The sequence below is a fragment of the Pelmatolapia mariae genome, linkage group LG20 (genome assembly GCF_036321145.2).
Source record: "Pelmatolapia mariae isolate MD_Pm_ZW linkage group LG20, Pm_UMD_F_2, whole genome shotgun sequence".
NCBI classification, from domain to species: domain Eukaryota; kingdom Metazoa; phylum Chordata; class Actinopteri; order Cichliformes; family Cichlidae; genus Pelmatolapia; species Pelmatolapia mariae.
In genome coordinates this window covers 12,250,536-12,538,893 of record NC_086244.1, presented here as the reverse complement: position 1 = coordinate 12,538,893, position 288,358 = coordinate 12,250,536, and the positions used below count along the sequence as shown (strand labels likewise).

The 288,358-nt window shown below is 41.8% G+C and overlaps 2 protein-coding genes and 1 long non-coding RNA gene across 3 annotated transcripts; 1 reads left to right on the top strand and 2 right to left on the bottom strand.

Annotated features, from left to right (window-relative positions):
* Positions 1-73,010: 73,010 nt before the first annotated feature.
* On the bottom strand, positions 73,011-189,378 carry LOC134618937 (phospholipid phosphatase-related protein type 5-like). Its single transcript, XM_063464567.1, has 6 exons — positions 188,488-189,378; positions 168,587-168,719; positions 136,573-136,823; positions 103,276-103,452; positions 100,951-101,085; positions 73,011-76,876 (listed from the first exon to the last, which is right to left on the bottom strand). The coding sequence occupies exons 1-6, from the start codon at positions 188,689-188,691 to the stop codon at positions 76,847-76,849; spliced, it is 930 nt and encodes a 309-aa protein (XP_063320637.1). The 5' UTR covers positions 188,692-189,378; the 3' UTR covers positions 73,011-76,846.
* Positions 189,379-198,411: 9,033 nt separating this feature from the next.
* Positions 198,412-199,399, bottom strand: LOC135932242 (uncharacterized). The gene is made up of 3 exons (XR_010573355.1): positions 199,306-199,399; positions 198,978-199,073; positions 198,412-198,529 (listed from the first exon to the last, which is right to left on the bottom strand). It is a non-coding gene; the product is annotated as an uncharacterized LOC135932242 (long non-coding RNA).
* Positions 199,400-213,852: 14,453 nt separating this feature from the next.
* Positions 213,853-271,085, top strand: LOC134618658 (phospholipid phosphatase-related protein type 4-like). The gene is made up of 7 exons (XM_063464151.1): positions 213,853-214,181; positions 235,446-235,631; positions 250,933-251,062; positions 252,288-252,483; positions 259,822-259,879; positions 261,295-261,468; positions 262,044-271,085. Exons 1-7 carry the CDS (start codon positions 214,110-214,112, stop codon positions 263,739-263,741), a joined length of 2,514 nt encoding a protein of 837 aa, XP_063320221.1. The 5' UTR covers positions 213,853-214,109; the 3' UTR covers positions 263,742-271,085.
* The last annotated feature ends 17,273 nt before the right edge of the window (positions 271,086-288,358 follow it).

The following is a 288,358-nucleotide window of genomic DNA, read 5'->3' as shown; positions in this document are numbered from 1 at the left end:
TGGCAGCTAAGGCAGAGTACAGAGGCTGGAAGATCAAGGTGCGCCCGGTGGAAGTGGGGTGCAGGGGCTTTGTTGCCAGCACAACAGCAAAGCTGCTTAGAGAGATTGGGATGAGAGGACAGGCGCAACGGCAGGTTATAAGAAAACTAGCTAACACTGCTGAGAGGACGAGTCACTGGCTATGGTTAAAAAGGGCTGACATCACTTGGGCAGCTACGGCAGTCAGCTAACCGCGAGAGAAAAGAAATATTCCACTCTTCTCCCCTCTGCTCTTCTTCCCTTTTCTGGGAAGCAGTGGGGGGGGGGGGGGGGTAGAGCGTACAGCCCGATCTGGCGGGGAGGTGTGGGAAGCCAGATCGGGCGCCCCCCGGCTCTCCTCTCTGCTCTCTTGTCCCTCTTGTCTTACTTCTCTCTATCACCTTTTCTATCCCTTTGAAGAAGTTATGCTCCATAAATGCTAAAGAGGTAAGTATTATTTCTCAGTTGCAGTGAATAGGTAGAAAATAACTGTAGGAAACTAAACAGAAGAAAGAAGAAGAGAAATAACATTTTTAACATAAACCAGTGACACACTCCCGGGTCTGATCAAACCTGGCAGGGCCTCCTTGGATGAGGGTGTCTAGTGATAACGGCCGAAACACCCGATGAATCCAAGGTCCACTACTGACGATGTGTCCCAAATTTTAAAATGATAAGCTAGATCAGATCTCTAATCCCTAAACCTAACCAAGGAAGGAAAATGGCAGATTAGCTTGGGTAAAAAACCGTTGAGGCACACAACCAAGTGTGCTGCTGGAAAAGTTTCTGGGCTGCCTTTCCTCATAACAGCCATCCCTCAAGAGTCTCTCCATCTAAAGCAATGCATTATCAGGGACTGTAACATCTAGTCCTTTTTACTGAATTATTGCAATAGCAAATTGTGCCTTGTTCTCAGATGGACAGCAGGTGGAGAGTGATAGATGAGATGAGGAGATGAAGGAGGAAGAGAGGCAAAGAGTGAGTCACAAGCAGAGCTGAGTTTATTTCTCACAGTTTTTTGTTGCCTTATGGTTCCAAGTGCTGTCACCATACTTCGCATTTTGTTATTATCTCATAACACTTGTTTAATCAGCTACCATCTCTCCTATGGACTTTTTACAGTCTACAGTCTCAGATCAGCACAGCCCTGCCCTGCTGCACTATCAGAGCAGCAGAAACCCCTCAACAGCAACATTGTACCCCATCAGGTAAAACATAGGCTATGTTTGCTTTGCATTGTCACCACCTCACAACAGTGATATAGTATGATGCGATCTCATATTAGATTCTTGATGAATGTGTGTTGTTGTTATTCAGCCCGGTTCAATGTGCCCCTCTTTAATTTTGAGCACCCGCCCCTTTAAACATCTCTGCACGGCCCTGCTACCCATATCACTCCTGGGAAAGGTCGCCGCTATAAAAATGATGGACTTGCCAAGGATGAATTATTTATTCTCAATGATCCCGAACAAACCATCACCAGACTGGTTCTGATCTCTGGATTCGTATATTTCTAAATTCCTTTGGAAAGATAACCCCCCACATATCAGTTTAAAAACGCTACAAAGGACCAAGGATAAAGGAGGACTGAAATGGCCTAACTTTCAACAATACTTCTTAGCCAACAGGCTTCAGTTCATCTCAGGATGGTTAAAACACACCCTCTCAGATAAGTCCAGACTAAACATAGAACATGCACTCTGCAATAATCTAGAGATTTCAGACCTACCATTTATCAGGTCAAACATCAAACGACATGAATGCTTTAAAAGCATCAACATCAGCTCTTCTCTGACAGCATGGTGGGAGTTTCTAAAAATGACAGAGTCCTCATTAATCCCATGCAAACGTACACCTATCTGGAACAACCCCGAAATAATACAGAGCAATAATATGATTGTTCTGTCAATCGAAATTGTAAAGGAATTAAATACTTGGAACATATATTAGAAGGAAAAGACTTTATTCCATTTGACTTTATTCCCCCCCAATTACTGTCTAAAATATACAGGACACTCTCCAGAACAGAATGAATCATTATCCCTTCCTATTGCAAAACGAGAAGCGGATCTATCAGTCAGCTTAGACCAAAACGTCTGGTCTCAGATATGCTCAGATATGCTTAATTCAAAATCCCAGTTGACAATTAATACAATACAAAATAATCCATTTTGTATTGAAGTGCACTATACAGGTCATTGGATGTTCCACATGGGCTTTACATCTTCCAACAACTGCTCACACTGTCAAGGCAATACACCGGACAATTACATCCATGCTCTTTGATAAGTCTTCACATATCCCGCACTAAAACCTCTGAACTGGTGAACAGAACCAAAGTGTCTAAACTGTAACATTCCAGCCTCCCCTTCAGTGTGCTTGTTGGGCTACTTAGATGACGTCACTACAGAGATGAATACAGCCCACATGGTTCTCACCGCCCTATGCCTTGTCAAGAAGACTGTCCTCATGAACTGGAAAAATAAAAGTGTCTGTCTCCGGGCTGGGGATCTAGCTGGGCCTTGGGGACTTGGGTCCTCGTTGGGTTGTGGGTGGATGCATGCACAGGGGCCCAGCCCTGGCACGGGGGACCTCTGGTGAATTGATGAAACTTGGGGCCTCTTCAGTTCACTCATTGTCAGTCCTTGTACCTCACCATTATTAGAGGGATGTTTTTTGAACTACCTAACACTGATTATTGAATCATTAAATCGTAAAAGAAGAATCTAACTCTAGGGATGAACCAGCGTTATGTCAACACATAAAATACAACTTTTAATTATATACATTGAACCAGCTTTCAATTACATTTTTACATTATTACCAGCCTGTTGCAAAAGCACATATTTTCTTTTTGGTTGAATCAGAATCAGAATACTTTATTAATCCCTAAAGAAATCATGTAGTTACAAAACAATAAGACTGAACTAAATCACATAATACAAATACAATTACTTTGTAATACAAGAATCATTTCTTATATTGCAAAGTTACATATTTAAGAAATAGTGCAAATATATATACAACTAGCTCAATTATAAATATTCAGAATATTATAGAGATGAAATATATATGACTGACATTTTGCTCTAAACTGTGAACTGTAAAACTGTTATTTGTTATTTTTACCATAGAGAATGTTCAAAAGGGTGTAACTATTGCACTGTGTACTGTGCATTAGATGGGGGAGCTGTACATGGAGCCACAGGCAGGAATGATTTCCTGTGTCATTCAGTGGTGCATTTGGGTAATCTCAGTCTCTCACTGAACGTGCTCCTGTAACAGGCCAGTACGTCAAGGAGTGGGTGGGAGGTATTATCCATGATTGTCCTCATCTTGGACAACATCTGCCTCTCAGGCACCACCCTAACGGAGTCCAGCTTCATGCAAAATGCTGCAGCAAGAGTACTGACAGGGACTAGAAAGAGAGAGCAGATTTCTCCTGTATTGGCCTGCTTCCCTTCATTGGCACCCTGTTAAATGGTCTTAAATAATCAGGCCCCATCTTATCACTGCGCACCGAAAAACCAGGACACAGTATTCCTTTGGGATTCCTTTGGGTGGCGCTGTCACTTGGTGTTTCGCTCGCTCTGCGGTAGAGTATCACTTCCTGTTCCTGCTCAAACACAGTGGTGTTTCTGAGTAGCTTTTCTGCTTAGCAATTTAATTGAAATCTTTTGATACATCCCTTTTTCATAGTATAATCTTAACGTGCTTCATCTGAATCACCCTTTCTGTGTGCTCACTACCTAATTTATAGCCAAAGTATTCACTCACTGTCTCTTTACTGTTTCGCTAGCTTAGCTTAGCTCGTAGCTGACTCGTTAGCACCATGGCTACTTCACCTGTCCCTGTTGCACTTTCCTGCTCATTGTGTCAGATGTTTAGTTACTCCTCGGCCTCCTTTAGCAGTAATGATACCTGTAACAAATGTAGCATATTTGCAGCTCTGGAGGCCAGGATTACTGAATTGGAGACTCGGCTTCGCACCCTTCATTCACCCGTAGCTAGTCAGGCCCCTGTAGCTGGTGCAGCCGAAGATAGCGTAGGCCCCGCTAGCTGTTCCCCGGCAGACCCCAAGCAGCTGGGGAACGAGGGCGGTTGGGTGACGGTGAGGAGGAAGCATAGTCTTAAACTGAAGCCCCAGGTACACCACCAACCTGTTCATGTGTCTAACCGTTTTTCCCCACTCGGCGACACACCCGCCGGGGGTCAAACTCTGGTAATTGGTGATTCTGTTCTCAGACATGTGAAGCTAGAGACACCGGCAACCATAGTCAATTGCCTTCCAGGGGCCAGAGCAGGCGACATTGAAGGAAATTTAAAACTGCTGGCTAAGGGTAAACGTAAATACAGTAAAATCATAATTCACGTCGGCAGTAATGACACCCGGTTACGCCAATCGGAGGTCACTAAAATCAATATTGAATCGGTGTGCAACTTTGCCAAAACAATGTCGGACTCTGTAGTTTTCTCTGGTCCCCTCCCCAATCAGACCAGGAGTGACATGTTTAGCCGCATGTTCTCCTTAAATTGCTGGCTGTCTGAGTGGTGTCCCAGAAACGATGTGGGCTTCATAGATAATTGGCAAACCTTCTGGAGGAAACCTGGTCTTGTTAGGAGAGACGGCATCCATCCCACTTTGGATGGAGCAGCTCTCATTTCTAGAAATATGGACAAATTTATTAAACCCCCCAAAATCTGACTATCCAGAGTTGGGACCAGGAAGCAGAGTTGCAGTCTTACACGCCTCTCTGCAGCTTCTCTCCTCCCGCTACCCCCCCAAAAAACCATCTCCATTGAGACTGTGTCAGCTCCCAAACAGACAAAAAACAAACCAAAAACCAGCAATAAAAAACTTAAACATAAAAAATCAAAAAGAAAGAACAATACAGAATCCACATCTGAACCAAAGAGTAAAACAGTGAAATGTGGATTATTAAATATTAGGTCTCTCTCCTCCAAGTCTCTGTTAGTACATGACTTAATAATTGACCAACAAATCGATTTACTCTGCCTTACAGAAACCTGGTTGCAGCAGGATGATTATGTTAGTTTAAATGAATCAACACCCCCGAATCATTCTAACTACCAGAAACCTCGAAGCACAGGCCGAGGGGGCGGTGTGGCAGCAATTTTTCACACCAGTCTATTAATTAACGAAAGACCAAGACAGACTTTTAATTCATTTGAAAGCCTGATGCTTAGCCTTGTCCACCCCAGCTGTAAAACTCAGAAACCAGTCTTACTTGTTATCATCTATCGTCCACCTGGGCCTTACACAGAGTTTCTCTCTGATTTCTCAGACTTTTTATCTGATTTAGTGCTCAACTCAGATAAAATAATTATTGTGGGTGATTTTAACATCCATGTAGATGCTAAAAATGACAGCCTCAAAATTGCATTTAATCTGTTATTAGACTCAATTGGCTTCTCTCAAAATGTAAAAGAACCCACCCACCACTTTAATCACACTCTAGATCTTGTTTTAACATATGGCATAGAAACTGAACATTTAACAGTGTTTCCTGAAAACCCTCTGCTGTCTGATCATTTCCTGATAACATTTACATTTACAATAATTGATTACACAGCAGTGGAGAGTAGACTTTATCAAACTAGATGTCTTTCTGATAGTGCTGTAACTAAGTTTAAGAATATAATCCACCCACTGTTATCATCTTCAATGCCCTGTACCAACATAGAGCAGAGCAGCTATCTGAACGCTGCTCCAACAGAGGTCGATTATCTTGTTAATAATTTTACCTCCTCACTACGTACGACTCTGGATACTGTAGCTCCAGTGAAAACTAAGGTCTCAAATCAGAAGTACCTGACTCCGTGGTATAATTCTCAAACACGTAGCCTAAAGCAGATAACTCGTAAGCTGGAGAGGAAATGGCGTGTCACAAATTTAGAGGATCATCATTTAGCCTGGAGAAATAGTTTGCTGCTTTATAAGAAAGCCCTCCGCAAAGCCAGAACATCTTACTATTCGTCACTGATTGAAGAAAATAAGAACAACCCCAGGTTTCTCTTCAGCACTGTAGCCAGGCTGACAAAAAGTCAGAGCTCTACTGAGCCAACAATCCCTTTAACGTTAACTAGTAATGACTTCATGAACTTCTTCAGAAATAAAATTTTTATCATTAGAGAAAAAATTACCAATAATCATCCCACAGATGTAATATCGTCTACAGCTACTTTTAGTACCATTAATGTTAAGTTAGACTCTTTTTCTCCAATCGATCTTTCTGAGTTAACTTCAATAATTACTTCCTCCAAACCATCAACGTGTCTTTTAGACCCCATTCCTACAAAACTGCTCAAAGAAGTCCTGCCATTAATTAATTCTTCAATCTTAAATATGATCAATCTATCTCTAATAATTGGCTATGTACCACAGGCCTTCAAGGTGGCTGTAGTTAAACCCTTACTTAAAAAGCAATCTCTAGACCCAGCTGTCTTAGCTAATTATAGGCCAATCTCCAACCTTCCTTTCATATCAAAAATCCTTGAAAGAGTAGTTGTCAAACAGCTAACAGATCATCTGCAGAGGAATGGCTTATTTGAAGAGTTTCAGTCAGGTTTCAGAGCTCATCACAGCACAGAAACAGCTTTAGTGAAGGTTACAAATGATCTTCTTATGGCCTCTGACAGTGGACTCATCTCTGTGCTTGTCCTGCTAGACCTCAGTGCAGCGTTTGATACTGTCGACCATAATATCCTATTAGAGCGATTAGAACATGCTGTAGGTATTACAGGTACTGCGCTGCAGTGGTTTGTATCATATCTATCTAATAGACTCCAATTTGTTCAAGTAAATGGAGAGTCTTCTTCACATGCTGAGGTTAATTATGGAGTTCCACAGGGTTCAGTGCTAGGACCAATTCTATTTACATTATACATGCTTCCCCTAGGTAGCATCATTAGAAGACATAGCATAAATTTTCACTGCTATGCAGATGATACGCAGCTCTATCTATCCATGAAGCCAGGTAACACACACCAATTAGTTAAACTGCAGGAATGTCTTAAAGACATAAAGACCTGGATGGCCGCTAACTTCCTGCTTCTTAATTCAGATAAAACTGAGGTTATTGTACTCGGCCCTGAAAATCTTAGAAATATGGTATCTAAGCAGATCCTTACTCTGGATGGCATTACCTTGGCCTCCAGTAATGCTGTGAGGAACCTTGGAGTCATTTTTGACCAGGACATGTCCTTCAAGGCACATATTAAACAAATATGTAAGACTGCTTTCTTCCATTTGCGCAACATCTCTAAAATTAGAAATATCCTGTCTCAGAGTGATGCTGAAAAACTAGTTCATGCCTTCATTACTTCCAGGCTGGACTACTGTAACTCATTATTATCAGGATGTCCTAAAAACTCCCTGAAAAGTCTTCAGTTAATCCAAAATGCTGCAGCAAGAGTACTGACAGGGACTAGAAAGAGAGAGCATATTTCTCCTGTTTTGGCTTCCCTTCATTGGCTTCCTGTTAAATCCAGAATTGAATTCAAAATCCTGCTCCTCACATACAAGGTCTTAAATAATCAGGCCCCATCTTATCTTAATGACCTTGTAGTACCATATCACCCTATTAGAGCACTTCGCTCTCGCTCTGCAGGCCTACTTGTTGTCCCTAGGGTATTTAAAAGTAGAATGGGAGGGAGAGCCTTCAGTTTTCATGCCCCTCTTCTGTGGAACCAGCTTCCAGTTTGGATTCGGGAGACAGACACTATCTCTACTTTTAAGATTAGGCTTCAAACTTTCCTTTTTGCTAAAGCATATAGTTAGGGCTGGACCAGGTGACCCTGAATCCTCCCTTAGTTATGCTGCAATAGACGTAGGCTGCCGGGGATTCCCATGATGCATTGAGTTTTTCCTTTCCAGTCACCTTCTCACTCACTATGTGTTAATAGACCTCTCTGCATCGAATCATATCTGTTATTAATCTCTGTCTCTCTTCCACAGCATGTCTTTCATCCTGTTTTCCTTCTTTCACCCCAACCGGTCGCAGCAGATGGCCGCCCCTCCCTGAGCCTGGTTCTGCCGGAGGTTTCTTCCTGTTAAAAGGGAGTTTTTCCTTCCCACTGTCGCCAAAGTGCTTGCTCATAGGGGGTCATATGATATGATTGTTGGGTTTTTCTCTGTATTTATTATTGTGCTATCTACTGTACAATATAAAGCGCCTTGAGGCGACTTTTGTTGTGATTTGGCGCTATATAAATAAAATTGAATTGAATTGAATTGAATTATCTTAATGACCTTGTAGTACCATATCACCCTATTAGAGCACTTCGCTCTCGCTCTGCAGGCTTACTTGTTGTTCCTTGAGTATTTAAAAGTAGAATGGGAGGCAGAGCCTTCAGTTTTCAGGCCTCTCTTCTGTGGGACCAGCTTCCAGTTTGGATTCAGGAGACAGACACTATCTCTACTTTTAAGATTAGGCTTCAAACTTTACTTTTTGCTAAAGCAAATAGTTAGGGCTGGATCAGGTGACCCTGAATCCTCCCTTAGTTATGCTGCAATAGGTGTAGGCTGCCGGGGGATTCCCATGATGTATTGGGTGTTTCTTATTCACTCACTATGTGTTAATAGACCTCTCTGCATTGAATCATACCTGTTATTAATCTCTGTCTCTCTTCCACAGCATGTCTTTATACTGTTTTCCTTCTCTCACCCCAACCGGTCGCAGCAGATGGCCCCGCCCCTCCCTGAGCCTGGTTCTGCCGGAGGTTTCTTCCTGTTACAAGGGAGTTTTTCCTTCCCACTGTCGCCAGAGTGCTTCCTGATGTGACTGTTGGGTTTTTCTCTGTATGTATTATTGTAGGGTCTACCTTACAATATAAAATCACCTTGAGGCCAGTGCCACAGCACACTCATAGAAAATCCTCAGCATTGTCCAGCAGATGTTAAAAGACCTGAGCCGCCTCAGAAAGTAGAAACAACTCTAGCTCTTCTTGTTTCTCCACAGTGTCCACTCCTGGGTTGAAACGGGGTCACAGATTTCCTGGTCTTTAATCAGTTCTTTGGCCTTTGTCATGTTGAGCTTGCACCACGTGACAAAGGAGTCAACCATAGCCCAGTACTCTGTCTCATCACTCCTGCTGATGCATCCAACCACAAGCAGAGTCATCAGAAAACTTCTCAAGATGGCCGGTCTCTGTGTTGTGGCTGAAGTCTGTGGTGTAGAGGGTGAAGAGGAAAGGGGAGAGGATAGTCCCTTGTGTTGCCCCTGTGTTGCTGTTTAGGTTGTCAGACACACAATGCTTAAGATGCACATACTGTTGTCCTCCTGCCAGGTAATCAATAATCCAGGAGGGTCAGCCTGATGGCATTGAATGCACTAGAAAAGTCGAAAAGCATGACAGTGCTTGCTGACTGGTCCAGATGGGCGTAACTTGATTGAACAGGTAGATGATGTAATCCTCAGCTCCGAGACAGGGCTGGTTAGCAAATTAAAGGGGATCCTGATGTGGTCTGACAATAGGCCAGAGTTGGTCAAGGATGAGTGTTTCCACGGTCTTCATGAAGTGAGAAGTCAGTGCAGCAGGTCTGTAATCCTGGGGGCCACTGGGACTAGGGATGGGTACCGGTATCCGGTGCCATTATGGCACCGGTTCTGACATAAACGGTAGTAACCAGACCGAAAAGCAGCGCACATTTCGGTGCTTTATTTCAGTGGGTTTTTTTCCTGAGATGTGATACACTTTGGATTCTAGCCAATCATTTTACCTTTCCAAGGATAGTAGGCGGGCCCAGGTACGTACGTTCTTTTAGAGCAGAGCTACAGATTAAAAACGCCCAAGGCGAAGCGGTCAAAAGTCTGGCTGTACTTCACAGCAAAAGATGCAAACTCAGCAGCCTGCAACAAGTGCTTTAAGGTGATACTGTGCAAAGGAGGTAACACCTCGAATCTGATGAAACACCTGGTGATGCATAGCGTTTTTTTAAAAGCCGAGAAATGCACCGTATTTGATAGCTTGCTGCAAGACCGAGCACCGAGTGCGGGTGTGGTGCCAGTTATCGGACCCGGAGTTAGCAACATCCCCCAAGAACCCGAAGAGGAGAGTCCTGGCCCCTAGCCCTGCCAGTGTAGCAGAAATGATGACGGATGATGATGGCAGCAGCAGCCGTTCTTCTCTGCGTGAGTAGCTTAATGTTGTTCGTGTGTAATTTACGTTGAGTAGGCTAACCACGTTATTAAATTAATGCACGTAAGGTGAACTAGCAAACACCGTCGTAGTTACATGCAGCTGTCTTCTTGTTTGATGGCAGATACTCCCTTCACCCTGGTCAAAAAGGCTAAAATGACCAAAGAAAAAGTGGAAAACAGCTAAACATGAGAGTTTTTTGGACAAAGTTTGTGTTTTTTCCATTGTTTAAGCACTGCTTCCAGCCAAGAGTGATACCATATATGCCCTATAGCTGCAGAAAAGGCTAACATTGTTATCTTTTTACAAAAAACAGCTAAACATGAGAGGTTTTTTGACAAAGTTTGTGTTTTCCATTGTTTAAGCACCGGTTCGAGCACCGTTTAAGCACCGGCACCGTTTCAAAAGTACCGGTTTGGCACCGGTATCGGATAAAACCTAAACGATACCCATCCCTAACTGGGACGTGGCATCTTTGGTACAGGGACGAGGAATGACGTCTTCCAGAGCACTGGGACCCTCTGTTTATGAAAGAGTCCACAAAGCTGGGGGCACAAACCTTGAGGACACGGGGGCTCACCTCACCAGGTCCAGACTTGCCCGAGTGAAGTATTCTCGTTTGCCTCTGAACCTGATCATGAGTGAAAGTGACAGGTGGAGGAGGGGTGTCAGGATTGCAGGCTGATTACAGGCAAGCTAGTAGGGGGATGAGCATTTACTGCAGTATTGAATCTGAGGAAAAACACAACACATGAAATCACTGGCTCTGTCCTCACTGTCCACAGGGATCCAGTGATTACGGGTGGCTGTAGCTCAGGTGGCAGAGCAGGTCAGCCACTAACCAGAAGGTCGGTGTCCTGGCTGCATGCCAAATATCCTTGGGCAAGATACTAACCCCATGTTTGTCTACTGGTGGTGGTCAGAGGGCCCGGTGGCGCCAGTGTCCGGCAGCCTTGCCTCTGTCAGTGCGCCCCAGGGCAGCTGTGGCTACAATGTAGCTTGCCATCACCAGTGTGTGAATGTGTGTGTGAATGGGTGAATGACTGAATGTAGTGTGAAGCGCTTTGGGGTCCTTAGGGACTAAGTAAAGCGCTATACAAATGCAGGCCATTTACCATTGTCTTCATGCCACTCCAGCTTTCTACTGTAATTATCCTTAGCCTTTCTGATCTTTTAGGCTAAAGCTTGACATGTCTTAGGCAGTGTGTCTTTAAAAAATTGAGGAAACCGGACAAGTAGTGGACAAAAGAAGACATGGCAGGCATAAAAAAAACGAATTGCAGCAGATGAACAGCATCTCAACAGCATCATGTTCTTAAGACGTGTGAAGAAATACAGCAAAAAGTTAATGCAGGACCTGAGAGATGCATCTGGGTCCTCACTTGTTTTATCTACCGTTCACTGGAGCCTCGTCAAAGGTGGCTTAAATTGAGGTCTTATGGAGTGATGAATCCAAATTTGACATTTTTGGTTCAAATCATTATTGGTGTGTAAAAGGGGGTCGGGGGGATGTACAGCAGTGTTTAGCCATCAAAAGCTAAACACTTTTGGAGGCTCTGTCATGGTTTGGGCTGCATCAGCCATCAGATTTTGATCCACCATGCAATAACATTTAGATAGTATCTGATAGATAGTATCTGGCTTAATCTTCAAGGTGACAGTGATGATAAACACACTGCCAATGCAGTAAAAGCATACCTGGATACAAAAGGATCCCCCCGTTAGCATTGTACATGGACTAGCTTCAGAAGCTGTGACATTATCTGCAGAATATTAAAGTGAAAGATACGGCTAAAGTAAATGTGATGATTTTAGTCACCTAACCAGCATGACATTTAAGTACTGCACCAAGAAACAGGCTCTAAAACCCCAACCCAAAACTGCTGAGTGTATATCACAGGAGCTTGGAAAGAAAAGCATCTGGACTTCTAACTACAATGACTACAATGACCGGGATGACTGAGAACCTTCACAGACATGTTGCTGGGTGTATAGATTTACTTTTTAAAAAGCAGGGTAGCCCTGCTTATGGTCTTTAGCCCAAGCTGTTTCATGCACAGACATGATCCTAACATTAACTTATCTTGGTAAATCATGTATAATTTTTCATAAATGTTAAATTTATTTAAATAAAAGTTCAATTTTATGCACACAAAACACTGGAGATGATGCTTTTCTTCTCTGTCTCTGAGTCATGGACCATATAAATGTAATTCTGTTTTGATAGAGCAACTCTAACAGGGCCACAAGTTATCAAATTCCATTACGAGGGGAAGTAACAAATTCTCTGGTTTTCTGTCTGCTCATCTAGATTTTCAGTGAGGTCATTTGTCCCCAAGAGCTCTGAGGCTGATGAGTCACAGGCTGTATGTATTGATGTCACTCAGTAACACTTGGATCCATATCCAGTCTACACAATCTCACTTGTTTTGTCAACTGTCAAGGCTCTGAGGCTGATGATTTTTGCAGACAAGAGAGATACAAATCTCATCACAGCTAAGAACAAAAGGCACGTTTTAGGTAGTGGAGACAGAGACTCACACACAAATAACACTGACACATGAACAGGGTCAGAAGAGGCAAATGAAATGAAAAGAAGATAACAGGGAGAAGCGGTGCTGCCTGGGTAGTATCAGAGTGGGCCACGGTCATTAAGTCCTATTATGTCACATTTGTTCTCAGTCTGGAACTCCACTGGTCTCAGGGCGCAGTGCGTGGGATGCAGTGTTCACATGATGTCAGGAATAGAAAGAACAGGCTAGCCCATCAGTGTTTGCACTATGAGATATTTCAGAAAAAAGTGATCATTCATTTCTGTGAACATTTTATCTCGTTCAGATTTAGACAACAAAGGAATCATATAATATACCTTCTGTTAATTCCCCCTGCTGTAGTATTTCAGAATATGTTTATGTACAATACTGACTGCCATTATTCTAATAATTTATTTATAAGGAGAGTGTTTTCTTACTAATATGTCTTTACAACATTAGATGATAAAATAAAAATATAAAAAATAGCACTGATGACAGACAATATTTCAGCAAAGTAGTTATCACTGTTTCATAATGTTAATCGTTTTAATCAATTAGTACTAAAACCCTAACTGTGAAGATTAAAGCTAATTTTTTCACCTCTTTCTCAGCTTCTCAATTAAAGCTGAAGTGACATTTAAAAGTTTGGGTTTTTATGTTTTTCATGTTAGATATGTAATGATGATGTGCAGAGACAATGTAACTGTTCAAACTTCATGGCCATGAGCCTGTATGTTTTTTCTATGGAGTTCACTGTAAAAAAAAAACATAAATGTAAAATAACAGAAATTTAACATCATACAAAAATACTACTACTGTGATACAACATTACTGTATTTCATTTTGTTATATTTGTCATTAAAAACATTTTTAAATAATAATTTTTTAAAATATACTGCTGCTGTAAGATGACTTTATCACTCTACATATTTTTTTAATTCCTTAAAACTCCACTGTGGTTGAAGGACACAAATTAGAGAATGATTAGATTTTAGACAAATCACAACTACAAAAACAAAACAACAACAACAACAACAAAAAAAAAAAAACAGGAAGTGAGAATGATTTAAAACAGGAAGACGCAGAGACAATAATTTTACAGAATAATTACACTAAAGAACACTGAAGGACCACACAGAGGGAGGAACTTCAAATCTATTATCAGGCAGGACTAGAAGATGAAAGCTGATGGCGACAGCAAAGGAGACTTGCAGCCTGCTATACAACATCCACGTTTCATGATGTGATCTGAGTTGGAGAGTTGCTCCTTATCTCATTGCACATCTGTATAGTGACAATAATGGCATTCTTTTCTGTTCTGTTGATAGCCTTTTAGGACTTTCCAGTGAAAGTGAAATTCCGGAACTTCCTTAACCCTGGAGAACCCATGGGGTCAAATTTGACCCCATGGTTTCCCTAGAAAACCAATGGGGTCGGCTCTGACCCCATGGGTTCTCCAGGGTTAAATGCTTGTGACTATATTTTTTATATGCAGTCTTATTTTTCAGTGTTGCCCAACCTTTTGAAGCTACAACACATATTTCACATCAGAAAAATCACAAGACACACCACCAAACACAAATGTCACAAAAAGTATATTTATTGAAATATAATGAAAATTTACTCTCAGTTTACTTTGTGTTCAACTAAACAATCCCAGGTTTCACACTAAGCTGATATTCTTGGAGAAAGTGAATGTTGTTCATGTGGCCCGTTCAGCCTCATGAACAACATTGTCCTTGGAAACGTTACTTAGAAGTTCATAGTCAGTCTCAACCTCTCGAGAGCAACCACAGCGTAAGTGTTCATGTTCCTTCCCAGTGCGTTCATAATTTGACTCTAAGTGGCACATTGAAACTGTTTGACAGTCTGACTCAATGTAAGAACAGTCCTCAGACTGATCGACACACAGAGACGCTAAGTAATTGTGCAGAGGGATTAAACAGTCCGTAGCAGGCGTCCCCTGTGACTTAACGACTGCCTTTTTGCTAGTGGGATTGCTGCTAGCTAACCCATTAACAGTTCTTTTGTCGGTGAGAAGGCATATTCACAGTCTTGCATACTTCATAAACATGAACTGTGTCTTCACTGTGCCCATAAACCGGCAAATCAGGATCTGTTTCCATCTCCCCCATAGAAAAAACATGAGTAGCAAAAATATAGTCACTCATCTCACGCTGCTGTAAGGAGCAGTGACGACTGGTCTGATGAATCATGTTTGCATTTATATCATGTGAATAGTATGTGCATCACTTACCTGGGGAACACCTGGAACCAAGAAGGCAATCTGATGGAGACAGTGTGATGATTTGTGCAATGTTCTGCTAGGAAATCTTGGGTTGTGCCAATTATGTGGATGCTAATTTGATAGGTACCAACTACCCCAGCACCGATTCAGGCAATGTACACCCTTTCATGGAAATAGTATTTCCTAATGGCTATAGCCTCTTTCAGTGGGATTGTGCATCCTGTCACAAAGCAGAGTTGGTTCAGGAATGATGAGTACTGTCACGGCTGGGGCAGCAGTCGTGTTGTGGAATGAAAGGAGGACCCAAAACGCAGGCAGCCAACTGATGATATGAGTGAGAGTTTATTTACAGAAGTGGCAGGGTGGCAAACAGGCAATAAGGCATGAGTAGTTACTGAAGCAGACCTAAACTGGGATAAACTAAAGAACAAACCTGAAGTAATACGAAACGGAGAATGCAGAGAGACACAGAAGAACACAGACAAACGCAGAGGAACGCAGACTAACGCAGACGAGCCGACAAAGAGCCAACACCAAACAAAAGAAGCTCCAGCGAGTTACAGGAATTGTCCAAAACACAAACACACATACTGGAGTTCATGAACGGGGTCCCAAAACACAGTTCAGGAGGCCGGCCCAGAGGCTGACAACTCAGGAGTCTAGAACAGTTCAACTCCGGAGGCCGACCATGTGGAAGGCAGTGGTGGCGACGTGGAAACAGTTCAGGCGGCCGACCGTGCACACGGCAACGGCGGCGACGGGCAAACAGTTCAGGGGGCCGCCCTCGACGGCCATGATGCTGACTCAGAGGCCTGGAAAGCGGCCAACAAAGGCGAGGAGGCACAGGTCGAGCTGGCTCTGACGGCAGTGTTGCTACTGCAGGACCAGGCGAGGACGAAGCTGACTCGGAGGCCGCAGCCGGAGCTGGACCAGGCGAGGCAGGAACAGATGCTGAGGCCGCAGCTTGCGTGGATGAAGCTGCGGCTGCAGGCGTGGATGAAGCTGCGGCTGGCTGGACGGGCTCCTCGGGCCCTCCAGCTGACGAGACAGGAGGCCGGAGCGGTCCCTCGGGCCCTCCAGCTGACGAGACAGGAGGCCGGAGCGGTCCCTCGGGCCCTCCAGCTGACGAGACAGGAGGCCGGAGCGGTCCCTCGGGCCCTCCAGCTGACGAGGCAGGAGGCTGGACGGGCTCCTCGGGCCCTCCAGCGGAGACAGGAGGCCGGAGCGGTCCCTCGGACCCAGGGGCGGATCTAGAAGGGTGGCATGGGGTGGCAAGCGCCACCCTAAAATGGTCCCTTGCCACCCCAAGTGCCACCCCAGTTTTGCATATGACAGTGTTGTTAATTAAAATAAGATAGCATTAACAGTTTGAGCGTAGTTACAGTCAACAGTGAACATAAATGCTAAAACTGAATATATTGCATAGTGTTCCCCCCCTCCACCATTAACAAATGGTTCAGCCCAAAGCAGGACCGGCTTTTTTCTTGTTTTCAGTAGCAAGCGATGCTTATGATTGTGCCAGAGCACATTTTGAACAACACCATGGGAATTTTACACAGGTGGTTGGTTGTTGCACTCTGGAAATGGAAGGAAGGTGAGTGATATTAACCTTCTGTGGTCCACGGACACGCTGCACCTCCAAATCACATGACTGATTTAAGCTGACATAGCAACAAGCTGCAGCCACGCTGAGTCTGTTTCAGCCCACATTGAAAGATCGGACGTCAGCGTTTTTAAATTTTAATTACAGGCAAGTAAATCCAGAGTTGTGATAATATATATAAGCCACGCTTTTTTCTAAATACTGTCGTCACGTTTTTGTGTGTGTGTGTGTGTTAAGCGTTTTCTAAGGACAGCGTGAAAACAGTAAAGAAAGGAAAAAAAGCCACCTCTTTCCTATCGGTGGAAAAATGTACCATGTCGACCAATTTAAAAAAAAGTCAACACGTGAGATTTGGTTGTTTAGGAAGAGGGAAAAGTTTTGGGAGTGACTGTAACGGCAGCGAGACAGAGCGAGCGAGTGAGAGAGAGAGAGAGTTTTTAGATGTGGGAGATTTGTGACGTTTAGTGTGGAGTGTATACTTAGTGTGTTGTGTTGTCTTGTATACTTAGTGTGTTGTGTTGTCTTGTATACTTAGTGTGTTGTGTTGTCTTGTGTAGTTGTTCTGTTGTGTAGTCGTTGCTTTGTTTTGTGTGTCAGTGAGGGCACTAATGAATGTCACTAAGGCACATTGCAGCGTAAACACAGTCACTAAGTAGAAAACCAGCGGAGTGATACACCACCTGTTGTCAGGCCTGCAGGTTTATCCCTGCGCTGTTCTGTCTTTTGGTGGACCTCCTTTTTTTTACTGGCACACATCATTTGTGGAGCATCTTATTGCGAAACCTGATTGTTCTCTCATTTTAGTTTTAGTAATATTTTTAAATGGTTGTACAAAATGAAAAAAAACAGGTGTATTGGCTGCATTCTTAGATAAATAGTTGTATATGTTTACAAAATGTACAATTTATATTTGCATTTCAAGTTATAAAAATTTACTCAACATGTCTGTGGGTTTTTTTACAGTAAAAAATACTACTAGGATTTAAGTTCTTTGTGTGATTTCAGATCAGTAATACTAATGCAGTATGTCAGTGAAAAAAACAACTAAATTCAGTTGAGCTGAAAAGAAACCAAACAAGTCAAGGAGAAAAAATAAAATAAAACAATTTGAGGGTGAAATCCAAACGTAAACTCAAAAGGAGTCAAAAAAGACCGGTTGTATTTCAGACCTCAGTGGGTTAATCCAACAAATCATGAAAAATTAGGTTTAAATTTTTGTTCATGACAGTGCAGATTTCTGACATTTTGTGTAATTTAAGCTGTAACAATGTGATTGTTTTCTAACAAAAAAAAAAAAAAAAAAAAAATAGTGTGAAACTTAAGTTAGACTTGTGTTTGTAAATGAACCGCCCCATGTTGTGTAGCTTTCTGGATTTTATACTTATTGGGCTACATATTTATTTATTATACAGGCTATACAGTACATATTCAAAACTCACATGTTTTATGTAACTAAAGTGTGTAATTATGTGGGCTACAGACAATAATTAAGTTATAGAACATATTTATATGAAAAACGTGTATACTTACTGCATTTGAATGTATGTAACCACCTGCATATGTGTTTGGGGGGAAAAAAAAGGCTTTGATTTTGCCACCCCATTTGATTTCTTTGCCACCCTCATGCCACCCTAAGAAAATTTCTCTACATCCGCCCCTGCTCGGACCCTCCAGCTAACGAGACAGAAGGCGAGCGGTCCCTCGGACCCTCCAGCGAAGACAGGAGGCTGGAGCGGTCCCTCGGACCCTCCAGCAGAGACGAGAATGGGCTGGCCGGGCTCTCCAGAACCCCCAGCGGACGTGAGGATGGGCTGGACGGGCTCCCCAGAACCCCCAGCGGACATAGTCACTGAACCAGCGGGCACAGGGGCCGCTGGCACACACATGGCTGACTGCAGCTGCGCGGAGCACTGACCCTGCTCAGGCAGCGACAGCCGGGTGCAGTCCTCAGCTGGGTCCTTAGCCTCCAGGGGTCCAGAGTGGGCTGAGGGTTGAAACCCAGCCTCTGGGGAGGCCCTGGAGTGCGTCAGTCTCTGAAACGGCCAGCTTTTGAGGACTGATTACAATATTTATTGGTTTGTCTCTCTGCTTAGAATTAGAAGAACAGTTCTTTATGGGTTGAATAAACACAGCTTGCTGTACAGGTGGAGCAACTGACACAGGATGCAGGGCTGGTGGCTGCTGAACAGGAGGCTGGACTGAGGGTGACTGAAATAATGGTTGGGATGACAATGTTGGTGAAGTTGGAGACTGAGCTGATAAGGCTGATGATTCTTTCACCAACTGAGCTATTGACTGGGCTATGGATTGTAACATGGTTTGTAGTAAGTCTGGCTGTGGTAGTGACTGAGCTATGGGTTGTGAGGCTGAATGTGATGGAGGTGACGACTGAGCGGCTAACTGAGCTCGTGGCTGCTGTGCGGCTGACTGAGCTCGTGGCTGCTGTGCGGCTGACTGAGCTCGTGGCTGCTGTGCGGCTGACTGAGCTCCTGGAGGCTGTGCGGCTGACTGAGCTCGTGGAGGCTGGGCAGCTAAGTGAGCTTCTGGAGGCTGGGCAGCTAAGGTCTCAGGAAACACATTCTTATAAACGGCAGTTGCAGGTGAGCCAGGGAAAACACCATAGTCCTTACTGGCTGCACAAAAAACGGCCCCAGAATAAACAGTCCTTAAATTGGAAAGCTCGTGATTGTTGTTTTTTTTTTTACTCACCACAGCTGGCAACTCTGAATTCCCAACATACGGCTGTGGGGTGACGGGACGACGGCGTGAACGTCGCTTCCTTCTTGGGGATAGCACCGACCGGCCGGGCAATTCCACATCCGGCGGGCCAGGCCGCAGATTCCTCGGCGGGCAGAGCAAAACATTCGCCGCCGGGCTGGGTTGGGAAGCGGTAGCGGCTGGGGGGGTGGAGGTGAAGTTCGTTATGTTTGGTCGGCTTGTACTGTCACGGCTGGGGCAGCAGTCGTGTTGTGGAATGAAAGGAGGACCCAAAACGCAGGCAGCCAACTGATGATATGAGTGAGAGTTTATTTACAGAAGTGGCAGGGTGGCAAACAGGCAATAAGGCATGAGTAGTTACTGAAGCAGACCTAAACTGGGATAAACTAACGAACAAACCTGAAGTAATACGAAACGGAGAATGCAGAGAGACACAGAAGAACGCAGACGAGCCGACAAAGAGCACAGACCGACACCCACTAAATATACACACACAAGGTAATCGGGTGATCACACACAGGAGGGAAGAACAGCTGATCCTAATACACATGATGACTGGAGGACACAAGCTGAACACAATGACAACAGACACAGACCTTCAGAATCGAACAGGAAATCCAGAACATGAGCCTTCAAAGTAAAACAGGAAACACACAGACTGTTTTACAACACAAACACGGGGACATGAACAGAGCACCGAGGACAGACACAGGTAGGGCTGATAAAACACTAAACTCCAGGTTCAACCCTAAACTAATACAAAATCAGAATAAACACAAAGCACAAAATGAAATCCAAGGAAACACAAAACGCTGGGTCAAAACGACCCAGGATCATGACAAGTACAACAATGAGTTTAAGCTGTTGACTTGGGCTCCAAATTACCCAGATCTCAATCCAATCAAGCATTTGATAAGTCCACGCCATGGAGGCCCCACCTCACGATTTACAGGATTTAAAGGCTCTGTTGCTGACATACCACAGCACAACTTCAAAGCTTTACAGAGACAGCTACTTAATGTGGCCGCCTCGTCCTTGACAGGACCATGTTGGATCCTTGGTCCTGTCATCTATCCATCCATGAATCCATCCCGAGATGTCAAGCATCAGCTCGGGTGATGCTTGACAGTAATATAGACCCCGCCTGTCACGATGATGTAACTATGAGTAGTAATGCCTCTAAGTGGCATTTAGGAAAACTGGTGGTAATGTCTTGTTTATCCACATAGGGGATTAATGTGAAGGCGCATTCATTTACAGGCTCGATGACCTACATATTTGTACCTTTGAAATTTGTTCAGGGATTCTATAATTGTAGCAGATTTATAACATTCAGCCTTTCTATAAAATACTGAAACAGATATTTGCTTGCAGCAAATAAAGTGGAAGTGGTAGCACAAACAAGATAAAAGTGATGCTTGCTCTCTATGATTATTGATTACTTATGTTTGTGGCCATGAAAGGGTCATGGTCCTCCTGTGCATTTCTGCCATCTCGCTCTCTCTACGAGTGTGTGGTGTGTTTGTTTTTGTGCTGCAAACCACACTTTACCTTCTAGAGTCCTCTCTTCTACACCTGAAGCTATCAAGCTCACCTGTTTGTCATCTGCTGATCAGTCAGTCACATTAGTGAGACCATCTCCGATCAGTAAGTCTGTTTCCTGTTAATTTCCTCAATAATCACTGACCTGTTCCTCTCCTCTGTGCAGAAGCCCTGGAGATTTACCCTGTGAGAGAGATTTGTGTGAGAGAGAGCAGTGGAGAAGGCTCTTTTCCTGTTCATGTGTGATTGGAGCTCTGGATTCATCAATGGACTTTCTTTCCAAGGACCTATTAAATAGAGATTGTGGATTTACTCCTACCCTTTTAGTCTGGCCTGCCTCATTGGTTACGACAGAATGCTCAAGCCAAACAATGGACTCAGCAGACTCTAATTCTGTTCATTGCTCTCTTGCCCAGCAAGAAGCTCAGTTAGCAAGGCACAAAACCATGCTGCATCACATCTTGGGACAGCAGGATGAGCTGATCCAGCAATGGCAACGTTGAAAGGTCCAACAACTCCTGGACCTCTGACCTCTCCTTCAGCAGATCCCTCACCTCTGTCTCACATCTGTCACCATCCCCCGAGCCTCTAGAGATGCCTCTGCCCACATGGTGATTTGGATTTACAGTGGCTTGCAAAAGTATTCGGCCCACTTGAACTTTCCCACATTTTGTCATATTACAGCCACAAACATGAATCAATGTTATTGGAATTCCACGTGAAAGACCAATACAAAGTGGTGTACACGTGAGAAGTGGAACGAAAATCATACATGATTCCAAACATTTTTTACAAATAAATAACTGCAACTCCAGCTCAGTCAGATTAGATGGACAGCGTTTGTGAACAGCAGTTTTCAGATCTTGCCACAGATTCTGGATTGGATTTAGATCTGGACTTTGACTGGGCCATTCTAACACATGGATATGTTTTGTTTTAAACCATTCCATTGTTGCCCTGGCTTTATGTTTAGGGTCGTTGTCCTGCTGGAAGGTGAACCTCTGCCCCAGTCTCAAGTCTTTTGCAGACTCCAAGAGGTTTTCTTCCAAGATTGCCCTGTATTTGGCTCCATCCATCTTCCCATCAACTCTGACCAGCTTCCCTGTCCCTGCTGAAGAGAAGCACCCCCAGAGCATGATGCTGCCACCACCATATTTGACAGTGGGGATGGTGTATTCAGAGTGATGTGCAGTGTTAGTTTTCCGCCACACATAGCGTTTTGCATTTTGGCCAGAAAGTTCCATTTTGGTCTCATCTGACCAGAGCACCTTCTTCCACATGTTTGCTGTGTCCCCAACATGGCTTGTGGCAAACTGCAAACGGGACTTCTTATGGTTTTCTGTTAACAATGGCTTTCTTCTTGCCACTCTTCCATAAAGGCCAACTTTGTGCAGTGCACGGCTAAGTAAGTAAATGGCCTGCAAATGGTAAATGGCCTGCATTTGTATAGCACTTTACTTAGTCCCTAAGGACCCAAAAGCGCTTCACACTACATTCAGTCATTCACCCATTCACACACACATTCACACACTGGTGATGGCAAGCTACATTGTAGCCACAGCTGCCCTGGGGCGCACTGACAGAGGCGAGGCTGCCGGACACTGGCGCCACCGGGCCCTCTGACCACCACCAGTAAGTAAAATTTTATTTATATAAGCACCTTTCAAGATAAAAATCACAAAGTGCTTCACAGAAGCTAAAACCTAAAAATAAAAATCAACCAAAAGCAAGTTTAAAAAGATGAGTTTTTAGCTGTTTTTTTAAAAGCGACCACAGAGTCCACAGATCTCAGGCTCAAAGGGAGAGAATTCCACAATCTGGGGGCCACAGTTACAAAAGCTTTGTCGCCTTTTGTTTTCAGCCTCGTGTGTTGGACAACCAGCAAGCCCTGGTCTATGGAGGACCATAAGAGCCACGCGCATCGAAATAAAAAATTCTGTGCTTAATTTTAATAAACTGATTTTAAAAATGCTTTTCAAGTCTTCATTTCAAAAAAAATTTTCGAATTCCACTTTAATAAACTGCATTTCAAAATCCATTTCCCTTTCCTGTTCGCTCAGGGATTAACATGTGGATTAGCAGTTGGATTAACAACTTCATTTTAAAAATCCTGCTGCTATTCAAATTAGCCACACCGTGGGATGTAAGGAGCTCTCTGATTGGTTGGTCAGACACAGGCTGTCTGCCAGCCTGGATTTTTCTAGCTCATAGCTTCGCCCTGCTAAGAAGCGTGTGTGCTTGTACAAAGGCCGTTCAGCCTCGGGATTTACACTCGGCTCGACACGGATATGTGAAGAATGAAGGGGCCCTGCAGCGAAACGGAGAGCCAACCTCTGACTGAGTGCCTGTTTACTCAGTCTGACCACCTGTTGAAGGTAACGTGCTAACATGGCTAACGCTAGCATCACCGCACGTAGCCCCGTTATTTTAAGGTCATCTTAGTTTATGAAAATTTTACGTCGCAGCTGTACGAGCTAGCTACGTGTTTTGTAAGCTGCTGTGCTCTTCACAAATAAAGCTGGAAGCAGCTCAGACTGTTAGAACCAGCACTGAGCCCTGTTACATTTATACAGTGTTAGAGCAATGGCTGCAACCTACAGCCTTTAAACTAGCGATTAAAATGCTGACAGTAAACTCGTCAGTCCAGATGTTACCACATTACTCTATGGTACTTAGAGTTAAAACAACTGAGACAGGCTGATTAAAATAACAGCTGTCAGTTCTCTCATTCCTTATATCAAGACTGGAGATCACACTACTGATTTCAGTTCATTTAATATGTGAGAGCACAGATTCATTCTCAACTGGACATAAATGATGATCAAAGGTTGTATATATGATGAATTCATCAAATCCCAGCCTCTAACACAGTGCGCTGAATCTTAGCTTTGAATGTCCAGTATATTCTAATCAGTGCAATGTAAGCATTCACTGAACCTACAGTATCTACACCTGTGTGGCAAATGTGTGGTAAAGACACAGATAATGAAGTTTAATTATTAATATAATACACATCATGAAAAACAAAAGCTGAAATTGATTCAGTTTAGTACATTTCTCTGTGATTATAGAGGCCTTAAATTCTGTGATATATACTGTAAATGATTTTCACAGAGGTCTTAGAGTAGTTAAATCACTGCTGATAGACTGGTTGTTTATATTTTCACGTTTTTGTGTCTGTAGGGCTGTTTGATGACGATTTGGACTCCTCTGGGAGATGAGGACACACCCACATCTGTTCCATACTGCAGCCATTGATGGTGTTACGGCTCTGAGTCAGCTTTGGGCCATCAGATGCACACACTGGAAAACCAGCACCTGGACTTCATGCAGGAGAGACGGCCTCAGTGATGATGGACTCTGGATCCTCTACTTTACCTCCTAATCTCTTTCTCCTTTAACACACAATTAAAATCACTCCAAAAGAGTGTAAACTTACTGAGGAAGTCTCTAACTTGTACACATTTGTACTTTTACTTGTTTTATGAGTTATTTTTAAGAAGAGTAAAGTTATTCACATAAAGTTTTTATTCTTCTGTATTTATTCTTTTGTATCATGTACCACAGTCATACTGAACTTTACAGACCTGGTGAATTGGAGAAAAAAAAATCACACACACACACATATATACATATATATATCAGCTTCAGCAGTATTTCGATTCATCTTATGAATTCCAGTCTAATGTCAATTCACTGAGTTCAGTTTTGGTCCTAAACTCCAGAGAATACCACCTGGTTCAACAATCTTTTCATCTGATTATTGGCAAAATGTTTTCTTCTGAGAGATGCTCCTGAGGCTGAAATTGAGCCCAGAGAAACAACAACAAAGTTTAGTTCCTCTGGATTTTCCATGGAAAATTGTTTTATCACTCATCCAGGTGACTTCTCCAGTGTCACGGATGAGTGATGAATGTATCTCCCACTGGAAACCATTGTGTCCAGTTAAAGTCATTCTTTTTTTTTAAGGAGAGTTGTTAGATGCTGTGCTCATGAGGACAATAGGTTTTAACTTGCAGCACAATACAAAGCTGCTATACTGGATCAACGATCAAAACACTAATTGAGCAGAATTAAATCAAAATGTAATATCCTCATATGATGACACATCACACACGACCCAGCATTGTTCTAAGAATGCAAACTTTCTTATTGGAAGTTTCCACAGCTGCCAGAAAGGGACAGATTTCTGTCTGGTCTTGATGAGTGGTCGTTGCTCTCTGGTTTTCTCTGGAATTGCTGCACGGAGGATGTAACACCCATGATAAGCGCTGAGGTGTGTGTCCTTGTCAGAAATCAGCCATCCGCAGCTTCCAGGTTAGGAAAAGTGGAACCAGAAGATATTCAAATGCATCTCTTCACAGCTGCTGATGAATTCTACAAAAAACAAAGTTTGTTAAAAACATTTGCAGGTGAATCACCACTGATTTATCAGTGACATCCATTTACTCAAAAATTACTGACAAGTGGACAACTAGAATATATAGTTTATAATTTCAACAATGTACTGTACAAAATGAACTGTATATGACAAATGTGGTGCTTGTGGAATTTTTAACAAGGGCCCTACAAAACTTTACTCATGCTGCCAAACTTTTGACAGCTAGGTGTGCAGTTCCTGCTTTAAATGCATCCACTTTTAAGATTAAGGAATCTAAGTGATAAGATGCCAGAAATGTTTGAACTCGCTTATGAACCTAAATCACTGAGGCCGTCTCTCCTGCATGAAGTCCAGGTGCTGGTTTTCCAGTGTGTGCGTCTGATGGCCTAAAGCTGACTCAGAGCTGTAACACCATCAACGGCTGCAGTATGGAACAGATGTGGGTGTGTCCTCATCTCCCAGAGGAGTCCAAATCGTCATCAAACAGCCCTACAGACACAAAAACGTGAAAATATAAACAACCAGACTATCAGCAGTGATTTAACTACTTTAAGATCTCTGTGAAAATCATTTACAGTATATATCACAGAATTTAAGGCCTTTATAATCACAGAGCATACAGAGAAAAGTACTAAACTGAATCAATTTCAGCTTTAGTTTCTCATGATGTACATTGTATTAATAATTACATTTAATTATCTGTATCTTTACCACACAGGTGTAGATACTGTCGGTTCAGTGAATGCTTACATTGCACTGATTAGAATATACTGGACATTCAAAGCTAAGATTCAGCGCACTGTGTTAGAGGCTGGGATTTGATGAATTCATCATATATACAACCTTTGATCATCATTTATGTCCAGTTGAGAATGAATCTGTGCTCTCACATATTAAATGAACTGAAATCAGTAGTGTGATCTCCAGTCTTGATATAAGGAATGAGAGAACTGACAGCTGTTATTTTAATCAGCCTGTCTCAGTTGTTTTAACTCTCAGTACCATAGAGTAATGTGGTAACATCTGGACTGACGAGTTTACTGTCAGCATTTTAATCGCTAGTTTAAAGGCTGTAGGTTGCAGCCATTGCTCTAACACTGTATAAATGTAACAGGCCTCAGTGCTGGTTCTAACAGTCTGAGCTGCTTCCAGCTTTATTTGTGAAGAGCACAGCAGCTTACAAAACACGTAGCGAGCTCGTACAGCTGCGACGTAAACTTTCATAAACTAAGATGACCTTAAAATAACGGGGCTACGTGCGGTGATGCTAGCGTTAGCCATGTTAGCACGTTACCTTCAACAGGTGGTCAGACTGCGTAAACAGGCACTCAGTCAGAGGTTGGCTCTCCGTTTCGCTGCAGGGTCCCTTCATTCTTCACATATCCGTGTCGAGCCGAGTGTAAATCCCGAGGCTGAACGGCCTTTGTACAAGCACACACGCTTCTTAGCAGGGCGAAGCTATGAGCTAGAAAAATCCAGGCTGGCAGACAGCCTGTGTCTGACCAACCAATCAGAGAGCTCCTTACATCCCACGGTGTGGCTAATTTGAATAGCAGCAGGATTTTTAAAATGAAGTTGTTAATCCAACTGCTAATCCACATGTTAATCCCTGAGCGAACAGGAAAGGGAAATGGATTTTGAAATGCAGTTTATTAAAGTGCAATTCGAAGGGGCGCTATGGAGCCGCGGACCAAGATGGCAGCTTAAAGTGGTTGCTCCGTGTAACCTGCATTAAAAATCCAGAACAACCTAAAACTAGAAACTTAATTGCTATTGGAAAATGTCAAAAACGACTAATCTCAAGGACTGTGATATTTTCACCCGAAAACGCGGTTCCCAAAAAGTAGTTAAAACCGATATTCTGGTAACGCCTGAAAACAGCGAGGGAGCTGCTAGCGCTAGTAGCATGGGTGACCTTAGCATGGTGTTAGCTGAACTTCGGTCATTGCGCTCCGAGTTTAGTGGATTCGGAACTAAACTGGACAGCATAGATAACCGTATGGGCGAAATGACGAAGTCAGTTGCTGCTTTGGAAACAAACATGACGGATCGGTAAAGCAAAGTGTTGCTGCAAATGCTACATGAGGAAGCTGAAAACAGAATAATGTCGGCAGAGGAGCTCCTGGAAAAGAGCGTGGCCGATCTCACCAATGCCATGAAGCGTATATCCTACCTGGAGGCAAAAACCGACGACCTGGAGAACCGGGGCCGAAGGAAGAACCTGCGGCTGTTTGGCCTCCGGAAGGGCGCCGAGGGTCAGCGGCCACTGCTGGAGTTTATAAGGGAGATGTTACCGCGCTGGCTTGAGACCGACAGATCGTTCATTATTGAGAGGGCTCACCGCACCCTAGCACCTCCAAAGCCAACCCAGATAGCAAGGAGACATTGACTAAACATTGTTTCAATATCAGGTGCTTCTATTGAATCAACATTGAAATCTGATGTTGACCCAACGTCACTTTTGCACCCTTTTTTAATATTGAAACAATGTCAGATTCTGATATTGAATCACTGTTGAACTCTGATGTTGATTTTCCATCACTTTTGCACCCTTTGTTACTATTGAAACAATAAAGTCATGATTAAAAATCAGTACTTAACAGGTATTTGTATTAATAAAAAACCGCTGCAAATTACCAGCAATACTTAAACCTGAAAAAAAGACAATTGTGTATGATCCACAAATAGGAAACCCATAATATGCTGGACATTGTCTTACAATTTGTCATGTCCATAATAATATCCCTATAAAATGAAGCATCTGGCATTATGTAATAAAAATGACAGACATCTCTGTATCAATTACAAAGTAATTTATTATATTTTAAAAAAGTTTCTTTGTTACATGTATTGGTTACAGGTCACTTATTTTCTTTAGTTTACTCGGGGATCAAGCTGGATATCGGGCATCCTGCACCACCCATGTTTTCTGAAGGGTAGCGGAGACATTTCTGCACTGCTTGGGCGAAGGCAAACTCAGAAACAGCGTTTACCCCCACCTGCTGAGTCAGGCCATCTAGGACACAAACAAACAAAAAGAAGGAAAAAAAATGCCAAATTACAGCTTAAATATGAATAACATCTTGTCAATTGTCTTCAGCAGGGAGAAAGCATCTAAACTACTACACTGTAAAATGTAATTCTAGCTGTTTGTTATTTCAACATATTATTCTATATCAGTTTGACGATAGATGACTGAAGTTGTTGTTATAACATAGAATTACAAGTTAAAAACGTCCCAATTACACCAAAAAAAGCTAACTTGAAAACTCATGTCCAGCTAAATCAGAAACTTATGTGAACTTGACAATGCGGGTAAGTTGAGCACAGCAGGATTCAAAACTGCCTCACGTGACTGCTACCGAGGTGCATCATGGGGAATTGGCGGTTAACGACATGCTCACTTTACTTGGATGTTTTCTAATCGTCTTCTTTGGAATATGCTTTCAAGGTGAGTAACATTGGTTATAACTATAAGGAAAGAGAGCTACAAAAGTTGGAACATGTTTTGAATTTATGGCATGATGTGTGTTTTTCTCTTTTACCGAAATGTTTGCTTTAGCTAATGTAACTTTAGCCGACAAGGTCCAGCTTGTGTGTCATGACCAAACTTGACCTAATAAACTGACATATGGCCTTTTTTATGGGTTTAATGTGGCGCTGAGCAAATCACAAGTATTGTGCCGCTAGCTTTAAGGTTGTGCACTCAACCACTGTTGCGATATTAGCAAGCTAACTCAGCTAATTAATAAAGCTTATTTCATATTGTCTCTGTACTTGTAAATTCCTTTCAAGTTCACAGGCTGTTGTATTTTGGTGGAAGTTCATTTTGGCAATATTTCCAATAACTGGCTGGGTTCAAAAAGACCTTTTTGGCAGGACTCGGATGCTTGTTGTCATCTGTTTATCCCTATGTAATCACTTAAGGTGTTATTAACTGCTGCATGCTAAGCTGCAAGAGTGCACTGAGGACAGAGACAAAATATGGTCTACAAACCAGCATTATATTAGTTTTTATCAGATAGTCCTCCAGTGTGCTTATTTTTTGCTTTAATTATATTGTGCAGTTATTTGTTACCCTGAAATGCTTTATGCTCAACAACAGCTCACTATTTTAACTTATTTTTGAACTCTTGTGATCAGTATGACTAGATTGTGTGAGTTTCCATACTAAACGAGCTGTAGTGATAAAATAATTGGCATCAGAGACACTGATTTTTGGCATGGTATACTGCAGAAGTTTTTTTTTTTTTTTGCATAATTTACCTTTTAATTAAACTGCATTCTCTGTATTGTAACAAAACTAACATTGTTTATATGTCAGAAAATTAGCAAACATGAATAAATGGCGAAAACAATATAATCATAACATATATTTTTATTTTACTTATTTTAGGTCTGTGAAGCCAAACTTGATGCTGGGGATTTATTTTTGTCAGTGGAGTCAAATGGTAAGTTACAATTTGTGCATTTTGTCATACTGGAAACACCTCAGATTATATTGTAATTTAATAGCTCTGTAGAACAAATGATATAAAGATTGTAGTGTCAGGGTACTTCTTAAGAAGTAATATGGCACTATTGATGATCACATGCAGGTGGCATAAACTAAATATTCAGACGTGTTACCAACAAATGATTCATTAACAAAAGCAATGGAGCAGACTGTTTAGGTTCTTGTGGTTGTAATAACATCCATAACTGCAAGTTTGTCATTAATTTATTTTCACAGGTCTAGATGATCACATTTGACTTTGTCATTTAAATGAGGTGGACTTGCAAACTTTGCGCTCTTTGGGGTAAATTGCTGTCCACTACATATACACAGAATCTGCACAGTATTTCAGATCTAAAAAGGGAGTATGTAATGGACTTGCTGGCTTTAATGTAAAAAGCCTGTTGTGTAACTTTAATGAGGCAGTTGGACTAAAACAGTATTGCTCATCAAGGTAAACATCTGAGGAATAAGGAAACTGTTACTTGTCCTTTTACTCAGTGTTCTTTTAATCGCACGTTTACTAAAGTTTTACATCAAATAAGTCATTTTCACAATCATTCTACTTTAAAAGATTTCAAGACAGAGCTTATTGTTCTCTGAACTTCCTTGTTTGCTGAACGGCAGGTAAAGTGCATCTTTTTGTTTGTTTGCTTTTGTGTGTTTGTGTTTTCTCTAATGGGCCTCAGATGACTGTTTGCTTAAATTTGGGTCTCAAAGAATCTTTTTTTAATTCTGCCTGTACTCTCCACCCCTCTTCTTCTATTGCTCAGGTTGAAGCAGAATTTGCCCGTCTTACATCTGTTGACCTGAAAGGGTTCCTTTTTGCTGTGCTTGACCATTATGGAGAGGTTCGTGGAGCTGTACAAAATCAAGAGCGGCATAGAAAGGCTAACTAGGCTCATAAGATGCTTCGGAGATGATGTAAGTGTTCAACTGCGAAATCTAATCCTTTGTTTAAGTTTTAGGTTATCCAGTTCAACTGATGAACTCATTGAAAGAAAGCTGATAAGTAAAGTCTGTCATCATATTTCACAACTGGACATTTAGTGTGGTAACTTTTACAGAATCTGTGTATATTGGTGGTAGGTTGGATATCATATTCTACTTGAATGTCCTGATAAGCCTGATTCAAAATCTCCAATGATAATCATATATTGATGGAATTATGCATCAAAAAGCTGTGAATTTGGAGCTGTCTACATGCTTCATAAACACTGTTTAAAAAGTGTTTTTGTTTTCTTTTTGACTTCTTTGACCAGAGCCCTACACAAAGGAAGAGGACAGAGGACCTCATTTTCTAAAGGAAGATCCCTTACACACTTTCAAGACTGTGAAGGTTAGCATTGTTTCTTTTAGTAAATTTAATAATGACAGCACCACAGTGGATTTTAAATTAAAAAGTACATGTGTACTTTTTCCTCACCAAATGTATTATTACAAGATCTTTGACACTGGATTTGGTCTGGGTTTCAGAGAAACTAACTGGCAAGCTAGCATTGATATTATTAGTGTCTTGTGTTTATTCATGTCTTCACCAGGGTCTTTGACATTTCGCTGCTGTACTGTTCACTTCAGCTTTACGTTTGATTTCTCACATTGTATATTGTAATGGCAGAGATATTAGGATATTTAAGGGGCTGCAGTGGCTGCTACAGCTGTGGGGGGCAATACTTTGGTGAAATGTCCTGGACCCTGGAAAAGAGACTGTGTAGACTGGGTAAGCAATTAAAGGTTACTGGCCGAGAGTCATTGGGCAGCTGGGTAAAGGTGGATGTTGATATTCAGTGCCAATTATGCAACCTGTTCAGCCATGTCTATATGCTCTTTTTTCATGCTGTTAATATAGGGGGAAAAAATAAACTTTAATCAATAAACTGATTAAAGAAGCATTGTCTATGGAGCCATAATCTGATCCTGTAGTGTAGCTGCAGTTTGCACATTTCATGTATTCTCAGCCAGATTTGGTTTAGAGCACAGCCAATATTTAGCATAAGTAGATTTAAATTCACACACTGGTGATGGCAAGCTACATTGTAGCCACAGCCACCCTGGGGCGCACTGACAGAGGCGAGGCTGCCGGACACTGGCACCACCGGGCCCTCTGACCACCACCAGTAGGCAACAGGTGAAGTGTCTTGCCCAAGGACACAACGACTGAAACTGTCGGAGCCAGGGCTCGAACCGGCAACCTTCCAATTATAAGACGAACTGTCAACTCTTGAGTCACGATTCAGTCATCCACCCATGTGTGTGAATGACTGAATGTGTAAAGCACTTTGGAGTCCTTAGGGGACTAGTAAAGCACTATACAAATACAGGCCATTTACCATTTAAATTGAAAATTTTGTTTGAATTCTGCAATTGAAGACATGCTCAGTTATTTATGAACATGGTCTTTGTTTAAAGCAAGAAATGGATTTGTAACATGGGGGTGCATATCTCATTCTGAAAAAACTTTAACAACTAATAAGTGTTACCCAAAGCCAATCACCATCATCCAAAGCATCAGTATGGCTCTTCTTTGGAAAGACATGAATTGTTAAGCACACGGGATATTGTGTAATTGTAATTGTGTAATTTTTTTTTTTTTTTGTCTTTGAACCCTTTTATAGCCGACAGGTATTGAAGACACGTTTTCTAAGAGGATGAAAGTTGGCATTGCGATGGTGAAAGAAGAAGACATCATCGATGTGTTGGTTGTCCTTGAGGCAGCAGTAATCCTGTCTAATCTGAGGGATGTCTCAAGTGCCATTTCCATGCTGATGGGTCTTCTTTTTGCCCTCAACATAGACTATCCAAAGGAACTTAAGGACATCTTTGAAGTCATTCAGAACATCCTAATGAACATTGGTGGAAGGCAGTGCATCTCACTAGTGCATGGTCTAAGAAACAGACTCTTGCAGAAAGCCATGCAGAACTGTAATTGTATGATCCTTAGTGTTAAGGACAGTTTTTATTTTACTGTTTGTTTTTTTATTCTTGCAAGTTCTCATTCTCACTTTTGTATGTCACTAAATGACTACACTTTACATTCCAGATTAGACAATTACTCATTTGTTCATGGTTTAAGAAACTTATGTGAACAACAATATAATGGTGGACTCTGCACATGCTTATCTCATGCAAGTCAGTAGTTTTTCCTTTGTTTTGCAATTGAGCAGACTCAAACTAATGTTTCTGAAATATCCATATTATCAAATGTTTCAGAAGCATGCAGTCATTTTCAGAGATATTGGTTCTGTGGAATTTGTTGCAATTGTAAACGAAGACAAATACAAGAGTTTGATGTCTTAGTTGTTATAAACTGATCTTTACTGTCACTTATCAAAGGTTTTGTACTATTTTAATATTTCAAGTTTTATGCTAACAGGTGTGACTGAGCACAATGAAGTTTAAAAATTTTGTAAATGTAAAGAATAACTTTTCTAAAATAGCAAGTGTCCCGTTGTTACATTACATTAATGCAGACTTTATGTTGTTACTTCACAAGAATCACTACTGCTCCTAGAGTATTGGTCAGAATTTCATCTTCACCCAAACTGGGCTCAAGACCAAGTTCAAATTTATTGTTTCACAGGGAGCAGCCTTTGAGTTTTGATGGATTGTGAGCCTGATGAGCTACGTCACTGATTTTTCTGTTTCTCAGATGACTAAGATGGCACAATAAATGGTGAATGTTGGGTGCTCATGAGTAATTGTCTTGTCATGTTCTTAAAACAAACTTTCTGTATGAAATGATCAGATAGACTTTAATGGAATCTGTGGGGTTTTATTTTTTTTCTGTAAACAACAGAAAATTAATTTAAAGGAATGTAGATATTTAAACCTGAGATCTAAGATAAACCTAACAGGTAGTTTTGCTGAAATGGATGTTAGAAAGCCAAAAAAAAAAACAAAACAAAACTTAAGATGTTTAATACACATTTTTCTTTACATCCAGTCAATCAACTCTGATAATTAAAATGAAACTGATTTACAAGTTCACTCAGCTACCTTAAGGAGCTCAGTTAATTAAACTTAAATCAACTTAGCTAACAGATTATGTTAGTTAAGCTAAAATAGATTCCTAAGTTAAAAGAACTACTAAAGTATTTGAATTAACTAAAAAACCCAAGTCAACTGAACTAGGACAAGAGTTTAAACAATAGATTATTTTAATTTAGCTGAAAGGGTTTTCCCAAGTAAAGATGACAATTAAAGGAGTTGAACTGACTAATAAATCTCAGTCAACTAAACTAAGATGAAAGTTTAGACAACATGTGATTTTTCATTAAGATAACAATTGGTTGTGTTATAAGAACAAACTCTATTTCTTGACTTAACTTAAAATTTTAAGGCAGCCCTTTACCTCATATTTTTAAGTTGAAACAACAAGTTATATTTTACAGTGTAGGCTGATTAAAATGAAAGTCACAAGGCAGAAATCAGCAAACTGCTGCCTCACTTTGATTCTCAAAGAGCCATTAGCTAAAAAGCTCAAAGCCTATAAAGATAAAATGAATAAACTAAACTATTTGCAGTGAAATGCATTTCTATTCCTATGTGTTGGATCTGCCAACGATAGCCTGCTGTTGTCTATTCAAGCAGAACATACAGGAGAAGGCCATTTTTAAGCAGTTTAACCAAATTTGACAATTTCTAAAGTTCAGGGCTACTAAAGTCCCACAACCTTTAAGAACTTACCATTGCTTTATTTGCCTCCGGTCATTGCAGTTCATCTCATCTATGTTGTTAAATGGCAAATCCAGAGGCAATACCCCAGCATCAACAGGGTCAGTGCTGCAGGATTAACGGAAGGCTCTGAACTTCTCACGGAGGGCCCTGACTTCTCTGATCAGCTCTGTTGTCATGATTATAAGTTTTTGGAAGGCTGCATCTATTGAAAAGAACAATAACACAAAGAATACTGGCTTGTGATAAACTGGATAAGCATTGTGATGAGAAAAACTATATCCATAAGTGATGGCTTCACATTTTGCATTCAGGTTTAAGTAGTTCAATCTGTTAAAACTGTTTACAATTTAGCCTTTTACATATAAATGAAATCCTATGTAAAATGTCAAAGTACAACATTTTAGAATTTGCCTCAGACTCTCTGGAATATAAAAAAGCAAAATATGATGATATTCAGTAGCATAAATTAGTGTTTTGAAGTTAAGATTACAATGAAATTATGATGCAGCTCATTGTTTCAAAGCATACCGTTGTTAGAGAAGGCACTGAACGCAGACTATGTGCTGGGGAGGTTGCATAGCTGTGTAGGTTGGCGAAAGGAGCCGGCAGCTGGCCGGGGCATCATGATGGTTGCTAGTAGTGGGTTGGGGGGCAGACTGCAGAGTGGTGGAAGCTGTTTAGAAAAATGTTTAAAAAATTAAAGATTAATCAACTCATCTACAAAGGTTCCTGTTCTCTCTCTCTCTCACTCACACACACACTCACACACTAAACATTACATTATTACCTGGTACTTTCACACATGGGTCCTGGGGAAACCTTTTATTTTGGAGGTTGCTCATCATCAGAGTCTGTAACAGGTTAAAAAATGGTTAAAAACTAACAATAATTTGAAGACATGAGTATCTTACTTGTTTATGGGTGGAAGGTACTTTACTGATCTGAAATGAGAAAATGAAAAAACAAAACAAAAAAAAACACACAAAACACAATGTCAATAAAAAGAGGAAAAACATGATATTCAAGATAAGTTCCAGGTAGGGAACATTCATTATTAAAGTCACGGAAAATCACGTGGGCATGTCACGTGATCATTTGGTCTCAGGTGACTCTTTCACGTGTATATAAACGGGAGCGGGTGCGGTCAAATCTTCAAATTTAACACAAGCATTGTACACATCCGTAGAGGCAACTTTACGCTTCTGGATCATATTGCATACATTTGTAAATCGTTTGAGGGATTTAACTCTGCATACAGCAGCCATAGACCGAGAGTCGGGGTACACGGTGGGCAAGCCGACCGCAGGGCTAACAAAAGCACCCTTGTAGCTTTATAACGGAAAGACATGAATGTATGTCATGAAAATGTTTTCTTTGTTCAGAGTTGGTATTGTTTGTGAAATTTATACTTTTCTCCTTCTGTTTAAGTTAGCTTTATTGATATCATACATACGTCGACCTTCAAATAACGAATAACTAAATTCTTACATTCTTACCTGATACAGCCGAGAGTGCCGTGCAGAAACTGTCATCTCCGGTTTTCTGACAAAATGTCCGGTCAACTCTGCTGAGCTTAAATTTGCCTCCAACTCTCTCAACAACACCAACGACCAGGACCAGGGACCACGACCTTCCCCAGTCCCCCAAACCCCTGACAGGCCATCACCCTCCTCCCCCTCCCTTTCTCCCTCCTCCCCACACCTGAAATTCACTGAGGAGATGATGGAGCGGGTCAATGCTGGGCTCAGATCTACCCCCCGGCCCAATCCCTTTTTGTCCCCCATAAACCCCCCACCAGAGCAGCCAAAGGTTCGCCATCGAGCCCCGCCCTCAACAGACCAATCGAAGTCACATTGCCCAGCCTCGCCCCCCTTAGTCCCTCCTTACCACCTTCATGCTCTGTCTCCGCAGTCTGATGTGTGATGTGTGGAGGGTCCAGGCTGTGAGGATTATGGCAGTGGTGACTTTTCACACCAGTCTATTAATTAACGAAAGACCAAGACAGACTTTTAATTCATTTGAAAGCCTGATGCTTAGCCTCGTCCACCCCAGCTGTAAAACTCAGAAACCAGTCTTACTTGTTATCATCTATCGTCCACCTGGGCCTTACACAGAGTTTCTCTCTGATTTCTCAGACTTTTTATCTGATTTAGTGCTCAGCTCTGATAAAATAATTATTGTGGGTGATTTTAACATCCATGTAGATGCTAAAAATGACAGCCTCAACATTGCATTTAATCTGTTATTAGACTCAATTGGCTTCTCTCAAAATGTAAAAGAACCCACCCACCACTTTAATCACACTCTAGATCTTGTTTTAACATATGGCATAGAAACTGAATATTTAACAGTGTTTCCTGAAAACCCTCTGCTGTCTGATCATTTCCTGATAACATTTACATTTACAATGATTGATTACACAGCAGTGGAGAGTAGACTTTATCAAACTAGATGTCTTTCTGATAGTGCTGTAACTAAGTTTAAGAATATAATCCACCCACTGTTATCATCTTCAATGCCCTGTACCAACATAGAGCAGAGCAGCTATCTGAACGCTGCTCCAACAGAGGTCGATTATCTTGTTAATAATTTTACCTCCTCACTACGTACGACTCTGGATACTGTAGCTCCAGTGAAAACTAAGGCCTCAAATCCGAAGTACCTGACTCCGTGGTATAATTCTCAAACACGTAGCCTAAAGCAGATAACTCGTGAGCTGGAGAGGAAATGGCGTGTCACAAATTTAGAGGATCATCATTTAGCCTGGAGAAATACTTTGCTGCTTTATAAGAAAGCCCTCCGCAAAGCCAGAACATCTTACTATTCGTCACTGATTGAAGAAAATAAGAACAACCCCAGGTTTCTCTTCAGCACTGTAGCCAGGCTGACAAACAGTCAGAGCTCTACTGAGCCAACAATCCCTTTAACGTTAACTAGTAATGACTTCATGAACTTCTTCAGAAATAAAATTTTTATCATTAGAGAAAAAATTACCAATAATCATCCCACAGATGTAATATCGTCTACAGCTACTTTTAGTACCATTAATGTTAAGTTAGACTCTTTTTCTCCAATCGATCTTTCTGAGTTAACTTCAATAATTAATTCCTCCAAACCATCAACGTGTCTTTTAGACCCCATTCCTACAAAACTGCTTAAAGAAGTCCTGCCATTAATTAATTCTTCAATCTTAAATATAATCAACCTATCTCTAATAATCAGCTATGTACCACAGGCCTTCAAGGTGGCTGTAGTTAAACCTTTACTTAAAAAGCATCTCTAGACCCAGCTGTCTTAGCTAATTATAGGCCAATCTCCAACCTTCCTTTCATATCAAAAATCCTTGAAAGAGTAGTTGTCAAACAGCTAACAGATCATCTGCAGAGGAATGGCTTATTTGAAGAGTTTCAGTCAGGTTTCAGAGCTCATCACAGCACAGAAACAGCTTTAGTGAAGGTTACAAATGATCTTCTTATGGCCTCTGACAGTGGACTCATCTCTGTGCTTGTCCTGCTAGACCTTAGTGCAGCGTTCGATACTGTTGATCATAATATCCTATTAGAGCGATTAGAACATGCTGTAGGTATTACAGGTACTGCACTGCAGTGGTTTGTATCATATCTATCTAATAGACTCCAATTTGTTCAAGTAAATGAAGAGTCCTCTTCACACACTAAGGTCTATTATGGTGTTCCTCAGGGTTCAGTGCTAGGACCAATTCTATTTACATTATACATGCTTCCCCTAGGCAGCATCATTAGAAGACATAGCATAAATTTTCACTGCTATGCAGATGATACGCAGCTCTATCTATCCATGAAGCCAGGTAACACACACCAATTAGTTAAACTGCAGGAATGTCTTAAAGACATAAAGACCTGGATGGCCGCTAACTTTCTGCTTCTTAATTCAGATAAAACTGAGGTTATTGTACTCGGCCCTGAAAATCTTAGAAATATGGTATCTAACCAGATTCTTACTCTGGATGGCATTACCTTGGCCTCCAGTAATGCTGTGAGGAACCTTGGAGTCATTTTTGACCAGGACATGTCCTTCAAGGCACATATTAAACAAATATGTAAGACTGCTTTCTTCCATTTGCGCAACATCTCTAAAATTAGAAATATCCTGTCTCAGAGTGATGCTGAAAAACTAGTTCATGCCTTCATTACTTCCAGGCTGGACTACTGTAATTCTTTATTATCAGGAAGTCCTAAAAACTCGCTGAAAAGTCTTCAGCTAATCCAAAATGCTGCAGCAAGAGTCCTGACAGGGACTAGGAAGAGAGAGCATATTTCTCCTGTTTTGGCTTCCCTTCATTGGCTTCCTGTTAAATCCAGAATTGAATTCAAAATCCTGCTCCTCACTTACAAGGTTTTAAATAATCAGGCCCCATCTTATCTTAATGACCTTGTAGTACCATATCACCCTATTAGAGCACTTCGCTCTCGCTCTGCAGGCCTACTTGTTGTCCCTAGGGTATTTAAAAGTAGAATGGGAGGGAGAGCCTTCAGTTTTCATGCCCCTCTTCTGTGGAACCAGCTTCCAGTTTGGATTCGGGAGACAGACACTATCTCTACTTTTAAGATTAGGCTTCAAACTTTCCTTTTTGCTAAAGCATATAGTTAGGGCTGGACCAGGTGACCCTGAATCCTCCCTTAGTTATGCTGCAATAGACGTAGGCTGCCGGGGATTCCCATGATGCATCGAGTTTTTCCTTTCCAGTCACCTTCTCACTCACTATGTGTTAATTGACCTCTCTGCATCGAATCATATCTGTTATTAATCTCTGTCTCTCTTCCACAGCATGTCTTTATCCTGTTTTCCTTCTTTCACCCTAACCGGTCGCAGCAGATGGCCGCCCCTCCCTGAGCCTGGTTCTGCCGGAGGTTTCTTCCTGTTAAAAGGGAGTTTTTCCTTCCCACTGTCGCCAAAGTGCTTGCTCATAGGGGGTCATATGATATGATTGTTGGGTTTTTCTCTGTATTTAATATTGTGCTATCTACTGTACAATATAAAGCGCCTTGAGGCGACTTTTGTTGTGATTTGGCGCTATATAAATAAAATTGAATTGAATTGAATTGAATAGAAGCTGGGACCCTGTTTACTAGAAGGTTTTAAAATTTCTGTACTTTCAGGTGACAGAAGGAGACGTGTGGCCTGGTCAAAACACAGAGAGCTGCATTATAAAGATCTTTAAATATAGTAAACATAGCTTGTGTGCCACAGACTGCTCCCAAACACGAGGGGGCAAATAATACCTCTAAAACACTTAAGTTGGCTTTATTAAACGTTAGATCTTTAGCTGGGAAAACATTTTTAATTAATGATTTAATCACTGAGCACAGCCTTGATTTTATGTTTTTAACTGAAACTTGGTTGGACCAAAGTAACAGTGGAGCTGTTCTCATCAGACGACCCCTCCTAACTACAGTTTTATCAGTGAGGCCAGGGTGAGCAGGAGAGGACGAGGGGTTGCCGTCTTATTTAATGAATCATTTCAATGTAAGCAGCTATCTCCTGGAAGTTTTCAGTCTTTTGAATATGTGGCGTTACAGCTGAAGGCTCCATCCAAAGTTGTGTTTCTTAATGTTTACAGGCCTCCCAAATACTGCACAGACTTTTTTAATGATCTCAGTGAACTGCTGTCTGTGATCTGTGTTGATTTCGACTGTGTAATTATTGTTGGGGATTTTAACATCCATGTGGACAACCCTCAGGACAAAGGGACTAAAGACCTGAGTAACACTCTGGGCAACTTTGGGCTGACTCAGCATGTAACAGAGGCCACACATAATAGAGGACACACTCTTGACCTACTGATCTCCAAGGGCCTGAGCATTTCAAAGGTTACTGTGTCTGATGTGGGCCTGTCTGATCATTACTGTGTTTTCTTTGAAAGTAAAATCTCAGCCCACACAAATATATCAACAGCAGTGATCACAAAACGGTGTATAACTGAACACAGTAGTGAGATCTTTAACCAGGTCTTCCCATTAACGCCTGACCTGTCCAGAGGTTCAGTCAATGAGCTCGTCACTAGCTTCAATGCTAAAATGTTAAATGTAATGGACACTATTGCTCCCATTAAGGTGAAGGTTATCTCTGGAAGGAAAAAGTCTCCATGGAGAAACTCCACACTGGTGAAAAATGAAAAAAGAGAGTGTAGGAAAGCTGAGCGCAGATGGAGAAAAACAAACCTCCAGGTTCATTATGACATCTATAAAGAGAAACTTCACAATTATAATTTACAACTGAGGAGTGCAAGGAGGTCCTACTTCTCTGACATCATCACCAAAAACAGTCATAACGCTCGGGTCTTATTTTCTACAGTTGACAGGCTAACAAACCCTCCTGTGTCAGTGGCAGCTGAACTTCATTCGACCATGGCCTGCAATGACTTTGCCAAATTCTTCACAGAAAAAATCCAAAAGATTAGACAAGCAATTGGTACATCAACAGCAGATCCAGGATATGTACTGTGTCCACCGAAAAACTGTTTAAACACCATCAAACAGTTTCACCCTATTAACAACAAAGACCTGGAGGACATCTTAGGCCAACTGAACTCCTCCTCTTGCTGTTTAGATGTCCTGCCAACAAGTTTTTTCAAAAAGGTCTCAAAGACTTTGGAGTCAGACCTGTTACAGATCGTAAACTTTTCTTTAACGTCAGGTGTGTTTCCAGAATCACTAAAAACTGCTGTAATAAAACCTATACTGAAAAAGGACAATCTTGACAAGACACAAATGAATAACTACAGGCCGATCTCAAATCTCCCATTTTTAAGTAAGATCATTGAAAAAGCAGTTTCTCAACAGCTCAATTACTTCTTAACACAGAATAACTGCTATGATGCCTTCCAGTCAGGTTTTAGACAGAACCACAGCACTGAAACCGCTCTGACCAAAGTGTTTAATGACATATGTCTGAATACAGACAGTGGAAAAATGTCAGTCTTAGTTTTACTGGATCTCAGTGCAGCATTTGATACTGTTGACCACAACATATTACTCAAACGACTGGAGAACTGGGCAGGTCTCTCAGGAACTGTACTAAACTGGTTCAAAACATACTTAGAAAACAGGAAATACTTTGTATCAATAGGTAACTTCACATCGGAGCAGACAAGTATCACATGTGGAGTTCCCCAAGGTTCCATCTTGGGACCCCTTCTGTTTAACATCTACATGCTCCCACTGGCACAGATTATAAAGAACAACAAAATAAACTATCACAGCTATGCAGATGACACACAAATATATATCACAATGTCACCAGGAGACCGAGGCCCTGTACAGGCTCTTGGTAAATGCATTGAGGAAATTAATGACTGGTTGTGCCACAATTTTCTCCAGCTAAACAAAAACAAAACTGAAGTAATAGTCTTTGGTGCCAAAGAAAAACGATTACAGGTCACCAGAGAACTTCAATCTATACACCTACAAACCACCAACCAGGCGAGAAATTTGGGTGTAGTGATGGATGCAGACCTAAACTTAGAAAAACACATTAAGACAATAACAAAATCAGCTTTCTATCACCTCAAGAATATATCAAGGATAAAAGATCTGATGTCTCAACAGGACCTGGAAAAACTAGTCCATGCATTCATCTTTAGTAGGCTTGATTACTGTAACAGCATCTTTACAGGTCTACCTAAAAAATCAGTCAGACAACTACAGCTCATTCAGAACTCTGCTGCTCGAGTCCTCACTAAGACCAAAAAAGTGGACCACATCAGTCCAGCTCTGAGGTCTTTACACTGGCTGCCTGTCCGTCAGAGGATAGACTTTAAAGTTCTGATGCTGGTCTATAAAGCTCTGAATGGTTTAGGACCAAAATACATCAGTGACCTCCTGACCCAGTATGAACCTTCCAGATCCCTCAGGTCATCTGGATCCGGTTTTTTATCAGTTCCCAGAGTCAGAACCAGACACGGAGAAGCTGCATTCAGCTTTTATGCTCCATATATCTGGAACAAACTCCCAGAAAGCCTCAGATCAGCTGAAACACTCAGTTTATTTAAATCCAGGTTGAAGACTCACCTGTTCTCAGCTGCTTTTGAATAAAGCACCAAATCCACACGTTTAAGCTTAAATTTCAAAACTTACATTTTAACTACTGATTTTATCTACTGTTCTGATTTTATCTACTGTTTTGATTTTTGATTTTATATACTGTTTTGTTTGTTTGTTTGTTTGCTTGTCTTAATCAATTTTAAATCATGCTTTTTATTTGTTTTTGTTTTTAATGTCTCTGTAAAGCACTTTGAATCACCTTGTTGTTGAATTGTGCTATATAAATAAACTTGCCTTGCCTTGCCTTGCCTTAAATGGAATTTCCCGCTGCCTGATGGGATGTACCACTGTGATAGGGGTGCTATGGAATAGTCCAAGTGGTAGCAGCTTTAATTTCCCGCTCAACCATAAATCGATGGCTTTTCAACGTGATTGTTGTCACCTTGTCAACTATAAATAGATCAACAATCAGCGATGACAGAACAACAGTGAATCAATGTTATTTCAATGTCAGTGTCAGGTTTCATCAGTGTTCAATGTTGTTTCAACATTGGTTTTGCGTTGACATTTCAATCCTGACGATTCTGATGGTTCAGATAGAAAATCAACATCTGTTCAATGTCTCCTTGCTATCTGGGAAACCAACACAGAGCTGTCCTTATCCGATTCCTGAACTTCCAAGATCGGGAGTTTGTTTTCCGCTCCACAAAACACAGTAACATCGAGCACAACGGAAACAAACTCTTTTTTTGCCCAGGATTTCTCAGCTGAGACCATCCGGCAGCGAACTGAGTTCAACGCGATCAGGAAAGTGTTCGCCGACAAAGGAATGTTCCGCGGTTTTCAATATAATCCATGCAAGATGAGGATCCTCCACGATGGGAAGATACGCCTGTTTTCATCTCCAAAGGAGGCCAAGGATTTCCACCGTAGACACATTGGACAGGACTAACTGTAGCGGTGAGCGTTTCACTCCCTGAACTGCAGAATCAGCTGCTCATAACTAATAGACGAGCTGTAAAATCTGTATTTTCGCTCAGTTATAATATTTGCTACTCATTGACTTGCCATGTTATTGGACACAGGAAGTTTTTTTTTTCTCTTCTAGAGCTTGAAATTTTTCCATTACGTTTTAATAATGCTACTTTGTTGTTTTTCCTTTTTCTCTCTTTCTCCCTCTTGAACACAACAATGTTACCTACTTTGGTTGAACTTTTATCCTTTCAAGAGGGATTCTGTAAGTCACAAAAATATTCTAATTTAGTGGCTAGTCTGATATGTTAGCACGTATGGGTTTGTTTTGTTTATGTTCTTGAATATGGTGTATGCATGGTTGACGGACACCACTGTTGCTTTTGTTGGGTTGGGTTCTTATAGTTCCGCTATTCCCCTTTATAGTGGAATAGCACAGCCCCTAGTTTACTACTCTGAGTAAGGGAAGGGGGGGGACTTTGAGTGTTATGGGTCAATGCCAGGGTTTTTTTTCTCTATTTATTTCTCTATTTTACTTTATTCAAAGTTTACTTGTTACTTTTGTTTACTCAGCATCAGCATCACGTGTTGTTACCTTAATGTTACAGAATAAAAACTCCAAGTATGGACCAACTAAACACCCGCAATATCTCTGACATAAAAGTCACTAGTTGGAATGTCTGGGGTCTCAGGAAACTAATCAAACTGAAACAGGTTATAAGCAGGATCAAGCAATTGAAATCAAAAATAGTTTTTCTTCAAGAAACACATCTGACAGACTGAACTAAAGTCTGTGAGGAACAGATGGCCTGGCCAGGTGATCCGCGCATCATACAATAACTATGCGAGAGGTGTAATTATTTTGATTCATACCATTCCAAATGACGAAAATAATAAAAGACCCTGCTGGTAGGTACGTAATCACTCAGGGTACCATCCTTTCTATTACTTTAAACTTGGTGAGTCTCTATGGCCCAAATGAAAATAAGCCCAAATTTTTTGAAGATCTGTTTTTTACTGTATCTGCTTTGCAAGGACTGTATATAATTGGAGGAGACTTTAACTGTACTCTCAATCCGAGTATAGATCGCTCAACGGGCTCAGATACATATAAAGCACAAACTAGACGATGTTACGGGTTCGAAATTGAGGACGAGAGTAAAACAATGATGGTCCAGAAGAGGTCGGTCAAACAATTGATTTTAATGAATGCACGCAGCGTGGAGAGGTGTAAACTGCAAAACATCAGTTGTACATCTCTGCCCAAAATACACTCTAGATTGCTTTTATAACATCAGGGTATTGTAACGCCCCTTCTTGCGTTTACAGTCACATAATTTGCATGTACAGAACATTATTTGCCTTTTTTACAGACACTGATCAATTTTAAGAGATAACTGCAGACACTGAAGTTCCCCTTTCTGGCATCCATCCAAATATGGTGATGATCTCAGGCCTTTGAGGTCCCCATGGACTTGTCCTCCTTGTGTCACCTGTTGCTAGGCCAACTCAAATGCCACAAGAAGCTGAATACATTCAGGGCTTTGCTCAGACTATTTTACTGTAACAATATACTCAGCATATAAGCTTTTAAGATGATAGATTTACCTCAACGATTTAAAGTGGTTATAACTGCACCTGTAATAAACATGTTAATATTTGATTATGATAACCCCTGTAATACAAATTATAACATAATGCCGACAGCTTCAATAAATGCTTTGATGAAATGATAATTAATGCAATGATAAGATGATGGTCTTGAACAGTAGCAGTAAAATAATCTCTTTAATTCTACAACGACTAATAAATCAATTTATATTAGATATCAATTTGGTAGAAGTGTGGAGAGAACAAAATCCTAATAAAATAGAATTCTCCTGTCATTCAAGTATACATAAATCCTGCTCACGTATTGATTATTTTCTTGTCTCAAGAGAACTTTTATCAAGGATCAAACAGTGTCAGTATGATAGCATAGTGATCAGTGATCATGCAGCTATCTCACTAAGTATCCATCTAGGACAGTTTATCCATAACCCACCGAACTGGCGGCTTCAAACAAAATGGCTGCAGAATCCAGAATTGGTTAAATTTATAGAGGAGAAAATAGAAAATTACTTTGAGTTAAATACAGATCAAACTTGTGCCTCAGTGAGATGGGAAGGATTCAAAGCATATATTAGAGGTGAAATTCTTAGCTTTACGAGTACAAAGAATAAACAGCAAAGAAAGCGAATGGAAACCCTGGATAAACAGATTAAATCTTTGGAGTTAGACTTAAGCCTTAGTGACGACTCAACAAAACAAAGTGAGTTGCTACGTCTGAGAACTGAATATAATAAATTGTCATCTGATGCAGCAGCAAAAAGTCTAATGTGGCTAAAGCAATCTTATTACGACCAAGGAGAGAAAGCAGGAAGACTTTTGGCATGGAGAATTAAGAATATGCAGAGTGAAAGAGCAATTAATAGTATAAAGACCTCTTCAGGGAATGTAACAGTAGATCCATTGGAAATTAATGACAGCTTTAGAGAATTTTATGAAAAACTGTATAAATCAGAATGTGCTCAAGCCTCAGAAGAACAGGACATATTCTTAGATCAACTTCAGTTTCAGACGCTAACAGAAAACACAAAGCAGGAATTAGACGTCTAACTATTGAAGAGATATCACAGGCTATCAAAAGCATTAACAGTGGTAAAGCACCTGGGCCAGATGGCTTTCCGATTGAATTTTATAAAACTTTCCAAGACAAATGATTAATTCCACTTTTTAACATGTATGAAGAAGCGTATCAAAATGAAGCTCTCCCACCCACTCTGAGACAGGCAATGATTACTTGGTCTATTATTTAGACCAATAAGTCTGATGGGTGTTGACACTAAAATACTTTGTAAAGTTTTAGCAAGAAGATTAGACCCCTATATATCACATTTAGTTCATAATGATCAAAATGGCTTTGTGCCAAAACGTCAAGGGTTTCACAATATAAGAAGGGTTCTAAATATAATTCACGAGAAATTCGATGCTAAAGATACAGCTTTATTATCACTTGACGCTCGTCAAGCTTTTGACAGAATAGAGTGGTCATATTTATTTACTGTTCTCCCAAGATATGGATTTGGAAACAATTTTCTCAAATGGGTTAAACTTCTGTATACAAATCCCAAAGCTAGTGTGTTAACAAATAACATAGTTTCTAACCCTATCACATTGGAGCGTTCCACTCGCCAGGGGTGCCCATTATCTCCAATGCTATTTATCTTAGCTATAGAACCCCTGGCGATGACAATTAGAATTAAAGCTGCAAGCGTTACGAGGGCCCTCGCACCCCGGCGCGTCGAGCCATGCCCAACACCTAAAACCAGCATGTCCGAGGTGATGTCACATCGATGTAATTAATGCATTTAACCACCAGCTAAAATTTCATCTCATTCAATTATGATTATACTCGTCGCACTAGGTGGCGCTCTAACCATTACTGACAAATGGCATAACAAACATTTCCAAGGTCGAGTCTCATCATGCCTGCGACCTTTGGGAGAGATTGGACATTGTATTTTTGAGTGACAGCAGATTACTGCTTTTTGGCGAGTGATTGAAACTCCACGTGCCGCCATGACCACACCGTTTCCCTGAACGTAAAAAGCTTCGCAATTTAACATCACAAAGGTCTTTAGATTACACGCACTTGAGATTGCGGCAATATGATGAAATCCCTTGGAGGAGTTCGTCAAAGAACGGTGCCTTAAAAGAGGTGAAAATGTCGCCAAAATTACACATTCATTTTAAAATGGCTGACTTCCTGTTGGATTTGGGATATTGCTCCAAGAGACTTTTTTGTATATCTTGATATCTTCCATAAGCTTACCAGGTTTCAGACTCATAGATGAAACACAGAGCGAGGGCTGATGTTTTGAAATATTGTAGGGGGCGCTGTGGAGCCATTTTGCGCTATTCAATGAACGTGATGAGAGAACCTGAAAGCCCTCATCACATTGGAGGTGTACGCCAAATTTCAGGACTTTTTAAACTTTCCAAGCCCCTCAAAAGCCACTTCATTGTTCATGGTGAACTGCGTTGCCACCAGGGTGCGCCGTTCAGTTTAAAGTCACAATTTTCTCACTGAAGCATCAAGAGGGGCTGCTGGTGATATTCACCGCTTTTGAGGTGGCCACGATGAACCTGTGAAAATCAGTACAACAAAATGAAAGACATGACATTTCCTGTTCCCACTAGGTGGCGCTCTGAATATTCCTGACAATGGGCACATCAATCTGTTCAGGGAGGGTCTGACATCATGCCTGTAATGTCTGGTTCTGATCAGATTGGATTTCATTGAGTTACACTAATTTGTTTCTTCATGGCGAGACATCAATGTTCGCCATGCTACTGGGGTTACCCCCTTTCGCGAAAACTCAGTTTTCACTGTAACCCAAGACCAACTTCTTAAGGCTTTCCTGGAGAAATTTGAGGCTGCAGATGTCACCGATCACAATACTGTACCCCAAAGTGTAAAACATGACATTTCCTCTTCCCACTAGGTGGCGCTGTCCCTGAGGTCAAATGTGGCAGTTGAAATATGTTCAGGGGTGGAGCCTTATCATATGTGTGCTCCTTGGTCCACGTCGGACCATGTATGACAGAATGAGAGGCATTAAGATTTTCATGGCGAGTCATCGAAATTTGCCGTGGCGCCACGGCCTCACCGTATCGCGAAAACTCAAAAGCTCCGCAATTTAACATCGCCCAGGTGTGTAGTTGACACTGACCAAATATGAAGCTTATACGACCAAATCCCAAGGAGGAGTTCGAAAAAGTTCGAGGCATGGAAATGGCAAAATTAGAGCCAAAATGTGACTTTCAATCCAAAATGGCGGACTTCCTGTTGGGTTTGCGACAATGCTCCCACTGACTTTTTTGTTCGTCTTGGCATGATACACATGTGTGCCCGATTTCATACATGTAGCTCAAACGATGTGTTCGTAGGGCTGCATTTAACAAGGCATAGGTGGCGCTACAGAGCCATTTCCCAATGCTCATATGTAAAACCATTAAAATACAAAATTTTTCACCAGGCCTGGCATGTGTGCAAAATTTCATGAGTTTTCGAGCATGTTAAAGCCCTCAAAAAGGCAATTCATTTCAATGAAAAAAAAAAAAAAAAATATATATATATATATATATATATAATAATAATAATAATAATAATAATAATAATAATAATAATAATAAACAGAGCAGATACAATAGGGCCTTCGCACTCTCGGTGCTCGGGCCCTAATAAGAAGAAGAAACGGAGCAGATACAATAGGGCCTTCGCACTCTCAGTGCTCGGGCCCTAATAATAATAATAATGATAAACGGAGCAGATACAATAGGGCCTTCGCACTCTCGGTGCTCGGGCCCTAATAAACGGAGCAGATACAATAGGGCCTTCGCACTCTCGGTGCTCGGGCCCTAATAAACGGAGCAGATACAATAGGGCCTTCGCACTCTCGGTGCTCGGGCCCCACGAGCCAATCTATGCTCCTGATCATAGATCAGGAGCATAGATTGGCTCTGTATGCTGATGACCTGATAGTGTTTCTGACTAGGCTGTCCATTAGTATACCAAAATTAATGCAACAAATGGAGTTATTCGGACAATTCTCTGGCTATAATATAAATGATTCAAAGTCCTCAATCCTATTTCTGAACAAGGATGAAAGGCTAAATCCTATTATACAAACCCCGTTTATTAATGCAAAAGAAGGATTTGTGTATCTTGGAGTTAAAATCACCCCAGACATTGATACCATTGTAGCAACAAACTATGATCCTCTGATTAGTGAAGTGGAGGAATCTCTAAATAAATGGATGACAATGCCCATATCAGTGATTGGCCGTATAAACATGATTAAAATGAATATATTGCCCAGGTTTTTATATCTCTTCCAGTCACTTCCTCTGCTTCTTTCAAAAGAATTCTTTGTTAAGCTAAACGGTATCTTTAATAGATTTATTTGGAATAACAAAAAACCTAGACTAAGACTTCGCTTGTTGTACCTGCCATATGAAAGAGGGGGGGTTACAACTCCCTAATCTTAGACTGTATTACTGGTCTGCACAACTGCGCTCAGCCATGTTCTACTTTTCCACTGAGACACCCCCAGCCTGGATGCAAATTGAACAAACATCAGTAACAAATCTTCAGTTAAATCTGTATTTATATTCTGCAAGCCTGAACAATTTAAAAAAAAAAAATGACAAATAACCCTTTTTTAACAAACACAATAGATATTTGGTATAGGGCTCATCAGTATATGGGAGATAAGTCTTCTCTCGTTTTTCACCTATTTGGGGCAACACATGTTTTAAAGCAGGAAGAGCTGATGGGGGTTTCAAAATTTGGGCAGATAAAGGTGTACAGAAGGTGGCAGATCTTGGGATGGCAACCTTCTTACATTTGATCAGCTATGCCAAATATACAGCATCCCCAAAAAACATTTTTTTAAATATCTACAAGTTAAACATTTCATTATGTCAAAATATAAAATGATTGTATCTGAGCCACCATTATCACACTTGGAGAATGTCATACTTCAAAGGCCAGTGGGTAGAGGTCATATCTCTTTAGTTTATACAGCTCTATTAACACATGATAGGGAATCTGCCACTGACAAGTTGGACGCATGGAGTGCTGACATCCAAGAGGAGATACAGGAGGTGGACTGGGAAACTGCATGTTTAAAAGCCCAAAGACAATCAATTAATACAAGGATGAAACTCCTCCAATATAAGTGGTTGATGAGAACTTACATAACCCCAGTCAAACTGAATCGCTGGTCGCCTGTCATCCCAGATAGCTGCAGTAAATGTTTAGACGAGAAGGGCACTCTGTTTCACTGTGTATGGAGCTGTCCAAAATTACAACAGTACTGGAAATCAATCACGCAAACTTTATCTAAGATTGTTGGAGTAAATATACCTGTTGAAGCAAAAATGTGTGTGTTGGGTATATATCCTAAGAACTGTGACTTTAGCACCAGACAGCTAAAATTAATTGACTTTGGACTCCTGCAAGCTAGGCGATTAATATTTTTGTATTGGAAGAAAATGGATGTACCCTCAAGTCATATGTGGGTGAAGGAGATGGCATCATGTCTTGTATTGGAATGACTTACTTATATTGTCAGAGGAAAGGGAGTAGATTTTGAAGAAATATGGTTACCTTTAACTGAGTTTCTGAGACATTATGAAGGGAATTAATTTCGAAAATGATACTTTGTGCTGAGGGTTTTTTTTTTTGCTTGTTTGGGGTTTTTTTGTTTTTTGTGTGTGTGTGTGTGGGGGGGGGGGGGGGGGGGTGTTTTGTTGTTTTTTTTGTTTTGTTTTCTTTTTGTCTGTTTCTTTGTTTTTGTTGTTTTTATTTTTCGTTCGCGTCTTGCTTTGTTTGTTTTACCCATGCTGTGCATGGGTTTTGTTTTATTTTATTATTATTTTTTTTTTATTATTGTTTCTTTTAATTTATATTTGTTTATTTTGGGGACTATGTTCTTTAATATAAATCTCATGTTAACTGTACTATTCTTTGCTTGTTCTGTAATATAAAACTCAATAAACATACTGTTTAAAAAAAAAAAGAAGTTCAATTCGAAAAAGGTTTTTGAAAGGCAGTTTATTAAAGTGCAATTCGAAAATGTTTTTTGAATGAAGACTTGAAAAGCATTTTAAAAATCAGTTTATTAAAATTAAGCACAGAATTTTTTTTTCGATGCGCGTGGCTCTTGTGGTCCTCCATACTGGTCACATGACCTCAGGGACCTGCTGGGAATGTATGGATGTAAAAGTTCACTTATATATGTTGGTGCTTGTCTATGCAGAGCCCTGAAAGTCAAGGTCAAAACCTTAAAGTGCATTCTGAATTTAACGGGGAGCCAGTGCAGCTGAATCAGCAGTGGTGTGACATGGGAATACTTGGAGGACTTGGTCAGAAGCTTTGCAGCAGCGTTCTGAACAACTTGCAGATGCTCCAAAGATGCCGGGTGTAGCTGGTCTCGCTCTATTGACATGTTTTTTCTTTCTACTCTGCTGTTTTTTAACTGTTTTAATGATGTACTGGCTGCCTTAGTCTACGATCGTCTGACGCTATTATCCATCCGGTCGTCAATGACGCCCAATGATGTTTTTTCTTCTTCCTTTTGTGGGACTTTCCATTCTCCACATTTTCCTCCGCACTCCTCTGGTACCTTCCACCCTCTGCCTGTGACTGGATCTTCGGCCAGCGCTTTCAGCGTTCCCCGTAGACCACGGAGAAGAAGAGGAAAGAGATCGGGCATCCAGGTGAAGTTTAGGCTCCTCTGGCAGCGGGGGCTGATTGGAAAGCGATGTCGAGCTTTTCCTGTTGCCTACACACATGACAGCTATATGGGGGGGAATCTGTCTCCCAAGGCCCTACTTGGATATAAGGGGCCCGGCTCTCCGAGGCCGTGTTATCTCAGAAGGGTTCATCCAGTCTCTCCTGCCGACTGGCTTTTCATCCCCTCGGTGAGTGGAATATATGAACGTGAAGGCTCTGATCCCGAGAATTTACGCCCTTTAATTCGAGAAACTCGAGCTTTTTCCAACAACAATGTCTTCACCCCGCTGTCCATGGCGCTTTTTAATGCCCGATCTTTGACGAATAAATCGTTTGTGCTTAACGATTTTATTGTTTCTAAAAATCTGGACTTCCTGTTCTTGACCGAGACCTGGCAACGGGGGTCGGATTATTCGTCTACTATTGAAATGTGCCCAAATGGCTTCTCTGTCATTAGCCAGCCTCGAGGATCTGGTCGTGGAGGAGGCCTCGCGGTGGCATTTCGGAGCCGTTTTAACTGCCGTTCAGTGAAAGTTGGACACTTTCTGTCTTTTGAACTGCAGCTCATCAAAATTGGAAAGAAGGATCCTTTTTACTGTGCGTTGGTTTATCGCCCTCCTGGCCCAAACAGCTCATTTTTAGCCGAGTTTAGTGATTTTCTGTCCTCTACTATGAGGTTGTCTAAATTGCTTCTTGTGGGAGATTTTAATATACATGTTGATGATGAGTCCGACCTCTTTGCTAGGGGTTTTACCAGCATCATGGACTCTTTTCATTTTATCCAACATGTATCGGGCCCCACACATAACAAAGGCCATACACTGGACCTTGTTTTTTCTTTGGGTCTGAATATTGATTATATTTGTTCTAAGGACATTTTTATTTCTGACCATTATTGTGTCTTTTTTAATATGTCTTTTTATGAGCCTATGTCTCCTGTTCATCGGACAGTTATTTCCCGCACTTTAAATTCCTCCACAGCACAGAAGTTCTCTGATGCTTTTAATTTAACATTATCCCCACAAAACGATGTTGATTTTTCTATAGATCTATTCAATTATCATTGTCTTTCGATCTTAGATGAAATCTGTCCGATTAAAATGAGACCTGTGCCTGCTTCTAAGTCTGTACCCTGGTTAAATGACAACATTCGTCTTATAAAACGTAATTGTCGTAAAGCTGAGCGGTTATGGAGGAAAACCCACTTAAATGTTCATCTCCTTTATTTAAAGGATCTTTTAGCCTCTTTTAACAATGCTATTAGAGTTGCGAGGGCTGCTTACTTTTCTCAGTTGGTTGCAAAGAGCAGAGGTAATTCTAAAGTTTTATTTGATACTATTACTAATATTATTACTCCTGCTCCACCTGCTGCTACTATTTCTTCCGTCGAAGATTGTGAAACTTTTCTTGCTTTCTTTTTAGAAAAAATTAGCAACATAAGGAAAAACCTGTCTTTTTCAGCGTCTGCGCTGTCAGTTCCCACGCCAGCTCGGCCGGTTGTTTTAGAAGGTTTTTCACCTGTCTCACTACCAGAGCTGGGAAAAATAGTTAGTGCAACAAAATTATCCTCTTGCTCTCTTGATTTTTTACCCGCATCATTATTCAAAAATGTCTTTTACTCTACTGGTCCCTGTATTCTTACTATAATTAATACCTCCTTGGCCTCGGGCATAGTCCCTGCCTATTTTAAAACTGCTGTTATACATCCCTTGTTAAAAAAGCCTATGCTGGACCCATCTCTCACTAGCAATTATAGACCGATCTCAAAAATTCCGTTAATTGCTAAGATTCTAGAGAAGATTGTGGCTAAGCAGCTTACAGCAGTTTTAGATAAATATAGTATTTTTGACAAATTTCAATCTGGCTTTCGTAAAGTTCATTCCACTGAAACAGCCCTTCTTAGAGTTTCTAATGACATTTTGTTACAAAGCGATGCAGGTAAATGTTCTGTTCTCTTAATGTTGGATCTTACGTCGGCCTTTGATACTGTTGACCACTATATTTTGCTTAACAGGCTGAAATACTGGGTCGGTGTCTCTGGGACTGCATTGAAATGGTTCTCCTCGTATCTCTCTGAACGATATTCTACTGTGGCAGTTTCTAAGTATAGATCATCTTCTGCGTCCCTGTCTTTTGGTGTGCCACAAGGCTCTGTGCTAGGGCCATTACTGTTTCTAGTTTATTTACTTCCTCTCCAGCACATTTTGAGCCCTTTTGAGGATATCTGTTACCATTGTTATGCTGACGATATCCAACTCTATATATCTTTTAAACCGGAAGAGGCTTCTAAGCTGCAGCTTTTAAATGTGTGCTTGGAAACAATTAAAGGCTGGATGGCTGAAAACTTCCTCCAACTAAATGAAAATAAAACCGAAGTCCTCTTATGTGCCCCAGATAGACATATACCCAGTATAATGAATGCTCTTGGTCCTCTTTCAACGTTTGTAAAACCATCTGTCAGGAACTTAGGGATTATCCTTGATCCTGCTTTTACGTTAGATAGTCATGTTAAATCTCTTGTTCGGTCTTGCTTTTATCATTTAAGAAATATTTCTAAATTGAGCTCTATAATATCCTATACCGAACTGGAGATTGTTATTCATGCTTTTATCTCTTCACGACTGGACTACTGCAATTCCCTGTTTACTTGTCTAAACAAAGGTTCTTTGGAGCGCCTGCAGATCGTTCAGAATGCTGCAGCAAGACTGTTGACGAAAGCTTCAAAATATTCACATATAACACCGTTGCTTATGCAGTTACATTGGCTTCCCGTCGAATTTAGAGTCCATTTTAAGATTTTGGTTTTAACTTTTAAGGCTCTTCAACAACAAGCACCACCATATATTATTGAGCTTTTACAGCCCTATGCCCCTAGTAGGTCTCTGAGGTCGAGTAGTCAGGGCCTACTTGTCACTCCGTATACGAGACTGAAAACTAGGGGTGATAGAGCTTTTGCTACTGTGGCCGCCAGACTCTGGAATTCCCTTCCTCAGGACTTACGATCCGCTGATTCATTGATTACTTTTAAAAAACAGCTGAAAACACATCTTTTTAAAATTGCTTTTTGCTAACTTTGTTTGTATTTTGTCTTTTTAATCTGTTATATCTTGTAAAGCACTTTGTGATTTCTATCTAGAAATGTGCTATATAAATAAAATTTTACTTACTTACTTAACATAAACAAGTAAACAAAGAATTACAATAATCCAGACGAGATGAAACAAATGCATGAATGACAATTTCTAATTCGGAGCGCGATACAATGGGACTCAGCTTAGCAATGTTTCTCAAGTGATAAAAACAGGAGCGAACCAGAGATTTAACATGGGCATCCAAAGTCAGAGCTGAGTCAATACTAACACCAAGGCTCCTGATAGACGGTTTGGCAAATGTAGCAAGTGGACCCAAGTTTTCCATAACACTAGATACAAAATTTTTAGGAGCACAAACAAGGACTTCAGTCTTCTCCTCATTTAGTTGAAGAAAGTTTCCAGCCATCCAACCTCTAATGGAGTCTATGCACTTATGCAAAATCTGTAGCTTGGAAACATCATGGGGCTTAAAGGAGATATATAACTGAATATCATCTGCATAGCAGTGATACGAAATGTCCTTAAAAGTGCTCAATAACTGTTGAAGAGGAAGTAAATACAGTAAGAACAATAAAGGCCCCAAAACTGAACCTTGTGGCACACCATAGGCAAGAAAAGTAGAAGAGGAGCTGTACTTAGAGGTAGCCACAGAAAAGGATCGTTCATGCAAATAGGATTCAAACCAGTCCAAAGCAGCCCCTGATATACCCACCCAGTGTCTTAGCCTATCTAGCAGAATATAATGGTCCACAGTATCAAAGGCGGAGGTCAGGTCCAACATCAACAGAACGGAGTATTCTCCTGCATCACATCTCATCAAAATGTCGTTGGAGACTCTAAGAAGTGTAGTTTCAGTAGAGTGAGCTCTACGAAAGCCAGATTGGAATTTATCCAGAATGCTGTATTCATCTAGAACAGCTATAAGCTGCTTAGCCACAACCTTTTCTAAAATCTTAGCAATGAACGGTAATTTTGAAATCGGTCTGTAGCTACTGAGAAGAGAAGCATCAAGCTTAAGTTTTTTTTTAACAGTGGGTAAATAACAGCATTCTTACAATAAACAGGGACCTGACCAGAAAGCAGTGAGGTATTGATAATTGTGAGCACACAGGGACCAATAGACTGAAAGACATTTTTAAACAAAGATCCAGGTAAAATATCAAGAGAGCAGGAGGATGCTTTCATTGAATTAACTAACTTGACCAGCTCAGGTAAGGACACAGGTAAAAATCTTTCTAAAATTACAGGCCTAGCTTGAGTTGGAGCACACAAGAGAGACACAGAAGGAGAGATATTGTTCCTCACGTTACTGACTTTTTCAACGAAGAAAGAAAGAAATTTTTCACAATCTTCATTTGATGAAATTGGGACAGCAGGTGGAGCAGGAGCAACAATATCACTAATGGTGTTGAATAGTACCTTGGGGTTACCTCTGCTCTTAGACACTAAGTCTGAGAAATAGGCAGCCCTCGCATCTCGAACTGAAGTGTTAAAAGAGACTAAAAGTTCCTTTAAATGAAGGAGATGGACATGCAAACGCGTTTTCCTCCATAAACGCTCAACCTTACGGCAGCAACGCTTTAAGAAGCGAATGCTGTCATTTATCCAGGGAGATGACTTTGAAACCGGAGCTAGTCTAGTTTTGACAGGACAAACATTGTCTAAAATAGAAAGACAATGATTATTAAAAGGATTTGTTAAAAAATGAACATCGTTATAAGGAGATAAAACTAAATTAAAGGAATCGGAAAATTTAACAGCAGTAGAGGAATTTAAGATGCGAGAGCTAACCACATGTCGAATAGGAGAGAGGGACAGGTGAAAAGACAGGTTAAAAAGAATACAACGATGGTCCAAAATAAAAATGTCCTCAGTACAAATAAAATCAATGTTTAAACCTAAAGTAAAAACAAGGTCCAGTGTGTGTCCTTTGGTGTGTGTGGGACCAGACACATGCTGAGTAAAATGAAAAAAATCCATGACGCTAAGGAAACCTCTGGCAAAGAGGTCAGAGTCATCATCAACGTGTATATTAAAATCCCCAACTATAACCAGTCTGGACAGTGTGAGATTATTATGCTATCATATGTTACCTTATATCTGTAATCAAAGTAGTTGAATTAGGATACAGCTGTAGGACATATATTATCTTTTAGTTTAGACTGTGTGCTGTGTGAGTAGTCAAGTTCCCATCATACATTTGGGTTAGAAGAATATAATCATTACGTAGTTCATTAGATAAGTGTGCACCACTCTGTATCCTTGATCTGCTGTGAATGTGTTACACTGTTTCTTGACATGTTTTACTGCTGAATCATGAAGAGAATGTTGTGTGCAGAAGACCTTGTGTCTACGTTTAGGAGAGACAGACCACATTCCATACCCCCACCGTCTTTAGAGCATGAAGACAGGGAGCCGAGGTCATAACTTAGGCGCCGTAAGAGAGAAAACATGTGAATGTTTAGGCTTTTACAAATAGGTGGGGGCCACTAGGGGCTATAAAAGGCTGAGTAACCCGTCACCATATTGAGACATGCTGTGACCCTCTTCAGGCATCTCTCCCCATCATGATGGTTTTTATGCTCATAAGTGTTGAATTGTATGAAAATAAAGTATTATTGATTGAGCATGTATACACCGAGTATTGTCCCTCCTTCAGCCCAAAGATTAAAACAACTGGGAGTTTTAACAACTTGGTGCCCGGTGACCCGGATCTTTGGTGTGCTGAGGAGGTGTAGATTTGGCCTTTGGTGAGATCGTGGGGCGAGGCGAACAGAACGGACCGGTCCACACAGAAAGGTAAGCACAGCCTGTTGTATTATAAATACCAAATGTGCATATTGGGCTTTCCAAATTAATCTGTTCGCTGAGTTACACGTATTTTCACATTAAATTTGTCGGTGTCTGGTTTTCGGCGCAAGATACTAACAACATAAGTTGAGGCTGAATTCCAGTGTGAACTGCTTCTAGCAAGATACTAATTACATACTACGTTGAGTCTAGTTGCAGCCCACTTTACCTTCCACATTTAACTTTGTCTAAGACTGGCTTCTGTAGCAATAGATATTAGAATTTTTCGTTGATACGGCCATAACTCCAGTACATTGAATAGAGGTTTTGAAGTTGGTCTATGGTGTCGGTGAGTCCCCGTTGATACGGCCATAAAGTTGGTATAAAATTAAGGTTAAGCAGATGCTGGCTTGTGGTGCGGTTGTGCGTGAGTAACGCGTTCCGTAGGTTTTGGTTTATGATGCGGCCGTGTTCTGGCGATACGGCCATGAGTGCAGCATGACTGGTGGCTGGTTTCAGCACATTGAATAGAGGCTAGACGATGGTTTATGGTGCGGTTGTGCCTCGAGGGCTGCGGTCATAGAATTATAAGTAAAATACTTACTTCACCCCGATTAAAGGTAAAGCAGACCTGGTTTATGGTGTCGGTTTTGAGCATCGGGGACGTATGCATCACTTTTGTGTTATGATGCGACTTTGCCCCGTTGTGGCGGTCATAAGCGCAGTGAAAGGGGTACTTGGTGTATGGTGCGGTGGTGCTTCGGAATAGTTCTAACAGTTGAGCTTAAGAGGTTTCTGTGTAATTTTCCGCTGGTGAAAAGTGCTGCTGTGTGTAAGGCGCGCTCTGGGTGCAGCTCTGTGTGTCAGGCGCGCTCTGGGTGTGTTTCTGTGTGTGAAGCGTGAACACAGTAACAGTGACGGTTGATGTGTGATTAGGAGGACATTAGCGCGAAGAAGATGCTTTAAGATCTAAGGTTGACGCCTAGTGTACCTGTGGAAATTAATTTTGTTCATGGTGTGGCGACCCTCCTGTCTGTGGACGCACAGGCCGGTCCAGCGTCGTCTGGGTGCCGAGGTGGCGACTTGGGAACTGAGGACTCCCGCATAGCTACAGAATAACACTGGAACGGCCGTGTAATCACGGGTTCACATTTATTCTGGAATAGAACAAGAAAATGCTTTGACATCTAAGGTTGAGTTCTATAGTAGTCAAAAAAGAAAACCGAGGTTAGAGTCCTCATTTCTTAAAATCGAGGTTAGAGTCCTCGTTATAGTGACGTTTCAGTGGTTAAAACTGTTGTGTGCCTGTCCCCTGATAACGTGAAATTAAATAAAGAGGGAATTTGGAGCCACATAGAGAGAGACGGGCGTAATTGGGTGTATTACTCTGTGGTGAAATAAAAAAAAAAAAAAAAAAAAAAAAAGGGAGGAAGAGAGTAAGAGGTGTGTAGTGGAGAATTACTGAGAAGTAGAGAGAGGAATGTGTTGGGAGACTGGCGTGCAGTTTGCGCTGTCAAGGTGGGCGTGTTGCCTGCTTATCTGTTTAACAGTGATGAAAATGATACTAAATAAATTTCTTAGTGTGTTAATACAGGAAGCTACGGACCTGGACCAACTGCCCCCACAAGCACAGCGGCCGAAGCAAAATTATAGTAGTGGGAACCACACCCAGCACGAATCAGCAGCTGGGAAACAGACAGCAGCGAGGAGAGAATTAGAGGAGAAAGTAAGAGAAGTTTTAACACATAAAATTTGGGGCCAACAGACTTGTGGAGGTTGGGAAAGCGTCCGGAGCATCACAACAAAAGGTGAAACAAAAATACACACAAGCAGAGAAATATGAGAGAAAGGCTCCTTTTAAGGTAACGCCTAGTTTGAGAAAAAGTTAAAATTAACCTGCCTACAAATGCACACTTACGCAATGAAGAAACAGCTTACACTCATGAACATGTGAAGATTTTCCAGCAAGGATAAAGCAGCAAAAATTAACATACACCTGTTGTTTTAAATGATGAACTTTATCCATTACTAACAAATATACCCTCTGGGTTGCAGGACAACAATTTAACTTCAAAGAAAAAGAAAATAAAGAGACTGGTATGACCAACCAGTGATTAAACAACAAATTTAGTGGTCAAGAGTCAAATTGTGAGATCTTTTCTGATGATTGAACAACACAAGTGATTACTGACGGAAAGAAAATTCTCTTTTGTGAATTTAAAATTTGAACATGTGCATGTTGTCCTGTCAACTTGGTGGGTTTTGAGTTGATTATATCGTAAGAAAGAGAAAAAAAGAAAAAAAAGGGGGAGAGAAGGCTGACACAGGGCCTGGCCCGGTGTTTCTCCCCTCTCTTTGTAACACAGCCAACACAACATCATTTTCCTGTTCGTACACTTCTGTTCGTTTTTGTTTTGTTTTGTTTTTTGTTTTTGTTTTTTTCTCTTTATGTTTAATTACAGGCTGCTTTGCCGGCCCTGAAAGCCGAGGCTGACCTGGACTCCTGCTCTCCCCTCTACGTGACCCTGACCAAACGCTGCAACAGCTGGACCCACAACAACAACCTGAAAAATGTCAACAGTGCTGCAGAAAAGCGATCTCATGCAGCAGAGACGGAGAGCACTAAACCTAAGGCCCGTTTCACTACACGGGGGAAAATTCTCCGACAGCTTCAGCTGACAGAGCTGTGACGAGACGCCCGCCAAGCCCGAATGAAAAGTAAGGCAGAACAAAAGAATGCTGATCTTGATAACTCTGCATTCACACTGTGCAGGACAGTGATGGACCATCACGGCAGCGAAAAGGGCGGGACCGAGACCGAAGGACCAACTGAGGTCAAAAGGCACCTCAGAATGGACAAAAACACAGAAGAAGATGCAGGTTTCACCTGCAGTGAGCATGGACACTGGAGAAAGGACTGCCCCAATTGGGGTCAGAACCAGGATGGACAGAACTTTGAGCAGCAGCAGCAGCAATGGTTGTAAACTGACTGAAAAGGAGGAGGGCAGGACCCCAGGGCACGCTTCAGGCCATGGTTTACCCAAGACATCAGAACAGGAAAGTGATGAACACACACACACACACACACACACACACACACACACGCACAAATCAAAATGCTGATTCAATTCACTAAGAAGTGATCCACACACATACACATACACATGCACACGCTTGTGCCATGAAGAGTGACACACACACACACGCTGATGCAATGAAGAATGCTTTGCTAACAAATGCTTATGCTGATATGCAAAATGCTGCACACAAACATCCCAATATATATTTTTTATAAGAAGCCATTGATTACTTAAAATGTGTTTTATGTCACCCACAGAGCATTTATACAGATTTAAGGAATAAGGTCTAAAACGGTTTGGTTATGAAAACAATGTCTGTGCGTGATGTCGCAGTACGGCATTTTCTGTGATTGAGATTTAATTTAAGGAGGAACAAAAGGTGCTATGGTACCTGAGGTTCTCATTCCTACACAATATTGTCCCGGCAGGAAGTAAAACTTTCCTGTGAATTTCTGGTTGATTTTTTTGGTTTTGCTTAGCGCTAGCTTGATTTTATCAGTGAGCTTTGGCTTGTGTTCTTTCTCTAAGCGAGAGAGGGATAGTTTTATGCTTGGACGTGTCTGCAATGGGCCCTAGTATGTGTTACTTTAGTAGTATTTTGTGGTTATGTCTGTCTTCGTCTTTGGTTGGTTACGTCTGTTTTCGTTTTCGTTACAGTGCACTGAGATAAGAACATCTGAGAGGTGTGATCCACCGGTGGTGATATTTGGACATTTTGCGAGTTCATGATTTAACAATCAGCTCTTTAAACCAGGCCTAAGAGATTGAAATTTAAAGCGCTATAAAATATTATTACTGTAAACAGTTGCAAAGTGTGCTTCTCCATGATTATAATGGGCTTGGGAGAAATTCACTCATATGGGACATTGATCAGATGAGAAGTCCTGAGTCTAAAAGGATTGCAGCGAGTCAATCCAGTCCAAAAAACAAGGAATTGTTTCCTTTAAAATGATGACGTCATCTTGCTGGTGATGGATGCTCGAATAGGTCACGTGTGAGACTCCATTATCAGCAATATCTGGTATGAATGTGTGAATGAATGCATGTGACTGGACTGTGATGGACTGACTTGATACTGAGACAAACACTGCACGGACTTTAGGATTAGTAAATGCTGACAAACAATTCACCCAGCCGGCAAGAGAGGGTGGATGTTTCGCTTTGTTTTGTTTTGTTTTTGCAGGAGAAGGAGGATAAGAGAGACTGGAGGAGGAGACTGTAGCTTCACATGAGAGTGTGGAACTGCAGATTTAACCCTTTGATTGCTAATTCTGAGTTACTGATGTTTGCATTAAGACAACTGTGCTTTGTTACCTGTGTTTTCATTGAGGTATCATGTTATATTATTGGGAATGCCAAATGCTACAGTGGGGAAAATTTTTGAGATCACTTATGACTGGAATATGTTACTATTAACCATAGCAGGCCACTGTAAAAAGTTAATTAAAGTTTATAGAGGGAAATAACCAAAACTTTAACAATATTTATGAATGTCTTCCCACATTCAAAATTAAAATTCAAATTAAAAGATACCCTTAAACTCAGAGAATCAATATGAAATCAAATATATGCAAATTTTGTATAAAGTACATGACTGATAACTGTTCTGTCCTGAGCTTTTGTTTCCTATAGCTCCCACTTGACCACACCAACAGTTTTTTTTACCACCAAAGGAGGTTAATTAAAAGTTTGACAACAAGTATAAAATTTTCCAAAACTTAGAGACAGAAAGGAGTTCTGAATAATCATAATTTGGCAAACCACTAGGATGGAGTTGGACAGCCTCAGGGTGAAAAAGGGTTGGTGTGACCAAGGTGTGGTTTGGCTTGTTGTGTGTATATTGTAAGATGTTACAGCTCTAGATGGACCAGTTACCAGTGCATGGAAGGATGACAGACTTTATTACATGAGGAGAAGGGAACTTTTTGGGATTAAAGATCCTCAGGGTGAGTGGTTGACTAAAGCATGCATAAAATAATCATTTTGTTATTGAATGTTAATTGATTGATAATTGGCCACATTTACAGCTGTGTTGACTTGTTGTGGACATAGTTTACTTCATGTTTAAGGATTCTAATTGACAGATTTAAAACAGTGACACTAAGAGATGCATTCGACAATGAGGGACAAAACAGTGAGTAAAAAGGGAGTTTTCAAATGTGTAGTTCACATTAACACACAGATTTTGTTTCTAGGTAGTTCTGCGGATGCAGTCCCTGGGCAGAGCCAGGAGTTTAACAGATCTAACGTGAGAATTAAATTGATTTTATTCCCCGACACAGGATGACAAGGCTGGAGCAACGGTACTCGAGAGAAGAATTTCTGATACTTCCGTTTCTAGCTTCGGTGAATTGACACATGGGAGTGTGTCAAAAAGGGGGGAGTGGAAGTTGAGTCCGAACATCAAATAATGGTTTTATGAACATTTTATGACTTTATTTGTGTGTTTAATAATTTAGGTATGGTAAAACTTAAGCTTATAAAGTTAGAATAAAAAGGGTTAATTTGTTTCTGCGTCATCAGAAGAACAATGGATAACAACATTAGATTACCAAGGCTAGGGAGAGAGGTGTTTTGGTTTTCTGTCTCTTACAGAGAGAGGAACAGACACCAGATGAGGACACGGAGATGAGGATCCTTCACAGCAACTGGGGTCAAGTGTCATGGCGTTTGGGCTTCTGTTGGGCTCCTCGAGAAGATGGATCCCATAAAACACAGCAATAACTATGAAGGGGTTGGCCAAAATCTAGGAACACCAGACCAACGAGATTCGAGAGGCTCTTGGTAAAAAGGGGGACACGGCTGTGATCCCAAAATACACAGATCTTTGTTTGAAATCGGGGCAGAATAATCCCCTGATCTGTGCAACGACTAAAGGGTGGTCTAACCCCAGAGGTCGAAGAAAGAAGCTGAGAATCACCCAACTGGAAGATACTGGTAGCTGCAGCATTAAAATAAAGGTTTAAAGCTCCTTAGTCAGAGGTTCTAGTCTAAGTACATTTGAAAGGTGGCATAAGGTGCCACCAAAATGGGGGTGGAAGACTGGAGCGCCAAAATAAAGCTGTGGGAAAATTGGGGAGTAATGGGAGTGTCATGTGTACTTGTTGTTGTTGTAATCATAATTTCTCTTGCATTTGAACTGCTAAACACAGAGGTCATTCCACATATGGTCGACCCGTTAAAGGGGGACAGAGGGCCTCAGGACCAAGAAGAACTGGACCTTGTAACGATGGAGTGCCTGGTGTAAGTGATCTCTCCAGTAAGGAGAGATCAAAGGGGGAATTGTGAGATTATTATGCTATCATATGTTACCTTATATCTGTAATCAAAGTAGTTGAATTAGGATACAGCTGTAGGACATATATTATCTTTTAGTTTAGACTGTGTGCTGTGTGAGTAGTCAAGTTCCCATCATACATTTGGGTTAGAAGAATATAATCATTACGTAGTTCATTAGATAAGTGTGCACCACTCTGTATCCTTGATCTGCTGTGAATGTGTTACACTGTTTCTTGACATGTTTTACTGCTGAATCATGAAGAGAATGTTGTGTGCAGAAGACCTTGTGTCTACGTTTAGGAGAGACAGACCACATTCCATACCCCCACCGTCTTTAGAGCATGAAGACAGGGAGCCGAGGTCATAACTTAGGCGCCGTAAGAGAGAAAACATGTGAATGTTTAGGCTTTTACAAATAGGTGGGGGCCACTAGGGGCTATAAAAGGCTGAGTAACCCGTCACCATATTGAGACATGCTGTGACCCTCTTCAGGCATCTCTCCCCATCATGATGGTTTTTATGCTCATAAGTGTTGAATTGTATGAAAATAAAGTATTATTGATTGAGCATGTATACACCGAGTATTGTCCCTCCTTCAGCCCAAAGATTAAAACAACTGGGAGTTTTAACAACAGCTTCAAAGTCGAGGAAAAAAAGTCACTGAACTCCTTTAAAAACATGCTGTTTAGGCCAGGTGGACGATACACTACAGCACAGTAAAACGGATCTTTATTTCCAATTCTAACCAGCTGTAGTTCAAAGGACTAATAGTTGTTCTATGGACAGATTCCCCCACCTGAGCTGTAGATCTCTGCAGCTCGTCCAGAGTCACCATGGGCCTCTTGGCTGCATTTCTGATCAGCGCTCTCCTTGTTCGGCCTGTGAGTTTAGGTGGACGGCCTTGTCTTGGTAGGTTTACAGTTGTGCCATACTCCTTCCATTTCTGAATGATCGCTTGAACAGTGCTCCGTGGGATGTTCAAGGCTTGGGAAATCTTATGTATGCCTAAGCCTGCTTTAAATTTCTCAATAAGTTGATCCCTGACCTGTCTGGTGTGTTCTTTGGACTTCATGGTGTTGTTGCTCCCAATATTCTCTTAGACAACCTCTGAGGCCGTCACAGAGCAGCTGTATTTGTACTGACATTAGATTACACACAGGTGCACTCTATTTAGTCATTAGCAATCATCAGGCAATGTCTATGGGCAACTGACTGCACTCAGACCAAAGGGGGCTGAATAATTACGCACACCCCACTTGTGGGTGGGGTGTGGCAAGATCTGAAAACTGCTGTTCACAAACGCTGTCCATCTAATCTGACTGAGCTGGAGTTGCAGTTATTTATTTGTAAAAAATGTTTGGAATCATGTATGATTTTCGTTCCACTTCTCACGTGTACACCACTTTGTATTGGTCTTTCATGTGGAATTCCAATAAAATTGATTCATGTTTGTGGCTGTAATGTGACAAAATGTGGGAAAGTTCAAGGGGGCCGAATACTTTTGCAAGCCACTGTATGTGGAGGGTTTCTGACTCAATGTTTTTTAGTCTTCAAACAACTGAGCTGCACATATTCCTCTGATGGTGCAACGATCAACTTCCTGGTGGAGCTGCTGCGTGGACGTGCACTGAGGTGGGCTGAAGTGTTAAACTTGCATCCTAACCTTTTATTCGCAGATTTCATCTCCAAGTTCAAGAGTACGTTTGATAACGTTCCAACCTGGATGGTGGAGCTCAAAGATAGCTTTCCCTGCGTCAAAGTAAGAGGAGTGTGGCAGACTGCTGTGCACAATGTTGGATATTGGCCGAGGAAGTATGGCGGGAAGAATGACCCTTACAGGGAGCAGTTTTTCCATGGATTATCAGATGATGAGAAGAGAATTAGCTGCCAAGGAATTGCATGTCTCTTTCGACTCTAGTATTTCTATTTGCATAAAAATGGATGATCCATATGTGAGTACTGAAACAAAAAATAACTACATATCCCAGGGATCTTTATGCCAAACCATTTCCAGACCAAAAAAAGAGTGTGAGTTTGAGGGTAGGTTTCCTCGGATGCAACTCGGCCGCACTTAACTTTCTCCCACAGAGCACCTGAGAAGAATTCAGGCAGGTGAGTAGCTCTATTGTTATAAGAAAGGGCAGGCGATAGTTTCTGTTCCCAGACTCTCTCACAATCCCTGCAAGCTTTTGTTGATTCGGACATTGAACAAAGTTTTTTGGATAAAACTCTCACCTCTGAAGTATACATATGAAGCAGTTACCTGAGCTCCTTGTCGGCATTAGATTGTTCCCGTCTTCCTGGCATAACTCACTGAACCCTGCCCATGACCTTCTTACTTTCCAGTAATCACAATGAACACTTTCATTTGAATTTTCTCGAAGCTCCCAACACTCCTCTGGTTCTGGGACACCCCTGGTTAAGCAAAAACAACACCCAAATTCATTGGGAGAGGAGGCCATAGGTGGATAGGTGAAGTTTTTCATAGGGACGTGGCCCCTTCAATTCCTCCACACTGGCCATACGACTGCATGATGGACGTCCTCCCTGGGGCTCTTCTTCCCACTAGCAGGTTGTATAGCCTAACTAAACTAGAATACAGAGCTATGGAAAAGTACACAAAGGACTCTCTGGCCCATCTCCCTCCCCTCTAAGAGCCGTTTTTTTCTTTGTGGAGAAGAAGGACAAAACCTTATGACTATATATCAACCTTTGTGGTTTGAATGTCTGTTAAGAATAAGTACCCTTTACCTCTTCTCTCCTCTGTTGAAACATTCTTCATTAAATTGGACCTTTGCTTTGCTTACCACCTGGTTGAAATCAAATTATTGGATGAATGGAAAACTGCATTCAATACTCACCTTGGTCATTTTGAGTATCTGGTCATACACCCTCTGTTTTTTCAGGCCATGGTGAATGACGTCCTTCGAGATTGTCTCAATTCAATTCAATTCAATTTTATTTATATAGCGCCAAATCACAACAGAAGTCGCCTCAAGGCGCTTTATATTGTACAGTAGATCGCACAATAATACATACAGAGAAAAACCCAACAATCATATGACCCCCTATGAGCAAGCACTTTGGCGACAGTGGGAAGGAAAAACTCCCTTTTAACAGGAAGAAACCGCTGGCAGAACCAGGCTCAGGGAGGGGCGGGGCCATCTGCTGCGACCGGCTGGGGTGAGAGAAGGAAAACAGTATAAAGACATGCTGTGGAAGCAGGTTTGTCTTCGTCCTTTACTGTCTTGACAACATCCTAATCTTTTCAAAATCACTTTATGAACACGAGTCTCAGATCTGTCTGGTGTTGCAGTGTCTGATGGAAAATGAACTGTTTATCAAAGGTGAGAATTGTGAGTATCACACTGACTCCATTTCCTTATTTGGATACATTGTAGAGTGAGGACAGGTTAGGGCAGACCTGGAAAAGATCCAGGTGGTACTAGATTGGGCAACACTAACTACCTGGGAGCACCTTCAACACTTCCTTGGGTTTGCAAACTTTTATTGCCAGTTCATTTGCAACTTTAGCAAAATTACTCTCCCGCTCACCAACCTCACCTCTCCTAAAGTTGCTTTCCAGTGGGAGGACGCAGGAGGAAATGTCTTTTCCACACTCAAAGACCTCAGCTTCCATCCTCACCCAGCCAGACACATCACACCGGTTCATCGTGGAGGTGGACACCTCTGACTATAGGGCCAAAGCCGTCCTATCCTAATCCAAAGAAGGTGAAATACAACCCTGTGCCTTTTTCCCTCACTGTCTCTCTCCAGATGAAGGCATTTATGATGTTGGGGACCAACAGCTGCAGGCAGAAAAGATGTCCTTTGAGGAGTGAAGGCACTAGTTAGAGGAAGCTGAACATCAGTTCTTTGTGTGGAGAGACCATAAAAACCTTGCTTACCTCAAAGCCACTAAACGACTGAACTCCAGACAAACCAGGTGGGGTCTCTTCTTCACTTGCTTTAATTTTTATGATCACTTATAGACCTGGTTCCCTGAATGTGAACCCAGACACTTCATCCGGTCAGTTCTCCATGTCTGATGCCACTGTTGAAGAAGCAACAATCTTGCCCCCACCGGTCTTGTATTAGTGGTTCACTGTGACAGGAAATTGAGTCGTTACTCTGGAACGCTCGGCAGGATGAACCCAAGCCAGGTAATGGACATGGAAAGATGTTCTGCCTGTCAAATATGTGCCCAAAACAAGGCAGTTTGTTCTCCTCCCTCAGGACTCCACTGACCTCAACCTGCACTTGGATGTCCCTGGTCTCATATTGTCCTGGATTTTATCACAGTTACATTAATTATTGTGGATTTTTTCTCCGAAGCTGCTCATTTTGTCACCCAACTGAAACTGCTGAAACTACTGGAGACTGTCGAGCTTATTATGAACCATGTGTTCCACCTTCACAGAATTTCCATGGACATCATTTCAGACTGTGAACCTCACTTTATATAACAAGTGTGGAAGGAGTTCTGTACCTCTCGTTCTCTCTGAGACAGGTAAGTGAGAAGAGCGATGCTGTAGTAACATGAGATGCAGGGAGAATCTTGGCAGCACTGAACATGGCACGAAACTGATTGAAAACCTTTCAGCCACTAATTTTCTCTGCCAGTTTATTCCAACACGTGCTGCTGAAAACGCCGGTGAAACGAGTCGGTGAAATCCGTCAATGAGAGAATGACCCACCTCTCAGAAGAAAACAAAACAAAAAAATCAAAGAAACTGTTGAGCTAAAAGCAGCAAGAGGTACAACTAGATGTTTTCAGGAATACCAGACAAGCCAGAAGAGGATCTGGAAATAACGGCGAGACATTTAACCCAAACCCACCGAAAAATCCCAGACATTGGCTTTTCTCAAATGTCTTTGCCATTTGGGAGGCAAATGACCAGATGGATGCAGACCCAGACCGATCATGGCCAAATTCACACATTTTAAACAGAAAGAGCTGGTGAAGAGCCGCAGTCGTCAACTGAGAGGAACGGACTTCAGGGTCAATGACCAGTTTCCCAAGGAGATCCTAGAGCGACGCAAGTTCCTGTTCCCGATGCAAAAAAAGTTTATCCAAGGAGGCATAGCCTGTCTCTTTGCTTTTCTTGTTATTTTTAGGTTAGTCTGGAATATATGTGTTTAAAATATAGATCTGTGTATCGTTAGTATATATGGCCCAAATGTTGATGACCTCTTCTTTTTTCATACATTCTTCACTTACAATACAATACAACTTTATTTGTATAGCACATTTAAAACCAGAGGTAGCCGAAGTGCTCCACATAATCCAATAAAACAGTAGTAAAATACAAAAGCAGATAAGCTAGCAGGTGGGAGGCATACAAGTATACAAGTACGCAGATAAGCAAGTAAGACTTAACGATAAAATTGATAAAACAATATAAGCAAAAGAGAGGAAAGGGGAGGGCAAGAAAGTACACTTAAAAGGCCTGCTCTAGGAGGCCTGGAAGGCTAAGCTAAAAAGTTGGGTTTTCAATCGAGACTTGAAGGTCTGGATCGAGTCAGACGCGCGAATAGTATGAGGAAGGTTATTCCAGAGGTTAGGTGCGACTGAAGGCACAGTCACCTCTGGTTTTCAGCCGTGACCCAGGTTGCACCAAAAGCAATTGGTCAGACGATCTCAGTGTTCTACTGGGAGTATACATGCTAAGGAGATCAATAAGGTAACTAGGTGCGATATTATTTATGATTTTATAGGTAAGCAGTAGGATTTTGAAATCAATGTGGTATTTAATTGGAAGCCAGTGGAGGCCAGTGAGAATAGGGGTGATAGACTCAAACCTACGAGCACTTCAGTTTCAGATCACTCTGACACCATAATAATAGGAGGAGACTTCCACCTGGTATTTAATCCAGAAATTGACAGAGAAATTCATTCTATTACTATCAGACATCATGCACCAGTGTCTATCTCTATGAAACACAAAAGAGTCCCAACACCAATTAGGAACTCGAGATTTAATGCATCATTACATCCTTATGGCTTAGAGGGAGTGTTTTCTGCCCAGCAGGGTAAGAATTTAGTGATTCCGATTCCATTATTGATATTACTTATTGATTCAATACCTAATCAGTTCTCTTATTGATTCTCATTGTGTTCTCACTAGCTTCACTTTGAGAGTTACCACCATCAGTAAGCAGCATATCAAAGACATTACATTTGTACAAATTGATGCATGTTTTGTGGTCAAATGTTTGTGCATGTTGGATGTATTTCCTCTCTTCGTTGTGGATCATTCCTCAAAAAAGTAATGTATTACACATATTACACAGAACACTTTTATTAAAAGTAATGCAGTACATTACTTAATTACTCCAAGGAGAAAATAATTAATTGTACTCCTCATAACATTACTTTCATCTTACTCTGTAAAATGACCTGATACAAAGTGTCTCATCATTACCATTTAACTACACTGCAAAACAGCTATACTTGAAACAAGCCAAATATTCATAAATGTGACAAAATTTTCTTGTTTTGAGGGAAAAAGTCTGCCAATGGGGTAAGCAAAAGTTGCTCGACTAGAATTCTTAAAACTAGTAAATTAATCTAACTGCTGTATGCCTTTTAACTAGACAAAACTGTCAAAAATTTATGCTTAATTGAAGAAAATGTGACTTATTATAAGAAAAGACACTTTGATATTTAGAAAATTTGTACCTAAAATGAGTATTATGCTTTCTTGAACAAGCTGTTTTCAAGAATTATTTGCTTACTTTAAGATTCTACACCTTAATTTAGATTTCCCACATAACAAAAAAACTTTCTATAGGACAAATATTCTTAAAACTGAATTGTTTCTTTCTTGAACTTTTTATATGTATATATATAAACCTGATGCTAGAGTCCCACACGCCATCACAAATCCCTATCCATATGTATGGGCTCAAATTGTGGTCATAAATATTTTGTACTTGTAAATCAGTTTTGTATGTGTAAAAAGAATTTGTGTGTGCGTTAAAAAAGATTTGTATGTGTAAAAAGAATTTGTGTGTGTGTAAAAAAGATTTGTGTGTGGACTTAGCCAAAAAATACGTGTGAAACTCTGCACTCAAGTTTCAAGTTACAAGTACGAATTTTGACCCTATTTTTCTTCCTTTCATCTGATTGGTCAATGTCATGTCAATCACAAATTTAACAATCCAATCAGAGAACAGATGGGTTTGGCTGTCAGAGGGGCACTTTTTTGAATTGCAGGTCCTTGAAGGGTAATACAGTTTGAAGCTGGAGGATCTCTATATAAATATCCGATAGAAGCTAGCTCCCCTAACTTTCAGTAGCTGTTGAAAGGATAAAGTTGTATATCAGTGGTTAGAAATAATATTATTACTTTAGGATTTATTTAACACAAAGTCAGGGCTGACCCGGGACCATTGCTGAGAGTAACAGTGCGCAGCATAAAGGTCCTTTGACATCGGATGCAGCATGTGCTGCTAATGCTAATGCTACTAAAAGCAAAGGATCCAGAATTTGTTGCGCTGGCTGCTGAGCTCTGTGGGTTTTTGCGGCAGCTCTACCTGTACTAGATGCACCTGCTCCTTGTCGTTTCTATCTCTGACTTTATGTCCTCTACGAGAGTTTCTGTTTTTTATCTTCAAGTGTTCAATAAAAACATGAATCACTAATTCATAACGAAGAAAGCTTTGTAACTATCCCCACTAGTGAAGACTGTGTCATTTCCACAACATCAGATGAAAGGAAGAAAAATAGGGTTAAAATTCGTACTTGTAACTTGAAACTTGAGTGCAGAGTTTTCACACGTTTCCACACACAAATCTTTTTTACGCACACACAAATTCTTTTTACACATACAAATCCTGGTTTACAAGTACAAAATATTTATGACCACAATTTGAGCCCATACATATGATGAGGACACACATATGATACTCCTACTCCTAGGCTGGGATCAACATTCACTCAGCTTTAGCGTCACTCTGGGTTTTGGCTAGCTTAGCGTTAGCATGCTGTCTGTACTTTCACAGAGCTGAAGTTGTTTTAGCAGCATAATACAGTTGTTTCTGTCCTGGATGCAGTTTGCACTTTACCATTATGCTTTTGTGCAATAGAAATAAAGGTAATATCCACTCTGCCCTACTATGTTCGTCCTCTGATAACAGAAATCAGTTAATTGTAGCGCAAGCACAAGAACCAGTAAGTGGGATCGAAGCAGACTATCGATTCCAAGGATTTCAACTACCAGGATTCCCAGCATGACTGCTATGACAGCATGATCTCACTGTCCAGTTTCATACTGCAACAGCAGTCTCCTGTCTCAGTCCCGGCTGCCCATCAATCACTCAGCAAGCAAGAAATGGGGCCCCAATAGTGAAAACTGAATCACCAGGCCATGACCTCCATAACCAGACTCAGAGTCTTCTGGCACAAACACTCGGCATTCCAGTCTCATTGCTGGTACCTTTTGCAACAGAAATCCAGCTGCCCAGCATGACAGAGGTCGCACCTTCAGCTTGGATGCCGTGATGCCAGGTCCCAGTCTGCCTCACTCCTCCCAGGCTGAAGCTAGGCTGTAGCCTATGCCTTTAGTCATTAGCAAGTCCTTGATGCACGCACATAGTCAAAATGTATACAGGAAGGACAAATGAAGAGGATAAAGAAAAGTGGACAGAGAACATCCATATTTCCTGCACCCCCCTGCCTTCCTAGAGGTTAAACTCTGAATATAATTAATATTCGCTTGAAAACACTTTTTCTTGCAGATTCAAGGACTGGAAGAAAAAATAATTATCAGTTAAGTGTCTTTAAAAATTAAAGCTTTGAAGGAAAGTCTTAATCAAGTATGATTAATCAAGTATGATTATTAATACTTAATTAAGAACGATTAAGACCTAACAGAAAAAAGAGATGGGGATTTGAGTCCTTTTAGTGTTTTTTATTCAAAGGCTGTAAACAACTTCTTCTATAGTGTAAAAGGTCACAGTTTTAACTTAAAATTTGAAAAGAACTGGATAGAATTTTGAAAAGAAGAACATGAATAATATAAAAATAACTTGGTCAGAAGAGGTGCAATGACATCCATACAAAGTAGTCCACCAGAAGTAAAGAATCACTACAGCATGGAGGAAAAAGGTAAAAATCACAAGTTTAGAAAAGGTTGTAACCCTTGTCAGAACAAGGTCATTTAAGGAATGGGATACACAGCAGAACTGAAATATAAATAGAACAGAGAGTATAAAAATGTAAGTGTAATTGTGAACATTAACATGAAACATACTTTGTTTTACTTAAATAAGATAAAGAAGCAATAACAGTTATCTGAGAGATAAAAGAAACATCTATTGTGAACGCACCCACACACAATGCACAGTCATAAGAAAATAGATAAGCAGTAATGTACAATATGACTGAAAGGATATACATATAAGCATTTTTTGTAGTTTTAACATATACGTTTTTACAGTTCTCTTTTGTTTTGAATATGCTGGGATAGTCTTGATGCATGCTCAATCATCCAGGTAAGTAAATCCCAAAAGGTTGATTTTGTTCATCTGGACGTTTTCAGTGGGAGAAACGTTTCGTCATCATCCAAGTGACTTCTTCAGTCTCAGCTGACTGCAGGTTTCCCCAAATCTTATAAACAGTACATTTGCACAATGACTGAAACCAGCCCACTGATGAACAATAGGCTGGGAGGTCAGTACCTTGATCATTAATATGCAAATTGTCATGAGCATTGATTAACAACCACTGATCAGAGACCACTGACTAATAGCCATGAGTACCATTCACAGAGAGTTGGGGAATATCAGTAATGGGGAACATCTAAAAGCTGAAGTGTACCGTAAACCTACGCATAAGGATCAGTATTTAAAGTTTGACTCTCATCATCCACTGGAGCATAAACTGGGTGTCATCAGGACGCTACAACACAGAGCGAACACCATCCCCACTGACACAGCGGCCAGGGAGGCAGAAGAACAGCACATCAAGAAGGTCCTGAGTAAATGTGGTTATCCCAGATGGACTTTTGTCAAAGCTGGAAAGGCACATAAAGAAAGCTCCAGCCGATCCAGTAGAGAAGATAAGAGATAAGATAAGATAAGACTTTACTGATCCCACGACGGGGAAATGTTTGCGTTACCTCAGCTCAGGTACAGATATCAGAAGGAAAATACAAAAAATACAAATAAAATACAAACAAATAAAAAAAGAGAAGGACAACCGCTGCCTATGCAAAAACCCTTTATGTGTCAGGAGTATCGGAACATTTGAGTTTTTTTGTCTTTGAAACCCCAAAACACGCTGCGCCAAAAAATTGGTCCACCCCAAGGATCGGGTCCCCCGACACAAACAGAGTAACATAGTGTACGCTGTTAAGTGCCAGGAGGATTGCCAGGATTTATACATCGGAGAAACCAAACAACCTCTGGTGAAGCGGATGGCACAACACAGAAGAGCTACCTCGTCAGGCCAGGACTCTGCAGTCTATTTACACCTACAGGCCAGTGGACACTCTTTCAATGATGAGGATGTACACATCCTGGACAGGGAAGAACGCTGGTTTGAGCGCGGAGTCAAGGAGGCCATTTACGTGAAAAGGGAAAGACCATCTCTGAATCGAGGAGGGGGCCTAAGGGTACATCTGTCACCATCTTACAATGCTGTGATTGCAGCCATTCCCCAACTCTCTGTGAATGGTACTCATGGTTATTGATCAGTATTTGTTGATCAATGGTCATGACAATTTGCATATTAATGATGAAGGAACTGACCTCCCAGCCCATTGTTCATCAGTGGTGCTAGTTTTAGTTATTATGCAAATGTACTGTTTATAAGGTTGGGAAACCTGCAGTCAGCTGAGACTGAAGAAGTCACTTGGATGAGTGATGAAACGTTTCTCCCACTGAAAACGTCCAGATGAACAAAATCAACCTTTTGGCATACTGGGACAGTGTTGCAGCTCTTCTGATACACATTTGAGCAGGTTTTGTTCCTTAAAATCTCAAATATTCTGTGTGATTTGTTTTCAAGCAGTTATGAAATTTGTGGCCATTTCATTAGCAATGAGGGAAGTCATAGCTTGATTTAAAGTGCTGTTTTGTGAATGTTCTTATTCGCAGTCTTCATCAATAAGTGCTTTAGTTGTCACTACAAAAATAGAGATTTGAAGGGCCAATAGATTTTCTGTGTGTTTTAATGCCAAAGAAAGCCCAAAATGGTTTTGGTACAAAGAAGGAGTCCCAATACAAATGACACCGCAATGACAACACAGATGAAAAATGGGACTTGGATACAACGCTAACCTACAATACTACAGAAGTGGGACAAGATTTATGGTGATTTCTGATTTATTTTAAGTAGTGTTAAGGAAAACAGATATCTTTAGATATTTTATCATTTCAAGTATGTCTTTATCAAAAATTTCATGTGACAGTCTTTTTCTGATGTCAGCAGTTAATGCAGATGTGCGCCATTCATTAAACCTAAATGCCAGATATTTACTACTTAATCATCAATCATTACCATCCATTTTCTCCTACTTATCCAATCTTGTAATTACATGTTGCTTTTGCTTTGGTGGCTGACTTTGCTATGAAATAAATGGAGTCACCATACTAAATTTGGTTACAATTACAAGAAACAAAGAAAAACTTATGAACTTTCAAAGTATGGGCATTTCAACAATAATAACTTAAAATTTAGTTTGCTCATCATCTTAGTCAGTTATGGACTAAGTCTTTTTGGAACTCTTCTGCTTTGTATATCAGCTCCTGGGCACTTTTCAAGTGTTGAGGGCAGGTTTGAAAACTATATCACAAACTTTTATAGGAGAAAGTCAAAGCAGCAGTCTAGAAGTCGAAGGCAAAGAGACACAGAACAAAAACAGAGGGAGGGGTGATTGTCTGGTGCAGCTAAGAAAGCCTAAATACTTTTGTCAAAGTATAGTCAGAGTGTATATTGTTGTCATTGGTTGCAGCTGACTGTATACTGTATAAACACATAGACTGTTGTACCCTAAACCCTTAGTGAGATGGCTGGAGAAGTCAGACATGATGAAAAACACTTCAGTTTTCCTTATTTGCTCCTTTAACTTCAGCCTGTATTTATCAACGTTCTGAGAATTTTCATGTGTGGTCCAGCAAAGCACTGGACTTCCCAAATGTTGGAAACGAGCATGAGAGAACATCCCCCAAACACCATTACCCTGCTTTTTAGACATTGTGGGGGCTACGTTAGCAGTTTTATGCTGCATCTGTCAATCATTCTAGTCTACCACTGCTGCTTTCTGTCTTACAGCGACAAATACTCAGAAACTCTGTTTATGCAATCAGAATTGGTACAGTATACCTTTCCTCTTTAGTCTGTTTATTTTCTATCACTGATTTAAGTTGAAAATTTCACTGTGATTAATTTGATAAATACAGGCTCAGTAGTTACATTCTGATACTCACAGCATTGCTTTAGAAATGTGATGCAACACAAGGAAGTAATAAAATATAGAAAGAGAGAGTTTTGACAGTCAGTCAACTTACTGTTTTTCCTTATAACCATCTTATTGGAAAAATACTTTTTCACATATAAAATAATAATGTATTTGACTTGAGCAGCACTGATGTTGTATCCAGTCCAGTCCTTCACATGATCATCTAGTCTCCCAGTCTGCTTGGCTTCATTTGGGAGTCCAACAACGATTCAGAATAAGTGCATAGATGGAAGCAAAAGAAACCTTTTTTCTTTGAGTACAAGAAATTGCGAGTGAAAACAGGGGCCTGATAAAGACAACAAAGAACAACATACCACAGACCAGACACACACTAAGAATGGGTTTAGCGCTGCACTCTTAATAATTGGATTGGACGGTGAAGAGTGTGGACGTCCAGTGGGTCTGCCACACAGCCGATTCCACATCATGTGACCTCAGCGAAGGCGATGTGATTCTATAAAGGGGCAGGAAGAGCAAACAAACAAAATCAGGACAAAAGACATAAAATTTGGCGAATGCCTCAAAAATAAACCTGGTTTGGCATTCCTAAATACACATGTAGAAATCTGAGAAGACATCACAAATGGCATTTGACCTGACTGTAAGAAAATGCCTGTGAAGTTAGCCATTACATGTGATCATTTAAGCATGTTTATTTTGGGTCATATTCATTAGGTGGTTGACATTGTGGGACGTCTACCAGTCAGAAGGCTTGATCCCTGGCTCACCGTGTCCATGTGTCGAAGCAATTGGAGAGCTCCAATTGAGTAAAAGAGTTATTTCAGTAGCAATTAATTTACCATGATTAGCAAATGACTGATTCATGAGCCTGCAAAGCTTTTCCTTGTGTAGGATGTTTAGGTTGTTCTCTTAAAATGACCTCATTAACTCCAATGAAAGCAGCACTCCAATACTTCTCATTAGGTTCTAAATGTATATCATAGAATCCTGCACTGTTTAGGAACCACTGCAGCATTAAAACGATTAAGTAGTGGATGGCTGAGATTAGATTTAGATAATTAGTTTCTCCACAAGCAAAGTGGATTTTCTAATGTTTAGTTATGGAGCACCGGAAAAAGTGGACGGCTACATAATGATTTTTTTCCACACAGCTAATCAGGGGAAAGGATGCACAACTCAGACTTTCATAGTCAGGAAAATGATTTCACTAACTATTAATCCAGATGTTAAACTAAACCTGTGTTAGCTGTGTTAGCTTGCACAGCTATGTTGTGCAAACTAACATCTGCAAACTGCTTTGCAACCCACCCACCCCCCGCATTCGTTGCCTGGTGTGTACTGTGCTAGGCTTTTACTACTGCTCTCTCCAGAACAGAGCTACATCCCTAAAGACACATTTCTACAGTTGGGGAAAAAACAATTTTCTTTTGTCTATAGTGGTTCTGACTAAATGATTTTCTCTTCTGTGTTTAAGGCTGAGTTTGTCCCGCAGAGCAAATTTCTTTTGCATTAAAGACTCACCAAACACAGTAGATATACAGAATTACATGTTTCTCATCTAAACAAAAAGAGATGCTGCTCTATAAATGATTCTCCATCAGTCTTGCAGATCTGGTAGAACAGATACTTTTTACATGGTATATTTGCATGATGTGACACGAGATTAGTGCAACAGGGCTGTAATTCCAAACTCCTAATTTTCAGCAGTAGCAGTCGGGATTTTATCCTTTCCTGACTTTTCCTGACTTCAAACATGTGTCACCCCAACAAGTGAATGCAAAAATCCAAAAACCAAAACCAAAACCAACCAATTTAAAAAAAGCTGCTGCTGCTGCTATTAGAATAAACAGCATATATTTACTGATATCTTTTCTTTCTATTAAAGAATAATGTCGGTCTTAAAGTCTGCTAAGTATTTATAGCTTTTCTAGTTGCTGGTGTATTTCAATCCAATAGTTTTGTATTTGTCGACATTCCCAGAAGACATGATAATGGTTTGCAGTTTGCACCTTTTTTATTGTGCACCTTCATCTGGGGAGTAATAAAATAATTTTGCTACATTGTTCTGTATATGTTTTTGTGCTTTCCCACTGAACTACTCAGATGCCCTTCCATTGTTCATCGTCTGCTTTTGTGAGGCCTCCCTACCTCTCCCAATTTTCCTATCCCATCTTTCTCTTTCTCCCTTTCTTTGTTTTGAGTGTTTTCATATTCTGGAGACTTGTTAATTTGGGAAATTATTCCCCTTTTACAATTTGCTCCATAAGAATTTATGAACAACTGAATAAAAGGTTTGCTGAATCTATAATAATTCTCAGATTTTTTGATCATAGTAAGTTGTTAGTTGGAGACATCTACAGAATCCTGCTTTTCTAGCCCAGAACTCTTCCTTAGAGTTCAAACTTGTCATCATGTCTGTTTGGTATAAAATCTGAATCTTACGCATGCCAGCTCAGAGTTTTAATATTATCCTCCTTGTTCTTTAATTACCATTTCCATATGTTCGTAATATAGCCTGTATATGAACATCTGGTATCACTCCATAATCAATCTCATTCCACTGTGTTTTAGAGGTAGGATCACGCCAGTGTAATAATATTTTGATTTGTGCAGTGATGTAATTGTTTTTTTTTAAGGATGGTAGACCACAGCTTCCTTCCTTCCTTTGGACTTTGGGTCTTTTGCTTTGCTAAAGTTTCAGAGCCCATCACAGCACAGAAACAGCTTTAGTGAAGGTTACAAATGATCTTTTTATGGCCTCTAACAGAGACTCATCTCTGTGCTTATCCTAATACTGTTGCCCATAATGTTTTAATACGGTGATTAGCATATGCTTTAGATATTAAAGGTACTACGCTGCAGTGGTTTGAAACATATCTATCCAAAAAGACGCCATAGTGCTCGCTTATAGAGGGTCATCTGATTGTTATAGGTTTCTCTGTTTTCTGTGTATTATTGTAGAGTGTTTACCTTACAACATTAATATAACTGTTGTTATTTGGTGTTATATAAATAAAACAGAATTGAATCGAATCAAATTTAAAAAAACTCTCATTGTGTAACTGAATACGCCAGTAGGTTGGTTGGGGGATAGTGGTCCCAGGAAAACAGCATTATTGGCTAGCTTATTATTGAGAAGAAAAAAAGAAAAGAAAAAAGGCAGATTAGGACAACAGGTGTTTTGATAAACTACCTAGACACCTTGACATTATCGCAGCGAATGGATTACTTTATGCTAAAAGCAGGAAAAATAAAGCCTAAACGTAAAGAGACTAATGTGTCTTTTCTTCTTCCCTTTGAAGATGCGGATGCATATTATGATACCCAGTGTGTCGGGATAAGAAACTTATGACAACTATGGTAACCTTTGACCTATTATCTTGTAAACTCGTTTGGTGTGCTTGGGGAAAAAAAAGACTTCACCTAAAGATAAAGTGGGGGTTAAATTGCACCTAAATGCACCAACACTTGAAATGTTTAAATCACTTTAAAAACACACTTTTTTTCAAAGGCTTTTTAGGAGTAGTACCAGAGTCAACCTGTAGTCAGTTTTAGTCAGCTGTTGGTCACTCTTAATCCTTTTATTTTGTTAATCATATTCATTGTATATCTCATTGTCTATTTTACTCATGTTTTATTATTTAATATATATACTGATTTATTTTTATCTTCTTTTTCATTTATGTATTTATTTTGTTGTTATTTATATTTACTTCTTTGTCTGCTTGGTGTATGGTTTTTAACTGCTATCTCTGTTTTATTATTGGAAAGCACTTTGGTCAACTTTTTTTAAAGTGCTATATAAATAAAGTTGGATTGGACTAATATTATATCAAAAGTCAGTCTGATACCAGAGGACTGGTTGTTATAAAGTGTGAAAACAAAAGTGTTCCATATGCTTGGAACATTACTGCTGAGACTTCTTGTTACTGTCCAGGAGAGCTTTAAGAAAGTAGACTATGACATAGAGCCTAAGCCAGTCATTCCTACAGATGCATTTCTGCTGTACAGCTAATATTGTTCTCTTTTATCCTCCTTGACTACAGAGACCTATGAGCATTTATATTGGAGGAGATATCTGGTAGTTTTCTCCGGTCAGGTTTCTAATAAAATTAGGATTCCACTTGTATAATGTACTAAAGGTAATCTGCTTTCATAGATTTAGAGGTCAGGACAAAATGTTAGCCTGTTCCACTCATTTATCTTTGAGGTAAATTATTCTCTGTGTTGGAGACTTAAAGTGATGTCACTGCTTTAAAGATTCAAGCAAAAGAGAAAAGAGAAGCGTGGGCTTCATTTTTGCGACTCAAAGGTTGCTTCCTGCAGTGGCATTTTGTTTATTGTGGCTCGTTTAGCTTCCAGGCATCTTTAGACTGTGCTATTTTTAGAGCAGGCAATTTTCCGCAGAGGCTGTCGTAGCTGAGGTGAGAGAGTGAGATTTGGTGCTCTTTCTCAGGCAGCCAAGTACAAGCTGGAAATTGTGAACTGAATCATCAGATAGGGGTGGTGTATATTCTATATTTCACTCTTAAATGAGTGTCTTAGAGGAAATGAAAAGACACAGCAAGCTCAGTGAGTGCACTTCAACATGTGCCCAATTCAGTGGACAGTAAATCACCCTCTCTTTTATGGACCAAAAGACTCACACGCATCAAAACTGAAGAATCAAATCGAATTCTGTGCATAATTTGCATAATGTTTCGCAGATTTATTTTTTGTGCAATTTTGCATGGTTTTTTTTTTACAGCTTATTGTGTTCTGCGTCCTGTTTGGCTGTAGACCATTGTCAATCAATCTTGCACCGTGTCTCCTGTACAGTACAGAATGTGTTCAGCTTGTCAAATTTACATGAATCTTCGATCGCTAGCAGTGTGACTCTGAAGTGCTGTACTGTATGTTTGTAAGTTTCCTCCCCAACAAACACAACAGTGTCGATAAAACGTTTGCACCGTCAAAGGCAGCCGTGGGTGCCTTTCTGGTTTCATTCTATAACAGTGGACTTCGTGGATTCGACCCATCGAGGGTTATTTTTAGAACGTAACTAAAGCCATAAACGAGGGACCACTGTGTATATGTATATATGTATATATATATATATATATATATATATATATATATATATATATATACACACACACACACACACACACACACACACAGATACATATATACATATAAAAAAAAACACCCAGCTCGCCCGTGCGGGTGGTTTATCCTTCAATCTCGGGTCCTCTACCTGGGAGCTTGAGGGTCCTGCGCAGTATCTTAGCTGTTCCCAGGACTGCGCTCTTCTGGACAGAGATCTCCCACAGCTCCTTCAAGCTGGCTTTGTCATGGGGTGCCGCTTTCCTACAGTTCCGACGGAGTTGGTGTCAGTCTTTGGTCAGTTGTTCCATCTCTCTCTCTTCTGCCTTTCCTTGGGGCTGTGGGCTCACTCCTCCTAAGCTCACCAAACATCTCTTTGCAGACCTCGTAGATGAACTTCCAAAGGCTGTTGAGCTTGCTCTTGGCAGTTCCCTTAAATATCACCTCCAACAGTTGCCGCAAATCGGCATTAAGGGTTTGCCTTTTGCCTTGGTCATCTGTTAGGGTACCTTCTCCATCCCAGGGTTTTCCTCACCTGTTTCAGATGACTCAGCCCGGTCCTGCAGCACTGTGGTTGCTCTCCCAGCTTTTGGACCCCCTCGTCTGACCTGCTTCTCGTCTATCTGGTTTCTGCATTTTCTACCATATTGCATATTTCTATCTTGATGGATGCATATCCCCTGCTCGACATTACCTTCTCCCACCGACATGCACGCTTCTCTTGTCCTTACTCATTCCGTCAATTTGAGGCAGTAACATGTCTCTAAAAGTTGAATTAGGATTATGTTTCCCACTGTGCAGCATCATAGCAGAATCGTGCCTTTTAAATGAATTGCTGCCTGAGGGAGCCCTGAAGATCATGGGGGCTCCAAATGTTTTTGGTTTTTGGCCCTGTTGCACAGAGGTATTTTATGGTATAAAAAAATCACTGCACTCTACTATTTTTATTTTCTTTTAATTTTAAGTTTCTGGAACTGGGGTTGTAGCTACTCCTAAATTTCTTCCTCAGTAAATTATTCCGACTGCTGTCACACTTCAGTTTTAAACAGCTTCTGCGGGCTGAAAATGGTTCAGCTTTGTAAATCCTGGAAAACTTCTGTTGGGACACCAGTAATTTTTGTAATACGATGATTTTCAGTGTACTTGGGATAGCCACTTGTGTATAATATCTACTATGGTACTTAATCCTGCATATTTGTGACCACATTATTCACAAGAACCACTATGTTATAAATAAATCCAATAACAGCATTTAGAGGGATTTATTAGGGTTATGGAGTTCAGCAATAATAATGCTGAACATTGTGTGTTACATGATTCAATATGCAACTTTTCCAAATATAAATACCAGAGAACTTTGTAAAATTTAAGACAGAAAAAAACACCAGACACTTTTCATATGAGTGAGCCACCAGTGAAGGCTAAGTGTGGCCCATAGAAAGATGTAGGTATGGGCCACATTTGGAGAAGCATCTAAACAGATCCAAGTTCAAACAGTAGCATAAGGAAAAGCCCAAACATACAGTCAGACACATCAAACATGCAGAGTGACCCCTTGTGACAGGGGGCAGCCAAAAGTAGGTTCTTTTATTGTAGGTGTAAAACAGAAAGCACTCAGATTGAACGATAGCTACAGCAAAATATCAGCCAGTTGTATGACATATTTAAAAGAAAGAACAGAAGGAAGTGTGACATTAAATCTGGCAGAGCTCACATCACTTCACAGAGTAATTTATTTGCCTTTTGTTCCTGAGCCACTTGAACCAGCTGAGACCTCGCAGCCAGCGCAGGAAGGCCTCGAGGCACTCCTTAATGTTGCAAGAGCCTTCATCTTCATCATCCGTCTCCTGCAGCAGCAGCAATGTGTTCATGAGTGTGTGTCTGTGTGGCAACAAGTGGCAACAAATGGCAAAAAAAACAAACAAACAAAAAAACAAAACAAATGGCAACATCCAACATTGAGATTTTGATACTAGTTTGTGTATCAAAATGTACAACTAATGGGTCACAATGTAAACAGAGAATCTACTAATTCTGTCAATGCTGCTGATTATTTTATGATTTCTAGATTTTGAATTCCTTATTTAATATGTTCTCTGTTTGGTTCGTAGTTTGGTTCTTGTTAATTCTTAGATTTTCATATATGCTGAGCCTTATTAGTTTATTAGTTCCAGTTTACACTACAGTTTATATTGTTCCCTCAGTGTTTTCTGTCTTATCCTAATGAGTCAGGTTTGCCCACTCCCCCACCCCAAATCTCAATGTATTTGATAATCTTCAGCTGCACCTTGTTACCCTCCCTTGTCCAATTCCCCGATTATCCTTTTGTGTATGAATGACGTTGTCTTCAACTCAGTCTTTGTCTCAGTTTCTGTTATCAAACCCGCATGTCCCTGCCTGTTAAGGAAGTGCTGTGTATTTTGGTTTCCTTACAATGGATTCTGTAATTCTGGAAAATAGCCTACCTAAAGCTTTGCATTTTTGTTCACACCTGTCTGCAAATCTGTGCTTTGCTTTCAATTTCCAACATTAGTTTAAAAATTAATTAGTTAGTAGTTAACTACTGTAACAGGTTTTGGTGACAGTGGTGCTGGAAGTAGTAGCTTTTGCTTTAATTATTCATTAAGTGTCTTTAAGAAAAAAAAATATACTACTTTCATTTGATTTGAGGACATTAAAGATCAGTTACTATTAAAAGACCTGTAAAAATCTTACATCGGTGGGGCTAAATGAATTAACTTATATTATTTGAAATTAATCACTAACTTATTGTGGTGCAGGGGGTTTATGTTTCCCAGGGATCCCAGGTTGGGGGGCTTTTGCCCCCTGGTAGGGTCCAGGGTGAGGGGCCAGACAAACAGTGATTCAGAAGGCCCTTATATTTGTCACATCAAGACAACAGTTGGCCCTGCCTGGGATAGTGTTACCAGTGCCAGGCCTTGGAGACGGGCCTGGGGAGGTGAGCGCCTGTTGGCTGGGCCTCATCCCATGGGGCCCGGTCAGGGGCAGAAGGGGCATAGGCCCACCCTCCTGTAGGCCTACCGCCTGCAGAAGGCGCTGAAGGGATCAGGTGCAGCGTGTGCCAGGCAGCAAAGGGCGGAGCCCCTGGTGGACCAATCCCAACTACACGTCACAAATCCTTGCTGGCAAAACCCCTGTGGTGGTCGAGCCCCTGGGGTGCATGAGGGTTTGCGATTGGGATATGGAACGTCACCTTTCTGTTGGGGAAAGGTGAGTCTGGGGCTCGACTCTGTCCTAGTCTGAAGATGCCCTTGGTGGGAACCCAAGCGGTGTTCTGTTATTGGACTTCTGTGCAAATCAGAGTTTTCTCACAAGTGTACATAGCACTAGGATACTCCATGCCGCAAGTCGATGATTGATTTTGTATTCTTATTATCAGGTCTGTGGCCGAATGTTCTGGATACTTTAATGAAGAGAGGGACTGAACTGTCAGCTGATCACCACATGGTGGTGAGTTGGATCAGGTGGCAGAGCAGGATGCTGGACAGACCTGGCACATCTAAACATACAGTGAGGGTGCACTGGGAATGCCTAGCAGAGCCCCTGGTCCGATACATCTTTAACTCCCACCTCCAGCAGAGCTTCAACAGTATTGTGATGTAGACTGAACTGAGTCTGAATGGACCATGGACCATGTTTAGCACCTTGCTGAGGTACTGCTGCACTGAGCTGCGACCGCAAGGTGGGTGGTGCCTGTTGAGGTGGTAACCCCTGAACCAGATTAAGGGCAGCATCAGGTGGAGAAAGGCTAATCTGTGGGACTTCAGGGGCAGCCGATGTGTACCAGCAGGCCAAGCGCACCTTGCTCGGGCAGGACTTAAAGCAAAAACTCGGGGTGGAGAGAAGTTTAGTGAGGCCACAGGAAAGACTTTTGGAGTGACTCAAAGTGATTCAGGAAAACAGTCAAGTGACTCCAGAGAGTAAAGCGGTTCTGTATGTATACTGTGCATATTGAGGATGGAGCGCTTCTGACTTCAATTGAGGATATTGTCAGGCAGTGGAACTAATACTTTGAGGACCTCCTTAATCCACTGACGCATCTTCCAGAGAAGAAGCAGAGTCAGGGGACGAGGGGGACGACTCATCCATCACTGGGGGTGAGGTCACTGAGGCAGTTAAATTGCTGATTGCTGGCAGAGCCCCTGGGGTGGATGAAGTTTGCCATGAGTTCCTAAAGGCTGTGGATGTTGTAGGGCTGTTCTGGTTGACACACCTCGACAATGTTGCGTGGAGATCTGGGGCAGTATCTCTGGATTGACACACTGGGATTGTGGTTCCTATCTTTAAAATGGGGGACTGCAGGGTTTGCGCCAACTATAGGGGGATCAATGTGCAAATACATAACTCTTTTTTTTAAGTGCAAAATATAAATACAAATAATAGAATAATTTTAAAATCACATAAACCTATGTTCTTTTCACAATTAAACATAGAACATTTACCATAAAAAAAGATTAGCATCATTTTTGACCATGGCTTCTTTTTGTGTGACAGAGCTTTAACCTTTAAATGGCACAGCGAACTCTGTCCATAGACAATGATTTCTGGAAATGCTTGTGAGTCTACGCAGTGATATCCACAACAGAATCATGCCTGTTTTTAATGCAATGCTGCCTGAAGATTACAAGAACCACTGGCCATCTTTCCTCCTAAGAAACGTTTGCTCTCTAAGGGTGCATTTTTCTTTAAATACCTAGGTATCCTCCTAAAGGTAGATGTTCAAACAGTACACGACCAGGGTGAGTTGGGTCTCTTTAATAAAGGATTTTATTAATGTTCTTGAGATACCAGGAGCTGTGCAGTTCTTCAAGTGAGAGCAGAGGATGGCTGACTGTATCTGGATAACCCTGTGGAGCTCTTTCTGCTGTGCTACTGTGCAGCTGGAAAAAAGGCCAGGACTGTTTCTACTGTGCAGCAATAGAAGGACACCAACAGTTTTTCAGGGATGTTTTTTCTTTGTGAGAATGCTCAGAAAGCAGTCTCTTTCCTTCTTCATTACCTCAGCAGTGTGCGTTTCCCAGATCAGATCCTCGCTGATGTTGACTCCCAAGAAGCGGAAGTCTGAGTCCCTTCTCCACACAGACCCCGCTGATGGTGAGTGACTTCTTCCTTAAGTCCACAATAGGCCCCTTGGTTTTTGCAGTGTTCAGAAACAAGTTGTTTTTTCTACACCACACTGTCAGATGCTCCACCTCATCCCTGTAGGTGGACTCATCGCCCAAAGGCAAGTGGAATGTGGCCAGTGGGACAGAACAGCATGGAGAGCTGTGGCCACAGTAACATCAGTAGACCTATTATCTCTGTAGGCAAACTGGTATGGATTGAATGTGACAGACAACGTCAAGCAGGGTTGGACAACCGACTAAAACAGGGACTGGTTGAATATCCTCGTGAAGACCCCAGCCAGTTTGTCTGCACAGTCCTTCAGTATGTGTCCTGAGATACCATCAGGTCCAGCTGCCTTCCGAGGTTTGACGGCATGCAGCATGCACCTCACATTGTGCTCCTCCACTGTGAGGATGGGACTTTTGATGGTATCAGGATAGGATGCAGCTGCCTCTTGTGATCCCACCTCAAACCGGGCAAAGTAGCGGGTCAGTTCCTCTGCCAGACCTGCTTGCTTTAATTTCTGTCCATGTGTTCTTCAATCTTTCTCTTGTAGTCTGACTTTGCCTCATGGATGCTTCTCTTCCGGTTGGCACAGGGTTTGATGTATAGAGCCACGTCACCAGACTTGAAGGCGGTGTTCCTCTCCTTCAGCAGTCTCTGGCCCTCCCAGGTCATCCAGGGCTTCTGGTTGGGATGGATTCAAATGTGTTTATCCTCTGTGACAATGTCTATGCAGTTCCTGATGTAGCATAGTACACTGTCACAAAACACTTCCAGGTCCGGGTGTTCTAAAATATCCCAGTATGTCTTGCTGAAACATTCCTACAACTGCTAAGAGGCTCCGTCTGGCCAAGCTTTGACTGTCTTTGACTGTCTGTGCTATTTTTGTAGCAGTTTTGCTGAGTGGGATACATGCCAGGATCAAAAACAGTGATGTGTGGTTAGACTTCCCCAGGTGTGGTAGTGGTTTAACCCTATAGCCCTGTTTGATGTCCAGTGTGCTGTCTGTCAGTAACTGCTGGGATACTGGTGGGCAAAATAAACAGTGACACTTCCCTACCAAGACTTTTGCTGCCTGCTAAACTAGTTGTCAACAATCGCACTCATTTAGTCCAATAATTTGGTGACTGAGACGCCGAACAGAATTTTATTGATCAGTCTCTGTCTCGCTTTGTCTGGCAATCATGTTCAAAACAGGAGTGGCTGTAGCTCAGAAAGTAGAGGTTATCTAGTAATCACAAGGTTGGTAGTTCATTTCCTGGCTGCATCCATTGGAGCGTAAATATTAGATAGAAAGCACATATTTATAACAACAACAAAAAAAGCATATGAAGAAGTGCATGAGTGAATGGGGCAAGTTGCTTCGAGTGCTCAGGTAGAGTAAAAAAGTGCCAAATTAGAGCTAGAGCATTCTACCAAATTAGTCTTTTCCTTTTCAATGATCCTAACACTCCCCTGGTTCTTGAACACTCTTGGCTTAGCACTCATAGCTCAAATATAGATTGGAACAATAACTGTATCTCTGCCTGGAGTCTCAGTAGTCACCAAAACTGTTTAAAGTTAGTCTTGTGTTCCTAGCCTGTCTAACTGCCTGATCTGTCTTTTGTCCCTGGTGTATATCATGGGCTAGCTGACATTTTCAGTAAACACAGCTCTTTCTCTCTCTCCCTCCATACCGGCCATATGACTGCTCTATTGATTTGCTTCCTGATGCTTTGTTGTTTTCAAGATGTGTGTACAGTCTCATAAAACATGAACGAGAGGCTTTGGAGAAAGTACCACAGACTCACTAGCTGCTCATATAATCCGTCCCTATTCTCCGCCCGCTGGATTTCTTCTTTGTAGAAAAAAAAAGGATAAATCTGATTTTCTTGATTTCCATGGTCTGAACATGGAGTCAGAATTTCAGAAGTACCCCCAAAACAGGATACAGCTTCAGCGATTCCTGGGGTTTGCAAACTTTTAGGGAACAGAGGGAGCAGAACATTCACTGATTGCTGTGACTGAGTAAATGAACCTTGCCTAACTCCACTCTGCCAAACACCTCAGCTGGCTCTCTTTTGCCAGTAGATTCAACCTAAGCATAACCACTAGGCCCGAGTGCTAAATAAAGAAAACTAAACTGAACTGAAAAATGTTTTGCTTTATTCAGTACAGAGATGCTTTGTAACAGTTTACTTTGTATCTGTTTTATGTGATGTTTCCAACAGACCTATATATATATATACATATACATATACATATACATACATATACATATACATATATATATATACATATACATATATATATACATATACATACATATATATATATATATCATTACATATATATATATATGTAATGATATATATATATATATATATATGTAATGATATATATATATATATATGTATGTATATGTATATATATATATATGTATATATACATATACATATATATATACATATAAATACATATATATATATCATTACATATATATATCATGTAATGATATATTTATATCATTACATGAAATAACTTTGTATTATGTAATGTCGCAACTCTACTCATTTACAGTGTTGGGTAAGTTACTTTAAATTAGTAACTTAGTTACATTACTAGTTACTTCTCTAAAAAAGTAACTCAGTTACTTCAAGTTACTCGTTACTTTCAAAGTAACTAGTTACTAGGGAAAGTAACTTTGGTTTTACTCAGAATTCTCTTGTTAATGTGTTGCTTCCGTAACTGGATACCCAGCAAGATTGCCAGTCTTCTAGCTTGCTTACTTGCCACAAGTGCACTGTGCCACCTACCAATAGAAAGGAAAAAATAATGTGCACATTTCCACGAGAGAAATCCCACGCCTGGACCGTCGTTGACCGCCGCCATGATTCTAGCCTGCTTTTTACATCCAACACAAAAACTGCAGTCGTGGTGCTTTTGATTGTACTCAGAACTCGGAAATTCTGCCTTCTGAATAGGAAGATGTAGGTAACACCAGACTGCAGATGAGCTGCATACAGGGCTGGACTGGGACAAAAAAATCGTCCCGGGCATTTTGACTAGAGACCGGCCTGCCATTATAGGAAAAATCATAAAGCCTTTGAATGAAAACAAACACTGTTGTGACAGTGATGTACACTGTTCTGATGGTATATATGTATCAATCTATCAATTGTTTGTTGTAAGACTCAGATAATTATTTTTTTAAAAGCGAGACATTTTAAATGAGAATAATAAAGAAAAGTATTTCCTTGTCCCCCCCTTTCCCTGTTAATGCCCTACCTGGCCCCCTGGCAAAACTTTGCTAGACCCGCCCCTGCACAGTTACCAGCTGTCAGCTACGTAGAAAAGGATCCTGGTGTTATTTGTCTCTCAGAAACAGCTCATAACTTCCCTTCAACTCATTCATGTCACCTAAAAGGTAAACCTGTTTCTACATCACCTGTTCAGCTCTGATGATTCAGTAAGGACATCTCCTGGTTTCATCTTCATGTTTCCCTCTCACCAGATAACCAAACTGATATCATGACCAGCAGCTTTACAGCTGTGGCTCCAGCAAACATCAGCTGATACTAGAAATTAATATTAAATAAATTCTAACAACAGCTGATCAAGCTTAAACGTGCTGCTGTTGTTTAGCACAACATCGGCTGGTTTCCTCTTTCTGGCGCAAAGTGGGCGATAAATAAACAACAGAGAAAAGCCGATCAGCTGATCATTGATCAGTTTCGTGACTGAAGTAGAAACGGGAGAGAAAGGGAGGTAAGTGACGGAAGTGACGGACAAGGTAAGCGACTCATGTTGTAACTGACGTCAGACATCGGAGATTTTGGCGGAAAATTAAAGCAAGTGGTAGTTTAGATTTGAACAAATTCCTTTAAGCTTCAGTATTACCAAATACACTTATCAATTGTCTTATAACTAACAATATTTGTCTAAATAATCTCCAACACCCTGGAGAACAACGGGGAGAGTTTAGAGGCTCTCCAAGATTACATTGATCAGTGCTTCCAGGATCTCGTGATGAAGAAGGCCCAGTGTGCAGCTTCCCCGGCCAAATCTGAGACGACATCGTCGAAAAGACTTCGCCCGGCAGATTCCCCCGGCACAACATCGCCAGCCGGCAAAGATAAAAAAAAAAAAAAAAAAAAAAAAGATATTGCCGACATACTGGAGTCAATCGACAAGCGATTGTCCAGTTTCGACGCAAGGCTGTCCTTGGTGGAGATTCTTCACCGGGAATTTAAATGCTTGCGAGAATCCCTGGAGTTCAGCCAGCAGCAGGTGGAAACGCTCGCTGCTGAAAATGCCACGCTAAGGGAGTCGGTGAAATGTCTCACAGAAAATGTTACCCAGCTCAATAGAGAAAATAAAAAAATAAAAGAAACAGTCATTGATCTACAAGCTCGTAGCATGCGTGATAATCTGGTATTTTCTGGTATTCCAGAAGCCGCTGGAGAGGACACGGAAACCACGGTAAAAAGCTTCATCAAAACCCACCTGAAGCTGCCGGAGGACACGGTGAAGAACATCGTCTTTGATAGGGTGCATCGCCTTGGCCCCATTCGGGCTGCGGCCGGGAGACCACGTCCTATCGTGGCCAAATTCGGCCACTACAAACAAAAGGAACAGGTGAAAAGCCGCGGCAGGGAATTAAAAGGAACGGACTTCAGCGTGAACGACCAGTTCCCCAAAGAGATCCTGGAACGACGCAGGGTCCTCTTCCCAATCCGACGCGGCTTCATCCAGCAGGGCTCCCGCGCTGTCATCGCTGTGGACCGGCTGTACGTGGACGGACAGCTCCACCGCGACCCCGACATCACTCCGTGGCTGTATTAACTTCACACCAGATAAGAATTCGCTACACCCTTTCCCCATCCACTCACACTAACTTGCATTAACATCTGTTTAACTTACTAGTATCAAATCACATCTTAAGTGTGATATCATAGCAGAATTAACACCGTCACTCTCCGTCAATGGTTTGATCGGAATGTTTCCGGTTTTTTGTTTTTTTTTTCTTCTCGTTTTTTCTTCTCTCCTTTTCCCTCTTGTTTTTATGCTGCTCACCCTTGTCCTTGGTCTCTTTCTTTCTTTCTTTCTTTCACTGCTTCGATCACCTGCTTCCACACTCATCCACAAACAACATCCTTTATTTCGACACATACGCACAGCACGATCACGCACAGTCATGCGCTCAACGGCAGCACATTTACGTCAGTCAGACAGCGCACACAGTCATATAGGATACACACACTTAAGTCAAGCGTACTCATATTAGTAAATATGCACACACATAGTCAGACTCAGGGAGCATCTCGCCACACATTTTTTCTCTCTCTCCCTCTCTTTATTTATGAACAAGTGATGTACTCTCTCCACCTGTCTAAGCGACACACACAGCGCACACCCCTAGTTATACACAGACATCTATGGGTGCACTAAGATTCGTTACATGGAATGTAAATGGAGCTGGCTCCAGAGAAAAGAGGTTAAAAATATTTAACCAACTCAAAAAACTACAGGCAGATGTTGTCCTTTTACAAGAGACCCACAGACCTCTTAGAGGTTCGAATGAACTTAAAACACCTGAGTTTCCTAATGTGTTCTCAGCTTGTTATAATTCTAGACAAAGGGGAGTAGCAATTTTAATACATAAAAATATTAATTTCACAGTACTCGATACAGTTATAGATCCAGAGGGCAGATTCTTAATCATTAAACTATATATACTTGATAAAAAGCTATGTATTGTAAGTGTATATGGTCCAAATGTTGATGATCCCTCATTCTTTCACGGTTTTTTCAGTGCACTCTCTGAACACTTAGATGGCACACTTGTTCTTGGAGGCGACCTCAACCTTGGACTAAATGAAGAAATGGATAGGCTCAATACAGCAGGAACTCAGCGTAATTTGCAGTCCACAAATATAATCAAACAGTATATGAGCGACTTTGGTCTTTGCGATGCATGGCGCTCCCTTCACCCCACCAGTAAGGAATATACTTTTTTCTCACATGTTCATCACTCCTACTCTCGTCTGGATTATTTTTTGGTCAGCAGCTCACTGCTGAGGGACATTTCAGACACTGAGATTCACCCTATAGCGGTCAGCGATCATGCTCCTGTATCTTTAACACTAATGCACAAGAATAATACTACGCCAAGTAAAAACTGGAGATTTAATACATCACTGCTTAAAGATGAAGACTTTATTAAATATTTTAAAAAAGAGTGGACTTCATATTTAGACTTTAATGACACTCCCGGAACATCAGCTTCTGTTCTATGGGAAGCAGGGAAAGCTGTGATGAGAGGTAAAATAATTTCTTTCTCATCACATAAAAAGAAAAAAGAAAACAAAAATATTCAGGAATTAGAAAAAACCATCAAATCACTAGAAGAAGCCTACGCGTCCCACCAAGATCAGGAAACACTGAACAAAATACGCAAAACAAAACTAGAATTAAATGAGATAATTGATAGAAAAAAACAAAATTCTTAGTATAAAGACTACGCTTACAAAATTATGAACATAGTAATAAATCCGGTCAATTTCTAGCAAACCAGCTAAAAATAAATAAAGAAAAAACAACTATATGTGCTGTTCAAGATTCATCTGGGAACACAGTATATGACCCGAAACAAATAAACAACATCTTCAGGGATTTCTATAAAACGTTGTATTCACCACAAATAAACCCATCTAAAAAGGAAATTGATAAGTTTTTAGACAACATAACTCTCCCAAAATTATTAGACACTCAAGCAATGGCACTGGATTCGCCACTGACATCAGGTGAACTCCAGGAAGCCCTGATAAGTATGCCCAATAATAAGGCTCCAGGTCCAGACGGCTTTCCTGCAGAATTCTACAAAGAATTCTGGACGATTCTAGCACCAGTTTTTTACAGAACGTTGTTGGAAATCAAAGAAAATGGCAGACTTCCATCAAATATGAATTCTGCAAACATTAATCTCCTGCTAAAACCAGGCAAAGACCCTGTATATCCCTCAAGCTATCGTCCAATATCCCTTATAAATGTAGACCTCAAAATAATCTGCAAAGCTCTCTCGAAGAGACTAGAGAAAATAACCCCCCTCTTAATTCATCCTGACCAAACTGGTTTCATAAAAGGTAGGCACTCATCAACAAATACACGTAGATTACTTAATTTGATAGACTACTCATACAGTAAAAACCTTGAAACTACAATATTTTCTTTAGATGCAGAAAAAGCGTTTGACAGAGTTAACTGGAAATTTCTATTTGCAACTTTACACAAATTTAGTTTTGGATCTTCTTTCATCAACTGGTTAAAAATATTATATAATTCCCCAACAGCTTGTGTCAAAACAAATGACCAAACATCCTCCAGCTTCTGTCTCCTGAGGGGCACCAGGCAGGGATGCCCACTCTCCCCTTCACTGTTTGCAATTTTTATTGAACCACTAGCAGCAGCAATTAGACAGAATTCAGTAATTAAGGGCATAAAATGCAAGAACGTGGAACATAAAATCAGCCTTTATGCGGATGATGTGTTACTCTTTCTCCAAAATTCACAAACCAATATCTCTGGGGTGATTGAACTGATAAACTCTTTTGCAAGAATATCAGATTACTCAATTAACTGGTCAAAATCTACAGTCCTTCCGATTAATTGCTCCTTCCATAATTCCTCTTCTACTCCACTGCAATCGGGAAATATAAAATATTTAGGTATTAATGTTTCTCCCAAGCTTGCAGATCTAACTAAATTAAACCATATCCCACTGTTAAAGAAAGTAGAAGGTCATCTGGCTAGGTGGAAATGTCTACCCATATCACTCATGGGAAGGGTTGCCGCTATAAAAATGATGGTATTACCAAAAATAAATTATTTATTCTCAATGATCCCAACTAAACCGATTGGTTCATTGGTTCAGATCTCTAGATTCATATATGTCCAAATTCCTTTGGAAAAATAAGCCCCCACGTATAAGCTTAAAAACACTACAAAAGACCAAGGATAAAGGAGGATTAGAACTACCTAACTTTCAGCACTACTTCTTACCCAACAGGCTTATAGGCTTATAGGTAAAACATACCCTCTTAGATGAACCTTGGCTAGATGTAGAACAAGCACTTTGCAATAATCTAGAGATTTCAGATCTACCATTTATCAGCTCAAACATCCAACGACATGAATGCTTCAAAAGCATCAACATCAGCTCCTCTCTGACAGCATGGTGGGAGTTTCTGAAGTTGACAGAGTCTTCATTAATCCCATGCAAACGTACACCTATCTGGAACAACCCTGACATTTTACAGAACAATAATATGATAAACTTTTCAGATTGGAGTGGTAAAGGAATCAAATATTTAGAACATATACTAGAAGGAACAGAATTTATTTCATTTGACAGACTAGTTACACAATATGGGATCAACAAGAAAAGATTTTTAGAATATCAACAAATTAAATCCATAGTAAAAAAGAGATTTAAACCAGGTCAAGTTGAACTACAAACACCACCAAGTGTGGTTCAATTTCTTACTCTTAAAACCCCCAAATTACTATCCAAAATATACAGAATGCTTTCTAAAACAGATGAATCAATATCACTTCCTATTGCAAAATGGGAAGCGGATTTATCAGTTAACTTAGACCAAAACTTCTGGTCTCAGATTTGCTTAAAAACCTTTCATCTAATTAGAAATCCCAGTCTTCAATTAATTCAATACAAAATACTACATAGAGTGCACTATACAGGTCATCGGATGTTCAAGATGGGCTTTACGTCTACCAACAACTGCTCACACTGCCAAACCAATTCACCGGACAATTATATCCACGCTCTTTGGTTCTGTCCACCAGTTCAGAAGTTTTGGCGTGAGATATGTGAAGACTTATCAAAGTGTCTGAAATGTAACATTCCAACTTCCCCTTTAGTGTGCTTGTTGGGCAGCTTAGATAATGTCACTACGGAAAAGAATATAGCCCATATCGTTTTCACTGCCCTATGCATAGCCAAGAAAACAGTCCTCATGAACTGGAAAAATAAAAATAATCTTAATTCTAACCAATATAGAAATTATCTATTAGATTACATTAGTCTTGATACAGCCTCTGCCACCACATCAGATTAATTGCTCTGGGCTCCTTTGATCAGCTCCATCACCTAGTGGGGGTGGGGGGTCATAGTTTGGTCCCATCTTCACTGTTGTGATTGGTGTGGGGGTAGGGACAGGCTTAGGGCGTCGGGGGGTTCCCCAGGAGCATCTTCCTTGGGGGGCTCAACCCGGGGTAGCGGTCATGGCCAATTAGGGGCTCTGTCGGCTCTTAGGTGACGGTTTCCTCGTGGCTGCGTGCAGCGGGGCTAGGGGAGGGTCTGTGCTGACGGACGTGGGTTACTGACCTGGTAGCCTGGCTGCCCCTGGGTGGGTCCGGGACGGGCGTGAGGTTCTGGGGGCGCTCCGTCTCTGGGCTGGGGCCCTGGCCGGGCCTCAGGGGCTTGGGTCCTGGTTGGTGTGTTGCCGAGGTTGTGGGCGGGTGGGTGTATGGGGGCCCGGCCCTGGCGCAGGGTGCTGCCGGTGCATCGAGCCACCTGGGGGGCTCTTCAACTGGTGGGGGAGGTTGTCACATCTTGCAGGAGCTTTCCTCTCTTCAGGAACTCTCTCTGCAGGAGGGGGAGATACAGGAGAGGTGGAGGAAGATCTCAGCCTGGGTGTCTATTGTCTTGTGTAGTCTGGAAGATGAGTGGATGATGGGGTGGGTGCAGTTTTCTCTGTGGTGGGGTCAGGTGGACTGTCCCGGGCTCTGTGAGGCCGGGCGGCGCTGCTGCACTGGGCCCCAGTCCGGATGGGCCTGTGCCCCCTTTCCCTGGTGGGTTGCAGAGTATGGGGGTGCCTACTGGGGTCAGCGGGGGAGCTGGCCCCAGGGAGGGGTCACTTGCCCCTCCCTTCCTTCCCTCCCCATCTCCAGCTGCCTCCCTCTTCCCGCTCCACCACAATCACCCACACATGCAGGGCCTTGGGGTAGGGGTGTGTCACCAGGGTGCAGAGGAGGCATCCCCCCCCTCTGTCCCCTTCTGGCTGCCTCTGCCTCAATTTTATCCCACAACTTAGACATTCACATTACTCACACTCTCATTACACATACATATAGGATCTTGGGGGTGGGCACGCTACACGGATTCCAAATTACCATCAGGGTGTACACCTCACCCCTGGCGTCGTTGCCCACCTCTCAATTTTAAATACACGTAGACATTGAGGGCTAGCAGGAGGAGCTATACGCTTACCTGCTGCTCTGGCAGGTAGCTCCATGCCCTCCTGGGTTTTAAATGCACCTTAGAACACACATACATCAACACTACATATGAGCGGGTGGAGGGAGGTTTGGAGTCTTCCTACACCCCCGTTCTCTGCGGCCTGCTGGAGCGGGGGGGCTAGGAGGAGGAGTTGGCCGTCCGACTGGGGTCTGGAATGTGGGGCCTCCCTGCTGCTGTGGAGTCGGGGCAGTCTGCTTCTCCCCACTGCAGGGAAAAGGGTAACACCACCTGGGTCTGGGTGCAGTTTCCCCCTCCAGGGGCAAGGGTACCTAGACCCGGTTCTTAGAGTACGCTTGGGGAGTGTGATTGTGTGTACAGCGTCTCTTTATGTCTGTCTCCACGTTGGTTGAGTGTGGAGTAATTGCTTATGAGAGCATGAGGGTGGGAATGGATGTTTGTATTTGTGTGTGCCTGTATGTCTGTGTCTATATGTCAGGTTGGGTATCAGACGCCACCTCTCTGGGGACATCTCAGGCCCTCCAAGGTTTGGAGGCCTATCTCCCCCCACCACTTCCCCTGCCGGTGGCGGACGCCCTCAGACATCGGTGCGTTGGTGGTTCTTTGTGTCCGGGGATGGGTGCCCAGGTACACACCGGCTCACTCCTTGGCGGCTGCTTATCGGGGCCTGGAGCCTGGGGCTCGCTCGGGCCACTTCGGGGATGGGGTGCCCTCGGCCTCTCGGCCCAGGGCTCGGTCACTCAGGCGCAGCTGGCTGCCGGCGGAGCTCACGGGCACGTCACTGCAACCCCCCCTGGCTTCTGCTCCGCGGCTGCTGAGTGACCCCCTCATCTGGGACTCTCCTCAGCTCTTTCTGGGATAGTGGCGCGGCTGCCCCTCTGTTGGTCTTCCTTGGGCTCTTGTGTTCTGGGGGCCTCTGGATGTCTGGAGTTTCGATCTCCATACCTGCTTCATGCCCTGGAGGACGGGGCAGTGGCCCCCCACACCCTCTAGCAGATCATTACATGAAGGAACCTTTTAAAAAAAACAAGCGCGTCCATGCTCACAGGTGTACACACAGGTGCTCACACACACAAACTACACCCTTTTTGGCTCCTACCTCAAAGCACACTGTGCGCTGTCGATCTTACGTGCTGCACAATAATGTTTAATATTTAGTATTTACTGTCATATTCCCATATATCATTGTGATGTTGTTTATTACTCTCGTTTTCTTCTGCTTGCTTTCTTTTTTCTTTCTCAACAGGTGATCCAGGTGATCGATATATGTATTTTTTGTCTGCTTATTCTGTTGGTTTTTGTTTTTTGCCCTTTTTCCCCGTCCCTCTTCTCAGTTTTTTTTCTTTCCCTCTTTCTTTCTCCCCTTTCTTTCCACCAGTCAAGTCTGTCCCGTATTCAGCAAGTGAAAATAAAATAAACAATAAAAGGTGAATCAAATGGACCATTACGGCAAGGCTGGGATGGTCAATTTGGTAAAGTAAATCCGTTGGGCATCTTTCTTCGCCTTTAGACAATAATTCTGATGGCAAAAGAACCAAACGGGACAGGTTAAAAAAAAAGAAAAAAAAAAAAAAGAAACGGGAGAGAATGAGAGAGGAAGAGGCAGCTGTGCAGCTCCAGCTTTGTGTCTTTTTCATTGTAGCTGAAGTCCGGGACAAACTGTGTTCCTTTTCACCTCAATACGAAACGCGTAATATTTTCTCTGAATACCAGACGATTCTGTTTTTTAGGGGACGGTTGGCAACTCTAATAATTAACCGTATGAACAAAATAAAGTTCAACATCAGTAACATAGCACCCACCCAGCTGTATAGAAACTCCGTCATGCTAGCTAGCACGCAGTACGAAAATGTCAGCATACCGAAAATAAACTCCACCTAAACTTGGTTTATATCTGACTCCGATAGACTGCAGGTCATAACTTCTTACCTGAAGTTCAGTTCACCTGACATGCGGACCGGCGGCCGCCTCGGGTCTCTCCTCTTGCCTCCCTTTTCCTTCATCCACCTGCTGGTCTCCACCACTTGCTAATGTTACTGAATCTGTGGAAGCTCCGCGATATCCACCACACGAAGTAACGAATAACGAGCCTATCTAAATCCCAGTAACGAGTAACGGGTTCCTGGTTTTGGCATAATAACTAGTTACTGTGCTCGTTACCACAATAATAACGTAGTTACTGTAACGCGTTACTTAATAACGCGTTAGTCCCAACACTGCTCATTTATGTATGGTTAATCAGGATTTTCAACATGGGCATCATGGCAGTGAGGTATGATTTGTGGCGTGGCTGTAGAAGGGAAATAAGTGGCCGCTCATGCAGGATGGCCAGGTGGTGCAGGTCTCCAGGCCTCAGACATCTTCCCCTGATCCAGGAGAGACATCCAGTGTTCAAGAAAGAATACAAGGGGGTAAAGGCAATCCCTGAGTCAACAGTACCTGGTTCCCAGAGGGTCTTTGGTAGGGGCATTTGTAGGTGGATATTAAGTGTGTACATTGGGGATGTTCACTGATATCCTGTAGTACCAGTGGAAATGAAGTACAAGGGCAGAAAGCACAGAATTGAGGCTGCTGCCAGCTCCCAAACGCTTGCCCTGTTTCTGGGAATAGATTGGCCAGGGTTTAATAAGTTGATGGGACAATGTATGGAGGTGTGTTGACGACAGACAGGGAAATATGGTATATGTGCTGCATGCGGGGTGACACAAGGTTGTCCATACTGTGGAGAGGGAAGAGGAACCTGTAGAGCCTCTGATGGCTCCTGTAACACACTTCATGGAATAGTTTCCACTTGAGCTGTCTCATCCTGATTAAAATTTACTGTCAGCTGGTGCAGCCTGATGCACCACGAACCCACACAGAATTCACTCAATCGGTGACTTCCTGTTGCACTACAGTGTGCTGTACTGACTGTTAGCAGCATAACATGTTTTTCATTTGATACTTTGATGCATTTACTCTGCAGAGTGATTGTAGATGACTCCTCTCATGTCACATTTAACTCTTATTAAGCAGACCAGATGTACCAAATCAACAGTCTGGGTTTCAGTGGAGATTTTTAGATTCTGTCTCCTTCATTAATTTATTTCTCATGGAAATGGCAGATCAATATAGGATGAAACATTGCTGCCAGAATGTTGTTTGCGTTATTTTAATGCAAATACATTTTGTAAATACAAAATGTTTTTAAATGATGATTGATTTATTCATAGAAAGAAGCTCAGGTATGCAAGCCTACGAGGCTCTACGTGAAAAAGTGAAAATTGCTTGATATGCATCAGTGACACAACCAGTTATTAATTTTAGGGGGGGCGCTGCTTTTTCATATAGGCCTGTTATACAAACTGCATTTTGTATTTACTTGTGTTATCTTTGTATAATATTATACATTTCTTTGATGATCTGAAACATGTGTGATCAGCTATGGGACTTTTCACGGCACTGTACGATCCAGAACACTGTAGTAGAAGTTAGATCAAAGTGTCCTAACATTGGAATCATGCTACACATGACCTGTATGTTTGCTTGGTATGCAGACTGAGTCAAATATGTTTCTACACTAATACATACATCAGATACAGTGGATTTAAATGCATCAGCTTTTGCACACATTCCAACGTTCTACCAATGATGGTTGAAGACACTAGTCCCATTATCACTGTATTTAAAATCTAACACACATGCTTGATTTGATGTTCTGCATTTACCCAGGGTGTCGTATATGATTGTATTTGAGTTCCTGACTTTATCGAAGTGGTATCTTTAAAAGTCACACAGCCTAACTCTTTAGATTTTTATAGCGATTGTATAATCCAACATTGTGTCTTGACAGTTTTTACAACTCTTAAGGTTACCTTAGCATATTAAACTTCTCCTTTCCCCATTTGAGGCTGATGTTTGACTTCGGAGGTAATATTTCTTGATCACATAAGTCTTTAACTAAGACACCAACATTTATTCCTGTCCATTGATTTATAAACTTATTTCCTTTTTTAAACAACTAGCTTCAGTTTCTTAAAGTGTGAAATTGTGATGAAGTATTTTTTAAAAAAGCGTATTCTAATTAGCAGTGTGCTCTGTTGGGCAGTACCAACCTGTGAGGTGATGTACTTCTCCAGCGGACTCTCCCCTTGGCCTATGTTTAACATGGCTATATTGGGCCGCTGCTCCACTAGTGACTCCTCGCTCAGTAGTAACTTCCCTTTGAAGTTATGGACCACACACACCACCTACAAGCGCAAATATAACACATCTTTAAATTAGTATGGTTCTATGGCCAATGTGGCACATACACACAGTACCAACAAAATATATAGTTGTTGCATTCATCTTTCTGATCCTCCCTAGTTGGTGTCTGGTCTTCTTTTCTGTGCATTTTTAAGAAAAGTAATGATCCACCATGCCTATGCCAGCTCCATCCCCTGCTTCCGAGAGTCCTGCATCCCAGGTTGCTGTCTCCACTGAACCTCAGGTATTACCCCTGTTCTGCGGCGGTGTGTCCCCAGAACCTGAAACATTTTCCAGGGAGCAGGGTCGCTGCAGGGGAGTTTTCCTCCAGGGTGATCTTGTGTTCGGCTGTTCTCCGCACTTATTCCCCAATGATGGCAAACAGTTGGTGTCATAAACCACCGCCTCTGTTCAAAGATGGTCGCTCACAGTGGACATAAATGGCTTCTTTCACTCCTCTTTCAAACCATCTGTCGTCTCTGTCCAAAATGTGAACATTGGCATCCTCGAAAGAGTGACCTTTGTCCTTTAGATGCAGATGGACTGCAGAGTCTTGTCCCGTGGAGGTGGCTCTTCTGTGTTGTGCCATGCGTTTGTGAAGTGGCTGTTTGGTCTCTCCAGTGTAGAGGTCTGAGTACTCCTCAGTGCACTGCACAGCATATACTATGTTGTTAAGTTTGTGTTTAGGAGTTTTGTCTTTGGGATGAACCAGTTTGTGTCTGGGTGTGTTGCTGGGTCTGATGTACCTCGGAGTACCTCGTGCTTGGAGAAGACCCTCCTGAGTTTTTTTTTTTTTTTTCCAGATACACCGGCGACAATGTTGTTGCGTTTGTCTTTCTTATCCTCCCTAGTTGGTGTCTGATCTTCTTTTCTGTGCTTCTTTGCTGACTTGAAGAAAGCCCAGTTAGGATAACTGCATGTTTTAAGAGCTTCCTTTACATTCCTTCTTCTTCTTCCCTTCAGGCTTAGAGGGAACATGTTCTGCCTGGTGGTGTAGGGTCCTGATTAATCAAAGTTAGTGTTCCAGAGGGTGGTGGGAGTCAAAGAGGAGGTGCTGGCCCATGTGTGTGGGCTTCCAGCACTTCATTGTTGAGGTTTCTATTCTCTTCAATGCGCACGGCACAGTCCAGGAATATCAAACAGTTATCTTTTTTTGTCTTGCCTGGTGAACTTGATGTTTTTCTCCATAGCATTGATGTGAGCAGTGAAGGATTCTACATCTTTGGTTTTGATTTTGACCCAGGTGTCGTCTACATATCTGTACCAGTGGCTGGGCACTCTCCCTTTAACCCTTTATTGACCGGCCCTTCAAATTTACCTGTAAAATGGGCCTGCCGGCGGGCCCATGGTCAATAAAGGGTTAAAAGAGCCAAGAGCCTTTCTTTTCACTTCCTCCATGTAAAGGTTGGCTACAATAGGTGACACCGGGGAGGCGATGGCACAGCCATGTTTCTGTCTGTAAAAACCGTCGTTGTTTTTAAGTAGATCAGAGCTCTAACAGTGTGCAAATTATGCAAACCAGAGTGGTTTAGATCTCTGGATTCATCTATTTTTAAATTCCCGTGGAAAGATAAACCCACCCAGGATTAGCATAAAAACACTACAAAGGACTAAAGATAAAGGAGAACTAGATATGCCTAACTTTCACCACTACATCTTAGCCAACAGGCTACAATACATCTCAGGATGGTTAAAACATACCCTCCAGGTATGGCCATAGAACAGGCACTACGCACTAATATAGAGATTTCTGACCTACCATTCATTAGCTCAAGCATCAAACAACATGTATGCTTTAAAAGCATCAATGTAAGATAAACCTAAGGTAAGATAAACCTTTATTAGTCCCACACGTGGGAAATTTGTTATATATCAGCTCCTTTCTGACAGCATGGTGGGAGTTTCTAGAAATGACGGAGTCTCCATTAATCCCACACAAATGTACACCCATTTGAAACAACCCTGATATACTACAGAACACTAATATGTTTAACTTTCCAGATTGGAGTTGTAAAGGAATTAAATATATTTGAAGGAACAGACTTTATTCCATTTGACAGACTAGTTATTTATTTTTATTGCATTCACAAACTCCAATCAGCCTTTTATGGCTGAGGAGTAACAAAAAACTTTCTTAAATCAGTTATTTCAATTAGTTTACAGTACACATGAGCTTTGGGTACGAGTCTCACCAGGAAAGTGGCAATGGCAGTGCCAATGATAAAGCCAGCGATGACATCTGACCAGTGGTTGCGGTATTCAGCCACACGGTTCAAACCAGTGAGGAAGGCCAGACACATTAGCCCGAGAGACAACACTGGCTTAGCCAGACGAGTGCCTTTTGCCTGCACGGTACACGTCACATACATCTGCAGGGAAAGAGACATACAAGGACAGAGAGAAGCAAGCATTAAATCATCAGAAATGTCTTGTAACATCACTGGCTTCACTCCATTCCACATTATCCCAAAATGCAGCTAAACATGGAACAAAAAGTACGGAAGTTTGTATTTGGGTGATCATTTCTTTCTTGTAAGAACTTTTTTTTTTTCACAGTAAAGCTTATACTTGTGGGAAAGCCTGTATATTTCCTCTTAGTGGGTGGTTGAGTATGTGTGCTGCACCCATGAAAAACTTGCCAAATCTGCCAATGCCAAACAGCTTATTCTGTTACTGACTCTTGTTTGATGTTGTTTATTGGATTAGCTGATTGAAGTTTGAAGAAACAAGACATACTGGCAATTTAACAATCTATCCATTTAACAAACAAGAGCCTGAGTAGTATGTGGAAGAAACAGACACGTGGCATCCTATTCTTCAATCAGGATTTATGGCAAGTTGGCTAGGAGAAACTCAAAACGAGTCAATAGCAGTACAAGGTGTTTGGCATTGCCACAGAAGATTTGGCAAGTTTTTCATGGGCACAAACAACATAATTTAATTAAAACCTACAAATGCATTTTTTCTTACAGATGTAGCACCATTAAGGGGAAATAAACAGGCTTTCCATGAGATTTATTTACAACAAAGAAACTACAGAACAAAAAAGTTTATATTTCTGTCAGTATTTGAAAACAAACTTAATAAAAAGCATATTAAATCAGATTCTTTACTTTTAAAGTTGTCTGTAGGTAAATCTTTGCTCAAAATGAAGAATGGATGGATGGAAGTTGAAAGTGAATCACGAGTGAGCTGTTTGCATCCATCCTGTTATTTACTGCCATCCTGGATCTTCTTTGAAAGCTAGGTCGACAACCAGCCAAGGCAGCTTTTGTGTGATTGTTCAGTATACTTTTATGTTTATGTTAGTGCTGTCAGCATTAATCTCGTTAAAATGAGGTTCACGCCACAATCGCATTAACGTGGCAAATCTCCGTTAGCCAATTACCGCGGATCACCCTGTGTGAGGGGCTGCATGGCGCTAACGCGTTAACGAGCTAACCAAGCTAATGCGTTGATGCCGTGCAGCCCCACATAGCCCCCCAAACATAAAATGCTATGTACAGATATGTACTCTCTACCACTTCATTAGTACAGGGTTGGACCCCCTCAGACTTGCCTTGCTTCATAGTGTAACTCAGGGGTCGGCAACCCTGAGCACGCGTGCCACAGCTGGCACACGAAGGGTTAACTGATGGCAGTGATGGCACAACCATAGCTGGGCATTTGCCTGGTGGGCCGATGGTGATTTTTCGTTTTTATGGGCCGATGATTTTTTTTTTTTTTTTAGTAACGGTATAAACAGTGAAAGGTGGTGGATTGGCCAGATGCTGGCAGATGTGTAAAAATAACTCAGTTGTTTGGTGGTGGCTGTGGTGGAGCTTCCACAGAGGCCAGCAGGTGGATGAGGGAAAGGGGAGGCAGGAGGAGGAGAGACCCGAGGCGGCCGCCGGTCCGAGTGTCAGGTGAACTGAACTTCAGGTAAGAAGTTATGACCTGCAGTCTATCTGGGTCAGATATAAACCAAGTTTAGGTGGAGTTTATTTTCATTGTGCTGACTTTTTACAGTCAGTTACAATAACTCGTACTGCGTACTAGCTAGCATGATGGAGTTTCTATACAGCTGGGTGGGTGCTATGATGTTACTGATAGTGAACTTTATTTTATTCATAAAGTTACCCAAATAGCAAGGAGACATTGAACTGATGTTGATTTTTAGTTATTCGTTATTTGAAGGTCGACGTATGTATGATATTACTAAAGCTAACTTAAACAGAAGGAGAAAAGTATAAATTTCACAGACAATACCAACACTGAACAAAGAAAACATTTTCATGTCATACCCTACCTGGAACTTATCTAGAATATCATGTTTTTCCTCTTTTTATTGACATTGTGCTTTTTTTTTTCATTTTCTCAATTCAGATCAGTAAAGTACAATCCAACCATAAACAAGTAAGATACTCATGTCTTCAAATTATTGTTAGTTTACCATTTTTGTGTGATGTTGTAAATTTTACTGTAACTTAAGGCAAAATAAGCAAAAAACACAATGCAGTTCAATACTAATGTTTTGTTTTCTTTTAGACCAAATCCCTTATACAGTTACAGACTCTGATGATGAGCAACCTCCAAAATAAAAGGTTTCCCCAGGCACCACGTGTGAAAGTACCAGGTACTAATGTAATGTTTAGTGTGTGTGTATATATGTGTGTGTGTGAGAACAGGAACCTTTGTAGACGACGTGTATGTAATCTTTAATTTTAATTTTTTTTTTCTAAACAGCCTCCACCACTCTGCAGTCTGCCCCCCAACCCACTACTAGCAACCATCATGATGCCCCGGCCAGCTGCCGGCTCCTTTCGCCAACCTACACAGCTATGCGACCTCCCCAGCACATAGTCTGCGTTCAGTGCCTTCTCTAACAACGGTATGCTTTGAAACAATGAGCTGCATCACAATTTCATTGTAATCTTAACTTCAAAACACTAATTTATGCTACTGAATATCATCATATTTTGCTTTTTTATATTCCAGAGAGTCTGAGGCAAATTCTAAAATGTTGTACTTTGACATTTTACATAGGATTTCATTTATATGTAAAAGGCTAAATTGTAAACAGTTTTAACAGATTGAACTACTTAAACCTGAATGCAAAATGTGAAGCCATCACTTATGGATATAGTTGATTTTCTCATCACAATGCTTATCCAGTTTATCACAAGCCAGTATTCTTTGTGTTATTGTTCTTTTCAATAGATGCAGCCATCCAAAAACTTATAATTACGGTAACAGAGCTGATCAGAGAAGTCAGGGCCCTCCGTGAGGAGTTCAGAGCCTTCCGTTAATCCTGCAGCACTGAACCTGTTGATGCTGGGGTATTGCCTCTGGATTTGCCATTTAACAACATAGATGAGATGAACTGCAATGACCGGAGGCAAATAAAGCAATGGTAAGTTCTTAAAGGTTGTGGGACTTTTGTAACCCAGAACTTTAGAGATTATCAAATTCGGTTAAACTGCTTAAAAATGGCCTTCTCCTGTATGTTCTGCTTGAATATACAACAGCAGGCTATCGTTGGCAGATCCAACAAACAGGAACAGAAATGCATTTCACTGGAAATAGTTTAGTTTATTCATTTTATCTTTATAGGCTTTGAGCTTTTTAGCTAATGGCTCTTTGAGAATCAAAGTGAGGCAGCAGTTTGCTGATTTCTGCCTTGTGACTTTCATTTTAATCAGCCTAGTAGTTTAGATGCTTTCTCCCTGCTGAAGACAATTGACAAGATGTTATTCATATTTAAGCTGTAATTTGGCCTTTTTTTCTTCTTTTTGTTTGTTTGTGTCCTAGATGGCCTGACTCAGCGGGTGGGGGTAAACGCTGTTTCTGAGTTTGCCTTCGCCCAAGCAGTGCAGAAATGTCATATGGACCAATTTATTAAACCCCCCAAAATATGACTATCCAGAGTTGGGACCAGGAAGCAGAGTTGCAGTCTTACACGCCTCTCTGCAGCTTCTCTCCTCCTGCTACCCCCCCAAAAACCCATCTCCATAGAGACTGTGTCAGCTCCCAAACAGACAAAAAACAAACTAAAAACCAGCAACAAACAACTTAAACATAAAAAATCACAAAGAAAGAACAATACAGTATCCACATCTGAACCAAAGAGTAAAACAGTGAAATGTGGATTATTAAATATTAGGTCTCTCTCCTCCAAGTCTCTGTTAGTACATGACTTAATAATTGATCAACAAATCGATTTACTCTGCCTTACAGAAACCTGGTTGCAGCAGGATGATTATGTTAGTTTAAATGAATCAACACCCCCGAGTCATTCTAACTACCAGAAACCTCGAAGCACAGGCCGAGGGGGCGGTGTGGCAGCAATTTTTCACACCAGCCTATTAATCAACCAAAGACCCAGACAGACTTTTAATTCATTTGAAAGCCTGATGCTCAGCCTTGCCCACTCCTCTCAAAATGTAAAAGAACCCACCCACCACTTTAATCACACTCTAGATCTTGTTTTAACATATGGCATAGAAACTGAACATTTAACAGTGTTTCCTGAAAACCCTCTGCTGTCTGATCATTTCCTGATAACATTTACATTTACAATAATTGATTACACAGCAGTGGAGAGTAGACTTTATCACAGTAGATGTCTTTCTGAAAGTGCTGTAACTAAGTTTAAGAATATAATCCACCCACTGTTATCATCTTCGACCAACACAGAGCAGAGCAGCTACCTGAACGCTACTCCAACAGAAGTCGATTGTCTTCTTCTTCACCCACTAAGGTCAATTATGATGTTCCACAGGGTTCAGTGCTAGGACCAATTCTGTTTACATTATACATGCTTCCCTTAGGCAGTATCATTAGAAGACATAGCATACATTTTCACTGCTATGCAGATGACACCCAGCTCTATCTGTCCATGAAGCCAGATAACACACACCAATTAGTTAAACTGCAGAAATGTCTTAAAGACATAAAGACCTGGATGGCCACTAACGTTCTGCTTCTTAATTCAAATCAAACTGAGGTTATTTTATTCGGCCCTGAAAATCTTAGGAATATGGTATCTAACCAGATTCTTACTCTGGATAAATGGCCTGTATTTGTATAGCGCTTTACTAGTCCCTAAGGACCCCAAAGCGCTTTACACATCTAGTCATCCACCCATTCACACACACATTCACACACTGGTGATGGCAAGCTTTGCCATGGCATTACCTTGGCCTCCAGTAACACTGTGAGGAACCTTGGAGTCATTTTTGACCAGGACATGTCCTTCAACGCACATATTAAACAAATATGTAAGACTGCTTTCTTCCACTTCTGCAACATCTCTAAAGTTAGAAATATCCTGTCTCAGAGTGACGCTGAAAAACTAGTTCATGCATTCATTACTTTCAGGCTGGACTTCTGTAATTCATTATTATCAGGAAGTCCTAAAAACTCCCTGAAAAGCCTTCAATTAATCCAAAATGCTGCAGCAAGAGTCCTGACAGGGACTAGAAAGAGAGAGCAGATTTCTCCTGTATTGGCTTCCCTTCATTGGCTTCCTGTTAAATCCAGAATTCAAAATCCTGCTCCTCACATACAAGGTCTTAAATAATCAGGCCCCATCTTATCTTAATGACCTTGTAGTACCATATCACCCTATTAGAGCACTTCGCTCTCACACTGCAGGCTTACTTGTTGTTCCTAGAGTATTTAAAAGTAGAATGGGAGGCAGAGCCTTCAGTTTTCAGGCCCCTCGTCTGTGGAACCAGCTTCCAGTTTGGATTCAGGAGACAGACACTATCTCTACTTTCAAGATTAGGCTTAAAACTTTCCTTTTTGCTAAAGCATATAGTTAGGGCTGGACCAGGTGACCCTTAGTTATGCTCCAATAGTTGTAGGCTGCTGGGGGATTCCCATGATGCACTGAGTATTTTTTCTTTAGTCAGCTTCTTCACTCACTATGTGTTAATAGACCTCTCTGCATTGAATCATACCTGTTATTAATCTCTGTCTCTCTTCCACAGCATGTCTCTATCCTGTCTTCCTTCTCTCACCCCAACCAATCACAGCAGATGGCCCCGCCCCTCCCTGAGTCTGGTTCTGTCGGAGGTTTCTTCCTGTTAAAAGGGAGTTTTTCCTTCCCACTGTCGCCAAAGTGCTTGCTCATAGGGGTCATATGATTGTTGGGTTTTTCTCTGTATGTATTATTGTAGGGTCTACCTTACAATATAATGCGCCTTTAGGTGACTGTTTTTGTGATTCGGTGCTGTTTAAATAAATTGAATTAATTCCCATTGGTAATTTTGAGTCTTAATCTACATACGTACTGGAAGTGATAGACAGTGATGTAGTGATGAAAGACCATAGAAAGAGAATGATATTCCACGACTTCCGAAGACTGTGCGAAAAAACTGTGGGTGACGGGAAGTGGGTGGGGTACTGTCAATGAGAGTGAGGAATATAGGTGATTTACATATGACCTGGTGATAAATACATAGACCGTTACCTAAACAACCTGAGCCTGAAAGTGACAAATTATAACCTTCACAATGTTGAAATGCATACAGAGTTTTAGTGTTTAGTTTCAATCCCTGTTTATTTTAAATTAATTTTCTGGTTAGGGGTTATTTTCACATGTATTTCTATATTTATTTTGCTTGTGTAGTGGTGTTATCATGGAGATAACTGAGGGCAAGGCTGGACAGAGGGTTGCTGGGAATGAGGCTGAAGCTTGTGGCTATGATTGACATGGTAGAGATTGTGGGTGACACTGAGTTTTGCTTTCTCTCATAATGCTGTTGAGCTAGTTCAGCTTTTCAACCTTAACACAGTTTGTGTGTGGTTGTGGTGTTTTTTTTAGGTAGTTAGTTGTTTTTAATCCAGTTTGAGGGTATTGAGGTCTTGTCTCTGTGTTACTAAGTTACTGTAGTGGCTTCCCAATTCCTGGGCTGCATCCTTCAAAGGATGTGAAGACTGCAAAGGCCCAAACTAAGGGGCTGTTAAATGGGATTGTCCAGCCTTCAATTCAATGCTCCAGTTGCCTAGCAACTGCTAAACTATCAGCTAGAGACATTTTTACAGCATCATTTTACAGAGATGAGGTGAAAAATCTTCTATCTTCTAATTCGTTTTACTTTTACTGGAGTAAACTGTTATGTTTCACGGGTATGTGATGCATCTACTGCTACGAGACCATGACCCTATAAAAACAAGATTGTTAGGCTGTGTACTTTTAGCTGAAAGACAGTTTGTGTTCTGCTCTCAGCGTGAGAGGATGAAAATGTTTGAGAGGTGTTGTGAACCACAGTGCCACCTTCTGGTGTTAAGAAAGTGCAATCAGTTGTAGTCAGTGGTATGGAAGACAACATGGTGTGACTAGCTTGTTCCTCTGTGAATTATTCTTTTACATTGTTGCCTTGGTAACAATCTGTCTGAGAGTATTCTTTGGTATACTTCGTATTTTAAATGTTATTAAACTAACATTTTTAGTTTGTTAAAATTTAATTGAAGCCTAAATAACTGATATTTGAGGGTACAGTGACTGTATTTTTTTTGTCATTCAAGTCAAAGTATTTTGGTTTTAGATCAGTTGGAGACTGTTAATGTTAATACGGATGTTTGCAACAATTAGTTATGAGAAGCGTCAAGAAAGTCAAGAAAAGTTACGCCTTGTTTTTATTGGAGAAGTGTAAAGTGTCTGGCTTTGAAGATGGAAACTCACTGCAAGAACAGAACAGTTAGCCAGTGTGGTTCATGCTTATTTCACATTAAGAATATAAACATGATGGCAAGGCCAACACTGAAGATAATATATGAAATATATTTCATAAAAAATTACAAGTGGTGAAATGTCATTCACTGAAGCATCACAGCCTACTCCCACAGAAGTCAGTCATCTTGTTAATAATTTTACCTCCTCACTATGTACGACTCTGGATACTTTAGTTCCTGTGAAAATTAAGGCCTCAAATCAGAAGGACTTGACTCCCTGGTATAACTGTCAAAATGCCCACTGAGATAACTCATCGGCTCGAGAGGAAATGGCGTGTCACAAATTTAGAGGATCATCATTTAGCCTGGAGAAATAGTTTGTTGCTTTATAAGAAAGCCCTCCGCAAAGCCAGAACATCTTACTATTCATCACTGATTGAAGAAAATAAGAACAACCCCAGGTTTCTCTTCAGCACTGTAGCCAGGCTGACAAACAGTCAGAGCTCTGTTGAGCCAACCATCCCTTTAACGCTAACTAGTAATGACTTCATGAACTTCTTCACAAATAAAATTTTAATCATTAGAGAAAAAATTACCAATAATCATCTCACAGATGTAATATTATCTACAGCTACTTTCAGTACCATTGATGTTCATTTAGACTCTTTTTCTCCAATTGATCTTTCTGAGTTAACTTCAATAATTACTTCCTCCAAACCATCAACGTGTCTTTTAGACCCCATTCCTACAAAACTGCTCAAAGAAGTCCTGCCATTAATTAATTCTTCAGTCATGATCATGATTGAAGCTGTAGTTGGACTACAAAATCCACTTCTTACTTCACCACATGTTGTGTCCCCATTGTCTGTGAAAAATATCCTTTATTACAAAAGCTGGAATTTGAAAGAAGATTGAACACTTAGGGCCTTATTTGCTTAAGTCTACAGCAGCACAAAACCTGCTTTAGATGTAAAAAAAAATGCTGGATTTACTAAAGAGGCACAGTATTAGTTTGGCGACTGACAATTGTGAACATATGTATTTGTAAGTTTCACTATCAGGGGAATATTTAAATGAGTCACACAAATGTAAATGACAAAGTCTGTAAGACACAATTTACTGCAAATCGCATGAAATCCAAGTTTTATGTCTCTTGTGTTTTTGATAGTTGAAAATAAACTGTCCTATTAGCAAGAAGGGAAGATGTTATTGGAACGAGTGCGTAATCACACTTCGCGTGGAAGGCTCAAAAACCAAAACTTTGGCTCTGTCCTCACTCTGAGTGTTTCGAGGTGAGTCCACTTACTGTTCCTCAGTAATGCTGTTTTCATGAAACAAAGCAGAAAGGTCATTTTCTCAGCACACAGCGAGTGTATTCCCTCTGCTGCATGTGCAACAAATTAAACTGTTACAGTGTCAGGTCCAAGCCTGAATGTTGCGCACAGCACAGTAACATAGTAACTGAGATGGCTCGTAATCTGACAATAATGTAAAACCATTATTCAGCTGTTCCACACACATTTCATGTTTACAGGGTGCAAGACTTTGTAAAGAAACTCTACCTGATAAATCTTGCTCTGTGCCCGATGTCCTAATAATCCTTTGCTCAGTTGTTTCTATCAGAAGTTGTTACTTATATTAAAAGCATATTGATTTTCCTTCAGCCTCATCTCATTTATCTGAGTTGCCTCGCTGTTTGCAGAGAGAAAGACATGTGTAACCTGAGCTCACTCTGGATTGCTTTGGTTAGCAGGCCTGCAGTGTTCTCCATCATGCTCAGGATTTTGAGCCACATAAATCACATCCTGCAGTTGTGACATCACAGTAATTTGCCTACCATATTAAATCTTTCCCATAGAATATAAAATTAACCTTATTTTCTTAAATTTAGCTGCTGTATGACTCCTTTCTTCCTTGCTATTTAGGATCTCTGTGACTGCAGCAAAATTCCCTCCATTCATCATTTATCCGAGTTGAGCTGCACTGAAGTAAAAACTAATCCTAAGGACATTACAAATGAACACTGATTAGACAGAACCTTAAGCATACTTTTATCAGTTAATATACATCATAATCTTAGGCTGAGAAAGCGTTCTGTGTTCTTCGTGCAGTAACAACTCAACAGGAAGTAGTTTTGATTCCAGCAGTGTGATGTTCAGCTGTGAGTTTAACAGGCTGCTGTTAAAAACTCTAAATATATCAGCAGGTTATGTCATGAACAGAAAATGCAGTTACAATGAACATTTACACGTTCTGCACCACTTTGCTTATTATGTCTATTTGTCCGTTGCAATGAATTATGGGATGGCGTTTTCTCCTCTCCTTTCAGGATGGTCCAGAGTATCCTCTATAGGAAGAAATACAGGAAACTTTGAAACTTTCTTTAGAATTTAGAGAATTCGAACAGATCTTATCATGGCCGCCACGCAGATACTTCTGCGTCACGTCTCTCAGTTAGGAACCCTTCAAATCAGAATGCACTGAATGAATCCTCAGGTTGGTGGTGTGCTTTGTTGTGTCATACTGTGCAGATGTCTGCTTTCCTACTTCTTGATGTCTTTATTTTGGATTTTCTATTAGTGTTCAGAGGCTTTCTTCCTATGCTGCCAACATTTTATTAACCTGTGTGGTGAAACCCGAGCAGACAGCTATGACTGCATGTAAATATGAGCTGATATGTTAAATCTGTCTTTCTATTTGTTTCCCTGTATTTAGATATGTGCTGGCAGATCTGCCACTGGAACAGCAGTACTACTGAAAAAAAGAAAATTTATCAAAAGAGGAAACAGCCAAACACAACAGACATACAGGAGAGGAAGTAGAGACAGACAGTAATGGCCAAATAAAACAAATAGGTGAGGTAACAAGCAAAGAGTGTCGGGAAACGAGTGAGAGGAGAGCTGAAGACAGAAGAAGAAAACAGAGAAGAATGAGGAGAGATAAAAATGTGTTTTGTTATTTTACATTTTCCTGTTTTTCTTTAATTGGTTTATTTATTTTAATTAATCAACGTATTTGTTTGTAACCAGGTTAAAACTGTGTTGAAATATTAAAAACATGTAAATCCATGTTAAAATATAAAATATAACATTTTGGGTTACAATGTGTTACGTTTAAAAGCGCATTTGCAATTGTTTTAGTGAGGCTGGCATCCTGTTTTATTGTGAAAAGCTTTGTAAGAGAAAGGAAATGTTGTCACTGCTAGCCTGCTATGAAAGATGTTGCAACAGAAAGTATGAGAAGTTTGTGCAAGTGTGTGCGTATGACCTGGACTATGTGCTCGACACGCTTTGTCAATGCACGCATTTTACAAACTGTCGGTGAGAAGCTGGGGACATTTCTGCTCCAAATCCACCGTGCAGCTGCAACCGCCATCATGGAGATGTTCGCTAATCATCTGCAGAAAACATGGCCTCTACCCTCTGGAAACAAGAGACTACAGAGCCTATACATAAAAACGATGTCTAAAATGAGTTTGACATTGAAAAGACAACATTTTGGACTATAAATAGCCCTTACACAGAGGTCCTATGGACGTCATTATTTGACGACCAGCTGGCAGTTCAACCTCTCCCTGAGTCATGTCATGTTTCCCCCCCCTCTGAAGGCCTCCGCTATCATTCCCATCCCCCAAAAGACTGGTACAGCCAACCTCACTGATCTGTAGTCATGTAGCAGATAGTGTGTCAGCACATCAGACAGTGTCTGCCACCTCACCCTCGACCCCACCAGTTTGCTTACAGAGCAAATCGGTCCACAGTGGATGCCATCACCATCACCCTTCACAGAGCGCTGAGCCATCTGGAGAACAGGAAGAGATATATGAGGATGTTCTTCGTGGACTACAGCTCAGCGTTGATTCTCAACCCCGAAACATATGACTGCACACCAACCCGCCAAACCACCGTCATTATTAGGTCCACTCCCCTCACATTGTAAATGGAGAACAGGTGGAATCTGTCTGCACCTTCAGGTTTTCTCCACCTATCTCACCTGGACCCACAACCCCAGAAGGCCCAGCAGCAGCTGCAGGTCCTCTGTGTGCTGAAGAAGAATAACCCGGACCTGCTGGCCTTCTACCGCTCCTCAGTGGGGAGCGTGCTCTCCTCCTGTCTGTGTGTTTGGTACGCAGGGGCCACGACTGAGAACAGGGAGGCTGTGCAGAGGGTCATTAAAATGCCCAAAAAATCATTGACTGCCCTCTGCCACCCCTGGAGGCCAACGCCAGATCCTCCTGTCTCAGGAAAAGCAAAGCCACCACAGGTGATGACCCCTCGCATCCCACTCAACACCTGTTTGACCCGCTCCCCTCCGTCGGCGCCTCAGGTCAATCAGGCCCCACACCTCCAGACTCACTAACAGCTTCTTCCCCCGGGTCATTCAGACTGTCAAAAAACACTATCCCCCCACACCCCACCCTGCCCACTAACCTCACTAATCTGAGCCTCACTAATCTGAGCCATGGTCTGAGTAAATGCCATCACTGAGGTCACTCACACATGGACTCTATTCAAACCAACAAGTCTTTTCTTTGCACTACTTTCAAGCACTTTGCAACTTTAATGTGTGCCTTCTGTTCATTTTGTATGTATTTCTCCTGTTTGCTGTTTATTCCTGCTGTCTACTATTTATGTTTTATTCCAGCACAGTTGGTGTGGAGCACCCACAATTTTGTTGTACATGTACGGGTTATTCTATTCTATTCTGTTCTCTGTATGGTTAAGTATAAAGACATATAATAATTGCCTTGTAAAAACATCTCGTTACATCGTGTTGTATTCAGTGTTGTAAATCCACAGAGAGCAGCAGGTCAGCTCTAACGTGGAGCTCACATTAGAGTGATTGTGAGTTGTGGTTCTTCTCTCCATGTTTAGTCACTGCAACTGATCTCAGGGTTCCCCCAACCGCTGAATCTCAGTTTAACCCCTTACTGCTCTCACTTCACTGCTTAGTGGATGCAAAGTCGCCCTCTACAATGTAGGGAACAGAAAATTTTGTTTTTCTTTTAAATTCTCTTTCATTTCTTCCTACATAACAGATTCAATACATTTCAGTGTCATCAGCTTCTACCTAGCCAGTACTTTTCATGTAAGACAGTGGACCTGGTTACAATGGTTAAAACAGATCAAACTCGTCAATAATGTAATATTTCAAAAATGAAGTGTTGAGCACAGGGTTCTTATCTGAACCTGTGAAGCCCACTGCAGTTACTAATGTGCAGGGCAAAGAGAAACAAGCTCAGAAACATTGCTCTGGTGGGCCAACAATTGTTCTTATTTAACCATAAACCAGACAAAAGAAGTGAACATCGAGCTTTACGGTCTCTAATCACAACTGAAGAGAAAGAATCAAGCGGAGTGACACAGCCTGGAGCTTCTGTCCTTCCCTTCCTCCTAACCATCTGGGCTTCAGAGGAATTGCTGTAAATAATATATCATATGGCCTGCTGACTGAGTTACAACAGACTGTAAAACCACATTATTTTTAATCATTACACCAGTGCTAGGTCAGCAATCTGAACATTTAACACAGCTGATGATACTGACTCATCTGAAACCATCAGAGGAATTCACTGTATTTCTGTTACAAATATTCAGAAACCTTTACAATCTGTGGTTCATACAGCACCAGTTCACAACAGCAATTATCTAAAGGGACTTTCTACTGTAAGGTAAAGAGCCTGGAGACTTAGATTTTAAACCTAACAATCACATGACCCCCGATGGTGACACCTCCAGAACCAGGCTTAAGGAGGGTTGTGGGTGAGGGGTGGAAGACAGGATAAGAGTTAAATTATGACTAATAATTAAACACAGTAGTGGTGTATAAAACACACAGACCGTGTAATAAGTTGCGTGAAGAAGAAAACATTAAGCCTGCCTCCCAAATCCAAACTGGGAGCTGCTCAAATGAATAAAGGCAGTACTATATAGTTGCACACTGTAGGAAGCAGCCTGGTTCAAACATATTCCAAGATTCTTTATAGTGTTACTGGAGGACAAAGTATGCAGTCTAAAGTAAGTATTTGGTTAGACATCATCTTTCTAAGACACCATATTTCCAGTCAATTTGACTGGTATGCAAACTGGAACGGGTTAATTGCAGAAGGGTGTGAAAACAATGTGGTCCATCACCAGACTCTTAAAATGCTTCATCATACTAGGGGTGAGAACCAGAGGTAGGTCAGAACATTCCTTTAATCCAATGTATTTAGGAATGGCTGACCTGGTCAAAATGTCTCCTGAAGTTCAAAACTGAGAAAAGGTTATTTAAATAAATGTGATTTAAATAATCAAACATAGTTTTTGCTGTTCAACATGCTGGTCTGAGTATTCCAGAAACGGCTTAGCTACTCAGATTTTCCTACATACCAACTTCAAAGTTTACAAAGAACGGTCTGAAAAAGAGAAAAGATCCAGCGAGCAGCAGTTCTGTGTGCAAAGATGCCTGACTGATCCCAGAAGTCAGAGGGGAATAGCGAGACCTGAACTCAAGCCGAGCACACACCAACAACAACAAAGCTCAGGACCCAGTACAGACTTTTAAGCTGGCGAGCGGATGGCGCTCAAGTGCGTCCACCTCCACCGCAGCTGCGCCGCTGACCACGCCCCAACACACAGTACTAAGCAGGGCACCACCATGCTATAGGGAACTGATTTGAAATGTGCAGTCTCTTGAAGTGTGTGAGAAATCACTTGACATTTTAGGAGGACAAAGGTGAGGAGCCTCTGGCACCGTTAGCCAGAGCTGATGCTCTATCTGTCTGCAGAAATGCCGCCAACAGCCTGCAGCTCTGTAGGTGGAGCAACTCCACCACAGAAAACGGACACACATTACTTTACTGTTTAGTCACTTTATCATTTGCAAAATGTATTTTGTCAAATAGCTGTACTCCTGACTGGGATGACTTCCTATATACTAAGCAGGGATAGACTGGGTAGCATGTCTTACAGATCCAAATCTGAATGGCTTCAGCCAGAAATGTTGCCAACCCTGTCCTCACACAGACTTCATTCTTCTTTTAAACTGTTAAAGTGTATTTTGTTTTAATAAATGTAGAAGTCTGTTTTTTCTAATGCAGTTACTTAAATGAGGAAGGCATAAAGATATTTGAGCACCCATACACACTGGAGCTGTTTCCTGGGCAACAACCGTGTAACATATGTATGTTAATATCTAATTATGGCCTTGTTTTGGTGCCACCATCACCCTTGGATCAGACAGGAAAATGATGGGTAGAGAGAAAGAGAGAAACAGACTCGTATAGACGAGAGGAGGCATGTCTGTGTTTAGCTCCACTCTCGCATCTGTTGGCCTCCAAGGGTCTAACTGTACTTTCTATTAACACGCACCACGCACACACTATGGACCAAACAGTTCTATTTCCCTCTCTTTCATTATTCTTTATCTTTTTTTTGTTAATCAGGACTTTAAAAATCTCATGCTTTCCAACTTTGAGTGTAAAATATTTGCATAGTAGAGTGGTGTTTTGCTAGGCTATGTTGTGCAGTTCTTTTCTATGACTGGTTAAATGAAGACATTTTCTTTGTGTTTTCATGATGCTGAAGTGACAATTGTTGCGTTTAGACACTGAACATATCTCCTTCAGTAAAATGCAGTCTACAGGATATTTATTGAATATACGTTTCTTCATTTGTAGACTCACTTTCAGTTAGTCTCTGCCAAAGTTTGAATCACTAACCTTTTAAATAATATCACTGCAGCCACACACACCTGTCTGAAACACAATTAGAGCTCCAGGCAGTACTTTGGTCAAGTTGTTGTTGGCCTGATTACATGGTGGAGATAGGTACACACTATTCTTCAGAAGTCATTTCATGTTTCCATCAACAAACCTGTGGATTATTAGTGCACAAATGTATGGAAATCTTGTGGCTCCCTCACACTCAGTCTTTGTGAAGTACTCATAATATGAAATTTAATCATTTCTATTCCAGCACAAACGTTTTCAGCTCTTGTTTCCATTTATGTTATATACAAATATTGGACAAAGCAGAGCCAGGACTGCTGAGCACCCGAGACCCTCTATCAAGGTCAAGGTCAAATTTATTTATATAGCACATTTCCAGACAGACGATGCTGCACAAAGTGCTTAACAATATAAAAATGCCATTAAAAAGAAACAATGTAAAACAATAATAACATTATAAAACAATGATAGATAATAAAAGAATTAAAACAATAACTAAGACTATTAAATAAAAGCAAAATGCTTGGGTCATAGTTTGTTAAAAGCCAGGGCATAAAAATATGTCTTTAGTGGTGATTTCAATTGATCAAGTGTTTGTGCAGATCTAATATTTAGGGGAAGACTATTCCAAAGTCTGGGACCTGCCACAGAGAAGGCTCTACCGCCACGAGATTTGAGTTTTGTCCGTGGGATGGACAGCATTAATTTAGAGCTAGACCTCAGGGTTTTTCCTGGAGCATAAACAGAGAGGAGCTCAGACAGGTAAGGAGGGGCTCGGCTGTTAAGTGACTTAAAAACAAAAAGTAAAAGTTTAAATTGGATCTTGTAGCAGACAGGAAGCCAGTGTAGAGAAGCTAAAACTGGGGTTATATGCTCTCTCCGTTTGGTACCAGTTAGCAGGCAAGCAGCTGCATTTTTGACCATCTGAAGACAATGAATGGAGGCCTGGTCGAGACCAAAATACAATGAATTGCAGTAGTCCAATCTGCAAGTAAGGAAAAGGTGAATGACACGTTCAAAGATGTTAGCCGGGAGGTATGGCTTTACCTTGGCTAGCTGTCTTAACTGAAAGAAGCAGGACTGGACTACTGCACTCACCTGCTTATTCAATTTAAAAGAACCATCAATGTAGACACCGAGGTTGTTTACATGTGTTTTACAGTAGGAGGAAAAGGGGGCCCAGAGTGCTGGTGACGTGATTAATGACAAAGTTGCCGAAAATGACAACTTCAGTTTTATTTTCGTTTAGCTTTAGAAAATTTAACGACATCCACTGTTTGATGTCGTCAAGGCAAGGTAATAAGAGCTGGGGACGGTCTGACCCTGCTTTTAAAGGCAGATAAATCTGCAGATCATCAGCAAAGCAGTGGAATGAAATGTTGTACTGCAAGAGGATGGAACCCAGTGGCAACAAATAGAGTGCGAACAGGGCACGGCCCAAAATAGAGCCTTGAGGTACACCGTATTTAAGAGAGGCTATTTTGGAGCTATGGGGGACCATATTAACAAAAAGAGAACTTCCTGACAAGTAGGACCGAAACCACTGGAGGGCAGATCCTTTTAGGCCAGCATGAAATTCTAGCCGTGATAACAGGATGTCATGGTCAACCGTGTCAAAAGCTGCTGACAGGTCCAACAATAAAAGGGCAGCAGGGCTGCCAGAGTCCAGAGTTAAAAGAATATCGTTAAAAACCCTTAAAAGTGTCGTCTCAGTGCTATGTAGTGATTTAAAACCAGATTGAAATTTTTAAGAGATCTTGTTAAAATCAAGGTGGGCCTGCAACTGTAAGTAGACCACTTTCTCCAGAACTTTAGACAGAAAAGGAAGCTTTGAGATGGGCCTGTAATTGGACAGAACAGTTGGGTCCAGGTTGTGTTTTTAAAGAAGAGGCTGAACCATAGCTTGTTTAAAGCATGATGGGATGCAGCCTGTAGCAAGGGATGTACTAATTAATCTCAGGGGGAGATTGATTGCCCCTCTGATTATCTCTGGGGGAGACAATCAGAGGGGCAGTGTGATGATCTTTGGTGATGAACTACTGCAGTCAAGTCACTAAAGGAGACAGGATCAAACTGCTCTAAGACAGCTGAGCACATAGGAGAAAGACTCGGATCTGAGGCAGCAGTCGACGAGACAAGGGCCCTAGTGGATAGAACCTTGTTGTTAAAAAATGCTAAAAAATCATCACAAATACTTGGTGAAGAAATGACTCTGGCATTATCACGTGGACTAAGAAAACAATTAAGGACATTAAAAAGTACCTGAGGCCTGTGACTGTTTACTGACACTAAGTTTGAGACAAACTTTGTCTTTGCAGTTTTTACAGCTTCTTGGTAAGCAGAAAGGTCAGCTGACTGCAGGTTTCCCCAACCTTATAAGCAGTACATTTGCATAATGACTGAAATTAGCACCACTGAAGGAACAATGGGCTGGGAGGTCAGTTCTTTGATCTTTAATATGCAAATTCTCATGACCATTGATCGACAACCATTGATCAATGGTCATGAGTACCAGTCACAGAGAGTTGGGGAATGGCTGCAATCACAGCATTGTAAGATGGTGAAAGATGGACCCTTAGGCCCCCTCCTCGATTCAGAGATGGTCTTTCCCTTTTCACGTAATTGGCCTCCTTGACTCCGCGCTCAAACCAGCATTCCTCCCTGTCCAGGATGTGTACATCCTCATCATTGAAAGAGTGTCCACTGGCCTGTAGGTGTAAATAGACTGCAGAGTCCTGGCCTGACGAGGTAGCTCTTCTGTGTTGTGCCATCCTCTTAGCCAGAGGTTGTTTGGTTTCCCCGATGTATAAATCCTGGCAATCCTCCTGGCACTTAACAGCGTACACTATGTTACTCTGTTTGTGTCGGGGGACCCGATCCTTGGGGTGGACCAATTTTTGGTGCAGCGTGTTTTGGGTTTTTTAGAGAAATCGTGTCTTAACTATTCCAATATTCCTGACACATAAGGGATCACTGTGGGTTTTTGCTTAGTCAGCAGTTGTTCTTCTCTCCTGGATCGGCTGGAGCTTTCTTGAAACGTTTCTCGACTGAAAACCCTACTTCCAGATGAACAGAATCAACGTTTTGGGATATTAACAACAAATTTTATTTCTAACTCATCCACTGCAGAATGATAAATTGAATTTGGATTATTTCAAATTAAATAAATGTCACCATAACCTGGCCACAACCAGGTGCTCCCCAGGAGATTTCAGACAGAGGAGTAACAAGAATTATCAGAAGAGTTGTGTGAGAGCCAAGGACCACTTGTAGGAAGCTACAGAAAGATAGCTCTTCACAGTTCACCTGAAATCAGCAGGTACCATTGTTTCAAAGAGAACAATAGTAATGGACTCAACCACAATGGCCTGTTTAACATAGTCTGGTCGGGCCAAACTTGAACTCTTTGGATGGCAAAATACACACCATGTTTGGAGGACAAAAGGTGCTGCATATCACTCCAAAAGCATCATATGAACAGTGAAGTCTGGAGGTGGGAACAACATGGTAAGGGGCTGTTTTTTTAAGAAACGGCACTGACATGTACAGAGACGGTCTTGATCAAATCTGATGCCATCTTCCAGGATTATGAAGTTGAAATCGGGATGGTTCGGCAAGACAATCCCAAACACACGGGCAAGAAAACTCTGAATTGGTTTCCAAGAAAGAAAATAAAGCTATTAGAATACCAAATCACCTGACCTGAATCCAACTGAAAATCTATGGAAAGAACTAACAGTCAGATCTCATAGAAGAGGCCTACTGACTGTTTGCGTGGAAGAATGGGCCGAATTCACACCTGAGCAATGCATGCGACTAGTTTCTTCATACAGGAGGGGTCTTGAAGCTGTTTTTGTACGCAGTATTAAACAAATTTCAGCTTTTTCAATACTTATTTTACCTGCTGAATGTGTATGCCTGTCCTTCACTGAGTTAGGGTGATTTTCCATCACACAAAATCAACTTTATAATTAGATCAACAGAACAACCTGCTATCTCTACTGTAAAATACATACACCCTGTATAATATAACTTAGGTGTCTGGGTGCAGATTTCCTTCTTTATTTGATTACTCTGAAGTGTCTTGGTGAGTGTTTCATTGTCAAGCCCTATATTTCCTTTTTAATCACAGACATTGGCAGCTGTCTATAGAGGCCTGTCAGCAAAATGGAGAGTGTGACATGTAGAGTACAGAGAGGCAGAGAGATTGTTTCAGACATCAATCTCTCTGCCTTGCCAAGTTTAAATGGTTTCCTGTGTTATTACTTAGGGGGATCTGTTCATTTGTGTTTGGCATTACATATGTAATGCTATTACTGAAGCATTTATCAAACAGACTGCCAGAAATCTGAGTGAGAGTATTAACTTTAAACTCTATTAAAAATAGACTTTTTTTTTTGTGCATGAAAAATTAGACACAACACTGCAATGGGGTGACACCACTTAAATCTGACTCTGCTTCCATTCTGGTGTCAGCTACACACCAGTATGGCTTCAGTAGCTTCCATGGTTGGGATGTTATCATGTTAACAGTACAGGGGTGACTGCAGCTCAGTAGGCAGAGCACCCCACCTACTAATCAGAAGGTTAGTGTTTTGATACCTGGCTGCTCCAGTCTGCATGCCCAGGACAATATTACAATTACAATAGTACAATATTAGAAACTGTCCAATACGGAAGGACAGACATATATAAACTTACCACCAAAAGTAAGAAAATTTGTGTTCAGTCAGTTATTTATTTGTTGTAACAATTCTTCTTGGCAACAAATCTTATACCATTGGAAAGCCTGTTTCTTTCCCCTTAAATAGTGCTGCATTTGTAAAGATAATTCATCTGTGGGTTAAACAGCCTGCGACAGACTGGCGACCTGTCCAGGGTGTGCCCCGCCTCTCGCCCTGTGACAGCTGGGATAGTCTCCAGAGAAGGGGCAGGTCCCGAAAGCATGCTGGACTCTGGCACGGTGACCTCAGGCTTTATCTGCGGAGGGCTCTCCCTTGCTCTGACCGCCAGCTCCAGCCAAGTAGGTTCCTGGCGTGCTTCGACCTCCACCGGGTCAGCCTGATCACATCCCTCTGTTGCTTCAACCTCCAGCTCAGGCCAAGCCGGTCCCCCGGACGCCTCCACCTCAGGTCAAGCCGGTCCCCCAGACGCCTCCACCTCCACCTCAGGCAGGCTGTGTCCTGGCTGGCCTCACCCTGGGTGCCGGAACAGTCCGGACGTCCTCCACTCCAACGCCGTTGGGGAAGACCAGTGGGGGTGTCGGCGGTGTTTGCCAGGACCGCATCCAAGCTGCCGGAATCTAAATCACCTGCATCCCGCGCTCGATCCGGTCCTGGAATTCTTCCTGCTGGCAGCGTGACACTGCTGCCTGCTCCCGCTGTGTGGCCGTCAGCTCAGCCACCATTTGGGCCAGCTCCTTCCCTTGCTGGCCCAGTCCTGGGTCTGCCGTGCCCCCTTCCTGGGTTTCGGCACCACTGTTAACAAAACCACGGCAGACCCAACGACGTGTACATGCTTTTCAGGATCTTTATTGTTCCGGTTACTGTGACACACACGGCTGCAGCTTTCCAGCCGCCAGCCGAACACATCATCAACAACAACAGCTGACAGGACCTAGTACAGACTCTTTATGCTGGCGAGGTGTGATTGCAGATGCCGCTCAGGTGCATCTGCCTCCCCTGCAGTGGCACTGCAGACCACACAATATACAGATTGTACTGTACAGGGTGGGCCATTTATATGGATACACCGTAATAACATTGGAATGGTAGGTGATATTAAAGTCCTGTTTGTGGCACATTAGTATATGTGAGGGGGCAAACTCCTCAAGATGGGTGGTGACCATGGTGGCCATTTAGAAGTCGGCCATCTTGGATACAACTTTTGTTTTTTCAATAGGAAGAGGGTCATGTGACACATCAAACTTATGGTAATGTCACAAGAAAAACAATGATGTGCTTGGTTTCAACGTAACTTTATTCTGACCTTGACCTTGCTGCACTATATTACTATACATGATAATCAAAAGAGACACCAATTAATTCTCATCAGTGCCAATGCTAATGCTAGCTATCTTACAGTGGCAGGAACCTGTTTCAAATACAGAAGATTTTAGTGTTATTTGTGGTTAGAGGTTTGCCAAGTTCAAGCAAAATAACATTTTTTGCTAGAACAATAATTAAGAACAAATGCCCCAATCCAAATTTTGGCACTTGCACAACTTGACGACTACCCGCTGTTTATCTGAAACAGCACAGCCTGAAACTGGTTACTATGAATGTAAGCAAGTAATGAGAATTTCATGGAAAAATAAATTTGCCCCTTCCTGATGTCTTCTTTTTTGCATATGTGTCGCGCTTACATTTTTCAGATCAACAAATTTTAACATTAGGCAAAGATAACAAAGTCAAATAAAAAACACCTGGAACTAAAACTGTCACCAGGAAAATGTAATTGCCCACTACACCTTATAACTGGTTGTGTGGCAGTGCAACCAGTTATCAAGCAGTTGCAATAACAGGAAATGTGTCTTTTATATCACTGTGAAAGGAATTTGGGCCACTGAATTCCTTTAACCAGGGCACGAACCGGTGGTTCGACATTTTCCTTCAGGATTTTCTGTTAGAGAGCAGAATTCATGTTTCCATTAATTACAACAAGTGACTCAGGTTCTGGAGCAGGAAAACAGCCCCAGACCATTATACTACCACCACCATGTTTGACTGTTAGTATGATGATCGTTTTTATAAAATGTTGTGTTAGTGTTATGCTGAATGTAACAGGAACAAACCTCCCAAAAAGTTCAACTTTTGTCTTGTCAGTCTAGAGAATATTTTTATCATCAAGATATTTTTGGCAGATGTAAATGGCCCTTCCCACATAGGACTTACACATGGCCCACATACTGCAAAGAATGACGGCCCTTTGGTGGCCCAGATCTGGTTTGCCAGATGTGGGCCACACATGGGCCAGCACAAGGCCAGCTGCAGACACACTGGAGGTCCTGTGCTTCAGCGCTGGCCCCAGATGTCAGTCTAATGTGTACCTTAATCAAACCATGTAATAACAACATGTGCCGGAACATAACAGTGCAAAAGTAACATTAAGAAACTCTGTGCAGACAGTGAATGGTCTGAGTCTTATATAGCGCTGTTCTACTCTGCCAGATTACACAAAGTGCTCTATATAGCATGTCACATTCACCCAGTCACACGCTTTCTCTAAACTGAGTGTTTCGTAACTACATTCATACTCTTGACATGCAGACTGGAGGAGCCAGGGATCAAACCACTAACCTTCTGATCAGTAGGTGACCTGCTCTACCACCTGAGCTACAGCCACCCACTGGTAAACATGAGTAAACCGTTACTAGGTTTTGGATAAAGTGTACACTCACAAACCTGTCAAACCTGCATTTGAAACGTTGGCCACCATAGCAGTATAGTATTGCAACATGGCATTTGGGTCTTCTAACTAAAAGAGGAAAATAGGATCATAAACAGTGCCATCATTGCCAGACCTGGCCCATATCTGGATGAAATCTGTCTTATCATGCCAGAATTCAGCCAGCAGTGCCGGCTTGATACCAGATCTGTGTTTAATAGTGTTGCTTTATTTCCAAGTCACTGGTTTAGAAAATATGGTTAAACTGGACCTGCCTAAAACCTGCAAGAGACGCATGATTTTTCACTTCTATAGTGCCACATGACAATACAGCCATGTAAGGACATTTTTGGTATAAAGTACATTGACATAACCTTACAAACTGTCATGGTACTGGGTCATGTGACCCAGTATGTGGGTTTTTAATGTATCATTTTGTATTCATTGGTGTTCTAATTTCAGTTTGGCTCATCTAGTTTATTTCCAGGTCGCTGTTTAGTCCTTTGTTTCTTAAATTCCTTTTGTCACCTCCCCCTGTACTCAGTCTCCCTGGTTCATGCGCCTACCTGTCACGTGTCATGTCTGTGTGGCTCTTGTTATCAAGTTCGTTTTATGTCTATGTCTCCGTGTTTCCTGTTTTATTTTGAAAGAGTCTGGTGTTCTTTGTTCACTGCATTTAGTTTTACTCTCCCCTGTGTTGTCATTATCCCCGTTTCTCAATATGCGTACTTGTGCGTACTTGCGTTCTCGTGTACTCGTGATACGTCATCAGTCGGAGACCAAGTACTGTTCCAATTCGAAGTACGCATCAAGCCGAGAACGCGAAAAAGTCCCGGATGTGTTCTCGATCCGCCCGTTTTATCGAGCATGCATCGGTGGTGACTTGTGTGGACTTGGTACAGCTAAATATCCCAGAATGCATTTCGTCCAAAACTCAACAGCGGACTCCCGGCACATTGTTTTCAACGCCCCCCCCCCGCTCGCGGTCTTCTCACTACTCAGGTTAAACAAACCCCAGCAGCTGTCTATAGTATTGAGTGTCCACTAAAATAAAAATAGAAGCGTTCTAACATCTCACCTGCTTGTTTTTATTAAGGTATGTACACGTATGTACATGTACACTATTTTTATTAATAGAGGTTTCACTACTGAGGTTAACAATGATATATACAGTCAGGTCCATAAATATTGGGACATCGACACAATTCTAACATTTTTGGCTCTATACACAACCACAATGGATTCCAAATGAAACGAACAAGACATGCTTTAACTGCAGACTGTCAGCTTTTATTTGAGGGTATTTACATCCAAATCAGGTGAACAGTATAGGAATTATGACAGTTTGTATATGTGCCTCCCACTTCTTGAGGGACCAAAAGTAATGGGACAATTGGCTTCTCAGCTGTTCCATGGCCAGGTGTGTGTTATTCCCTCATTACCCCAATTACAATGAACAAATAAAAGGTCCAGAGTTCATTTCAAGTGTGCTGTTTGCTTTTTGAACCTGTTGCTGTCAACTGCCAGGATGAGATCCAAAGAGCTGTCACTACCAGTGAAGCAAGCCATCATTAGGCTGAAAAAACAAAACAAACCCATCAGAGAGATTGCAAAAACATCAGGCGTGGCCAAAACAACTGTTTAGAACATTCCCAAAAAGAAGGAACGCACTGGTGAGCTCAGCAACACCAAAAAACTAGGAAGACCACGGAACACAACTGTGGTGGATGACCAAAGAATCCTTTCCCTGGTGAAGAAAACACCCTTCACAACAGTTGGCCAGATCAAGAACACTCTCTAGGAGGCAGGTGTATGTGCGTCAGAGTCAACAATCAAGAGAAGACTCCACCAGTGTGAATACAGAGGGTTCACCACAAGATGTAAACCTTTGGTGAGCCCCAAAAACAGGCAGGCCAGATTAGAGTTTGCCAAACGACATCTGAAAAAGCCGTCGCAGTTCTGGAACAACATCCTATGGACAGATGAGACCAACATCAACTTGTACCAGAGTGATGGGAAGAGAAGAGTATGGAGAAGGAAAGGAACTGCTCATGATCCTAAGCATACCACCTCATTAGTGAAGCATTGGGGTGGAAGTGTCATGGCGTGGGCATGTATGGCTGCCAGTGGAACTTGTTCTCTTGTATTTATTGATGATGTGACTGCTGACAAAAGCAGCACAATGAATTCTGAAGTGTTTCGTGCAATATTATCTGCTCATATTCAGACAAATGCTTCAAAACTCATTGGACGGCGCTTCACAGTGCAGGTGGACAACGACCCAAAGCATACTGCAAAAGCAACCAAAGAGTTTTTGAAGGGAAAGAAGTGGACTGTTTTGCAATGGCCAAGTCAATCACCTGACCTGAATCCGATTGAGCATGTATTTCACTTGCTGAAGACAAAACTGAAGGGAAAATGCCCCAAGAACAAGCAGGAACTGAAGACTGTTGCAGTAGAGGCCTGGCAGAGCATCACCAGGGATGAAACCCGGCGTCTGGGGATGTCTATGTGTTCCAGACTTCAGGCTGTGATTGACTGTAAAGGATTTGCAACCAAGTATTAAAAAATGAATGTTTGATTTATGGTTCTTATTCTGTCCCATTACTTTTGGTCCCTCAAGAAGTGGGAGGCACATTTGCAAACTGTTGTAATTCCTACACCGTTCACCTGATTTGGATGTAAATACCCTCAAATAAAAGCTGACAGTCTGCAGTTAAAGCATGTCTTGTTCGTTTCATTTGGAATCCATTGTGGTGGTGTATAGAGCCAAAAATGTTAGAATTGTGTCGATGTCCCAATATTTATGGACCTGACTGTAAGTCACTTAGATCACTTCTAAATGTTAATGTTTGGTTTATTTCAGTGTTTTATTTGTCCCTGAGTAAACCGTTTTGGCTGTGATTAAAGTTAAGCTTCATAACATATTATTCACAGTTAAATGAAGAGGGAACGGCAGTAGAAACTCCGGACCTGTGACATCATCACCTACGCTGGTCTTCCAATTGTACAAATCTCGCTCCGCCCGTTTTATCGAGCATGCATCGGTGGTGACTTGTGTGGACTTGGTACAGCTAAATATCCCAGAATGCATTTCGTCCAAAACTCAACAGCGGACTCCCGTGCTCGCGTTCTCGGCGAGTCCGTACTCGCCGAGAACGCGAGCACGTACTCGCGTACTTGAGAATTGAGAAACGGCCTATGTTTCATTCTAGTCAGCTGTGTCCTCATGTGTCTCCACTTCCCCTGATCACCTCATGTGTGTATCTAGTCCTCAGTCTTGCTGTGTTCAGTGTCGCGTCATCTGTGTTATCTCCCCTACCCCTTGTCACGGTTTCCCAGTCAAGTCCTAGTAAGTCATAGTTTGTATGTTGTCTAGTCATAGTATAAAATCACAGTAAGAGTCATAGTTTCCCTGTCTATGTTCAGGTTTTCCCTCAGTTACTTTGTTGTTTTTTTCCGTGTTTTGAGCCCTAAATAAAGGCTCGCCTTTCATTAAGTCCAGTTTTGTCTCCTGGCCTCTCTCTGCTCTTGGGTCCTCAACGCACTCCACACAGTCTGCCCCGCCAGTCTGTGACACAAACCAATTCAGGCCAAAATATTTAGTTCTGATTGTTTATCTGTATCTGAGAAAATGGAGCAATTACAGCTGATTCAACAGACTCTGGATTGCTGTGTTTGACCCTGGTATTGCTGTAATGACTAAGACAACAAGAGGAATAATTTTCATCATCTTCTTGGAGTTGCAGTATTGTGTGTGTGAGGACTTTTGTGTGTCAGTGTGTGCAAACTGCCTGTATGTCCTGGATACACACATTGGCCTGTGCTGAATGACCTATATAACAGAGACAATCTGTTTTCCTCACCATGCAGGCAGGCAGTGATCGTCCAAAGCCATGCATCGATCACTTATGGGCATTTGGGTAGACATTGGCTCTGACACAGAAAATTAAACAAATCAGATCATCAGAAAGCATTGGAAGCTTTTTTGAAAGGTTTCATTTTTATGCTTTGCTTAAAGGATAAATTAACAGTCACACAGGATGGCTGTAGGAGGTCATCTAGTAATTGGAAGGTTGTTGTTGCTGCTTCAGTCTCCAGGACCAAATATTCTTGGGTAACATACTAACCCTAAGTTGCTCTCCGATGCATCTACCAGTGTATGAATGTGTGTGAATGTTAGACTGAAAGCACTTGAGCAAAAAAGCATGGAAAAAAGTGTTTGTATGAGGTAAGTTTGATAAACAATAAACTGGACTGGTAAAAAAGCATCACTGCACAGTGCAGGACGGGCCAGAGCCAAGGTAGCTGAGGTCTTTTAACATCGGACAATGCTCAGGATATTCTTTGAGTCTGTGTGACCAATGCCATCCTCTATGCTGTTTCATGGTTTCCAAGATAAATGGCCTGCATTTAAATGGCCTGCAGATAAGGACAATGCTGCAAAATGCCTCCCACCCACTCCATGAGGTGCTAGTCAGTCACAGGGGCATGTTCAGTTAGAGACTAAGATTGCCCAAATGCACCACTCAACAACACAGGAAATCATTCCTGCCTGTGGCTATCTCACTGTACAAGCACCTTGAGGCAACCGTTGTTGTGATTTTGCGCTATATAAATAAAATGTGACTGGTCTACCAAAATTACTCCAAGAGCACGTCAACCAATCATCCAGGAGGTCACAAAAGAACCCAGAACATAATTAAGGAACCACAGGCTTCACATGTCTAAGTTAAGGTCAGAGGTCATAATTCAACAATAAGAAAGAGACTGGGCAAAATGGCTTCCATGGGAGAGCTCAAGGAGAAAACCACTGCTAACCAAAAAAGAACACAACAGTGTTACATGTGCCAAAAAACGAATAGTTATGTCTATAACTTCTGTTCCCTGAAGGAGAGGAACGAGGTACAACACATAAGTATGGGATATCACGCCCTCGCGTGTCCTGGCTGAAGAAACCTTTATTCACGCCTTTAAGGCAGATGACGTGTGATGACACGCGCACGGCCCCGCCTGCACATATAGCCGCTGTCATCACAGTCATCCCTCAGTTCGATAGCCGCTCTTCACCGAGCCAAACTGCTCAGTGGGGCCACCTTGTGTTGTACCTCGTTCCTCTCCTTCAGGGAACAGAAGTTATAGACATAACTATTCGTTCCCTTTCAGTCGATTCACTCGGTACAACACATAAGTATGGGACATATATACACGCCCCGCAGAGCAGCCACCGAACCGGAATTGGGCCACTACTTCCTTAGTGAGTGGTAGACCCAGCAGAAAGGACAGTATGAGCCACCGAAGGGGCTGTAACGTCCAACCGATAAAACTGCACAAAACTGTGCGGTGATGCCCAACTAGCTGCCGCACAAATATCAGCTACAGGCACCCCTTTAAAAAGAGCCCATGAGGTTGCCATCCCCCTGGTGGAATGAGCCCTCACCCCGTGGGGCAAAGCAAGACCTCTGGTGCTGTATGCCAGTGAGATAGCTTCTATAATCCAGTGGGACAGCCTCTGTTTGGACAGAGATCTACCTCTATTTGGATTGGCGAAGCAGACAAACAGCTGGTCACATAAACGCACGTTCTGAGTGCGCTCAATGTAGGTGCGTAGCACACGCACTGGACAAAGAGAATGCATCCTCCTCTGCTCCTCAGATGCAAAAGGAGGGGAGCAAAAGCTCAGCAACTCAAACTCCATTGAGCTATAAGATGCAGGCATGATCTTGGGAAAATAGGCAGCATTTGGACGCAATACGACCTTGTGGCCATCAGGAGAAAACTGTGTGCAGGCGGGATGCACAGACAGCGCATGAAGGTCACCCACTCGCTTTGCCGAAGCCAAAGCGAGAAGTAATGCAGTCTTATATGAAAGAAATTTCATATCCACAGACTCAATAGGTTCAAACGGGGGGCTACAAAGGGCCTCCAGCACCAAAGACAAGTCCCAAGCAGGGACACTGGACTTAAGCACGGGTCTCAGCCGGCGAACTCCTTTCAGAAAACGTATGGCGAGGGGATGTGCACCTGGTGTCACCCCGTCAAAGCCAATATGACAAGCAGATATAGCTGCTAAATAAACCTTAATTATCGAAAATGAAAGGCCCTTATCCAGCAGCTCCTGCAGGAATGACAAAACATCCACAATAGAGCACTGAAATGGGAGAGTGTGGCGGTCCTGGCACCATTGCTCGAAGGCTCGCCATTTGTAAGCGTACAAGCCTCTAGTAGATGAGGCCCTAGCGCTCTGAATTGTCGCTATCACACTAGGTGGCAAACCCTTAGCAACCAAGTTTAACCTCTCAGCAGGTAAGCATGAAGGCGCCACAGATCTGGGCGCGGATGAAACACTTCTCCTCCCGCCTGAGAGAGGAGATCCCTGCGGAGAGGAAGCTGCCAAGAACTCGCTGCTAGCAGGCTGATTATTAAAGGGTGTAACCTCCATTCTCTCACCAGAGGACCCCCCCTGGAGAGAAGGTCCGGCCCCAGGTTCAGGTGGCCCGGGACATGGGTGGCTCTCAGAGACAGAAAATGAACACTGCACCATAACAGCAGAGAGCGAGACAGCCTCAACAGGGGAAGAGAGCGTGTTCCTCCCTGCCTGTTTATGTAAGACACCACTGTTGAATTGTCCGTCCTGACTAAGACATGCTGGCCCTCCAGGACTGGACGGAAATGCTTTAGAGCTAAGAACACTGCTAACAGCTCTAAGTGGTTGATGTGCAGCTGGCGCTGAGCTGCGGACCAGATCCCTCTCACTGATGCACCCTTGCACAGCGCTCCCCACCCTCTTAGGGAAGCATCTGTGGACACCACCTTGCGAAACAACACCCTCCCAATCCGAGAGCCCTGATGCAGCAGCCTGGGCTCCCTCCAAGGACGGAGAGCTAGCATGCAAGACGCGGTTAGCGGCAGCCTCCTCCGGGGATGACGCGATGCACACAGGCGGTGAGAGAGAGTCCAGCGTTGAAACGCTCTCATTTTTAACAGTCCAAGTGGCACTACGGCGATCATAGATGCCATCATGCCCAACAAGCGTAATATCGTCTGGAAACGCAGTCTGCGTCCCAGCTGAAACTGAGCGAGGCAGCGATGAAACGCGGCCACTCTGTGCTCCGACTAACGTGCGCGGCTGGAAAGCGAGCATATTTCCAAACCGAGGAAAGAAATCTGCTGACTCGGGATTAGCGAGCTCTTTTGAAAGTGTGACAGAACCAGTGACAGCTGTGTCTCCGCCTGCTCTCTGGAACAAGCTGCGAGAGCCCAGTCGTCCAGGTAGGCTAAGATGCGGATGCCTCTCTCTCTGAGGGGCGCTAGCGCTGCCTCGGCACATTTCGTAAAGGTGCGAGGAGCGAGCGACAGCCCGAACGGCAGCACTAGGTATTCGTAGGCTACGCCCTCGAATGCAAACCTCAGAAACTGCCTGTGTTTCGGGTGTATAGCCACATGAAAATAAGCATCTGTTAGATCGATTGTCGCAAACCAATCTCCCGGACCGACTGCATTCAAGAGCTGTCTGAGTGTTAGCATCTTTAACCTGTACGTACGTAGATACGTGTTCAAGACTCGCAGGTCGAGGATGGGACGAAGCCCTCCCCCTCTTTTCGGAACAACAAAATAGCGGCTGTACCAACCTTTGTTTGTCTCCGAAGCGGGGACCACTCGTATTGCTCTTTTCTGCAATAGCGCCTTTATTTCCTCTCTGAGTATCATGGCCGCCTCGGTGTTGACAGTCGTGTTTACGACTCCTTGGAAACGAGGCGGCTTGACCCGGAACTGCAACCGGTAACCTATGGCAACAGTTCGCAGCACCCACGGAGAGGGGGCGCAAGCGCGCCACTGAGGGAAGTGAGCAGCCAGCCGGCTGACCTGCAGCACCGTCGGCAGGGCGTTGTCGCCCCCCAGTGTGTCTGCAGGGAACTGCATCACCTGCCTGACCTGCCTCATTCTGCCCGCAGGCTGAGCATTTGTGATTGTTTGAGAATAAACAACACTCTTTATTGATTGTAACATGGGAACATGTACATTCACACAGTTTGTTGAAGGCACCTTTTCTGGGGCACAACAATGAAAAACAGCGGGAACACTCGATGTGGTCACCTGAACATTTAACACACCTGAACAGGGAGTTACCTGAGGCATTTTGTGTGCAGGGGTTTTGTGCTTGGGAGACAGTGTTAGGAAAGTGCAGCGCCTTCTGGGGCTGACAACCTGAACAGAACTTAAGCGGCACCTCTTGTGCGGCAACAGAGGGGTAAAAGCAGCATCTCCCTGCTGCTGGACCCCTTCTCCACTCGAAACCACAGCTAGGAGGGCTGAGGCTTCTTCCTCCTGGGCGTCGGGTCCCGCTGGGGGGCCCGAGGGTGGGCCTTTGCTCCAGGCCGACTGGCGTGGAGCTCGGGCCGGAGGATGTGCTCTCGCTGGCGGCACACCCACTTCAGCAGTGGGCGCCGATCTCTTGCCAGTCGGCAGAGGAGCGGCGTGCCTGTGAGAGCTAGCTGCGGGCTTGGGTTTCGGCTGACGTCTGGGGATGATGTCGCGCAGAGCTTCTGTCTGCTTCTTCCTCAGATCGAATCTAGCCTGAATGGCTTCAAGTGAATGTCCGAATAACCCAGCCGCAGACACTGGTGCGTCCAGATACACAGCTCTGTCCCTATCCGGGACGTCGGAGAGGGTCAGCCACAGGTGCCTCTGCGCCATTACTGTCGAAGCCATCCCTCTGCCCAGGGAGAGCGCTGCACAGCCAGACGCACGGAGGATGTGATCTGTGGCGACTCTGACCTCGTTAAGAAGAGGTGCCAGCGAGCTGTCATCAGGAACCAGCGATCCGAGCTCCACCAGGCACATTGCCTGGTACGTCTGGAGCATGGTGACGGAGCTCATGGCGCGAGCAGTGCCGGCCTGAGCCCGATAAATCTTCTCCAGCTGCGAAGCAGAGAATCTGCAGTGCTTGGACGGCAGAGTTGCGGGGCCGCCGACACCATGGTTATGGGACGGGGCCAGATAAGCAGCCAGAGACGGCTCCATAGGGGGTGGGTTAGCTAAGCCAGCCCCCTCGGCGCCGTCCAACTCCATGTACTGTCCATAGCCGGGCACAGTGACGCGGGTAGACAGAGGTTTGTCCCATGATGCTGTTAGCTCGCAGACAAAGTCTGGGAACATGGGAAGGCAGTTTTTGGCCGTTGCGGGCTCCGGTGGGAGGAAAAAACCCGCGAACCGCGACGGCTTCTGAGCTGGCGGAGGAGAGGGCCAGTCCACCTGCAGCTTCTCAGCAGCACGGCGAAACAGGGAGAAAAGAGAGGTGTCATCGTGGCCGACCGGCGCAGCAGTGGCGGCACATTGGGCCGACAATGAGCTCTCCTGCTCATCCTCCAACAAACCATGGATGTCCAGGCCGATGTCCAGCACGTCATCATCTTCCTGGGGAGCGCTGGCGGGCTTCAACCCAGGCTGAAGCCCGCCAGCGCTCCTGCATGGTTCCGGCTCGTCATCGGCTAACCCGTCAACATATTCCATGTGGTCAGCCCAGCTAATTGCGGGGACATCGACCGGAAAATCCTCGTCTTCGGACTCGGACGAAGCCGGGGCTCCAGACTCGGAAAGGAGAGGGTCATGCCGTGCGACAGCTGAGCGTCCCAGCACTTTTTCCACAAACGTCATCCGTCTTTCCAGGGTCGAGCGCCGGAGCTGGCGGCAAAACGCACAGGCTTCGGGCTCCGTCAACGCTCTCCTAGCGTGGACGATCCCCAGGCAGACAGGGCAGGCATCGTGCTGGTCGCTGTCGTGCAAAGAGAAACCGCATCCCTGAGGACAGGGGCGAACAGAAGATTTCTGCTTTGCTCGCTTCGGTTTGGAGTCCATTCCAAAACGCAAAGCGAAATGCTGCACAGGAAAACTTGAAATTAGCGCTCCGCGGGCAGCCTACGCACCAACAGCGCGGTGGAGGCTAACACCAACAGGGGCAGTTAAGCTAAGTTCAAGTCGGCAGACAACGGAGCTAACTAGCAGCAGCTAGCTAGCCCAACTCAGCAGAGGTGTTCTCAGCGAGGTGAAGAGCGTAAGAACTGAGGGATGACTGTGATGACAGCGGCTATATGTGCAGGCGGGGCCGTGCGCGTGTCATCACACGTCATCTGCCTTAAAGGCGTGAATAAAGGTTTCTTCAGCCAGGACACGCGAGGGCGTGATATCCCATACTTATGTGTTGTACCGAGTGAATCGACTGAAAGGGAACATCTTGATTATCTCCAAGACTTTTGGGGAAAATATTCTGTGGACTGACGAGACAAAGCTGAACTTTTCGGAAGTCACCTCTTCCAAAAAGTATTTCACAAAAGGACCATCATACCAACAGTAACATATGGTGGTGGTATTGTGATGATCTGGAGCTGTTTTGCTGGCTCAGGACCTAGAAGACTTGCTGTGGTAAATGGAACCATGAATTCTGCTGCATACCAGTAACCCACCTGAGATTGTGAGACCACCAGGCGCTCTGTGGGTTACTGTTGGGAACAGCAAGCGACACAGACTGTGCAGGGATAGGTAACAAGGAAACAAAAGCAGGGATGCAGAGCGGGGCTATCACGTCCAGCAGCGAAAACAACAAAACAAACCCCGTTTCCATCCATCTTTCTCACCAACGCCAGATCCCTCGCAAACAAAACGGAGGTGATACAATCAGAAACAACAAAAGGATTATACTAAACACATATGGCTGGATGTAAGAAAAACTCACAGCTAGGTAGAGTGCAGCATAGACGCTAAGCGCAGCCTCTTTGGACGGGAAAGTCTTGCGGGCACGTAGGATGTCGTCCTGGTTTCCTGTGCAGGCCTCCTGGTGGCTGATGTAGCGCAGGGCCTGCTGGCAACCCAGTGCTGTGTAGTTTGGCTTACAGACAGTCAGGAAGTACGGTGCCAGGTTTCCTGTCACTACCTGCCCTGCGTTGACAAAGATGTCAACAGTGAAGAGGCCAAAGGTGTAGACTCCTGGAAACAAACAAAAAAATGTTAAGACTGACGAGAGAAATACTGCTGTTAGCAGCAACATAGATAGTACTGAGACTGAAAAGTGAGGTGCTAATTAATATTAATGAGATACAGTCAGATTTTGTGAAACTTGATATTCCTCAGTTCAACACAACTCAATATAATTTTATTTATATAGCATCAAATCACAACAAGAGTTTTTCAAGGCGCTTTATATTGTAAGGTGACCCTACAATATTACAAAGAAAAAAGAGAAAACCCCAACAATCAAATGAACCCTTTGAGCAAATGGGAATGAGAAAACTCCCTTTTCACAGAAAGACACCTTCAGCAGAACCAGGTTGAGGGAGGGACGGCCATTTGCCGCGACCGGTTGGGGTTCAGGGAGGAAGACAGGACAAAGACATGCTGTGGAAGAGAGCCAGAGATTAATAATAACTAATAATTAAATGCAAAGAGGTGTATAAACACATAGTGAATGAAACACTCAGTGCATCATGGGAGTCCCCCAGCAGCCTACGTCTATTACAACATCACCTGGTCCAGCCCTAACTATATGCTTTAGCAAAAAGGAAAGTTTTAAGCCTAATCTTAAAAGTAGAGACAGTGTCTGTCTCCTGAATCCAAACTGGAAGCTGGTTCCACAGAAGAGGGGCCTGAAAACTGAAGGTCATGAAGATATGTTGGGACCTGATTATTAAAGACCTTATATATGATGAGAAGAATTTTAAATTCAATTCTGGATTTAACAGGGAGCCAATGAAGGGAAGCCAATACAGGAGAAATCTGCTCTCTCTTTCTAGTCCCTGTCAGGACTCTTGCTGCAGCATTTTGGATTAACTAAAGGTTGGTTTTTAGGACATCCCAATAATAATGAATTACAGTAGTCCATCCAGTAGTTCAGATGTAATAAATGCATGAACTACCTTTTCAGCATCATTCACTTCATTTCCCTAATTTTAGAGATGTTGCCCAAATGGAAGAAAGCAGTCCTACATGTTTGTTTATTATGTGCATTGAAGGACATGTCCTGGTCAAAAACAAATTTCTCACAGTGTTACTGGAGGCCAAAGTAATTCCATCCAGACTAAGCATCTGGTTAGATACCATATTTAAAGATTTGAGGCTGAGTACAATAATCTTAGTTTTATCAGAATTTAAAACTGGACATTAGAGGTCAATCAGAGCTTTTTGGCTTTAAGACATAAAACATGTAAACATAGACCTACAGTTTAACTAATTGGTGTGTGTTATCTGGCTTCATGGACAGATAGAGCTGCATGTCATCAGCATAGCAGTGAAAATGTATGCTATGTCTTCTAATGATGCTGCCTAGGGGAAGTATGTTTAATGTAAACAGAATTGGTCCTAGCACTGAACCCTGTGGAACTCCATAATTGACCTCAGTGTGTGAAGAGGACTCTTCATTTACATGCAGAAATTGGAGTCTATTAGATAGATATGATACAAACCACTGCAGTGCAGTACCTGTAATACCTACAGCATGTTCTAATCGCTCTAATAGGATATTATGGTCAATAGTATCGAACGCTGCACTGAGGTCTAGCAGGACAAGCACAGAGATGAGTCCACTGTCAGAGGCCATAAGAAGATCATTTGTAACCTTCACTAAAGCTGTTTCTGTGCTGTGATGAGCTCTGAAACCTGACTGAAACTCTTCAAATAAGCCATTCCTCTGCAGATGATCTGTTAGCTGTTTGACAACTACTCTTTCAAGGATGTTTGATATGAAAGGAAGGTTGGAGATCTCTATGGATCTTGTACTCAGAGCTTATTCCTGTGCTGCCGTGATTAGTGCCTCTGTGTGTTCCTTCAGTCCAGCTTTGTCCAACCACTGGTAGGAGCTGGATGTCACCACTTCCTCTATCTGCCGGTGGTGTATACCATGTATGGGCCTCTCCTTCCATGATAGTTCTTTTTCTCCTTGCTCTTCTTCCTTCTTGGGTTTCTTCTGCCTGAGGTATTCACTAAGATGTGGCCATCTTCCTGATGGACTCATGGATGTTCATCGTCTCATCCTGGATAGTTGCTCGGACACTCACTAGTCGTCAGCCTCCTTTCTTTCGCTTAGTGTACAGTCTCAAGGTGCTGGATTTATTTGCCAGCTTATGATTGCAGCAGGTATTTCTAGCTGTCCCCAGTGTCTGCAATGTTGCCTTCACAATGTCACATTACACTTAAATAAATTAGATAAATAAAATTAAATAAAGGCAAAATGCAAAATTGTGTTTTGGTGTTTAAGTCGGGATAATATTACATTTTAGAATTTAATCAGTTGACAATTTATTATTTTTGCATTAATACAAAATTGTAACACTGACAGAATTTTATTGTTATAGCTTTAATGTTGACGCTCCTACCAGTTCCTTTATAATGTGCCCTTTGAAGCCATGATTATCAAAAACCAGTTTGTGGCCTAGTATCAACCCATGCAGTACTATTGTGTGTGTGTGTGTGTGTGTGTGTGTGTGTGTGTGTGTGTGTGTGTGTGTGTGTGTGTGTGTGTGTGTGTGTGATTGAGATTGAGATATCCATCAGCTTCTGGATATCTCAATCTGTCTCCTCCAGTTGCTACTGTGACTGCACCAATGAGGATACAGCCTGGAGACAAACAGCAGAGGAATAACAGCTTGATGTCTTGGCCCCGACTCACTTCAAATTACATCATATAGTCTAAATGCATCAAACCTGATGTCCTACTTAAATTTACCAGACAGACAGTAGACAGTGTGGGTTGTAAAGAATTTATAAAACTGCTAAAATTGCACAGTCTGTAGGCTGGGTGGCTTTAGCCTAATCATAAAAACGTGGATGGACTGGTTCTTTCACAGTGCTTTTCTACTCTGAGCACTCAAAGAGCTTGACAAAACTTGCCTCATTCGCACAAGCACTTTTTTCCATGCACTTTCTATGCAGGTGCTTTTTATCTAACATTTACATACATTCATACTCTGATGGCTGCACTGGAACCAGTATGTTGCTGCAAAGTTAGCTGAGGTATTTACAAATATCTTCAACCCATCTCTCCTCTGTCCTCACATGCCTGAAGACATCCACCATAGTGCCAGTTCTCTAAATGATTACAGGCCAGTGGCATCAGTAACCATGAAGTGTCTTGAGAGACTGGTGCTTAACCACAGGCTGGCCTCCCATCCACTCTGGATCCTAATCAGTACCACTTCTTTGCCCACTTTGAGATAACTGCAGACACCCCTACCATGCACACCGCCCTGCCCATGGCCTCTTCTGAGCTCAGCCCATGTTTACCCTCCAAGAACACCAGGTTCACAGTGTGTTCAGAGCACTACATCAAAGGAAAGCTGCTGGCCCTGACAGAATACCTGGGAGTGTGCTCAAAGTCTGCTCTGACCAGCTGGCTCCTGTGTTCACCAGACTATTCAACCCCTCCCTGTCACATGCCACTGTCCCTCACTGCCTGAAATCAGCAACAATAGTCCCGGTTCCCAAGTCCACCACCATCAGTGGCCTCAATGACTACAGACCCATTGCACTGACACCAGTGGTTGCAAAATGAAGCACATAAAGGACTGCCTCCCACCCAGCTTCGACCCCCACCAGTTTGCTTATAAGGCAAACAGGTCCACCGAGGATGCAATTTCCACTGCCCTCCACTCTGCTCTGCATCACCTGGAGAATCCTGGGACTTCAGTAACGATGCTCTTCATTGATTTCAGCTCGACTTTCAATGACATCATGCCAGACAGACTTATAGCCAAGCTGGTAAACTTGGACTTCCCCCCACTACATGTGCATGGATCAAAAACTTTCTTACTGACCAATCATTTAATCTATTATAAAAGACCACCTCCATCCTGACCACCATCTATTCAACATCCTGCCCTCTGGAAAAAGGTTCAGATCCATCAGATGCAAAACCAACAGACTAAAGAACAGCTTCTACCTGTGGGCTGTCAAAACTCAGAACTTCTCCCACAGGTCCATCTAAATCCATTCCAGTCACCACTGGCCGCCAAAAAATCCATACATTTAAAATTATGGTAGTTAATTTTACACACACACACACACACACACACACACACACACACACACACACACACACACACACATATATATATATATATATACATATATATTATCTTCTTATTTATTTACTTATTTATTTTGTTATTATGTGCAATATTTATCAATTCTACTTTTTACCTCTGCATACATTTTTATTCCTATGTTGTATTTATACTATTATTAGGCATTATTAGGCATGTGTCCTATCCTGGCAGTGCACCGTAATTTTGTTGTACATTCTTGTATATGACAACAAATTATTTAGTCTTATGTTATCTACCATAACTAGCATAATTTTCAATATGAGGATTATTTGGCAGAGAGTGTGCTTGGGGCGATTGGTGACTGGAATGGATTTAGACGGCACGCAGGTGAAAACAAAAAGGTGATGAGGTGTTGGGACGGTATGGTAGAGGATTTTGAGAAAAGTAATCTGTCCGCAAAACTGGATGTGTTTGCACCAAAGAGGTCCTCCACAGAAGGGTGAAATATTTACACCACAACAACTAACCTAAAAATGAGAGGTTTCTTGACCTTATCGCCAGATCAAGTGTGCACCGTTTCTTCCTGCAGCCTGTGATTAGGCAGGTATTAAATGTATTAGGCAGAAGTTTGATACCTATGTGTATGCACCCAATTTACCCTACCCATACTACCCTCTCTCTTTTCTACCCCTATTGAGGATGTAACATGCCTCTGTGGGATAGGCATTTATCCTGGCTAATGCTATAGCTCCCAATGACAATGGTTTTCTTTCTCAGCACTACACAATGAGAGATACAAACTATTTTTATATAGCAAAACATAATAAATGGCATTTGCAATGATCTGATTTGAAAATAAGAAAAATGTGTGATTCGCACAAGTAACCTCGTTGTGCTGCCTCTTCTGTCTGTGCTTTATCTTCCAACAGAATGATGGTGTTGCGGCACTGGCAAAGTGCTCCATAAAATAACAAGGACAGGACATAAATCATTCAGCTTACTTGTACTTTCAGTGTGAATAATTCCCTCTGTAAGCAGCCTGTTCATCTCCTCTGTTCCTCGCTCCTATGTGAGTCTGCACAAAATCCCCTGCTGCTCACCATCACACACCCACTGTGACCATCATCCAGGTGCCACTGTCCATTCACGCTGCTCCTAACCAAACCAACCAAGCTGGAGGGCTTTAACGGAAATAACAGCTTCCCTCGTACAGGAGCCCAGCCCTCCGACAAGGAAATTACCTACTGACACCGATTCGGACAACCGCTTCTTACACACACACTGAAAGAGGTGTTTACCACACAAAAACACACATATGTATACGGGGTTCCATGATGTGTTGCTGGGTCAACCACAGAAGCTTTTCCAATCATTGTCAAGTGCCTGTGCTGCTGCAAAACTAATTCAGCCAAGGCTATGAAGTGTGCTGAGAGACGTTAACAGACAGTCGGCACTGCAACAGTTTAGTGTGGCATATCTTTCTTCTTCTTTCACAGATTCTTGTTTTAAATGTCACTGCGTGACTCATTGCCGTTCCTTTGTCATCCCCCATGAGCCACTGAGGCTTACTGCCGACGGGTCATTTTCTTAATAAGCATCAAATAGGTTTTGTCAAGCATCATGTGACTCAGTCACCAAGTGCTCACTGCACAACACATCGTTTTGACTCTGTCCCACTTTCTGAAGCGAGTGTGGAAAATGTGGATGCGCTTTGTGCTACAGATGACTTACAGCGAACCCATCCCCCCTTCTTCCTCTTTGTTGTAGGGAACACAGAGAGAGATGATCAAAATTGCTTATTAGGGCATAAATCTAATGCCTGCTTCAAACAATGCCATGATCTGCCGCAGAGCCGCTGTATAGTTTGTTTGTTCTGTGTAGTCTCTCCTCTCTTGGTGCATATCTGTGTGTCGGAGGGTGAGGACGGTTGAGGCAGTGCACCTCTTATTTGATCTCCAAAGTGCTGCAGTGTGATGTGCAGCAGAGTCACTGTCACTGTTATCACAGTTTCCCAGATCCCCCCAAGTTCACAAGCAACACTTTGGAGTGCTCAGCTGTAGTAAGCTGGTAGAAGTCCTAATACTGGACACAGTGTTAAATACAAAGATGCAACAGCAATAGCAATACACAGTGTGACACAGTGTGAAAGTATCGATTTAACTGTGAAATGTATTTATTGGACAGAGACTGAATTTCAGTTTCATTTTTCCCCGTGGAGCTCGCTGAGTAATTGTGAAGAATTCGTCAGTATGTAGTGAAGAACACATAAGCACGGAAGCTCGTTAACATTTACGTTAGCAACTGCCATTTCTACTTATATATCCTGTTTTTCTCCCCGATGTTGAACAGCTTTTTTTTTGTCTTGGCAATTCAACTAACCAGCAGATACGACACCTTCAAGGCAGTGACTTTAGCTGAGTTAGAGGGCTTGTAGAAAACATTGTTCAAGCTAAACAAAGGGTTAGAGTTAGCAGGGATGGACTGCGTCTATCAAAGAATCTAAGAATACAGGAGTAAGGGCAAAGTAAACAGTATCTGACAGGTCTGGTCCAGTCAGACCAACATCTACTTTCATTTCCTACACTAAATTAAACACAAATCAAACTAGGGGCTGCTCACTACACAATTACTCTTTACAACGCACAGTGAGGAGACAGTCCTCTAATTTGAATAAAGTTCTAATAAATAGCATAAGAATGTTTTTCTTATTCTGTTTCCGACCCGCTGCAGGTGATATGACATTCTAAACAGCGTTTAATCTTTGAAAATGAGTTTTTCACAGCAGCAACAATATCACAAATCTCTCTGAGGGCTCTTTTACTCTCCTATTTGTGTTTCTATAGCTGCTTTTGAGAACAGCCCCTTACAATTCAAACTGCTGATAAGCTTCACCAGCAGGCATCATTAAGACAATCAACCATTCTACTTTTAATTACCTCAATGAGCACTCAAAGTGCTGAAGTGCTCAAGTAAAGTAGAAAAACATTATATAGGAAACAGTCCATTAACCACTTACCATCTAGGAACCATGAGTAAGCCTGAGAGCAAACTGCTCTATTAGGAAAATTAGTTACTTTAGAGTATGATGGTGTCACACTCGGATGAGCCACTGAAAACATCTAGATGAACAGAATCAACAGTACCATGTTTGAGCAATGTTTTAGCCGATACTAATTCATCGTGTGAGCGTGAGAAGCACACAAACATGAGCAATACTGCAGTCCGCCCAACAGCTACAGATGATGCTGACATCAGTGCTTTTTTCAGGTTCCACATTGCTCCTTCAAATTCCAGAAGTTTAGAGAAGACTTCAAGAGACTTTAGCTGAAAAGAAAATACCTTTGTAAGCAGCAGTGGTGCACTTTAAAACAGTTTAAAGCTGCAGTGCAGTGTGTTCCCAATGGGCTCACAACTTTTAAATATTGATGTTATCTGGACTGTTTTACATAATGTCACTTACAGAGTAGGCTGAGCATGAACTTTATAAATGTAAAGTTCAACAAGCAAAGCAAACATACACAGAGGTAAAACAGACTCCTGAAGATGAGTGCACAAGTGCACCACGACCCTCGGCTGTGTTCTAAATATAATCTTCCCCGAACAGCACAGCCTGTGAGTCATTATGCAAAGCTACGCCTGGCCTGAGTGTTAAGGGAAGGCTATGGAGCTGCAAGACGGCTTGGTTCACATCATGCAAATGTTGGCAACAAACATGTGCGAGCATGCATACTTATGCACATGATACACTCAGGCACACATGCAGAAATGCAAACACATGGAATGTGTCACGTGTGAATACTAGCACTCGCTAATATTTGTAAAGACGCAAGAATACAAAAGAAAACACGCAGGAGCCACTGTGGTGACCAAAGTGAGCTGGTCCGTGACAAACACTCTGAGAGGAAGCTGATGCTACTTCATAGTTTTTCTTCATCACACTACAAACGCAGCTGTACAGTGCATCAAAGCGCTTCACTTGTTCCACATTTTGTCTTGTTACAACCAAAATGGATTTGTCTTAGTGTTGTGTGTGTGCTCTCTCATCCACAAGCTCTCCTTGAGTCTGTGTTTTCAGTTTGTTTGTTCCTGCCCTGATCCGTGATTGGATTGTTTACCTGTGAATCACCATCAGTAAGAGCTAAGTTTTAAACTTGTGTCTGGCTTGCTGAATTCTGCATTATGGGTCCTAATCTTGCCTGTCAGTGGTGCACAATAAAGGTACCATCATGGTCCCCTTTGACAAGAGGACAGAGCCTCAAAATAATATCCCAATATTTCAGGGAAAATGTTATTGTGTCCTTTTCAAATAAGCTACTGTCACTGATGGCACTCTGCCTAATTTGCAGCAATATAGTGCCACAGCACAAGCCAAATGTGAGCAGAAAAGTAATGATTTCCCTGGACACTGTTTGGAAGGAGGCCCCGGGGCAGACCAAGGAAACACTGGAGAGGTTGTATGTCTCGGTTGGCCTGGGAATCTTTCCATCCATTTTCTTTAGCTTATCCGGGGGTTAAGCGGAAGAAAATGGATGGAACGTAACTATGTAACACTTCAGTTTAACAATTTCTAAAGTAACCTTGCAACTCATCAGGAGCTGCACAATAAAACTGAAAAATGTGTGTTAGTTTTGTCCCTTCTTAGTTTAGCTCCTGTCCCAGTTTTTTCTTCCATCGCTGTATTTAGTCTAATCTTGTGTGTGTTATCGTTCCACTTCAGTCATATATATTGTCCCAGACTCTTTTTGTCTCTTGCTCAAACTTCAGGTTATCCTCCCTTCATTTTTCCAAGTTCCTATGCTTCCTGGCTGTTATTCCAGTCGCTTTCAGTTTCCTTTTAAGGCATTCATCAGCCAGTAAAAGGCTCACTCAGAGTCCACCCCAGTCTGCTAAGGGTGTCTACTTTTGGGTCCTCTCTCTCCCTGCACTCCATTAATGAAAGTTTGCTGTTTCCAGATTTACCAGAAAGACTTTTCTCACATATTGTACAGATCACTGCTTTGTTGAAGTAGCTCCCTTTTTACTGAACCTTTATCAGAGGTGGACACACAGTTGTCAGTGTCAGACATCTCTGGGTTTGTCTCGTGTGTTCACATTAACACATGGTGTTGCTACAGAAATATCATCATGATATGAGGCTTTCCTTAAATCATGTAAAATTTATACAGAGATTGTCGCAGGTGATTAGTTGTGCTATGCTATATTGGAATAGATCTCTTAAACTTTAAATTCAGGTGTTTTGAGTCCCACTGCATAAAGTCAAGCATCCAGCCAAGCATGTAAATAATGAGTCCTTCTAAACAGGTCACCGAATTCAAGTGTGTACTGTAAAGCAGCGGTCCCCAACCCCCGGCCCACGGACCAGTACCAGGCCGCGAGTCGTTCGGTAGCAAGCCGCAAGAGTTGAAGCTCAGGTATGAAATTTGTGGTTTTCAGGGTTTTTATTGTTAACTCGCTTTCCCTGGGTCTTTTCCCATGTTGAAATATATACGTGTTACCATAGAGACCAGAGAGCATTAAGGGGCGGAGAGGAGGATGTTACTCTCAATGTTGAGGGTATATTTCAGGAGGACGCTGCTAAAAAGTTACACAGTTACACAGTGAATTCACATTTATTATTATATTTACAAAATACCACCCTTTTTTGTCTTGGTCGTATCATTTTATTTTGTTGTATTTATCCGCGACACCTTAAAGGCCGGTCTGTGAAAATATTGTCTGACATGGTGCAACGCAGGTTGGGGACCGCTGCTGTAAAAGGATGCCACCATTGCAAGAAGCCAGTTTGTGAAATTTCTTCCCTCGTATTCCACGATCAGCTGTAAGTGGAAGCATTTAGGAACCACAGCATGGAGACCATGGAAAATTACCGAGTGGTTTCGCCAATTGCTGAGGTGGAAAATGCCAAAAAGTCACCAAAGCCTCAAAGACCAAAAACCATTGAGACCAAATGGGTCTCCATAGTCCAACAGTCCTTTTGTAGGTGTAAGGTGTAGTAAGCATAGGACAACCAGTCAGAGTGTACTTATTATTCTTCATTCAACTTAGATAATATAGTGTTACTGTTTCCTTATGTATTTAAGATTCATATTTACCTAATTTCTTTCTTTATTTGACTCGTCCCTGATATCACACTTTAAAATCTCAAAAAAACGGTGCAAATACGGACTTTTTACAGCTTAGGAAGATACACGTGTGGTAGGAAAGTTTAAAGTAAAGTTAGAGATCCAGTGATTTATAGTCAGTAACATGTGCCTAGATCAGTTTTACAGCAGGTTCGGTGAGTAAAGTGAATGAATGTTTCAAGGAGGCAAACAGCTAGAGATGGGAGGTGATGTCCCGTACAACACACAGCTGTTCATTTGCCCATCTGCCGTCCCATCTGTGTGAATGTGAGGTTCACTCAGAATTTTATCACCAAACTTGCTATATTATGCATCGTCTTGTTTTGGAAACAAGTGTTGGTTGTTATAGAATAATTCAAGCTGAAAGATGCTTCAGCATTCGCTGCAGTCCCAGATGGAAGCTTTTCATGCTGACACTGACTAATCAGAAATTTGGCTTTCAGTAATGTGAAGACACATGTCATATATCTTGACATTATTTATGTATCATAACCAAAATAAAAAAGTGGAAAACCACAACAGCAGAGCTAACAGGTCTCTATCTTCCTTCACTTTTTAACACTTTGTGCTGATACCTTTTAATACCCCAAAGCAACTCCTCAGCTTAAGAGTCAAATCAACTCAGGAATCTTTTGGCGTTGAGGCTCAGAGATGCAGGCAGGTCCAAGCAAACAGACGATGTGGAGCCTTCATTACTCCACACAGCACAGCAGAGTCTATCTGGGATTCATTCATCTGTGCTCGCTCACTGTGCCAACAAGCCTGCCCAAAGTACTTATCCATAGTCATGCATAAAATGCACCTTAATCGACATAGGCAGGCATGCTGCATAAAATGGGATTTCCAGATTGTGTATTTTAAAGAGTACTTTGTAATTTGGAATAACAGCTGCTACTAATGTTACTGTAAAGAGAAACTGACAGCCCTAAGACCCATTAGATGATAGTAGCAAAAACCTTATTTCTACCCTTTAAAAAAAAAATTTGATTTTTAGGGTGCCAGTCAGAGGATTTTTCTGGCAAAGGAGGAAATGTAGCTCCTGGGTCAATCCACAACCTAGATTGCAGAAAGCACTACCAGCTCAAGTCAGTTAAGGACAGATGATAACCAAACGACCTGCAGAGGACATATTGGAACACTGAGTATACAAGTCAGAAACACTGCAGCAGTCCAGACGTTGGGTTGATTGTCTTTAATAAAGTCCCACGGAAGAATTGTTTACATCAAAGTGTAATCACAATCACAATAACGTCATCTATCTGACACGAGCAATATCTCCCAGTGTCCATAAGGGGTCACTGTAGACCATAAATTTGCTTCATAGCACATGTCATACAAGTTGCTAATAGTAAGGCACTGTTACGTGCGTGTGTTGTTGGTTTGTTTGTTTCTTAATGTGTGTATGCTAATTCACCTGTGCAGGGGCTCGGCTGTGATTGGTGGACGGAAGGCACAGCCTGATGTAACTGGCTCCGGCTGTGGATGTAATCCATAAAGGACGATTGAAGAGTCGCAAAAGGGGTGTGTGTGTGAAAACTTCCCGTGCACTTGCCGCAGGTCCAGATGGAGCGGCCACAGTTATAGCTACCTAGTTAAATTCGGCCATGTGTGTGAAGTGCGGAGCAAGTAAGGGTGAGCTGCCGTTTATTTTGGGAAGCCTCGTTTTCTCCTGTGTTGTTAGACCAGGGAGGTCAGACTGTGTCATTTCTTTGTTTATTTTCTGGAAGAGGTAAAAGGGGAACCGAAGCCTAGGTTGGGTTTTGTTTGTTGTGTTGGCCTTAGCTCACCCTGGAATCATACACTCCCACTACCGTTGTATTGAGCGCCATTGCTGTGAATAAATTATTCTTAAAAGTCCGATGCTGTGGCTGTGTCTGTTTGGGCATGGGAAGTCGCGGGACACCCCGCTCTTGTTACGGTCATTCTGAGCCGTCGTGCTGTCGTAACAGGCACGAATATGGCAAAGCTAGCAACAGTTAAACTAAACAGCAAAAAAGCCCTTTAACTTAATTCCTGATACAACTGGATGTAATTGTTGAAGAGATTATGGCCACTGCGGTTATCTTAGTGCTAAATAATCTTACCAACATAGTATCAATGTACTGAGACACATAATTTTAACATGCACGAACAGTTACAACCAGCATCATGCCAATTAACTTGCCAAAGGAATAACACTTACTGATTCATTAAGGCACAACTCAATCACACAAAACTCAGTTACAACTGCAGCAGCTCCTTTAGGCATATCCACTCTGCATGCTGAGCACATGGTGCGCTTGATTCTTGCCTCTAGACAGCCCGAGGCAGAGCAGGTAAATTTGAACACGACCTATAATAAACCTAATTCCTTCAACTAAAACAACAGTCCACAAGTTTCATACCCAAGTGAATCATCTTCCCAGAACAATCCAGAGGATCTCTGTCACCTATATTAAAGGGAACCCAGCATTTTTAATTATTAGATAACCACTCTCTATTCCCCATCACAGGCCAAGGTCACCACTAATGGGATCATATCTCAATGTTTAAGCGTGGAGAGAGGGACAAGACAAGGATCTCCACTCTCACTCTAATAATTCGCAGTTTTCTTAGAACCACTCGCCATTCCACAATACGTCTGAAATATCAAAGGTAGTCAAACCTCTATATAAGAACACAAAATTAATTTATATGCTGATGATATATTACTGTATCTACAAGAACCAACAAATTCAGTAAAGGAGATATTTCATCTCATTACAAATTTTTCACAAACATCAGATTGGTCAAAATGAATTATTAATAATACTTCCAATAATGAAGAACTCAGTGATTCCTGCAGATCAAGATTTGAACTTTTCCTTCACCATAGGCAATATCAAATAGCTAGGTATAATTACCTCCCCCAAATTATCACTCACTTACCCCAAATTAATAATTTTTCCTTAATGATTCCATCAAAATGTTTTCAGTCCTTAGACTGTGTTACTATTTAGCTAACAGAATAAAATATATCAGAGGGATTCACCAGAATGAAGCACACAATCGATGGAATGAAACTTTCAGACTTCCCCTTTATTACCGCTTCAGTTAAACACCATAACTGCCTCAAAAACCCTTTGATCTTCTGCACCATAATGGCCTGGTGAAAACCCTTGAAATCACAAACCCAAAATAAAACCTCTGTAAGGTTCTATCAGCCAGTAATCTGTTTAACAACAACAACTAAAGAACACAGTTAAGACAAAAATGTCCTACTCCACAGCCCTTTACAACCACTAACACATGTAAAAGATGTTTTAATTTCAATTCAATCTGGCGTTTGGAGGTGATGAGGCAGGAGATGGATGGGGGTTGGTGGATCCCGCCTACTCCCCCCCCCATCCTTCCTCTTCCCTTTATCTCTGCCTTGTGCTGGGGTCCTCCTGGCAGGTCCAATGCCTGGTCCCTGCATGCTGTCTGGGGTGGTCACCTTCTGCGCCATCGGGGGATGGCAGAAGTGGTGGGGGTGGGTGGCTGGGTGGGCCCATGCCACTGGGGTTGTGCTTCAGCGCCCTGGTTGTGCTGGCAGGTGTCCTCTGTGGGTCTGTTTGCAGTACATCGGCTCCTTCCAGTCTTTATGTTGCTATGGTGGATCTGGGATGAGCCATCTATTCTCTGTTAGACCTTAGTCGATGAGCTGTGGGCTCTGGTAGAGACCTTCCTGTACATTTTGTGATTCTACATGCTGGTGCACTGTGGCTTGATCTTGATCTTCATTGTTGCGGCTGCTTGGGGTCTCTGAGTTCATGGGGCATTCTCTCACCACCATAGGTATTGGTGTTTGGGCTGTGGTGAGTCAGGTGCCTGTGACGAGAGTGGGGGTGTCCTCACTGCATGGACCACCATACTGCCTGTTGTCATTTCCTCGTTCCTGTTTTTCTTTTTTGGGATGTTGCTATGGTACATTTTCCCTTCATAGATAGCAGATGGTTGTTGGCGGCCGAAAAACAGACAAAACACCCAATGAATCGGGGTTACACAACTGATGATGTCTCGTATTGGTGGCAAGTGGTAGTTCATGTCAGTCTAAATGAAGAATCATATTGTCACATAAGGGCTGAAACACCAAATTAGTTTGAGTGCTTCCCCCACCTGACTGAGAACCTTCATAGACATATTCTCCCACCTCCAACCCACTCAAGAATTGTGCTAATTATTCTAGGGATTCCAGTTCTATCAAGCCCTCTGATTAAGATGTGGGTTTATGAGATTGGAAAATCTTTTATTTACATTTTCCAACTGTTTTGGAAATAGGATTGTGCTATAATTTTCACTGTTCACAAGTGTAGCTGTTCTAAATTTTACTATGAGATTGAGCTGAGAAAGGAACCAAATAGGCTTAATTCAAAATAACAGCATGTCATATTTTCACCCTCTCAGCCCTCCATGGATTTATATTTTTTTTTATCTTATTTTACTTTTGGTTGAGTTCCTTGCTGCTTCCTCTGACAAGCCTGTCTTTTTCTTTTGCCAGGCGCAGTGATTAGTAGTTTTGCAGAAGGCAAAGGACTATCCTCATCTTGTTTTATTTGTATAATTGAGCTGCCATTTGCTTAAGACAATTTTGTACCTTGTAGCAGAGAGAATTACAGAGTTAAAGTGAGGCTTTTAGTTAAGCTATCTATCTCCGTTCTATAGCCTCTACATTGTGCTAATGACATATGCTTCATAATGATGAAGTTCTTTCTTCTTGCTTTTAGAATAGCTTTTCCTTTGTTGGATAAAATATTGTTTTTGTGGCAGTTAGTTCTCCTCTTCGAGCCAGAGCCTCGGTTTTAGGGTAAAGCAATTCTGAATCTGCATTGAAGTCATTCTTCTAGTGGGGATGGTGTTGATTCTTAATGTGGCACACTTTCATTACTTTACAAAACCCTTCTGCAGCTAAAGCTCTTCATCCTTCTTCTCCATGTTGCTGGGAAAAGACAACTTTAGCATAAAGTCACTGTGGAGCACTTTTATAACTGACATCAATTAACACTAAGACATGAGCCTTATTCTGATACACTCTGGCACTGTTTAACGCAAGACAACCAATTCCAATATAAGATGAAGGGATAAAAGGAGCTTTAGTCTGCAATGAGAGGACTGTTAATGTTAAGGAGCAGCATGAATAGTGTGCTGAATGTGTAAATGCAAGGATAAAGCCAGGCCCCCAAGTGGATTCATCCCTAAGGAACTATGTAATAATCCTCAGTCTTATCTCCATCTCTCAATTAACCATCAGAGAGAAGAGGCCAACCTGCGGTGAATGATTCTTACAGACTGACTCTGTTACTTTTTACACTGATCTTCTGCTTAGCCCCTTTGTGTGGCGTGTGAGAAAAATATTGCATTGAAGTTGGATATTATCACATGGGCTCTTCTTCTTCTATTTGGCTGCATCTTTTAGTGGCCATCCCTCTGTATGTCCTCCTTTACTATATCCATGAACCTCCCCTGAGGTCTTCCCCTCCTGCCTTGCAGGTCCATCTTCATCATCCTTTGTCAACCATTCAGTATCCTTCCTGTGAACATGTCCAAACCGTCTCAACCTCTTTAACTTTGAGCTGTCCCCCTGATGTCCTCTTTGCTCATCCTGCCCATGCTGCTCAGTCCAAATGAACATCTTCAGCTCATGTTGGGATCTTGGTGTCTGTCTAAGAAAGCAGCTGATTGAAGCAGCTAACAGGAGTGCAATGGGAATCGAGCTGCCAGAGAGACACTGAAAATTGCAAAAAAGTTTTGGAAGAAGCCATGTATGGGTCGTGCCGGGTTCTTTTTACAGTGGTGCTGAAACCCAGGCTGGCATGACAGAGCCCCAACCTGTGTAGCTGATGGAGGCACTGGCCCAGATGGTGTCTGAGCTGGCAGCTGTGCATCTGAAGCAGTTGGAGGAGGTGCATGCCTGGACCAAGCAGCAGACAGAAGTATTGGAAAACCTGATCACTTGTTCTGGCTCCTTGCCGACCGGAGGAGGCCCAGGTGGCAGTTATGAGCCTCCACGCAACAGCAAGGGCTTCCTTCACGGACGTTAGGTGGACCATCCTAGACTGGATAGACCATTGGTGCTGGTTCCGGAACAGTTTGATGGGGTCGCTGACAGCCCTTCGCTTAAGTGAGGCAACTGCATTAAGCCACGGCCAGGAAGCTGCAGCCCTAAGTAAGGCTCAGCTGCTCAACACTGTCATCCAGGAGCAGTTTGTCCCACTGTCACTGGCTGGCGAGCCTCGAGCAGCTTGAGTGGAACCACCATGGGAGCAGCTGGGGCAAGCAGGGCCCAACTGACCAGACCTGGCCCAAAGGAGTAGGCGCCCGGTGGCATCACCAGCCCGGCCGGTGGTTACGGAGCTCTAGCCATTTCCTCCCACTAGAAATGGCTACTAACCCCTTCTCTAACCCCTTCTCCTCTGTTGTTTCTCTGCAGGTCATGAGGGCTATGGAAGTTGTGCTCAGCTCATCGGAGCAGCACAAGCATCAGAGTAAGAGTGCTGGAGATGTGGGCGACTATTGCACATCCGCCAGGACTGCCCGTTATTGGAGGTGAAGCGGGTGTTCCACGTCGCCCGTCCTGAGACATCCTGCCCCAGTCCAGGAGACGAGGGTGCCAGTGGTCACAACAAACGCAATAAACTGATCTGGAAAGCCAGCAATGTTGTGGGGATGGAGCTGGACTACCTTATGATGTCCAAGGCAAGCACAATGGTGGACAATACCTCCCGCCCACACTATGACATCCTGGCCTGTCACAAGAGGGTGTTCAGTGAGAGACTTAACTTACCCAAATGCACAACTGAACGGCACAGGAAATCATTCCTGCCGGTCCATACAGGTCAAACTGCTCAATCAATGATGTCATTTCAACTGCCTTCACTCAGCCCTCAAGTTGGCTTTCGATACGGCTGATTAGGGCTGTTCGATATAACAATATATATCGGCTGACGATATGAAAACGTCTATCGTTTCATTTTACGCTATCGTTTGTTTCGTGGTGTCGCAAAATAAACTTAAACTGTTTATGACAATATTTTTTCATCGTTTTGATGGTCATTATAGTGGCTATATTAATTTGTTAAAGTTCTCTCTTTCTCTTATATTTAATATAACCACACTACGGACGGACAAGCGACTGTTTTTACGCGTTGTCGTTAGCAACCACGACGGTAAAACAATGGCGTGGCTCCGCCGTCTGCTTGTTTATTTTGCATATTAACCTTTCACAATAAAGCTCAAGATCCCGTTGAGACTTTTCAAAATAAACTAAATCCCATGAAAGAGTATGCAGAGTATTTATGGATGAGAAGCAAAAAAGAGCTGTCGGGTGCTAAAAACTAAACCTTAGACTCAAACGTAGAACAGGCTTTTCCCCGCAGCGCACTGTGTAATACTCACAAAGAGTCTAAAAATGTATAGCTTCATGCATCGGTTAAAAGTCTCGACCAGGTACACGACGCCCAGCTGAAAACACTTCACGTAAGTCGAGCTGCCCGAGATTCACAGAATTTACAGAAAATGTTACATTTTTGTGATTTATATCGTTATTGGGATGATAGATGTCTTATATCGGGATATGAGATTTTGGTCATATCGCACAGCCCTACGGTTGATCACAATATTCTCCTGGCAAGGCTAGAACATGTAGTTGGACTTAAAGGTAATGTCCTTTCATGGTTTAAATCATACTTATCCGAGAGGTCTTTCTCCGTCACAATGGGGAAAATACTCGTCCTCTTCTGCCCGTTTACGTTGTAATGTGCCCCAGGGCTCAGTGCTATCTCCTACGTTATTTTCTTTATACATGCTGCCCTTGGGACTTATTTTCAAAAAGCATAATATCTGGTTTCACTGCTATGCCGACGACATTCAAATCTACTTCCCCCTGAATCAGGATGTCCAGTCCTCATTAGTGCCTTTGTTCAATTGTCTGCGGGAAGTTAAAGATTGGCCATTACAAAACTCTCTAACTCTAAATGAAAATAAAACAGAAATTATTGTTTTTGACAGTCCCACTCCCCTGGACCAGCTAACTAATACACTGGGGTCCTATGTCAGCCATCTCTCTTTTACCGTTAGAAATCTTGGAGTGGTCCTGGACAGCTCACTCAAGTTAGACAAACAAGTTGCCTCAATTGTGAAAACGAGTTTTTACCAGCTACGTCAAATCTCCAAGGCAAAGCCCTATATTCCACATAAAGACCTTGAAAAGCTTATCCATGCCTTCATTACTTCGAGACTAGACTATTGCAATTCTCTGTACATGGGCCTCCAATTCTCTCTCCTCCAGCGTTTTTCAGTTAGTTCAAAATGCCGCAGCACGCCTCTTAACTGGCACCAGAAGGCATGAGCACATCACCCCAGTTCTAGCCAATCTACACTGGCTCCCTGTTAAATACCATATCGTTTTTAAAATCCTTCTGTATACTTTTAAAACTTTAAATAACTTGGCACCCAGTTACCTAACAGACCTTCTCGACGTGTAGAGCCCCAAGAGAGCGCTCAGATCCTCTAACCAACTGATCTTACTGCAACCAAGGCCGCGACGAAAGACTGGAGGGACCGAGCTTTTGCAATTGCTGCACCTACACTCTGGAATAATCTTACAATCGATGTGTGCACGTCAGAATCCATTCAATTGTTTAAATCCACCTTAAAAACTCACCTGTTCCATCTAGCTTTTGAAGCAAATTAGTTCGGACTTCCACCTGGTCTGCATTTGTGCTGTCACTGTAACTGTAACTGTAACTGGTTTTAATTGTTTTTAACTGTTTTTGTTGCCTTTGTTGTAATCTGCTTTGCTACCTTGTGTGAAGCACTTTGATGGACACTGTCCTTTTTAAATGTGCTATATAAATAAAATATTGATTGATATTGATCGATTATGAACACCTTCTACAGAGGCACCGTTGAGAGTATCCTCACTGGCTGCATCACTGTGTGGTATGGCTCTTGCAGTGGGCCCTGCCGGAAAAAGCTACAACGACTAGTGAGAGCAGTGGAGAGGATTGTGGGTGTTTGTTTTCTCTCCCTCCACAACAGCTACTGCACAAGCCTCACTGGAAAAGCATTACAGGTGACTCCACTCATCCAAAAGCTTTTTCAGGTTGCTGCCATCAGGAAGGAGACTGGAGGGCTAGAACCAGCAGAATGAGAGACAGCTTCGTCCATCAGGCTGTCAGGATGCTGAATTGTTCTTCCTGCTCGGTCCCTCTCGACTCTCACACACACGAACTCCAGACCTTTTCCCTCTGAAGCTCCTCCCCCCGAGACATACAAAACTCTGAACCCCACCATCGCTTTTCACTGATTCCCCCACCCCACTTCCACACGAACTCTTGCCCAAAAAACTCGGATTGTGTTGGACTCTTGTGTATGAAAGATTTTTATCTTTTTATTTTTTATGTTGTTTTAGTGTAACACTGAAGGCCATGGGAGTACTGCAATGTCAAATTCCTGTGTGTGATCTTCACATATGGTTTTTGAAAATAAAGCTGACTTTGACTTTGAATTGGCAAGAATACCAAAGGAGTGAAACACCAGCTACTGGTAGACAGACCAGACTTACCAACTTGTGCACTACCCGGACAAGAAAGCCTATGACTCTATGCCCCACCCCTGGATCCTGGAATGCCTAGAACTATTAAAGATCATCAGGAACTCAATGGGGATGTGGCTAACACTGGAGGCCAATTTTAAGCTTATAACAGTGCAGGACCTACCAAGGAGATGCTCTGTCCCCACTGCTGTTCTCCATTTTTCTCCACGATATGACTGGCTACAGATATCGACTACAGAAGGGAGGAATTGTCAGCCACCTTCTCTACATAGATGACATCAAGCTTTATGCAACAAGAACAAGACTGAATTAAAGCTGCAAGCAGCGTTATGAGGGCCCTCGCACCCCGGCACGTCGAGGCACGCCCATCACCGAAAACCAGCACGTCAGATCTGATGTCACATTGATGGAATTCATGCATTTAACCACCAGCTAAAATTTCATCTCATTCAATCATGATTATAGTCGTCCCACTAGGTGGCGCTCTAATCATTACTGACAAATGGCATAACAAACATTTCCGAGGTCGAGTCTCATCACGCCTGCGACATTTGGGAGAGATTGGACATTGTGTTTTTGAGTGACAGCAGATTACTGCTTTTTGGCGAGTGATTGAAACTCCACGTGCCGCCATGACCACCCTGTTTCCCTGAATGTAAAAAGCTTCGCAATTTAACGTCACAAAGGTCTTTAGATTCCCCACCCTGCAGATCGCGTGAATCTGATGAAAACCCTTGGAGGAGTTCGTCAAAGTACGTTGCCTGAAAAGAGGGGAAAATGTCGCAAAAATTACACATTAATTTTAAAATGGCTGACTTCCTGTTGGATTTGGGATATTGCTCCAAGAGACTTTTTTGTACATCTTGATATCTTCCATAAGCTTACCAGGTTTCAGACTCATACATAAAACACAGAGCAGGGGCTGTTGTTTTGAATATTTGTAGGGGGCGCTGTGGAGCCATTTTGCGCTATTCAATGAAAGTGATCACATAACCAGAAAGCCCTCTTCACATTGGAGGTGTGGCCCAAATTTGAAGACTTTTTAAACTTTCCAAGCCCCTCAAAAGCCACTTCATTATTCATGGTGAACCGCGTTGCCACCAGGGTGCGCCGTTCAGTTTAAAGTCACAATTTTCTCACTGAAGCATCATGAGGGACTGATGGTGATATTCACCGCTTTTGAGGTGGCCACGATGAACCCGTGAAAATCAGTACAACAAAATGAAAGACACGACATTTCCTGTTGCCACTAGGTGGCGCTCTACGTATTCCTGACAATGGGCATATCAATCTGTTCAGGGCGGGTCTGACATCATGCCTGTAAAGTCTGGTACTGATCAGACTGGATTTCATTGAGTTATACTAATTTGTTTCTTCATGGCGAGACATCAACGTTCGCCATGCTGCAGGGGTCACACCCTTTCGCGAAAACTCACAGTTTTCACTGTAACCCAAGACCAACTCCTTAAGGCTTTCCTGGAGAAATTTGAGGCTGCAAATGTCAAGCATCACAATACTATACCCCAAAGTGTAAAACATGACACTTCCTGTTCCCACTAGGTGGCGCTGTCCCTGGTGTCAAATATGGCAGTTGAAATATGTTCAGGGGTGGAGCCTTATCATATGTGTGCTCTTTGGTCCACGTCGGACCATGTATGAGGGAATGAGAGACAATAAGATTTTCATGGCGAGTCATCGAAATTCGCCGTGGCGCCACGTCCTCACCGTATCACTAAAACTCAAAAGCTCCGCAATTTAACATGGCCCAGGTGTGTAGTTGGCACTGTCCAAATATGAAGTTTCTATGACAAAATCCCAAGGAGGAGTTCGAAAACGTTCGAGGCATGGAAATGGCAAAATTAGAGTCAAAATGTCACCTTCACTTCGAAATGGCGGACTTCCTGTTGGGTTTGCGTCAATGGTCCCATTGACTTTTTTGTTCGTCTTGGCATGAAACACATGTGTGCCAAATTTCATACATGTAGCTCAAAAGATGTGTTCGTAGGGCTGCATTTAACAACGCATAGGTGGCGCTACAGAGCCATTTCCCAGTGCTCATATATAAAACCATTAAAATACAAAATTTTTCACCAGACCTGGCATGTGTGCAAAATTTCATGAGTTTTTGAGCATGTTAAAGCCCTCAAAAAGGCAATTCATTTCAATGAAAAATAATAATAATAATAATAATAATAATAATAATAATAATAATAATAATAAACAGAGCAGATACAATAGGGCCTTCGCACTCTCGGTGCTCGGGCCCTAATTAAAGCTGCAAGCAGCGATACGAGGGCCCTCGCACCCCAGCACGTCGAGTCACGCCCAACACCTACAAAAAGCACGTCAGATCCGATGTCACATTGATGGAATTCATACGTAGAAGCACCAGTTAAAATTTCATCTCATTCAATCATGATTATTGTCGTCCCACTAGGTTGCGCTCTAATCATTACTGACAAATGGCATAACAAACATTTCCGAGCTTGATTCTCATCATAACTGCAACTTTTTGGAAAGATTGGACATTGTGTTTTTGAGTGACAACAGATTACTGCATTTTGGCGAGTGATTGAAACTCCACGTGCCGCCATGACCACCCCGTTTCCCTGAACGTAAAAAGCTTCGCAATTTAACATCACAAAGGTCTTTAGATTCGACACACTGGAGATCGTGTCAATCTGATGAAATCCCTTGGAGGAGTTCGTCAAAGAACGGTGGCTGAAAAAAGGGGAAAACGGCGCCAAAACTACACATTAATTTTAAAATGGCTGACTTCCTGTTGGATTTGGGATATTGCTCCAAGAGACTTTTTTGTACATCTTGGTATCTCCTATAAGCTCACCAGGTTTCAGACTCATACATAAAACACAGAGCAGGGGCTGTTGTTTTGAAAATTTGTAGGGGGCGCTGTGGAGTCATTTTGCGCTATTCAAGGAAAATGATCACATAACAAGAAAGCCCTCATCACATTGGAGGTGTACGCCAAATTTCAAGACTTCTTAAACTTTCCACGCCCTTCAAAATCCACTTCATCTCTCATGGTGAACTGCGTTGCCACCAGGGTGCGCCGTTCAGTTTAAAGTCACAATTTTCTCACTGAAGCATCAAGAGGGACTGATGTTAATATTCACCGCTTTTGAGGTGACCACGATGAACCTGTGAAAATCAGTACAACAAAGTGTAAGCAATGACATTTCCTGTTCCCACTAGGTGGCGCTCTGAGTATTCCTGACAATGGGCACATCAATCTGTTCAGGGCGGGTCTGACATCATGCCTGTAAAGTCTGGTTCTGATCAGACTGGATTTGATTGAGTTATACTAATTTGTTTCTTCATGGCGAGACATCAAAGTTCGCCATGCTGCTGGGGTCAAACCCTTTCGTGAACAGTCACAGTTTTCACTATAACCCAAGTCCAACTCCTTAAGGCTTTCCTGGAGAAATTTGAGACTGCAGATGTCACCCATCACAATACTGTACCCCAAAGTGTAAAACATGACATTTCCTGTTCCCACTAGGTGGCGCTGTCCCTGGTGTCAAATATGGCAGTTGAAATATGTTCAGGGGTGGAGCCTTATCATATGTGTGCTCTTTGGTCCAGGTCGGACCATGTATGAGGGAATGAGAGACAATAACATTTTCATGGCGAGTCATCGAAATTCGCCGTGGCGCCACGGCCTCACAGTATCGCGAAAACTCAAAAGCTCCGCAATTTAACATGGCCCAGGTGTGTAGTTGACACTGACCAAAGATGAAGCTTATACGACCAAATGCCAAGGAGGAGTTCGAAAAAGTTCAAGGCATGGAAATGGCAAAATTAGAGCCAAAATGTCACCTTCAATCTAAAATGGCGGACTTCCTGTTGGGTTTGCGTCAATGGTCCCATTGACTTTTTTGTTCGTCTTGGCATGATACACATGTGTGCCAGTTTTCATACATGTAGCTCAAACGATGTGTTCGTAGGGCTGCATTTAACAAGGCATAGGTGGCGCTACAGAGCCATTTCCCAGTGCTCATATGTAAAACCATTAAAATATGAAATTTTTCACCAGACCTGGCATGTGTGCAAAATTTCAAGAGTTTTTGAGCATGTTAAAGCCCTCAAAAAGGCAATTCATTTCGGTAAAAAATAATAATAATAATTAAAGCTGCAAGCAGCGATACGAGGGCCCTCGCACCCCAGCACGTCGGGCCAAGCCCAACACCTAAAACCACCACGTCCGATCTGATGTCACATTGATGGAATTCATGCATTTAACCACCAGCTAACATTTCATCTTTTTCAATTATGATTATAGTCCTCCCACTAGGTGGCGCTCTAACCATTACTGACAAATGGCATAACAAACATGTGCGAGCTTGAGTCTCATCATACCTGCGACCTTTGGGAGAGATTGGACATTGTATTTTTGAGTGACAGCAGATTACTGCTTTTTGGCGAGTGATTGAAACTCCACGTGCCGCCATGACCACCCCGTTTCCCTGAACGTAAAAAGCTTCGCAATTTAACATCACAAAGGTCTTTAGATTCCACACACTGGAGATTGGTTCAATATGATGAAATCCCTTGGAGGAGTTCGTCAAAGTATGAGGCCTGAAAAGAGGGGAAAATGTCGCCAAAAATACACATTAATTTTAAAATGGCTGACTTCCTGTTGGATTTGGGATATTGCTCCAAGAGACTTTTTTGTACATCTTGATATCTTCCATAAGCTTACCAGGTTTCAGACTTATAGATAAAACACAGAGCAGGGGCTGTTGTTTTGAATATTTGTAGGGGGCGCTGTGGAGCCATTTTGCGCTATTCAATGAAAGTGATCACATAACCAGAAAGCACTCATCACATTGGAGGTGTGGCCCAAATTCCAAGACTTTTTAAACTTTCCAAACCCCTCAAAAGCCACTTCATTATTAATGGTGAACCACGTTGCCACCAGGGTGCGCCATTCAGTTTAAAGTCACAATTTTCTCACTGAAGCATCATGAAGGACGGATGGTGATATTCACCGCTTTTGAAGTGGCCATGATGAACCCGTGAAAATCAGTACAACAAAATGAAAGACATGACATTTCCTGTTGCCACTAGGTGGCGCTCTGCATATTACTGAAAATGGGCATATCAATCTGTTCAGGGCGGGTCTGACATCATCCCTTTAAAGTCTGGTACTGATCAGACTGGATTTCATTGAGTTATACTAATTTGTTTCTTCATGGCGAGACATCAATGTTCGCCATGCTGCAGGGGTCACACCCTTTCGCGAAAACTCACAGTTTTCACTGTAACCCAAGACCAACTCCTTAAGGCTTTCCTGGAGAAATTTGAGGCTGCAAATGTCACGCATCACAATACTATACCCCAAAGTGTAAAACATGACACTTCCTGTTCCCACTAGGTGGCGCTGTCCCTGATGTCAAATATGGCAGTTGAAATAAGTTCAGGAGTGGAGCCCTATCATATGTCTGCTCTTTGGTCCAGATCGGACCATGTATGAGGGAATGAGAGACAATAAGATTTTCATGGCGAGTCATCGAAATTCGCCGTGGCGCCACGGCCTCACAGTATCGCGAAAACTCAAAAGCTCCGCAATTTAACATCGCCCAGGTGTGTAGTTGACACTGACCAAAGATGAAGCTTATATGACCAAATCCCAAGGAGGAGTTTGAAAAAGTTCGAGGCATGGAAATGGCAAAATTAGAGCCAAAATGTCACCTTCAATCCAAAATGGCGGACTTCCTGTTGGGTTTGCGTCAATGGTCCCACTGACTTTTTTGTTCGACTTGGCGTGATACACATGTGTGCCAAATTTCATAAATGTAGCTCAAACGATGTGTTCGTAGGGCTGCATTTACCAAGGCATAGGTGGCGCTGTAGAGCCATTTCTCAGTGCTCATATGTAAAACCATTAAAATACAAAATTTTTCACCAGACCTGGCATGTGTGCAAAATTTCATGAGTTTTTGAGTATGTTTAGGCCCTCAAAAAGGCCCTTGTTTTGCCTGAATAATAATAATAATAATAATAATAATAATAATAATAATAATAATAAGAAACGGAGCAGATACAATAGGGCCTTCGCACTCTCGGTGCTCGGGCCCTAATAATTAAAGCTGCAAGCAGCGTTATGAGGGCCCTCGCACCCCCGACGCGTCGAGCCACGCCCAACACCTGAAACCAGCACGTCCGATCTGATGTCACATTGATGGAATTCGTGCATTTAACCACCAGCTAACATTTCAACTCATTCAATCGTGATTATAGTCGTCCCATTGGTGGCGCTCTAACCATTACTGACAAATGGCATAACAAACATTTCCGAGCTCGAGTCTCATCACGCCTGCGACCTTTGGGCGAGATTGGACATTGTGTTTTTGAGTGAGAGCAGATTACTGCTTTTTGGCAAGTGATTCAAACTCCACGTGCCCCCATGACCACCCCGTTTCCCTGAACGTAAAAAGCTTTGCAATTTAACATCACAAAGGTCTTTAGATTCCCCACACAGGAGATCACGTCAATCTGATGAAATCCCTTGGAGGAGTTCGTCAAAGAACGGTGGCTGAAAAGAGGGGAAAATGTCGCCAAAATTACACATTAATTTCAAAATGGCTGACTTCCTGTTGGATTTGGGATATTGCTCCAAGAGACTTTTTTGTACATCTTGATATCTCCTATAAGCTCACCAGGTTTCTGACTCATAGATAAAACACAGAGCAGGGGCTGTTGTTTTGAAATTTTGTAGGGGGCGCTGTGGAGCCATTTTGCGCTATTCAATGAAAATGATCACATAACACGATAGCCCTCATCACATTGGAGGTGTGCGCCAAATTTCAAGACTTTTTAAACTTTCCAAGCCCCTCAAAAGCCACTTCAATGGTCATGGTGAACAGTGTTGCCACCAGGGTGCGCCGTTCAGTTTAAGGTCACAATTGTTGCACTGAAGCATCAAGAGGGACTGATGGTGATATTCATCGCTTTTGAGATGGCCACGATGAACCTGTGAAAATCAGTACAACAAAATGAAAGCCATGACATTTCCTGTTGCCACTAGGTGGCGCTCTACGTATTCCTGACAATGGGCACATCAATCTGTTCAGGGCGGGTCTGACATCATGCCGGTAAAGTCTGGTACTGATCAGATTGGATTTCATTGAGTTACACTAATTTGTTTCTTCATGGCGAGACATCAATGTTCGCCATGCTGCTGGGGTCACACCCTTCTGCGAAAACTCACAGTTTTCACTGTAACCCAAGACCAACTCCTTAAGGCTTTCCTGGAGAAATTTCAGGCTGCAGATGTCACCCATCACAATACTGTACCCCAAAGTGTAAAACATGACATTTCCTGTTCCCACTAGGTGGCGCTGTCCCTGGTGTCAAATATGGCAGTTGAAATATGTTCAGGAGTGGAGCCTTATCATATGTGTGCTCTTTGGTCCAGGTCGGAACATGTATGACAGAATTAGAGGCAATAATATTTTCATGGCGAGTCATCGAAATTCGCCATGGCGCCACAGCCTCACCGTATCGCAAAAACTCAAAAGCTCCGCAATTTAACATGGCACAGGTGTGTAGTTGACACTGACCAAATATGAAGCTTATGCAATCAAATCCCAAGGAGGAGTTCGCAAAAGTTCGAGGCATGGAAATGGCAAAATTAGAGCCAAAATGTCACCTTCAATCCAAAATGGCGGACTTCCTGTTGGGATTGCGTCAATGGGCCAACAGACTTTTTTGTTCGTCTTGGCATGATACACATGTGTGCCAAATTTCATACATGTAGCTCAAACGATGTGGTCGTAGGGCTGCATTTAACAAGGCATAGGTGGCGCTACAGAGTCATTTCCCAGTGCTCATATGTAAAACCATTAAAATACAAAATTTTTCACCAGACCTGGCATGTTTGCAAAATTTCATGAGTTTTTGAGCATGTTTAGGCCCTCAAAAAGGCCCTTGTTTTGCCTGAATAATAATAATAATAATAAGAAACGGAGCAGATACAATAGGGCCTTCGCACTCTCGGTGCTCGGGCCCTAATTAAAGCTGCAAGCAGCGATATGAGGGCCCTCGCACCCCAGCACGTAGAGCCAAGCCCAACACCTAAAACCAGCGGATCCGATCTGATGTCACATTGGTGAAATTCATGCATTTAACCACCAGCTTACATTTCATCTCATTCAACCATGATTATAGTCGTCCCACTAGGTGGCGCTCTAACCATTACTGACAAATGGCATAACAAACATTTCTGAGGTCAAGTCTCATCACGCCTGCAACCTTTGGGAGTGATTGGACATTGTGTTTTTGAGTGACAGCAGATTACAGGTTTTTGGCGAGTGATTGAAACTCCACGTGCCGCCATGACCACCCCGTTTCCCTGAACGTAAAAAGCTTCACAATTTAACATCACAAAGGTCTTTGGATTCCACACACTGGAGATCGTGTCAATATGATGAAATCCCTTGGAGGAGTTCGTCAAAGTATGAGGCCTGAAAAGAAGGAAAATTGTCGCCAAAACTACACATTAATTTCAAAATGGCTGACTTCCTGTTGGATTTGGGATATTGCTCCAAGAGACTTTTTTGTACATCTTGATATCTTCCATAAGCTTACCAGGTTTCAGACTCATACATAAAACAGAGAGCAGGGGCTGTTGTTTTGAAATTTTGTAGGGGGCGCTGTGGAGCCATTTTGCACTATTCAATGAAAATGGTAAAATAACAAGAAAGCCCTCATCACATTGGAGGTGTGCGCCAAATTTCAAGACATTTTAAACTGTCCAAGCCCCTCAAAATCTGCTTCATCTTTCATGGTGAACTGCGTTGCCACCAGGGTGCGCCGTTCAGTTTAAAGTCACAAATTTCTCACTGAAGCATCACGAGGGACTGATGGTGATATTCACCGCTTTTGAGGTGGCCACGAAGTACCTGTGAAAATCAGTACAACAAAATGAACGACATGACATTTCCTGTTGCCACTAGGTGGCGCTCTACGTATTCCTGACAATGGGCTCATCAATCTGTTCAGGGCGGGTCTGACATCATGCCTGTAAAGTCTGGTACTGATCAGACTGGATTTCATTGAGTTATACTAATTTGTTTCTTCATGGCGAGACATCAATGTTCGCCATGCTGCAGGGATCACACCCTTCCGCGAAAACTCACAGTTTTCACTGTAACCCAAGACCAACTCCTTAAGGCTTTCCTGGAGAAATTTGAGGCTGCAGATGTCACCGATCACAATACTGTACCCTAAAGTGTAAAACATGACATTTCCTGTTCCCACTAGGTGGCGCTGTCCCTGGTGTCAAATATGGCAGTTGAAATATGTTCAGGGGTGGAGCCTTATCATATGTGTGCTATTTGGTCCAGGTCAGACCATGTATGACAGAATGAGAGGCAATAAGATTTTCATGGCGAGTCATCGAAATTCGCCGTGGCGCCACCGCGAAAACTCAAAAGCTCCGCAATTTAACATGGCCCAGGTGTGTAGTTGACACTGACCAAATATGAAGCTTATACGACCAAATCCCAAGGAGGAGTTCGAAAAAGTTCGAGGCATGGAAATGGCAAAATTAGAGCCAAAATGTGACTTTCAATCCAAAATGGCGGACTTCCTGTTGGGTTTGCGACAATGCTCCCACTGACTTTTTTGTTCGTCTTGGCATGATACACATGTGTGCCAGATTTCATACATGTAGCTCAAATGATGTGTTCATAGGGCTGCATTTAACAACGCATAGGTGGCGCTACAGAGCCATTTCCAAGTGCTCATGTGTAAAACCATTAAAATACAAAATTTTTCACCAGACCTGGCATGTGTGCAAAATTTCATGAGTTTTTGAGCATGTTTAGGCCCTCAAAAAGGCCCTTGTTTTGCCTGAATAATAATAATAATAATAATAATAATAATAATAATAATAATAATAATAATAATAATAATAAACGGAGCAGATACAATAGGGCCTTCGTACTCTCAGTGCTCGGGCCCTAATAATAATAATAATAATAATAATAAACGGAGCAGATACAATAGGGCCTTCGCACTCTCGGTGCTCGGGCCCTAACAAGACATCGATTCACTGATGCACATGTAACCCAGGTCCCACGTAGCTATGGTAAAAGCTAGAGTGTATAGTACAATGATACTAGGCCTGGGTTCATTTTACTACTACTATATGTATACTAATACCCTCTAATTAGATTATTAAGGACCACCACAACTGTAACTTACACAAAACGTGTTCCTCATCAGATATTTATTTGGAAAAGAAGGAAATAAAATAAACTGGAAACAGTTGCTCTTATGAAATGAAATGAATTGAAAAACAAAATAAACCACTGTAACAATTACTACATAGTATATAAATAACGATTTTCAAAATAAAATGCCAGGTCTCCTAAATTCCAACTTTTATTTCAGTCATAAAATCTTATACCTTTAAAATGGAATGGTTTCCACCTTTGAGATACCTCCGGGTACTTAGCTGTACCCGGAGGTATCTCAGAGGTACAGCTAAGTACCCAGAGGTACTTAGCTGTACCTCCTTAGCTTGGTTTTAGCTAACTTAGCTTGGTTTAAGTTATCATTAACTTAAACCAAATTTGTACCATTGGGCCCACACACACAATGTTTAATGTGTCTCCACACACATTAAACCTGAATCATAGCATTCGTTGCAGGCCTGTTTCAAGGTTCGGGTGCTGTGAGGCCTAAAACTTATGGCCACTTCACTCAAACTGAGCAATAAACAGAATAAACACGTGCACTTTTGTTCAGTTAGTAATCACAAGTCCAATGAGCTTCTGAACGCATTAAAACAGTTGAGCTACAATACCAAACACTATTTCATAACGATTTAGCGTTAGTATGCTTTAACTGAACATCACAATCTAAGGAAAGAAAGCGTCTGATTTCCTTGAAGAAGTTTCATCCGAAAAGCTTCTTCAGTTCTAAGGTCAAATGGTGGAGAGTCCCAGATTTTAAGCCCTATAGGAGTGCCGCCTGAAGTTTTGTCTTTGGGATGAACCAGTTTGTGTGTGAGTGTGTTGCTGGGTCTGAAGTACACTGGGATATCGTGCTTGAAGAAAACTCTCCTGAGTCTTTCTGATACACCGGCTACATAGGGGATGACAACGTTGTTGCGTCTGTCTTTCTGATCCTCCCTGGCAGGTGTCTGATCTTCTGTTCTGTGCATCTTTGCTGACTTAATGAAAGCCCAGTTGGGATAACCACATGTTTTAAGAGCTTCCTTTACATGTGTGTTGCCTCTCTGTTCCCTCAAGGTCCAGAAACTTAAACCAGATGAAACGCGCCGTGCCACAGCTAGATAACCACAAAAAAACCAACAAAAAAACACACACACACTATTATGCTAAATTTTTAATATTCATCACAAGTAGGAACAAAACAAGGTGACTTCCTTGCATATCAAAATATTCCACTTCCTGTGTTGTTCCTCTGATAATTGTGTTTTTATTAAATAAAAATAAGCTTAATTCTTTATAGGGCTGCATCAAGTATTTTGAGTAATTCAGTTACAAAGAATTCTGGACAGAAATTCTTTGCTTCGATTCTTCGTTTAAGGCACGGCTCTGTAGAGCACCACTGTCACTGTGGAAATGCAAACACACCCACATTTGCGACTAAAAACAGACCTGCAACACAAACGTATTCAGGAGCCCCCAGTTTTAATCAGAAACACTGATAACCCAACAGCAGCAGCAATGATGACGCTGGCACAGTTACACAATGCACAGAGCAAACAGGTGGAGCTTTACTGAGACGATTAGTTCAGGTTGAGTGAAAGAAAAGTTGTTTCTAGCATCCAAAACATCAGTGCTGTTCCTGTAGTCGATCTTAGTTTTTCAATTTAGTGGGAAAAAGTGAGTTTGTTGATCAAAGGACCTGATCAACAAACTCAACTAACTAGTTTATTATGTGAATGTCACATGTGGCCAGTTTTCTCACAGACTTATAGAAAAACATTCAGCTTTGACAGGTGAAGTAACAGAAACAAGCATACACACACCTAAAACTTACCGAGGAAGCGGAATGTCCTGCGTACCAGCGGGTTGAGGTAACAGCAGTCTCCGGTGGCCACCGTCTTCTCTAAACGGTCAAACTCTTTGGACGTGTACTGGACCAGAAACAGCACAGTCTCTGTCACTGTGATCTAGGAGAAATAGGGGCCACATACACAAACAAAGAAAACAGATTACTGAAGGGAGCAGCACTTTACCTGTGAGTGGGTGCTGCTAGTGTGGGTGGTGTCATTTTGTCAGTCATTCGCACCAGTGCTCTCTCAGTGGGCTCCATCACTAGTGACACAGCTGCTGAATACACAAAAGCACTCAAGCCTGTCTATGTGCAAATATGTATGCTTTTGAAAACAGGACCTAGCCCACTTTCTACACAACTCTTATGCTCTGCTAAAGTTGACTATGAGCCAAAGAAAGCTGCTACAGACAAACATGACAGGCCACTGATCCTTACACTATAGAAGTCTTCCAGTCCCCAGGGTGAGCTCTGAAAAGCTGGAGCAAACGTCTAAATCAGGGATGGATGGAAACTTTTCAAAACAAGTAATTTTTCTAAACAGCTGTTTACGTCAGGCAGCTTCAATGCAACGTTAAAACTAATTATAAACAAGCTGTATTTATTATTATTTTCAGACACTGATGCCAGTGAGCAGCAGAATGGTGAATGTGTAACTGATGCAAAAGAAGCCAGTGTGTGTTTGTGGAATGAAAGAACAGTGTAACAGTGTAACACTCTGAATCACTGACATGTGTGTGGCACTGAGGAATATCACACTTTATTAAACACACAGTTCCTGTTAGCAGACACACTCATGTTTGGGTCTGGATGTGGGATTTCTCTTCATGAGGAGAGAAATATGAAAGATCACGTCACTAGAGAACATAATAGCTTTTAGACACAAAAACTACTGTGGCTTAGGGAGCCAGTGAAAAGTGGTAGAAACCCAAGGTGACCAATAAAAAAAGGTACGGTGGTTGACGCAGTCACTCCTCTTCAGCTAGGGCAGCGTTTACCAACCACTGCACCGCGGCACATAGGCGTGCCATGAGAAATGATCAGGTGTGCCGTGGAAGATTATCTGGTTCCACCTGATTAGTACTCTAAGCGATCGGTGTGGGTATTGGGCAGAACAATTACATTCCCTTCCACTAGAGGGCAGTACAACTACCTGCTCTAATTAAATGGGTTGCCAGCTGCCAGTAAAACAGAAGAAGATGAAGAAGAAATTATATAAAAGTCATGCTGTGAGTGAGACGATGCAGCGTAATAGCAATAGATACATATGTGAAAGGAGAAAGTAATCAGTGTGACCTGGTCCTGGAGGAAACTCTGACCCAGATGAGGACCTAGCACAAGCACTGGTCAGAAGAAAGCAAAAAAGGTATACTGGGGACAAACCTAGCCAATTCCACTGTGGGCTTCACACACCTTCACTTCATCACATTATCTCTGAACATGTAATATTTCTGTCCCACAGCCCAAGAAGCACTGGCTCCCTGCACACAGACCGCAGCCAAGTTTGTTTCTGTTTTCAGTTCTGGAAGTGAAAAATCTGTGACAAGAGAAAAATCCTGTCCTTCTTCAATTTAACACTTCTCCAGGTCCTTAACTGGCCTCTCCCTTCAGTGCAAGTCCACACTGGAAATTGTTTTTTAGAGAGATTCAGATAAAAAATACGTAAGTAAAATACAAAATAAGTAACAACATCTAAACAGGGAACAAGAGCACAAAAGGAAACTTGACAGAAGGAAGACGCGGAAGGAAAAAGCGATGAAGACTAAAGAACAGGGAACGCGAGGGAAAAAGGATAACCTGGAAATCATGGAATAAACTACAAAGAATTATTACAAAAAGAAACTAGACTGCAAAAGGTGATGAAACTGAATCGAAGAAAACCTGAAAGCTTAAACATGGATAAACCAAAGAGCAGCTAAAAAACAAAATTCAGAACACCACAAAACACTAAACAAACAAGCAGAAATTATAAATACCATCATCTCCAAAAGTATCTAAAACCTGCCTCCAAATGTCACCACAACTGAATTTTCAAAATTAGAAAAAAAAAGTTAACTTAAACTTGAAAAAGGGGATTTTCAGAGCTGCTGATCTATGAAGCAGTCTTCATTTAAATATAGGTCAACCCTGTTTTTGGCACAGAGTGTTGAGCTGTGAGAGTTTTAATAGAGCCCAGAAAGTCCTGCATTTATACTTAAGACCAAAGAAAAGCTAGAAAATGCTTGAACTGCTGAAAATCTCTTTATCCACAAAGACCGTGCACACAGACATGAGAACTAACAGACTGTTTCTGATATCAAAACAGTTTGTGTTGGTAATCCTGAAAGATTCTTGGTCAGCAAATGTGGCCATGTCATTCCACACATTTGGAAAATTCCAGAATAATTAATATTTGAGATTGCTCCAGCAAAATAATTTAAGGAAAAATATCTTCCAATGTCACTGTGTTTTCATTTAAAATATATATAACGTTGTCATTTTTTATGTAAAACATGAAATAAAAATAATAATTGATTTTTTTTATTACTTCCCCTGTCATAAATCATAGAGCCATAACTCACTTTCTCTCATATGTCCAAGTTTTTCCCTGCAAATACTTTATTTCCCAGTCTGTTGGGACAGTTGACTAAGCAGTATATTTGTCTCCTCCAGGGATCAAACCAGGCTGCTTTTACTTATTAGGTGAATGTAAAGCATCACACTCTGGAGCCACTGAAAGAGTCCACACAATACATCTCTTACATTAGACAACTGATAAAATATAACCCAATAAAACTCAACACCAATGCGACTGGCACCAGGTGGAGTAGAACTGATGACCCTACCCTGTCAGCTACTCATCATTAATATGAGGAGCTGTATTTCCATGGTGACACTGGTAGGGATGTACTGGGATAGGGGTGTGGCATGAAATATACTGCACACCGTGATAGTCGTAACATCAGTAAAAGAATGCAGGCTGTGCTCAGTAACACGTATATGCTGCACTGACAACTTTAAAGCCTGTTTTTCAAACAGAGCCACATGAGCCTATCTGACGATAATGAGGATCAGACTATGCTGGCTAAAAGTCACTGTTTTATCCTTTATTGCACACATATATGTATTGTAGAATAGACCGTTACACTCAGACTCTAACAGCAGGGAGAATTCCCCCTCTCTGAGGAAATTGAGGGGGATGATCTGCCTGGACTGTTGGTGGCACCGGAAGGTACAAAACTTTGATGTTGACTCTGCTAGACCGAAAGTTCTCCCCCAAGTTTTTGACCAATCAATCCTGTTTTTATAACTTACAATAAAAAGTGTTTACCTGGAAAGAGAAGAGCTCAAAGAAATCATTAAAAGCCCCAAATTACCATGACATTCATGCCCATTGTGAGTGTATGGAAACCTTTAACCACACCAGTGTAGTTAGTAATTAAAACCTCAAGATGTCTTCTAGAAGCCAGTACATTGTAGTAATGATACTATTTTTAGAGCCTCATCTCCTGACTTTGGTTCAGAAGATGAAGCTTTAGGTGAGGAGGAAGACAATGAGGTGGAAATAAGAGAGGAGAAAGAGTAGTGGAGGAGAAGGCATGAAGAAAGACTCAATAAGAAAAGAGATGATGGAAATATACATGTACAAATGCTAAATAGTCAAATATAGTCTCAAAGAACTATTTGTGATCCTAAAATTAAAAGTTACTTATACAGTTTCTTGCATACATAAATACATAAAAAGTGAATAGAAAGAAAAGCAATATTCATTTCAGCCACTGTATTAAAGATGGTGGGGAAACAAGGCAAGCTGGGGAAAAACTAAACTAAAACCTAAACTGTGACAAACTAAAACTAACAAATATATATGTACACATATATATATGTGAAGAAGGAGTCCTATCGGGCTTGGTTAGCCTGTGGGACTTCGGCGACAGCTGACAGGTACCGACAGGCCAAGCAGAATGCAGCTCGGGCAGTGGCTGAAGCAAAACCTCGGGTGTGGGAAGAGTTCGGAGAGGCCATGGAAAAAGACTTTCGGACTGCCTCGAAGAGATTCTGGCAAATCGTCAGGCGTCTCAGGAGGGGAAAGCGGTGCTCTACCGGGTCGCCCCGTGCATGGGGCTGCACAGTGTAAACTCGTTAGCACGGTTAGCTCGTTAACGTGTGTAGCCCCAGCACGGGGCGATCTGCGCTAACTCGGTAACCGAGATTTGCCGCGTTAATGCAGTTATGGCATTAACGTTATTTTAACGAGATTAACGCTGACAGCACTAATATGTACAGGTCCTTCTCAAAAAATTAGCATATTGTGATAAAGTACATTATTTCCTGTAATGTACTGATAAACATTAGAATTTCATATATTTTAGATTCATTACACACAACTGAAGTAGTTCAAGCCTTTCATTGTTTTAATATTGATGATTTTGGCAGACATAACTCATGAAAACCCAAAATTCCTGTCTCAAAAAATTAGCATATCATGAAAAGGTTCTCTAAACGAGCTATTAACCTAATCATCTGAATCAACGAATTAACTCTAAACACCTGCAAAAGATTCCTGAGGCTTTTAAAAACTCCCAGCCTGGTTCATTACTCAAAACCGCAATCATGGGTAAGACTGCCGACCTGACTGCTGTCCAGAAGGCCATCATTGACACCCTCAAGCAAGAGGGTAAGACACAGAAAGAAATTTCTGAACGAATAGGCTGTTCCCAGAGTGCTGTATCAAGGCACCTCAGTGGGAAGTCTGTGGGAAGGAAAAAGTGTGGCAGAAAACGCTGCACAACGAGAAGAGGTGACCGGACCCTGAGGAAGATTGTGGAGAAGGACCGATTCCAGACCTCGGGGGACCTGCGGAAGAAGTGGACTGAGTCTGGAGTAGAAACATCCAGAGCCACCGTGTACAGGCGTGTGCAGGAAATGGGCTACAGGTGCTGCATTCCCCAGGTCAAGCCACTTTTGAACCAGAAACAGCGGCAGAAGCGCCTGACCTGGGCTACAGAGAAGCAGCACTGGACTGTTGCTCAGTGGTCAAAAGTACTTTTGTCGGATGAAAGCAACTTTTGCATGTCATTCGGAAATCAAGGTGCCAGAGTCTGGAGGAAGACTGGGGAGAGGGAAATGCCAAAATGCCTGAAGTCCAGTGTCAAGTACCCACAGTCAGTGATGGTCTGGGGTGCCATGTCAGCTGCCGGTGTTGGTCCACTGTGTTTTATCAAGGGCAGGGTCAATGCAGCTAGCTATCAGGAGATTTTGGAGCACTTCATGCTTCCATCTGCTGAAAAGCTTTATGGAGATGAAGATTTCATTTTTCAGCACGACCTGGCACCTGCTCACAGTGCCAAAACCACTGGTAAATGCTTTACTGACCATGGTATTACTGTGCTCAATTGGCCTGCCAACTCTCCTGACCTGAACCCCATAGAGAATCTGTGGGATATTGTGAAGAGAAAGTTGAGAGACGCAAGACCCAACACTCTGGATGAGCTTAAGGTCGCTATCGAAGCATCCTGGGCCTCCATAACACCTCAGCAGTGCCACAGGCTGATTGCCTCCATGCCACGCCGCATTGAAGCAGTCATTTCTGCAAAAGGATTCCCGACCAAGTATTGAGTGCATAACTGAACATAATTATTTGAAGACTGACTTTTTTTGTATTAAAAACACTTTTCTTTTATTGGTCGGATGAAATATGCTAATTTTTTGAGATAGGAATTTTGGGTTTTCATGAGTTATGTATGCCAAAATCATCAATATTAAAACAATGAAAGGCTTGAACTACTTCAGTTGTGTGTAATGAATCTAAAATATATGAAAGTCTGATGTTTATCAGTACATTACAGGAAATAATGAACTTTATCACAATATGCTAATTTTTTGAGAAGGACCTGTATATATATACATATATCCATCCATTCACTTCCACTTATCCTTTTCAGGGTCGCGGAGGGTGCTGGAGCCTATCCCAGCCGTCATAGGGCGAGAGGCAGGGTACAACCTGGACAGGTCGCCAGTCTGTCACAGGGCTAACACACAGAGACAAACAACCATTGGGCAATTTAGATTGATCAGTTAACCTATCCCCACAAACTGCATGTCTTTGGACTGTTGGAGGAAGCGGGAGTACCCGGGGAGAACCCACGCAAACACGGAGAGAACATGCAAAGTCCACACAGAAAGACTGTGCGGCAACAGTGCTAACCACCGTGCGACCGTGTTGCCCATATATATATATATATATATATATATATATATATATATATATATATATATATATATATATATATATATATATATATATATATATATATATATATATATATATGTATGTATGTGTGTGTGTGTGTGTGCATCTGACACATCACATCTGTATTATCACATCTGCAGCCATTCTGGTCATTGAGTTGGATTAGTTGGGGGGAGGATGCGAGACAGACTTGGCACACCTAAACTTATAGTGAGGGTGTTCTGGGAATGCCTAGCATAGACCCAGGAGATCTTCAGCTCCCACTTCTTACAGAATTTTGAGGGAGGCAGATACAAGGAGCTGCGGCCACAAGGTGGTTGGTCCCTGTGGTGGCAGTAATCCCCAAACCAGAGTGGACACTGGGGGTGAAGAGAGCCATCAAGTTGAAGAAGGAGGCTGGTTAGCCTGTGGGACAAGGTGGGCAGCTGACGGGCATCCGCAGGTCAAGAGGAACGATGCTCAGGTGGTTGCTGAAGCAAAAAGTCGGGTGTGGGAGGTGTTTGGTGAGAACATAGACAATGACTTTCAGTCTACTTCAAAGTGTTGTCTACACAAGTGACATAAAGGCTTGAGGTTTACATGTGTTGTACTTTTCTTAACACACCCTTACATCCTGAGGTCTCTGCTGGCAAAAGTAACCCTCTTCTTTTGAGCCATGGAAATATGGTGACGTTCCATCCGTCCATTTATTTTTGCATTTTTAGAATTAAAATAAGTAATAATAACTACTGCCATCTCAGATATCATCAGGTGCCATTGTTAGGCTGCAAATGTCACAGTAAAGCAGTGTGACAAGTAAAAAAGGGACAAAAGATAAATCTTCTGCTGTTTTTATTATGGGAGAAACTTGTGCTGTTGCCATGGTTTCACTCATTTTATTATGAGGAACAACAAAAGACATGGAGGAGTAGGCTCCACATGCTCAGCACATCTCTGTTCTTACATCCCCCACACACATATGTGCTGTCAGGACAACAACACGGTTCTTACATGACTGTGACAGACCTCAGAGTTTCGATCTCCTGATTTCATGCTTAATGTTAAATGTATTCTGCATACATGGCCACACTACTGTATCATGGGTGGATCACTTTGCTTTATGGCTACAAGCACACTATAAGTAGTGACAGAATCGCTTTCCAAGGAATCAAACATCATTAGAATATGTGCAATGCTAAGAGAAACTGCGAAATCCCAAGAGCTCCATCTCAGACCCTGCGGGCTGTAATTAGCACATTAAATATTAAAGTTCATGACAGTACAATTAGAAAGACACTGAAGAAATATGTTTGGAAGTGTTCCCATGGGAAGCTGAACAAACAAGACTTTTGGAACAAAGATCTCTGAACAGATGAGACATGAGTGGAGATGCTGGTCACCTGGGTACTCCACATTCACTGAGCCAACCACAAACTCTTATCTATACCAAACTATTCTAGTGTCAGAGGTGAGGCCCAGTCAATGTCCAGACCTTGAAATGCTGTGGTAGGATCTCAAGAGAGCTGTGCATAAAGGAATGACCACAAACGTCACCAAACTGAAGCATTTGTGAAAAACAGTGGGCCAGAATTCCTTACATTTAGTTAAATAAATAATGGCACAGTGTATTATTTCACGTGTTCTTCTGGTTTTATTTGACTACATTTACCTGGTAAGGATCAGATGATTTATTTTTTTAAATGTTAGAACTGAAAAAAGGTCTATTTACTCTCTACCTTGCCTATAGCTCAGGAGCTTGTAAAACTGGGAGCTGGTCTGTTTGTCAGAGAGACAGAAATATCCTGCTCTACGTTGTTTCACAGCTTTTATTTTTACCCCAAGGTTTATAAACAAAACCAAATTTTAATGATATTGGATGTTCAAAAGAAGAGATAGGAGAACTGTGGGAAATAAAACCATTTCAGTGTGCCATATTCCGTTCCTTATCCACTCGAGGCACTGAGGACATCTTTTCCTAACAGACACATTTTGGCTCGTGGTCTTCAGATTGTTGATCATGGACATGTTATTACCATAAGTTACCACTTCAGGGGTTATTATTAAAAGTCTTGTATGCTAGGGTTAGCCAGACCCTTTAGCAACCACAGTGTATTGCCTGTGATCATCATTGAGAATGGCAAGAAATGGCTAAGGGGCTGCCTGATTTCCAAAAAGCCTGAGCAGCACTTTGTCCCACTTTCTCATTGGCTGTAACACAAGCTGACAGGTCCACAGTGACAATGTGCTACTTGTTTAGTCCCTTAACCACCTCTCTGCCCTCTCTCTGTCCTTATCCTCCTCACTGTAGAGCTATACGCCATTGGTTAAGTCATGTTGACAAGGCCAGGGTGACCTCAGCAGCTCCTCTGTCAGGGATGAACTTGCTCACTTCTTTCAGTCTCTTCTCTTTTAATCTTGCTTATCTAATTTCACACCAGTCCATATCAAAGCACTGAGCTCTGTTCATCAGTAAGACAGAATCCACTTACACTGAACCAGCGTCTCAATACGTCTCCATTCTCAAGCCAATAATTGGGTTTGCAGTGGCAACCCATTTTACCAGAACAGTGAGACCTAGCTAGTAAATAGATTTGAGCATGCTGACACCGAGAGATTCCCAGGACATTTTTAGACACTGAAGCCTCTCGCCTGTGTGGTATGCATTTGTACACAGCAGCCATTTAAAAGGAGGCTATGAGCAGTGGCCCAAAACAAGCAGCCCCATCAATGACTGGCCACCACGGTGCATGATGCAGTACTCATGGCATGAACAAAGACGAGCTGTTGATGCTCATCTTGCTAGAAAAGGTTGCAGAACCCTCTCTTAAGACTCAGAGAGACATATTTTAAGCATAGAAGCATGCAGGAATTTAGAAATGCCTGTGTGGTTCAGACTGATGATGACTGTGCTGATCAGCGGCAGGGAGTGTTTTCATATGTAAGGTTATGCATTCAAAAAGTTTCCTTTTAACAGAAAACAGAACACACAGAGTCAGATGGCTGAGATAAATAATAACTAATTATTAAATGCAGAGTGGTGTATAAATACATAATGAGTGAAAAAAGGTGAGTCAAATGGACCAATATGGCAAGGCCATGATGATCCACTTGGTAAAGTAAATCCGCTTGGCATCTCTTTTGGCCTTAAGACAACAATTCTGATGGATAAAGATCCAAACGGGACAGGGAAAAAAAAAAAAAGAAAAAAGGTGAGTGAGGTCTAAATATTGGCATCAAACTCAGTTGTGTGCTCGGATTCATGTATTGAAGAAAAAAGTTCCAAATCTATCCAAAGCAGATGTCGCTTCAACCAAACCAAGTCTCCTAACAATGACACATCTGTTCTCTCAGTTTTAAGCACATTCGTTTTCTCTCCAACATAACAGTGTTTTCCTTTTTGTTCTTTTGTAAGATGAATTATGAAAGTGATTGTTATGGCTGCACAGAGGTCTGTGAACCTTTTTAATAAACTAAAACACAGCCCAACCACAGCATAGTTACACACTTACTTATTCAGTCATTTATATTTCTGTGGGGACGAGCACAGCATGAAGAGTAACATAAAACTTATATGAATGAAATTAAAATTAAAAGCAACCTTTAAGTTTGAATATTGAATCTTTAAACTATGATGACTTTGCATTTTCAACCCAAACAGCAGCACACGGGACCAGTGCAGTGCATTATGAAACTGGAAGTGCCTGCAACATATCAAACAACCATGTTTGATATGTCAAAATCTTAAAATTCAGGTGTTTTCAGTCGACAGGTACACTACCTGTCAAACGTTTTAGAACACCCTCATTTTTCTGTTTTTTTTGCTATTCAAGTGGTTCAAGTCCATTGAATAGCTTGATGGTACAAAGGTAGGTGGTGACTTAACTTAACTGTCAGAGGTTACAAAAGGGTAAGGTTACCTAAAACTGAAAAATAATGTACATTTCAGAATAATACAAAAGGTCTTTTTCAGAGAACATAGCATGGGTTAGCAATTTAAAGCTGTTCTGTAACAATGGAGGCTGATCAGGCCTTGAAAGCTGCTGCTACTAATTCCTACAGCTGTTCCAGCTTTTCTGTATTACTTCCAACCTCCTCTGTCTGCATAAAGCAGTGTTGGACACACACTGGCACCATATCCTTGTCAGCATCAGTTGTACTGCAGAAAGTAGTGTGGTGAGAAAAAGCCAATTAACAATGGAAGAGAGACAGACCATCATAACACTTATCAATGCAGGTCTGTGCTACAGAGAGACTGCAAAGAAAGTCAAAGTGTCAGTGCCCATAGGTGTGAATGTGAGTCCGAACGGTTGTCTGTCTCTATGTGTTAATCCTGCGACAGACTAGCGACCTGTCCAGGGGGTCTGCCTCATCCCCCTACCGCCGACAGGGATAAGCAGAAGGGAATGGATGCAAAAGAAATGGCTGTTGCAAACTACTGTAGACTGTAAATTGCATGTTGTGTGGCATGGTCCCCCCCACCACCACCACCACCACCACCAGAAAAAAAAATAACAGAAACAAAAAACCTATTAATAACTATTCCAACCTGTCTAATATGTAATATTAACAGGAGGCTGAGGGTCTGTGTGCAGCACAAAACCAGCTGCACCACCTCTGGGCTGATATGCAGAGCAGGGCTTTCTGGCTAAGCCCAGTGAGCATCAGAGCAAATCTGTCTAAAAGCCAGACTGTGCAACACCAAACATAGCAGTGTTAACCAGATCTGTGACAAGCATCAGTGTTGGAAAAACATCTTGTTTGTTCCTTACACCTCTATGCAAACTCACTGGCATGGCTTCACGGAGATGAATGCCAGCACTCTGTGCTGGGACAACTGAAAATAACAGCTAACAAATCACTTTAGTTTCCAAGTCACAGTCTCTACAGATCTGCCTTTAACACTGGGAACACTGGATATGTCACAGATATTGGAAATATTCTTGCTTCAATGGATAGTCCAATTAAGTTTCTGGATTAAAAGGTGTAAGAAGCACACAGAGGCCTGCCTCCCAGCACAATTCAACCCCCTACAGGAGCAACCCTCCTGGAACACTAAGGTAAATAGATTACAGGTAAGCATTCAGTATGCCGGACATCGTAGTGCAGAGAGTGCTGGACCTGAAGCTCCCACATTCAGCCTGTACCTGGATTAAAGACTTGGAGATTATGTATCCGAATTTCAGGAGCAGGACCACGCCTCCGAACACGCTCCTTCCAGTTGTCATCTACATAGGTTCCCCCAGTTCTGCAAACTGTTCATTCTCGTTTACGTGCCCCACCCTCCCTCCTTGTTCTCAGTTCTTTAACTTCTTCACTTCTGTTTAGTACACGGGGATCTGCCAGGCCCGGGAGCCGTCGCCAGTCCCCTTCGAGGCCTTCCCCAAACCGCAGCTCAATTCATGTCAAAGCTTTCACCTTTACCTACTCAAACGCTGTCAAACCTAAAATGAGGACGTGGGCCCAGCGAGTGAAATTCTTTTAAACAGACCACAGCGTGTAAAACTCGCCCCCCCCAACTCACTCCACCCTCCCACTTTCTGAGGGTCCTGAAGCAGAAGCTACTGGTGACATTCTACAGAACAACCATTGAGAGTGTACTCACATGCTGCATCATAGCCTTGCAGGAAGTTCAGCTAGCCAAAAAAAAAAAAAAAAAATAGCTGACCCCTGCCCCACCTGGAGGAGATCACCACCTCTTGCTGCCTTAGATGGGTCAAAGTCACCCTTTCAATCTTTTTTGAATCACAAAGATTAAAGACAACACTGGATATCGTGTAAAGCGGGGTGTATGGTCCAGGACTGCTGGTGCGCCACTGTGTGCTCCAGTCCAGGGATGGCCATTCTGCTTTAGTACAAGTGACCTGTGCAGCCATCTTGCTTGTCCTGTTGTGGGTCAGTCGCACAGCGATGGAGAAAAGCAAAGTTTTAACACACAGAGAGCTGAAGTGAAACCAAGTGTTAAAAACAACGACTGCAGCCACTGTCTGTGCTCATGCTGTCATTTCTGATCTCTCAAGTTTTTTGCTTCTCTGTCTCTCCTCTTTTTGACGAGCTCAAACATTTAGTTTTGTTTCTTATTTCCTTCTCTTCTTAGCAAAGACAGATCAATAGATCAGCTGTCAGGTTATGGTTATCGTTTCACTTTACATAGCAGCTGAGAATTTAGTGATTCTGATTCCATTTTTCAATTCCTTATCAATTCTCTTATTGATTCTCATTGTGCTCTAATTAGCTCCACTCTGAGAGCTACCAGCATCACTAAGCAGCATATCAAAGACATTACATTTGCGCAAACTAACTGCATTTTTATACATGTTGGAGGGATTTCCTCTCTTCATTGTGATCAGTGTTGGGTCATTACTCAAAAAAAGTAATCTATTACACATATTACACAGAACACTTTTATTAAAAGTAATACAGTACGTTAGTTAATTACTGCAACGAGAAAATAATTCATTACACTGCTCATAACATTACTTTCATCTCAATCTGTAAAATGACCTGAAACACACAGTCTCATAATTACCATTAACTATATAACCACACAGCAACACAAGTCCTGATCCTGATGAAGACACACATACAATCTTTCTCTTAGTATTAAGGCATGAAAACAAAGCAAAGATGTAAACCAGCACAAAGACGCTTCAAAGCGATCGCAGTGGTTGATACAGTAGGAACACCACGAGGTAGAAATGCAGGCTGCAGCCTAACTGCTCATCAGTTTGTTAGCTAATAAAGTTCAACGACAGCTCACAAATGACGGCTCTTGGTTAGCTTAGCATTAGCATGTTGTCTGTGCGGGTGCTTGTGAAGAGCCGAAGTTGTGTTAACAGCACGATGCAGCTGTTTCTGTCCTGGAGCACTCTCCACTTTGTCATCGTGCTCTTATCCTTTTGTGCAATAAAAATAAAAGTAATGTCCACATCCATGCTGTGAACCGTGCCACTATTTTACCAAAGGTGAGTCAGTCCCCATGAACTCCTATGTTAAATTGTCTAACTTTACAGCTTTTGTATTTGAATTTATCTGACCAATGACTGATGGCATTTGAAAAGCACAGACTGGCGGCATTCCATCAGGTCAAGCAAGGCAGAGCTTTTCCTGTCAAATCTAAAACCAGAAAATATTTAAAAAAAACATTTATTCAGGTTTGACCTTCAGGTTCAAGTTCAAACCTGAAGGTGATCCTTGCATCTCAACCAGTGTTTGGCCTGTTTGCATCCATTCTTTGCATTGCTGCAATCTAGTGGCTGCAGGAAGGATAATGTTTCTGGAATCTGGATGGTGCCAGCCGAAGCTCTGATGCAGAGGCTTCAAAATCCTGAAATCACTTCATGAAGTAATGGTAGTGACGCCCATCTATTTTATGCTGTGTTTTTAAAGAGGGGTGCATATCCAAGTGTGTGCATGATAGATCAGGGAGAGCAGAAAAGCATAACATGTATATACACACCTGTCTACCTGATGCAAACCACTAAATCTCATCCTATTTGAACCAGAATTATAAAAATAAGCATGTTATTTCCAAACTGGTAGCTTTGGAAAATGTAACATTTATTGTAACATCATCTGCTGTCCTTGTCTTCTTTCTGTTCCCCTGGCCTAAAAGTCTTTTTGTGTTACTCTCTTGTGGAGAAGTAACACAAAATGAAATGTCATAATAAACAACCTAAACTGAAAAACATTACCGGTTTCCTTCCTCTGAGTGAAAACTACATTTATGTAATACGTTTCTGAAAAGATTTTTTCTTGCTAGAGACACCAAACAGAATGAAATTCATAAGTAAAGATGGTTTAAAGATGGCGCCTTCTAGTGGCAGCCTGCTGTAGCAGCTCCCTGTCTTTGTAACGTTCTTTAGTGTCTTTAATGTTTCTGTTGCTTTTTTTTCCTTTTCTTTTTCATCTTGTGCTGTGGCCTGTGCTAGCCAGCTGTGTGGAGTACTCCTACGCCTATACAACCTGAGCCTGCACCTCCAGAGATAGAACACATGCATGGTCCCAGTGCTAAGAAGAATCATCCAGTGGCACCAAACTGACTACAGCCCTGGAGGACTGACCTCTCATATTATGAAGGTTATGGAGGGACTTGTCTTGGAACACCTCAGACCCTTGGTGAGTAAGTCACAAGACCCTCTGCAGTTTGCATACCAGCTCCACTTGGAGGTGGACGATGCAGTGATACATCTGCTGCAGAGAGCGTATTCCTCTCTTGATAGACCCAACACCACAGTTCGGATAATGTTCTTCGACTTCCCTAGCGCCTTTAACATGATCCAGTCCAGGCTGCTGAGGCTCCACTGGTCGAGTGGATCAGTGACTTCCTGAAAGGCGGACCACAGTTTGTGAGACTGCAGAGCTGTGTGTCAGAGAGTCTCAACAGCGACATAGGAGCACCCCAGGGAACTGTTCTGTCCCCTTTCCTCTTCACCATCTGTGACCGCCGATCACAAAAACTTGTCTCCTCTAGAAATTCTCTTAGTACACGGCCATTTTTGGAAGTGTGGACATGGGACGGGAAGAGGAGTACAGAGGACTGATTGATCACTTCGTGAAGTGGTGTGAGGTGAACCACCTGCAGCTGAATGTGGCCAAAACAAAGGAGCTGGTGGTGGACTTTGGCAGAAACAGATCCCAACCCTCCCCTGTCTGCATTGGTGGGACTGATGTTGCTCTTGGCGAAGGCGGTCGCATTTTTTTTTTCCTCCTCCTCTCCTCTCCCTTAGCTTCCCTGCTTAGCCTCTTGTGTCCTTGTCTAGTCTCATGTTTTTTGTATTACTTTTCCCTGGAACACTCTCTCACAGTCTGTTCTCTAAAACCTAAAAGAGGAATTATGGATTTGATCAACTGGTCTCTGAATGCAATTGACACCCCTTCTCAACGAGAAGTCTGGGCTCGGGTGAGCCTGAGTGCTGAAGATATCTACCTATTCGGAACCATGATAACAGGGGTCTTGCTGATCGGAGCTGGCTTGGCCCTGGCTTATCGAAGAATTAAGGAAGCGGAACCGGCTGTTCAAACCCCCACAAGGCTGCCCGCTGGAATTGAAACGATGGGACGAGGCGTGAGTTTCTCGAAATGGGCTCATTGAGTGCAGCACGGATAAGATCTTGGAGAAGCTTACGGCTGCAGTGAATACTCAGAATAAGACCTCTGAGTGCAAACTGATTACATCTGGAGGGGCTCGCTCGGAATAACACCTTTGAGCGCAAATTGGATTACATCTTGGGAAGCGCACTGCAGTCGTGAGTTCTCAGAACCTGCTCTTTGAGCACAAGAATGACAACATCACGGAGCGTAAGTTTGATAACATCATGGAGAAGCTCACGGCTCTCCAACGGGAGATTGAGAAACCAGTGTCGTTAGAACAGCTTTGAAATTCATATGAGTTGTTTGCACTAAAGTAAAAACCATCATTACTTCACGCGGATACCCCTTTGGCGCCAGCTGCGGTCTCAAGGCTGGAGCTGAACAACAACACCCTGATAACGACTGTGTTTAGACTGTTCTTCCCATTCTATGCAAGGCCACCTGGGTTGGCTGGAAGACTGTTTACTTAGCCTGGCAGGGTGAAGGACACTGTCTCAGGTGAACTCTGGACATACACACACACGCACACAGACATATATATACACATGCAGATATACACTCATCCCCCCTCCCCCTCCAAACGCCTTCGACGCTTATTCCCCTCCGATGCTGACGGTGGATCAAGGAGACCAGCGCATAGGCTGCAGGCCCAGATGTACTGTCTACATTGGTTGTCTCTCACCCTTTACCCGCCCCTGTTGCTTGTCATGTGTTTCTTTAGTGTATTAAGAGTTTTTTCATGTGCTATGTGCAGAGGTGTTTTTTTCTGTTCTCAAACTGATCTCCCTGTTGGAGCTCAGTCTGGGGGGAGTTATTTTTTCTCCTTATCTTTCCTCATGTTGTGCATTTTCCATTGTTATACCTCTCTGACCTGTCTTCCCCATGTGATGTTTTTGTGTAATGTATGTATGGTCGGAGGGTAAGATGGCGCCGCTATTGCGTGCAATAGGTCGGCAGCCTTAACATGAAATTTCCCCTTGTGGGATTAATAAAGGTATATCAAATCAAATCAAATCAAATCAAATCATTTTGATGGTCACTGTAGTGGCTATATTAATTTCTTAAAGTTCTCTCTTTCTCTTATATTTAATATAACCATACTACAGACAGACAAGCACTTGTTTTTATGCGTTGTCGTTAGCAACAACGACAGTAAAACCACGGCGTGTCCGCTTGTTTATTTTCCACATAAACCTTTCACAATAAAGCTCAGGATCCTGTTGAGACTTTTCAAAATAAACTGAATCACGTGAAAGATGCAGAGTATTTACGGATGAGAAGCAAAAAAGAGGCATCAGGTGCTAAAAAAATAAACCTTAGTCTCAAACGTTAGAACAGGCTTTTCCCCGCAGCACGCTGTGTAATAAATACTCACAAAGAAAACGGCGGCCGTTACAACTTATGTCTAAAAATGTATAGTTTCATGCATCAGTTAAAACACTCGACTCTAGGTCCATGACGCCCAGCTGGAAACACTTCACGCAAGTCGAGCTGCCCGAGATTCACAGAATTTACAGAAAATGTTGCATTTTTGTGATTTATATTGTTATCGGACGATAGATGTCTTAATATCGGGATATGAGATTTTGGTCATATCGCACAGCCCTACTGAACAAACTCATCATGAAGGCTGAAGCTGTCGAGGTGATCGGTTACAGAACGCCGGCAACCATGGACAATGACTCCCACCCCCTCCATAACACACGGGACAATCTGAAGAGCAGTGTCAGCAACAGGTTCCTTCAACCTCGTTGTGTGGGGGAGGGTTACAGCAGTTTGCCTGGATTAACAAGGTCTGCGTCAGGTGTTGAGGAACTAGGACACATTGGTGAGAAGTGGGCTACTGGAACAAGATGGAGATGCACAAGTGGGCAAGAGATGAGAACAGGGCGTTGTTGGAATGCTACTCACAAGTAACCCCAGGGGAAGGGGTTACATGAATAGGATGTGGGACCTATGGAGTCTTCGGTACCTCCATCCAGACTGACGGCGAAACAACTCAGCTCAGTCTTCCAACATTCAGAAGAAGGAACTGCTCTCACAGCTAGAGACTGAAAAGTTACAACACAAATGCTACAGCAAGGGGGAGCCAGAACAACAGTTTAGGGGGAGATATCATCAACCCCACCTGAGATTGGGTACCAAGCCCCAAGTGCGATGGAAGAAGGGTCGTTGGGTATGAGAAAAACTGACCTGAAAAACAGAATCACGGTGAAGCTTGAAACCCGGACCCTCCGTAGCCGGTTACCAAGATTACATGAAGTACCCTCTGAAGATCTACTACAGGATGTGAATGAAGCCCTACAGACAATACCTACTGCAACCATTACTGAGACTAATCAGCTGATCTACACTATGGCAGCAGTGGTCAGTGAGATGCTTGACTACAAGATGAACAAACAGCCACGAGGAGCAGTACCCTCCATGGAGAAGGAGACTAGAGGCTAAGATCAAGGCAGCAGGAAGGAGTCTAGCCAACTATCGGAGCTGCAGAAAGGTGCAACAAAGACGGTGCCTAAGAAGTACAGGAAGCCATCCATAACTGAGGACTTGGAAACTGTCAAACAAAAACTCACAGCTTTGGCCACCTCCACGAGTGACTGGCAGCACAAATGAACCAGCTGCTAGTTGACGAGAGACACCCAGAATGGCTAACTGAAGGCCGGACAGTCCTGATCCTCAAGGACCCCCAGAAGGGACCGGTCCCCTCCAACTACCGACCAATAACCTGCCTCAGCACCACGTGGAAGCTCCTGTCAGGCATCATAGCGGCTAAGATGAACAGGCACATGGGTCAATACATGAGTGGGGCACAGAAAGGGATTGGTAGGAATACCAGAGGAGTAAAACACCAGCTATACACACACAAATATATATATATATGTATATATATATATTTGTGTGTGTCTGTAGGCTAGCAGCTGAAGCAGAGTTCAGGGCTTGCAGACAGTCCTGCATGTATCCAGAGCTATGTAAGCTCAGCCTGTACTGTCAGCGACTGCAGCAGTAATAACTGCACTTAACATTCAAGCTGCACTGCACTGCTCGGGCTTGCATTTGATAACTTCAGTGCACAGTCGGCTTGTAATTGGAAAAGCTGATGAAAGAGCCGTTGGACATTAGCCAGGAAGCACGGTAAAGTCTACTGTGAGTCAGATACTAAGGAAAGGTTAAGATCAAGCAGGAAGCTACAGGAGCTGCAGCTGAGACGTGAGAGCATCAAGGAGTGAAGTATGTATTATCTCCTTCTCTCCCAGATGATTCCCAGGTTTAATAACCTTTCAAAATTGTCACCTTTTAACTTTCTGACTGAGTTCTGACAGGGATAATCATCTATGATGTTGTTATATACTGTACCTCAGTGAACATAGCTGTAATCCATCAAGCAGATTAGTCTTAAAGCTACACCAGTCTGTAATTCAAAGACAGATAAAATGACTGTGTAAACTATAAATAAATAATAATAAATAAAATGTTATTTATATAGCACCTATCTACACAGAATCACAAAGTGCCGCACATAAGATAACAAATAACTATTTATATTTACTATGTTATTCACAGGGTGAGCTTGTTTTTTTTTACCAACCTCATTTCCAGCATCAGCGGTCAGTACACTACAGACAGACAGAGGTACAGTGTCAATCTAGCAGAGCACGCAGCAGCCAAAGAGGTACGCTAACATAACGATATAAGCTGATGAGAGTTCATCACACTGATGGTTGTGATGCGGGTAGAGAGGAACTGCAGCAACTGTTACAGTGATTTCTCAGTTCAGCTTCTTTATTACGTTTTAGCTTTGCCATGCTTATTTCAGACATCCCAGCAAACGTGGCTGAAACAGTCAAAAGTAGCAACGATAAGATAACAAAATCTGCACCATAAACATTAAAGTCGGGTCCACACACAACACTGCCCGTTTGTCCTTGGTGTGAGTGTTATAACATTTCTAACCTTCATGATATTCAATGTTTTGTTTGCTTTCCTTCTTCTAATTAATAAAACCATTTAAATTTGAAAATAAATAAAATATCCACGCTGAGAAAAGGTGGTCAGTCAATGGTCATTCAATCTATGATGAGATGTAATAACCATGAAAGAATCTTCAGTCTGGAGTGATGGAAAAATAATGACTCAAATGCTGCATTTTATGATTTGAGGAACCGCTTCTTTCAGATTTTGTATTATAATTTGCACTAAAGATCAATCTGAAGAAGGCACATCCTACATGGAAGCTGAAAACACCAAAAGCTTGTTACATCTCGTTCTGTGAATACTATGAATACTGAATCAGACTGATCAGTGTGCATTACTGGGCAGATCTCATTAGCGTATATTCTAATAATCCTTGATTATCTTGAAAGTCCCATAAGCTAGAGTGACTTTCCAACGGCTCTTATTCTGCTCCAAGCCCAAAGAGGCAGCCACAGGGAAACAAACTGCACTGATGCGTTTCATCAGTTCATCTTTCATCCTGCACTGCATGACTCCAGCGTACAGCTACAGCAGCAGCCAGCCGTCGACAGTGTGACAGCACAATCAGTGTCAGTGAGGCTTGTTGCGGCCAGGTCAGGTGTGCACTCACCAGCAGCGTGGGCAGCCCGGCCACCGCGGCGTACAGCAGCACGGGTGGGACGGCGCTGCTGTCCTCCGGCCCCAGGTACGGTTTGGTGTACGTGGTGTCGTAGCAGAAGAAGCCCTGCACGTGCACGGTGAAGGTGTCGGTGTATTCGAAGTAGTAGGCCAACATGACGGTCCCGGCCATGATCACCAGCTGGAAATACAGCATGATGCACACGGAGAGCGTGAGACATTTAATTAGAACACAGTCTCTCTCTCTCTCTTCTATTCAGCCTCCTCCTCCTCCGCAGCGGCGTCCACTTCCGCTGAGCGGCTCATGACGGCTCGGCTGTGCGCCAGAAGCCTCCGTGACAGCGTTCGGCGCGTCCTCCACCCTCCGCTGCTGCCGCTGCACACTGACTGCGAGACAGGAGGGGAGGTGTGGGGGCGAGCGACGTGTGTGAGGGTGTGTCTGCGCGTAAGAGCTGAGAAGGCTTGGCTAAAAGCTTGACGTGATCCACGTGTGTGTGTGTGTGTGTGTGTGTGTGTGTGTGTGTGTGTGTGTGTGTGTGTGAACCATATGTGTGCGTAAGCCCGGACGTGTGTTTAGCAGCAGAGAAAGGATCAGCTGGAGAGAACTGAGAGACGGAACGATGCGCAGGGAGGGGCTATGGACGTCATATGAGACTGCTCAGGGAAATGAGGAGATGAATAGAAGTGAATGAGAAGAAGGTGCATGATGCAGAGTCTCCATCTGGAGGGATGCAGATGTTCTCTGTGGCACATATGGCAGGGCACTTCCTGCCGGCGCTGATGAAAGAAAGATTCAGAACTTTAGTGAACGAGTGCAAATCACTGGCTTTATGAGTCACAGGAGTCTACTGTAGCAACATGTAACAACACAGGTGTATCACTGTTTTTATCTGTTTATAATAATATGATGAATAAAAACTGACATTTAACACATGAAAGCATTTTTTTTACAAAACTGTTCAGAAAAATAAAAGCTAAACTTTAAAATTCAACAGTTAACAAAAGGAGAAATTTAAAAATCAAGTAAAAACAACCATTTCACTAAGTCTTCCTGGAGAAAAACGGAGACTAATGAGCAACACTGTTCAGTAAGGGGGGAGTCGTGTAATTGTTATGATTGTGTAGTGGCTTTAAAAAATAACTGTAATCAGCCAAGATTGTTATCTTTTTCAGACGCTCCTGAACAAAAGAGCTCATCTCCACTTTGAACAAGCCAAACTAAATATCTGTCATCTTTAAAATCCTGATGCAGAGCAGGAGAAAAACACTACCATGATGGAGGCAACAAATACTCATGGATCATATAAGACTCACCATCGAGTGTTATATGTGATTTATAAAGGGTTAAAGCACTCTTGTCTGTGTGTGCTTTTGCTAATAGTAACTTTATTCTTTATTGTTAATCAAGGATATAATCAAATGTAATTTGAGTAGTAAAAATGTTTGGATTTTGAGGTGTGGACATGATCGATCACTGACCTTTATATTCATTTCTGGGAGTAAGAAGATCAGAACTGTGGAACCAACCTGTCAGTAGTTTTAAATGTTGTAATAGTTAAACACAATTATGATTCACATGTGATTTTGCTGATAGTTAATTATGCTTAATGTCTATCAGAATATACTCAGGTAGATATAATTGTGTTTAAGTTGAGCAATGTAAAAATGTAACAGTGATTCTAAAGACAGGCCTAACTGAAGTTATGATGATGCGAGGCGATGCACAGGACACTCTGATCTCTGACTTTAGTAAAAAGACGACTGCATTGAGTAAATTGTGATTAACTAACACAGAGTTTTAAAGTAAATGCATTGCTTTAACTGCTTTAAAAGGGATCGTGCTAAAATGAGTGCTCTTGTGAGAATTTGCTAAAGACAAATGCAATTGAAGTAAAATAGCATAAAATTAAAAGCTGAACTTAAATAACTTTAGTTAGCTGAAAGTGGTTGAACGTTCGGTGATGGAGAGGATAATGTGGTGTGGGTAGATATCAATGTCTTTTATGTAAGATCAGAGCATAAACTGGAGAACCTGGAGACGTTCTGTGTCCGTTCGCTTCGTCTTCTGGGAACGAGCAGTTCAGAAAATTGGATCTCGACGTCCACCACTGGAAATTCCAGCAGAGACGTGAAGAAGGATCAAACTCCGCCCAAGTTTTGGACTTCTTGGCTTTTCCTGCTCATTTTGCTGGGTTGAATGATTCATTGAGAAGGACTTGGATCTTCACCACATTCAACTCTGAACTCTTATTCTCTCCAACCTCTCTCAGCATCAGCTCAGGGCAGGTTACTCAGAGAAGTATAATTGATGTGATCTGATCATTATTTTGTTTGTATTATTAATTCATTTTGCTTTGCTCCTGTCGAATTGCTTGAATAAAAGTTCCTTCAATTAAAGTCTAAATTGTGGATATTCACTTTTTACCATTTTTGAGACAGTAAAGGAAAATAAATTAGAGTATTAATCATTAATAGTGCAGATAGCTCTTACAGGTTACTCTAGCCCTTCACAAACAACAGATTCTTGGGGCTTACCGTCCAAGCCTACTCAGGTTTTTGCTTATCTTATCAGTGTAATCAGGAAAGACAGCTGGATAATTTAGACATAGTACTGGGCGAGTCCCACATCAGCTCCATCTACTTTTATCTTTTATTGATTTTATTGATTAGCATTCATATATCTCAGTGAATACAGAATAAAGATTACCACAAAGCAAGAAAGCACGAGACAAGGCTAATCAAAAGGTATTGGCTGAAGCATGCTTATTACGCCAACCCTTTTAACAAAAGATCTTTTTGCATGCAGCTCCTGTTCACAGGGCTCGAAGCAAAGAAAAAAAACAAAACAAACATAAAACAAAACAAGCTCCATCTCAACTCTGACTCGCCTGCTGTGTAATAATCATAGACTTAGAGGTCAGGACTTTTGTCATTTAAATCAGAGAGCTGAAACAGATTTCCTGTATAAGGGTCGTGGGCCCTGAAGATCAACAATATAGACTGAGTAATGATGGGAGAAGAGACCGGTGGGAACACAGCAAGCACAAATCGGGAGATTTGTATGAGATTTAATGAAATAAGAGAAGTTAAATTTGATACAAATCACACAGAAGACAAGAGACTATCAAAATAAAACAGGAACTAACACTGAGTCACAGACTCAAACATTTAAACTTCACTCAAGACACATTAACCTCCTAGGACCTGGCGTCCACATATGTGGACATCACACTTTGGGTTATTTAGACCAAAATACTCAATTTTGCTCTACAAGGGCCTGATATCCACTTACGAGGACATTATACTGCCACTGCTCTATCGCAATTTACAGCAAATGTCCTCATATGTGAATCTCATTATTCTCAGAAACAAAATTCAGGTAATTTTTTGTTTTTACGTTCATCAGGTCCCAATCAGCCCAAATAGTGAAGAGAAATTAGAAAGGCATGCCATGAAAGAGTTCAGGTCTTAGGGGTTAAAGGATAAAACACAGAGACAAGAGTAAGGGAACAGGAACACTACAACACTAAAGGGAACTAATGAAAAGGGAACTGTTTTAAGGCTGTGAAACCCCTCACTACACACTTTATACACTTTTCTCAGACAGGCATGAACATTTTCACACTTTTCTCTCTTATTTAAACACTCTCAAAGTTCAAACCTTTGTAGAAAAATAAGTCCAGTATTATAGAAACCAAAGATCAAACCCTGTTTTCAGGTCCAGAACATGGGAATAGAGCAGCTGCCAGAGGATTCAACATTAATGAATCAATGGTACAGAAGTAGAGGAAGCAAGAAGAATGAGTTGAGTAAAGTTTGACTTATCTGACTGTTTCAGGAGACACGGCACAAGATTAACTGACAATGGTCTACAGCCAATCAGGATGCAGAACACAATGCACTGTAAGAAAAAAATCATGCAAAATTGCAGACAAAAGAAATCTGCGAAACAGTGAGGCTGCGAAAAGTGAACCACGTTATAGCGAGGGACTGCTGTATATATAAATGTTAGCAGTATTCACTTTCTAACATTTGTTCTGTACAGTTGTCTCTGTTGAGACAGCAGATGTTTCACGTCTTATGCGCCTGTGTTAACTACTATCTGCCTTCAAAAGCAGAAACTTAAAGCAGGAATTTAAAAATAATTATAATTATTATAATTATAATTAATATAATTATAATTATATTAATTACAATTATAATAATTATAATAATTAAATAGGTCCATGACAAGTACAAGTAACTCACTACTACTTGTTCCACAGCAAAAAAATAAAATAAAATAAAAACAAATAGAAATGTTTGATCAAAGCTACTAAATCTGTTCAGAGTTAATCACAGGGTTGTGTTTAACTGAAAGGAGTTCCAACACATTGATAAAAGCAAACGAGTGTGCTCTATAAATTCACCTGTCATGCATCAGTTGCTGAATTGCTGAGACGTGTGATCTGATTCTGTTGCCACCAGATGGTGACAGAACACTATTCTGTAAAACCAAAGACCCACACCTGGCACAAAAGGAGCACTGTAGCTATACAGTATCAACAAAAGCTGCAGATCATGAAAGTTGTTTCTTCCAATCTGAGTAAAATGCAAAGATCATTTCTGGATTGTGTTAGAAAGATACAAAATCTCAGTACTGAATAACCATAATAAAACAGTCAGCCAGACATACTGATTCACAACTCTCCAGTAATTTGACTCAGGTACCGTTGTAATATATATAATGCAGTGCAACCTGGAAAATACCATCAGCTAATCAGAATTACTCATCCAACCCAAAATAAACTCTTAGGCACTGTTTCCTTCAACATTTCAGTAATAAGTGCACATTAACCAGTCACTGACCCCAATACGTTTATTTATTTAATGGCTGTGGAAGAGTCCCAGTCTTAGCCAGTCACTGGGACTATATACTCTTAAAAACCATCATAAGAAGCAGCAACAGAGTTGGTTCCAACTGTTCTCTTATTCGAGGTCACTTAAAACAAGTCAAATGTTTTGTGGGGACATTTTTAGGTCAAATGTACAAAGACTCCTACTGGTGAGATTGTGAACAACAAGCACTCAAACTAGTTAGAGTAGTCTCATTGTTTTAATAGGACAAAACTTAAAACAAAGTTTGCTGATGCAACTGAAAGTAGCCATCAATCCCATCTACTCATACCTTCATGAAACACGTCTTACCTCCCCTGTCAGAGAGGTGAACCACTTCCTTCGCTCTTTTCTACTTGGTGGTTTTGAAGGCATGTCGACTTCTCTTCTTACCAGGGCAACTAAAGAGAGACAAGAGAAATCAGAGAAGAAATTATCCAAATTTCTTTCATTACAAAACTTCAGAAACATTGCAACATATTGCATTTACAGCTCTAAAGCCTGGAGCAGCTGTACTCCATGGAGAAACCTGACCACTGTGAGAAAGTATCTGGGAACTAGATAAAAGCATTTCAGAGTCAAATTTGCAATATGATTGGTGAAAGCCCAAAATTTTGCCATCAAGACAACAAGAATGTTTCCAAAACTACAGCAATTAGTTTTAGTTCCATTAAATGCAGTAAAGTGAGATAAACCTGTGCTAACTTTAGCAGAAAGTAATTCATGCCTTCATTTCACCCAAGCTTGATTATTGCAATAGCCTTTATTTTGGAATTGGACAGGCTCCGCATTCTTGACCTGTCTGAAATGTGACAGGCACACATAAAAAAGACCATATATACCCCGTTCTAGCTTCTCTAAACTGGCTACCTGTTAGTTTCAGAATTGATAACAAGATTTTATTGTTTGTTTTTGAGTCACTAAAATTAAACACCTGCTTACCTTTCTGAAATTTACTGACTTTGCCTTCTTTTTTGATGTTTCCCTGCTATGTGTTATTCTTTTTAGTTGCACAGGACTTTGGTCAACTCTTGTTGTTTTTAAATATACTTTAAAATAATTAGACTTGACTTCAGCAGATTTGCAATAAATGAGAACACCCCTGCAATAAAAGGCGATCTTCACCCGGGCTGATGTCTGTAAAAGCCAGAGGAGACTGACTGTTCCACAGGCAGCAGGCACTAACAGCACACGTCCTTTTGGACACCATGCTGGAGTAGGATGTTGTTTCATCGTGTTTCAAGTCTGCCACTGATTCAAGCTCCCCCCAAAATCCACCATTACATGTGGTAATGACTACCACCCTGAAGAAGTGCTTCGAGAGGCTGGCAAAGGACCACATCATCCCTTTTGCTGCACCACGTACTCGTCGCATTCAGGTTTGCTTACTGGCCAAACCTCTCCACAGAAGACACCATTTCCTGTGCTCTTCACCTGAGCTTGGCACATCTGGAAGAGTTACGTCCAAATGCTGCTTGTTCACTCAAGCTCAGCAGCTGGTGAGCAAACTGACCTCCTGGGGTATCAGCACCCCTCATGCAGGGACTTCCTCAGTGACAGAGCTCAGCATCTCTAAATGAAACATTTCATGTAACACATTCACTGTCCAGTTCATTAGGTATACCTGCAAACATCTCATTAGCACAAATTAATCAGCCAATCACATGGCAGCTACTTATTTGTATTTTTGCATTTAGGCAGCGAGAAGATTAACTGAGTGATGTTAGAATTTATTTTATTGTAAAGGCTATATACCTCATAATTTGTGTGACATGTCTGTGTTTTGTCCTGTGTTGTACACAGATGTGCACTGTAGTGTAGTTTTGGATTTAATTCAATTCAATGTTATTTCTACAGCGCCAAATCACCACAACAGTCACCTCAAGGTGCTTTATATTGTACAGTAGACCCTACAATAATACATACAGAGCAAAACCCAACAATCATATGACCCCCTATGAGCAAGCACTTTGGCGACAGTGGGAAGGAAAAACTCCCTTTTAACAGGAAGAAACCTCCAGCAGAACCAGGCTCAGGGAGGGGCTGCCATCTGCTGCGACCGGTTGGGGTGAGAGAAGGAAGACAAGATAAAGACATGCTATGGAAGAGAGAGAGATTAATAACAGATATGATTCAATGCAGAGAGGTCTATTAACACATAGTGAGTGGCTGGAAAGGAAAAACTCAATGCATCATGGGAATCCCACAGCAGCCTATGTCTATTGCAGCATAACTAAGGGAGGATTCAGGGTCACCTGGTCCAGCCCTAACTATATGCTTTAGCAAAAAGGAAAGTTTGAAGCCTAATCTTAAAAGTAGAGATAGTGTCTGTCTCCTGAATCCAAACTGGAAGCTGGTTCCACAGAAGAGGGGCCTGAAAACTGAAGGCTCTGCCTCCCATTCTACTTTTAAATACTCAAGGAACAACAAGTAAGCCTGCAGTGTGAGAGCAAAGTGCTCTAATAGGGTGATATGGTACTACAAGGTCATTAAGATAAGATGGGGCCTGATTATTTAAGACCTTGTATGTGAGGAGCAGGATTTTGAATTCTGGATTTAACAGGAAGCCAATGAAGGGAAGCCAATACAGGAGAAATCTGCTCTCTCTTTCTAGTCCCTGTCAGGACTCTTGCTGCAGCATTTTGGATTAACTGAAGGCTTTTCAGGGAGTTTTTAGGACTTCCTGATAATAATGAATTACAGTAGTCCAGCCTGGAAGCAATAAATGCAGGAACTAGTTTTTCAGAGCGGCAAATTTTGGAAGAGAGCCAGAGATTGATAACATGATTTAGACTGCTACACACAGATACTTCCAGACACAAACAGAGAGAAGTCTCTGAGGTCTGCCTGCTCTAGAGATGGTACCAAGTTACAAAACGTTAAGGCTGACTTAAAACTTTAAGAGAAATGGGAGTGTTGCATTCAAAAGGCTGATCTCTATATAAGGAGATGTCAACAGAGGTGCAGAGGAAGACACGTGAGCTCAGACCTAAGGCCACCCTTTCAACCAATCATGTTAACGTTCGGTTGCCGGGTGCAGCAGTCTTTGTCTCTGAGCCACGGAGGTCCGTGGTGCCATGTTAAACTAATTTGAAAATCTGACAGTTTGATGATAAACCAATGAATAAATTGATAATAAACTTGAGCATATGTGTCCTCTCTTATAAAAAACCCAACAGTGGTAGTTCTCTGGGCAAAAATTCAAAATGTCAAAGCAGAAAGACTAGACTGCTTCAAGCTAACAGGAAGGACCAGTAAGTCAAAGAACCACTTCACACGACCCAGGTGTACAAAAGAGCATCTATCAGGGCTCTAGAGTGCGACCAATTTGGTTGCAAATGCGACCTAATTTCTCAGTGGTGCGACTAAAAAAAATCCTAGGTTGCACTGGTGCGACCAGCCGTTCGAGTAAAGATAACAAAAAGTGTCCACAACTCTGAAAGCCTCCATGTGGTCAACAACAGACACACATTATGCCCCTATCGTGGTCTAAACCAGTCAGAGACAGTCAGGGGTGGGACCTCTCTGATTGGCCGTGGTCCAGACATTCCTGTCGGCCTACATGTATGTATGTTTGAAAGTGCAGGCGGATAGACAGAGGTGAGTACCAGGGGTGGGTTTCAATAATCGATTTTCCGATTAAAATAGATTTTAGCTTGAATAATGTGATATTGATTCATTAAATCCTGAATCGATTTTTAAATATAAATGTATTTTGCCAGAAACACCAGGAGCTCACAAAACTATTTCAACAGCCACCAAACAGCTAAAACAGTAAATGAGAGCAGGTACACCGATTCCAGACAAAGACGTGAACGCAAAGCGCGGACCTGACGCGTCAGTGAGATGTCGGCTTCTCACACTGTAAACCCGAATAAGTTACCAGAACTCAAAAAAATTGAGGCAATCGATTGCCTCAATTTTTTTGAGTTGATCAACTTAAAAGTCAAATTTTTCCAGAACATAAAAGTTTGGATTACATGGTACTTGTATCTTTTGAGAACGGTCAACTCAAATATGTGCAGTTAATATGACTTACAGTTTCAAGTTTACAAATTCAAAGGAATAAGTTCACAGAACTTATAAAAAATAAGTACACAACCACAACATTTTTATGTTAACAAAACTCAAATGTTTTAGTTTGTGTTGTCATTATTTTAAGTACACATTAGTCAAATATGTTGACTACTTGATACTTAAAAACATGTGACCCAAAACTTAAAATTTTTGAGGCAATTGATTGCCTCAATTAAAATGAGTATCGGTAACTTAATATACAAAAGTCATAAACATCTGCCATTGAACAGTATCTTGCCTGCTCCCTTTTAGCACATTATGTTGAAATTAAATACTTTTTTTTTTAAATTAAATAAATTAAAAATAATTAACAAAAACATTTATAAATTAAAATAAGTAGACCAAAAATTGTTTAGTCAGGAAAACTGTCAGAGTAATAAAAAAATAATGCCAAATAATAATAAATAATATCAAAATGTGCCTTTGGCTCTCTGGCTTATATCTGAATAAGGCAACAGGGCAGCAAGTTGAGTGAATTACAATGCTATTTGTTTTACATTAACCAGTATCAAACAGTGAAATTTAGGTCATCTTGCGCAGCCCACAATGTAAAATAGTATTACGAAAAACATTAAAACATACAAAACATTAGTGTTGCTTTGCATTATGTTAATGAGAACAAAGGCACGTTGTATAGTTTGGACCTATTGGCTGAACACCTGTAGAGTAATGCAATAACGTTTTGAGGCATCATTTAGATAAAAGGAGAGAACTTTGGACTAGCCTTTTATAATGCTTCACCCTGCATCCTTCTTTCAGATGAGTTCCTACATAACCAAGTCATTCTTGAGGGTCTATAACCTGGGTGACGGTTTACCACTTTCTAGACCAAGTAAAATCTTTTGAGTAAATTCTAAAGTGTTGGTCAGGGCTTTGGGGTAGCTGAGGTGAAGTGCATAGATCAGTCCAAACATTACCAGGAAGGCTTCGCCAAATCTGGGGAGACTGACCACGGCATCACTTTCAATGACGACAGAGATTTTCACAGGTTGGTAGTGAACTGGACTTGTCGTGTCATGGTCACTGATGACAGTGAAGAGGGCCACTTCAACACCATCAAGCTCCAACTCATCAGATTCGTCCTGAATGAATGAAAAAGAGATACTAATCACAATCTAACCCAAGAAATACAACAGACGACATATAATTTCTCATTTTACCAACTCCCGTTGAGATCCAATACCTCTTTTACAAGGGAGACCTGGGTCTCACTGTAAGAGGTGAAAAACAGAAGATCCATGTTCTGCACACATAAATCAGCTAATTCACCAGATAATCAAGTGGTGTGAGATAGACTGAAACTAAGCTAAAGGAAATACACAGGAAAATGTTTTACTAAACATCTTATCACTTTCAACAAAACACCAATTCAGTTCATTCGTAGTGAGGAGACAGAAAAGACCATACATGGAAACCGTATGGGTAGACTAAACAAAGGTAAGTCCAAACAGTGCATCAAAATACATGTTTGTACTTTGATGCACTGTTTATAGACACAGTAGTATCTGTTAGATACTTAAGGACACTCACAGTGCAGGTTCTGAAAAATCCAGAGACATCCTCACGCAGATAGACAGGAAGGGCGTGGAGAACGGTAGTGCGCTTGGTGTGGATATCATGGATGTCCTATTGCCAGATAAAAACAGAATTGTATATACTGGTGAGTTTACTGAACAACAACAACAACAGTCAAATAAGAACATGTCCACAAATAACCTGTTCACATCTTTAATACAGTCAGACAAATAGCAAACACAAAGTGGACTAATAGCAAAATTCAAAAAGCTCATTTAAATCATTGAACCTGTCCAATGTTCCACTGGTTCAACCTATGAAATGTGTAACAATCTATTATTACCTGTTCATCGTGAATTCTTAGAATTTCAGCCAGGGCATCTGCTGTCTTCCCAGTTTTTGATGCCTTCTGTCTGAATAAGGTCATCAGTCGAGGAAGATGGCGGTCAAGTTCAGCGTAGAATGTATTGGGCAGGTTCTGATTTGTAATCCGCTGAAACTGTGCATACAACTACAGCAGAAGGACAATACAGTTCAATTTAAAGAATCTCGCACACCTTTATAAAGCAGCAAAAAGCTGCCACATGAGTAAGAATTACAATTTTCATTTTAAAGAGAGCTGATCCATATTACCTCAGACTCCATTTTTAGAGCAGGCCAGAGGTCCAAGAGCTCCTTCACTGGTGGGCAGGACATCACTATGGTTTGTCTGCGCAGGGGAAATGTGGTCTCCATCAACTTTCTAATGAGGGGCAGGTTCTTCTCAGCCTTCTTGACTTCTTCAACAATTGCTTGCCTCAACTGGTCAAGGCTTGAAGGATCCTTTCCTTGGGGAAAGTTTGGTAGGAAGTTGACTTCTGCTCGCTTGGGTCTGTTAATATTGGAATGTGAAGGTTCATTATCAGAATTACTTCTACTTCTTTTTCCAGCATTAACAGTGACCTCCTGACATCCAGCCCGTCTCATCTTGGTCCTATAATTGCCCATCATTTGTGCTATACCTACAATCCTTATATGGACATGTCACTGTTTCATGATTTTTCAAATGCTCTCTGAGATGACTGAAAAGGCCTGTTTCAGAAAAGGGTTGCTGAAATGTGCATAAAGGGCATTTAAATAACACAGGCCTCTGACTCTGCTCTGCACAACTGCTAAGTTGTGCTGTATGATATCTTGACAAATGAGTACTCAGTGCATTAAGTGTCTGAAATGTACAAATGCAATCAGTGTAGAGGCATGGAAGAGGGCTGATTCGGGAATAGTGGCTGTGCTGCAGCCTGTAGTATCTAAATAACTGTATTCTGGAGGGAGCTGCGCACAACTTACACTGCCAGATCATGTTGGAAACAAAACAGAACTCCTTATACTTACAACTTAATATAACAGTTAAGTTATATTAATAAGTGATAAATAATAACAATAAGTGAATTACTATTAGCTCACAAAGACATGGTCATGGACTACAGCTAACACTGCTTTAAAATGGCAACCTGTTTTCCTCAAAACAATTTGTTTTATATAAGAATCTATAGGTGGAAAATAGCATAAGTAAAGCTGGTTTAGTAGTTAGTTTAACATATTTTTAAGACAACTCGAGAGAGAGCGAGAGCGAGAGAGGTGATTGGTAGAAGAATTCACAAACAAAATGAATTACCTGGTATCTTTATCACATCCCCAGTTCTCTTCCTTGACTCTGTCTTAATTCTTGAAGCTGGAACAGAGAGATCCAAAGGCATAAACTGATGAACAATTAAAAAGCATCCAAACGGTGACAAATTATAAATACTTCCATTTATAATTTTTCCCTGTTAATAATCTTTTCATTTAATCCCCAAAGTGTGAATGCATCTCTAGTCAAGATACTAAAGCCATCGAGTAAATATTACAATACTGAAGACAAGCAGCAGCACTTGAACTTTAACGGCATGGTTAAATAAACAACAACGCCATTTCTACAAACTAAAGCCTTACTGATGAGAGGTTCCCCCAAACATATGTTATTTGAAATTATTTAATGTGCATACACAGTTAATGTCAAAAATGTCAGGCTCCTCATCACTGCTTCTCTCTCCGAACGATTCTGGTTGTTTTGATTGACAGGTTTGTTTTTTAGGACCTTAGTGATCCAAGAGTGCCAATCGGTTGGCAGAAGTTGATTGACAAGTGATTCCACTAATTAGGCAAAGTGAGAGGAGACGATGCGTGCGCCGTGCTCTTTCATTGGCCCTCTAACTCTGGATTGTGAACAACGTGGCTCGTCAGAGCAGGTGTATTAGAAGGATGAGTTTCCCGATCATTCTACGGCGTAAAGTGACTGATATATATAAAAAACACCTATCGAGACCGTTGCTCAAACGCCTAATACACCTGCACCACTTATTCGCACATATAGTTTAAAATATAGCGTTTCGAACAAGAAAACGGCTTGAAAGCACTCTCACTGCAGACAGGTATCTCCGCTGTGTAACTGCAGGGACAACAGGCTTGTTTGGACCCAACTATTCTGAGTCATGAGAGGGGGTTTCAAAATTTAGAGAGATTAAAACACTTTGTTTCAGACTAGGCGATCAGGCGCCACCTCTAGAACAAGTAGTATCTAACTTTTTAAACAGCCTGTGACCCTCATTACAACAACTTAATGCTAGCTCTGCAAGCGCAAAGTTTCCTTCGGGGAGAGCAGCAAAGCACATTTCTGCTATTCTTTTCGACACGCACCCAAAATACAACTAAATATTCGTATTTTAACAATAAACTAATATCAACATTGAAAACTTACTGTAAGTCCAGTGATGCTAGTTGCTGCCGTTAGGTCCAACATTCTCCAGTCGTCTGTGTTGCCTCTTTGGTGCTGTTTCCCGCCCATATACCTTTACTTCTTCTGTGTTTCGTATTTTTTTTCAAAATAGCGGTAAACGATCAGTGTATAATGCTCATTAGCGCCGCCTTCTGCTTCGGAGGGTGAATCAGAGATTAACTCGGAATAAAAATTGATTCCTGCAGCTGCTCAACACTTACGGAAAAAATTAAAAATATATATATAGGATACATTGATAAGACAATGAATATTAAATTAAATACATTTTTTCTTCCACTAATGCATTTAAGACAATTTGATTTTACTTATTTGGTGAAACACTTTGAGATTTTATTGTATTTTAGCATGTGCTACATAAATTAAGTTTATTATTAAATCCTACCTAGTATAAACAACAAAAATAACAGGACTTTACCATTCTTATATGTCCTAACTTAACTGTGTTACGTTGTGCTTAAGTTATGATTTTAAGTGATGCTTACTTAATATAGAAATAGTGCAATTCAATCAAAAATTATTAGTTTCATTTACTCAAAAAGAAGAACATGTTACACAAACTTGACATATTTAAGTTAACAGAACTTTTTAAAGACTTTGAGTATACACTACTTAATCTATTTAATTACTTTGAACATTCGGGTTTACAGTGCACCTAACGGCACGTACACAGACACGCCGTCGGGGCTGAAGGTCTACGGCTCACACCAAAATGTACTTCAAGAACAGTTTCCCATCTCAAATCTCTGTTTCCTGCATTATTTGGTTGCTTATTATGCACCAGCCGGCCATAAGCGCAGCCGCTGTTTTGGGTTTTTTTCCCCAAAAAATGTCCTCAGATAAGAAAGAGTCATTTCTGCTGTTCAATACTGAAGAAATGTAAACTTTTTAAAATTATGCAAAATGCTTAGCTGTGTCTGTAATCAAACCTCTGTAGCTTTGCTCTGCTTCACTTCAGCAGCATCAGGTCATGTTCAGATGTTGATTCATGGTTTTCTTTGTTTCTTTTCTACTGCAGAATATTTTTAAGGTTATCTGCTATAAAAAGCCAGGCCAGGAAAATCTGCTTCATGTTTTTCTGTTTTATCCTCAGTTACTTTGACACAAAGACATCTGCTGTGATGCTCACGCCTCTGATGAAGTCTCACAAGTATCAGTACTGATAAATGATCAGAATTATAATATTTCTGACTGTCTCAGTCAAAATTGAATTGAATTGAATGGATTATAGAAATCAGTGATGATACCCAGCCCTAGTGGCTGACAGAAGAAGATGTAGCTGTGGGTAATGAGAAAAGATGAAAAGAACGATTGATAACTTTTTTGACTGATCCGTCTGAAATTCATGGCTCTGACACAGAGCCATCAACCTCTCAGGTTATGTCTAACGCTGGTTCGGAGACAGCATCACTTAATGATCCACACACGATTGACTCTGAGCCAGAGCCCACTGAAAGTAAAAGAGGGAAAGTGTATACATTTGGAAGAGAGCGGCTTGACCAGTTTCCCTATCTAAGATACAGTAAAGCTGACAACATGATGCACTGCATTTACTGCTGTCAGTGTGGACAGACTGTGGCCGGCAGTACCCGATTTGTGACTGGTGCTAATACGTCTCGAACTGAAACGCTGAAAAAGCACAGCGTATCACATTATATGCTGTGATAAATGCACCTCATCCCACTGCCTTTCAGCGGCCAGAGGAGGCCGAGATGATGATGAAGTTTAACATTGTCTACAAAACTGCCAAAGAGTACCAAGCACTTTTTCAGTAACTTATCTTTCTTGTAGAACTGTGCTCCAAATAAAGACGTTTATGTTGACAAGACTGTTAGTTAATCATTTACAAATCAATATTGTCTGTATGGACAGCAATTGTTTTTAAAAAGTCAACATGTAAAACAGTGGGACTAAGTAATGCGGTTGAAAAATTTGGGTGCACCTAAGAAAAAAAGTTAAGCGCAACCGTGGCAAAAAGTTAGTCTAGAGACCTGATCTGTGAATGCAAAACCTATCAAATGTTGAAGTAGACTGGCACACTGACCAACTGAGCATAAACATCACAGCCAACCTGAGTGTTGTTGCTGATCATGTCCATCCCTTTAGGTCGATACCCAAACCCATCTGAATTTAAATAAAAATCACACAATCCAATGCACCAGAAATCCGTATTTCTATTTCAATCACACATAAAAACGAAATATATCTAAATTACATATTTAAAAACCCATATTTAAAGGAAACAGAAAAAAAAGAAATGTTAAATGGTTAATTTCTCAAAATCCATTTTTTGTATCATGTGAGAGGGAGACAAAGAATGCATGCTTGGTTCTGTCTGGGAAGCTCACAGCTTTATGGCTTAGAAAGAAACAGCAGAGGTTCTTGTTGCAGTCTCTGCAATGATGTCAAAGCTCTGAGCAGAGCTGTACAAAACTTTATAGAGGTGAGTGTACAGTACTGTGAACAATTTTCAAAATGAGTCATACAGAATTTAATTATCAAAAGTTACATTTTTATATTTACTAATTAGGGGTGGAGCCGAACCCGAATATGGTATTCGGAAAGGCACGAATATCGTGATTTATTTTTTATTTTTTTGTCTGTCCCATTTGGTTCTTTAGCCGTCAGAATTGTTGTCTGAAGACCAACAAGGATACCAAATGGATTTATTTTGCCAAATGGATCATCATGGCATTGCCGTATTGGTCCATTTGATCGACCTTTGTTGTTATTATTTATTTTATTTTATTTTCAGTTGTTACAGACGGGACAGACATGACTGGGGGATAGGAAAGGGAGAAAGCAAGAGAGGAAGGAAAAGAAAAACAGAAGGGAAGAGGGACAGTGAGAAAGGGCACTTACAAAGACAAAGAAAAAAAAATCTCCTGGATCACCTGTTGAGAGAAAAAGAAGAGAAAACAAGCAAAAAAAAAACCAAAGCAACATACTAAACACAACACCATCATGTTAATCTAGCTAAGTGTGAACAGCAGTAAATACTAAATATTGAATGTTGTTGTGCAGCACGCAGGACTGACAGCGCACAATGTGCTTTGAAGTAGCAGCTAAGAAAGGTGTAGTTTATGTCTATGAACAGTGAACACCCGTGTGCACACCTGTGTGGATCAGCGCGCTTGTATTCAAAAGGTTTCACCATGTAACGGTCTGCTAGAGGGTGTGGAGGGCCATAGCCCCGTCCCCCAGGGCATGAAGCAGGCATGGAGGAGATCCAGGCTCCAGACATCCAGAGGCCCCAGAGTGCGAGAGCCCAAGGAGGACCACCGGAGGGGCATCCGTGCCACCCTCCTGGGAAGGGCTGAGGTGATCCCCAGACGAGGGGTCACCCAGTAGCCATGGAGCAGAAGCCAGAGGGGGCTGCACTGGCGTGCCCGCCGGCTCTGCCGGCAGCCAGCTGTGCCAGAGTGAACCGAGCCGCAGACCCCGAGGCCGGAGGCCCGGGGGCCCCCTTTGCCCCGGAAGAGGCCTGACCGAGCGACAGGCAGCAGGCCCCGCCAAGTAGCCACCGGGAGTGAGCTGGTGCATACCTGAGCACCCAGCCCTGGACACCAAGAACCACCAATGCACCAACCCCTGAGGGCATCAGTTACCGGCAGGGAGTGTGGTGAGGGGAGATAGGCCTCCACACTTTGGAGGGCCTGGGAGTTCCCAGAGAGGTGGAGTCTAAGACCCGACCTGACATATAGACACAGACAAACAGGCGCACACAGACACAAACATGCATTCCCACCCTCATGCACACATATACAAACACTCAGCACTCACCCAACGTAGGGATAGACATATATGCACATGTACACACAATCGCACTCCCCAAACATACTCTATACCCCGGGTCCAGGTACCCTAGCCCCCAGAGGGGGAAACGGCACCTAGACCCAAGAGATGTGACCCTTTCCCCCGGGGTGGAGGCAAGCAGACCGCCCCAGGCTCCGCAGTAGCAGGGAGGCCAATCGGACAGCCAACACCTCCTCCCAGCCCCCCGCCCCGATGGCTAGTAGAGAACGGGGGTGTGTGAAGACCCCATACCTCCCTCCTCCCGCTCATGTGTAGTGTTGCTGCGTGTTGTTCTAAAGTGCATTTAAAACACGGGAGGGCATGGTGCTGCTGCCAGAGAGCAGCAGGTGTTAGCACGGCCCCTCCCGAGAACCCTCAATGTCTACATGGATTTAAAATTGAGAGGTGGGCACCGGTGCCAGAGGTAGGGTTGAATACACAGACCGTCCACTGGACGCCGTTAACGTGCCCACCCTCAAGGCCCTATATATATGTGTGTGTTATGAGAGTGTGAATAATGTGGATGTCTAAGTTGTGGAATAAAATTGAGGCACAGGTGGCCAGAAGGGGACAGAGGGGGGGGAATGTCTCCCCTGCACCCTGGTGACACACCCGCACCCCAAGGCCCTACCTGTGTGGGTGGGTGTGGTGGAGCGGGAAGAGGGAGGCAGCCGGGGATGGGGAGGAAAAGAAGGGCCAGCTCCCCCGCTGACCCCAGTAGGTACCCCCGTCCTCTGGTACCCACCAAGGCAAGGGAGCCCAGGCCCATCCAGACCGGGGCCTATGGCAGCAGCACCGCCAAGCCCCACAGGACCCGGGGAATATCGTGATTTTTACGAATATTTATTTCGAACAAATACTTAAAAAAAATATTTGTATTCGGGAACAAGAAAAACTTTATATCAAAAAGCTGAGTTTCCTTATGAGACCGCAGAGCATGACCGGATGAGTTAGTGACAGAGGTGACTGACAGGCTGCTGCACACAGCAACAGAGAGGCTGAGAGAAAAAAGACTGAACTGCATCACTGTTATTGTTGAATAGATTTTTTTGTACCATAACTGGGTTCCGGACTCAGTTTATAACTTTAGCGAAGATTATTCCATTGCGCTGCATTATTGACGTCTGCAGTCGGGTCTGTCATGTTCGCTCTGTTTACGCAGCTCTGTTAGCTCGGTCATTTAGACAACAGGCTGTTGTCAGAGTAACGTTAACGTTCGGTTTAAAAGGTTAAAACAATGCTTGTGTAGTTGTGTCGAATTGTATGCACTTGTGGGAGTTATATGGTACGATTAAGTTAGTTTTGCAGTTAGCAAGATGTAGACTATAGGCCAGTTAAGTTTAGCACAGCTACCCGTCACTCATTAACTTAGCTGAAACTCCCCACATGGATTTGGTCAACCAAACAGAAAAGAGTTTTGCTGTGTGGAAGCATTTTACAGTCAGTGCTGCAGATGAAACCAAAGTGATGTGTAATGTGTGCGAAAGTCAGATCAGCAGAGGCAGAGATATCAAACATCTGTCAACATCTGTTATGCATAATCACATGCACTTAAAGCATCCTCTCCTGGTACTGTCTGCCAAAACATCAACTAATATTGCATATCCATAATTATTATAATAGATATAATTAAAGAATACTTACACTATAACATTAATTAGAAGTGTAACGCAAAAACCTGGATTTTTACGCCTATTTTGAATTTTATTCGAATACAAATACAAATACTTTCCCCCCCTCAACAAATACAAATACCGGCTGCTTTGCACATCTCTATCATTAATATATACAATGATGAGTCAGCCACAGTTTCCAGTCATGATTATATCTGAGTATGATATCCATTGTTTCAACATGTTTTTACAAGCTAAATAAATAATCTAATAAATGCATAAGTATTTACAACTATTATCAAAAACTTGTGAAACGCCGTTGAATAAGATTTTCTTGTAAAGTTCATTGTTAAAGTTTTATGTGCCACGTTGAGACTTTGTTTTTTGTTCAGCATTGTGTAAAAGTGCTGTTCACGCTGAGCCACCATCCTCACACATCAGTGGAAGACACTGACATCCAAAGTGGATAAAAATGGTCCCATCGATCCCTGCCACAGGTCTCGGTGATGACATAATATTAGTGATTTGAACACACAGGTGTGATCTGTTAAGTATGATGTTATCGAGGCTGTTGCAGATACCGACAGAACCGTTGTTAAAGCTTTCTGTCACCTCGGAGGAGACCAGCGGCAGCAGACGCGGAGACTCGTACCTTGGCCAGCTCCAGGAGTTTGCGCAGTCTCTATGGAGCCTCTGTGGTTAACCGTCTGAGCGCAGCGCTGTCCGGTGTCTGCAGCTGACACAACGCCCAGGTCCACCGGCTCCGTCAGCCACCTTATCCCGTCACACTTCCTGGGATTTTCCTAGTTTTAGTAACGGGACCCACAGTGCTGCACGATCGCAGATTCTGTTGCTGAGACGCATGCGCGGCTTACTTCGCCCGTCGGGGAGAAGAATGTTGCCTTCACGTAGTGTCAGAAAAAGCTAAAAGAGAGAGATACCTAGAAAAGAAAATAAATAAGCTCATTATATTATAGCAAAAACAAACAAACAAGTAAATAAACAAAAACATATTGTTTTAATGCAAAAATTCTACCATTTAAATAAAAAATAATACGAAGGTGGTATGTTCGTAAAAAAAAATCCCTTGGTTCTGGTGGTTACCACTTAACTATATTGTACATTTTTAATCAATGGAAGTTTTTTTTCCACATCTAATGTCATAAAACATTAATAATGCTGAATGGAGTGAATGCTGAGGAGCCATAATCATAAAAGGTGCACTGATAACGTCAATTATTTTTATTTTTTCATGAAAACATACTCATTCATAGCTTTGATGATAAGTAAAGTTTTATTGTGATCATTGCTTTTAAAGACTCTGCATAAAACCTATATATTTACATGCAATCTATGTTTATTGGCTTCCAAACTCTGTCCTTTTTTTAAATTCATTTTCCTCTCCAAAACATGTTGTTACAAACTCAAACAGTTTTGGTTTCACTTAAAAAAGTCGAAAGTTTGGTGTTTTCTTTGGACATGAAGGCAGCATTACCTTTGCTGTAACTTGTATCTGTTCCAACAACAGTAACACGAGTTCTGGTGACATAGTCTCACACAGTGTGCATGTGGTGTCAGCTTACCAAGCCAGCAGTCATGTAACGCTGAGAAGAAGCTGAAGTATCAAAGCTGAGAGTCTCATTCTGTAACTCTGTGAGGGGGGGAATGACTGAAAAACATGCTGTGAAGTTGAAGATTTATTAGGCTGTGTTTTGAGTTTTGTCACTTCATATAAGAAAAAATATATATATCACATATGCAGGACACCTTAAACTAGTTTTTTAATTAAGCAGCAAAGCAGAACGAAGTCAGGGCTGCATCAAGACACGAGGACTAAACCCCAATTCAACCAGACCCAGAACTGATCCGGAATTAAAACAGGACTACAACAGTTCAAAATCAGGACTACTTTAGGACTTAACCAAGACAGAACCAGAATCAGAATTAAATGATAGTAGCACTAAAAATCATCATAGACCTGCACTACACTGACAACACCTCTTTATTGTGGTAACATGAGACTGTATGAGTTTGTGAACCTATCCAAGACATTTTCAGGGTCAATATTATTCAAGTATTCCTTTTCAATAGATAATATGATGAGTTACTAGTTTATACCATATTAGTTTTTAATTCTACCAAAGTCCACTATTTAGATTCAGAAAAGTTTATATAATTATTCAGCCTTGTTGTGCAAACAAGCCTGCATAACTTAATAAATATAGAATTTGAAAAATAACAAACCTAGAAAGAAACACTAGGTACGAGATACATGTTCTGATGAGTTTTGGCAAACAACCATGTGACTAACATGTGTGTCTCACCTGCTCTTGTTCCATCTCTGTTCTGTCCTCATCCTCTCTCTCCCTCTGTTCCTCTCTCTCTCTCTGCTCCTCTCTCTCTCTCTGTTCCTCTCTCTCTCTCTCTCTGCTCCTCTCTCTCTCTCTGCTCCTCTCTCTCTCTCTGCTCCTCTCTCTCCCTCTGTTCCTCTCTCTCTCTCTGTTCCTCTCTCTCCCTCTGTTCCTCTCTCTCTCTCTGTTCCTCTCTCTCTCTCTGTTCCTCTCTCTCCCTCTGTTCCTCTCTCTCTAGTGCATGGGGCCGTGGCTACGAACAGACATGTGGCGCATATGGATCCACAAACAGGGACCCACTGTCTTTTCTGTTTGACTGAGGAAGCACTGCAGCACCTGTGGCTTGGCTGTTCCAGGCTAGCTGGCCTTTTTTCATTGCTGCGGCAGTGGCTTGCTGGCCTTGGGAGTGTTTTGGAGGAGGGTCTCTTTATCCTGGGTCCGAGGTACTCTGCAGCGCAGCGTAGGAAGGTTTGCTTGATTAATTTTTTACTGGGTCAGGCGAAGATGAGTATATGGCTCACGAGGAGGAACAAAATGAAGGGGACAGGATCTGTTAACTTAGAACTTATGTTTAAAGGGTTGGTAGGTGCACGTTTGAAAGTAGAGTTTGTTTATTACAAGATGGTGTCCAATATTGAAGAGTTTGTCTCTATTTAGGGCATTGATGGGTTTTTGTGTACAATAACTGATGATGATTTAGTTTTGAATTTTTGAAGGAAGCCGAATGGGGAGTTTTCTGGTTTTGTTTTTCTTTTTTTGTGTTTATTGTATTTGAGTGGGGTTGATGGTGGGAGGGTTGTTCATATGTTGATTTGGCTTTTTACTTTCAGTTATGGTTGTGAGTTGAAGTATTGATGTAATAAAGGTGTGTTAAAGGTCAAAGGTCTCCCTCTCTGTTCCTCTCTCTCTCTCTCCCTCTCTCTTCCTCTCTGTTCCTCTCTCTCTCTCCCTCTCTCTCCCTCTCTGTTCCTCTCTCTCCCTCTTTGTGCTGACAATCAAGCCAAACACCAACATCATCAAATATAAAGTTGAAACCAGATATTTACATACTCTTCAGATAAAAACACAAACACTTTTTAATTGTAACATCAAATCAGACTAAATGTTTATTTTAGATTGATAAATATAAAAACATATTTGTTAACTTTAAGAGTAAAGAGAGAAACTATCTGTATTTCTTAATTGTAAATGGCACCAAATTGTATTCAAACTTGAGCCACACTTATGGAGCTCCACAATTCTTTTCCTGGTGTTTTGGTTGACATCTCTTGATTTTCCCATGTCACAGAAACAGGCTCTGTGTTTTGCCTTATATGCATCCACAGCTGTGCCACCAATTTACTCACATGCACTCTACTAACCTATCAGAAGCTTCTTCAGCTCAGAATGGAATCGTCTGAAGTTTTCTTATTAATTAACAATAAACTTAGTGTATATGTGCTCCTAAATTTGATGAAAGTGATTAAAATAGACAGCTCCCTCTTTTTATTCTGACATTTAAAAGATATTTCAATATTTATTTATCTAAAACAAAACAAGTTTACTCTAAATTGATATTTAACAGTAAAAAAATGTTTTCATGTTTTTTCCCTAAAGTGTATGTAAATATCTGGTTTCAGCTGTGAATATACTGCTGTGTATTGAAATTCCTCTTGTTATACAAAGCATAATATATAAAAAAACATCTACCTGAGTTTTTTCTTTGAAAGAAGCCCCTTATGTCCATTGTTGAATATCAGTACATTACTGAAACCGATTTATTTAGCCGTGGAGGGTAACAACTGAAAATATGAGATAAACACACATGTGAGCTAAGACTCTCTAAAAAAAACAGCATTGTTGTTGTTCGGCTTTTCATTTCGCCATTTGTTGATTCACTTGAAGAGCAAGTAACGTAATATGGGTCAAGTGATCAATTTGATATCAATCTTTCGTGATACACCCTCATATTTACATTATTTGTACAGTACGAATGATTTGCTTTGGTACCTGGTTGAACTTCAGTTCTCCTCTGTCTGCCTGGCTGCGTTTCTCCAACAGTGCACTCGCAGGCAGCAGCTCTCCCCGCCCCCTCGCTCAGTCGCTTAGTGTCTGAGCTCGGATCATGCCAAAATTAGGGGGGATTTATGCACAGTCATAAATTCCCACAGTGTGCACTATGTGCTTCGAAATTTGTGTGTAGTTTTTGTTTTATACAGTTGTCAGTCAGGCATCTAACTATGAAAAAATTACACTCCAAAAGACCCCGGGCTTCTGAAAAAATGACCCAGGCTTAAGCCCAATACGCCCGCTCCGCCGATGAGGCTGACAATACTAAATGTTAATTTACTCAAACTCATTTATAGTACCATATCAGCAGGTTTGCTTGTAAAAAGAAACCCAGTAAATTTGCAACTGTTTAGTGTCCCCAGAAGTTTCAAATGGTTTGTGTTCTGTTGGTCTGACAACAGAGACTTAGACTAGGTCCTCCTGCACTGTTCGCATTGGGCGGCAGATCACCGATCTGCCTCTTGCTCCAAGTTTTCATGTCATAGTCTTCATATTCTTCCAGATATCAGCCAACAAAGCGATGTCATCCGCAAAGCTGAGGTCCGTAAGGCATGTTGATGGATGCCAAGGTATCCCAAAGCCATCTTGGTCCATGGCAGCCCGCATAATAATAATAATAATAATAATAATACATTATATTTGAGGGTGCCTTTCTGAAACCCAAGGTCACCTTACAAAGAGAGAAATGTATCAATAAAACAGTAGATTCAAAATAGATTAAAATAAATTAAAATAGCAAAACAATAAACAAGATTTGACAACAAGCAAAATCTGTATTCAAGTGAGTAAGCCATACAAGTATGTTTTGAGCTGTGACTTAAATAAGGGAAGAGAATCTAGGGGGACACTGATTCAGGGTCTCTTTGAAGTCTTCCCCCCTGACACAACAAATCCAGTAAATGTATATTTATCGTTTGGTGTAGTAATCTGTCCTAATCTCTTTTTATTTTATTTATTTTTTCTCTGTATTTTATTTTTATTTTATGGGTAAAAGTCCTGTCAGCCTTCTGCTGAGATCTGTTCTGTTCTAATAAACCCAAATTTCAGAAACACCTTTGGAGCTGTTAAGTTTTATTCATATAGCACCTCTGAAGGCACTTTCTATTGTAAGGTAAAGACCCTGCAGTGTTACTCTAGCACAAATGCTCACTCTGATCATTTGGGAATAAAAGGTGAGGTTTTATTAGAAAAAACAAAACAAAAACTTTGACCATAACTGACTACATTTGTATACTGTATCATCAGCACAACAACCACAAGGCAGCGATCCTACCTTAAAGCTACTCTAGATGTTATTATGTCTAGAGTATATTATTATTATTATTATTATATTGGTAAATTTTAGGTTTGTCGGGTATCCTGTTTGAAGAAAACATGTTGGAGCCACTTAAATGCATGTATATGAACATATTTACATAAAGAAACATTTATTTCAAGGAACATAAAAATGCTCAAATTTTAAAGATGAGTTATTTTGTTCATGTGTTAGCTGTTTACTCGTTTTATGACGAGGTGGATGGCGTCGTTATTGTTTAGTATCCCAGATATCCAATACTCATTAAAACAATGTTAAATCAGTATCAGGCAATTCTATTGAACCAACACTGAAATCTGATATCTGCAACTCAAGAACTATACAAGGATATTTAACATTAATTGTACAAATGTTGCTGTTTACAAAGCACAGATTAATTTAAGAAGTTTACATTTAAGAATTTGTGAGCAAATTGTGCATTAGGTTGTAATTGTGTGGAAATATGCGTTTAAGGATATAAAGACGTACAGTTACAGTAAAAAGAAGTCCCTCTAAATGTTAATATATATATAAAATATCCGTTAATGGTACAAAAAATATAACGTGAATTTATCCGATATCCGTAGCCGATATCGGGCTTAATTTGATTTTCGGGACGTACGTTGGAAATGCCAGTTTTGGCATTATTTAGGAACAGCTTTCAGATACGTAAAGTTGCCTCTGATGTCGCTGCTGATGTGACGTTAAATATGAGGAAAGCAAAGAGGGAAACCTTTACGATGTGTTTTAAATGCAGAGGAACAGTCGCACAGATAAGGGCTGCTTATGCGCCATAATCACCACAAATGATGCCATAACACCTTAGCGTGAGCAGCGTGTGGCAAAACAGGATTCAAATTATGTTTAAGAATATGTGAAACAGACGTTTTTGCATGCACATCCACTTTGGTGGTCCACCGTCAGCCCTCCTCAGTGCGTCTGCGCTCTCTCCCCCCATTCTTTCCTCCTCTCGCTCTGTTGCTCAGGCGCTGTTCTCTACCTGACAGCAAGCGGAAAGAAGCACACAGAACCGCGCTCCCAGCAGCTCACCAGCAGGTATAAAGGGTCGTGCTGGAGGGAGCATCGGGTGCCCGTGCTGAACACTGAGCGGTTGTTGCATACTGCTATACACAGCGGTATGGAGCGCTCCTGATTCCAGCAGGACGCCTGGAGGAGCGCAGCCATTCTTTCCTCGTTACATCTCGGATCTGTTTGGACGTTCAGAGGCCGACCATGTCTGTACGAGAGAAGAGGATCCAGACTAAAGACAGTGTTAGCCTGCTGCCCTGCTTCTATTTCGTAGAGGTGAGTCAGGCTTTGCTTATTACCTCCATCAAACGCCTGCTACAGTGAGGATGTCATTTGATTTGATCGTATTTATATCAGAGCTGCATTATTATACACGAGCCTCTATTAGTAGGTGCGTTATATGAAGCTATATAAAAATAGGTTATTCTAATTGGTCAGCATTAAAATACAATAGCCTGTGATGAGCAAATGGCGCGCACGTTTTCATCGAGATTTCATCCACTTAAAGTATGTGATAAAGCACAGCATCCCCTCTTTACCCCCTCTGCTTGTGCTCAGCACAGCCACCTGTTCTCATTATCAAAATAGGTCAAGTAAAAACCAATGGGCTGCTGCTTTTTTCTATTTTTTAAGTAGCTATGCAGCTGCAACTATTGGATTTTATATTTCTAATATGTATGATATTAGCTGCTCACAGTAAAACACTGACATCTCAACAATCAACCGTGGTAATACACACAATATCACAACGTAGCATCATTTTTTAATTTATTTTTAATTTTTTCTGCCAATCGAAAGCAGAATGCAAACCACTAAAACAAATGTTTTTAAATTACATTTTAAGTGTTTGGGTTCATTCTCATGAGCATCAATTATGAGACCTCAACATTTCTGAAATATGTGATTTTTGGTTTTTGAATGATACATATCATAATCATCAGATTATGCAGAAATCATTGCACATTCTCACATTCAGCTGCTGTTTTTAGCCCAACTTAGAATCGTTCATCTGCCATCGTTTTTCCAGCCAGCCCCCAAAATACAAAATGAAAACACGCTGGTTTTAACTCCTTCTCAGTTTAAAACATTTTAGTTGCTGGATAGTTTTTAGGCTGTGAGTATACTTCTAAAGGAAATCGTTAGACATATAATATACCCTAAACCAAAAAGACCTTTGTCTATGGACCTGGAATTAGTCTCCTGCCTACTGCAACAAAATGAGATCAGAGTCAAAATTTCAAGTTAGAGGGTCTACACAAAAACGCTTTAAGCAGAATATTTTGGAAAAAGTATATAAGTGCATGTTAGGAAGCTGTAAAGTTTAGTCAGTAAAAAGAAAGTACACCTGCCAATTCTAAGGCTTTACTTCTCAGGAAAAATACCACGATCTGAAGCACACTGGCATCAGATAATGGAAAGAGTCAAGATATTATGAGGTTAGTTCAGGCCTCAAACGCTGTGGTGAGGAGTCAAGAAAGCTGTGGATAAACTACCCAGAGACCTCAATGAACCGAAGCAATGTTTTAAAGAACAGTGGATCAAAATGAGTGTTGCTCACTATGTGTTTATACACCTCTCTGCATTTAATTATTAGTTTAATTAATTTAATTATTATTATTTATTATTATTATTTAATTGTTATTATTATGTAATTATTAGTTAGTTAACCTCTGTCTCTCTTCCACAGCATGTCTTTATCCTGTCTTCCTTCTCTAACACTAACCAATCACAGCAGATGGCCCCGCCCCTCCCTGAGCCTGGTTCTGCCGGAGGTTTCTTCCTGTTAAAAGGGAGTTTTTCCTTCCCACTGTCACCAAAGTGCTTGCTCATAGGGGGTCATATGATTGTTGGGTTTTTCTCTGTTCTCTTTGTATTATTGGAGGGTCTTTGCCTTACAATATAAGGGGACTGTTGTTATAATTTGGCACTGTGTATATAAAATTAAAATGAACTGAATAGAAAACAACTACTTGAAAGGTAGAGCTCTGCAAGCTACTGGATTATGGTGCATTTAGTTGTTCACACAGTCCCCCTGCATTGTGTCTTAGTTTTTGTTAAAATGACACAGTGTAATTTCACTTGTGTTGTTGTTCTCAGGTTGTATTTGCCTAATCTATCAAATTTTGTAATTTCTTGTTATGTCCTGATAGTAAAACCTTAGAACTCGAAGGGGATGCACTTTTTTTTTTTTTTTTTTACCATTTTTAGGTGACAAATAAGTGCATTTAGTGCAGCCATGACAGAAGCAGATGAAGGCCAACAGTATAGCGATGCATTTTTATTTTCACACACATTTTTATCAGGAAAATCAGGTTAAAAGGTCGGTTACAAGATAATGAAAATTAACTGATGATTTCAAACATTGAAGCGCTACATGCAGCTTCTGTTGGCCATTGCTCATTCCCCACTGCTATCTTTATGCACGCCCTAATTCACTGCTGGCCTTTGGCTCTACAGTTATACAGCATTATGTATAATATATGACTCCATTTAATACTGTGTGATAGATATTTCTGTAATGACTGCAACATTTCCATGAACGTCTCTCTCAGCAGTGACATTGTCAGGGGATTCCCTGGATTTTGTTTTGGGAATCTTTCATTCACACGGCAGTGCGACCTCACTGCAGTTAATGTGGCAGAACAGTGAAAGTCAGCCTTGAGCTTTTTAGAATCACTGAAGCAGCTCACTGAAGGATTTTTGCTTTTCTATTTTTGCAAACAGCAGGAGGCATTTAAAGTAGGTCAGTGCTGAAAGTTTACTGTGCCCAAAGAACAAAGTCCCTTGTACTTATTGTTGTGGTGAGAATGATGTGTACACTGATCGTGGGCATGCATGTCATGCTAATGTGAGCCTCACATGATTTCTTTGAAGTCTTGTCTTTGCAGGGTGGAATGATTGTACAGCATTCACCTTTAATACTTAAAACAACAACAATTGAATGCACAAGTTTTAATTAATGTTGGAGTTTCTCTAATTCACATATGGTCAAAAGTTTAAAACATCTAGCTATTGATTTGAGGTGAAGTTGAAGAATTTGGAGGCAGTCCTCCTCCTCCTGTTTACTTTGTGCAATGTACCAGTACCACTGGGAGCAAAACAGCCCCAGAGCATGATCCTACTGGGAGCAAAACAGTAAGTAAGTTAAATGTATTTATTTGGTGCTTTTCACAGATACAAATCACAAAGTGCTTCACAATACAACCAGAAATATAAATAATAATATAAAACATTAATTAAAAGCTTGTTTGTATAGAAATGTCTTCAGCTGCTTTTAAAAGAGTCGATGGAGTCTGTACAGCCTAAAGACAACAGAGCAGACTCCACAGCCTTGGTGCCCGGGACCAACAGTGACCTCTGACCTGACGACCTAAGTGCTCAGGATGAAGTTTCAGCAGGTCAGAGATAAACTCGGAAGCTTCACCGTGTAGAGCTCTAAAAGTTACGACTGAAATTTTAAAATGAAACCTAAAATTTACTGACAACCAAGGAAGAGAAGGCAAAACTGGATTCCGGAGCGTTCTGTACAGTCTGAAGGCGATCCAAAGCTGATTTGTTGAAATAAGTAAAAAGACCATTACAATAATCCAAACGAGAAGAAATAAAAGCATGAATAATCACCTCAGGTTCTGCCTTTGACACCAGTAGTCTGAGTTTAGAAATGTTTCTTGGATGAAAAAAACAGTTGTTTGGAGTGTTTGTCAAGCGACATTGAACTGTCAAATATAACACTCAAATTTCTGAGACAGCCAGAGCATGATCCACCGTGCTCGACAGCTGGAACAGTTTTCTTAGGTTTCAAAGCCTCACTTTTACTCCTCTCGCCGTTGTGGCCACGTAGCTCAATTCTCGTCTCATCGTTAGAACTGCAAATATTCAGTTGAGCTTGGAGGAGTGGATTTTGGAGCAGTTTGCAGTTTGACCCTGAAAAAGGTGTGCTTATGTACATTTGTCTGAACTCATTATGTTGGAATCTGCAGTTGTTTAGGAATAGTTTCAAGAGACCTTACCAACTAGTGTAAATTTGTAATTCTACTTCTTTGACTTGACTTTTGTTGTGAATACCAGTCAGTCCAATGACTGTTGTTAAATCCTTGCTACGCTGCAAAGAGAAACGAGTAGTTGTGGTAAATAATGAGCAGTTACTAGACCTTGGTCAAGTTAGAAGACACCGTAGATCCTTTAGCACCACTTACTGAAAGGATTGAATGCATGTCTATATTTGTATGTATACTTCTGACCCTGTGTGGATTAGATCAGTGGTCACCAACCTTTTTCGCGCCACAGACCGGTTTATGTCTGACAATATTTTCACGCACCGGCCTTTAAGGTGTCACAGATAAGTACAACAAAATAAAACCAGTACTGGTACCAAAAAAAAAAGAAGATTTATTCATAACAGACGGGAAAAGACCCAGGGAAACCAAGTTAATGATAAAAACCCTGAAAACCATATTTCACACCAAAGCCTCAGCTCTCGCGGCCCGGTACCAAATGGCTCACGGACCAGGACCGGTCCATGGCCCGGGGGTTGGGGACCGCTGAATTAGAATAAATCTAAAATAAAGTGAACCTTGTTCACCCACTTTCTTTTTAAACATGAATATTGTACAATCATTCTACCCCAGGAAAAAACATTTGAGGGGCAGACAGTAAGCAGGGCATTACTGCTAATCAAGTGAGTCAGTTTTGTGCAATTATAAGAGAATCACAGTTCATCTGCATATTTTAATGCAGCTCTGGAGGCTTTGCTGCAGATTTTCTCTGTGTAAAACAAACGGTGGTGGATCAGGTGCTCTGATGAAGGAGTCCTGTTAGCGTTTTGCTAGTCAAGGTTTTAATGGTGAGCACAGTAACAGCGTGACTGGTTTGGAGGCTAGAAACATGTTTTCTTCACTCTGCTTGAGATCACGGTTTCAATAATGGCTCCGCCTCTTTGTTCTTCACGGTGTGTAAACAAACGCCGACTCCATGTTAAACTGTGAAAGTGTCATCATGTCTGCTGCTGTTGTGTTATCAGTGTTTCTGTTTAAAACTGGTGCGTCACAGAGCCGTGCCTTCAGTGAAGCATCGAAGAAAAGAATTTGTGTCGAGAATTTTTTATTATCAAATTATTCGAAATACTCGATGAATCGTTGCAGCTCTATTTCCAACTACAGGATGGATCACACTCGTCAGGCTCCCCAGGAACCTGATGTGTGTGCCAGGATACCTGAGAGGAGAGTTTGCCCGTTAGATAAACCTCGGCTTTGGAGGAACAGTGTGGTGTTCATACATGTATTCGTCTTACACCTTGTTTACTGTGATGAACACAGAATCTGTTGTCTTCCACTGTGTGACAAACTGAGCCTGACTCTGTGCTCCTCTATGAGCATGCTGTTTTCTCAGCCCTAGTTTGTTTCCTTCCACTCGACTGTTTATTACTGCAAACACAGCAAAGCAAGCTATTATGTGGCTGCATGTCAAACAGCAAACTATCTGGATTCATTAAGCTTTGATGCTATCAAGTATTTCCCTCAATATTCATTCAATAAAAATGATATATGATAATAATAATACATAGTCAGCTTTATCACGGCTTTAGTCTAACATGTGCTTAACACGGTCTTTTACGTTTGCCCCAAAGGTTTTTCAGAATGCTAAAAACTGACAATGTTTTTCAAGGTTCTGTGGTTCAGTGGCTAAAGACAGAACTTGTTGTTTTAGACAGATGTCCTGAGCGTATGTGTGAAGGAAAGCTGCCAACATTTATTTTATGTGCCATTAAAAGTGTGTGCATTTCACACAGCTAGTCCTGACTTACTGCAGCCTCAAATTCTGCCAAGAGGCTCTTGTACTGGAGTGCTGAGCCATGGAAACAGTTGGCATTGCCACCCAGTCACACCTGACACCCCCGTGCTTTCAAACAGCTTGCTTCATCTGTTGGTCTAATAATAGGAATATACAGAACAGAATGAGGTGGAAACAGTCTATTTAGCCCTTCATCCATTCATCTTAACTGTTTATCCTGCTTGGGCCAGTGTGGGGGCTAGACGCAGAGTACAGCCTGGGCAGGTCACTGAGCTCAAACAGACACAGTGCTTATTAAATATTTCCTACAGAATTTCAGTGAGGATTACTGAATATTAACACGTTTATGTAGATGTAAATATCGCTGAGGTTTGGTTCAGCTAACTGGTGTGAATTCACAGTCCATAACTCAACATATTACACTGTAGTGGAACAGTTCAAGCTTCCAAGCCTTTAGTTTATAAGCTCTTTTGCCCTTTCATGGGTATTTTAATCTAATTAGCACGTCTTTTTCAAGCTAACATTTGTTAGCCACAAAGTTAGAGAACAGCACAGGCCTGGACGTTTGTGCAAGCAAAGATGACACAGACATCAGTGCAAGCTACATATGAACTTAATATTATTGTTAAGACAAAAAACAGACAAAAAACTTGGAGAGGAGGAACAAAGCTTAGTTGACTGAAGTTGCTGCAATATCCTTTTTCTTGTCACGATAAGAACAGCTCCACCTCCTTTGTTTACTGTTGTTAGCAGTGACATCTGATTTGCTTTTCCTGTTTTGTTTCAGATATTATTTTGCATCAGCTGACAGCAGCTGGACTTCTATTCCAAATGTTATTTGACAATAAACTGAAAGTGGGTTGTGAACCTAAATAGATCCAACCTGTTTTATTTGTTCTCCTGGAGATGTGAGTCATTATTAGCAGGAAGTTTCACTAAGCCTCATGGATTTTAAAAGATTAATGTTGATTACATTTGATGCCTGTAATACTGTGATTGCCAACCAATATTTACGAGAACACAGACAAAAATCAAAAGTAAGTATATATTTAGGTATTTTTAGTCTGAGCTTGAGCCCTTTTCAAAGTTTAAGGAAGCTGCAACTAAGGTAATCATGCTGCCTGCATAGTTTGGTGATTGGATACTGTAGCAGCTATCCAGCTACTGTGGGTTGTCCTCAATAAGAGTGAGAGCACTTCACTGTTTTGTACAGTTCAGTTACTTTTTGCATGCATACCCAATACTGCTGGGTACATACTATGACCCAGTCAAGGAGCAGTCGCTGTCCACTCTAACAGCAGTCTCTCTGTAGAGATTCTCATAGCTACCTACTCATTAGTTATTATTCATCTCTAGCTACAGAGCTAATCGCTCTCTTCGACAGCATGTTTTCCTCCTCCTGTTACCCCAAACTGGCCCCTGAGCCTCTGTCAGAGGTTTCTTCTTATTAAAGACAGTTTTTCCTTCTCACTGTCATTAAGTGCTTTCTCAGAGGGGATCATTTGATTGTTGGGCTTTTCTCTGTATTATTGTAGGGTCTTAACCTACAATATAAAGAGCATTGTGATTTGGCACTGCATAATTAAAAATGAATCGAACTGAACTGTGTGCACTGCTCCGCCTCCATGTGCATGTCGTGGGCCTACATGTATTATCTAAGGAGAGGAGATTCTCAGCTAAATCACAGCCACACTTCTTCCTTCTGCAGCTAAGCCAGTACAAACACAGCTGACAGCCACAGAAAAGCTTCAGCAACACTTGTAGGATAAAGAACAACTCTGTTGTTCGACTGACACATTTCATCTTGTGCCCTTCATCAGGGTCATGGTGACAGGCTGTTTTTAATGCATCTTGGAAGTAGGTGAAGTTGTGCCAGAAACCGTTGCTTCTGCAGTAGTTCAGTCATGAGTTAGCTGGGCTCCTAAATAAGACTTTGAGAAAAAAATGCAAGGCACAATCAGTTTTATTTGCAGTTTTGAAATAAAACTTACGATATGACAAAAAAAGGGGAATGAGACACAAAGTAGGCTGGCAGCGAGCATTTGCATATGTAGGCCAATGGAGGATCTCTGCTGGGCTGAGCTATCCCAGAGGACACGAGGCTTTTCAGAGAAAGGCAGCATAAGCAATGCAAGACAGTCTTGGCTCCGATCACTCTGGTAATCCTCCATTCTGACAGCACTGGTCGCTTTGTGAGCCTTCAGTTGATTCACTAATCACTGTCTGTAAAATAATTGTTTTCATTAGGTATTCAGTCAAATAGTCATTACTTGGGTAAACTAGCCTATCACTAAAATGGTCCAATAACACTCATTCTGTTTGTGTGCACTTTCATCAGCACCAAGTTACAGTCTTCCAGCTGAGTGTGAAAAGCCTTTGCCTCTGGATGCTGTACGACAGCAAAGCCTGTTTTTGAAATATGTGTCAAGTTGGGTGCTTCAGATGCTTTAGAAAATGTTGTTTTTCTTTTCTATTTATTCTCTGAGAAATGGGGAATTAATATGACAGAAATATCCATAGTACCAGTTTGCCCAGTGGTAGAACTCTCCATCCATGTACAAATGTGTTGTTGAAATAGGTCATTGACATCTATCCGTCTGGAAAGGGTTACAACAGTGAACCACAGTGTCAGTCAGAATCCATAAAAGGAGAAAATATGGCCAGCCTACCAAAATTACTGCACGACTGCAACTAATCCGAAGACAAGAAAACAATCCAAACATCATTAACCTGCAGGCCTTATTTGTCTCAGTTAAGGTCAAAGTTCATTGTTCAACAACAAGAAAGAGACTGGACAAGTGGCATTGATGGGAGTGTTCAAAGGAGAAAACCAGTGCTGACCACACAACGACTCATCTCAAATTTTCCAAAAATAATCTCTAAGACTTTTGGGCCAATTTTCTGTGGACTGACAAAAGTGGAACTTTTTGAATGTACAACTTCCAAAAAGTTCAACTTTGGAACTCACATCCCATTACATGTGTCTTAAAACTAACACATTTCCTGAAAGCATCAAACATGGCGGGGTAGCATGATGGTCTGGGGCTGCTTTGCTGCTTCAGCGCTTGAATGCTTCGCCTCTACTGATGGAACCATGAATTCTGCTGTCTATTAGAAAATCCTGAAGGTCACAGCCATGACTTTCCACATTTTGCTACAAGTCAGACACTTAACCCCACATTAAAATGAATAACAGGGGTTTTTAATTGTATATACAGAAACCTGACGGAGATGACTGGCAATACTTTACCTCAAACAACTGAATGGATACATACACTGTTTGAAGCAACTATTTGCAGCCTCTTTGCACCCGTGATGCACTAACTGTATTTTTTTAAGCCACTTATTGTGTTTGTTTGTTTTTTTTCCCACAAAACAGTGAATTTCACTGACAGAGGACCTCTCAAATTAAAATGATACAAGAAAAAAAAATCAACTCAATTCAAAACCAAATACAAAAAGGGGAGTTTGTGACGATACTGTATCAAGTTTAGAAAGGAACCCTTTCTTACTATTCAGTTACAATACTTAGTTTTGTTACAATAACCTATATCCCTCCATCAGTCCAGCTACAGTGTAGCACAGTTCCACCTCTGTTGGAAAAGTCCATTTTTAATTTCAGACTTTTTTCAGACCTTTTTCAGTCTCTGTACCCACAGAGTTATAGATGGTTGTTCTATTTTCCTTCAGTTTGCATTAGTGGGCGGTCCCAAGATATATGTGAGTGGGCTCTTATTTTTCTACATTCTATTTCACTTTTCATAATATTTTCTATTAAAATATCTGAGACCCCTTCTGCCTTATATGTTAGAGACTCATCTAATTGTTGTGTAGTTTCTTATAGCTATTTAAAATTGGAATTGGAATTGTTCCTGAAGCTGGTTACATGACTTGTTCCATTAATGAATTGATTTATTGTATTAAGGCCTGCATTAGCCACCTACTAAATCCACTGTCCCACACAGGAACTCTACATTGCCTCTCACTGTCATGACACTTGAGACAGATAAAGAGCCCCCCATTTTTTTCTTATTGTTGTCCACACCTCCAGAGTATGTTTTGTCCAATCATTTTCTATTTTTAGGTTTTTGACAGATTTTGCATTAATTAAAGGTAAAGTGTTGAAGTCCCCGCCATAAGTAAGAGTCCTTCACCTTCATTTGCCAAGGGATGCAATCTTTTTCATCTTCATTTGGAGCTTATAAGCCTCCAGTTGTTCCAGTTACCATCATATAATGGCCTTCGTCATCCTGAAAAACCTTTCCATTACTGTAATAAGCACATTTGTTAAACAGGACAGCAACCCCTCTGTTCGTCCTGCTCCTGCAGGATGCATTATATTCTTGGTTGATGTTCTGTCTCAGATGCGTGAGTTTCTTGAATGAGAGCTACAGAGCACCGCAGTCTCTCCCACATGATGGCATATTCCCCTTTGCGTTCTAACATGTGTATAATGTATACATGCTTAGTCTGTAAGCGAAAATGTAAACTCTGCCTGTAACATGTCAGAGAGAAAGAAAAAGAACAGGGCTTCCACGCTTCCAGTCGTCCACATTGTGGACAACCCCCATTTATACTGGGAAGTGTGACCCTCCTTCTCTGTGGGAAAAAATGCTTAATGCACAAATAACCAATATCCCACTGTTGTGTAAAAATGAGTGTGGTCCACTCATATTAATCCTACACTTCCTCCGCCTGGACTTTATGAAGCATAATGTTTGTAAATATGTGACAGTTTACATCTATATTTTGGCAGAAACAAATATCCAAATATCCTCTGTCTTCGTTCTTTTTTCCTTTTCTACATGTCAATCAGCATACCTTCAAGTCACTCTAGCATTTAACTCATTTAAAGTTCTTCCTGCATGAGGGCCCTCGGGTCTGATGTTGAGAACGCTGTCTCTCTTTGTCTCTTCCTGTTCCATGCCCAGCCTTCCTTCAGCTCGTCTTCGATGCGCTCTCTTTCTCCACACCATGTTCTGACTCTGAGCTCTTTCAGCAGTAGTGCAGCCTCTGTTAGTGTTGCAAAGGTCTTCTCTCCTGCATCCAGTTTTATTCTCAGGTTTGCTGGGTATAGACATTTCGCCTGCACCTTTTTTTCTTTTAAGTTGCTTGATAACCTCATATATTCTGGTTCTCTTCTTCTATAGGTCGGAGGAGTAGTCTTGGTCAAAAAAGATTTGTTTATCTTGGAAAAAGACTTGCCTCTGGCTCCATGCTGGCGGTATGATCTTGTCCTTTACTCCTGTATCTATCATCTCACTATGATAGATCTAGGAGGCGTCGTGGGGTCTGTAGGTAGAGGACCACGTGAACGATGCGCCCTCTCAATCATGATACCCATCTCCGTTGGGAGTTTCAGTGATCCAGCTTCCTGTTAATTTCGATCATATCATTTCCTTCACTTCCCTCTGGAATCTGAAAAATCCTTATGTTGTTGCATCTCAGTCTGTTTTGTAGCAGGAATCACATCTGGTGTCGCATAACTGTGTCTTCTGCTAGTTCTTTCCTCTATTTGTCCAATTCGCTCTTCCTGTTAAACCATTTGGTCTCTAATATCTGTGACCTCTTGTTCCAGTCTTTCGAGTGACATCTTTGTGTGGTTGTGTCCATCATGGTTCTCTTTACGTAGCTTTTGGAGTTCTTCCAGTAGCATTAGATCCAGATGATCTTGGCTAGTGTCAGCGGTGTTTAAGCTAGCTGGGCCTTTGTTTATCTTCTTTTTCCTTCCAAATATCTTTGTTTTTTGTTCATAGTCATTTCATATAGGTTTTCTGTTCACCTGGCTGTTTAACAGCCTGTTGACTTCAGTCGTCCCTTATTTCGTGTGTTGTGTGGCGGAGCTTTGTTGTTTTGCTGCTTCACCGGCATCACCGGAAGTCTGCCTGAAGTGTTTCTTTTTTAGTCACTATGTGTTTATATACAACTCTGCATGTGATCATTAGTTATTATTAATCTCTGGCTCTCTTCCACAGCGTGTCTTCGTCTCGTCTTCCTCCCCTCACCCCACCCAGTTACGGCAGATGGCCGCCCCTGAGCCTGGTTCTGCCGGAGGTATCTTCCTGTTCAAAGGCAGTTTTTGCTTCCCACTGTTGCCAAAGCAGTTGCTCATAGGGGGTCATGTGATTGTTGGGGTTTTCTCTGTTTTCTTTGTATTATTGTAGGATCTTTTTATTACAACATTAAGCACCTTGAGGCAACTGTTGTTGTGATTTGGCGCTATATTAAATAAAATTCAACTGAATTTTGTGTTGATCATGGTTTGTTGGATATAATAAGCAAATTTACAGAAAGATTATTCCCCTGTCTCTGCCATCTGTTGTGGCGTCTTACAATGGTGTAGAATTATAGGAAGTTAAACATTGCCAATTCTTAAAACTTAGACCCTGTAATGATGGGTTAAAATATATGTGGAACGTGCATATCAACATAAAAATGTGATGTTCAATTTATGTGAATAAAAACACTATGTACTCATGTACTAGTCTTGATCACGTAGTTTCTGTCAGGGTGGTGAGGCCATTATGCAAAAGTGCACCCAAAAGCAGAGCGACAAAGACTAAGATTTACAGAGTTTACTTTTACACCAGAGAATGAAGATAGATACAAGTCTGGGGAAGGAATACACAGGTTTCTTCCTCGTCTGAAGGATGTATTGACTTGGGATGGGAATTGATAAGAATTTCACAAGTCTGATTCATTATCGATATTACTTATCGATTGTTACTGGGTTCTCACTAGCGCCGCTTTGATATGCTGCTTAGTGATGGTGGTAACTCTCAAAGACATTTGTGCAAATATCTGCATGTTGTGCTGTCAAATGTTTGTGCGTGTTGGATGTATTTCCCCTCTTTGTTGTGATCAGTGTTGGGTTGTTACTCAAAAAAGAAATGCTTTTATTAAAAGTAAGTTACTTAATCACTCCAAGGAGAAAATAATTCATTATACTGCTCATAGCGTAACTCTTGGTTTTTGGCTAGCTTAGCGTTAGCATGCTGTCTGTGCAGGTGCTTGCAAAGAGCCTAAGTTGTGTTAGCAGCATAATACAGTTGTTTCTGTCCTGGATGCAGTTTGCACTTTACCATTACGCTCTCATCCTTAAAAATACAAATAATGTCCATATCCGCCCTGTAAGTGCCCTACTATTCCAAAGATTCTCCATGGCAGGGTTGAAGATTCAGCTCCCACATGCCAGCAGGCCATTAATCACTGAGATATGAAATTATCCTGCGGGCCGGATATAATTGTATCACGGGCCACAGCCTAACGATTCACAGGAATTCCACTACCCGATTCTCATCCCTGGTATCCACCGAGAGGAGCGAGTCTAAGTTCCAGTTTCCACAGAGTGCAATTTTGCCAGTAATAAATGAACTGCTTATCTGGAGCGCGAGGGAGAGGGAGGGGTTGGGCACTGGTTAAATCTGTAAGATGGAAGCTGTGGGAGGGTAAGCAGACAAGTGGTGGATGGCGGATGATCCAGGTTGAATATGAGTGTTGACCAGAAATCACAGGAAGACAAGATAAAGCCCAATTACCACACGAAGGAGGCAGATGAACTGGTACGACTGGATGCAGCCACTGGTCCCTTTATATTAGAGCAGATGAACCAGATATGAGAAGGGAGAGTATAGTTTTTATATAAAAATACATGGAAAAAGAACATTTTATAGTAAACATTTTAATTTTGAATCAGTCACCTTATAGATGTTGTGAATTTTGGTTCTCTAGGAAGTTTCATCTAGATTGAACCGGTCATGTAGGAGGAATTCAGGAGCAATTATGGAATTATCTTTGCCTAACATTAAAATTTGTGTGATGATCTGAAACATCATCATCATCGTCATCAGCGTTTATGAAGCGCCTTGAGGCGAATTTTGTTGTATATAAATAAAATTGAATTGAATTGAATTGAATTATTTATATAGCACTTTAAAAACACAGCTGAGAGACCAAAGTGCTGTACAATACAAATATAAATATAGTAATAAAATAGCAAAAAGCAGACATAGCAATAAAATTAATAAAAGTGTCAGTTACCCACAGAGTTAAAAGCCAGGGATGGCCATTTAGAGATTTAAAAACCAATAAAAAGACTTTAAAACGGACCCTAAATTCAATTGGAAGCCAACGTAGAGAGGCCAAAACCGGAGTGATGTGGTCGAATTTCCTTCTGATAGTTAAAGATCATGCCGCAGGATTTTGCACTAGTTGCAAGCGTGACAAAGTGCGCTGCCCAACCCCTATCAAAAGAGAATTGCAATAATCCAACCGTGAAGTAATAAAGGCGTGAATAACACTTTCCAAGTCACGCTTGGAAAGAAAGGGCTTAACCTTTCTTTAAACATTCTTAAACATTTAAGTTTGACAAAAAGCTAAGAAATCAGGAAGGAGGTAAAGATTTTGTCATAGCGCTGTAGCTTGGTTATACGTTTGATGTTGAATCCTCTTATGGCGAGTTTGGTATTCCTTCAAACTGTAAATGCATCACTCAGCAGCTTCAGACTAAATCAGTGCCTCCTCCTTTATGTAACTACACTGACACATGTGGACGGTGGTGCTACAGAGGGTATCTGCCCCTAGCAGGATGTAATCACAGCTGCAGCACTGACCCTCTAACCTGGAGGCTGGTTCCAAAGGGAAAGGTCCTGAGAAATGAAGGCTTTGTGTCCATTCTACTTTTGTGTGACAGAATTCACTTTATGACATTTTTAACTTTCTGCTGATATACTGGAATTGCTACCAGTGAGTCACTCAAAAAGCTCTATGACTGTTGGTGCCATTGGCCCAGGACCCACCAAAAATAACTGCCAGGAAAAGCCCACTGGAGCCCGCTTTCCATTTTTACATATCAATTATTCAAAATGCACTGTCTCTTCACTGTGCTCTCATCTCTGTAATCACTAAGGAGCTGCCAGGAACATATACGAGCCAGCAGAAGGATTGTGTCAGAAGAACTTTAAGAGGAATTTTATATGCTTCAAGTCCAAACAATCAACCAAATTTAAATACTCACAGAAGCATAAAAGCAGGAAACCAAATCCAACTGAAGCAGCACTGTGCCAAAAGTCTCATGTTACAATATTATGTGTAGTGAGCAAAAACTGTTGCTTTGCTGAGAGTCAGAGAGCTAAAAGTCCTATATGTAGAGGAAAGGTCACACGGTCATCATACACATGTGAATGATCTTTACTGTTTTCGGGACATTAGATCATGAGTTAATTCCTCTACGTGCATCTTAATCTATTCTATATTCATTAAAGTTCAGTTTTGTTTTCATTCTGATCATTATGGGTTACAGCTCATGAAATCCTGTACCTTAAATGATTATAATATTTATTTTCAAAAGTGAGTAAATTACTGTTCAAACTCTGTAAGTACTGTGTGTTCATGCCAGTGACTGTTACTGCTTTTACAGTCCTGTAGAGTCTGCCAGATGGCAGGAGTGTGAACAGTGTGTGCTGTGGGTGGGTGCGGTCCTTGATGATATTGTGTGCCCTTTTCCTGACCCGAGCGCTGTAAATGTCCTGAGTGGTGCTGTTCCCGTACCACACTGTGATGGAGTTTGTCAGGATATGCTCCACTGTCCATCTGTAGAAGTTGCTGAGAAGTTTGGAGGTTAATCCACATTTTTATTGTTGAGCCTTCATGATGATCTGCCATGTGTTATGGGTCCAGGTGAGATTCTCACTGATGTGGGTGCCGAGGCATTAAAGAAAAACTTTAACCATTGGAGAAAAAATTATTCATAATCATCTCACAGATGTAATATCATCTACAGCTACTTTCAGTACCATTGATATTCATTTAGACTCTTTTTCTCCAATTGATCTTTCTGAGTTAACTTCAATAATTACTTCCTCCAAACCATCAACGTGTCTTTTAGACCCCATTCCTACAAAACTGCTCAAAGAAGTCCTGCCATTAATTAATGCTTTAATCTTAAATATGATCAACCTATCTCTAATAATCAGCTATGTACCACAGGCCTTCAAGCTGGCTGTAGTTAAACCTTTACTTAAAAAGCCATCTCTAGACCCAGCAGTCTTAGCTAATTATAGGCCAATCTCCAACCTTCCTACAGTAGTTGTCAAACAGCTAACTGATCATCTGAGGAATGGTTTATTTGAAGAGTTTCAATGAGGTCACAGTACAGAAACAACTTTAGAAACGGTTACATTCCATTATATAGGTTTCCCTTAGGCCAGGGGTGTCAAACATACATGTGGCCCATGATACAGTTATATCCAGGATATGGTATGTTTATATGTGGGAGCTGAATCCCTGCTGAAAATCCATGGAGAGTCCTTGGAATCGTTAGTCTGCTTGCCTATCGATTCTGCTCATAGTTTCTTGCATTTGTCCTTTAGTGCAATAAAAATAAAAGTAAAGTGCAACTGCATACAGGACAGAAACAGCTGTATAATGCTTCTAACACTCTTGCTCTTTGCAAGCATCTGCACAGACAGCATGCTAACGCTAAACTAGCCAAGGACCCCAAGTGACAAACATTTGACCACACAACATGCAATTAATTTGCACAAATGTAATGTCTTTGATATGCTGCTTACTAATGGTGTTAATTCTTAAAGTGGAGCTAGTGCAAACCCAATGAGAATCAATAAGTAATAACAATAATGGAATCGGAATAGCTAAATTCTTGTCAATTCCCATCCCAAAGACAGCAAGTGTAGTGGTACATTCCAGGTACACAGAGAGATGGAGGAGCCAGATTTAAGTGCAAGCGAACTGGGGGAAAAGTGAAGAAACAAGGGAAAGCATAAAGTGAGCAGCATCTGGCTGCATTTCAATGATATTGGAGACGGCAAAGCTGAGGGCAGAATCTATAAAATTAGGAGCTGACTAAAGTGACACTCGTTTTTATTTTCACCCATTTTCCATTGTGGAAGACAGAAAATTCCAAACCTCTCCAGGCCTTAAACTTCATGTTTGTTTACCCTCGTAAATGCATAGAAACAAGGTTTTTATGAAAACCTTGAAAAAGACTTAAATCTACAGTTCAGTATTGAGTGTTACATAAAATAAAGTAGATACAGGGTGTCTTTGATTAGCAGAGATGCAGAGATGTCTGCATGTACCACAGAGCCATGGCTCAGTGTCGAGCTATCTAATTGAGTCTCACAGGCCTGAATGTGCGCTTGAAGCCATTTTTAATTATTAACTGCTCACCAAACACAAACAGAAGCTGAAATTTTGGACTTTTAACTGTATTTTCTTAAGTTTTACTGCTTTTCCTACAGATAAAAACCTCCCTTATAGCCAGTCATACTACACAAAGCAGTTAAGTAATTACAAATTAACCTGTTTAACCCCAATGCCCTCGGTACCAGAGGTTCACTACTATAGAAATTTCAGTTTCTTTATGGCTACAGTTAAAAAACAAAACAAAACTGGACAGTCTGGGCAATGAGTCTAACTCCAAAGAGTCGCACTGACAGATTTCTCTCTCTGTCACAGCATCTTTTTTTTAATCATGTAGAAAAACAATATGTAAGTTCTTTGCTAATGTCACTGGTGCAGCCCACTTAAGGTCAAAGCGGACTGTATGTGGCCCGCAGTGTAAAATGAGTTTGACAGCCCTGTCTCATGCAGTATCATCAGAAGACATAGCATACATTTACACTGCTATGCAGATGACACCCAACTCTATCTGTCCATGAAGCCAGATAACAATTAGTTAAACTGCAGGAATGTCTTAAAGACATAAAGACCTGGATGGCCGCTAACTTTCTGCTTCTTAATTCAGATCAAACTGAGGTTATTGTACTCGGCCCTGAAAATCTTAGAAATATGGTATCTAACCAGATTCTTACTCTGGATGGCATTACCTTGGCCTCCAGTAACACTGTGAGGAACCTTGGAGTCATGTTTGACCAGTACATGTCCTTCAACGCACATATTAAACACATATAGCCTTCAGTCTTTCAGTCTGTGGCACCAAGGCTATGGAACAGTCAACCACCACAACTACGTTTGGTTGACTCTGTGGAATTCTTTTAAAAAGCAGTTAAAAACTTTTCTGTTTAAATAAGCCTTTTGTTGATCAACGCTTTTTAAAATTTACATTTTTTATTTGCATTTAACCTTTTATATTGTGTATATTGTCTATTTTGTTACTTAACTTTCTGTTTGTTTTAATCTTTGTGTACAGCGCTTTGTGACGGCCTGTCTGTGGAAAGCGCTTAACAAATAAACTTTACTTACTTACTTACTATATAGGACTGCTTTCTTCCATTTGTGGAATATTTCTAAAATAAGAAACATCCTATCTCAGAGTGAAGTTGGAAAAACATGCACTCATTGCCTCCAGGCCGGACTACTGTAATTCTTTATTATCAGGATGTCCTAAAAACTCCATGAAAAGCCTTCAGTTAATCCAAGTGTTTTTATCTCAGTTTGGAAATATCTTCAGTAATCTACTGGTTTAACTTTTCAGCTTCATTTACTGATATTCACTGAGAATCATTTCTGTACAATGAAATAAATTCACCATGGCTTTAGCAAGAACCCAGAACAACAGCACCATCCCTTCTGACCAGGGCATTCTCCTTTGTGGCATGCATCACGATGTTTCACAGCATCTGAAAAACATTTAATTACTTTGTTAAGCAATTAACAAAGAAATTCAATTAAATGTTTGTTAATTACATAGAGGACAGTGAACTTTACTTATTTCAGGGGTTGGTTACAATAAACTGTACAATTCATTCCTCCTTTGTGAGACTTCTAAATAATGGAGGTGAGCCAAAAAAAAGCATTGATGTGTTACCGCACAGCTGAAAGGAATCATGACACTATGAAATGTTTCAAATGCAGTTAGCTGCTATTGACCTGTGCAAATCATACTGCACTCTCAAAATGAGACCATGTGACATAAATTATTCCGCTAAAATCGGCTTTGAAGAATGAAGGGTACAGTATTTCTCCTGGAGCAGCTCCGTCTGCAGTGTTAGCAACGTGAGTCACTGACCTATATTTGTCATATTCACAAGCTGAGGGAAGCTGGAAGCAGCCGGGAAAATAGACGAGAAAATGGGAGTCGGGAGGAACGTAGGGATGAGCTCAGTGTGTGGAGGTGGTTCACTGTCAAACATGGATGACTCCTGCATGCATTGTGCTTCCTTAATTCATTCACCCAGCATGTTATATTTAATAGGCATCATCAAAGGAAGATGGACGCTTTCACAGCTCTGATTAGTCTTTTTATTTTTAATCAGCAAACACTAATCACAGCTTGTTTGAATCCACTCTGTGCAGACCGGTGTGAAAACTGAGCAGGGCTCAACAGATGCAGGAGACCCGGGGCATGGGAGAGTGTGATACCTCATTCACCTTGCAGTAGTGCACACAGAAGCATATAGACCCATCTTCACTATGCACTGTGTGACTCTTCCATCATTCCCATCTCCAGCATGGCAGCTAGGTCCTTCTGAAGTATTTATCTTTCATGTCCAGGTAATCTGTAGGGCTGTGAATGCACCGTCACACCTGGGTGAGTGTGAGTGTGGTGTGACTGGGCAGGGGGTCATCTGCAAATGCTGTTGAAAAATCTACTGTCGAGGCTGGTGTGAGAAGGTTTTTCACAACACGGTGAGGCAGGAATGATGAATTTGGTGCCTCAGGCCCCAGCTCATTTCTGTCCACCAAACTGTGGATTCTTCGTCCTTCCCATTTTAGGAGGTTGCAGCACTTCCAACACTCCTGCCTATGAGTGGAAACCAGTGCCCATAGCTGCTCTGGTACCTGAGGAGGGAGAGCAGACACGATGGTGTTACTACATGTGCTATGTTGTGGTGGCCCATGATGATGATGATGGTCCAGGAGAAGCAAAGAATCCAGCTTCTTCACAGGCAGCCCGGCCACAAACTGCTCTCACACATTCACAGTCACATTTCTCTCTCCGGCTGCAGCCGGTTGGTCACCGTGTCCCTGAGCCTCTGGACATAAGAGAGGACAGTGATTAATGATTGTAACTGTTATACATGGTTCTAGAATTTTTATGCAACTTACACTTTGAAAACAATATAAATATTTATAGCTGTTATTTTCATATCTTAAGTAAAAGAGAACATAATATTGTCTGATAATAGATGTTTGTATCCAAAAATCAGTGTTGTTAAAGCTAAACAATACACTCTTCCAGGTCTCTGAAACATTAATTAAGGATTAATCATCCATTTATACATTCTCAATAGAAGTGTGTAGGCACTTATGAGGGTGTACTTGGTCAAAATTGAACCAAAAATGCTGGAAAGGCATGGAATATGAAGAGCATGTAAGGGTTGTCCTGGTCCTGGCTCTGTCGACCCAGTGTTTATGTTTTTGATGATTAATATTCTTTGATGAATGTTTTCCATGGTTTAGTCTCTTGCAGTTCTTTTGTATTTTGTGATTTCTTCTTTCTTCTGTGTTTCATGTGTCACGTCTCATCGACTTACGTCCTCGTTCCAGCGTCAGCTCTGTGTCTCTGTGTTTATCTCATGTTTCCTGTTGTATTTACTTCCTGTTCTGGTGTTAGTGTGTTCAGTTTTGCTGACACAGCATACCTGCAGAGTGTTGTTTGTGAGTTTGTGTGTTTAATGTTGGAATTTTCATTTCTTTCTTATTATGTCTTGATTACAAAAAATGCACCTTCTTTTATGATGGTAACAGTCTTGTTATTTTATTAAAGAACATGAGAAATAATTGTCAAGAATGAATTTCTTGACAGTTCTCCCTGCAAACAGGGAGAACTGCTTTGCTTTCTACAAAGAAAAGAATATATACACATCATCTTTAAAACCTGGCGGAGGTAGTATGAGGCTTGTTTGTGCCGTGCTGCCAGTAGCACTGGGATACTAGTGTTCATTGATGATACAGGACAGAAGCAGCTGGATTGATTCACACTATGTGCTCAAATCCAGCTAAATGCAGTCAGACTGACTCGGTGGCGTTTCATAAAACAGATGGACAGTCGCCTGAAAGAAAACAAAAAACACAGATGATGCAGAAGTCTCTAAAGCAATATCAAATATGGTACTTCATATTTTTCCCATATTATAGTTTTTCTACTTTGTAAAACCCACTGCTCATCTGCCAACCAGAGTGTGGTTAGATGGGCAATGCTGGGCACCTAGGAGATGTTATGGTACTGGGCACTGGCAGTCTGACTCTGGTGAAGAATGTCAAAAGGAAAACCGAGTATGCTCCCGTTTGCACACATAAACCTCCTCTCAGCTTCACAGTTCTGCTACCTTAGTGCTCTTGAGTGGAGTGAATGGTAAAAACAATGTCCCTAGCTCACTGTATAAAGCAGTTATTTATGTAACTAGCTGAGTACTTTGCTTACACACCAGTACAGCGAGCACTTCCATTTGCTGAATTGAAAAAGTAAATACCACATTTATAACTCTGACCTTATTTTATAGTTGGGATTGAACTGAACATGTTATAATTGATGTTGTCTTAAGACCTGGTTGTCATTGTGTTTGTTGGGATGTAATTAATAAGAGGAATTAAGTCCACGTGCCATCTTGCATAACCGTCCATTCCATCCTGACCTTTCTATGTTGTTGTTCTTATTATGAAATGAAATGTTAATGTGCTCATTGACCCACGGGTTCATATGGGCATTTGCAGCTTTGGCTGGCTGTTTAGCTATTCAGTGGCAATCTGCTGAAGCTCTTGCTGTTTATGACTTTGAACTAACGCCTCATTTTCTCTGTCTGCTCATGATGTGTCTGTGTGTAGCTGCCCATCCTGGTCTCATCTGTGGTGAGTCTGTACTTCCTGGAGTGGACGGATGTGTTCAAGCCAGTGAAGTCTGGCTTCAACTGTCATGACCGCAGCCTAAGCCTGCCCTACATTGACCCTAACCACGAGGTCATCCCCTTCCTGATGTTGCTCAGCCTGGCCTTTGCTGGACCTGCCATCACAGTAAGGCTTCACACTTCACAGTGAGACAATGCTATGACAACAGCCTTATTTTAAGTCTTGAAACAGTGCAAAATAGCCTTTAGCAGTCATCATGGAGGTGCTCTAGTCTTAGATTTTATAGTATAAACACACAACCATTGTAAAATGTAAATGAGAAATAAGGGAAAGAGATCTGCATTTCTTCCTCTGGGTGTCCATCATCTTTATCATGAATCAAATTACCAGAAAACCTTTGAGAAAACTGTCAAAGCTAACAGGCAGTGGGGACTCCAGACCTGGACAACTCAAGTGCAGGACTTGGGAGATTACAGCTCAGTGCATTTATTTACAGTGAAGTGATATATGTACAACAGTTACAATACAATACAACTTTATTTATTTAGCACAAAGACCAGAGATACACCAAAGTGCTTCTCAATAATACAATAGTAGGAAATTAAATTAAAATTACATAAAATTAAAATCACTTAAGGAAGTGCAAAATACACTACCAGATGAAACAGAGCGCTAATTAATTGGCAATGCTAAGTTAAATAAATAAGTTATTGATAGATTGAATAAATTCAGACACGGGAATATCAACTGGAAGATTATTCCAGTAATACAATAATATAAGTTAAGATTGCATACAGGTGCGATTGGAAAATACAATGAATACTACCTGATAAAAACACTAACTACTGTCAGAGTTCGTGTGCAAGTGGGGGTGGGGCAGTCAGTGAAAGGGCGGTGTTGGATTCAGAGGGAGGAGCTGGATGCAGGTCTGGAGTTCATGTGTGTGAGAGTCGAGAGGGACTGAGCAGGGAGATTTCAGCTTCCTGACAGCCTGATGGACGCAGCTGTCTCTCAGTCTGCTGGTTCTAGCCCGGAGGCTCTGGAGTAGCAGGAGCACGGTTTTAACTAACCGATTAGCTCGATGATCCAGTGAAGACGAAGTCTCAGCCGCTACCTTAAGTAGTGGCTTCTTCATGAGATCATCAGGTGGGTGATTAGAGCAGGTGTGTTTGGCCACAGACGGGAACCTGTGATGAGTCCCGCCCACAAACACAGACAAACAAGCACAAGGACACAAGGAAGAAGAGAATGTCATGAGGGACCATGACAAAAACAGGGTGAGGACATCTAACAAAGCTGAAGTCACAGAAAACTAAGAACTAAAGTCACAAATAACAATACAATAAAAATCATCTTAAGACAACAAGAAGTTCAGGGAGATGCAGAATAACACTATTAACAGAAAACAAACCAATACAGAACTCACACATACACATAATATATCAGTAAAGAGCTGTAAGAGCTGTTAATAATAAAATGCTCAAACAAATTTAAGGAAGGATCATGTCAGTCAAACCTACGTTAAATAGCAGAAGTGTTGATGAAATTAACAGGTATGAATTCACATGTGTGCTAGAGTGGCAACAATGAGATGATCCCCAGGACAGTGTGAGGGCCCAGCGTACTCTAGTGGGTGCCTGTGAACAGCTGATATTACATTATTTGGAATTGGTCCAGGAAACCTTTCCAACTTTGATTCTCCAAGTTTTCTTCTTAGATCTTCAATGAGTTCCTTGGAGTTCCCCATTGTTCTGAATTCTGTTCACTACCAGAAAATCCTGAGTGGCTTCAAAGTTTCTCCATCCATCCATCTTCTTCCGCTTTATCCGAGACCGGGTCGTGGGGGCAGCAGCCTAAGCAGAGAAGCCCAGACCTCCCTCTCCCCAGCCACCTCCTCTAGCTTATCCGGGGGAACACCAAGGCGTTCCCAGGCCAGCCGAGAGATATAATCTCTCCAGCGTGTCCTGGGTCTGCCCCGGGGCCTCCTCCTGGTGGGACATGCCCGGAACACCTCACCCAGGAGGCGCCCAGGAGGCATCCTTGTCAGATGCCCGAACCACCTCAGCTGGCTCCTTTCGATGTGGAGGAGCAGTGGCTCTACTCTGAGCCCCTCCCGGATGGCTGAACTTCTCACCCTATCTGTAAGGGAGAGGCCAGCCACCCTTCGGAGGAAGCTCATTTCCGCCGCTTGTTTCCGTGATCTCATTCTTTCGGTCATTACCCACAGCTCGTGGCCATAGGTGAGGGTAGGGACGTAGATCGACCGGTAAACTGAGAGCTTCACTTTTTTTTTTTTTTTTTTTTTTTTTTAAACCTGTCCCGTTTGGTTCTTTTGCCATCAGAATTATTGTCTAAAGGCGAAGAAAGATGCCCAACGGATTTACTTTACCAAATGGACCATCCCAGCCTTGCCGTAATGGTCCATTTGATTTACCTTTTATTGTTTATTTTATTTTATTTATTTATTTTTTTTTTTTACTTGCTAGATACGGGACAGGGGAAAAGAAAAGGGAGAAAGAAAGAGGGGGGAAAAAACAAAACAAAACAAAAAAAAAAAAACAGCGGAGAAGAGGGACGGGGATAAAGGGCAAAAAACAAAAACCAACAAAATAAGCAGACAAAAAATACATATATCGATCACCTGGATCACCTGTTGAGAAAGAAAAAAGAAAACAAGCAGAAGAAAACGAGAGTAATAGAATAAACAACATCACAATGATATATGGGAATATAACACTAAATACTTAATATTAAACATTATTGTGCAGCACGTAAGATCGACAGCGCACAGTGTGCTTTGAGGTAGGAGCCAAAAAGGGTGTAGTTTGTGTGTGTGATCACCTGTGTGTACACCTGTGAGCATGAGCGCGCTTGTATTTAAAAGGTTCCTTAATGTAATGATCTGCTAGAGGGTGTGGGGGGCCACAGTCCCATCCTCCAGGGCATGAAGCAGGTATGGAGGAGATCAAAACTCCAGACATCCAGAGGCCCCCAGAACACAAGAGACCAAGGAAGACCAACAGAGGGGCAGCCGCGCCACTGTCCCAGAAAGAGCTGAGGAGAGTCCCAGATGAGGGATCACTCAGCAGCCGCGGAGCAGAAGCCAGGGGGGGTTGCAGTGACGTGCCCGTGAGCTCCGCCGGCAGCCAGCTGTGCCTGAGTGACCGAGCCCCAGGCCGAGAGGCCGAGGGCACCCCACCCCCGAAGTGGCCCGAGCGAGCCCCAGGTTCCAGGCCCCGATAAGCAGCCACCAAGGAGTGAGCCGGTGTGTACCCGGACGCCCACCGCCGGACACAAAGAACCACCAACGCATCGATGTCTGAGGGCGTCTGCCACCGGCAGGGGAAGTGGTGGGGGGAGATAGGCCTCCAAACCTTGGAGGGCCTGAGATGTCCCCAGAGAGGTGGCGTCTGATACCCAACCTGACATATAGACACAGACATACAGGCACACTCAAATACAAACATCCATTCCCACCCTCATGCTCTCATAGGCAATTACTCCACACTCAACCAACGTGGAGACAGACATAAAGAGACGCTGTACACACAATCACACTCCCCAAGCGTACTCTAAGAACCAGGTCTAGTCTTGCCCCTGGAGGGGGAAACTGCACCCAGACCCAGGTGGTGTTACCCTTTTCCCTGCAGTGGGGAGAAGCAGACTGCCCCGACTCCGCAGCAGCAGGGAGGCCCCACACACCAGACCCCAGTCGGACGGCCAACTCCTCCTCCTAGCCCCCCCGCTCCAGCAGGCCGCAGAGACCGGGGGTGTGAGAAGACTCCAAACCTCCCTCTACCCGCTCATATGTAGTGTTGATGTATATGTGTTCTAAGGTGCAATTAAAACCCAGGAGGGCATGGAGCTACCTGCCAGAGAGCAGCAGGTAAGCGCATAGCCCCTCCTGATAGCCCTCAATGTCTACGTGTATTTAAAATTGAGAGGTGGGCAACGACGCCAGGGGTGAGGTGTACACCCTGATGGTAATTTGGAGTCCGTGTTGTGAGCCCACCCCCAAGATCCTATATGTATGTGTTATGAGAGTGTGAGTAATGTGAATGTCTAAGTTGTGAGATAAAATTGAGGCAGAGGCAGCCAGAAGGGGACAGAGGGGGGGGGATGCCTCCTCTGCACCCTGGTGACACACCCCAACCCCAAGGCCCTGCATGTGTGGGTGATTGTGGTGGAGCGGGAAGAGGGAGGCAGCTGGAGATGGGGAGGGAAGAAAGGGAGGGGCAAGTGACCCCTCCCTGGGGCCAGCTCCCCCGCTGACCCCAGTAGGCACCCCCACGCTCTGCAACCCGCCAGGGAAAGGGGGCCCAGGCCCATCCGGACCAGGGCCCAGTGCAGCAGCACCGCCCGGCCCCACAGAGCCCGGGACAGCCCACCCAACCCCACTACAGAGAAAACTGCACCCACCCCATCATCCACTCATCTTCCAGACTGCACAAGACAATAGACGCCCAGGCTGAGATCTTCCTCCACCTCTCCTATATCTCCCCCTCCTGCAGAGAGAATTCCTGAGGAGAGGAAAGCTCCTGCAAGATGTGACAACCTCCCCCACCAGTTGAAGAGTCCCCCAGGTGGCTCGATGCACCGGCGGCGCCCTGCGCCAGGACTGGGCCCCCATATACCCACCCGCCCACAACCCCAGCAACACACCAACCAGGACCCGAGCCCCCGAGGCCCGGCCAGGGCCCCAGCCCAGAGACGGAGCGCCCCCAGAACCTCACGCCCGTCCCGGACCCACCCAGGGGCAGCCAGGCTACCAGGTCAGTAACCCACGTCCGTCAGCACAGACCCTCCCCTAGCCCCGCTGCACGCAGCCACGAGGAAACCGTCACCTAAGAGCCAACAGAGCCCTTAATTGGCCATGACCGCTACCCCGGGTTGAGCCCCCCAAGGAAGATGCTCCTGGGGAACCCCCCGACGCCCTAAGCCTGTCCCTACCCCCACACCAATCACAACAGTGAAGGCAGGACCAAACTATGACCCCCCCACCCCCACTAGGTGATGGAGCTGATCAAAGGAGCCCAGAGCAATTGATCTGATGTGGTGGCAGAGGCTGTATCAAGACTAATGTAATCTAATAGATAATTTCTATACTGGTTAGAATTAAGATTATTTTTATTTTTCCAGTTCATGAGGACTGTTTTCTTGGCTATGCATAGGGCAGTGAAAACCATGTGGGCTATATTCTTTTCTGAAGTGACATTATCTAAGCTGCCCAACAAACACACTAAAGGAGAAGTTGGAATGTTACATTTCAGACACTTCGATAAGTCTTCACATATCTCACGCCAAAACTTCTGAACTGGTGGACAGAACCAAAGAGCGTGGATATAATTGTCCAGTGAATTGGTTTGGCAGTGTGAGCAGTTGTTGGTAGACGTAAAGCCCATCTTGAACATCCGATGACCTGTATAGTGCACTCTATGTAGTATTTTGTATTGAATTAATTGAAGACTGGGATTTCTAATTAGATGAAAGGTTTTTAAGCAAATCTGAGACCAGAAGTTTTGGTCTAAGTTAACTGATAAATCCGCTTCCCATTTTGCAATAGGAAGTGATATTGATTCATCTATTTTAGAAAGCATTCTGTATATTTTGGATAGTAATTTGGGGGTTTTAAGAGTAAGAAATTGAACCACACTTGGTGGTGTTTGTAGTTCAACTTGACCCGGTTTAAATTTCTTTTTTACTATGGATTTAATTTGTTGATATTCTAAAAATCTTTTCTTGTTGATCCCATATTGTGTAACTAGTCTGTCAAATGAAATAAATTCTGTTCCTTCTAGTATATGTTCTAAATATTTGATTCCTTTACCACTCCAATCTGAAAAGTTTATCATATTATTGTTTTGTAATATGTCAGGGTTGTTCCAGATAGGTGTACGTTTGCATGGGATTAATGAGGACTCTGTCATTTTTAGAAACTCCCACCATGCTGTCAGAGAGGAGCTAATGTTGACGCTTTTGAAGCATTCATGTCGTTGGATGTTTGAGCTGATAAATGGTAGATCTGAAATCTCTAGATTATTGCAAAGTGCTTGTTCTACATCTAGCCAAGGTTCATCTAAGAGGGTATGTTTTAGCCATCCTGAGATAAATTGGAGCCTGTTGGCTAAGAAGTAGTGCTGAAAGTTAGGTAGTTCTAATCCTCCTTTATCCTTGGTCTTTTGTAGTGTTTTTAAGCTTATACGTGGGGGCTTATTTTTCCAAAGGAATTTGGACATATATGAATCTAGAGATCTGAACCAATCTTGTGGCGGTTTAGTTGGGATCATTGAGAATAAATAATTTATTTTTGGTAATACCATCATTTTTATAGCGGCAACCCTTCCCATGAGTGATATGGGTAGACATTTCCACCTAGCCAGATCGCCTTCTACTTTCTTTAAAAGTGGGATATAGTTTAATTTAGTTAGATCTGCAAGCTTGGGAGAAACATTAATACCTAAATATTTTATATTTCCCGATTGCAGTGGAGTAGAAGAGGAATTATGGAAGGAGCAATTAATCGGAAGGACTGTAGATTTTGACCAGTTAATTGAGTAATCTGATATTCTTGCAAAAGAGTTTATCAATTCAATCACCCCAGAGATATTGGTTTGTGAATTTTGGAGAAAGAGTAGCACATCATCCGCATAAAGGCTGATTTTATGTTCCACGTTCTTGCATTTTATGCCCTTAATTACTGAATTCTGTCTAATTGCTGCTGCTAGTGGTTCAATAAAAATTGCAAACAGTGAAGGGGAGAGTGGGCATCCCTGCCTGGTGCCCCTCAGGAGACAGAAGCTGGAGGATGTCTGGTCATTTGTTCTGACACAAGCTGTTGGGGAATTATATAATATTTTTAACCAGCTGATGAAAGAAGATCCAAAACCAAATTTGTGTAAAGTTGCAAATAGAAATTTCCAGTTAACTCTGTCAAACGCTTTTTCTGCATCTAAAGAAAATATTGTAGTTTCAAGGTTTTTACTGTATGAGTAGTCTATCAAATTAAGTAATCTACGTGTATTTGTTGATGAGTGCCTACCTTTTATGAAACCAGTTTGGTCAGGATGAATTAAGAGGGGGGTTATTTTCTCTAGTCTCTTCGAGAGAGCTTTGCAGATTATTTTAAGGTCTACATTTATAAGGGATATTGGACGATAGCTTGAGGGATATACAGGGTCTTTGCCTGGTTTTAGCAGGAGATTAATGTTTGCAGAATTCATATTTGATGGGAGTCTGCCATTTTCTTTGATTTCCAACAGCGTTCTGTAAAAAATTGGGGCTAAAATCGTCCAGAATTCTTTGTAGAATTCTGCAGGAAAGCCGTCTGGACCTGGAGCCTTATTATTGGGCATACTTATCAGGGCTTCCTGGAGTTCACCTGGTGTCAGTGGCGAATCCAATGCCATTACTTGAGAGTCTAATAATTTTGGGAGAGTTATGTTGTCTAAAAACTGATCAATTTCCTTTTTAGATGGGTTTATTTGTGGTGAATACAACGTTTTATAGAAATCCCTGAAGATGTTGTTTATTTGTTTCGGGTCATATACTGTATTCCCAGATGAGTCTTGAACAGCACATAGAGTTGTTTTTTCTTTATTTATTTTTAGCTGGTTTGCTAGAAATTGACCGGATTTATTACCATGTTCATAATTTTGTAAGCGTAGTCTTTGTACTAAGAATTTTTGTTTTTTTATCAATTATCTCATTTAATTCTAGTTTTGTTTTGCGTATTTTGTTCAATGTTTCCTGATCTTGGTCGGACGCATAGGCTTCTTCTAGTGATTTGATGGTTTTTTCTAATTCCTGGATATTTTTGTTTTCTTTTTTCTTTTTATGTGATGAGAAAGAAATTATTTTACCTCTCATCACAGCTTTCCCTGCTTCCCATAGAACAGAAGCTGATGTTCCGGGAGTGTCATTAAAGTCTAAATATGAAGTCCACTCTTTTTTAAAATATTTAATAAAGTCTTCATCTTTAAGCAGTGATGTATTAAATCTCCAGTTTTTACTAGGCGTAGTATTATTCTTGTGCATTAGTGTTAAAGATACAGGAGCATGATCGCTGACAGCTATAGGGTGAATCTCAGTGTCTGAAATGTCCCTCAGCAGTGAGCTGCTGACCAAAAAATAATCCAGACGAGAGTAGGAGTGATGGACATGTGAGAAAAAAGTATATTCCTTACTGGTGGGGTGAAGGGAGCGCCATGCGTCGCAAAGACCAAAGTCGCTCATATACTGTTTGATTATATTTATGGACTGCCAATTACGCTGAGTTCCTGCTGTATTGAGCCTATCCATTTCTTCATTTAGTCCAAGGTTGAGGTCGCCTCCAAGAACAAGTGTGCCATCTAAGTGTTCAGAGAGTGCACTGAAAAAACCGTGAAAGAATGAGGGATCATCAACATTTGGACCATATACACTTACAATACATAGCTTTTTATCAAGTATAGATAGTTTAATGATTAAGAATCTGCCCTCTGGATCTATAACTGTATCGAGTACTGTGAAATTAATTTTTTTATGGATTAAAATTGCTACTCCCCTTTGTCTAGAATTATAACAAGCTGAGAACACATTAGGAAACTCAGGTGTTTTAAGTTCATTCGAACCTCTAAGAGGTCTGTGGGTCTCTTGTAAAAGGACAACATCTGCCTGTAGTTTTTTGAGTTGGTTAAATATTTTTAACCTCTTTTCTCTGGAGCCAGCTCCATTTACATTCCATGTAACGAATCTTAGTGCACCCATAGATGTCTGTGTATAACTAGGGGTGTGCGCTGTGTGTGTCGCTTAGACAGGTGGAGAGAATACATCACTTGTTCGTAAATAAAAAGAGGGGGAGAGAGAAAAAATGTGTGGTGAGATGCTCCCTGAGTCTGACTATGTGTGTGCATGTTTACTAATATGAGTACGCTTGGTTTAAGTGTGTGTATCTTATACGACTGTGTGCGCTGTCTGATGTAAATGTGCTGCCGTTGAGCGCATGACTGTGCGTGATCGTGCTGTGCGTATGTGTCCAAATAAAGGATGTTGTTTGTGGATGAGTGTGGAAGCAGGTGATCGAAGCAGTGAAAGAAAGAAAAAAGAAAGAAAGAAACCAAGAACAAGGGTGAGCAGCATAAAAACAAGAGGGGGAAAAAAGAGAACAAAAAACGAGAAGAAAAAAAAAAAAAAAAAAATCCGGAAACATTCCGATCAAACCATTGACGGAGAGTGACGGTGTTAATTCTGCTATGAAATCACACCTAAGATGTGATTTGATACTAGTAAGTTAAACAGATGTTAATGAAAGTTAGTGTGAGTGGGTGGGGAAAGGGTGTAGCGGATTCTTATCTGGTGTGAAGTTAATACAGCCACGGAGTGATGTCGGGGTCGCGGTGGAGCTGTCCGTCCACGTACAGCCGGTCCACAGCGATGACAGCGCGGGAGCCCTTCTGGATAAAGCTGCGTCGGATTGGGAAGAGGACCCTGCGTCGTTCCAGGATCTCTTTGGGGAACTGGTCGTTCACGCTGAAGTCCGTTCCTTTTAATTCCCTGCCGCGGCTTTTCACCTGTTCCTTTTGTTTGAGAGCTTCACTTTTACACTCAGCTCTTTCTTCACCATGACAGACCAGTGCAGCGTCCACACCACTGCGGCCGCAGCACCAATCCGTCTGTCGATCTCTGGCTCCCTTCTCCCATCACTTGCGAACAAGATACTTAAACTCCTCCACTTGGGGCGGGAACTCATCCCCGACCCGGAGTGGGCACTCCACCTTTTTCCGGCTGAGAACCATGACCTCAGATTTGGAGGTGCTGATCCTCATTCTCGCTGCTTCACGCTCGGCTGCGAACCGTTCCAGTGTGAGCTGGAGGCCATCACCCGATGAAGCCAACAGAACCACATCATCCGCGAAAAGCAGAGATGAGATTCTGAGGCCACCGAACTGTAAGCGCTTGGCTGCGCCTAGAAATCCTGTCCATAAAAATTATGAACAGAATCGGTGACAAAGGGCAGCCCTGGCGGAGCCCATCACCCACTGGAAACGAGTCCGACTTACTGCCGGCAATGCGAATCAAGCTCTTGCAATGGTTGTATAGGGATCGAATGGCCCGTAGCAATGGGCCAGACACCCCATACTCGCGCAGCACCTCCCACAGGACACCCCGAGGGACACGGTCGAATGCCTTCTCCAAGTCCACAAAACACATGTAGACTGGTTGGGCAAACTCCCATGCACCCTCAAGTATCCTTGAGAGGATAAAGAGCTGGTCCAGTGTTCCGCAACCAGGAGGAAAACCGCATTGTTCCTCCTGTATCTGAGGTTCGACTAGCGGATGAACTCTCCTTTCCAGCACCCTGGCATAGACTTTCCCAGGGTGGCTGAGGAGTGTGATCTGCCTGTAGTGGGAACACACCCTCCGGTCCTCCTTCTTAAAGATGGGGACCACCACCCCGGTCTGCCAGTCCAGGGGTACTGCCCCTGATCTCCACGCAACATTGTAGAGGCGTGTCAACCAGGACAGCCCTACAACGTCCAGAGCCTTCAGGAACTCGGGGTGGAACTCATCCACACCAGGGGCTCTGCCACCAAGGAGTTGTTTAACTGCCTCAGTGACCTCACCCCCGGAAATTGGCAGGTCATACCCCTCAATCCCACTGACACGTCTTCCGAGGAGGAAGCAGAGTCTGGGGATTAAGGAGGTCCTCGAAGTATTCCTTCCACCTCCCGACAATTTTCTCAGTCGAAGTCAGCCGCGCCCCACCAGCACTATACACAGTGCAGGTAGAGCACCGCTTTCCCCTCCTGAGTCCCCTGACGGTTTGCCAGAATCTCTTCGAGGCAGTCCGAAAGTCTTTTTCCATGGCTTCTCCGAACTCCTCCCAAACCCGAGTTTTTGCTTCAGCCACTGCCACAGCCACAGGCCAAGCTGCATTCCACTTGGCCTGTCGGTACCCGTCAGCTGCCTCCGAAGTCCCACAGGCTAACCAAGCCCAATAGGACTCCTTCTTCGGCCTGGTGGCTCCCTTCACCTCTGGTGTCCACCATTTGGTTCGGGGGTTACCACCACGACAGGCACCAACCACCTTGCGGCCGCAGCTCAATGCAGCAGCTTCGGCAATGGAGGTCCTGAACATGGTCCATTCGGACTCAATGTCCCCAGTCTCCCTCAGAATGCTGTTGAAGCTCTGCCGGAGTTGTACGTTGAAGATCTCACGGACTGGGGCCTCTGCTAGGCGTTCCCAGCACACCCTCACTATGCGTTTAGGATCAGGTGAGAGAGCTCAGCCCCTCTCTTTACCCGAGTGTCCAGAACATATGATCACAGGTCTGGTAATACGATTACAAAATCGATCATCGACCTGCGGCCTAGAGCATCCTGGTGCCACGTGCACTTATGGACACTCTTATGTTCGAACAAGGTGTTCGTTATGGCCAAACTGTGATTTGCACAGAAGTCCAATAACAAAACACCGCTCGGGTTCAGATCAGGGAGGCCATTTCTCCCAATCACGCCCCTCCAAGTCTCACTGTCATTACCCACGTGAGCATTGAAGTCTCCCAGTAGGACAACAGAGTCTCCAGGTGGAGCACCTTCCAGCACCCCACCCAGGGACTCTAAGAAGGCTGGGTACTCTGAACAGCCACTCGGCGCATAAGCGCAGATGACAGTCAGGACCCGTTCCCCGACCCTAAGGCGCAGGGAGCAAACCCTCTCATCCACCGGGAAGAACCCCAAAGTACAGGCAGCAAGCTGAGAGGATATTAGAATACCCACCCCAGCCTGCCGCCTCTCACCAGGGGCAACTCCTGACAGTCCAGCCCCTCTCCAGGAGACTGGTTCCAGAGCCCAAGCCATGCGTAGAGGTGAGTCTGACTATATCTAGCCGGTACCTCTCAACCTCACGCACTAACTCAGGCTCCTTCCCCACCAGAGAGGTGACATTCCATGTCCGAATTACCAGTCATGGTAGCTGAATCTCAGTCTGCCAGGGCCTCCGCTCCTGGCCGCCGCCCAGCACACAATGCACCCGACCCCTACGGTGCCTCCTGCAGGTGGTGGGCCTGTGGGAGGATAGCCCATGTCCCCTTTTCGGGCTGTGCCCAACAGATGCTCGCCCTCGGGCACCCTCCCCGGGCCTGGCTCCAGGGCGGGGCCCCGGTAACCCTATCCCGGGCAGGGTAAACTGTTCCCTCGATGTTTTTCTCATAAGGGTCTTCTGAATCGTTCTTTGTCTGGTCCCTCACCCAGGAACAATTTGCCATGGGAGATCCTACCAGGGGGCAAAAGCCCCTGGACAACATAGCCCCTGGGATTCCTGGGACACACAAACCCCTCCACCACAATAAGGTAGTGATTCACGGAGAGGTGTCAAAGTTTCTGTGATAGAAAAAGTTTTTATGATAGAAAAACCTCCAATCTGGCTGAATTACAACAATTCTGTAAAGAAACTGGATCAAAATACCTCCACAGTCATGTGAAAGACTCTTTGCCACTTATGGCAAATGCTTGATTGCAGGTCTTGCTTCTCCTAACAGTTTCTACACAAGTTTACACTGCTGAGAATGAAAGTTTGAAGTTTAAAATTTCTGCAAGCTTTATTTCCTGACTGGAATTTTATTTCTCGCATTTTTATCGCATGTATTGCAGTTCTCATATTTTTTTTTACAAAAGTTCTCTTAACTGAAATGATGTGTTCCAATTGAAGGTTGTTTCTGTCCTCAGTAATTTACATCAGCTGCAGTTGTTAGTCAACGAGAAACACTTGAGACGTTTTGGAAACAAGTTTGTTTTATCAGATTTTCCCCATAATCTTTATCTTTTGTTAATGTTCTACAAATAAAAAAAGTGAGCCTCAAACTTAACATTCTGTCATTACTGTACTAAATGTTATGGAAATGCATGCAGACCCAGCAGATGGCTTTTAAAAAACCCACTGCAGCAGCTGCAGTTTTTGCTTCTTCCCAGACTTCTGGAGATTCTGGTCACACATTGAGAAACATGGATTAAATCAAAGTAAAAAACTAGAATTGAACTCATTTTACCATAAAGCTTAAGGGGTCGGCAGCAGCACTAACAGGGAGGGACATCCAAGGCACTTGAATGCTCAGCAGTTGCAAAAGGCACAGTGATGTAAGACAGGAAAGTCTGTCTCCGACTGACATAACTGACAACAGCCATGTGAGATGTGCACGGAGAGCTGAGTTTGTCCCAGTGCTGCTGAGACACCTGTATTGCATGCTTCTGTCTCGGTTTCTGATTCTATGCTTTAGGGAAAACACTTTTCATCTCTTTGTTCTCTCTGCCAAAAATGACTTTGCATATGCCTATAGAAGCAGCATCTCTTTGTGCAAAGGGCAGTTCTGCATTTTTGAAAATCTTATCATAATGTTGCAGCTCAAAGGGGGAGAAAGAACTTTTAATATCTACAGAATTTCATGCAGTGAAGATTATGGTTATATTAAGATTTTGGAATTTGGTGTAATCACAGTCTTTGGCTATCCGACTTGCTTCTACTAATTACACCAGGTCCAGGTTCAGTACTCCAGACATACAGAGATCATTTGGTATGAGATTCCTGTGACAAAAATATTTCCTGATCCATTTATGTAAATGTTACCACACTTGTAAGGAAAAAGCATTTGAGGGTTGAGCAGGAGAATTCATGATGTGACATGCACCCATCAAAAAAACGCCAAATCTCCTCTGCTAACCACAAACAGCTTATACTGCTACTGACTCTTGTTTTGAGTCAGTAGCAGCTGGTGTTCTGTAAAACCAGGTTGCAGCATTATTTGAAGTGAGCCCTAGTCCCATCTCCAGGTCGAGTTCCATATAACGGGGGATGTCAAAGATTTGAGCAAAGTTTGGGGGTCTATGTAGGTGTCTGTGTGTGTCAGCAAAGAGTTTACAATTTTAGAGTTTGCAAACTGATTTGTGAAAAAAGAAAATGTGGGAAAGCTAATAGTGTACCACAGTCTGTCCTGTCCACTCAGCTCTCAAAAATACTTATTTACTTACACCATTTAGTCAAAAGTATTTGCTCGTCTGCCTTCACACACATATGAACGTAAGTGACATCCCATTCTTAATCCACAGGGTTTAATCTGATGTCAGTTCACCCCTTTGCAGCTATAACAGCCTCAACTTTTCTGGGAAGACTTCACACAAGCATGAGTGTGCTTATGGGAATATTTGACTAATCATCTAGAACTGGATCGGTGAATTCAAACAGTGATGTTGAAGGCTTACAGTCGCCGCTCTAATTCAGTCGAATGATGTTTTATTGGGTTGAGGTCAGGATTCAAGTTCTTCCACACCAAACTCATCATCCATGTCTTTATGGATGATGTGCAATTGTGCAACAGTTTGTAGTCATGTTGGAAAAGGAAGGGATCATCCCCAAATTGTTCTTGGTATGCTGAAACATTAGGAGTTCCTTTCACTGGAACTAAGTGAAACTTTTAACTAAACATCAACCCCACTTGATAATCCCCCTCCACCAAACTTTACACTTGGCACAATGCATTGATTAGCAAATTTACAATTAGATGGTGTGGTAATGTTTGTGTTTTTATCACATCTTTGCCTGGCATTTCAAACAAACTGACACGGGTACACAGATCACTTTCCTGAGCTCTTAAACCTCTATAATAACTGCTGTCATATCAAGTGAAAAAAATACAACATGCTTTTTTTTTTACATAAATATTGGCACAATAAGTGGTGTAAAGTGTGTAATATAAAGTATTGAATGAATGTGTTTGAATGGGTGAGTACAGCTTATAGTGTAAAATGACTGAATTGCCAGTAAGTGCAGAAAAGTTCTGTATATAAATATCAGTGCCATAATATTTAGACACAGTCGTGTAAATCTGATGTAGAAACCTGGTTTGGATAAATTTACTTCTATGCATCTCTGAGTCTTTGGACGTGTTGGTTACTTTCACAGTAGGTTTTATAGAGTTTTAGATATCATCACTGTAAAAAGCATAAAACATAAAACACTTTGGATAGTAATTCAAAAAATATGCAAACATAAATTCCTGTATGAAAAATTTGCAAGAGAAAAATGTGGTGTACATTTCTCTCTGGTTTAGGGTGGGTCATGTGTCCAGAGTCAGTTTTGATAATATGCACATCACTGGAGGCCCCCCTCTGCCTTCCCTTTTGCACCTGTCCAGTGCTAAATAATCTCTAAATATTTATTTTTTCCATCCTTCTGGTTCTGCAGAGATGTGTAATCCCAAGCAGAGTGCATTTGTGTGTTAGCTACGTGGCTGGGTTTATCCGAGAGCTTTGCGTGGAATCCAAAGAACAAGCTGTGGCACATTGCTCACATAAAGCAGCCACTTCCTGTTCATGTTTTCAAACTGACTGATGATGTCAGAACCACTTTGGCAGAGATTTATAGTCAGGATTTTCTGAGTGTCTCCTCCATATGTCTCTGTGAGCAGACGTAACAGGCGAGTTGTTGTGTTGACAGATAATGATTGGAGAGGCCATCCTGTTTTGCTGTCTGTCTCGGAGAAAGCTCGGCGGTGGCGGTGAGGCTAACATCAACGCAGCTGGCTGCAACTTCAATTCCTTCATACGCAGAGCCGTCCGATTTGTTGGTAGGTTGATTTCTTTAAACTGCACACTTACTCATGTCACATAAAGGCAGTCCATGGTAGCCAGTTAAGAATTCTAGTAACTTTGTGGTGACACTTTTCTCCTTATGAGAGCTCAAAATGGGAATTTTACAAGACTCCCCAATTTATTCATATACATGCCGTTTTTTTATTCTATGCCATCAAGTGCTTTCTAACTATTTTACTCACACTCTCGATACATTGGGAGCGATTTGGAGTTCTGTATCTTGCCCAAGGGTACTTGGGCATGCCGACTGGAGCAGCAAGGAATCAAACCATCAAACCTCTGATTAGCAGACCTGCTTTACCCTCTCTGAGCCACAGCCACCTCTATGTGTGCGTTTCATCTGCTAACAGTAAAATTACTATTATCTGAATGGATTCATGCTTTTCATTTTGGTTTTGCTTTATTAGCATTGGATATTAAAACTGATTCAGTCTCTAAAGACGATGCATTCATCCACGGTGATGAATGCATCACCAAAATCATATAATTCCAGCAATACCAGCAATACCCAAAGGTAACAAACACAACTCTGACAAATCTCAATTACAATAACTTTCCAAGCATATAAAATATAATATTTCTAAACACCATGTTCACTCTATTTTGACTGCATCTCATTCCTGTGAGCTGCCTTGCTGTTTCTGAGAAACACACTGATTAATGCCTCTCCAGGATTGTTTGTTTTTAAACCATTTTTGGGAAAGCTGGTCATTACTACATGGGAAATGATCCGAATGCGGCCACTTTATAAATTAGCACGTCATCCACATTGCAGTGTCACACTATTTGCTTCACTTAATAAATCCGGCCACATAAATACTCTCTCACACAAACAAAGAAAATATAATACAACACTTCACGGTAATTTTATGGCAAAGTTGTTTGTCGACTGCTGCCTCAATTTTGTAGTTAATTTGAGCCATCAAAACATTTAATATTCATCTTCATATTACCCTCCTTCATTGTTGCTATTATTAATTGTTGGACCATTCGTGTGGCGTTGAGAGCAACCATTGAAAAACTGAACTGAGTTAATGGACTCAGGGGACTGGATTGTGAAGTGATGCAGCGTCAGACTATACCGTGATACATTATTTTGTCTAAATAATACAACCCTACAATTTGAACTAAACATTGTAAAATCTGATATTCTAACTCTTTTTCCTCTTGGTAAGCACATATCTCACCATCTATCCTCAGGAGTTCATGCGTTCGGTCTTTGTGCAACGGCCCTCATCACAGACGTCCTCCAACTGATGACTGGATACCCAACACCATATTTCCTAACTGTGTGTAAACCCAATTACACCACCCTAAATGTCAGCTGTGAACAGAACCCATACATAATGGAAGATATTTGCTCAGGGAGTGACCCTGCAGCAATCAACCAGGGCAGGTAAGGAAAGAAAAAACACTCGATATGCTCCACTTTACACTGAGAGACTTGGATTCTGAACACTTTCACACTAAAGACACACAAATTAAGAGTGGATCAGTTTTGTAGTCAAGAAAAATCATTTAACGTGATTCTTTGTGATGCTTTATATCACTAGCTATAAAGTACATTAGCACTCTTAGAGGGGAATATAAGACAATTGTCAAAGCAGAGAAAAAAGGCTTTTTCTTTTTAATATTATTATTATGAAGTATATCACATAAAGAACAGAGCAGGGATAGATTAGAAAACTTACAGACAAGACAGAGTTGGTAAGAAAAATAATACCAGCAGGACTGTGAGTGTGTGCAGTGAATGTGAGGGTGTTAATTTTATTCAGTCCAGGTTTAATGCAATTTAGGAGAGAATTATGACATTAATAATAATTATAGTTAAAGCAACACCAAACATCACCACCAATAATCCTAATCAATAACTACGACCAACAATGACAATAATAACAGTGACAATGTAAATCCCAAAATGACTTACTTACCTGGATGACTGAGCGTGCATCAAAACAGATAATGACAATGACAACAATAATACCCTTATAAAGAAAATGATAGGGAATAACTCAATGGCATGCATCATCAATTCTGCAGAAGTATGCTGGAGGGATGATGACGCTTCTTCAGAAACTGGACAATGATGCCAGGAAAAGCACGAAGCAACTAAGTAGGTCATTAGAAGAAGAAACAAACTACTGGAGAGACAAAGATGATCAGGGAGCCAGAAAGAGACAAGATGAGAAAATTAAAGAGAATGAGGGAAGGAAAACAGCCTAATTACACACCAGGGAGGGAGAGAGTGTATGAAACAAGTGAATTCAATACACATTACATTAATGAAAACAGGAAAAAAGAACGAAGGGGAAAACACAGATAAGTCAAATGAGGAATTCAGTTTGGATTTCATTTCTCCTGTGCTAATAGCAACACAGGCAAAGTCACCACTCTGAAAGACTTTTATCATTTGGCTCTTTTACATCAACAATGTGGATTTGTGATGTAAATCAAAGGATTTAACACAAGTTTTGCACAAACTGTTTAGATGTATCGCCATTTCAATACATGCCACATATTTGAAAATCAAATGTTCAAAGTAAAGCTTTGAAATAAGGATTGTTTTTTAGATCTGGATAAAACGCCTTTAGAGTCAATGACCACCTTAAATGTAAAACCTACAAATATCACACGACGCTGTGTTTCCTGTGATTTATCTTCATGCTCGTTTGAATTATGATCAGGTGAATGACTTTCTTTGCCTTAAGAAACTCTCGGGCTGTTTTTGCAATATGAATATGACTGAAACTGAGAAGAAAGTACCAGCCTGTACACTTCACAACTCATTCTGCTGCTTCTATCAGCAGTCACATCATCAAGAAACATTACTGAAACAGTTCCACCTGGTACCATACATGCCCATGCCATAATGCTGTGATATACTTCAGATCATGAGTGTTCCTTTCCATCTCTATACTTTTCTCTTACCATCCATCTAGTACAAGTTAATCTTGATTTCCCCTACCCAAAGAATTTTTCTTGACTGAGTAGGTCATGTTGTGTGGTCATCCTGGTCTTTTGGTGTTGCTGAGCTGGCCGGTGCATTCTTTTTTTTAAACAATGTACCATGTTCTGCCTTTTATAAGTTATACTGGGTTATACAGTTTTGCAACTGCACTAGAGCTCCCTCTTGTGGCTGCTTTGTAATATTGTTTTAATTGCTTTGGAAAAAGAAAAATAGAGGAAGTCCATCCAAGATGGCTGAACATAATGCTGAAATATTAAAGTTTTAACCTGATATGGATCTTAAAATATTGTTGCTTTGGACGAGATTTGTCTGTAAGAATGAGTGATGATAAAATAATAATTGGCTCTTTGTTTTGTTTAAAAATGGTATGATAATTTGTACGTTTAGGTGAGATCAACACCAGAGTACCTGTAGCTGTCCACAGCCTCAGTGTCCATGCCTTGGATGTTCATTGGTTGCAGTGGAGGATGTTTGTGCCTGTGGAAGTCTCCCACCAGTTTCTCAGTTTTTCTAGTGTTGATCTGGAAGTAGTTCTGCTGGCACCAGTCCACAAAGTCATGGGTCAGTTTTCATCAGTGATGAGGCCGACTATTGCAGAGTCATCAGAGAACTTCTGTAGGAAGCACTGGGTGGAGTTGTGGGAGAAGTCTGCAGTGTAGATGGTGAAGAGGAAGCGTTCCCTGTGGGGCCCCCGTACTGCAGAAGACCCTGTCCGACACACAGCCCTGAGTTCCCACATACTGTGGTCGGTAGGTGAGGTAGTCCAGTATCCATGTACTGAGGTGATGGTCCACTCCTGTGTTCTCCAGCTTGTCCTTCAAGACCGTGGGAAGAATGGCGTTGAAGGAACTGGAGAAATCAAAGAACCAGTGCTCCCAGCGGTCTCCAGGTGAGAGAGGGAACGATGCACGAGGTGAATGACAGCATCATCCACTTCAGTGCTTATCAGGGGCCGAAACTTAGTCAGGACCAGCCGCTCCAGGGTGTTCATCAGCTGTGATGTCAGAGCCACCGGCCTGTAGCTGTTGAGGTCCTTGGGACGTGGAGTCTTTGGCACTGGTACAACACAGGAGGTTTTCCAGAGCTGTGGGACTCTCCCCAGCCTCAAGCTCAGGTTGAAGAGGTGCTCCATCACCCCACACAGTTGGTCTGTGCAGGACCTGACAACCCTTGAGCTGATGCCTTCTTGAACTGACAACAGGCAGGAGAACTAGAACATGTTCTCCAGGCTAAAAATAGTGACTGAGAGTTTTCTTGTCATATTTTCCATTCATTCTAAACTGGGCATTAGAGAGGGAACTATGTGCTAGCTCACAAATGGTATGTAACCTCTCCCTAAATGAATTTACATAATCCCAGGGACTCTTGTGTGGTTCCATGAATGGCAAAACGACAACAACAGCAGACTATCATCCCACTCTGAATTAGACTGAATTAGAAAATATCTGCAGCATGGATTTCAAAATCTTTTGGAATCTCTCCAGCGTACCCCGGCTTCATGGGTGATAGGCACTAGACACCTTATCCTTAATAGCCACCTCTGGGATGACTTGAGCAAAAACCCTAGACATGAAATTTGATCCCTGGTCAGTTTTAATGCGTTTGACAAGACAAATGTGGAAAAACACGTAATACAATACTTTTACCACCGCTTTCGCCCTGAACAAGTGCAGTGGGATGGCCACATGTAGCAGCACACATTATGGTGAGTTTGTGCTGATGACCGACAACAGCAACATCAGTTTTCAACCCTGGCCAGAAAAGAATAGCAGAGCACCCTGTTACAAGTTTTCCTAATTCCTAAGTGGCCAGACAGATGGTGATCACAGGCAAGGCTTTAAACTTGTAGACGGTACTCTTTTGGCATCACAACCTGAGTGACCACATCATATTCCATTCCAGACACCGAAAACCACTTATAGAGCAAAACACAAGGGTCAAAAAGGTAAGACACAGGTTTGCTTCTGGGGAGCAGACAGGCAGGGAGACAAAGTATTATCAGATTGCTGAGATTTATTAAGCTGCTATCAGATAAAATGAAACAATTATTTTGTTTCTTAACAGCTAACAGGAGTTTCAGGCTCCTTCATCAACATCTCTGAAATATCCACCACATCATCAAGCTGCCGAGCCTGGGCATGGGTAACTGCACATGATGGAAAAACAGAGGACTCACTGAGCCCAGAGGGGGCATGAACGCATATATCAGAAGTAGAATTTTCAGTGACTCAGGTGTGGCAGGAAACACCTTTCTCCCAGCCAAACTGTTTCCAAAAATAAGATCAACACCAGCAACTGGCAGCTGTCCCCTTAGGAGAGCTATTCATCTTACTGACTACCAGGTTTTATTTGGATTTTCCTCTGCCAGAATGCCAACAGCCCAGAATACACAAACATGACACCAAGAATAATTAAAAATACAAAACCAGGGAATCCAAAAACATGCCCAAACTCAAATCCCAGGGTCCAGGACCCAGGGTTTTTAAGTGTGACTAGATAACATAAGGCTGTTGGAAAGTGCTATGAACCTATGACAGACCCTTGCATTTGGGGCACACAGAGTTCTAAAAATAACGTTCTGCTCTTGGCATAAACACAGTCTTTACTGTCTCTTTGACAGCTTTTCCTTCGGTCTTGTTTCAAGAACAGGATGAATAGATGTATTGCTGCAGTGGTTCTGCATGAAGGTATTATTAACCTATTTTAACAGCAGAGGCTATGCTATTTTTTTCACTAAAGCCCAAATTCTATTGTCTGCCTTACCTTTAATAGATTTTTTTTAGTCTTTTATCTTTATCAGACTTTTCATCTGATTTAGTGATCAGTACATTTGTAAATTTTTAAATTATTTCACCTTACTAAGTAAAGGGATTCAAACTGGTTGCCTTAAAAAGTGTTAATAATCAAGTACTTCAGAAATCCATCAAGATAAAAAAATAGGTCTATTCTACTAAAACAGTCACATATATACAGTTATATATAATAAAGATAAAGGTAAAAGGACATTTTAAACTACAATATGTATATTTCATTTCTATCCTTTCTACAATGTAAATATTTATATTTACAAATGTTTACAGTCAGTGTTTTAATTTCACACTTTTACATGTAGAACCTACATGAGTATGATCAGCATTAACCTATTCATCTAATATTTGATAAAATCTAAAAATCCAATGCAACTTTGTAACTTTGTTCCTGATGTTGCTATCATTTGGTGTAGCTACAGCTATCACTACTGCCTTCTTCCTTTGCTTCTCTAGTACTCCTATGTCCTGTTGGTTAGTCATCACCAGTTTGTTTGTCTGTATCTGGAACTTCCGAAGCATCTTAGCTCAGTCATTCTCAACCACCCTAGGGGCTGTATCCCAGTTTGACCTTGGAACTTCCAGCCCATTCTTGGCGCAGATGATGCCAGCGACTTGTTTATGGCGTTCCATGCATGCCCTGCCTGCTAGCATCTTGCACCTTGCTGTTATGTGCTGGATTGTCTCAGGGGCATCGTTGCACATCCTGCACCTGGGATCTTGCCCAGTGTGGCAGAACCAAGCCTCTATCAATTTTGTGCTTTGAGCTTGTTCCTGTGCTTCCATGATTAGTGCCTCTTTGCTGTGTTTTAGTCTTGCTTTGTCAAGCCACTTGTAGGATTTCTCTGTATCAGCCACTTTCTCCCTGTCCTCTCATGATGGGTCCTCTTCTTGCTTCTCTTCTTTCTTGGGTTTCTGCTGTATTTACTAATCCTGTAATCAGTTATGGACATCTTCCGGATGTATTGATTTATCTTTGTTGTTTCATGCTGGATAGTTCAGACAGTCACTAGTCCTCGGCAACCTTCCTTCCACTTAGCGTATAGTCTAAGGGTACTGGTGGATCTGAAGGGTAACCCTCCATGCATGGTAATGAGCTTCCTTGTCTTGATGTCAGTGGCGTCTATCCCCTACTTTGGTCAGCCTATTATTCCAGCAGGGTATCTGACAGTCGGCAGGGCGTAAGTGTTGATTGCCCAGATCATATTCTTCCCATTCAGCTGACTCCTCAGGACTTGCCCTATTCTCTGCAGGTATTTGGTGACTGCAGCTTTCCAAGCAGCCTCTTTGTGGTTTTCTATTTTCCTGTAGGATTCGCAGGTACTTGTAGCTGACCTCAATATCTGCAATGTTGCCTTCAGGTAGTGCAATCCTCTCAGTTCTGACTACCTTCCCTATTTTTGACTTCCGATGTCATTGCTATAAATTCTAGTGGTATGGATCAGTGAGTTAATGTCTTGTTCACTCCTGGCATACAGTTTGATGTCAGCAGAGGAGGTGGCTAACGACTGTGTTGTAACTTTATTGCAGTTCATTTGATTTGATAACACCATTTTTGGGGGTATTTTGTAAGTGATCTATTGCCAGCAACCGATTTATTGAGAGATGTTAATTATGGATTTCAATTTCTACCAAAAAGAGCATTTTATGCATATTATCATTAGAAAACTGCATTTCCCAGAATCCTTTGCAGTAGAGATGGAAGGTACTCAGGTTTAGCTAGGAAAGCCATTATATATTTTGCTCTGATGTCAGATTTTTGTGTTGTACCCCCTTTTTTTGAAGTCTCATATGAAGACTATTGTTCCTGGATGTTATGTGTTTTTAACGGGATACTTTATTTTCAAATGTCATGGTTTTCTTCTATACCAGTAGGTATATGTCCCCTAAGGCTGAAGTATGATTTTCTGAATATTAATTAGAAAAAAAATACAAAAGTTGAAGAAGAAGAGACAAGTCTCTCTGAAGAGATGGTGAATAGACAGATTTTACAGAATGAACATTACAAACATTTAATCTCTCTAATATTGTATCTGACTTAAACTTTTTTTAAAGCAGCACAACTGTGTGTATTTGCTGTATGTGGTGTTCTGAGTTCACAACCGGACTTCTTCCCCCTCTGAGAGAGACAGTGGTCTGTTCCTTCCTGCATGTGTACAAAGAGCCAAAGAGGTGCTTTTTGGACACTACTACTACGACTGGTTCAAAGGAGGTTTAAAATGATTATTGCGCTCCAGCTTTAAATATTATGCATATGTCTTTTGTATTATTTATTACGTTTTGTACTGGAACCTCAGTTTTAAACTGACATACATAATACTTGTGTTACAATGAGATTAATGCAGATATAATTATAATGGTTATGTCAGCACTAGAGTTGACCCACTTCTAGTGCTGACATAAGCTGTGCTATCCGTTTTCAAACCCTTAATGCAATTTGTATGACACCACAGATGTTGCAACTGTGCAACTATGTTTTCAGGATGAACACACAAACAAATCATACAGCTCCATGAATGCACCAACACGTACCAATGAGCACATATGCAGAGTCAGGAGTTAGCATGAGGCTTTAATATCAGGAGCTGTCATGAGTAGGTCATGGATGGAGCAGAGTGAGAAACTAAGCTACAGATTCACTTTCCTTCTGTAGCACTCTGCAGTTTATAACGCTAGCTTAATTTGGTTCTGCTTTGTTTATATAGGCCAGTTTACAACAATAGTAGCCTTAGGCAAGCCTTGTCTCTATGCTTGTATGTGTTTCATTGGTAAACATATGACTGCAATGTTACAGAGCACATGAAATGAGGTTCAGTTTTGGTTCAGTCATTTAGTTGCTAAGATAGTGTGTAGGATTTTGTTTTTGATATCTCAGGCCAGTTGTGTTTCTTTTTACCTCCTGCTCTCCTGCTGAGGTGAATCTTGGATGAATTTGTTTTTGTTCTTTTGTCTCTTGCAGGAAATCCTTCCCATCACAGCATGCTACTCTGGCATCCTTTGCTGCTGTCTATGTTTCGGTGAGTGATGTTTTGAGCTCGTGCAAACGGTAATCCCCAATGTTACAGCAGAAGTGCCTCACAACTTCTTAGGATACCGTTGTCTATTTGACTTAACAAAAAAACTTCAATTCAACTTATCTTCTTAATTTTTATATCAGTTACATAACAAACAACTCAACCTTCTGTGAACCAAACAGGCTTTCTTTTCAGTTAAAATGTATAGTGAGTTTTTCTCCTCATGGAATATGTCTGTGAAGGTTCTCAGTCATCCAGGTTATCATAGTCTAAGGAGCTTGAAAAGAAAAGGATCTGGACAAAGAGTGACCTTGGTCCTTTAGATGCAGATGGACAGTCGAGTCCATCTCGACAGGACAAGACTCAGCTGTCCATCTAAAGGACAAAGGTCACTCTTTTGAGGACGCCAATGTTCACATTTTGGACAGAGAAGACCGATGGTTTGAAAGAAGGGTGAAAGAAGCCATCTATGTCCACTGTGAATGACCATCTTTGAACAGAGGCGTTGGTTTATGACACCAACTGTCTGCCATCTATAATCCAGTTTTGAGATCCTTCCCTCTGCTCACATCCTAGATCAGGGGTCCCCAATCCCAGTCCACGAGGGCCGGTGTCCCTGCAGGTTTTAGATGTGTCCTTGATCCATCACAGCTGATTTAAATGAATAAATTACCTTCTCAACATGTCTTGAAGTTCTCCAGAGGCCTGGTAATGAACTAATCATGTGATTCAGGTGTGTTGACCCAGGGTGAGATCTAAAACCTGCAGGGACACCGGCCCTCGCGGACTGGGATTGGGGGCCCCTGTCCTAGAGCATTTGACCTCAGTAAATCACATGATAGGGTGGGGCTAGGTTTCACAATGAGCTCACCCAAAACTGTGGCTGATTGTGGCCTACACCCGTTTTCACACCTTGGCTTATGTGATTAGGGAGAGGATCATTAGGGGGTCCATGCCCCTCGTGGGGGGACACTCCCATGGAGCTTAAATCTGGGACTCTTCACACCAGTTGCTCTTAGAACTGAAGAAGCTTCTCGGATGAAACGTCTTCAAGGAAACTTAAAGAAGTCCAGACGCTTTTCTTTCCCAGCTCCTTAGACTCCTCATGGAAGATGCTTTGAGCAGCTAAAGTGAAAATTGTTGTATTTAGACATAGGAAAAACACACTTATATTGGTGAATGAGACATATTGTACAAAGTGCTGAAATTGTGCAAAATCAATTGTATCAGCTTCAGCTGAGTGTAGCTTCAGCTCATTCCTTAGCTGTGCACTCCATAAATTTGTTTTTATTTTTGGGGGGAAATGGTAGTATTTTGAGACAGACCCACAGTATGCTACCTCCTTAAGCTTATATTACAAAAACCAATAAGCTTAAGGCTATAAATAAAATCAGTATTGTATTTGCCGTATGTTGCAGATGTATTTCAACAGCACTCTGACGGACTCATCCAAGCTACTTAAGCCCCTGCTCGTCTTTTCTTTTATTATGAGTGCCATCATTTGTGGCTTGACCAGGATTATTCAATACAAGAACCACGCAATGGACGTCTACCTGGGCTTTCTACTTGGAGGTGCTGTTGCTGTCTATCTGGTATGGAATTAGATGTTGTTTTTGCCACTATGGGTACAGATGTTCTCATCATAATAAAAGTTTATGTTTGGAGACACATGTGTTGGCTGCTTTTAAGTTTTCAACCAACTTAATTTAAATCAAGGTTAGATATTTTATCAGGTATGTATGAGATTTAGTTGGATTCAAATTGAGTTAGACAATCACCAAAGTCAGTGGGATTTTTTCTCACATCAAAGCACTCGATCAAATAGTCTCATGAAAGACTGGGGCTTTCAATGTAGTATAGAGCATTGAACCGACTAAATTGTTCACAGTGTTATGGGTGGGATTAAGGGACCTGGATCCATCCAATTCAACAATAGACCCATCCCGAAGGCCCATGGGAGGTATTTTCTGTGTTTCCTTAATTTATACACACACTTGAAATTGCTTGTAATAAAAAGGGTAGTATTACTGTAGTTATAAGGCCATGCCCAAATCACACTAGCCTATCCAAAATCAGAATCCAGGTATCAAGCATGAAATCATATTAATATTATATTAGGTTGTAAGTAAAAGAACCTAGAAGTGTTTCTCTGTTTCTCTGTTGCCAGGGATTGTATGCAGTTGGAAATTTTCAGTCTAGTGAGGAGACCAGCAGCAGTCCTCCTGCACTTGTGCACTGCCCACCTTGCTCCTTGCCACATATTAGCCAGGAAGCTGTCCTCAACCACCTGCAAATGAAAGCTAGCATATCTGGGGAGCCTACCATCCCCATCTCCCATTCTGAGGGTCTGCTTCACCGAGGTCTTCAGCAGCAGAGGCCCGATGGAAGCCTGAAGCGCTCTAGTGCAGATGTGGAAGTGATATCCCCACACAGCCCCCACAGCAAAGATGCCATGATGACCTTCAGTCACACTCTCCCTCGGGTCCACACCCCACAGGCTATGGCAGCATATGAAGAGGCAGCTAGGCGCCATGCTGCCACCCTCCACCATGCCTCCATGGACTCTAGCCGCTCAAAGCAGCTTTTGTCTCAATGGAAAAGTAAGAACAACACTCATAAGTGTTCTCTTCAGGTCCCAGATTCATTCTCCTCGTCTGTAGACTCGTCATCAGGGCAGCCCTCCCAGCACCCACACCATCATGGCAGCATGGAACTCCGATCAAGCTCTGAGCCATCTGCTATGGGTCTGAATGGTGGTTTTGATGCCCATGCATACATGTCCAAACTGGCCACAGGTGCTAGTACCACTTTACCCACTAACTGTAGTGGTATCACTGGAGGAGCTAGGATAAACATGCAGCCTCGACCTGGGTCTTCTCAACTGGTCCACATACCAGAGGAAGGTCATGAAAGTTATGCCATCTCTGAGAGGACAGTGGGAGGAGGAGGAGGAAATGAGGGGATGTCAACAACAAACAGCACTATCCAGGCTACCTGGCAAAGAGCTGCAGAGAAGACTGCAACCTGCAGGACTAATGAAAATGGGCAGAATCTCCAACCTCGAATCATGCAAGTGATTGCTATGTCTAAACAGCAAGGACTTCTACAGACCCATTCCAAAAGCTTAGATGAAAGCAGCATGGCGTGCAACAACACTGGGAGTTTCCAAGGCACTGCTCACTACAGGGCACTTACTGATCAAGACCCCACCAACACCACAGGACCCAGCTCACTGGGCAGCACATCAGGCAGTATTTCAGGGAGCACTGGTGCAATTGTCAGAGTAGAAGCCCACCCCGAAAACAGCAGACCAGTGATCCAAGCTCCATCTACAGATGGAAGTGGAACATGGAGGTGGCGATCCCTGGATCACGGCACTGGAGCCGGTGGAGGTACAGAGATGAGTGGTGTAGGGGGAGCATCAAGTGGGTGTTTGAGGCAGTCTTTTGAGCTCAATGATCTGAACAGAGACTCAGAAAGTTCTGACTCAATACGTGAAGGATCTATTGACAGAAAGCGTGCCAATCACATTGTTACTACCACCGCCACCATTAGCACCCCACCCATAATTACAGTTCACACGCAGAAAACTGGGCAGTCAGAGCAGAGGGTTCAACCACAGGGCCTCTCTACTATAAGGGTAACTCCAGGTGATGGAAGCACTTCTGGGTCTGGAGGAGGTGGTGGCAGTGGCGAAGGTGGAGAGAGTGCTTCAGAAACCCCGTCAGTCACCTCAAGTCGAGAGTCCACACTACAAAGAAAAGTCAATAACATCATCCTGATTCCAGAGAGAGCCAACAGCCCAGATAATGCTCGGAATATTTTCTACAAGGGAACATCCATTACTCCTGTTTACAAGGACTAAAATAATAAAAACTGAGCACTGCTGAGATGCAACGATATTTTTAAGGAATCCTCAAATTTACAACCTACCAATGTCTATATGAAAATAAAATAAAAGAAATGGTTTTAGTCAGCATGATTTTTGTAAGTGTTTACACTAAAGCACAACCTTTTAAGTGTTGTAGAAATCACTGTGTACTTTTGTGGTCACTCCCTATTGTAATGTAGATGCTCTGCCAGTGGAACCTTTTTTATAGTGTTTTGGATAAAAACATCCACAAAAAAAGTAGCACAGAAACAATGAAAGTGTAGCAGACTACTAAAAATACTTGTATCATAGCCGTAAAACCAATGTTTCGTTCTCTGAACTGTAAATACTGTGTATGGTGCTACACCCCCAAAAACGGTTCACGTACTACATGACATAATGTAAAATCCCAATAGATGCAAAATGTAATATTTCATGAAGCGTTAAAGAATGACATGTGAAAGAGAGAACTTTTATATTCTGTCTCTTTTCTGTACAAATTCCACATATTCAACGAAACACTGTTTAAACCATAAGTGTGCTTAGCATTCCTTCTGTAGCTATGACGTCAAATATGCTGTGACTTGCACTGAAATAAGTGTTTACTGTACAACGTATATCGTTAACCCCAATTTTGTCTTTATATCTTCTATCTATATTTGGGCCTCCACGTGGGTCCCAGATCTAAGCACAAAAAGGCAGCAAACTGGTGAAATCTTCTTCTTTATACTGAGAGGTAATTAGTAAATTTTTAAAAAGGCAATGCAATTAACCTCAAGTCTCCTTCCCTACATGGCAGGTTGATTTAAATTGTCTTTGTAGCTTTTAGTGGAACACTTTAACTTTTTGTTCACAATAAAGAAACAGAATATTCAGCGCCTAGAGTTTGGATATAAAAACCATGTCTACAGTCCCTAAATTGCTCACCCATTTAAGCAGGTGGCCCACATGTTAAAAGGCTACAGCACAGGCCTGGGTTTGAATCTGCTCCAGGTTACTGCATGTCGTGTCCCTTCTCTCGACCTGCTTTCCTGTCCACTTTCTCCATAATGTCCCAGCAAAACAAGGGGAAAAAAACCTATGCATTTTCAGGCACAGATCTTTAGCAGTGTAAAAGCATGTGTTGCACCATAATTTTAATGTCATGTACCCTTTGTTAAAATTTGAATTATAACTTCTGAGGTTATTTTGCATTTAACACATCTAAAAGTAATTTTAATTACAGTCTAGTTACCAGATACACCTTAACAATCCGGTCTTTAAGTGATGACGTGATAAATCCTGCTTCCGGGCCCAAACTACTCTGAGTTTATTAAGGCTGTTGTGTTTTTAACATGTTTTAATGCTTTGTATCTTGTTCTATTTAATCTCAACAAGCCCTTAAAAACAGTCAGTGATCACTGTCAGCCTCTCTCAATTTTTATTACCGCTAATCCTTTTAAAGCTCAGTTTTTAAAACCTTACGATGTAACTAAAGCCCAGCCCATGCAGCAGTATATTAATGACTAACCTCGTATTGTGGATGGATTATCTCAGTTGATCTCCTGACTGAAGTTTGGTCCGTTTACAGCATCCTGCCATGCGATTGCATTTGTCCCTGACCATCAGGAACCCTCACGCTAACTTTTTTCGAGTGGAAAAAAGTTAGCGTTCATCCTCCAGCTTCACTGTGTTTATGCTATGCTAACATAGCTGTGTCACTAGCGATCAGGTAGCACATCATTATATACCAGCTAGCCCAACTTCAGTAACAATGTTCCCTCTAAGCTGCGCACGTGCGCACAAAAAAAAAATCTAACCAGAATTGAAATTAAAATGAATACTTTAACAATTCTGTTTTGCAGTGTTAGTCAGTGAGTGACTGGCTGCTTAGAACGATGCCACCTTATCCCATAGTCTAGCCAATGATGCGATTCACATTCGTATATACGCAGCTAATCAACGTCGTTGACAGGCTATGACAGCGTCCTTATGTGCCGACACCGGTGTTTTAGCTAGCAAAGCGGCGTGGCTGATGTGGAGTGAAGCCACGTTAATGACAACGTGTACAACCATTGGAGATGTGAGCAGGACAGACGGAACAACTGACGGAAAAAGTGTGGACATTATACCAGTTTTTAAATTGTGTTGATAGGCCACGTAAAACCAGAGTTATGATAAAAATATCTGCAATGTTTGGTTTTCTTCCTGAATACTATCGTTGTTTATATTTACTGCGGGAAGAAACGGTAAAAACGGCGTTTTATAAGGAAAACGCTCGAAAGCACTCTCCGCCTGTGAGCAAAAACAAAACCAAACCCCCCCCCCCCCCAGCCTTTCCTATTGGTCGAAAAATGTACCATGTCTACCAATCAAAACATGGCATTTAGTTGTTAAGAAACGGGAGGAAGTTTTAGGAGTGACGGCGTGTTTTGAGATGTGAGAGATTTGCGACGTTTAGCACAAATCTTGTGTAGTTAGTGTGTAGTGTAGTCAATAGTTCTGTTGTGTGTGTCAGAACAATGAGGCGACTGCTGAATGTTACAGGTGTTACAGGAGTGATACATCTCCTGTTGTCAGGCCTGCAGGTATCAGGCTGTTGTTCTCCTTTATCTCATAGTGGACACAAATAATTTGTGTGGCATCAGATTTGATGCAGAACAGCTGATTGTTCTGTAAATAGTTTGAAATGTTTATTTAAAAAACGCCTTGGCTGCATTTTTAGGTAAACAGCTGCAAAAAACTTTATTTGCATAACTCAGTTACTTTTTTTGAAGAAGTAACTGTATAATTAATTGCCCAACATTGGTCTTTATATACTGTATTTTGCAGACAGAGAGTTATAGGACTCTCTCCCAGACCACAGACTCATACTCATAATACAAGTCAGAGCTTTATAAAAAAAAAAAAAGAAAAAAAAGAAAGAAAGTTATTTTTACTTCCAATAGTGTTAACATACTACACAGGTCATGGACACGATTTTTTTTTTACATTTTCATTGTAAGTGGGCTAAAGCAGTTAATTAAAAGTAGTCTAACATAAATGCTGTAATTTGATTATTTTAATAAACCATGTAACTTGGATGGATTCGATGCTGGCGTGACCACAGTGCACACGTCTGCTGTTGCTCACAGTGGTTCAAGGGACCGCTCAGGAAGTTTGTGTGTTCGCTCAGACACATAAAAAATTAGAGGGAACATTGTTCAGTAACCCTACAAATGTCACTGCTGTTTAGTTTTCTGTCTTCATTTATGCTGGAAGTGATAGCAGAGCTGTACGTCTTAATTTGTTTTGGGAATCCCTCAGTCAGAACATGCTATATCATGTTTAGGTGGAAGCTAGCGAGCTAACTTCCTGCTAACTTCTAACTCTGTTAAATGTAATAAATTCTGTCTTCATGGATGCCTGGATGTTAAACTTAATTGTTACACCTGGTAGAGCAGCCACGCTGACCATTTTATTACAGATGAAAGAATTTAGACAGTTTTTACCTCTTAGTGATGCTGCAGTGTTCGTTTGACTTTGGGACCTGAAGCAGAGTTTGGGCCCAGGCACGACTAATGACGTCAGACTTAAAGACCGGATTATATTGGACAAACAAAGAAACACACAAAGTAAAAGTTGTATGTACTTTATGTTATGAATGCTCGATCCACATAAGAGCAGATATAGATGAATAAAATGGGTGACAATCTGTGTTTTGCTAAATGACAATCACTTTTGAAGATGTTTTTTTTTTCCTGGAACCAGACTAGTGATTTTTTTTTTTTTGTAAATATTGGTGACCAACATCTGGAGTATTTACTATGAAAGCATGAAACATTTCAAGTTAGTCACATTAGATATACAACAGTATATACACATACACACACACACACACAACAAAACTACAAAGAAAATTGAATAAAAACGTCAAATTTATAGAGCCCCCACAGGATGTCATTCAGGATGTCAGGATGGCATTCACTTGTAGCATTGCCCAACAGCCTCAGATCACCGTCTTTTGTTTATATATATATAAACCCTCATTTACAGGTGCTATGTGTAACAAATTTCAAAGAAAATTGTAATACCTCAGTATAATTATCACGATGAAATAAAAACCTATGTGATTTTACATGACTAAGCGTGTAAAATGTGTGGACCAATCTTTCCACAAATGCAGGAGCAGCATCGTGTTTGCTGCAAATTTATTTTGTGCCATTGAGTAATTTATTTCTATCAAAACTAATCCAGGTACTTTTCTTTAATACTCTATACTGTGTAGAAGCCAGTGTATGCACATTCTCTCAATATTTGTATTTCATGGTGATTCTGAAATCTCTCCCATTATCATGGTTATTGTGACTGTTGATTAAAAACAAACAGAGATCTGCTTAGAAGTTTCCACTGTGGTGGACATTCCACCATCTGCTTCAGGGACTACCACCATGACAGGCACCAATTATCTTGAGGCCGCAGGTCCTTAAAGCTGCCTCAGCAAATGAGATTCAGAACATGGTCTGTATAATCTCGGTGTTCCAGCTTCCCTTGGAATACTGTTCTGTTCTGTGGGAGTTGAAGATCTACCGGACTGGGGCCTTTGTTGGTCTTGACCTTGTTTCTTTTCCTGTCACAGCAGTCAACTGAATCGCTCTTAGTCTGGCCCCTCACCCAGGACCCGGGATTTTGTTCCCCTACCACAGGGAACAAAATCCCAGCGACACTGGGATCACTGTGACATATAAATCCCTATACCATGGTAAGGTTGCTGTTCATGGAGGGGCATTTCTATCTTTGCTATCACTGTTTGTATGTTACCATTGTACAACCATGGTACGTTCTGGACAGGTTACCAGTCTGTGATGAGGCTGAAAGGTTTCAGTGAAAAGCAGAACTTCAGTGCTACTTTTTGCAAATATTTTTCCTATTGTTTCTTAGCACCAAATCCTGCAAAAAGACAAAACCCTCAACCTCACTGGTTCTCACCAGCCATTGCCATTCAGGCACATCACATATGGTAAATGGGCTGGTTTTATATAACGCTTTTCTACTCTATCTGAGCACTCAAAGTGCTTTACACAATTTGTTCATTCACCCAATCACACCCATTCATACAAGCACTTTTCTACGTTCTTAGTGCTGTCTAACTAACATTCACACTCTGATGGATGTATCGGAAAGCAACCTGGGGTTAGTATCTTGCCCAAGGATATTTGGCATGCAGACTGGAGCAGACTAGGATCGAACCACCTAACCCTCCTAACGGTGACCTGCTCTACCACCTGAGCTACAGCCACCCCATACGAACATATGAACACATCTTCAGAACCCATTGGCACCACATAAAAATGACATTTAAATCTTTTTCCATATTTACGGTAAAGTACACAAGACCACAAACCTTTCCTAAACCCAACTATGTACATTTTGCAAACCTACCAACAGAAAAGATTAAGTTCCCAAAATTGAACCACTGTCTGAAAAACCTGTGACTTCCTCCTGCTCAAGGAGTATTTTGCCAGTTTGGAAAAATGGACTGTCATAATAATAATAATAATACATTTTATTTAAAAGCACCTTTCAAGACACCCAAGGACACTTAAAAAAGAGGTAAAACACATAGCAGAACAATGACAAAATGAAGAACAATAAAAAACAAGGTAAAATAAACAATAAGTTCACAGTGAATATGCAGACTTGGACAGTAGGTTTGAGTTGAAACTGGGGGAGAGAACCAATGTTTCTTATATCAGGGGGTAGAGAATTCCACAGCCTGGGAGCAGAGCAGCTGAACGCTCTGCTTCCCATCGTGCTGAGGTGGAAAGAAGGCACAGCAATTTGTAAAGAAGAAGATCGAAGTGAGCGAAGAGGTAGTGCTTAACAGGTCAGAAAGGTAAGGAGGAGCAAGGTTATGATGGGCCTTGAAGGTGAGCAGAAGTTTGAATACTACTGTGAAGTTCCTGAAGGAAGGGGTTGATGTGCTGGTAGGAGGGGTTCTGGTAATAAAGCAGGCAGTGGAGTTTTGAACCAGTTGCAGCTTATGGAGGGGTTTATGGGGGAGACCATGTAAGAGAAAATTACAATAGTCAATGCGGGAGGTAACAAGACTTTGGACAAGAATGGACGTAGACTGCGTGGAAAGAGAAGAATGTAATCGGTTAATGTGGTGTAGATGGAAGTAGGCAGAACGGGTGAGATCATTGATGTGAGATTTATAGGATAGTGAGCTATCTAGGATGACACCAAGGCTCTTAACCTGAGGTGAACGGGAAACAGTGGAGCTGTCAGTAGTGAGAGTGAAATGATTTGCCTTCAGTGGGTTGGATTTGGTGCAGATGAGAAGGATTTCAGTTTTATCCTCATTGAGCTTAAGAAAATTAGAGAAGGTGGGAGGGAGGAATGAGGCCTGCAGGAGACATAGAAGTGGGTGTCATTGAGAAAACAGTGAAAGTAAAGATTACATTTAGGGAAAATGGTACCAAGAGAAGAGAATACACATTCTGTTCATAATATACGTGTTGAACCTTGGAGTGCACAAGAAGTGAGTGGGTCACTTAGTCATTTTAATGTGGGAGTCTGTGGGGATTTTAAATTAAATTCTGAGTCAGCCGGGATTAGCCTTAAGAAGAACAACATTTTTTGGCACTCCCACAATGATTTCATTTCTCACTTTCAGAGCTGGCACCTTCTGTGCAATGCATTACACCAATGAATTTTATATTAGCCTCTTAAAACCTTCAAAGGAAAACATCAGAATTGCCCCCCCTATGACATTTATTAAACCAGCCTGTGTGATGTCACCTGAACATTGCCACGTTTACAAAATTTTATATAAAAGATGTGATGGTGAAAATTACACATTATATTCTTTAGAGTAAAGCTTAGGTCAAAGCAATCCTATCCTCACTCTCTTAAATAAATTAAAATAAAAGTTGGACATAAAGAAAAATGACATGAATATTTACACAAAATTTAGTTACTTTATTTCCTGATTTAGCTGTCCCAAAGGTCAAATCCAAAGTAAAGTAAATGTAACACACGGGTAGAAATGTAAATCCAGTGGGTAGAACTGTGAATGAATACTCTCTCCATGTGTAGACTCTTGTGTTGTCCCTGGGTGAATAAATGTTTTCTGATGTGATCAGCTGTATGAATTCTACACAGAAAAAATGCATTTACAGTCAGCTGAGTTATAATAGTTCACTTGTTGTGATATTGTGCAGCTGTCAAATACTACAAAGTTTTGATTGCATAAATCATTGGATCTAGCATCTAGCACACAAAATCAACCACTGGATTCTGTGTGTCCAGAGGACAATGATCAGGGTAGAAGACAAACTGTGCACTGTCTCATCTATTTGAATAAATGTTTGCTAATGAAACCAACCAGTATATTTCCTGTTGTGATTTCAGATCAGCATTGATTCGAGTATTAAAGACAGGGTAGACTCAGTATGCTCTACCAAGAGGGAACCTCACTGAGCAGAACGCGGATGGAAAAAGGTGTCATTTTAAATTTCAAACACAAAAGACTACCGCTAGGTATCACTATCAAAACACTGTCAAAGAGGACAAAAAGGAAATATTTCTTCCAACAGCGATAAAACACGTGTCAATTTACTGACTTGTTTAATTTTTCTTAATACTCCAAAGAGTATCTGTTGGGAAGCTTCTACTGATATATATCTGTGATTTTTGTTATTGAAAAGATTGTCATCACCATGGCTCCTGACTCTGCTGTTTTTACTCAGTTTGAGTTTGTGACTTTCTCCCTTTTAGAGGATGTGGTTCACCAAATCAAGCCCGCAGCTCCCCCCACCGTGATCCTGTCCTAGTACAGAGCACTCTGTTCTTGCCATTATTAGCTGTCCTCTGGTGTGGTTCCTGCAAATTTCAAACATGCAGTAGTGCAGCCATTGCTTAAGAAACCTGGCCTTGATCACACTCTATTGGCTAATTATAGGGCTTTTTCCAAACTGCTTTTCTTTCCAACATTTTGGAGAAAATTGTATTTTGTTAACTGAAATATTTTCTAGATGATAACAGCATCCTGGAGGTTTTTCAATCAGGTTTTAAAACCCTTCATAGCACAGAATCTGCATTATTAAAGATCCATAACAACATGTGATTCTGGTAACCACGTTGTTCTGGTGTTGCTTGACCTAACTGCTGCTGTTGACACACTGGACCACAATATTTTAATATTTCGATAAGTGATTTAGTGGGCATTGGTGGCACTGCACTTAATTGGTTTAGGCCCACAGGGCTTAATTTTAGGGCTTAGAAGGCATCGATCTCATGTCATTGTTACGCTGATGACTGCCAAATTTATTTGCCCCTGAGGCAGAAGGATGCCCTCTCTTGGCATGTTAGATGACATTAGAGTTTGTTTGGCCTTAAATGTTTTAAATTTTAATGAAAAGAAAACAGAAGAGTTGCCTTTTAGTAGCCCTGCATCTACACTGGAAAATCTTTGATGAAGCTTGCGAACCATCCGATCCACACAAGGGAAAAGTAACTCTCTTTCCGATGTGACTGAGTTGTCCATTCAGTGCATGAACCCACAGTTGCCTCCAGCACAAAATCCTCCCTTTTTCATCTGTTTCATCTGTTTTTTCGTCTTGGCACCTGGTTCAGAGATACTGTGGGTGTTGCACAGGGCCTTGGTTTTCACATACAGCTCTGTGGCAAATGCATCTGAGTGTTTGCCCTTAAGTCTGTCACACACAGCTTGTTTGCAGATAAAAGCTTCTGCCAGGTCTAAAGTCTCTTTCTGCAGGAACTTGTGGAGTCCTTCGGTTACAGACAGAAGGGACTGAAACATCAGTAGTGCAAATACTGCTGAGAACTTGTAGAGCTTTGCTCTGAGACCAACAGCTATGGGGGATCCAATGGCAGGTAGCAGGCACTCCAAAATGGCAGTCAATGTCTCAAGAACTGCAATGATTGATCACAACTGACATGCCCAGCAAGTGTTTGAAAGTTGCACAAGGTCAGTTTTTGATAATTCAAGCTTTGACTGAGCCTCCATAAACGTATGATGATTGCCTAGGGAGGTGCTGAAGAAAGAATACACACTCCAACAAGCTGAAAAGCTCCACAGCCTCAGGGACAGCCTTGCAAGTATTGCACAAAACCAGGTTGTGTTGATGAGCATAACCACGCACATAGATAGCCTCAGGATGGAGCCTTCTAAAATGTGCTTGTAGACCTGCAGTGGAGCCACTCATAACAGCTGCACCATCATAGGTTTGTGCTACACACTTAAGCTCTCCAAGGCGATTGTTTTGGATCTGCTGCTGAAGCTCATTTGAGCATCAAATGATTTTATCTCTGCAAGTGCTAGGAAACGCTCCTTCCTCCTCCTACCTGACACAAACAGCTAACTGCTCTGCCGTTTCATCCCTTGCCTCACCTGCCATGATGGCACAGATTTTAGACTTTTTCAGATACAATGACACTGGTAACTTCCTGGGTACAACAGTCAATCATGTGATTCTGGGATGTCAGTGAAATGATATACTGTGCATTTGATGGGGGATTATGTTTTGAAGAAAAGGATCAAACTCCTTCAAAAGCTCCATGCCTGCAAGAAAATTCCCTGTGTTGGTGCTGTCTTCACCTTCATCATGGCCACGAAGAGGGAGTCCCCGTCTCCCTCCCTCCTCTCTCTGTAATAACTTGATCTTCCTCTGCCTCTCCATCCATTTGCTGCAGCTCCTCTGTCTCTCCTCGCTCTCTCTGACTTGAACTTGCCTGTTGAGCTTTTTCTCCATCAGCCTCTCCTTCTGCCTCACCCTTCAAGATACATTAAAACATACTGAATTGATAACTGATCCAACATAGAGGCTAATGTCATGACTTTTGCTCACACACCACAGTAATTTGTTGCTCACAAATAATTTGAAGTTATACAGATTACATTTTGGGCACACGTGACTAAAATGGTTGCAATTTAAAGCCCTGAAAAAAATGACTAAATTACTATCTTACTTAACTCTCTCCCCTCTCACTCTCAGTGCTCCTCTGCCCTGACTCCTACAGGTTCATAGGGATGGATGAGTGATTATTATTAGTGTATTATTATAATGTCCACTGATGACAACCATACCTGAATGAGCTCAGCTCGATTTTTCAGAGCTAAAACAAGTGACACAAATCAACATTATGCTAACAATTTAACTTAGTGTCCTAGCCAGGTTTTTATTTATAAAAATAAAGCACCTGGTTCATTAATTACATGGGACTCTCTGCTGTTAGCTGGAGCTAACTAACTGTTACTACCAGGAGTGATGAAGGCTTACTTTCTTGTCTTTCTGTGTGCAGCATGTATGCTAGTGTGTCTGCAGGTGTACATGCAGTAGAGCGTAAAGCAGCAGTGAAAACGTGGATTTTCAGTAATGTGGGCTATCACTGTGAACAACTGGAACGGATTGGATAACGAAGCACTGACACTACCTTAACAGTGTAAAATGAAAGGGACCAACAGTTTTATGATCGTATTTAAGTGAATATATTTATTTATATTTAATTATTATTTATTTGACTCCGACTCCATTGTTCCAGCTCAGACTGTTCATTGTTACCCAAATAACAAGCCGTGGGTGACTAAGGACATCAAAGCTCTCCTCAACAACAAGAAGAGGGCTTTCAGAGAGGGCAACAAAGAGGAGGTGAGAAGGGTCCAGGTGTTACTAAAGGACAAGATTAGAGAGGCTAAGGACAATTATAGGAGGAAGCTGGAGTGGAAACTCCAGCAGAACAGCATGAGAGAGGTGTGGAGGGGCATGAAGACCATCACTGGATTCAGGACAACCAACAGCAGGGGAGCTGAGGGAGGTGAGGATAGAGCTAACGAGTTAAATCTGTTTTTCAATAGATTCGACACCACAGTGTCTGCTCACACCCCCACAACCTCACCTGTAGTCAGCCTGGAATCCAGAGCCACACCACTGTGCCTGCCTCTCTCTTCACATAACACTGTTGCCTCCTGTGAGATTCCTGAGACCCCTCCCCCACCCATCACCTTCACTCAATACCAGGTGGAGATGCAAATGAGGAGACTGCACTCGGGCAAGTCTGCTGGACCAGACGGAGTGAGTCCCCGCGTCCTCAAGGCCTGTGCCCCCCAGCTGAGTGGAGTCTTTCATAAACTGTTTATGCTGAGTCTGAGTCTGCAGAGGGTCCCAGTGCTGTGGAAGACATCATGCCTCGTCCCTATTCCAAAGACGCCACGTCCCAGTGGCCCCCAGGATTACAGGCCCGTGGCACTGACCTCCCACATCATGAAGACTCTTGAAAGGCTCATCCTGGACCAGCTGCGACCCATTGTCAAACCACATCTGGATCCCCTTCAATTTGCCTATCAGCCTCGTCTCGGAACAGAGGACGCCATCATCTACCTGCTTGATCGTGTCTACACCCATCTGGACCAGCCGACGAGCATTGTGAGGGTCATGTTTTTTGACTTTTCCAGTGCTTTCAACACCATCAGGCCGACCCTGCTGGGTAATAAGTCAGCAGCGATGCAGGTAGATGCTTCTCTGGTGACCTGGATTGTTGATTACCTGACAGGAAGACCACAATATGTACGTCTTCCACAGTGTGTGTCTGACAAGGTAATCAGCAACACAGGGGCACCACAGGGGACTGTCCTCTCCCCCTTCCTCTTCACCCTCTACACCACAGACTTCAGCCACTGCACAGAGACCTGCCATCTTCAGAAGTTTTCTGATGACTCTGCAGTGGTTGGATGCATCAGCAGGGATGATGAGACGGAGTACCGGGCTGTGGTCGACTCCTTTGTCACGTGGTGTGAGCAGAATCATCTGCAGCTCAACGTGGCAAAGACCAAAGAACTGATCGTGGACTTCAGGAAGACCAGGAAACACTTGACCCCTGTTTCAATCCAGGGGGTCAGTGTTGACATTGTGGAGGATTATAAATACCTTGGAGTACACATTGACAATAAACTGGACTGGGCTAAAAACACTAAAGCACTCTACAGGAAGGGCCAGAGTCGTCTCTATTTTTTGAGGCGACTGAGGTCCTTCAACATCTGCCACAAAATGCTGAGGATTTTCTACGAGTCTGTTGTGGCCAGTGCGATCCTCTATGCTGTTGCATGCTGGGGGAGCAGGCTGAGGGTCGCAGATGCCAACAGACTCGATAAACTGATCCGTAAGGCCAGTAATGTTGTTGGGATGGAGCTGGACTCCCTCAAGGTGGTGTCGGAGAGGCGGATGCTGTCCAAAATAAAGACAATGTTGGATAACACCTCCCACCCACTCCATGACATGCTGGTCAGTCACAGGAGCACGTTCAGTGAGAGACTGAGAGTACCGAAAAGCACCACTGAACGTCACAGGAAATCATTCCTGCCTGTGGCCATCTCCCTGTATAATGCATCTGCTTAACATACTGGTTACTGCTACAACTACACGGTTCTTTTCCAGCTATTTATTATTGTGTGACTTATGTTTCTTTCCTGCTATTTATTATTGTGTGACTTATGTATATATATATAGATATATATATATTGTGCTATTCTTAGTTAGCGTGTTGTCTGTTTTGTTAATGTTGGTGTATAATGGAGCACTGTAACAAAGAAATAATTTCCCCCAGGGATCAATAAAGTATTCTGATTCTGATTCTGATTAAACTCATATTCCTGCATCTTTAAGTCCCTTTTCCTTTTCCTGCCTGCTGCACAGCCGAATCATCACACCGCCTTACCTCCTGAGCTTCTTCAGCCCTACACACCCTCTCAGGTTAGCTGGCCAGCTGCTCCTGCACTGTAAGAAATGTACATAAAAATTACAGTTAATAACTGTAAAATGGCAACGGTAAATTACCATTAAATCAAAAAGAGTAATTGATTGTAATATGGACATTACATTTCTGTAAATTGAAAAACGGTGATTTGCTTTTATTTTTACACTGCTGAGATGTTGAAAATATATTAATGTACTGTAATATGGCACATTGTCTTTGAAAACAACAGGAAAAATCTGTAACACTATTTACAATTAATCACCCTACAATTTACATAATAACTCTGTATGAATGACAATCTTTCCTGCTTTTTTATTTGAATTTACAATTTACAACTGTATATTAATTACCTAAAACATACCGTACTTTTAATTTTAACAAAATGTCAAAACATTGTTAGAATTATTGTGAAAATTACAGTGAAATGTTTTTAATATTAACAAGCTCAGGCTGTTTGATAAAACAGTATATGTTAACAGTACATACAAACAATTACTAATAATAAAAAAATATTTATATTTCTTTAAGTTTAAGAGTTTAAGAGTCTCACCAAGTATAACACAGCTATTTACAATGAAAAAAAAATATTTTGTGGTATAGCGAGTTTTAAATCATGGATTTACCACTGTTCAGTCCGTGTTCAATCTGTTTGAGTGTGATACAACCTGCTGAAATTAAAATTAATTGATCAAAATGAAATACAAAAAAATAATGAAATAATGTTAATAAATTGGTGTATTTTGCAAGGTCAAGAGCAGTCAACGAATGTATCATAAAAGCTGTAACAATCAGTTTCCTTAAAGTCCATGCACGTTTGGGAGACAATGCATCACGTGTCTAAACCGTCACATATATATATATACATATATATACATATATATAAAACTTAGACGAGGAGGGTACTATGTTGTCAGAAATAGCTGCCTGACTGTGAGGTACTGCAACAGCAGAGGGCACCAATACTCCTTGGAAGCGTGTAGTCCGCCAAACCAACGAAGAAGAAGGTAGCGCCACTTCTAACGGTCCAGACAGACTCCTGCTCAGCAAGGGAGCCCAGCAGCACCCTGCACCGAACCAACAACCTTCTCTTTCAATGTAAGTATATCATTAGACTTGAAACGTATATCAGCTGTAACCATAGTTCGCTTAGTCAGTTTTCTTGTTGCATTGAAAGCGTTCCTCTGTTACAGGCTTTGCCTTCAGTCCTGTTTAGTTTTTTGGAAAGTTCATGCTAATGCAGCAGGTTGAAGATTTTAGCTAGCTTTACTGTGAAACAAACGGCAGTTTAATTTACCAAAAGCAGCTAAAGACAATGTTCCTTTTTGATTTCTGTGCCAAGTCAGTGAAGTCACTGAGGGGTTATGTATTTCATTGCGACCTGCTTCTGCCATCCTGACCATTGTAGAGGAAATTTAAAAAAATATATGAGTTGGGTCAGTCACATACTCTGAATAAGCTCACTACACTTCTTAAAACTAAGGCTACGTCCACACATACACGGGTATTTTTGAAAACGGAGATTTTCAGTTTTCGTTTTAAAAAAATAATCCCGTCCACAAGTAAACGCAGAAATGAAGGAAAACGCTGCTAGGAACATGCCAAAGCAATAGGTGGCGATATATTCCTAACCTGTGGAAATGTTGGCCAATCAGAAGTCTAGAAGCCTCGGTGGGAAATAGTAAACAAAGCAGGGGCATAGAAGCAGAACCGAGTCGTATGTGTGGAGGGACAGTAACTGTGTGTGTATATGTAAGCATTTAAACACTGCAGAGAGTACAATTAACAGTAACAGTATTGTAGAAATTCATTTCACCGAAACAATAACGTGGCGCACAGTGTGACGTCAAAAAAAGGTGCACACCTTTGACGCTGCGTCTTCCCCGTTTTTCTCGTCCACACGTAAACACAAAAACGGAGTTTTCGAAAATATCCACCTTGGCAGGCGTTTTTAGAAATCTCCGTTTTCAGTGACCGAAAACGCCATTTACGTGTGGACGAAAGGCGCAAACGCATAGAAAAATCTGCGTTTTCAAAAATACCCGGGTATATGTGGACGTAGCCTAAAACAACATTATCTGATGAGGGTATTTCCAAGCTTTGTGAGGCGGTCAAGGGATCCAGATATGTGTAACAGGTGAGCAATCAGCTGAGTCTTCATCAGATGTACTGTGTGACATTAGTGATGGTCAGATATTCAAAAGTAGTACTTTTTTTTTTTACCAGAATCCATTATGATTCAAACCAGTGCTTTAAGTGGCCCAAAAGAGGTGCCGGTACTCTATTTTTTTTCCGCCTCCCCTGAGGTAACAACAACTATATTGAATGGGTTTTATATACAACAGACAACCTTATACAAAATAATAAATCATTTTATTAGTTTGTGGATTTGCTTGAGCTAGAAAGAGCTACTGAACATAAATAAAATGTGCACAAGGTTATTGAAAAAATACCCTTAGAAAGAGCTACTGAACATAAATAAAATGTGCAAAAAGGTATTGAAATTTTTTTTTAACAAAATGTACATAAAATAAATTATAAACTAATTTGTATTTTGCTGTCTCTTGAGTCCCTGCTGGTATCAGCAGCAGCACTTGTAAAGTGTACCTGCAGAGCTTGGTAGTTCTCCCATACTGCTTTCACTGTTCTCTCACTTGAAGCAACCCAACACACTGATAAAACACGGCCTATCACAAGGAGACGTTGTCCAACATTGTGAGCACTCTCGGTTAACTCCCTTTGGTTTTTTGGTGATGCATGGTAGAGGGAGTAAAGCTGATCTAAGAATATTTTAAAGTGGTTGATTCCTCCTACCTCCTTCAAAACATCACAAACTGCCAGTTCCAGTCTGTGATTGGAACAATGCCAGACAAACAGGTAAGGGAATTTGGAACAAAGCTGCGCAGCAACTCCTGCTTTCCTCCCAAGCATCACTGAGGCTCCATCACAAGCAAATGCCAACAAATGTTCCTGTAGGTAGTGAGGGTCAAAGCCATTATTATGAAGACATCCTAACAGTGCTTCAGTGATGTCCTTTGCTGTGGTCCCCTGCAGCTCAATCAGTTCAAAAAATATTGTGTCTGGATTTTCACTGGAAATAGCTGACCGCAGGCACACGACAAGCACAGACTTTCCACTTATTGTAGTGGATTCATCAATGAGCACACACAATTTTCTTTCATTCATCACTATGTCATTGACTACCTTCTTTTTCATTTCAGCTGCAATGTGATCCAGTATATTTGCACATGAGTTATTAGAGTGCAAAACTCTGCCCATCTTGACACCGTTTAAGACTTGCAACTGGACATCTATTGGCATGTCTGTAAAGGGACGCCCATGCTTGCCAATCTTATAAGCTGTTCTAAACACATTGCAAGTTGAAGCGTAGTCAGCCTTTCTCATATCTTCAATGTGTTTTTGCATTGTATTTTGTGTTGCCTTCTCTTTTATTTCAACTGCTTTCTTGTGATAAATTGAGTCTCTGTGCTCTTTTATTTTCTTTCGTAGTGAGTTTTGTTGTGCAGCCTTGTCCCTTCCAAAAGACGAGATTAAGCACCCACTCCACTCCTGCGACACTCTCTGCCCTTGCTGCATGTCCACGCGAGCACAAACTTGACTACGAACACTACAACCCAACTTTTGATTTCTGCTGATCAGCCACTTGTAATTTGTGGAGAAATACCGGACTTGTGCTTGGGACCAACATTCTGGCCACTCATGCTCGCTAACGCGGCTGTTGTCATCGGTAGAAATGGTGTCATTCTCGTCCTCGTCGTCGCCAAAAGTGCCGTCGTCCGCGGCTGCGGCACTAGTGCAGCTTTCATTAGCTTGCGTCTGACCTGCAGCGATATCATTCTGGCTTGGTGGGGTGTCAGCCAGCGAGTCCTCTGATTCTGACCTTGTTCTTTTACTACTCAGAGTCTGAAGCCAGGAGAGCATATTAAGTGTTCATTGTTTTTGTATTTTAACCGAGCAGCTGTTTGCGCGTTTTACACACCCTCTCCGGACCACGTTGAGTTGTTGACATGACAACGGCAAAAGCGACGCATGCGCTTTTCGCTTGTAAAACACATTGGTGTATGGGTAATGTAGTCTCTGCTCTCGGTGGGACGAATTAGGAAGCGTGCTTGTGAAGGGCGCTCTGAAAAGCGGCAGCGCAGCCAAACGATTATAACAGATGTGCAAATGAGAGTACCGGTACGCTAAAAGCACGTTCTGGGCGCATGGAGAGGTGGCGGTACTCTCAAGAGCTATATTTAGAAGTGGCGGTACTGAGTACCGGCGCGTACCGGCCCACTTAAAGCACTGATTCAAACTACTGCTATACCAAGATGCCTTTGAAGTTGTTAAAACTTTAGGTTATGGAAATAAATAGATAAAACTGTAGTTAAAGGAACCTTGTTTTGCATGCTGTAGATAATTTGGGCTCACATTGCACTGGTGGCTTCTGCTTTAGTCGTACACAACATTTCTGTAGATACTGTTTAATGACGCAATCTGTTTTTCAGGGTGGTGAGCCAAATCATTGTGGAGCAGAATGCACCATAGAGATGTACAACTCTCCTGTTCAACACCTCAAGACTGAAGGTACACCAGATATAGAAGGAGTAAAGTTTGAGTCAGTTTTCAACTGTTTAAAATATTTTCACATCTGTCAGCCAGGTTTGCCATTTTGATTAGGACACAAGATTTTTAGGGCATTTTGTCATATGATGTTGTGCTGTTTCTTAACTTTTTTTGTGAAAAAAAAGAATGGTTCACCTACTCCATTCTGAATCGGAGTATTAAACAGTTTAAATACTCTGACTCTGATACCTCTTCAAAGCTGTGTGAGATCAGTCCTCAAACAAACTCTCAGCACAGTTAATACAAAACTGGAACTTTTTATGACTGTTGCCTCTCATAATTGATGACGTGGTGGAATGGAAGATGGAGCAGATGATTTTTACCCCACTGCATCCAGACTGCAAATGAATCGCGCATGTGTGAAGCCACTGCTGGCATGTGATGCAAGTTCTTTGTCCTGTGGGCATTGTGTACTGTAGCGTTGTCCTGTTGAAAAACCCAGTCGTTACCACACAGATGAGGGCCCTCAGCCATCAGGGATGCTCTCTGCATCATCTGGACATAGCCAGCAGCCTTTTGACACCCCTGCACCTCCTGAAGCTTCATTGTTCCACTGAAGGAAAAAGCATCTCCCCAATCACTATGGCACCCCCTCGTCTGTAGGGCAAAGAAAACATCTCAGGTGGGATCTGCTTGTCATGCCAGTAAGGTTGGAAACCATCAGGACCATCAAAGTTGCATTTTTTAGAGGAGAAAAAAAAGGTTATATTTTTTTCTCATCAGAGAATTGGTTTTTGAAGCCCTTCAGTCTCAGATGCCATTTGATGGTTATGGGGGTGAAATCGGCACCACTAATGGCCTTAATTCAGGTTGAGGATTTTTTAGGTCTTCCACTTCACGTTTTTGTTCCATAACCCCCAGGACTATTTAAGAAATGACTGTCTTAACTGCATCCCACCTCAGCAGCGATGGCGCGCTGTGAGCAACCCTACTTATGCAGTTTAACAAGCCGACCATGTTCAAAAAGGAAAGTTTTTTTGCTTTTGCCATCAGAACATCCTGACAGTCTGACTACCTGACAGAAAATGACAATGAATCCACAGTTTTGCACAGATTTGGCCTTTTAAAGGCATGTGGTCCTAAACATTTGATCAGCTGTAAAACAGCCTGTCCCAGTTTAAGTTTGTTAAATGTAAGTTAAACGTTTTGTCTCACTGCCATTTCTGCTTGTTGCATGTTGTTGGAACCTTGTTAAGATCCAACCATGCAAAAGATGATTTTTTGCCATTTTTCAAGTGGTCTTAAACTTTTGATTGGGACTGTATTTAATAATCGATTATTTTTTTCTGAATGGATTAAGAATGCTTTTTTTTCTGCATTGCAATGCATCACAATTGTAAATCATTATACGATTAATTGTGTCAGCTCTATTAGATGTAAGATTGTATATTTGCTTTTGAAATGGGTAGTTTGCTTTATTGTGCTTTGAATCCATTGAATCCAAAACCTGTTCCAGTTCCTCAGACACCATCAGAGACAGTTTTGAAAGCCCTCTACTATCAGGTCTGGATAAAAAGAAACTTTGCCAACCACTGCAAGTATCAAGTGTCTTAAATTTTGTTTGACTGTTTATTATGTACTTATTTGTTTTTGGTTGTATTAAGTTTGATATTAATTAGATCAGTGCCTTTTTAGTCATTAATTTGATTATTAAGTATTAACTGTTTAGGGCAGCACGGTGGTTAGCACTGTTGCTGCACAGCAAGAAGGTCCTGAGTTCAATTCCACCATCAGGCCGGGGTCTTTCTGTGTGGAGTTTGCATGTTCTCCCTGTGTTTGCGTGGGTTCCCTCCCACCGTCCAAAGACATGCAGTTTGTGGGGATAGGTTAATTGATTAGTGAGTGCGAGTGGTTGTCTGTCGATGTGTGTTAGCCCTGTGACAGACTGGTGACTTGTCCAGGGTGTACCCCGCCTCTCGCCCTATGAAAGCTGGGATAGGCTCCAGCGGCGCGACCCTGAAAAAGGATAAGTGGAAGTGGATGGATGGATGTTAACTGTTTAATTTAATCATTGTCTCTAATGGTTTTTATTAATGTTTCTAGCAAATTATGACTGTAAGTTTTATGCCAGTTAGCCCTATTATGTTTATTACCTCATTTGTTGGACCTTAATTTTTTTAGACGACATTCTGGCTGCAAGAGCTGCCAAAAATTTCGTGTAAATATGAACTTTTGAATAAAAAGGCATGTTTTGTATTATACAGCTCTTCTGTGCTTTGTCAATAGGAGACGGTAAACAAGCTTATTAAAATGTATTTTCTTTATATTAGTTTTTTATTTGGATGTAATAATTGTACAAAAACCAAAGTTCACTGTGAATTTTACATTTATCAACAAGTATACCGTTATGTATTCTGCATTATCACTATATTTTCCACGGTGAAATTCTGGCAACCACAGCTGCCAGTATTTTACCGTAATATTCAACTTTTTAATATTTATTTTATACAGTTTCACTGTATTTTACAATGCAAAACTGAAATCAGGTTAATGGAATGTTTGTTGCTTTTACATGAGTTACCATGAACAGGTCTATGATTCTTTATTGTGAATTTTACATTTATCAACAAAGTATACCGTTATATATTCTACATTATCACTGTATTTTCCACAGTTTCCTACAGTTTCACTATATTTAACAAAGTAAGACTGTAATCAGGTTAACGGAATGTCTGTTGTTTTCACATGAATTTATGTTTAAATTCAGTCATTTACTGTAAAAAAAATAATTATTATTTACTGTGAAATTTAAGGTTACCAAAATATGATACCGTTTTGTGTTCTACATTTACAATTTATTTTTCACGGTGAAATTCTGGCAACCACAGCTGCCAGTAATTCACCGTAAATTCGACAATATTTTTTTTACAGTGTGGAAGTGCCGAGATCTAGGAGAATGGTCAGAGGAGATAATTGCTCCTAAATTATGGAATTTGCCATTGCACGTTAGAGAGGCATCTTTGCTGTCCACTTTTAATACACATCTTAAAACCCAGTTTTATTCTTTGGCTTAAACTTAGTTTTTCTTTTAGTTTTTCTTAGTTTTTTACTTTTTCTTTTAATTATTTGACCCTTTTGTAAAATTTGTTTTTTTATTTACTTCTTATATATATGTATTTAGTTCCAGTATACAGCACTTCGTATCACCTGTGGTTGTTTTAAAGTGCTTTATAAAGACGGACAGATGGATAGGTGGATAAAAAGGTAAGGGAGTGGTTTTGCTGCATAAGTGCTGCCAGAGGGTAGCTGAGCTCCAGAAGCCATCCACATGGTACAGGTAACAAACCTTCTAAACAGACAAGTTTCATGCAAGGCTTCCATGTAAACAACTACAGTGGCCACAGAGATTACAGGTAAGCAAAATGTTTTAAACAGATCTGAGCCCAAAGTGGCCTGGTTGTCACCATGTTCACAGAGACAGTCTGGCAGACTTCTTCTTGATATACTTCCTGGTTCCACCTGAGAAATCATTAATAGAGAAGGGTAGAAGAAGAGAGAAAGAAAACCAGAATCGAACCAGTCAGACCAAAAAAGCATAAACGAGCAATTTGGTGAACCTGATTTTGCAGTAAGTACCAGTCCATTTACTATTCCACTGGATAAAAAAGGATGCATTTTGTGCACTATAGCCTTGAAGAGTTCATTTGTCTAAAATCTAACGTGCTGCATAAGAGAAGGGTTTCAAACCAAACTGTCAAGTAAATGGTGAATAATTAAAAAATGTAAAATCAATAATTTAAAAGTACACACAGGATATGAAAAGCTGCTTCACTCAAAAGGATAAAGTGCCTGTGTAATAATTTAAAGATAGAGTATGTTGTTTTCTACATTAGGTCTGCTGAGACTAGGGGGAAAAGATAACAAAGAGCCCAGCCTCGTAGTGATGGGATTTCCGGCTCTTTTTAGGGAACCGGCTCTTTCAGCTCGGCTCACTAAAAAGAGCCGGCTCTTTCGGCTCCGAACCGGCTCTTTAGGTTGTTTTGTTGCTTTAATTAATTTATTATTAACAACAATATAAAATTATGCACAAAAGGAATTACTAATGTAAAAAAAAGTGGTTTTATTTATATATGTTTATATGTATATATATATATATATATATATATATATATATATATATATATATATATATATATGTGGTGCCCCTAGAGACAAAGCACATACAAACTCCAAAACACATTTCTAGCGTTAACTGAACTTCCAAAACAGAGCTACCTAGATCACTTAAATTACACAATTGAAAGCATATGTGTATTGTTTGTGTATTTATACACAAGCACTCATATATATTCAAATAATTCAAAAAAATGTTCATTTACCTGTTACTACCACACACCAAATCCGGTCGTTGGTACTTGCTGGCTTGTGTAGCCACTAGGTAACAAAAGCTCAACACTGCGCCTAGCATCCTGGAGCACTTCTGTTGTCTTTTGTACGTGTTTTGGAGTTTTTACGTGCTTCGGGGCTTGTAATTGCTTCGGAGTTTGTACGTGCTTCGGAGTTTTTACGTGTTTTGAAGTTTGTATGTACTTCGTCTCTAGGGGCCACCGTAAATATACTTTTATTTATTCACTCCACATAAAATGTAATAAATAAATCATATAATACAAAAACCAACTATTCACATTTCAACTTTTAACTATTTAAATTTTCAGCTTTTTCCCTTTAAACAAATTTAAAGTGAAACAACACAAAACACTGCAAACCACAACACAATTAAATATAAATTAAAATATGAAAACAAAAAGAAGATGCACATTCTCTGTCATATAGGCCTGCATGAATAAACTTTCTGAATCCTTTATCATCCGCAACTGAAAATAGTTGTGGATGATTACTATACCTTTCTAATGTGACGTTGTTGTCCCTCTCTTTCTCTCTCTCTCCCTTCTGCTCTGTTCCTGTGCTACTGCAAGTGTAACTACCGCCCCTCCCCCCTCTTCCCAGCGCAAGCACAAGGCTCACGTGCGGAGTGAAGCGGAAAAAAGTGCGAGAGAGAGGGTGAGAGAAAGAGAGAGAGAGAAAGAAAAAAAACCACGGCTCGCGATAAGGAGCCGGCTCGCGTCGTTCACGTGAAAGATCCGGCTCTAAGAGCCATTTCGTTCGCGACCGACCCATCACTACAGCCTCGGCTGCATGACTTCTGTTCAGCAGTTGAAATGTTGTTGGTACCAGGACAGCCCTATTTATCACATTTGCTTCCTATACCTGATTTTTGAATGATAATGTACCCATTACAGCCATACATGCATGTCACTTCTAGATGAAATTAAGTTATGCATACCACCAGACAGGCTTTTTTGGCAATATAACATCTGTGGGGTCAGAGACAAATGTCCAAATGGGTTTAAGCAAAACATTTAATTTTTGAGACAGCCCATAATGCATTGCGACCAGGAAGTGGTTGTTTTTGTAAATATCTGGTGAACAGAAAGTGATAAAGAGATGGGACCACTTCCCAGGTGAGCATTTTGTTGTATGCATAGGTTTTTTGAAAAGAAACAATGACTCCCCCTTTGTTGTCCACCATTGCTTTTCTATGGCTTCATGCTCCAAGCTTTCTCTGCCAGACCTAAATAATAGGTCTAAGTTATATGAACACCAAGATATCATTATAAGTTTCCTGTAGACATTTGAGTGCTTGCCAAATTCTCCGAAAAAGAATGAATTTAGAGGTAGTGAGAGTACAGCTGTGTAATAACATCAGTTTAAATCAGGGTCCAGCCTTGAGCTATGTCCTGTGTTTTGAAAAATATAGTTGCCACGAAAACCACGATATCCTAGTTTCTATGTTTTTTGGGGGGTTTGGTTTTTGTATCTTGTGTTTTAGAGAATGGAAACCACAGTTAGGAAACAGGGACAATGAATAAAAACTCAGGGCCGCAAGCACGACATTATCATTAATAATGGGCGATGGTCAATGCTGACTTCTTTTTTGGAAGACACTTACCTTTTCCTCGAACTGATCCGACCGATGAAGTTGCCACCTGACTCTCTCCTGTTCACAATAGACATCGACAGGTTATGTACAAATATTATTAGATTTCATAGGACTGCATCTCGCACTGAGAATCTCCATGACTCCATCCCCGTCCTTTTCTGCAGCCTCAGATGTAGGAGTTCTAGGAGATTCCTTAGGGCCATAAAAAATAGAAACATTTTAGAGCTTGGTTCGAATCATGGGGCAATCACTCCCCTTGGATTACAACTGCAGGGTGAGGTCGAAGCAAGGTGTCCCGGTGGTCTCATACCTTTAATTACCACCTACTCTTCATCTTACTTACCTCTACAAAGAGCACTCAAACAAAATTTTGAAAAATTTTGGGCATATTTAGCCGCTGTCGAAACTATAGGGTCATAGCGGCCCATAGAAAAAAAAAACCTGAGGGATACGCGAAACAAAACTGACTATTATGAGGAGAGGAGGCAAAGGATGAGCCACTGGGCCCTGAAGCACAGGCGATACTTGTTTAATCCACAGGGGAGCTGGAGCCCCAATTCTAGAAAGAACCGCACTCAATAGCAGGAATTTGGTATATTGGATCATTTGTCAGAAATGTAATCTTATGTATGTAAAATTCAAGATGGCGGCGCGCACAGATGCAGCGGCTCACTGCTCCTCACGTTCGGTGCTTTATTTTTTACTTTTCTACGTACATGTGTGGATGTGTTTTATTTTTATACATCGAGCAAGGTCCACTTACAGTCGTCAGGACCTTCTGAGTTTGGGATTGCGCTGTGCAAGGAACATTACGTCGGACTATCACCACTTCCACAGCATTCCGGAGGACATAATAAGAACTCCAGGGTCTCCGTGGTTGGTTCTTCCCAGCGGCAAGCCAAAGAGGAAACATAAACAAAGGAGGCAAAAGCGTGGCTGCAGGGCGGGGCCGCCAGCACGGATAAAGAAACAACCATTTAGCCACCGCTCCCGAGTATCTTCCTCTCCAACGTCAGGTCCATAACCAACAAAATCGATGACTGAGGTTACAGATTGCAGTCAACAAGTGTGTACGGGACAGCAGCGTTGTACTACTCACAGAGACTTGGCTGCAGCCATCAATTCCGGTCCTCCGTCACGACAGGAACGGCCACCCCGGTAAGAACAAAGGAGGGGTTTATGCATCTACACCAATGACAGCTGGTGCAAAAACACAAAGACTGTAGACGGCCACTGTTCCCCGGATTTGGAATATTTGACTGTGAAGTGCAGACCCTTCTACATACCTCGCAACCCGATGCTAATGCTA

Coding starts and splice junctions, on each gene's coding strand:
- LOC134618937 (XM_063464567.1), bottom strand. CDS start 188,691: ATGCTGTATTTCCAGCTGGTGATCATGGCCGGGACCGTCATGTTGGCC. Junction 101,086..103,275: donor CTGCCATTGCCACTTTCCTG/GTGAGACTCGTA, acceptor TTGCGCTTGTAG/GTGGTGTGTGTGGTCCATAA. Junction 76,877..100,950: donor AGAAGTACATCACCTCACAG/GTTGGTACTGCC, acceptor GCCCCTTTATAG/AATCACATCGCCTTCGCTGA.
- LOC134618658 (XM_063464151.1), top strand. CDS start 214,110: ATGTCTGTACGAGAGAAGAGGATCCAGACTAAAGACAGTGTTAGCCTG. Junction 214,182..235,445: donor CCTGCTTCTATTTCGTAGAG/GTGAGTCAGGCT, acceptor GTCTGTGTGTAG/CTGCCCATCCTGGTCTCATC. Junction 235,632..250,932: donor TTGCTGGACCTGCCATCACA/GTAAGGCTTCAC, acceptor TTGTGTTGACAG/ATAATGATTGGAGAGGCCAT.